Here is a 256,086-nt window from a genome sequence, read left to right as displayed (position 1 = left end):
TAAAACCATGCTGTCTCACAGGATACTGTTACCATATAGGTAATTTTTCATTTTGGATCTTATTATAGTTTCCATAAGTTTACATATAATAGAAGTCAGGCTTATTGGTCTGTAGTTACCTGGTTCGGTTTTACGTTTGCAATTCTCCAGTCTGTCGGTAAAACCCCTGTCTCAAGAGACTGTTGCATGATCTTGGTTAGTGATTTGTAAATAACTTCTTATGCGTCCAGAGCCAAAGGCGAGGGCGCTAACGAAAGTCAAGGTCAACTATCACAGAGTAAAGCTATCATCGATAGGGCACTATCGCTATTAGAACATTATTTTTACCATTGTTTTCTTAAAAAAAAAACACGTAAAACGTTAGGTTACTTACCGTAATCCTGATTCCCTGAAAAATAAACTTCAACTGTTACGAGTTGGGAAATGACCCTTGTGTCACATGACCTGAGCACATATTTAAAAAGCTGCCTGATAGGCCCGGGGTGACATGTGTCTGTTGCATTCTGGAACAAGACTCTATGCCACATGGCAACCTTCGCCATTTGATTCCATATGGCAATGAAGGCGAGCTAGCGACCTCGCAAATTTAATGGTTGACATTTCTTTTTCAGGAAACCAGGGTTACGGTAAGTAACCTAGCATTCCCTTTCAATCTCGAAATGTCAACCATTACGAGTTGGGAAATGTATAGCCAAGCTGTTGCAGTGAGTCAAAGCAGCCACAAGCCTTGCCCTGGTGCGAGTCTAACTGGAAGGCTACTGCACAAGAGGGCAAGCTGCATCAAGGACTCTGGACCCCACAGAAGGCGCTGCTGAAGTAGCCACATTCAGTCAGTAAAACCTTATAAACGTGTGCGGTGTGGTCCATGCCGCAGCATTACATATGTCAGGTAGGGATGCCCCATGAAACACTGCCCAAGACGTCATAGTCCCTCTAGTGGAGTGAGCTGTAACACCACTTGGAGAGGATAGGTTAGTCAGCTCATAAGTCAGCCGGAAATTATTCACTATCCAATGCAACAACCGCTGCTTGGAAAGTGCCTGACCTTGAGTACGCAACCCATAACACACAAATCCAATTCCATCGACTGGTTCAAGTGAAACGGCAAAACAACCTTAGGCAGAAAAGCCGGGTTAGTGTGTAAAGTAACATTACCACTGCTGCTAGCAAAGCGCAATCAGGAAACCTCTATGGAAAGGGCCTGTAACTCACTGACATGTTTGGCTGACATGACGGCCAGGAGAAAGGCTATCTTAAAGGACAAGTATTAGGGTCCACAAGATAAGTCCAGATGCCAGGAAGGAACCAACGGTTTAAGGGGAGGGCAGAGCCGCCTAGCCCCTTTTAAAAACTGCACTGCCAAAAAATGAGCTCCGGGAGACACAGAGTCAATTTTGGCGTGGCACACAGATGGCAGCCAGGTACACCTTCAACGTAGAGGGGGATTTACCCTCCTCTAGGATGTCCTGTAGAAACTGCAAAACAACTGACATGGGGCAGGAGGTGGGGTCATGGTCTCTCGCCAAACACCACTCCTGGAAAATCCTCCATTGATAAGAATACTGAGACCTTGTTGAAGAGACTCTAACATTCTGCAGTGTGGCTATAACAGAGTCTGAGAGTCTGAGGGCACTCAGACGCTGCCGTTCAGGGGCCAGACCCACAGCTGAAGTAACACAGGGTCCGGGTGCCACAGATGACCCTGAGCCTGACTGAGAAGGTCTCTGCGTAACAGGATCTACCACGGCTGTCCCTGAATGAACTGGCTCAGAGCGGCAAACCATATCCTCCTGGGCCGGTGCGGAGCAACCAGGAGGACCCTCGAGTCCTTGTTCTGTACCTTCAGTCGTCCAAGTAATTGAGGACCTGACCCACTGCAGCCGCGTGGGTGTCAGAACTGCATCCATGCACTTTGAGAAAGTCCTGGAAAATGTGACTCAAAGTTAGCATCTTGAACTTCCTCTGCTTCAGGAATATGTTCAGGCTTCTGAGATCCAAAATGGGATGGAGCCCAGAAAATACCTAGAGTAAAAACCCTCCTGTTGACATGGGGGTTCTACAAGGCGAATTGCGCGCATTGTGCGTAAAGCATCCAATTCTTGCGCTAGGGCAGAGGCCTGTGCGGGGTCAGACACCAGAGTGTTCATGAGCCCCTGGAAGGGAGGAGGTCCGGCTCAAAACTGGAGTGAGTAGCCGGAGTGGACGGTTGCAAGCACCCACGCGTCGGTGGTGTATTACCTGCATGCCAGAAGGTGGTGCTGAGGAAGGCAGCCACTGAGGAATCAACGGTTAGGAAATGCTGGAGCCCCAGCTTCTCCGCGCCCTGGAGAGCATGCAATGCTTCCATCCGTCTGGAGCAAGTAGGAGCTAATGCTGGGCTGCATCTCCTTCACAAAGTCCGGGAGGGGCTTACAGCGCTGTGTAGTCGACATCGGTGGCTAGTTTTGGTGTATAATAAAATAAATTTGGATCAGTTGTGTCTTTGTTTCGTATTTACTGTCCAATAGATGTGAACTACGCTTAAAAATACAGCAAGTCAAAAAGAAAAAGGCAGCACTTACGCGGATTGATTTTAAATTTGATTCACAGTTGGTGCTGAGACGTTCCAGGGGGCATCTACCGTCTATTAGAGCTCGCAAGAACTGAAAGCTGATTGGCTGACGGTACTGAATCGTTTCCTAATTAAAATTAAAATCATATCTTTGGCTTCTGCTTTCAAAATCATGTTAGAGTTGCTTGTTTTTTTGTTTTTTTATATATATATATATGTGATCCCTCTACTTAAATGCACTCTATATCCAAGCGCCCCCCCCCCCCCCCCAAAAGCATGTATAATGAACACAGAGATTTAAAAGGCTTATTTTTGTTTTTCATACTTTATTTTCACCTTGACTCAGATAAAGCACATTTCTCTCACACTGTTTAATGTGTTACAGGTTAAAGTGATTCTCACATTCCAAGCTGGTCATTGGAAACGACATTGGGCCAGTGAGATCCTTTTTCTTGAATACAGCGACTATGAGGATTGCCTACATCAGACTTTAAGACTTGTGGCAAGATAGGTGGCCTCCTTTTAGCATAAATTGACAAAAAGATCAACCACAAAACAATCCAGAACCTATGATAATGATAAAAATGCTAAAGAGGTAGCTGAATCTTCTTGTATCATATGCTTTCAAGGATCATGTGTAACAGTTGAGTCATGTTTTCATTACTTGAGTCATAGTCATAGGCAGAATGGTACCACAGTGGTAACATTTTTATTAATGATATCCCAATGGTATGAAGTAGTAATCCATTTCACTACTAGTGTGTTGCCAGTAACCTACAGGACATGCAGGTAATGAGCAGCATTTTAAAAAACAGTCCTAGGTTTAAAGAGCTGTCTTCAAGCTGGTGCAACTGAGTTGCCTAGCAACAGAGTTCTGGGTCCATTAGAGCCTCTTGATGGAGGTAGCAAGACTCTGTTATATAAAGGGTCAGTATGCTAATTTGATTATAATTGCATTTCTTTAGTGTTGCAGTTTGAAACACTGTCCTGTCAAAGAAATTAAATATTTGAAATTCTCAACAATAGATATAATTTTACCTATATAATACAAATTGCTTCAAAACTACCACTGACATAATTTGAAGAGCAGGGTTTTAGTCTCAGGGTCATTTATACATTTCATTTCCCCATATGCTGTACTACTTTATTTATGCTTTACCAAACCCATACCACAATATCCCATCATTTTAAAATACACCTTGACACAGAGCCCAGAGGGAGATGTTTCGAAAAGTGATATCCTGGAAAACACTTCTTGTTCTATATGACGTTACGTGAATCATTACTTGGCAATTGTGCTCCTTTTATTATTGCAACATAATGTGCAAGCTATTTCCATAGCGAAACTGCAATGTATTTACAAAAGCTGCTATACTTGATTACGGTTCAAGTGTTTGTTTTCTCACGACTTGTTGCTCTGTTTGACTCATGCAGTAAATTAAAACAACAATACAATTCAGGAATGGAAAACAGAGACAAATAAGAAATGGGAAACAGTGAGTTTGTTAAACAGTTAAATTGGTTTATGTAGGTAATTTAGTGCGTAAAGTATTCTTTTAAATAAGAGAATCAACTCACTATAATCATGCCTATTTCGAATGCTGTTAGATGTTTGCCTTTCCCTGTTTCTGGAAGACTGTTTGTAGTTATGCTGCTCCACTATTCACCACCATTCGCTATACAGATCTCGAATGTGCAGCAAACTTCCTTTTAAAGTTTGCCTTGACCAGACTGCACCCAGCTACCTCCAGACCCTCATCTCTCCCTACACCCCCACTCGACCTCTCCGCTCCGCATGCACTAGAAGACTGGCTCTACCTCCTCTAAGCTCCCCTGCCTCCAGAGCCCGCTCCTTCTCCACCCTCGCTCCGCAGTGGTGGAATGACCATCCTACAGATGTCAGGACTGCCCAGTCCCTGACCACATTCCGGCGCCTCCTTAAGACTCACCTCTTCAGACAGCACCTGTAGAACTTCTCTGTTTTTCCCCTGGTACACTTATCACCCTTCCTTAAATGCGTTTTATTTGCTCTTATCTGCCCCCTATTTTACTGCATTTAATCCTGTACTTCAGAGTACTGTAATCTGCCAAGTGTTTAATCTGTAGTATTTTGTATTTAATCATATCCTGATGTAACTATCACTGACACTGTTATCTGCTGTATTATTGAATTGTATTTTGTCACACTTGTACTTGCTTGAACCAAAGTCATTGTATTTATCTTGCTCTTAATTGTATTATTACTTGTACTGTAATACTTGAAATGTATTTGCTTACGATTGTAAGTCGCCCTGGATAAGGGCGTCTGCTAATAAATAAATAAATAATAATAATAATAATAATAATATATCTACTGAACCGCTTATGCAATTGTTATTGGTATTAACACTAAGTTGTTGATGCACATACACATGACACAGAAGTTTAAAGAACTGAAGAAAAATGTAAGTTTTAAAGTTTTTTTTAAAGTTTTTTGGACACTCAGAAACATATGTTTAAAATATACAGCATTACCTTACAGTATTATTATTATTTATTTCTTAGCAGACGCCCTCATCCAAGAGGGCTTACAATTGTTACAACATATCACATTATACATTATTTCACATTATTTTTTACATACAATTACCCATTTATACAGTTGGGTTTTTACTGGAGCAATCTAGGTAAAGTACCTTGCTCAAGGGTACAACAGCAGTGTCCCCCACTGGGGATTGAACCCACAACCCTCCGGTCAAGAGTCCAGAGCCCTAACCACTACTCCACACTGCTGCCCAGTATGTTGAGATAATAGCATTGACACCAACCTGCTGTTAATCTTCAGGAACCCAAAGTGCCACTCATTGACAAGAAAAGCACAAAGTAATTCTCTGCAGAAGATTGTAATTCTGGGGAAGAAGTGGTTACAGCCTGTGTGACAAAAAGCCAAGGTGAAGGAGAGAGAGACCGGGGCAGGGTGATACGATATCACTGTTGTCTATTAAAGAGGACGTTTCAGACAAACAAATCTACTCTTTTACAAAATAACTTAAAGACTATGTTGGACTACGTGGCAGAAGAAGCAAAGAAGATGACATCACCTAAAGACTGTGTTTGATACCTTTAGGGGTTAAGGAATCATCACAAAGAGGACATACTAATACAATTCAACAATCCACGCTCCAGACCTGTACAAGAATCAGTGTTACCTAGGACTGATATAATATATGTTACACTATCCACATGAAACTTAAAGAAAATGAAAATGATGTCATTGATAATTAACTAATGTGTTAGAATTACCTCATGTTATATGCACGCATAGCTTTAAGTAAACTTGCTGTTTGAAGATGTCTATTCAGATAATTTAGGTTAGAGTTTAAGAATGTTGATTATCCTTGATACATATTACATGTTTATGATATATTATTTCTATTTTTTACTATTACTGCTATACAATAAATTACTGATTAGGGCATCTATAACAGGGGTCTTCTCTGACTGTGGGTATCCACTGAGAGAACGAGAAAGTCACAGAGGGTTTGCGATTGAAACGCAGCTCAGGCGTCCAGGTTTTATTTAATAACAAAGGCAGTTGCAGTGGTTGGTGGCCACCACAAGGGTACCAACAATGGTAGTCCTAGTGCGGACAGACATATACACAAGTGTGCATAGAAATACAAAAATACTAAACAGAACACGGTGGGTAAAAACAGCTACAAAAAGGTGGCCAAGCTCGGGCCATGCGCTGCTCCCACTAAAAGGGAGGTCCAGGGAAATCCTCTAAATTAAGGTTACCATATAGCTCCAGATTAACCGGACGCTTTGAGACAGACCGGGATTTCAAAATTCCCCCTAAATTGAAAGTAATTCACGTATAAATGAGCTCCACCTTTGCTGAGATTAATCCTGCTGTGGTGGAATTGCTTGGGCGCAGCAAACAATTCACACGGATCAGCTGCTTCTGATCAGATCTTAATGAACGAATAGCTAATTTATCGATAGAGCAACGAGATGATGATGCGATTGTATTTGCAGAATAATATGGGCGATTGAATTTTAACAAACAGAAAAAAATAGTGACTGGCTGCAATTCATTCTTAGTATAATACAATTATTTGACGTGCATGCAGGTATTTAAGCACCATTCTTAATTGTAGCTAAGGATAGTTCATTTACACCTTCATTTATTTCAATTTAGGGGCAAGTTTGAAATCCCGTTCTGTCTCACAGCGTCCGGTTAATCTGGAGCCACATGGTAACCCTATATAAATGAATCTCTACCATAAACACAGGCAGGCAGGCAGGCAGGCAGGCAGGCAGGCAGGCAGGCAGGCAGGCAGACAGACAGACAGACAGACAGACAGACAGACAGGCAGGCAGGCAGGCAGGCCCCTGGTATACACGTGTCCGTTCTTGGTTGGTACACCTGGTTCACAAAAACAGGAACCAACAAACAAAGAACAAAGGACTGGCTTTCCAGCCCCTTTTTAAAGGCAGATGACCAGGGTTAATTGATAATCAATTAGTCAATTGACACCAGCTGCTGCACTAAACATCAATTAGGCAAGGAGGGAAGTCTAACCTCCCAGCCCTGCCATATCTAGCACACACATAGTTTTTACAAATTAAACACATTCTTTATAAACCACCACCAAAAACATATTTTACAGGGTGCAGGCCTCACCCTGCCACAGCATCCTTGTCTCTTGTTTGGTGTTCATATTTAATAACCTTGATACCTTCAAACTTAAAATAATGTTTGAAATTAGAAAATACTTAATTGTTTCTACAGTCTACACATTATAATGTAGTAATACCTGTGCAAATATTCACAGTGTGAGAGTGCCATTAAAATGAGTTTCTATAGTTATTCATGTGCAACTGCAGATAAGGAGTTTAAGAATTTAGAAAGCCATGATATAAACAAAATAACTGCTACCAGAGTGTGCATACATTTATGTGTGCCAGAAAGCAATGTATATAGATGAGTTCATAAATGAATTAGCTATTTTTAGGAAAATGTCTATCTCATGGTTCATAACTGGTCTAAACTCGCATTATAATGAACAATTTTTGGACAGTTGCCTCTTCACTGTTTGGCCAACATATTATGTCAGTTCTCTGACCCTAAAGAAAAGCTCCAGAAAACTATTGGGGCACTGATATTCAGTCAAAGTACAATCCTTTATTATTTCACAATTAGATAATTCACTAACTTAATGCATCATACTAACTTTTACAATGTAAAGACACTAAGAGGTATACATCTTAGGGACTGAAAACGTGTAGCTATTTTGAGTTAACTATTTTAGAATCGGGACATGTTTCATTAATAAAGCATATTCCAGGCTACTTCAGCTCTCAGAACTGTTCAGATATTTATTCTGAAGAAGACCGTTACAATGTACCCAATAACTTTGAATGTAAACCTTGATTGTAAAAAAGATCAAATAAATAAATAAATAAATAAATAAATAAATAAATAAATACAATAGCTTTCACAACCATAAACCCCACGAGGTCTGACAGTTTTAAAACAACACCCTTCAAAATTCCAATGCTGGAGTGTATGTAGCAATATGCAGTAAATATCTTTAAATATGTATCGCTGTTGTATTATTAAAGAAAAGGTCTTTTGGTACTTCTGGTTTAAAAGTTACTTATTTTGTTGTCTAAATAGATATATTCACCATACAGAGCTTGACACACTACATATGGCAATGTTACCACTGTTGTGCCATTCTAGCACTGGTTCCTACCAACCAGTGATGTAACTTTCAAAAGTGGGGGGGGACAGTTTCTGTAGCTGGGGCATGCATGAAGTCATGGAGTCATGGAATTACGAAGCCATGACTTTAGTCTTTAAAGACCCCTGAAGCTCCGCTCAGATCAGAGCCTGGATCTAGGATAGGATCCCTTTAGTACAACCGGGCACTGAAGCAGCGCTGAGCGCTCGAGCGAGTGCGGCATAATGCAGATTTAATGAGAGGGATAAGAATTGCCATTGAAAATGATTTCTAGAAACGTTAAGGTTTCCCCACATTTGAAACACTTAAGATAAATACAGTGTTGCTATTAAAACAATGCTAGTATGTATTGGTATAAGAAAAGGGTGTTTTTAAAAAGTATTTTCAGCTTCCATCCACTTAAAATATGCAGATATGAGGGGGACATGTCCCCATCATTGAAAAAGTGAGGGGGACATGTCCCCCATGTCAGTTCCAGCTATGCTACCAACTGTCCTTCTGCTGTCATAGCTCTTTGGTTCAGTACCATTGCAGTGTATTTACTTGGTGAGCATGCTAGCTCTGTTACTACACAAGATGGAAACTTAGTTGAATGTCTTACCATTCAACTGAAGAGCAAGCTCTACAGTCGAGAGGTAAATACGTGTCTCATGCTGATGTCAATATTATTGCCTGATCAACCACTAAGAAGAGATTAATTTCATTATCTCCACATTTACAGTGGTGCCAACTCCACAAAGCAGGAAGTCGCCAGAGAAACCTCACAAAGTCGCTAGATGTCGCTATTTAGACATTCTAAAGTCGCCAGAAATGTCGCCATACAATTTAACATTCCTCTCGGAATCGCTTAACCATTAAGAGTAAACACCAATATAAACAATATTAAATGTATTCATGATGGTTGATCATTTTAAATGTTTTATATTTGTCTGGATTATTTACCTATACAGAGTCGGTTTAATGTCATTGATTCACATTAACTTTATTGTAACATTATGCACAACTTATCACGGATTTAGTACATTATGTTTGTTGAAATAACTGATGTTGTTTGCTTTTGTTAACAAGGGGGCAAATGTAATTTTTAGTAGTTATTTACATTACGATTAGTAGGTCACTCGTGATCTCCACAGCAACTTGTCAAAGCGCTGGGCTGTGCAGGATCTGCACAGATTTCTGCAGCTGAGTTGATTGACGTCACGCAGCAGCTCTCGAAGAACGCGCATCTCTGTGATTCTGTCTGGAACTGATCTGTGCAGAAATGCGGAAATTTGCACTACAAGAATGCCGCAACTGCAGTACTTTAGGAAGGGAGAAACGTGGTGTATTGAGTTGCTTGTGACTGATGTTGATGATACAATCTGGCGACTTCTTTCTCTGAAAATCACTGTTGTCGGCAGTGAAAGTCGCTAGATTTGTCGCTAGTCGCTTTGACTGAGTCGTAGATCTAGTGAAAAAATCGGTAATTTGGTAACACTGCCCATTTAATCAAACACACAAATTCACTTCCACCTCGGTTCAGGGAGGGAGTTTCAATGTCAGGCTCATAACCAGATACACACAATTTCATTTTGATTTTACTAAGGCTAAATGGTAAGCTGGACAGTTGATTACGTTTCTCCTTTTCAACCCATCCCTTCAAGGGTTCTATTCAAGAACATTTCTCTCACAAGTTAAACAGAGTAAACATACAGCAGAGAATATGATTTTCATGGGTAATGCAAAAAACAAAATCAATGACAGTAAACATAATCACAGATGGACGACTTTGTTTTATGTATTTCCTCCCAAATTGATTATTTTCACATTGCCCACACAGATGTTTTAACTTTATCATGATACTGAAAATGAGTACAGATGATACAGTTCTAGCTGACACATATTTTCCAATTGAAACAGGTGAAACTCCCCTCAGCTGGATAGGGTTTGTGATGTATTTTTCTTAGGAGCTGGTCATAAATTTATGGAACCAAATTTTTCTCTGGACAACCCATACACTTGTTAATAAGATGATGGATCTGTTTACATTATGAAATTAAATATCAAGCTTGTTGGAGGAACATAACAAATCAAATAATAATGTTTTCTTAAATATTAGTCATTTTCAACCTTTTTCTCATCAGCCTCTGTTGCTGTGCTAATGCAGAATGTCCCGGTTTGCAATGAATGTGCCTTAGAGCTGCAAGCAACGTGAAAGGCTTTTATGTAAGATAGAAGAGGTAATAACTGTACCTATATTCTCTCCAAGGAGCACTGACTCATTAATGTGGATGGAGGTGCTTTAGAACTGTGACTAACACATGACTAATGTGGAAAGAAAAGGGACTGTTTTTAAGTGAATGACTGTTATTACTTGGTTTCCAGTCAAGCACAGCTAACAGCAGCACCTCAGTATCCAGCAGGAGAGATCAGTGGTCAGTCTAGAGAAGAGGGCCTGTAGTAATGCCCGAACTGTATGTTTTGAATAAGCCTGCCAGTCTAAGATAATACCCTTGGTTTTCAGCTGAGTGATTCTGACACACAGGTTGTGATAAAAATGTAATGAACATCTGGGGCAAAGCTGAGGCCCTGCGCCTAGAAACAGTGTGTTTTGTGGTTTGCTGGTGGGCATGTCTTGGCAGAGCATCTTTTCTATAAAAAAGAGCCAGTGACGGTTGATTTTTTAAATCCTTTGTGCAGCGAGTGATGAAACAACAGCACGGCTGGTGTGTGTGAAACCTGGGGTCGCCGTTGTTTTAGAACAGAAATTGATTTACAGGATTTTAAAACCCCACAAAAGTACACACGGGTGTGTCCGGGTCAGGGAGACAGTTCCTGCAGCAAGAATATACACATATACACACATATGCATACATAGATACATATACTTACATACACACATGCATACATAATAATAATAATAATAATAATAATAATAATACAAATGCAGCAATCTAAAAGTTACATCGTTGGTATAGCAACATGAATTACACAGTATAACCCCAACCTGGGAGTTACCATCGCTAGTACCTAAAACTGGGACTCCTGGGTGGCATTGCAACTGCACCGCCTGTCTCTCACAGCCTGTCAGTGGATTCCTGTACCCCTATTACAATAACTCTCTGGTGAAAGGACTTCACATTTGGTAAATATCTTTTAAAAAACTTAAGTGTTATTGTGAATCAAACTGATTCTTGGTGATACATCTCCCTCCCGACCTGTAAGGTTGCATTGTAAAGGGAACAGAGTGCCCTGGACTGGATGGCCAGACAATTCATTCCCAGGGTTAGGCGGAAGTTGGTCATCTAGAAAGGGGGCGGAGCTCCGCTACACTAAGTCATCGACCCGGAAGGGAAACGATCTGGCAGCCGTGGATTGGATGAGCTGTTGCACTCGTTAACCAAGGGGTCATGATAGACGGTACAAAAGGGGACGGAGCGATGTGATCTGTTCCTTTGTAATGGTTAAACGTGAACCAGAAGGAGAAACCTGTGTTGTTATCGTGAGTGTTTTCTTTGTTTCTTGTCCTGTCTGAAAATACTGTTTGTTATTATTTAGACGGCTGAAATACGATCCGGAGCTGTCGCCAAAGGCCAACACTAAACCTGGACAACACTTCACTTTGTTTGAACAACAAACTGTATTTGCACTATGAGCACTTGCGCATCAACTGTGGACTGTTTGTGTTACGTGTGGGTGTAAAAGAACGGGACTATTATTATTTCGGGACCAACCCGCGGATTACAGTAAAGCAATACACGCCGCTATATTGTTTATCATTGTTATTATCTACTGTGTGTTTTGTGTCATCAGATTTTCGCCTTCATACATACATATGAAACATAATATAAATAAATAATAAACAAAGGGGCGGGACACTCCGCCACACATGCCCCCCCATATGCGCAGCACACATGGCCTCAAAAGGCCACCTCCCCCCTTAGTCCCAAAGTCCCGGTTTCACCGTCCCGGCCCAGGAACAGGGGCAGCAATGGGCCAAGGGTGCTGGCCATGGCGACCCCAACAGCTGTAGCACCCAGGCTGACCGCACATAGGCCGGATCCTCCGGTCAAGGTAATCGGCCGGCTGTCTGTGGGGGAGGTCTCCTGACCTTCCCCCCCCCCCCTTCTCTGTAGGCGGCAGCTCCCTCTTGTGGGTCTCTGGCCACCAAATTTCCTGCAGCGAAACTGCTGCGGGGGGAGCTGGTCTCCTGATCTCCCCCCACCCCTTCTTCATGGCCGGCAGCTCCCCTCTGTGGGGTTCCAGCCACAATATTTCCTGCTGCCATGCAGGCCTGGCAGCGACCCCAGGCGAAGCGGAGCCAGCAGCGACCCCAGGCGAAACGGAACCGGCAGCGACCCCAGGCGAAGCGGAGCCGGCAGCGACCCCAGGCGAAGCGGAGCCGGCAGTGACCCCAGGCGAAGCTGCTCTGCTCCTGGTGGTGGAGGAGGCAAAGGAAGCTCCTGCTGCTCTGCTCCTGGCGGTGGAGGAGGCAGAGGCAGCTCCTGCTGCTCTGCTCCTGGCGGTGGAGGAGACAGAGACAGCTCCTGCTGCTCTGCTCCTGGCAGTGGAGGTGGTGGAGACAGAGGCAGCTCCTGCTGCTCTGCTCCTGGCGGTGGAGGAGGCAGAGGCAGCTCCTGCTGCTCTGCTCCTGGCAGTGGAGGTGGCGGAGGCAGAGGCAGCTCCTGCTGCTCTGCTCCTGGCAATGGAGACAGAGGCAGCACTTGCTGCTCTGCTCCTGGCGGTGGAGGTGGTGGAGGCATAGGCAGCAAGCAGTCTCCTCCTGGCACTGGAGATGGCAGCAATGGCGGTGGGACCTCTCCCTCTGATGCTGGAGCCGGCTCCTCCCCCTCTGGCGCTGGAGACAGCTCCTCTGGTGTGGAGATGGCAGCGATGGCTCCTCTCCCTCTGGTGCTGGAGACGGCAGCGATGGCTCCTCTCCCTCTGGCGCTGGAGACGACAGCCTGGTAGTTGAGCACCATGGCTGTGATGTCTGGGAGGGAGGCCTGGGAACAGCAACACCACCCAGCGTCCCTCTCAGGCATCACAGCCACACAGGAGGTTGATCAAAGCAGGGAGGGCCTCCTCGACCTCCCTCTCAGGCTGCGTCAGCCAGTCCCAAATCCCCTCAGAGGAGAGTGGTCCGCCTCGGAGAACGCAGGTCCTCTCCCACCGGCGCTTGGGATGACTCCTCTTCCCCTGGTGCTTGGGACGACTCCTCTTCCCCTTGCCATGGGGGGTTTTGGACGAGGGGAAGGTACGTGACCTCGCCACAAAGGAAGCACCACCCTTCCTCGTCTAGACAGGCGAGGCAGACGTTCGGTGTAGCAAAGACGCAGCAGGATCTGCGACTGGCCCTGCGCTGTTGTTGATACGCTTGCTGCTGCTGCTGCTGCTGTTTCCTCCGGCCACTTCTTCCCATTTTTATTATTTAATTTTTTTTATTTTTTTCCCAGACAAAACAAAAAAACACTTCTTTTGAAAAAAAAAAACCCTGCAGTATTCTTGGCCTGACGCTTGGAGGTGCTGAATCCCATTCTAGACACCAACTGTGACACGGATGGCTTTTCAGGGGTGACGTCAGACCAGAAACACAGACTCGACTCCAGGAAGTAGCGGGGCAAATCAGAAATGCTTACCATAAATAGTATTAAACCAGCAAAGAACCAAAAGATCTTCATCACAAGAAACCATTTTGCTATGACTGGTGTTAATAAGAGCTAAGAAAAAATTGAGTATTACTCCTTTAAATGATAAATGTGTATCAGTATACTCAAATCATTTTAATATTGTAGCATACAACAGTACTGTACATTGAGAGATATGTTTAAAGTTAATGTATAATGCATATTGAAAAAGCTAGTCTACAGTGTTGTTTAAGCTTGAGCCTGTTGTTGTTAGGTTGCATAGGTGAAAATGGACTAGGGTTCCTCTTGGTCCTGCTTATCTGATTATGTCCATCCTAAAATGTATGCTTCAATTTATAAAAAGGCAGGGAAAAAATCATGCAGCAAACAGTGCCACCAAGTGACAAGTATTATCTGCCTATCATTGAGCCCATTGAAACAGCTGTACTAAAAAGGACAGCCCCATCCCCTACAGGCCCTGCAGTGCCACACTTCTGGTCATGTCATTCGTGGAGTTTCTCTGCATTACAGAAGAGTTTATATTGTGTGAGAAAAAACAAAACAACAGACAAACCAAAAACAAATACATAAATATTAATAACAATTCTCAGAACCCTAATGTTAAAAATAAATAAATAAAACACATGATTTAATACAATTTAAAAATAGGTTACTGTCTAAGCAGGTGTTAAAGAAAGAAAATTAAGTTGTAATTGTAGCCTAACACAGTACTTACACGAGTACTGTATAAAACTGTAGATATAAAAAGGATATTTCTGTGCTATAGGATAATTATATATATATATATATATATATATATATATATATATATATATATATATATATATATATATAGAGCTCTGGAAAAAATTAAGAGACCACTGCAAAATTATCAGTTTCTCTGGTTTTACTATTTATAGGTATGTGTTTGGGTAAAATGAACATTTTTGTTTTATTCTATACTACTGACAACATTTCTCCCAAATTCCAAATAAAAATATTGTCATTTAGAGCATGTATTTGCAGAAAATGACAACTGGTCAAAATAACAAAAAAGATGCAGTGTTGTCAGAATAAGAATAATGCAAAGAAAATAAGTTCATAATCATTTTTAAACAACACAATACTAATGTTTTAACTTAGGAAGAGTTCAGAAATCAATATTTGGTGGAATAACTCTGATTTTCAAGCACAGCTTTCATGCGTCTTGGCATGCTCTCCACCAGTCTTTCACATTGATGTTGGGTGACTTTATGCCACTCCTGGCGCAAAAATCCAAGCAGCTCGGCTTTGTTTGATGGCTTGTGACCATCCATCTTCCTCTTGATCACATTCCAGAGGTTTTCAATGGGGTTCAGGTCTGGAGATTGGGCTGGCCATGACAGGGCCTTGATCTGGTGGTCCTCCATCCACACCTTGATTGACCTGGCTGTGTGGCATGGAGCATTGTCCTGCTGGAAAAACCAATCCTCAGAGTTGGGGAACATTGTCAGAGCAGAAGGAAGCAAGTTTTCTTCCAGGACAACCTTGTACTTGGCTTGATTCATGCGTCCTTCACAAAGACAAATCTGCCCGATTCCAGCCTTGCTGAAGCACCCCCAGATGAGTCCAATTTTCAGCTTTGCCCAACACCTGGTCGTCTAATGGTTAGACGGAGACCTGGAGAGGCCTACAAGCCACAGTGTCTCGCACCCACTGTGAAATGTGGTGGAGGATCAGTGATGATCTGGGGGTGCTTCAGCAAGGCTGGAATCGGGCAGCTTTGGCATGAATCAAGCCAAGTCTGACAACACTGCATCTTTTTTGTTATTTTGACCAGTTGTCATTTTCTGCAAATAAATGCTCTAAATGACAATATTTTTATTTGGAATTTGGGAGAAATGTTGTCAGTAGTTTATAGAATAAAACCAAAATGTTCATTTTACCCAAACACATACCTATAAATAGTAAAACCAGAGAAACTGATAATTTTGCAGTGGTCTCTTAATTTTTTCCAGAGCTGTATATATATATATATATATATATATTGTAACACAGCTGGACCCACTCGGGTTCGTTGCCCCTTTAAAAATACGACCCAGGACACTGAAATGGATTTTTCAAGCACGTTTGCGCTAATTTTTTTAATAAACACAAAATAAAACAAAAACAAACAAAATAAACACCTAGCTCTTTTGGAGCACTAACTCGACTTTCAGGAACACCCTGACTAACGTGGGACAGCTACGCTGTTTTCCCGTCCTTCCCAAAACACCGGTTTGACACCGCACTTACTTTTCTTCCTTTGGCTACTCGGAGACAGCGCACCTCTTCTGCCTCCTTCTACTCAGCAGCCCCGAGCAGACTGCCTGCTCTCCTTTTAAACCCCGCACCTAGGTCCAATTCCCCCAATAACGCCCAGGTGCGGATGATAATTAATAATAAAACAATTAAACTAAACAATAATACAATAAAGAAATCAATTAGAAAATTAAATGAAACAATAAAGCAACACAATACAAAACGGTGCATTTCCACATGTTTCTCTTGCAGGGAGGTTTTAACCCCCTCCCTGCTGTCTCTCACAACCCGCTATCTTACAATATATATGCAGTATACATATATATATATATATATATATATATATATATATATGTGTGTGTGTGTGTGTGTGTGTGTGTGTGTGTGTGTGTGTGTGTGTGTGAATAAAAGATTAATTTAAATTAAAACTAAATGATTTTAGCATTTTTTTTTTTGTAATTAAAAGTGCCACCAAGCCTCCTTATAAATAATGGACTTTAAACTTTTAAACTTGCCCTATACGAAAGTGCACAGAACTTGTTTATGTATATATTTTTAATTCTCAACAACCAAATCACAAGGTAATATTCATCCGGCATACTGGATCTTTAGCATCGACTTTAGAGGAGTTAATACTGGGAAGTTTGAGGGAAGTCAAGAAGTTTTAGAAGTTTGATCAACTTGCCCCAGAAGTCCTTGACTGGAAATGACCTTGAGGGACAGTTAGGAAGCACTGCTCCAGAAGGGTTAGGAGAAGTACTGTACCAGCACAAGTAGGTCCAGCCGGGGACAGTGTTGGTCTGCTAGCTCTGCTCAGTCAGAGGAAAAATCCCACTTCTATCACAATCATCTTTGTACAGATAACATTATTGGATGATGAGTTGTTGTAAAGTTTTTCTATTTTGTATGTTGCTATGCTTTGTCTGTGTACTTCCTTAAATTCAATGTTAAGATATGGAGGTTGTCTTATAATCTCTTGTAGTAATACATCTTAATAGCAGGGTGTGTATCAAATGCATGAATTGGGAGTATGTTTATTAAAAGGACTAAGAAAGGAAGGATACCAAGCTGTGCTGGAGAAAAATAGCAAAAAGAGGGATTTGTTGAGGAATGATATAACCACAGGTTAGGTATAAAAAAAAGGTTTTGTAACAGAGGTTGGATTATCTGCTGACAGGAGAGACACGGAGGTTGATGTTGGCACACCCCACAGACATGCAGGTTTATTTATAGTCAAAACAGCCACGTGACACTGCCAGCAATAGTTGAGTCTTGTTCCCATCAGAAAAAAAGTATGAGGATGTGGTTTCAATCAAGGGCTGGTGTGATACCAGCAATTTAATGTTCTTTTAAGCACACACCCAAACTTAACATACGGTAAACAACTTCGAGACAGCATTGACTTTATCTCTGGACCACCTAGGGCCTTTAGACAAAAAGCCAAGGAATTTTAAAATATTCCAAAATATGACAATATATCCAAACACAGCAGTCCCTCAGTTTAAACTATGAAATCATCCCTCCCTTTGGCTTGCACAAACAAAAGTGTAATCGAAAAGAATAAATACAAAAAGGCAAAACAAAACACAGTGGGTAAAAACACAGCTAAGGAACAAACAAAAACAAAACACTTAATTCCCTACAACAAGCTCTGGCTGCAGAATTATTTTTCAGCGAGTTTGCATCCAGGCTATTCCTCTGCCGACCGAGGACGGGAGCTTCCAGGGGGCGGCGCTCAATTGGCCGAGCGCCGCCCGGGGGGCGGGAGGGTTAGGTCAGCCAGGGTGTCCTCGGCTCACCGCGCACCAGCGATCCCTGTAGTCTGGCCGGGAGCCTGCCTGTAGTTCTTGGGTGACTGCATGGTGAGTCCGCAGTGTGAAAAAAAGCTGTCGGCTGACGGCACACGCTTCGGAGGACAGCGTGTGTTCGTCTTCGCCCTCCCGAGTCAGTGCAGGGGTGGTAGCGGTGAGCTGACCCTAAAAATAATTGGACATTAAAAATTGGGGAGAAAATAATAAAAAATAATTGGCAACGACTACATTAAAAAAAAAAATCCTTTCGTTTGGTTGCATAGTGTAATAAGACCACAAAATTGGTATTTTTTATGCCTCAATATTTTGTATTAATTTTTATTTTTCTTTGATCTGTTTTAAAAATAAATTTTGGAACTGGAGCTTCTGTGTCTGGCAAGTCATTCCTCCACTGGTTTTGTTTTTTAAATGGGCCTAGTGTGTTGCTCTCCCAAATAGAACTAGCAATGATGCGTAGGGTACTCAGACCACAGAAAGGGTGCTGTGTAAGGTTGGTGGTATGCTTCCTCCTAGATGGGCAGCCTCGATGGTAGGCAGAAACCGGAAGGTGACCATATTAGGGGGAGCGAGTAGCTGCACGTACAAGGATGGGAGAAACCATGGCGACGGGTTGTTTGCAGGGAGGAGTTTTGTGGTACAAAGGGGAAGCAGCTACGTCAGTGACGGGCCTTGCGCTGAAACGTAAATCTGCAGCCGGAGCTTGTTGTGGGGAATTAAGTGTTTTGTTTTTGTTTGTTGCAGAGGAGAATTGAGGAGAAAGGCCACTGCAGCTACAGAGCCAGCACACACTCGTGATCACAACCCTCACTGCACAGCACTGACACGCACCACAATCCCCACCCCCCACCCCCCGCCCCCCCCAGTTTTGGAGAGTACAGTTTCGTGCACCAGGAGTACCGATTGTATTGGATTGTTTTTGTGTTTGGGACTGTAAACCTGCCGTGTACCCCCGATACCATCACTGGTAGAGAGGCGGCTTTATTATTTGTATTATTCAATCAACACAGACGTTTTTGATATAAACATTGTTTGGACCTTCGCTTTGTGCAGGGCCTCACTCACATCCTGTCACACATGTTCATCAACTTTTTCGTCGTACTGATACAGTAGCTGCTAATTGATCATTTTGAATTCACCACGGTGTGGAGGGGGAATATATGTGACTGACATACTTGTTAATCAGTGAATAATTCCATTAAATTTACCTGCAGATTATTGCGGATTTGCAACATGACGTTCATTCTATAGAAAGGGGAGAATGACTTAGTTTAAACTGATTATTTAATGTCATTACCATGGAGAACTTTTTTGTCAGTCACTGAGTTGTTAGATCATGTAATCAAGCAGAGACATGTTAAAGTGTGGGGAGACTGGTCTAACCTGAATCGTACAGCACATTAAGTTTCTATAAGCTCCAGTTTACTGAGGCTCAGTGAATATTTAAAATAAAACCATGTTATATCCTGTTAAAATTAAATTCATGTTATAACTCCCTGTCCAATCATTTTGGAGAAAAAGGAACACATCGGATGCACATACAGGTGCCAGCATAAACAAGCATGCCAGTGACATACATACAGATAGTCAGACGACAGACACAGAGCTTTCGTAAACACCCAGGTTCTGATAAACTCAATAACTTGTGCTGAAGAACATCTTTATCAAGTTTCAACACTATTGGACAAGAGACACTTAACTGACTTTGTAAAAAGTACTGTTCCTTTGAGCATGGTCTAGAGTTTAAGAGTGTCCCCAAAGTGATCAGGAACGGGACCACACAGGCACCCATTCTCCTTCAATCCAGACCGAATTAGTTCTCCTTTGTCAGGTCTGGCCTCCCATTCAAACAACATATTTTCACATATTGGCTTACTAGTTGGGGTGGAAGTACACTTTTAACCCTATGCCTGCCAAAAGAACATGTACAAGGTGTCACAGTCAGTCCCTTCATGGAAAATATTGTTTAAACAAATAAAATAAAGGAGGTTATAATCAATGCAACTCAAGTGTAATGACAGAGTAAAATAAAAACAAATATAAGTTATACAATACAAATACAATAGTGGTGACATTTACAAATTGTGCATGCTGTTAGTTGAGTGCAAGAGTGCTATTATCATCTTGTTAATTCCAAACAGCCTGTCAATTAAAAGGTAGCCTGTGTTATCTGTGCATGTTATATGAAGTCATTGTTGTGTTGACTAAAGTAATAAAACTGCTAATGGTTAGGAGTTGATAACATTGTGCTGTACAATTTCAATCTGTTCTGAAAACAATGTCGATCATGGAATGGGTTTGTTGCACTGTTTGTGATTCTTGAAGTGTGCACACAAGCCTTTAAAAGCAGCTTTCAGAAACACAAATAGAAAGTACATCTGCATTAAAAAAAAAGTCTTTACAATACTTTACAAGTATTCTTTAGGGAACAAGCTTATTTTCTGTTTACGAAAAAAAGCAGTGAGCTTTGCGTCTCTTGTCATTATTTACATTTATATGGATACAGTTAATGGGCCATTACATGAGAAGTGGCATCTTTCTGCCATTCACTTTCAGAGGGATTCCAAATCCTGTTATCCTGTAATAAAATTACAAGGCACAGTTTGTATAAACCAATGTCACAAAGGTACTTAGCGACTGCAGCCTGTCGTTGAACCGAATGACTGATTCAGTTAAGTGGAATCAGCATAACTGTTTGTTTGTTTTTTAAAAGGAGAGCCAAAACACTTGTCATGTACAGCAATAACAAAACTAGGACATGTCTAGTGTATTTGGAGACAACAGGCTCCTTAGTAAACAAAAAATAAATAAAAATCCTTGACTTGTTGCATACTTGATGCACCCTGTAGTTATCATGGTTCATTTGCTGAAAAGCATATCTCCCCTGAACTTACATTCTCAATTTGCATGCAACATAAAACATAAAATACGTTGGCAGGTAAGGTTTAATTTATGGTCTAGTACATGATTAGATTAATATATGCTGTATATTAACACAGATGTACATGTCTCTAGTGGATGTATACATGGTTACAGTTGAAATGTTTTAAGTAATAGTGAGTGCATCTTTTAAAATGCAAGCAACGTACATTTCATTATATACAATTGCTGTTCCACAGATAAGGTGTCAAACTTCTTAGAAATGGTTGATACACACACGGCATAATTTTACCACATCCAGTGTTCAAGTGGGTTGAGATTAAAATCTAAATGTTTTCTAATGAATAGCTGTTGAGTTATAGCTCACGTACAAAAACAGCCACGTAATAAAAAAAAGCCTTAGACGGTTGTGATCAGCCACGATTTGATACATACAAAAAAAGTTATGGTATAAAAAAATACATAGATAGGCCTGAGTGGGATGCTTGTGGCCATCATCATGAGTAAACATATCCAAATTAGTTTCCTTAGATCAACAGTAATTTGAAACAAGTCAGTCATTCTGTCATTTGGATTTGAATAAATGCAAAATAGATTACAAATAAGATTTTAAAAAATATTCAGTAGCGTCGAGTACAAAACATGTTCTTCTGTGCTGGAAAAGTTGTTCTATAAAATATGATTCACAAAATACAATCAAGTAAAGGGCTCCCGAGTGGCGCGTCCAGTAAAATTCAACATCAACAAGCATTTTCAAATGTCAGTGTGACCTTGCGTGCTCCCCTAAATAGTCTTTGATAACTAAGTTTGCCTTTGAGAGTTGTTTAACCACACAAGTCAGCCAGTTGCCCCAGACTGTCAGCCTATGATTACTGCTTTGCCTTTAAGAAACAAAAGACATTTAAACACTGCAGTCTCTCTTTTTTTGGTATTCACAGAAGATATGAAAACACAGAGTCCTCAATTTGGGTCCTTCGAATTTAGCTGCTTTAATTCTGTCTGTTGTTTGCGCTTCCTCCACCAGTACATGAAGTTTTCTCCCACAAAGAAATACAAGAGTGGGTCCAAGCAACTGTTTGATGCTGCAAGGCAGAGGGTGACCACAGCTACCTTATGTATAAAGTTAATATAGTCGCAGCTTTCATAACTGGGCAGCAAGGACTGTATCGTGTAGGTCTCCAAAAAGACCGTCCTGACTATGTGGTAAGGCAAAAAGCAAATTATGAAAATAAAAGTGACAATGATAACCATGGCGGACGACTTTTTGTGGGAGGGGCTCTTCTTTTGCATGTTTCTGGGTTTCGTTAAGGTTTTGACAACAAAGAAGTAGCAGACAGCAATGACAGTGAAAGGTATAAGGCACCCTATCAAAAGAACCACATAGTTCATCAATAAAATAGTTCTAGATTGAGGTTCTAGGCATTTCACTTTGTCTCCCTGATTTGTAATCCCTGTTAAAAGCAACGGGGAAGAAGCTGCCGCTACAAAAAACCAAACTATGCAGCACACTATTTTGGCACTGTGTGTGTTTCTGAGCATCACAAATTTATAGGGGTGCACTATGGCTAAGTAACGCATAATACTGAGCACCATCAGGAAATAGATGCTGCTGTACATGGTTAGGTAAAAGGCATAAGACATGATTCTGCACATGACATCCCCAAAAATCCAGTGTGACTCCATCAGGTAGTAAGTCACGCGGAAGGGAAGAGCGCACACCAGTATTAGGTCAGAGATTAGCAAGTTAAACAGGTACATGTTGACTGAACTCCATTTCTTTTTAGGCTTGCAGAAGATGATCAAGGAGACACCATTCCCAAAAAACCCAACAACCCAGATAGTTAAGTACGTTGCAGGATAGACGCGGTACTTGAAGTCATCGATGGAACAGTTGGGATGGTTGCTGGAGTTATTCATGTTTGTTTCGCTTGGGATTCAACAGGGTTTCATTTTTCTTTCTGTGGAAAAAAAGAAACACAATTGATTATCTTGACAAGCAACCTTAGCAAGTACAGTGCAACCTGGAAAGCACTTTATTGTGTAACAGTAAACACCTAGTAAAGTTTCTAGGGTCTGCCCAATGTTAAATATCCCGCAGATGACCTGGCACTTTAACTGTTTTTACTAAGGCACTGTGAGAGACAGCCCTACTTACAATATGTCATTGGAAAGAGGAGATTCAGACTTTTAAAACAAGGTCCTACTTGTGTATTTCCGGTAGATGACCATATTAGGAGATAGCCTTGAACGCAAGTGTTTTGGAATATTTCTGCTGTGCTGAAGACAGACCTACATTTATGGTCCAAACATTACAGCATTTCTTGGAAGTAACCATTGCAGTGTGAGAAGAAACAGCTCAGTTTTAAAAAAAAAATAGTTATACATTTCCAAGTAAGATAACAAAAAACATGGTGGTTAAGCTAAGGTATCATTTTGACTTACGGTTATTTCTTGTCTTTATCTAGGATAACTATTGTACTCATACAAAATATCTTGTTTAGAGAAATTCCTGCATGTGGCAGCAGCACCCAGTACAACTCCAATATTAAATAACATTTAACAGTACAGTGTATAGATGCATTTTGTTCAGAAGCAACTTCAGCTCTACAGTATACATCTTGTTTTTGTTTTGTTCATTCAGTTCATATTCAAATAGCCTAAGTCTTAATTCCCTGTGTGTTGTAAACAGCCAACATTAACAATATTATCGCCTGTGTATTTAAATATCTTGAGTTATTTGCGACAGAAGCAAAATAAATAAATAATAATCAATAATTAATAAACAGATGGGTCGCCTTGGATAAAGGCAGCAGCTAAATAAATAATAATACAAGAGAAATAATATGCAACTAAATTGAGGAATACTAAGTTATTTATGAATAGCTTCAGTATCAAAATAGAACAAATTAAATGGAAAGGATCATCTCTAAAAGACAATATTTAAACTATGGATGTTAGCCCTCAGCTTCTTTAGAATGCAGACTGTGCTTACATTCCAGTTTGTTTATAGCTTCCAAAGGTAGTTTTTAGTGGGTGATTTAAAGCAGTAAGGGTATATTTAAGTTGAGTGAAAGAATATTTCGCATCAGAGTACCTTTTTTCAAACTCTCCCACTCTCCCCCCTTGCTGTAAAGCACCTCGATGACATGGGTGCCACCTACTACCTTGTAAGTGTCACATACAAAACAAATTGAAAACCCTAGTAACAGCCTTTCAGAATGCCAAAAATTACTTTTACAAGTGGAACATCCTCAGTTAAAAGGCTAAGAAATTAAAAACTAACACTAAAAGTTGCTAGTAAGTCAGTTCCCTTTTTTATTTAACAAAACAAAAATATTTATGATTTTGCTTGGAGCGAAAAAAGAAAAAATAATGTTTTTTTTTTACTTATACAACCCGTTTTAAAAGTAAACAATACTATTTTTCAATACAATTCAACAAACCATGATTCTTACTCCAAAGCACACACCAAATGGAAATAAAATATATGCCTGTAGGTTTATGGTTTTGTGTTTTGTTCGCTGCGCCTGCAGTGTATATGAGAATTCATTGTATATAAGGATTCAATTAAATCAACCTAATTACTTTTTTTTTACACAGTAAAAACTGATATAAAATAATAAAACAATTTTCATAGGGCCGTAACTGTTAATGTTAATTTGTGACGTTAAACCTGAAAATCATGTTAGAAATCACATTAAAAATAAATAGTACTTTGTTTAAATTTCCAATGTTATTGCATATGTTATCCCTTTAAAATCAATTGCTGATGGCCTTAGAAAGAAAATGATACATTATACATTGCACCAGTTGGTGCTGTATCTGTTTAGGAATGCAGAATGTATCTGAAATTTTTTGGAAATATATTTCCAATTTAAGAGTGTATGTTTTACTGGGAACATAATTATATAGCATTTGTTACAAGTTTTAACAGTTGTTTAAAAAAAAAAAAAAATTCCTAATTAAAAGATTTTGTCTGTTTGTTCACTTTGACTTATTTTTATTATTTTTTTTGCCAGGTTCATTAATGCGAGTAAGAGCTTCATGGCGTGCCTGGAGTCTTCACTTCAGTGTACAGGTTGCAACTGATTAAAGATACCCTGGTGATAATTGCTTTTTGTGCATTATTTGTTAGATCAAAACTGTATTGATGACTGACATGCTTCTAATAAGCTCTTAAGTAATGTAAAAGCAGCTTTTAATTCAGAATAGGGGCTGCAAAAGTCTTTACTAATGACTGTGGCAGGGTGGCTGACGTCAGGCCAGTTGCAGGAACAAAAACACACAAAAGGCAGTACAGCTGGCAAAAGATGCGGCGAGTGCCGTTTATTTAAATAATACAACAATAAAATAAATATTTAAAAACAAAACACTGCTCACAGAGCAAAATAAAGCTTAAACAAAATAATCACGAACACAAAAACTAAACCACACAGGTCAGGCTGAGCAATCGCTTTCACTGATCCTGTATATTCCATTCCATTCCATTCCATTCCATTTTAAATTTCTCTCTCGCTCTCGTTCCTCCTCTGAACACCCACCTTCAGTGCAGAGAGCTGCAGGCTTTTATATCGTGGCCGAGGGGTTTAACTAGCTAGTAATTATTCTATTACCCCTTGGCCACAATCTGCACAAGTTTATTAATTATTCCTGGCAGAGGACGAGCACCAATCTCGCCTCTGCCAGAACAAGTTTTAAATAAAACAAAATAATAACAAACACGGCTCCGCCGTTATTTATAAATAATAAATAAATCATACACCAAAACACACGGCTTTCGCCGTCATTTAAATAATAAATCATAATACAAAAATATAAAACAACACAGGGGTGGAGGGGGAGACCCCGTTCTATAAATAAATAAACAAATACTTTTAAACAGCAGGGCTTTCTACCGCCCTGCTACAATAACCTATATGCTTCTAATAAGCTCTTAATTAATGAAAATGAAATCTTCACTTCAGAATAGAGGCTGCAAAACTCTTTACTAGTGACCAACATCCTCCTAATAAGCCCTTTATTGGAAACAAAGTCCAGCTCTGGGAGTGTTATCCATGCATGGTCCACTTTGTTTTGCTGCTTTATTACCAAGGTATTAATCATATAGAAGCTGCTAGTAGGACCTAATATGGCCAAGAACAGTCTTCACTTCAGTATAAGACATGTAAATCCTTTTATGTCCAGTAGCCTGTTAGTAAGGCATGTTTGAGAATAAGTATAACCAGTACCTAACAAACCCTTATTAGGAGGCTATACATGATGTGCTAACAAATAAGTACATAATAAATGCCTAATATGTAGTGCTTAAAATAAAGTGTTACCAACATGTCCTGTTTTTTGAAAACTGATTTGTTTAAATAATAGTTTCCCTTTTTAGTACTGTAATGCTTTAATATCACATGGCCATTTGAAAAAGTACCTAATAAAGCAACTATTTATTAAAATGGGGAACTGGAGACATTTCAGTGTGTTGAAATCCATTGCATTGCCCTTCAATAACTTCTACAGTGTGTTGAAAGAGGTACTTGCAGCCCAGCATTGAGCAAAGGGCTCAATTGAATTGTACTTTCAGAGATGTTGTATTACAAATGAAATGTTGAATTAAACAATTAATGCTGTATATTATCCTGTAAACTATACAATATTGAATTGTAATATATGTAGAAATACTAAAATAATCTGGCAACATTTATTGTGAGACATTGATGAAACTCCTAATAGACCAAATACGAGTCGTTGGCATTCTAGAATTCTAACAGCTATGCAAACATTGAATTGACTTGCTTTTACCTGATAAAACTTTTGTTTTTACAGTTTTGTATGTGCATATAGGTGTTTACACACTAGTTTCTTTTGAAATGTTTATTTTATTAAAGTTTTTCTTTTTTTGAAGTAGTGCTTTATACGTGGTAAGTTAGAAAATAAACCCTTTATCTTTAATTGTTCATTTAAATACAACGTTTCGGCTGTGCAGATGTTTGATATGATGTGCTTGAATAAAACTTTTGAGTTGTATCCGATAGTTTGTCTTTCATTTTAATATTGATGATGTTTAAAATGTACCGTGATAATGACTGCCGTCGTACAGTGTACAGTGTGTGCGTGCGTGCGTGCGTGTGTGCGTGTTGGGGGCGGGTGTCTATGTTTTGTACTGCCTTTCTGCTGGCGATTACGTGATATTAAGTCAGAAGAACTGGATCTTGACTGCTGAAACCTCGTGAGCCACAAGCACGATTCCTGCTCAGGTTTACATGGGTTTTTACAGCTATTTTTATCATGAGATAAAGTCTCATGATAAAGTCGCGCTGCCAAAAGAACTTCCTTTTGCTGTTTCACCATGTATTCAAGTGACGATGTCACACAGTCATGACTGTAGAGTCGATTTTCAAGTACATGTAAACCAAGCCTATGAGAAATTAACAGGAAAAAACCTAATATTTAATACAAAAATCACCCTTAACATGCAGAAACTTACCTTTTTTTAGACTGCTGCCAGTCCCCACTGTGCTTCTTTTTTTTCTAATTAAATCGACATGGACAGTACATTACTTCCTTCTCTTTTTTAAGAAAATCATTCTGCAGCAATTGAGTGCAGTGGGTTAAGCTCCAGACTGAACATGAAACTCTCAAGCTAGCTTATTTATCATGTCAATGGGAGGGACCAGCAGCTCTTGGCTCACTAGCAGGCTTGTCTCTCTCGTGTTATCTGAAACCATTTTCATAAAACATCAAAGCCTTTAATGTTCATGGAGTATATCCTTAGCAACGTCACCACTGAGTAATTATTCACTCTAGCATTGAAGACAAAAAACATATTCATTGTTCAATGCTAAACATTTCTTTAGTGGTATATGCAATATAACACTGTTGGGGACAGGCCTTATTCCCAGCAACCTGAGAGTGAGAGCGCTGCCCCAGCTGGGTACTACTTATATAACAGTGAGAGACACTAGCACCCAATACACCACTTCAATATAGTTACAGTGGTATTAATATATTTACAGTGGTATTAAAGACAGCAGTGTGCACTTACAGACTTGATTTCACTCTTAAACATTTTAACCCTTGGTGTATATGAATGTTTTGGAGCTTTAAAGTGTCTCTTCTCCATATGAACCATTCAAATGAGCAAAAGCACTTCCCTGTATCTGCTTCTAATAAAAATGAAAGGCCCTTTGTGTAGAATGACTTTTAAAGTACAGATACAATTTTCAGTACCAGATATTTAAGATTAAATGTAAAATACTACTGATAAATGTCACATCTGTCACTGTTGAGAGCTCTACCCAGACTACTGAAGCCATAAATGTTTTATTTTCTGTATTCATGTCGTTTTCACACATCACTTTGGAATACAACCGAAGTTGAACAGCATTCTGAGAGTGCAGACCATCTTGAAAACCCCACACTGAAGCCAGATAATCATTCTAGCGGTCCTGTAAAAAACTTGATAACACGTGAGCTTGCGAGATTACATAATACAGTATATTGAGAGAGAATAGCTGGGGCCAGCATAGTTGACAGGTCACATTCAGCATGTTTACAACAACCAAAAAATACAGATTACAAAAAACGACGTGTGCATACGATATTTACCATTGATTGTTAGAACCCATAAACATGCTAAGAAAACAACAGAGATTTAGCTTCCAGTTTTGAACTGTTAACACTTTCCTGATGGAATATAAAGGTACATTACAACTGCTTTCAGTTTATAAATTAGATATATGTGGATGCCCATTCATAAGTGTAAAACAGTCACACGAAATATGGCAAGATGAAATCTAGCAACACCAACTGGTATATGTGTATGCATTAAGTGGCAATCACTTGCTATTAGGACCCTAATGCTCAAATAAATGTCATTAGCTTTCATTGATATTTAGTATTTGTGTGAGTTTGCAATGAGACTGTTAGTTGTAATTATTATAAATAAGCATGTGTGACAGGATGACTGGGCGTTGACCTCAGGCAGAAGCAGGAACTAAAACAAACTGATACCAATACTGCAGTTTCAAAAAGAAAGACGCGGCTGGCCGCCGTTTTATTTAAATACAAAAATAAAATAAATATTTAAACAAAAACACTTGCTCACAGAGCGAAAATAAAAGGTTTAAACAGAAACAAAATCACAAACACAAAATATAAACAAAACCCAGGTCAGGCTGAGCAATTGCCTTCACTGTTCCTAGATTGTTATTTTTTTAACTTTTATCTCTCTCTCTCTCTCTCTCTCTCTCTCTCTCTCTCTCTCTCTCTCTCTCTCTCTCTCTCTCTCTCCGCTCCTAGCACACAAACCGAGCTGGAGAGCTGCAGGTAATAGAATAAAATAAAATAAATCATAACAAATACAACAAAACAAATACAAAATAATGAAGGACGGCACCTCGCTCGTCCTCTATAATTAAACAAACAAATACAAAGTAACACAGGGGCGGAGGGGGAGACCCCGTTAAATACATTTAAACAGCAGGGCTTACTTCCACCCTGCTACAGCATGATAAAACTGGGACAAAATTTGAAAAGAAATATTCATTAAATAACCCTTTCAAGCACCACAAATCATTTGGAAAAATACAAAATATATTTGAAGCAACCATTCAGAACGATTGCAATCAAGGAAAAATAAACCACTGACATTTAAAGCTACTCTTTAAGAGGAAGATACCAGACAATAAACAGGCGAACCAGCCAAAGAATCCTGGGCTAAAAGAGGAACCCTAAGCAGGTCACAGATAAAATGCTATTCTGAAATTATGAAAATAAATAAGTCATATATGGTGTAATTTACAGAGTGATGTTGTTTCTTATTCCTGTTCAAGCCACACAGCGCATACCTGCGATAAAGCAGTGTTGCAGACTTGTACAAACCATTTTTTGTTTTCATTTGGGATTTTTTGCTTTGGTTTTTAGGATGTGTGACAACACACTTTCCCACAAAGTATTTCTATTTCAGTAAACAGTTCCTTTTTCACATAAAAAAACACTGAAAATATTTCATATATCATAATGATCTAGTCTGCCTGTTTGAACAAGAACAAGTGTTGCCATCAGAGGGGAGGAGGAAGGATAAACAGGTTTCCCTAACAGACTTTTCCCAGCTCCAATTTTAAAATGGAGTTTGAGGACCTTGGGAGCAAGATGTTCCACATGGTCCTGCAAGAAAAATCCAAAAGGATAAATACATAACAGGCCTTACTCTGTAATAAGTAAAGTGGTGCAGCTTATCTCACTCAGTGCCCTCCTTGCTAAATACTGAGTGATCCAAGCATAGCATTAATGATGACAGGACATTATCAGCTAGACAGTCAAAATAGCTGTGAGGAAAGCAGAACTACCCACTGTATTTTAAGAACATTTCTCTGTTCTGTTTCTTCCTCAAATGTGTACTACATGGTATATGGATTTAGGCTGTGTTAAAGTAAATAATAAATATAACATGATTTTTTTCAAAGGATACTTACTGTATAACCTTACTGTAACTCCTTCTGCATGAGCATACATGAGTGCCTAGAAGGCTTCAAGAAAGCTTGTGTGCATGTAGCGAAACTACCTTTAAGGAATGTGAACAAACAGGAAAGCCAACAGGTCTGGTTTCTAATGAAGTAGTAAGCACAGAAGGCTATGAAATAACATTTTAATATAACATTGAAGAGAACATTATTCACAAATACTTCAAAATATCAAAAATACATGACAAAATCTTCAATGGGAAACAGAAGTTATTCCTGAATTATTTTATTAAATGAATTCACGTGTGAAATGACAGATGCAAAACAATTACATTTAAGTACAAAACCAAGTAGTCGGAATTAATCTACGGTATACATAGGGGCTCCCGAGTGGCGCATCCAGTAAAGGCGCTCCTCGCAGGATGTGCCCTATAGCCTGGAGATCGCTGGTTCGAATCCAGGCTATGTCACAGCTGACCGTGACCGAGAGTTCCTAGGGGGCGGCGCACAATTGGCTGAGCGCTGCCCGGGTAGGGAGGGCTTAGGTCGGCAGGGGAATCCACGGCTCACCGCGCATCAGCGACCCCTATGGCCGATAGGGCGCCTGTGGCTCTGCAGTGGAGCCGCCAGATCTGTGTTGTCCTCCGGCACTATAGGTCTGGTAGCATTGCTGTGGATCTGCAGTGCGAAAAATGACGGCTTGGAAGGAGCACGTTTCGGAGGACGCGTGTTTCCGCCTCCGTTTCCTGAGTCGGCGGGGGGGTTGCGAGCGGTGAGCCGGGGATACAGATAATAATTGGGCATGCTAAATTGGGGTGAAAACCGGGGTAAAAATAATTGGCGACGACTAAAATTTATAAAAAAAATAAATAAATAAATAAATAAATAAATAAATCTACGGTATACACTGAACTGTGTCATCACTGAACTGTGCTACTCTATATCTTATATCTCGGCAATGACAGTAGTTTGCATGAAATATGCAGTCTCTTTGAAAACATTTCATTGTAATCAAATTGTGGTTCCATTAGATTCCATTTCATTAACTTTACCAGCTGCACTCATTTCACCCTAATGCAGGACCAGGAAATGATTCAAAATGCTGTTATCAGTGTGTGCTTCCTGCACAGTACATTATCAGTTTAAATGCACTGCATTTCCATTTAGTATTTTGAATTATTTCTTGGTGATCAATTCCATGCAGCATTCTCTAGTTTCTATGATTGTTACTACAGCAACCATAAGCCAATGATGTTTTACAGCGAGGAAAGGGTTGAAAATACTGCACTATTTATTGTATTTGTTTGCACTGGACTGGGTTAATGAGCAGTAATGGTGCTCATTCAGTTCAATTCAGAAAGCTCAATGTTTACATTAAGGCCTGTTGTGTGTACATCACATTTAATGGGTTTTGTCGGCCTAACTAGAAATAATATGAAGACGCATGTTATTCTACTATTTACTAGTTGCAGGGTCTTGTTGGAGGGTAGCTATCTGTGAAGTGATCTCCACCCCTTCAATGCTTTCCTTCCTGTCATTAACCAACAAGACTTGCTTTGGCTCAAAAGATATTGCTGAGGTGAAAAAACATAGGGAGTATAACAGAATACCTGAAAACAAAGCATTCCAAATAGTATGGTACCAGATATCATTTATAAAATATAAACAAACATTTGCTATAACATTTGTTTCTTTCAAACTTGCACACGTGAGACCTACTTAGACCCCATTCACTCTACTGTGCTGGCCCAGGGCCGCCTCAGGGGCCGCCTCAGATTTAGGTCATCTTGACTAGCAGAGGATTCAGCTTTCTATTTACATAGAAATGTATGTCACAATTCATGTATCAGAACAAAACCTAAACCACCAATTGCTGTACCAGCCATGGAACACAACTGATGAGATAGCTATTTAAATTATGTTGTGCGTGACTAATTCTGTGAAACCACTATGGCAAGTCCCTCAGCACTCTAGTGACTACTCCAGATAATATGGCTTTTGAAACAAATTATCAAGGCTGATTGTGAAGAAGTACGGAGGGAAAATTCAAAGCAAAATGCTTTAACTAGGTGCTTCAGCATCACCACACAGATAACACCTTAATTTGCCACAGATGCACAAATGACTCACAGGCTTGGAACTATCACACAAGTCCTTGCCAAGGTAATAAGGGCCAGGGAACAGTCAACCAGACACCAGTGTGATCCACATCTATATGTTTTTGATTTGGCTGTTGAAGGGTAGGACAAACTTGCTATTAATGGAATTTACATTCCTTCAAGAAGAGCATGAAGTTGGTGTCTTTATATCTTTGAACATCTTATGAAACATGCTTAGATAAAAAGTTATTCCCACTATCTTATATCTTAGTCATAATTTTACGTCATAGTTTATGACAAATCAAGGGGAAAGTTCAGTAGTTAGTTGTCAGTTTCCAGAGATCGCTGCACAGTTTCGCTTGTCACAGTGTGTTCAGTGTGTAATGTAAACTGTCAAAGACATGATGACAAATTCTACAAACTTTACATTAAATCTTATCTTAAACAAATCTAAAAAACCCTTATTTTATTTCCATTACAAATAGACAGGCATTCCATCAAACAATTTACTGTAAATTAACCAAGTTTCTGTCCAAACTACCCAAAGAATTTAAGGGTTAGGTTTGACAAATCTGCCATACAGATGCCATTAGGTTCTGTTAAATCAAATGATCAGTCAGATATTGATTCTAATTTAGCTGCATTAATACAGCAAAGGGTTACAGCTACATTTTATTTTCTTTTGAAGCCCATGAGGTTAAATTATTACTGTGTCTTGATCATGAAAAATAAGCTGGTTGGGATGATTTAGACCCATATTTTTTAGAGGTTAGGGTTATTGCTCAACCATTAGCCATTTTTTTATTTCCAACTCGGTTTGGTTTATTTTATTTTATAGTGCTTTTGTTCCTAGGAGTCTAACACTTGTTTAGATCACTTGACTCAATTGACTGGATCTTCCCACCCACCTTCTGCAGCTCCCTGAAGTTGCCCCCCCCCCAAACAGCACAAACGTTGAGTCATAGGTCATTCGTTTGTGCTATGTTTGTGCCGTTGAAACAAAAGTTTTTGCTATTATGGTTTCTGAGACATTAACAATATTTAGGGGAGTGACGTCACTCAGACCCCCTACAATACCGGAAATGAACCAAACTTGTCTTATTTGTTGGTGCTACGTTTGTGACGGTTTGTGCCGTTGAAACAAATGTTTTTGCTATTATGGTTTCTGAGATATAAAAAAAACAGTAATATCTCCATTTTCATTTTTCCGCGGGATGATCTTTTGATCAAATATAAAGTTTAAGAGGATATGAGTAAAACATACATAAATACATTAAGAACTATTATTGTTAGAGTAATCAAAACTGTTCAGTCATGAATTGCAACCGTAACTGAGAACTGAGCTAAGAATACAAATACAAGCTGATAATATAAAAAAGAGACCTACATTTACATATTTTTAAATGAAGCATTTGCTTAATTAATGAGACATAAATATACAATGTATTTTTAATAATAGACACTTTTTAATAATGCGTAAACAATTGATCATACATATAAGGAGCAAGGATATGAAACAGACTTCAACCTTTGACAAGCTTCTTAAAGAAATACTTCTTTTTAAATGAAGCAGTTGCTACTAATTAATAGATACAGACAATAGACAATGCATTTCTAATTATGCATTTATACAATAGATGCCGCTTATTAGCAACTCTGATAAAAACAACTTTTGGTTTTTAACATTTTTACAGGAACCAATCCTATCCTATGGTTTTTCACTTAACAATTTTCAGATAATGACAACTTCTTGATGGCTACCAAGCAGCATATACTGTATATAAATAAAAAGCTGAATTTAGGAGTTGTAAAAATTACAAAAGATCATCGGCGGAAATTGAAAAGGAGGATATTACTATTTTTTTTTACTGTTTTGCCACAATTAAATGCGGAACACCTCCGATGCATTACGTTACGTTACGCAGAAAAGGTAGGAGAGGAAAGAAGAGGAAACACAGTTATATGGCTAACAATTTCAACTTCTAAAATAGGAAAAAAGCAGAATATCAATTTTAATCATTTAAAAAAGTAGGCCTACGGCTCTTATGTGATATACTTATCTTACCAACTAATACAGTACATCCTCGCTATAACGCTCTTCATTATAACGAACCTTCAGCTATAACGAACCTGGCCCATGGACCCCCCAAAAAAGATAATATAAGCACACACTGTAAACATCGTGGTTTGTACGCACAGGATGGCGCCTTTTCAGTGAAGGCAACTCTTTTGTCTCAATAAAAAGAGCACACTGTGTAATGCCACCCAAACGAAAATAATTTGATGTTGCAACAACTGGAACCTATATTAATTGTTTGAAAAAAGCAGTAATGTCGGGTTGGTTTTGAATAAAAATTCAGTTTGGGATTCTTGCATGTTGGATTAAGATTTGGTAAACTCGAAACAATTTGTGTCATATTGATTTAGAATAAATGTTGAGCTTCAATTTGTGATTTTTGCTTTATGTACTGCATTTTAATTCTTTAACGAATAGGATAAAGCAAAGGCAGAATACTGCATACATGAGATGAACAGGTACCTGTAATTGTAGTTTTATTCAATTGTAGTTTCGTTCATTGTGATTGTGTTTCTGATTGGACACTGATCCACTCTTTCCGGTTTTCGACGGAGTGTTGCCTTCTGCTAGAGAAGCGGGTGTTATAAAAAAAGGCTAACAAGATGCTCGGATATATTGTGAGAAGTGTTGAATTTAAATAAAAGGAAGTAATGTTAAAACTGTACAATGCATTAGTAAGACCTCATCTAGAATATTGTGTTCAGTTCTGGTCACCTCGTAAAAAAAAGGATATTGCTGCTCTAGTGCAAAGAAGAGCGACCAGAATTATCCCGAGTTTAAAAGGCATGTCCTATGCAGACAGGCTAAAAGAATTGAATCTATTCAGTCTTGAACAAAGAAGACTACGCGGTGATCTGATTCAACATTCAAAATCCTAAAAGGTGTTGACAATGTCGACCCAGGGGACTTTTTCGACCTGAAAAAAGAAACAAGGACCAGGGATCACAAATGATTAGATAAAGGGGCATTCAGAATAGAAAATAGGAGGCACTTTTTACACAGAGAATTGTGAGGGTCTGGAACCAATTCCCCAGTAATGTTGTTGAAGCTGACACCCTGGGATCCTTCAAGAAGCTGCTTGATGAGATTCTGGGATCAATAAGCTACTAACAACCAAACGGGCAAGAATGGCCTCCTCTCGTTTGTAAACTTTCTTATGTTCTTATGTTCTTATGAATAGTCTTTGGTGTATATTGAAAAAGTGATATGTTTTTACAGACATTAAATCTTCTTGTGTGTTATCAATAATACTTTCGGTTTGATCATACATTTTAATCTGTCAGCTAAGAGATGCATGCACAGGGAATTAAGGTGTATAAACTGAAGGTAAGAAATTAATTTGTTAATGTATTGCCAAATGGAAGATAACGTGGCCATATATAGGGCAGCTGGCTCTTTGATCTAATATATATATATATATTTGATTTACTAGATTTGATTAATAATTTACATTGTCCTGTTCAATCTGTGCCATTTTTTTATATAGCGCCTTTCATACCAAAGTATCACAAGCCACTGTACATAAATACATAAAAATACAATAAAATACAAAATACAAAATATACAAATAATAATAATAATAATCAAAAAATAATCATTAAAAGCTAGCAATTATGTTGCATTAAAACTACTAAGATAAAAATGCCATTTTATAAAAATGTGTTTTAAGTTTAGACTTAAAAATACCCACAGACCCAGCTCAGAGGAGATAATAGGTCTCAGTTTGGCTGTTTCTCATGTGATAGAGATACTTTAGAAACGTCCCTAATATGAGACTCAAATAATAAATCAGGATCAAAGAGAACCCCCAAAGTTTTAGGATTTGATAAAAGACTGCTAGGGTCAAACTCATGCAATCTTACATTTTTAGTTGGTTATGGGAGCCTACAAACATAACCTCTGTTTTATCTGAATTCAACATTAGGAAGTTTTGAGACATCTAGCACTTGGTATCAGCAAGGCAAGCAGCAACTAACACCCCGATAGAAGTAGCACCAGGTTTTAAAGACAAATACAGCTGGGTGTCATCCGCATAGCAGTGGAAGTTCACACCATGTTTCCTGATGATATCACCCAGTGGTAACACATATAATGAAAATAGCAATGGACCCAGAATAGAACCTTGTGGAACAACTTCGGTCAATGCTGATTTTTCCTCAGCAATAGAGACAAATTGATACCTATCAGATTGGTAAGACTGAAACCAAGATAAGACAAGGCCAGACAGTCCCACTAAGTATATGAGGCGATTTAATAAGATGGAGTGGTCTACGGTGTCAAAAGCAGCACTTAGATCAAGAAGCATTAGAACTGATGGAAAGCCCAAGTCAGAGCTCATCAGTAGGTCATTTACAACTTAGACAAGGGCTGTCTCTGTACTATGTGCAGCACGAAATCCAGACTGAAATTTCTGAAATACACCATTAAGAGTTAAAAAAACTTTGTACTTGAAATGCAACAACCCTCTCTAAAACCTTGTCTAAGAATGGAAGATTGGAGATGGGCCTGTAGTTATTAATGGGTTTAGGATCCAAATTGTGTTTCTTGAGCATTGGCTTTACTATAGCTACCTTAATTGCTGAGGGAACAATACCAGAAGAAAGAGAACTATTTATAATTTTTAAAATGTGGGTAATAATAACTCCAAGAGTGTTTTTTTAATAATTTTGTGGGAATGGGGTCAAGAGAATATGCTGTAGTTCTCATGTGCTGAATCAGAGCTGCCAGCTCTTGAAGGGTAATCAAAGAAAAGACCTCCACAGTAGCCTTAGAGGCACTAATAGGTAATACTGTGCAACAAGCCTCCTCAATAGAATATGTTTGTGGAATCTGATTTCTTATATGTAGTATTTTATTTTAAAGTGATTTAAAAAGTCATTACAGCTAGGAATAAAACCAGTATCAAGGATGGAACTATTTGGAGAAGGATTAATTAATTTATCAATTGCAGCAAAAAGAAATCTAGGATTATTTTTATTAGTTTCAATTAAGTTAGAGTAATAAGTTGATCTGGCCAATGCCAGAGCCTTCCTATATTTAGCCAGGTGGTGCTTCCATATGGTGTAGTGAACATGCAGTTTCGTTACCCGCCATCTCCATTCTATTTCTGACCCTCATATTTCAGTTTGTGAGTAGAATCATTAAAGCTTTTTTAAAAAAAAATACCATCAGAGTTTTGACTGGCGCTACAACATCTAAGATACCAGTCAATGAGGTGTTGTAGGTATTCACCATCTCATCTACAGATAAGCCCTCCGGGATTAATAACAAACTCAGTATATCAGAAAATTGAATATCCCGAGATAAGTGTACTTTCCATGGATTTTGTAGTTACTGGTATGCTGACCTCAAAAAGAATAGCAAGATGGTCAGAAATGGTGAGATCTATAGTTAATATGTCAGATTTGCACACACTCTTTATATATATATATATATATATATATATATATATATATATATATATATATATATATATATATATACACAAATATATATATATATATATATATATATATATATATATATATATATATATATATATATATATATATATATATATATATATATATATGCTCTGAGCACACTCTTAAACTCAGGGGAGACATTCAGGAGGACATAAAGATGTTTCGGACTCCTGTAAGTGGATCATTCCTGCGCTGGGCTTGCAACATATCCAGATGACTTTTAACAATCAAGAAACTCACACAGACTCATTCGATTTGAAGTTTTAATGAATCAGAGTAGTATTAGTACCCCTTCGGTTTATTAAATGCTTATTTTATTTATTTATTTATTTCTTAGCCAACACCCTTATCCAGGGCGACTTACAATTGTTACAAGAATGTTATAAATGGATTGAGTAGTTACAGACTACGTCGAATCCCAGCTGACAGGCAATCTGGGAAGTTCAGTGCCTTAACAGGTATAATAGCATTAATACTTCAATTTGTTTATGGTTATAACATGTTTTGCCCTTAAGCTATACATGCATAAAGCTAAAAACGCCCACCGCTAAATCCTAGAACATCCAATATATATCACTCTCTCAGACTAAAACATAAGTCACATACCTTATAGCAATGCATCAATATAAAAGAGATATAGATTCAAAATAGTTCTTATTTTCCAAAATATATAAGGAAGTGTAGAATATAATGTAAGGACAGAAACTGTCTTCAAAGGCAAAGACTTCTAAATACAACACCAACAGCCATCAGCTCAGAGCATGGATCACATTAACTTGTAGTTAGCAAGTTGAGTGACACTTGACTAGGATTTTACCTCGGTTTTTATAGAGTTTTTGCTTCACTTTTTATGTCAGAAGTCATAATTAAATCTTAAACATTAATATGCTTTGACAGCTCATGTTCTTCAAGTGAATAACATTTTCAAAACACCCAGTAACTCCTTCTATAAGATTCATAAGTCATCATCCCCTAGTCCACCTCTCCTACATCTCCAAAATATGTAAGGTGAACTCTTGAACTGATGTTATTCTTTTTTGGTACCAGGGAGTTCCTGAACACAGCATGCATGTAAATACTGTGCAAGTCTATGAAGAATGCATAGAAAGATGTGTTTAATATATAACACCTACTTTGGTTTAATTATTCCAACCTGGGTTAAAAAATATATTTCCCTTTCAACATTAAAAACATCCTCTGCAGTGTTGGCTTTATTACATGTATAGATGTGTGTGGCAGGGCAGGGCCCTGCCTGTAAATAATATTGCTGTGTGGTGGTTTGGTGGTGGTTGGCAGGGGTGGGGTTAATTTCCTATCCCTGCCAAAATACATGTGAGAATGTGGCTGGAGCTAATTGAATAATTGATGATAATTAGGCTATAAAAAGAGAGAAAAGCCTTTGTTTGGTGGTGGGAGTTGGGGAGTGATCACTTTGTCACTGTATTTTTTTGCTTGACAAAGTTCATTGAAGGCTATGCCCAGCCTGAACAGTTTTGTTTTTTGTTTAAACTTCTGTTTGTTATTTTGTTCTTGTTTATTGTGCAAGATTTGTTTTTGTTTGATCTTTTTATTTTTGCTCTGTGAGCAGTAGTGTTTTCTTCAACTTTTCCATGTGCAAGGGTGTTTATTGATTTATTAACAATGTCCAGAGCCTTATGGCGAACACCTGTAAATAATAATGATGGAGTGATACAGTGGCGTGTATCACTCCATCACCAGAAATCACCAGAAGGTGTTTCTTATATGTAAAAGATCACTCATTATAGAAACCTCAGATTTCAAACCCCCAAACACTGAAACTCGCATTAGTTGCCAAAAAAGTTATTTCCTTCAATTACCCACGTGCCTGGTACCGTTTTGTTTCAAGCAAAGACAAGGTTAACAAATGAATTACATTCTTTTTGGCAGATCCTACTATATACCTGATACAGACTGGTACTATTATGCTTTGACTGAAGTTTTTACTTCAAGTTAATTTCTGCACTATATTCTCTTATTTTCAAACTGAACAGTTATTCTGTTCAAATAAAACATTTAGACTTACATTATGTTTGAATTATTCTAGAATACGTGTGTTTAGCTTAAAGACTACTTTCAGAGCAAGCTTACTTCTCTAAGTTAGAGACTTGGCTGTGAAAATTTCAGTTAATTAAATGAGATTCTTGTTTCTGCTTTTCTTGGCACCAGTATCTCAGACAAAGACAAACTTAGCTCATTTCACAGGTGTTTTTTGGTCAGCGTGACCCCAACCTATTTCCCTTTTTACTCAGGCTTAAAAAAGATACAATAATATTTTTTACTGTTATAAGAGAATAACAGGAATATAGAATGCTCCCACATAACTATAGGTTAATACAGAGCATATTATAACTTCTTGTATGAACAGTGTGTTTTAACAATTTGTTTAGTATTTCTGCTGGCTTTATATTCTTTAAAACAGGGTACAGTTATTACAACATTTTAACACACATGCAGTTTCACAAATGTTCAATTTGTATCCCAAAGATCAGCCTGCTTCCAGTAGCTGTCACAATCTTCGGTCAGTTTCTGCTCTCAGTGAGTCTGACAAAATCACCACAGGTGTGTCTTTAAAAGCCTGATACCTGCAAAAACTTGTTAGCAGAGCTTCCGTCTCTACATTCATATTCCCATCATCAGTGGAAAGACTTCAAATAAATTAAACTCTTTCTATCAGACATCTATCTCTAAACCACGAGAGATTACCAGGTCTAGAGTATGGCCCCGATTGTTATCAAAGTATCTTTTCCTCAAATCTCTTTCTTGTTTAAAGGAAGAGATTCAGTTCCATGCATTTTGCAAAGTTTGCGATTTCTATCTTGGAACAAATAAACAAGGAATATGTGATGCATGTTCTACTGCTTGGACAAAAGAACAGAAAATAACGAGGGAAATTACTTCATATATTTATCGCTTGAGTCGTAGCTGAAAATTCTGTTGGAAACTGAAAACAATGGCCCAACATTGAATAATCGCAATACAAGAACAAAAACGGATAAAGACAACATTGAAGATATTTTTGATGGTGAGCGATACAGTGATCTATCAGGCAGTGGGAAGCCACTGAGCAAACCAAATAACCTTTCATTGAGCTTAAATTTTGATGGAATTCCAGTTTTGAAATCCTCAAACTGTAGTATGTGGCCTCTCCAGGCTATGGTCAATGAATTACCCTTCAAAATTAGATCCAAAAATATTATGATCTGTGGATTATAGTTTGGGTGCAAAAATCCTGATGCTAACTTGTTTTTACAACCTTTTGTTGAGGAATGCAAATGCCTGTTTGACAATGGCTTTGTTTGGAAAAATGTAACAAATGAAAGGGTGCTTTCAAAAGATATCTCAGCTGTAATTGTGTTTGATTCAGTTGTTCGACCTACAGTGGCTCTCAAAAGTATTCACCCCCCTTAGACTTTTCCACATTTTATTGTGTTACAACATGGAATCAAAATGGATTTAATTAGGAGTTTTTGCCACTGATCAACACAAAAAAGTCCATAATGTCAAAGTGAAAAATAAAATCTACAAATTGTTCTAAATTAATTACAAATATAAAACAGAAAATAATTGATTGCATAATTATTCACCCCCTTTCCTATGACACACCTAAATAAGCTCTGGTGCAACCAATTTTCTTTAGATGTCACATAATTAGTTGAATGGAGTCCACCTGTGTGCAATTAAGGTGTTTCACATGATTTCAGGTTAAATACACCTGTCTCTGGGAGGTCCCACAGTTGGTCAGTACATTTCCTAACAACAACTACATCATGAAGACGAAGGAACATTCAAAGATTCTTCAAAAGCACCAATCAGGGGTAGGATATAAGAACATTTCCAAGGCATTGAATATCCCCAGCACAGTAAAGTCCATTATTAAGAAATTGAGAGAATATGGAACAACTGTGAATCTGTCTAGAACAGGCTGTCCTCAAAAACTAGTCAGACGGGTACTAGTCAGGGATGCCACCAAGAGGCCTATGACAACTCTAAAGGAGTTACAGTGTTCCCCGGCTGAGCTGGGAGACACTGTGCATACAGCAACAATAGCCCGGGTGCTTCACAAAACTGGCCTTTATGGGAGAGTGGCAAAAAGAAAGCCATTGTTGAAAAAAACTCACATCAAATCTCGGCTAGAGTTTGCCAGAAGGCATGTGGGAGACTCTGAGACCAAGTGGAAGAAGATTCAATGGTCTGATGAGACCAAAATAGAGCTTTTTGGCCTCAACGCTAAGCGCTATGTTTGGCGCACAGTACATCATCCTGAGAACACCATCCCTACCGTGAAGCATGGTGGTGGCAGCATCATGCTATGGGGATGCTTCTCTGCATCAGGGCCTGGAAAGCCCATGAAGATAGAGGGCAAAATGGATGCAGCAAAGTACAGAGAAATCCTGGAGGGAAACCTGCTGAAGTCTGCAAGAGACCTGGGATTTGGGAGAAGATTCATCTTCCAGCAGGACAACGACCCCAAACATACAGCAAAAGTCACACTGGAGTGGCTTAAAAACAAAAAGGTCAATGTCCTGGAGTGGCCTAGTCAAAGTCCGGACCTCAATCCAATTGAGAATATGTGGAAAGAGTTGAAAATTGCTGTTCACCAAAGGTCCCCATCCAACTTGACGGAGCTGGAGCTTGCAAAGAAGAATGGGCAAAAATTGCAGTGTCCAGATGTGCAAAGCTGGTAGAGACTTATCCAAATAGACTCATGGCTGTAATTGCTGCCAAAGGTGCATCTATTATTATTATTTATTTCTTAGCAGACACCCTTATCCAGGGCGACTTACAATTGTTACAAGATATCACATTATTTTTACATACAATTACATTATTTTTATTTATCTATTTTTTTTTTTTACACATTATTTTTACATACAATTACCCATTTATACAGTTGGGTTTTTACTGGAGCAATCTAGGTAAAGTACCTTGCTCAGGGGTACAGCAGCAGTGTCTCCCACCTGGGATTGAACCCACAACCCTCCAGTCAAGAGTCCAGAGCCCTATCCACACTGCTGCCCATCTACCAAATATTGACTCAAGGGGGTGGATACTTATGCAATCAATTATTTTCTGTTTTGTATTTGTAATTAATTTAGAACAATTTGTAGATTTTATTTTTCACTTTGACATTAAGTCCAAGGGGGGTGAATACTTTTGAGAGCCACTGTATATTAAAAAATATGACTCAGTTCAATGGAAAACACGGTTGTGGCTACTGCTTACATCCAGGAAGACAGATACTGAAAGGAAGAGGTACTGTAAGGGTTTAGTCATAACAAGTCACTGCAGATTGAGATGACCACTCCACTTTCAGCTTTGCTGAGCAAGCCCTTTCAACTGACAGTACTGTATGTGGCATTAAAGGCCCTAGCATATTGATGAATTTACCTTCCTTTAACTTTATTGCTGCTGTACCCCCTGATTACATGCATTCTGTCTGTTGGTGTGGTCAGACAGCTAACTTCTTTGTGGTTAGACACACAAAATCATGAATCTCTTTGGTATATTGGGCATAGGATGAAAGAGCTGGATAATCTTCTCAAAATCACACCTCCTTGCAGTATTTCAAGAACTCCAAGATCGCTGTCACAAAGAAAATACTGGAAAGCTAGTGAATTCAGGAGTTGGCTTCTGTTTTATAGTCCAGTGGTCCTAAAAGGAAGTTTAGGATCAGCCTACTGCCAACACTGGTTGCTTTTGGTGGAGCTAGTTCACCCTTTAACCACAAACAGCATTACGCCCACAGCTATTAAACACTGTGAGGAAGTTGCAGTTCATTTTGTGGTAAAGTTTGAACCGCTCTATGGTGATGAGAATGTGACAATGAATGTATACGAGAGCATTGCCTTTATTGTCAGTCAGTTGCATGCAGAAAAGCAGCCCATCTTGTGAAGCACTGTTTTTGAAACTGAATGGCATGTAAAATATGAACTGTGCAGAAAACATTGAGATCAATCTTGCCATTGGCAGCTTTCTGTTTTTACGTCAGGAAGAAGACCTACTTGCACTACAAGAGAAATTTTAGTAATTCCCAGTTTTTCCAAAAGAATGATTTTTTTTAACCCAGTTTTGAATTACATTAACATATTGAATTACATACCGCTTTGTAGTTTTCCATACTTACTAACTCAACAAAAAACTGAGAACAATTAAAAATGTGACATTTTGAAATCCAACATGCCTTAAATTATTATTATTATTATTATTATTATTATTATTATTATTATTATTATGTATTTCTTAGCGGATGCCCTTGTCCAGGGTGACTTACAATTGTTACAAAATCACAGTACAAAGTATCACATTACAAAATATCACAGTGTAAAGTATCACATTTCAGAATGTCACATTACACATAAGAGCAGTTGTAAAGTACAATAAAATCAGTAGCAAAAGATCAAAATCAAATAAGAGCAAAAAATAGAGAATACAGTAAATAATTACATGTAAGAGTGGGTTCGATTGAGAGCAATTAACTTAAAACTATTTGCTTATACGAGTAAAGTCCATTATGAGCACGAGTAAGTACCATGAACGGATGAGAATGATTTCAAATAAGAACAATTACAAAAAATGTGAGTATGGATACCTATAAGAGTAAAGTCATATACTAGATAGATGAAGTAGTTTTAATTAAGAGCAGTCGTAGAATATGGCAAGGTATGGAGCAGTTCAGTGCAAGTACAAGCTGATGCAAGTACAATTGGGTGCCATATAGTCTAGTATAGTCAAAAGTTGTACGGTTTACAGATGCTGTCTGAACAGGTGTGTCATGAGGAGGCACAGGAAGATGGTCAGCGACTGAGCAGTCCTGATATCTGTGGGTATCAGGACTGGACTAGGAGAGCGAAGGGAATTAGGGAGACAAGTAGTGGTAGATAGTAAACTTAATCCAAAACAGGTTTTTCAATATGTAAATGATAAAAGGAAACTAAAAGAGGAAGTATTAGTTTACGTGACAGCAGTGGTAATTTAGTGACTAAAGACTACCAAATCGCAGATGTACTTAAACAATACTTTGTACAAATATTTACAAAGGAGGATTTATGCAATATACCTAAGTTAACAGAATGTACACAAACATCATTACCAGAGTTTGTTATAAAAGACAACAAAATACAAAGTGAGCTAGCAGCACTTAAAATAAACAAATCCCCAGGGCCTGATGGAATCTGTCAACAACAAAGGAGCCATCCCACTGGACTGAAAAATTGGCAATGTTGTTCCTAATTAAACTGTGGGAACTACAGACCTACAAGTTTAACATCAATCACATTTAAAATCATGGTAAAATAGCAGCATGGATTCATAACTGGTTACAGGATAGAAAGCAAATAGTTATAATTAGAGGACAGGCATCAAACTGGAGTAACGTAACAAGTGGGGTACCACAGGGATCATTATTGGGACCATTGCTATTTTTAATTTATATAAATGACTTGGACCAAGACATAATCAGTAAACTATGCAAATTTGCAGACAACACAAAACTGGGAGGGGTAGCCAACTCCCAATCACCAACTTTAATAATACAAAGACATTTGGGCAAGATTCAAGCTTGGGCTGACACATGGCAGATGGCATTTAATGTGAATAAATACAAAGTCTTGCACATAGGGTGCAAAAACATTAGAGGCAAGTACAGCATGAATTGTAACGAAATAAAGGAAGCTATGTATGAAAAGGACTTGGGGGTAGGAGTGGATGAATCTCTTAAGCCAACTAGACAAATAGAATGTTATATAGCCAAGACAGTTGAATTCAAATCTAGAGAAGTTATATTACAATGATACAATGCACTGGTACGACCACACCTAGAATACTGTGTACAGTTCTGGTCCCCATATCATAAAAAAGACATTGAGGCATTTGAGAGAGTACAGAAGAGAGCAACACCATTAATTCCAGGATTGAAAGGTATGTCATATGAAGATAGACTGAAAGAGCTGAATCTGTATAGCCTACAAAGAAGGAGAGCCAGAGGCGACTTAAGAGGTATTTAACATTGTACAAGGGTTTAACAAAGTAACTGCTGAGAATTATTTTTCACAGGTTACAGAGAACAGAACCAGGGGCCACAGGTGGAAGCTGAAGAAGGGCATATTCAGAACTGAAGAAGGAGCTTTTTCACTGAAAGGGTGGTGAACCATTGGAACAGACTGCCAGACAGAGTTGTTGAAGCAGAGACTATCGGATCATTCAAGAATAGACTGGATGGTGTCATGAACAATACTGTATAACCTCCTCTGTGACCGTAATAAGACCTTTAGCTAGCCGCCTGGAGGAAGGGTGGTCTCTTTAGCCACAGATTCCCAGAGGTTTCATTTTCCCTACTAACTTGGATAGGGTTTTTTGTTTTTCCTCTCCTGAGTGCAAATGGACCATGTTTGCATCAAAGTGAGTGAGCATAAGGGGGCTGAATGGCCTTTTCTCGTTCCAGAATTACTTATTCTGTTCTGTTCAGAAAATTTTGAATGTAAACATGATACACCCTATGATTTTGTTATTATTTTTTTCATATTTTTTTTATCAATGATAACTACATGTGAAATTCCCACTTACAGAACAGGAGAATTGAAGACCAATGGGTTCTCTCTGTTCTCACAATCCAAATCACCTCTTTTCTTATGATTCTTCTGATTCAGAAGGGGATTCATGTCTGTATTTTGTTCACACCACCAATCGTGTGTATAATCTGTGTGCAGTCAGCACTTATAGCAGCTATAATATGTTACATTTGGTTCTTCCCTCTCGGTCTGCTGGTTAAACATAGATTGAAAACTGATGTTGGCTATCAGCCTTGGAAAACCTACATTATCAACTTCAAAACGGAGTAGTGGTTAGGGCTCTGGACTCTTGCTGCGAGGGGTGTGGGTTCAATCCCACGTGAGGGACACTGAGGCTGTATTGCTCCAGTAAAAACCCAACTGTATCGGTAATAGTGTGTAAAAAAATATTGTTTTTGTATATTAAAAAAAGTGATATCTTGTAACAATTATGAGTCGCCCTGGATAAGGGCGTCTGCTAAGAAACCAATAATATTCATTAAAAAGCATACAGCGCCACCTAGTGTTGAATGTTTTTTTTTTTTTTTTTTTTTATTTACCAACACTGAAATACAACCCAAACGACTCAGCTTCATGTAGCTTTTGTGAAATAGGGAAGAAGCCTCCAACTACTATCACATCTATTCACATTCAAAAGGTTTAACATCTCAGTATGTTAATGCGATTGCATAGTTTAAGCTGCTTAACAATCTGTTCCTAAAAAAAGAATTCCAGACAAAATGATGTAATATGGATGGCCGATAGACACGATGGATCTGTGCGCTCAGTGGTTATTGGCCACGCCTGAGCAGTCAGGAAATATACTGTCGCAGAAAATGAAAGCAAGAGAGAAACGTTGTTTTGTATCTGTGTTGAACGTCGTGTGTCTGTAAATATGCATGAATTTGGTATTCACTTTTTTTTTTTTAGCCCCCATGATAAAAAATAGAACGTTGGTGATAACCTGCATCTGAAACTCCTAATGGTAATTTTTGTTTCCTTTATGTTTTAGTGGTAGTATTATCTGATTGTTCAAACATTATTCTTGAAGCAGTTATGCCGTCCATACGTGAATGCAGGAGTATCAGCTGTCACTGTAAGTTTAGTGCGTGTTGTTAAAAGGTTGTTGCTATTATGTAACTCGTTTTTTTTTCTTCATTTTTTTTTTCTTTTAAGTAACGTAAACAGCTGAAATACCCGTGTTAGATTCACACCGGTGCCTTTTTTTTTTTTTTGAAGAACAAATGTATGTATGTCTGATTTTATTATATATTGTTTAACCCCAATAACCAGTCGTGCATATTTGTATACTTCCGCGTAAGTGTTATTATAAAATCATGTTGAATATAATTTGCAGTAATTTGATTTTCTTCCTCAAAGTTATCTTAATTTCGAGCAGCATGTCATATATCATGTTCTGTATTTAAAGGTTATAAATGTATGCACTGTAACTAGAACTTATAAATTATAACTGCAGTGGGTAAAATCCTCTGACAGCGACAGTGTTGAAATTGTTACTCCTTTTTTAAACACATCTGTCACAACCGCTATATTTATATATTTGATCTAAACCGACCATTATAAGCATAAACGGTATTTACAATATGCGGTACGGATTAGTGGTATAAACCAGCTCCATGTATCCTCTCACAGCACTATGATGAGTTCACTTCCTGTGCAGTGGTAGATATTTACCCACCTGAACTGTGTGGTGACCTAATAACTGTGGAACAGGAAGCAGACTTACTTTACCCATATTTTGAAGCAAATGCAAAGGCAGATTTTCATAATAAAATTAAATATATTTAACTGTAAAAATAGTTAATTCCAGCAATAGTGGATAATATTACCAAATTGGTAGGTTATTCCATACAGACTGGGCACATTTTCTGGCCATTGTTTCTTTAGATTTTGCTGCATGTTTCCATGAAGGGGTTTGTAATGGACATCATTGATCAATATTCCCTTCTGATCAATTTCAATACATCAAAGCTGCCCTGAATACCAACATGGATCCTACATCGTATCCTCTGTATTATCTGCGTTTTCTTTAGTGATGTGTTGTTTGTGCATTCTTAGGTCTCAGGGCTCTGAGTGACTGTGCTACAGCCTCCTGATCATGCTGGATGTTGGAAAGTGGCCAGTGTTTGCTCTGCTTCCACCAGAGGAACTGAGGTTGATTCGGCAGGCATGTGTCTATGGCAGTGCTGGAAACGAAGCCTTCTATGTTACTGTAAACGATGAAGTGAGTTCATTAATATTAGGGGCATGTTTTCTTTTGGAGTTCAGAGTAAAGTCACCCAGATCAAGTAGATCAGGCACCTCTATTTTTAGCCTAGCAATGGGAGAACAAGTTCACTTACCATGGTTACGATTAAATTGACAAAGCACATACAGTAATTATATATATATATATATATATATATATATATATATATATGGAATTCATCTTTGTTTATAGTAATGAATTAATAAAAGCAAAGCCTAAACATGTGCTAATATTTTATTATGTATATTCAATGTTAGCAAATATAAAACATTTCCAACATACAGTGCTCACCCTTTATAACGCTATAGTTACAAGACCATTCTATTTGTGTTCTGCCTTATAAAAGGGCTACTGTAATGGCATTATGGAGCAAGTGGGAGCCACGATCCTACCGTGTTATAACTGATTCCGCACTATAACAAGGCGTGCTATAACGGGTTAGCACTGTATTTATAAATGAAACAGTTGTGGGGATGAACAGCCTAGGAACACCAGTCTAGAAATACAAAGAACAATCCAGAAATGTTTAGAAGCTTGAATCAAAAATAATTAGTCAAATGTCTTAACTACTGGGTGCATTCTAGTCAAACCCCCATTATTGTGCAGTATTTTACTACACTAGGAACACTCATTCTGGGCATACCTAAGGGTGTTGACAAGTTAAGATTGATCCCAAGTAAAGTGGACTGAGACAGCATTCTGATAATGAATTACTGAAGGACTATGAGCAGTTATTTTCTTCCATAATGATCCAATAATAAGGGTAGCATAGTACTGTAGATTATCCTTTTTTTAACTTTGAGAAAACCATATAAAAAAAATAAAAAAAGTCAAGTAGACAAACAGTTTTACTAATGCTCTAACGTAAAAGCTTTGCCCGTTGTCAGGTTCATTGTTTTAAAAATATTTGTTAAATGCAATTTTTGGCAGGTTTTCGCTCTTGGCACCAACTGCAGTGGCTGTCTTGGCACAGGCGATATTCAGAACACTATCGAACCCAGGAGAATAGACGCATTGTGTGGAAAGAAGATTGTGTCCTTGAGTTATGGAACAGGACCCCATGTTGTTCTTGCTACTGCAGGTGAGAGGGATAGCAAATACTTTTTGAATCCTTGCTAATGTAATACATTTGCAGAGGTAAAACTATAGAAGGTCGAATGCTTCTTTATTTCCATTTCCGGGAACTCATTCATGCCTGGTGAGGGCTAGAGGGAGATGAGAAAGTGAAAGGTACATTCTCTCTGGGTCTATTTTATTATTTCCACAAAGGATATCGGATGTAAACTGTGCTAGTGTTGCTCTTGCTGTTTTGTGATGTGAGGTACTGCGTGGATCATGCAAACATTTACAACAGTGGAGGGAGGCAATTAAAAAGACAAACCAGGATATTTGCAGGAACATACCCATTCCATACCGTCACAACTCTAGAGCTGCAACAAAGGGTATGTTATGACCTTCGAAGGTTCAGAACACATTACCGACGGAAGGTTTGAACCTTGGATGCTACTAATTTGCATAATTTACTGGTAACGTCACCATAGCTACTTGTTTAGATTTGATTGAAAATCCTATTATTTTACAGGTAATCTATATATATGGAATAAAATGGAATAAAACATTCACATGTAGTTTAAAAATATGTTATATAGAACAGTAATCAGTGTTTTTATAATTTCAATAAAAATAAACGTAGACGGATATCAAGTGAGAGCGGAACAAATGGCACTGCATGGTGTGGAAGCAAGGGCCAAACAGCTTTTTCTTGACCCAACTCTTTTCTTGCTAAGAGAACACCCCTCGGGAAGCAAGCGAAGTGTTCTCTTAGCAGAAGACAGAGTTGAGCACTGGACGCAATATTCCAAGGCCAATCACGATATGAATCAATAAATACAAATGTATGTATTACTTCTATCATGACGCACGCGCATCAACATATGAAATGAACAGAATAAGTAAGAGAAAAGCAATAGGCAACGTATGTTAATAGAATAACTGACAAACTAAATTAACAAAGCATTCCTACATATGGTAAAAATGCAGCTCTACATTACTCTTGCGATGACAAGTCAGTTTTGAAAAGATTGAATAAACCATTTGAGTTTGATGATGGAGTTATCAGGTTACACAACAGTACTGTATCAGTCTTGAATTCGTTAGCAGCAAATCAATATCTGTGCCAAAAAGGTGTTCTTTTAAGTGAAGTTATTGTTCCTTTAGGCAGAGTATTTTCAATGGGACAATTCCATTTCACCACAAAGGTGTTTCCTAAGCCGATGTGTTCTCGTATAGGAGGTGCTCCTATACGTGGAGACTACTGTATTAAAAAGCATTATTTTTATTTTTTTTTATCCACATGTCCAGGTTATTAGTCTGTTGTTGGTTTGAAGTATCACTGCTGCTCATTTGACTCTGTTTTCATGTCTATTTAAAGCGTAGTCCATGTCTATTTTTTTTTCTCTTTTTCCTACTATACAGATGGAGAGGTATATGCCTGGGGTCACAATGGTTACAGTCAGTTGGGGAATGGCACTACAAACCAGGGGCTGATCCCTGCCCAGGTTTCCACCAATCTACTCAACAAAAAGGTCACGGAGGTGGCCTGTGGCTCCCATCACACCATAGCACTGACCTCTGATGGAGAGGTAAACATCACAATTCTGCTGAAAGGAAAGAAGATTCACCAACTGCCTTGCCCTTTCAAATGTTGAAATGTATTTTTGTTTACAACTGTAAGTCACCCTGGATAAGGGCGTCTGCTAAGAAATAAATAATAATAATGTAACATTTAGAATTTGATGGGTCCACATTCAGTTGTTTTTCTCCTCGTGAGAATTTTGAAGCCCCAGAAAATTCCTGCACCCAGACCTTTTTTTGTAACTGCTGACATTTTAAAATCAATCTTTTTGGCAGCACGCTTTTTGGCAAATCGATAACACGCTGCTTGTGTACAGAAGTGAAGCAGAATACAAAAAATGATTCTGGCAGTGCAAACCTGATGTGATATGCATATTATTATTATTATTTATTTCTTAGCCAACGCCCTTATCCAGGGCGACTTACAATTGTTACAAGATATCACATTATTTTTACATACAATTACCCATTTATACAGTTGGGTATTTACTGGAGCAATATACCTTGCTCAGCTGTGTCCCCCACCTGGGATTGAACCCACGACCCTCCGGTCAAGAGTCCAGAGCCCTAACCACTACTCCACACTGCTGCCCATATGCCCTTGCCTTAGTAGTGAGACAACAGTGGGGAGTAAAATTAACTAAAGAGCAGGAGCCTACAGATCCCCTTGCTCTTGCTAGCGTTCTGTAATTACCTTATTCCTTCGAATTTAAGACTCACTTTTTAAACCAATTTGTTCTTCTCAGAAGTGGCCTGCGTCTTAAATTTGAGTAGAGTGACTCGTGTATTAAAATTGCCAACAAAAGACGTGACTGCCCGAGTACACAAACAGGAACGTGACTGACTGCCCGAGAAAAGACGAACAAAGACATCACTGCCCGATCTTGAATCATCCATGACATGCAGGCAGCCATCTTCAAAGAAGCGTCATTAGCTTCCTGAGGAATTCAAAGAGAAGCTTTTACAATTTTAGTGTTTCGTTATGAGGCTTCATTCTACCAAACAGTACAAGCTTTGACCGATCAAAAATGCTGATCAGACCCTCATATTTTTTGACATGCCAAGAAATACCACAGTTCACAAAAAGGAAGAAAACCAGGTGGGAGTTATCATGACTGGAAAGGCGAAGCAGCACATAACTGTGACAGCAGACAGCCGCAAACTGCCTCCACACGTCGATTTCTTATATGCGTAATTGAGGTTGTATGTTTGTAAATGCAGCTTTATTTGATGTTCTCTTTTTTTCCTGAAGTTGAGGTTTAGAAATTTGGGCTGCATCTTAAACTCAAAGGAATACGGTAACATGTATAGCCTTTTGGGTTGAATATGCAACCCTTGTAAATTGTGATAGTGTAGATAAAAAAAAGTGAAACCAAACAAAACTGAACTGAAAACACATGACTGTATATCTTCCTTTTTTTTCTCAGGTTTATGCTTGGGGTTACAACAACTCTGGTCAGGTTGGCTCAGGATCTACAGCAAACCAGCCAACCCCAAGACGAGTGAGCAGCTGTTTACAGAACAAGATAGTAGTGAATATTGCCTGTGGACAGCTCTGTTCCATGGCTGTGCTGGACAATGGAGAAGTGCGTACCCTTTGTCCTCTTGGGGAGACAATGTTGTGGCATTCTTAACAAACACACAGCTACAATTAAACAAAACAAATACATTGGAATTCCTTTATTCCAACCGCAAGTAGAAGCTGGTTCTAATTGAGGGGGATCTTCTGATTGCAACATGGATGGAGTTTATCCTAAATGACTTTCTGGTCCTGTAGTTCTAAAACATGCATTTATTTTTCTAATTTTCTTTTCAAACCCAATTACAACAGGAACATTTTCTGAAGAAAGTGCTAAGTTTGCCCTCCTTTTATATACATAACAAATCATGTCTATTACTGTTCCTTGTATTTCTAGGCTTATGGCTGGGGTTACAACTGCAATGGTCAGTTAGGGGTGGGCAACAATGGGAACCAGCAAACCCCCTGTAGAATAGCAGCGTTGCAGGGGATCAACATAGTCCAGGTAAGGTGCTTGATCCCCCCCTTCTAATCCTGACAAGTTGGGGTAGATATTCTTTAGTTTCCGAGGGTACAGAACTGTTTCATAGTGACCTATGTATTCATTGGCTCTGTAAATTGATTCTTCTAATATGGATGGGATAACAAAGGCCCTAGATGTTGAGCATGTGTTGTAAGATGCTGTGGATATGCAGTTGTTCTGTTACTAGGTACTGTTTGCATACCTGTTGCAGAAAACTTTAGTTTTTTTACTCAATTGAACCTTGAGCTATGATAAACAGGTACTGGAGTTTAGTGTCTTAAAGAAATGCATTGTTTTACCTTTGCTGTAGCCCAAGTTATATGTATTGCAGCAATATATGTGTCCAGATATTTTTTCTTGGTTCATAAATGAGCAGTGGAAACAGTATTGTTTTAGGTTGCATGATCTGGATACACTAAGAAATTCATTAGACAAGTCCTTTTTTTCATGAAAGAAACATGAATATTCCTAATCATCTTTATTAGGAATGTATCCTTAAAAGGAATGTTACCGACATGTTAACCGAAAACTTTACATAGGAAGCTTGAGAACTATCTCCATTTAGTGTTTGTTGATGGTCTGATCGATTGCTTCCTGAAGCTGACAATTGTTTCTTAATTTGCAGATTGCCTGTGGCTATGCACACACGTTAGCACTGACTGACGAGGGATTAGTCTATGCCTGGGGTGCTAGTTCTTATGGTCAACTGGGTACCGGCAACAAGAGTAATCAGTCCTGCCCAGTGCTTTTAAATTTGGACAAAGAAAGGTAAAACAGCCACTTAGTAAGCATTTAGTCATTGTTTCTTTTCAATTGGAAATGTTTTTTTACAATGTGTTGAAGAGCCCCATGTGGTTTAAAAATGGTTCTTATACATTTAAAAAGGTTGGCAGTGTCAATTGTTTCCTAAAATGTAACACAAGGCACCACACCTTTTTAATTGAATTTTGTATTTTTCTATTGAACCAGCTTTGTCTTTTGACCAGCAGATTTCCATGTTTAAAAGATTTCATTTGAAGACTGTCCCCTTTTTTTTCTCCAAATATACAATGGTCAATTTTTGGGGAAAAGTTATATTTAATCTCATTGGACCAGAGAATTTAGTTGAAGAATGCTTCAGATCCGTGTTAATATTTATTGGCAGTTTTTTTATTTTTTAATGATTTTTTTTAAGTTGTTTGCAGCAAGGTCTATGTGCATACAACTCCTCTGTGTTCAGATGCCTTTGTACAGTTCTTTTGTGCACCATTATGCCTGATACTTCTAAATCTTTACGTCTTTGGCTGTTAATCTTGGATTTTTTTGTTGTTGTTTGGATGATTCTCCTACCTATGGTATTCCATATTATTTATACTGTTTTGTAGCTATTTCCTTTGCTGCAGTTTGCTACGAGTGAATCCAACTCCTTTGTCTTTGACCATCATTTGCTGTGTTCTCAATCATTTAATATATTTTTTAATTAGTTCTATTAAATGTTTTACAGCCATTTTAATGTAAAGGTGCAAAAGTAAAAGTAAAATCGTCATGAACAAACATTTGAATTATTATTATTGTTATTATTATTATTATTATTATTATTATTAAATAAAAATTGTTAAACTACCAGAAATGGTGTATTTTGGTCATATTCATTGGTGGTTAATGTTCACTACATGCATGTATTTAACATGTTTTCTTATATTATCTTATATTAGGTGTAGGATGCCAATACAGGCTGTGACTGTATAGTAAGTTAAGGACCAAGCAGCGTTGAGTTGTGCCTCCAGCCCTCTAGTTCTCCTCTTATAGCTGACTGTATCCGTCTTCATCTCCCCACAGGGTGATTGAGATTGCAGCTTGCCACTCCACACACACGTCAGCGGCCAAGATACAGAGTGGTCAGGTATTGATGTGGGGTCAGTGCCGGGGGCAAACCATCGTCAGCCCACACTTCACTCACTTCACCTGCACGGACGATGTCTTCTCCTGCTTCGCCACACCTGCAGTCATGTGGAAGCTCCTCACTGTGGGTGAGGCTTACCTTTTAACTGTCACCAATGAATTGCCATGGTTTTTATATAGCTGAGATACTTGTTACTGTTGTGGTTTTCAGGAAACACATTGAAAATAAATAAAAATAAGCACCAAAAAATACACTTAATAAAACCTGAAAAACAAAAGCTCTATGTATATAGTACGATGCAATATTACCTAATACAGTTAAATAAAACAAACTCTGATGAAACAAATGTCATGATGCTACGAATTTTCTACATGGCAAAATTATCAGTTTCTTATTATAAATTCCTTCTTACATTACAAATTCACTTAACATGAATTTCCTGTTATTTGGGAGATTTCAGCATTCCTGTGAACACTTTCTCAACCATTCTTACGAAATAGTATAAAGTAATACAGGTCTATGAACAGCAAACTGTGGATGCAAGTTGTCAGCGTTTCTGATTTTGCTCAATGCCCTAATGTTGCGGATGCCTTGCTTTTATGGTTTTAAAATGTCCGTGATCAGAATGTGTCTGTATCTGGGACCACTGTAAAACACAAAGCTGAGAAATTTGCACAGCAGCTGCGACATGCAGATTTCAAATGTAGTTCAGGGTAGCTTGAACGGTTTAAAAGTACAATACTGCACATGCAATATACTGTAACTTACTGATGCCTTTGCAACTTTTATTTTTATTAAATTTAGAATTAAGAAACAACATAAGAACATAAGAAAGTTTACAAACGAGAGGAGGCCATTCAGCCCATCTTGCTTGTTTGGTTGTTAGTAGCTTATTGATCCCAGAATCTCATCAAGCAGCTTCTTGAGGGATCAGCAGTGTGTAGTGGAGTAGTGGATAGGGCTCTGGACTCTTGACCGGAGGGTCGTGGGTTCAAATCCTGGTGGGGACACTGCTGCTGTACCCTTGAGCAAGGTACTTTACCTAGATTGCTCCAGTCAAAAAATATCAACTGTATAAATGGGTAATTGTATGTAAAAATAATGTGATATCTTCTAACAATTGTAAGTCGCCCTGGATAAGGGCGTCAGCTAAGAAATAAATAATAATAATAATAATCCCAGGGTGTCAGCTTCAACAACATTACTGGGGAGTTGGTTCCAGACCCTCACAATTCTCTGTGTAAAAAAGTGCCTCCTATTTTCTGTTCTGAATGCCCCTTTATCTAATCTCCATTTATGACCCCTGGTCCTTCTTTCTTTTTTCAAGTCAAAATTGTATACTTTTGACTTGAAAAAAGAAAAAAGTATACAAAAATGGTATACTTTTTTTAAAAAGTTCACTTTTCAATAACAACTGACAATGTGTTTCTCCTGTATTCCAGAGCGAGATGATTACCTAACAGTCGCCCAGTCCCTGAAGAAAGAGTTTGATAGCCCTGAAACCTCGGACCTCAAATTCTTGGTGGATGGGAAATATATTCACGTGCACAAGGCCCTTCTCAAAATCAGGTACTGCGCTGTAATTAAGTGCTGCATGTAAATGGGTATTGAAAGGTTCAAGTCATAGCTGATTGTGTACTTATTTACATTCGTGGCAGTGGATTCACATTTTACTGACACATGGGTACTTGTTTAATTAGATTTAAAAGTATTTAAACTCACACAGCATATTTTGTGCTGTAGTTTGACCTCCCCATCCATATATCGTTTGTTTTAACCATGCTGGTGTCTAGTTACTAATTTAAAAAAAAATGAAAAGAACGCTACAGGCCAAGAAAACAGTCTGCAGAAATGTGTTAGATCAGCAGCCAAGAATATATTTATTGTTTAAAAGGGTTTTAGTGCTCATAATTCTAATACGTTGAAGTTGCCTGCTGTTTGCTCTGGCTGCCGCTCCTGGGAATCGCAGCTGAATTTCTGGCTGGTAGAGGAAGGAAGGAAGGGGCCGTTGGGATGCTGCTTCCTCTTCTGCCTTATCTTTTGTCTGTTGAGTACAGAGACGTCAGGACCTAGGGCGGTTCAGACTGGGGATACTTTCATAACACGACTTCTGCAGTGATAAAGAAAAGAACGCGAAGACAGATAGAACAGTTTAACCTTTTGCGGTCCTATGTCGGACCTGGTCTGACATTGCAGTTTTCCCTTTCCGGGTCCAATGTCGGACCCTGTACAACATCATCAAAAAGACGCAAAAAACAGGTCTGTAGTCGTTTTTTCTCCGGAAAAAGCCGAGAAAACCATTCAATGGCTTGAGTGAGACTGATAAGAGCCGAAAAAAAAAGGCGTATCTCATGAATACTGATAGGCCCGACACCACATAGATAACACGGACATAAACAAACAAGATAGCTGCTTCTGCATCCAGCGCTCAAAGAACATCACAGAGCTTTTTTTAGATGTTATAGTAATAAAATAACGACTTGGATCGCATTATTGAGGAGTTTGGTGATAAAACGAGTGATCAAGAGATGATTTATCAGTATGTACTATTATTAAGAGGTATTTGAAAAGTATAGCGAACAAGGGGTGGGGCGGGGCTGGAGATGCAGTACTGAGTGTCCTGTTGATATGCAGTGCCTTTTAAACTTGTTTTACTGTGAAAAAAAATACTTTTAAACAGCGCGTCTAAAATGATGATGATGCACCTGCATAATCCCTGTGTCTTTTTCCATGCACCACAAACTGATCTATCTTATGTACTGAACAAGTGTACTATGCGTTGGCAACAAAACTGTCACTGATTTGTAAAACACAAACTTGCCTGTGATTGGTCTTTGCTTTATTAAGTGTGGTTTTCCAGAATAAATAAGTACCAGTATCATATGTAAAATAAAAACAACAAAACATTTGTGACTTTGTAGAATTTACATTTGAAATGTTTTATTATTACTATAATGACTATTATTGGAACGCCCACGGTGCCCCCCTAGAAGCAACATTTTTACACCTTCACTCGATCAGGCTTAAAATGTACATTGTGTGTTTCTTGCCTTGAACAACCCTGAGCACAAGCTTGGTGTGAATTGGAGGGGGGTAGGGTGTTACCTGTTGGGTGATTCGTCAGGGAATTACTTCTTATGCAATATTCTATATGTACTACACAAGGTCATGATGGCATTTAATTTAATTCAATGTATTTCAATCAGCAAATATGTGAGTTCCAAGGAAATTGCTGATGAAGGTAGTCACGGAAATGTTTGTCTTCTCGACCTAGGGTTGATCAGCCTATGCCTCCAGCACTAGGGTTGATCAGCCTATGCCTCCAGCACTAGGGTTGATCAGCCTATACCTCCAGCACTAGGGTTGATCAGCCTATGCCTCCAGCACTAGGGTTGATCAGCCTATGCCTCCAGCACTAGGGTTGATCAGCCTATGCCTCCTAGTACTAGGGTTGATTTGATAATGCCTCTACAGCCAGGATATAAACCAAGAACTGGAAATCATCAGCCACCTCTTAGTGGTTATCCCAAGAACAAGACTTTCACAATAACCTGCTAAAGAATGTACTCTGAATCATAAAATACATGTCACATCTTGAATATAATTGTGCAAGGGCCTGGCCCCATTTTAGCCCCTTCTTTTGAACTATCGTGGTTTTAAAACAAGTTTGTTTGTTTTAAGGTGTGAGCACTTCCGAACTCTACTGAACGAGAATGAGGAAGAATCTATAGAGATCCAGCAGTTCACCTACTTGGTTTACAGAGCCTTCCTGGAGTACCTGTACACAGACAGCGTCAGCCTTGCTCCTGAAGATGCAATAGGTACAATAACTAAATATTACTTGTGTGTATTTCCTTGTAGGAAGTCCTGAACTTGTATCCCGCATCTGATATGCTAAATATATTATTTAACATAGGGATGTATAGAGATATTATATAAGTTGTTCCTCCATTCTGTTTTACAAAGCATCCGCCTAGGTGGAGTTTGTAGGGGGCACAGACTACTGCTAATACAGTAATCTGTCACGTATCTGACTGCGGTAGGACCAGAGCATTCACACAATTATTGTTTTGAGATTCAGCTTTTATTACGGAGCTCCCCTAAATACCTTGTTTAGAAAGATACAGGGTATTAATGCTTGTGACAGAGTAGCCGTCTGCTGTATGGGTGCGTGCATTCGCTGCTGAGTTATAGGCAGGATTTATTTACATATCAACACACTGATCAGCTCACATGACACTACCAGCAATGGTAACACACGGAGCACATACAACACAGTGTATGAAAACTTTGTTAGGATCTGCAATCTCTGAACTAATCTTCTATGTTCAATAATAAACTAACGTTGCTGAAGAGATTGATCATGGTGGATAAATGGTTAGGGAGGATATGTGACGGGCAGATACATAACGGATTACTGTATCTCAAATCATTCTGTGACGCATTTTTGCAAAGTTGCCCCCGGACACAGTGTCGGTCTCATATCTCAAAAACATTTGTGGTAGTGACTTTACATATTCAGGGCTACATCAACTCTGTCCTGTTGTTTGGTACACAGCTCTATTTGATTTTCTTACTTAAGTTCCATTGCCTGTGTTTTCCATTAAAAATGAACCCTTTTACTGCTGTAACCCTCTGGCCATATCATACAGACCAAGTGCTTTGACATAGACTGTTTATAGTTAGTACTTTGATTATGTCAATATAGCTCCATTACAGGTGGTGTCCTGTGAACACTGTTTGTTTACCCCTGACCATACTAAATGATAAAGACCACTCGGTCTTTACATTACAGGTGGAGTAGAAAATAACATTTCACTAATAACACTTTTTTAACTGGACATAATAAATGATACAAATATTTTGTATATTTACAAACCTTTGACAATACTTACCCTTAGATTATGCTACTGGGGATGCTTTGTTTTCTGTTCACAAAAACTCCCATTTCTAGTTATTCTGAAATCTTAATATTTAAATAAAACTTTTTAAAATAGTATTTTGCAATATTATCTTTTGAGCCCATATAGTGGCCCCTCTTTATTAATTGTTCAGTATAACAAAAAAATCTATTTGAAAGGAAGTCCACCTTTTATTCCAGCTTATGGGGCTATAGTGGAGGCACACGTACAGTTTTTAAAAATTATTAATTTGTGATGAAGCAATTCTCTATTTCAGTTTGTCTATCCCTGGAATGAATATGGAAGTTACATTCTGGAAATGATTTTTAAATGTATGTATTACTTACTGAACATGTAGTGGTACCTATACAAATTCACCATCTAACAAAGACTTTAGAATAGGACCATCTTGGTTGTGTTCTTTAAAAAAAAATATATACTTATAATCTGTTGTATTCATTTTAAACAAAATGTTTGCAGTGTCCCCATGTGGTTTACCTGGTAAAAGAACACATTGGCTGGGTCGTGGGATTGGAGGTTGCCCAATGAACCTTCAGTTCTCCTGAGCTGTGTGGGGAATTGCTTCGATGAGAGAACATAGTTGGACATTCTAAATTGGTTATAAAATCAGGGGTAAAATAATTGGGCACTCTAAAAGGTGGTGTTGTTGCAGGGCTCCTGGACTTGGCCAGTTTTTACAGAGAAACCCGGCTGAAGAGGCTCTGCCAGGAAACCATCAAAAGGGGAATCTCGGAGCAGAATGCCATCACGCTGCTGTCAGCAGCAGTCAAGTACGAAGCTCGGGTAGGGTGATCCATTCAGGCTGCACTTAATCCCTGTTGATGTTTGCAAAACTGAGAGATTAGTTGTACCCAGCCATTATGACACTGGTACAATAGAGACCCACGTCGCCACCAACACTGAAGGAGCAGACAAAAAGAAAAAGGTCTGTGTCCTTACACTTGTCAAAGGGCATAAGGATCCACAGAAACTAGGGGTATTATTTCAAGTGTACTGCAGATATTTTCAGTTTCATTCTGTAATAGGATTTTGTATGTGTTTGCAACTTGGTTCTATAGTTTATTTAGCCTTCTGTGCGCACAACACCCAAATTATTATTATTATTATTATTAATTTCTTAGCCGACGTCCTTATCCAGGGCGACTTATAAGATATCACATTATTTTTACATACAATTACCCATTTATACAGTTGGGTTTTTACTGGAGCAATCTAGGTAAAGTACCTTACTCAAGGGTACAGCAGGAGTGTCCCCCACCTGGGACTGAACCCACGACCCTCCGGTCAAGAGTCCAGAGCCCTAACCACTACTCCACCCAAATGATGATGTAGCAGCAGGGACACAAGCTAGAAAAATGATCGTCATTTAAGGGGCCAGAATGTAGCAGTAGAAGAGGATTGTGTTTTATTAAGTTGATATCAGTTTCCAGAAAATGCCTGTAGCTTATTTTCTTTTACAATTCACTTTTGAGGATATAACTTTCACAAGTACACTAACTATTTTAAACCCTATAGGGAACTAATTCTCCATCCAAACGTCACAGGGTGCTGCTTCACAGCTAGACAATATATTTCTGGTTCAAATAACCTATTTTTTTTTTAGGCCTATATATCTGTATGTAATCAAATCAGGCATACAAAAATATGTATTTATATAACTTGTATTAACAGATCTCTTATGTATAGACCTGCATACTTACAAAATGCCAGTAATATTAAAATAAACACTATTTAAACCAGCTATATGCCCCTATATAAGCAATGGCAAATATTCTAATGTACTATACTGTACGAGTATGAGTTTAATTTGAATCTAGTCAAAACACTTGGAATTTGACAACTAAAGTTAATAGAAAACACCCATTATGATTCATAACCTCATAAAAATGTAGGGTGATGGTAGGCCTAATCAAAAACTCAGAATAGTCAGACAGAACATGTCAGTAAACTGAATTGTATGAAATACAGTATGACTGGCTTAAAGAGTAAGTAGCGGAGTTACTAAAATTATAGCGTTACACGTACCCACGTTTAAGTAACGTACCTATAGTTTTTCTTTTCTTTAACATATCGACAACTTTTTACACCTATAACTTTAAAGTAAGTGGGCGTCAAGGACAGATCAACAATCCCAGTGCACTACAGCAGCCATTTTGAAAAGAGCTTTGAAACAGACTTTACAGTTAAGTGTAAAAAATTGTCAGGATGTTAATGAAAAGAACAATTACAGGTACGTTATTAAAAAAGTTGTAGCAACACGTGGGGACAGATAATGTTGTATTTTTCAGAACCCCGCTACTTCAGATTTACTAAGCTTTTTTCTGCAGTGTAATTATCCAGTATAATGAAGGAAGTTACAGCAAACATCATTTTGTTTTTGTTTGTAAAATATATAGTCCCTGGATTTTTTTTTTTTTTTTTATATTTAACAGGTTTACATCTGATAAAATTTAGAATTTTGATTTCCACTGAGAATGAGCTTAGTAAATCTGCCTTGGAGGGAAAAAAAATCTGTTTAATTTATATTCTAAAACAGGATGTAATAACATTTTCAAAACCATACAGAACTACTGTTTCTTTCAAAACACATTTGATAATAAAGTTACTTGAGATTCCTACTGTATCTGATTGTTCTGAGCTGCACGTATGTCTTCTGAGCTGCAAGGAAATACAGCCTGGAGTGTTCAAGTTGTCTCCTCCGGTCTTCAGCAACTGTATTTCCTGTTGCATGAAGCTCTGATAGTCTAGATATCGTCCCAGTACTTTGTGTTTTGTGAGAAGTGTCTGTGACTGTGGATTTTATTATACCTACATGATATATGCAGTGTTTAGGTACTTGTGCGTAATAACCTGTATCAAGAAAGGAACCATGTTCAACAGAATTCTTCATTTCTAGGACTTAGAAGAGTTTTGCTTCAAGTTCTGTGTCAATCACATGACAGCAGTGACTCAGACACAGGCCTTTTCAGAAATGGACCATGACCTGCTGAAGAATTTCATCAGCAAAGCAAGCCGATACGGAGCTTTCAAAAACTGAACCCGCCAGCTCTGGCCACGAGGCAACATCGAGCACCGGTAGCTGGGTTTGGTGAGCAAACATGCTGTATGTATAGTTTTGAATGGATTTTTTCCCCCCCCGGTTGCGTCACGGACATGATTGAAGTGAAGGGACTTGATGGAAGTCACTACTGAGATTTTACTGGGACAGAATTTTATAGAAATCCTTCTTTAGTATATCTATCTCCTATTTTAATAAATGATTAGTGTCACTTTGTTAGTCTCTGAAGGGCTGTATTAAACTTCAACAAATGGTACTAGAGTTGTGCTTTTCCAGGAGAATATGTAAATATATAAATAGCAAGCAACCAACCTGCATTTGAGGTTTCGTCTAAAAACTTGCCAGCCACAAATAATGGGGCCTGACGTAGATAAGCAAACACATTTGACTGACCCTACTAAAAATTGAGTGAGTGTGTTTTGTTTGTTTTTTTTAAACTATGCTTATTCAAAATTTCTATACTGGCAAAATGGGACCCAAAATTAGATATTCAACTGTATTGAGTAATTTACTAATATTGATTATCACATACTTGTTTGCTGCTGTTGTCAAAGGTATGTGTACATATTTAAGTGTTACAGTAAGTTGGTAACTGTGAAAAACAAAGAATCTGTATTGTTTTCAGTGAATCAAAACTAAGATAGTAAATGATCTGGGTCAACAGATTTTAAATGGACAACAGCTTGGGAGCTTAGCAATCAATGGTTAACAACAGATAGGACAGAAAACCTTTTTTCTAAACTGTTTTTGTACAAATTTAAATTTGTTAATTTTTTTTTTCTCCCCCCAGCATTTAATAACTAATAATCCTATTCTATAGCAGGGGTTCTCCAGATTGCCATGTAGAGTTTTTGTTTTAAACCAAGGCCTATATTTTTTTATTTATTTTTTTAACTACACGAATAGGACAGTAGATCCTGACTGGTCTGTGGTAGTTGTTATTCTTAAAAGTTAAATGTAAACATTGTTTATTAAAAGGTGTCAAGTTAAAACAACAATCTGTAGTCGCACTGGTAGAGCAATGTTTTAAAAACACACTGATTAAAATAAAGTTGGTTAATTATGTCACTAAAAGGGAAAAGGGAACTGACCCCTCAGTAAAATGCTATTGGGATTGATTAAGAGAAGAATCACAGATTACTAAAAAATCTATCTTAAAAACAAACAGATGCTTGTTTCCCACAATGCATCATGTAATGCTCCTTCACTGCTGAATCTGTTGCATGTGTGGTTTTTTGTCACAGTATATAGAAATGTTACCATGCCAACAGATCCTGCTGACATTGTGTTATGCACTGTGAGATCATTTTTTCGTTTTCTAGCAAGATGGAAAATAAACTGAGCTCTCAGAAATCGCACTGTAAATGTTTTTTTTTTTTTGTGACTTATTTTTCTCATATTTTACCCAACCCATGGTCAATGAAATCGGAACTATTTTCTCACAATATCCAATTAGGAGGTCACAGTGGTATATGAGTTATAACACACCACAACTGAAGCCCTGAAAGCAAAAACATGTTGAGTATGTCATGGTCTTGATTTTGAAAGGATTTGTACCTGATAAAGACATAAGAAATGAAAACCTGGAAATCTGTTCTACTCGGCCTAATGAAATCTCATTAGAGAATGAGCAGTGATTTGAGTGGATACGTACAAGCTCACGAGCAGTGCTGTGGTCAAAGCAGGTACCTTCCTTTAACTCAATGTCTTCCATGTATGTCACATTGTTTTTAAAAGGACTTCAATTACTTGTGGTATATGATGATAGCATTAATCAAAAACATGACCCACACATTTGTGGCTGCTCTTTTATTTGAACTAAAATAAAGACTTTTACATGTGCAGTCTTTAAGCCAATTGCCACAACATTATACAAATAATAATTCAAATGAAGTTACAAGTATTTTCCAAACATAAATCTACAAAATCATTACAGCAAAGGAATTCTTGGATGGCTTAATACAAAGCAGTACTCTGTTTGTTTCTGCCTGGAGTTATAATTATGTTGTCTATGTACACAATATATATTATAAAAATGAAAGGAAAACATATCTTCTTTTGGCCCACGACTAGTTTGAAAAATGAAACTTATGGACATTTATGCCCATCCTAAAAATCATTTGATGTGTATCAACTGCTCTTTACTGTAGCATTTTAAGTGAAGTGTGTGTTACTGGACAAGCGTGACAATAGAACCAACACTAAAGCCAGGCTGTTGAGCCAATAGACAAGCATAAATTATTCATTTCTATGGACGGGCGTATTTTCAGCTATCAAATGACACCAAAAAATGGTTTTCAAGGAATTGCATTTTCCCAGCCAGCTGTGGACCAACAAAAGACCTTGACACTACTCCTTTGCAACATGTCTTGGTCATCTAAAACTGTAAAAACAACAACCAAAATACCCTGCATATTAAATACATGTTTCTAATACTATTACCAGTACTTCTCTAAAAAAAAAAAAGTTTTGTGCCCTTGTGTATTTATAAGGTTAGAATTCACAGGTATCTAACGATCCCTTTTTGTTTGATAACAGTCAAGTCATTGTAGGCCACGTGAGAAGAAATTCAAATATGAATATTGAAGAGTGCAAGTACCTGGAAAATCAAGTACTTTGAAAAACATGTTTTAAGTTAAAAGTGTTAGTGAATAGCCTGTAGGGTTTATAACAGCAATACAATACTTTCCCCAATTTGTGCATTGTTGAATGTATTTCTGCTATAACCTTTTCAACATAATTGCTGTTGCTTTGACATTTCAATTAACATGTCCGTGCTCATAAATCAGTTTTGACTACTTATTTTAGTTTTTTTTTTTTTTTTTACTGGTTTGGCATCGGGTCTTACCGTCAAAATCTCTTCTGAATTCACAACATTTAATTGGTTCCTGGCTTCTCTCATAAAATTCAGCATTTTGATGGATTCATCTGTCAGTCGGGTTTGCCAGGACTACCTGCTCACTCTTGCCATAAAATGGCAGTAAATAAATACATATATTATGTTGGTGGGTTAATGTGGAATAACCAGTAATAAAACCTTCAGCAAGAAATTTACATGCTAAGCAACACAACAGCCTAGGTGTTGTGAATTCAGAAGACATTTTGATTGAAAGACCCAATGCATAACTGATGTAAAACTAAAATAAAGTAGTCAAAACTGATTTATGACCAGGGATATGTTAATATCAAAACAATCCGTTATGTTGAAAAGGGTATTGCAGGAATGTGTACAATAAACCAGACATTGGGTAAAGTAATGCATTGTGTTTTAAACCCTACAGTCTGTTGAGTAACTCTTTAAAAGGTGTAATAACCAAGACTTTCAAAAAGGTCTCCCCTCACAAACACAACACAATTCCAGGTAGTAGTATTGCACTCAGAAGGCAATGCTGCACATAAACTGTGGAAACAAGCACTTCCACCAAACTTCCACTGTCAACACGAAATATTAATAAAAGAAAAGAAAACCAACAGCAAAACAAGGGACGTGTGACACAATGGCAATAAATCGCTGGTTATTGCACCTTTAACAGGTTCTATCTCTGATGAGGTTCAATAAAATGACCTGTAACATTTCAGTTTGATACATAACATTTAAGCCACTAAAAGTACCTACAAGATGACATGTACTTTCAAAGAGAGGTGCTACAGTCTCCAGTATCAGAGCTGGCACCGAGGGTATGACACATACATGACTGTATCATAGACCTCGATTTGGCACCAAAAGAGATTTAACTTCAGGAAGACACAGCATAAGTTAACAGCAGGGATAAATGCTGTCTGGCACACAAGAAACTGTTAATAAGGAGGTCAGTTACATAATCATTTTTCAATGTCCATTTGGAAAAGAATATAAGATGCCCACATCTTTTGTGGAGAAACAACTAAAATACTAATAAGCACACATTTCTAGCAACAGGAATTAGTGCATTCATCAAAACTTTTAAAAGCAGACGACATTGGGCTTTTATAGGCACATTTGTAGGTTTGTTCAATAACTCAAAACTATTTTTAAATTTTAAAAAATAAATAAAATAAAAAATAAAACCATTACAGGAGTATAAATAAAAAAAAAATTTAAAAAAAAACTGCACACATTTTGTGCACATGCATTTAAACTACCACATTATGAAATGTACAAAGTAAAAATAATAAAATTAAAATAAAAAAATGTTATGACGCAAAAGTCTAGCAGACTATGGCGATGGGTGGCTTCACTTTTCATCCCTCTTCAATGCGTCGGCCACATCTTTCAGTTTTTGTTCCTGCATTCTGGTTCTTGTTGAGGCTGCAAACAGAAACACACACATCTTTGTAATGTATATATTTAAAAGCCAAAATATATTTTTGTCATGAGTTTTGCTTCTCATGAAAGATCGTGTTAGATCGGAAGCACTGAAGACAGTGGCGCCCTCCATTCAGGCACAGATCAAGCTAGTACAAGAAGTGGCTACACTGTCCCTCGAGCAGGCCTCAAAACTCAGCTTTTTAGGGACTGAGGAAGTGCTTCAGTCTCTATGCACATCCAATTGTTGGCATCAAATGTACCAATTTTGCAAAACGGTGGTGGTTTTGGTGATGTAGACTACTGTCCCCTGAGGATAAAACTACCAACTAATTTAACTTGTAACAAACAGTAGTCAAACCCCAGCCCCTGTGTTAGAATTTCAGTTGTGTCCTGGTCTCAACTGAGCCCTCAAAACTGTTCAGTAACATTGACAAAATTCATAAAAGGAAAAAAAAAAACACACAAACATACTCATCTCAGCCAGCTTCTGTTGGAACTTAGATTCCCCAGTAGGTTTGCTACAAAATTGAAAATAAATAAATTAACAGAAGTTATTTATATAATCCTGCAGACACTGTGGTTACAGACCTATTCAAAGCCCTTATCAAATAGTGTACAAGGTCCAACTTTTCAATATAAAGTACAGTGTTTATTATGTCATACCACAAGGTCTCCTTGGACACAACATAAAATTAGCAGTTCAACATAGCTGCGTTTTCACTGCCCAGAATCCCAGGACTGTCTACTTCCATCTGGAGTCATTTCAACTCAAGTAGTATAAAAGCACCACATGAAGAAAATCTAGGTTACAAAAATGAAGACCTACACTGGAACCCTTTTGTCCATCACATGTGGTATAAGAAATCAACCAGAAGTGGAGGAAACACCTTCAGTTTCATTTGGTTCACTTGAGTTGGAATGACACCTCTGCAAGCAGGTTTGTTTCAGGTCTTGGAGAATGGTTAGTAAAACACTTTTCATACAGGCTGAACTAGCAGGCAAGTCGGTGGGTCAGACCCTAACGTAACCCTTTCCAAGCACATATTTGTACTCTATAAACTAGAGACAAAGATTATTTTTGAAAGTGTTGGTAACACTGGAGAGTTGAAATGGAGCCGATTGTTCTGTGACTCTGAGTAATAATCAGATGCGCCCACAGTACTGCGTGTCATTTCTCAGTCCATTATTCCTTACCTGCTGTCTGCTTCGTCCTGCCCCTCTGTGTCGAATCGCAGCCTTTTGAGAGGCTTGGGGGCACTGCTCATGTCAAGCCCCCTCTTCAGAGTCCGCTCACTGCTGCTCACCATCTGGTTGATCTTATGGAACTTCTCAGAGGACTAAAACAGCAGAAGCTTACACTGAATAGCCATTCTGGTCTTGCTGCACAACTTCTTAACTCAATTACGCAGTAGAAATCACTTTCTCCTAACATGTTTTTTTATTTAACAAATCGTAATCATTTCTCTTGAATGCAAGTCAGAAATTAATAAACCTTCACACCCTAAGCAGGTTCTGGGGTTTAATGAAGACTGAATAATTTTGAATAGTCTTCTGCAAGGTAATGAACAAACTTACCCCAAAAGATTCACCAATAGATACCAGGATTCTGCAGATAAAAACAGAAGGATGGTTACAAAAAAGGAATAGAAACTGCCATTTATGTGTAGCTTCTCTCACATGACAAACTTTCATCAATGACTAAATTTTACTGCTCTGCTGATTGACCTTGATATGACCTTAACAGTAAAGCTTTATCCACAAGAGGGTTCATTTCATTCAATTAAGTTTTGAGAGCACCACAGTGTCACATGGATTTACTCAACACACACACACACATATATATATTCAAATGTATTGTCAGTTATGTATGCCACACTTTTTATAGTATTAGGAATCTTATTCCAGATTTTGTCTGTCCACACTTGTAATCCTTATATCATTTTAAATGCACATGGTGGATGTAGGTCATGGTGATATATTCTTATATCGATAGATCTAATTTGATATGTACAGGAGTGCTGAGGGATGCATGTAACATTTTAAATTTGAGAAAGTGCATTTTATAAGTGTCTCCTTTTCAACAAGACATGCACAAGCGTTACTAATTTTCTTAATTCTGTTTTGTGTTCCAAAACACAGCTCAGTATAGCCACATGGCAGAGGGATTAAAGATGAGCTGGAAATGCATTCCCAAAGTTAAGCATGTCAAAGAGCAATGCATCTTCCCAAGAGGGAAAAAAAAAGAGGACATGGGAATGGAAAGGAAATGAATGACTTCTAAAAACTGAAAGCCAAAAATAAATAAAAATATATATATGTATATATATATTTTTTTTGTCAAGCTATACATTCTGTGCGTTAGTACCCTGATTGGTGGATGAAAGTTCTGTAGTTCCTAAAATACCATTAACATCATCACAAAAATGTATGAAATGCAATGGTTACATCACACTGCAATGCTGCTGTGAAAAAAACCCTATGAAAATGTGTACTCTTTCAAATCACTTTTCAACTGAACCATTCCTTGAGAATCTCACCTTGTTCTAGGAGTCATCTTGGTGGGGGACATCATGGGCGAGATGTAGATGTTGTTGCTTCCTGGAACCTTCAGGGGTGAGTTGGGAAACTTGTATGGGCTGCAAGGAATGTGGGGGATCGGGGAGAGAGTTGGTGGCTGAGGGAAAGAAAGAGGACATTATTGGAATACAAATACATTGATGGTGGAGCAACAGGTTCATTCACTAGCTTCTTGTGCCTTGCACATTTAGAGGCCTGGGTTCGAATCCAGACAATACAATGTATTTAACTTCTTTAAATACAATGCACGCCTACAAAGGTTAAAATGATCTTTTAATAACACAGTCAATTATTATTTACTTTTTTTGTATTTGATGCATTGATGGTTTTGTAAACGTATATACAGATGTATTCATGATTTCACTCAAAAAACCAGGGGTGTTGCAAAAGGGAGCATGAACTGGACACTCTGCGGTGCTCAAACAGGGAAATCCTCTTTCTCCCGGTGAATGCTCCCACGTAAAAGTTGAGGAATGTATTTCCGGCTGATTTTTTAAAAACAAAATCAAATTTATGGTTTACACAAAAATATAGCTGCGGACAAGGGGATAAAACTAAAGGTAAAGTAGGTTAACTGTCGGGTGTTCTGTAACACTTAACTGTTTGGACCTAATTATGGAAACATTCATGAATGTAGTCAGTGACAGTGACCATTCGTGAGCACTATATTCAAAACTGGAATATGAAGGAAAAAATGTACATCTATAATTCTGCCTATAAAACTCACCCTGGTAGAGGCATACTGCAGGATATTAGTCTTCAACTTTTGCATGAAAACCAGGTTATAGAAGACTATGATGGAGTCATATTGCCCCTCTCGGATGAGAACTCGCTTAAATGTCTGGATGGAAAAAGAGCAGATTTGTCAGTGGGTTCAAACCTTTTGTAATAATTTAAATGCTGCAGCCTTATATAAAAACCACATAAATCACAACGTGACAAATTCACCTATTTATCAATTACCTCTTGGTTTGTATTTGGCAGGTTTTTGTAAGCAGTTACGATAGTCTTAAACCTCAGGTCGACGTTCTTCACCTTACAAATAGCATACATGGCAGACATCATGATCTGAAAAAGAGGTAAAGGATCAGTTAAACAATAGATTTCACATAGATCCTTTCAGAACATCATTACAACTATATGTACAAAAACAATACTGTTCTATAGCGCCTTCACTATATCCTCTTTGCAGGAGATTTTATCTCCAGTAGGAGATAATGATAATCCTACTTGAAGGACATTTATTTTATTTATTATAATTTAACAGACGCCTTTCTCCAAGATGACTTACAGACACTAGGGTGTGTGAACTATGCATCAGCTGCAGAGTCACTTACAACTACGTCTCACCCGAAAGACGGAGCACAAGGAGGTTAAGTGACTTGCTCAGGGTCACACAATGAGTCAGTGGTTGAGGTGGGATTTGAACCAGGGACCTTCTGGTTACAAGCCCTTTGCTTTAACCACTGGACCACATAGCCTCTACATACTACAACGAAGTCAGTATTAGTACACATTGTGATCTAATTCAGAGTGCAGTACTGTACCTGATCTAAATGCCTGTCCCTCATGAGTTCATACTCGTTCTGCAGTGTGTGCTGAAAGAGGGTCCAGATGATTGGTTCCAGTTCAGGCTGGCCCTTTAACAGGTGCGAACACAGCATGTCTAGCCGCATATACGCCAGACGGTAAACTGAGGAGGAAAGGGACAGTCAGAATATACAGGTGAGGTTGTTACCAAAACACAGAACAGAGCAATTACTGTGCAAGTGAGGCAGTTCACTGACCTTTCTTGTAGAACAGAGAGAGTGAGGTAGATTTCTGTGTTTTCGGAGGTGGTTGCTGCGACTGTGCCAAGGGAGCTGTCTGATTGTCGGCTGTCTGCGGCATACTGCCATTGATGGAGGAGGCCTTCTTCCAAGAAGACCTGACAGGAGACAGGTACCTGCACACCATCAAAACAAAACATCCAGCAAAAGTTCAGTTTTCTGTATTTGCTGTTTGCAATAGGCACCCTTTTAACTGGTTGGAATGTGTTCATATTTATTTGTTTATTTGTTTATATATATATATATATATATATATATATATATATATATATATATATATATACACACACACACACACACACACACACACACACACACACACACACACACACACACACACACACACAGTTTTCTTCCAGGTTGTCCTGGAAGAAAACTTGCTTCCTTCTGCTCTGACAATGTTCCCCAACACTCAGGATTGGTTTTTCCAGCAGGACAATGCTCCATGCCACACAGCCAGGTCAATCAAGGTGTGGATGGAGGACCACCAGCTCAAGACCCTGTCATGGCCAGCCCAATCTCCAGACCTGAACCCCATTGAAAACCTCTGGAATGTAATCAAGAGGAAGATGGATGGTCACAAGCCATCAAACAAAGCCGAGCTGCTTGAATTTTTGCGCCAGGAGTGGCATAACTTCACCCAACATCAATGTGAAAGACTGGTGGAGAGCATGCCAAGACGCATGAAAGCTAGGGTTATTCCACCAAATATTGATTTCTGAACTCTTCCTAAGTTAAAACGTTAGTATTGTGTTGATTAAAAATGAATATGAACTTATTTTCTTTGCATTATTCAAGGTCTGACAACATTGCATCTTTTTTGTTATTTTGACCAGTTGTCATTTTCTGCAAATAAATGCTCTAAATGACAATATTTTTATTTGGAATTTGGGAGAAATGTTGTCAGTAGTAAGTAGTATAGAATAAAACAAAAATGTTCATTTTACCCAAACACATACCTATAAATAGTAAAACCAGAGAAACTGATAATTTTGCAGTGGTCTCTTAATTTTTTCCAGAGCTGTATATATATATATATATTATATATATATATATATATATATATATATATATATATATATATATATATATATATATATATATTATATATATATATATATATATATATATATATATATATATATATATATATATATATATATATATATATATATATATATATATATTCCAGCCAAATCCACTCACCCCACCCCATCATACATAATCATATGAAGTACGACACTCTATAATTAACACATGCCCATGACATCTAATCACAATGTCAGTAAACATTTTCCAGTCACTAGTATTTATAACCAGCAGAGGTTAGTCATCTGTCCTTTCCCGTCAGAGAACAAATACCGTTTCTCATTTCTGTTTATGTTCCCGAACTAGAACTGAGCTTGAACATTAATAAAACTCTATAGCAGGAAAGTGACAGTTTGGATAGAGCAACACAAGAACACTTTCAAATTTCAAAAGGGGAAAGAAGTTGCCACCAGCTGAAACTACTTGGGGAATGCAAACAATAATGCGAGAAAATAAAATTAAAAGACTGCGTTGACCAATTTTTATTTATTTATTATTTATTTATTTATTTATTTGCTTATTTAATAGCTGAATTCATAAAAAGTCTAACAGTATCCTAGTAACAGACACCAGGGAATGACATCTGAATGTAAACAGATCCTCCCAAGGTAAGTACCTACCCCTCAGGAGGCGGTCTCACGCCTTCTTCAATTCATACTCAACCTGTTCTAAGTGGGAGACGATCCTAGTTTAATTGCATGTGACACAAAAACACCCTGCTTTGTGTCAATTAAACAAATCAGGAACCGTGTGTTTTCATTTGAGTAACTTGGCAGGGTCAGGGTTCTCTCGTTATAATCTTGAAATCGTTCGGCACACTGTCAGTACATTATGTTAAAATTAGGCCTTAGGACTAGGAGATGTAGTTGCTGTACCCCACAATTAAATCTCCATACACTGCAGCATTCTTGTTGTTAGTCTATCACATCTTTATAAAGCATTTTGCGCACTATCCCTGGTCAGAAAGCAGACCTTGTTAGAAGTTCAGTTCACCTAAGGTTTTAGCTGCACACAAGCTTTCTTTATCATTGAAACCTGCCTGCCACTATTTCATTCTGTGAAACAATCAAGTGCCAGCTACTGCTTGCAGGAAAATTAAGTTTTATAAATGGGAATGTCCCATTCCTTCCCCTCCAAAGTGCTCTTTTCGGAATTTAAGCATCAACAAGGTATGGCAAGGCATGTTTAAATGCAAGACATGGTTAACATGTAAAACAGCTGATAAATACATATCACAACAGCCTTCTTAAATATGTTCAAACTATTTCTAGAGCTGTATGAGACACAACACCCTTAATATAGCCTGTGATCACTAAAATCAGATTTTGACTTGCACAATGTACATGTCATGGGTATAAGTCAACAGAATCCCAGTTCTCAATTCTGTTACTGAATGCTGTCTGAATACAATAGGTGCTTTTTTGTGTAGAAATTGCCTTATTTACTGTATCTTGTCTCTTCTGGTACATACAACATGGAGGGGTGTGGGGGGTAAAGATACTGTTGACAATAAAAACATGTTTTTGGGGCTTCAAAATGAAAAGAAAAGGCTGTTTCTTTCCAAGGACCAAAAGAGAGACTCTTCATTGCTGACCTCCTGTGAATTGATTTTGAAAAGCTTAATTAAGTGTACTGTCATTTTTGTGTAACAGTTGTGCCACAACTAGATTAAGTAATTCATATTAATCAAAGTTTGTTCTAACAAAAGAGAAATTTACATTTAAGGAAAAATGCAGTTTCTGCAGCTACCACCATCATACATTGTCCTATAAATATAACTGTATTACCCATAAGTAATGTGGTTATAGCTCATTTGGGCATACAGGTGTGTGGATTAAGACTAGTTTATTGTATTACTATAGTTCACTACACAACTTCTGAAAGTGTGAAAACTGTCTGTGCTGTCCTGCCTGCATTCCCCCCAGGATGTTCTTGTTCTGGAGATGTGTTTCATCTCCAAAAAAAGACTTGGTAACTTCCTACATGTAACCCTGGTACTTTGGAGTGTGTGAACCTCTGGTTAGTACCATTCTGCTTTCATTGTGTGAAAAAGGCAAATGGGAAGCAACCAGCTTAAAGGTGTCCTCTTTTTTAACCTGATTTGCCTGGTCTGATTTCATCTGTTGCACACAAACTGAGGATAATGCTTCGGCAAAACGTGAAAAGGGAATGGGACTGGACTACGATAAATTATAATAGTTTAATATCCAGAGTTATATACATCATATAGCATAATAACACTATTACATAATTTTGCATTACCGTAAAAATTGTTGTATAAGTAGATCTTCTAGGAATTTTTGCGGGACCCTTAAAAGGGGGGAGTGACTAATACACCAGTGCGACGTCTGCACTGGTGTGTCTAATATTAAACTGCTGTACTAGTGCCACAATGGGATTACTACAGCCACGGTTACAAACTTAACTGTTAACAACCCGATTATTTTTTCAGGATCTACAGCATTTCAGGTTATGTTGCTAGGCAGAAACACAAAACCACTGTTCTAATTGAAAGTTTTAATTCGTTACTCTCAATACCCTTAGTCATTTTGAATGTTAAATGCAAGCTTTGAGACTCTTGACTGACCTCCTCTCGACCCAGACGTGTGTACGTGGAGAAAAAAAAAATTTGTGGTTAAATTTATCAATCTTCAAAATATGAAAACGTCACAGCTATACTGCTTCACTGTTAACACAACAGCTGTCAATCTCTATGAATTTCCTTATTCCCACCCTCCCGAGCTATTGATTTGTCAACATTCAGACTGAACCCGCGGATCTGTAGCAAACAGAAAGCCGTGTAAACGTATCAAGTCTTGCGTTTGTTGTAACTGCAATGCTATACTGCAGGTGTATGGTGTTGAATTTGCTGAAAAGCACGGCAATTGCAATGCTGAAAACACACTACGTGAATGCAGACAAAACAAAGACAAAGTCACGTCAAAAGTCTAGCATAAACTTCATTTTTTAGAATACTATACATCCTATGGAGGCGGTCACACTGGACGTGTCGTGTAAAACTGACGGTTCAAAAATAGGTCTTGTCCTATTTTTTTGTGCGTGTCGAAAGTAAATTTGTCTCTAACCAATCACACTCCAGCTCGCACCCCCTCATCGGCATGACAACAAACATCAACAGGTAGCCCCTACTGTATTTCATTAACACAAACAGAGATCGGCCTAATGAAAATGAGCGATTTAAAACAGTAGATATTGCCAAAATGAAATGTTTCCTTGAAGATAATGGAAACAAATAGAGCTACAATAAAGAAAACTCTTTCAAGGATTTTTAACAGCAACACAAAATGACCCGACGTGTTAAAAAAATACCTCCATCAGAATTAAATGAATACATGTATAAATATAATGTATATAATCTTTATGTTTATGTATATATTTTACATTTAATTTTAGGGCAGACAGTAAATACATAAATGTCCAGTCATTAAAATGTGTACTACTTATTTGTGGAGAACGGCATTAACAGAGCCCTGTGTTTCAAACACAAACTGTATCTTTAAACTGAATAGTTGTATAAAGTTTAGTTTTTTTTTTTTGTTTTTTTTTTTTGTTTTTTTTTTTTAAGAACTTCGACCATAGCCTACATATTTAATATGCAACAAAATGGTTTTGTTCTGGTTAAAGTGCTTTAGCGAACCACAAGTAAAGTACTATACTGTTGCTTGTTTTACTTATTTTGCATGTCTTGTGACTCAGATGTAGTTAAAAACCAAATGGAAGAGCTTGCGGGACCAGTTTTCTCAAAAAAAAAAAAAGCAAAAAACATGAGTGCGCAGGCAGTAAGAAATATAAAAACCATGGAAATACATGCTGCAAATGCAGTTTTTGGAGCAGCATTTGGAAATGAAAAGGTAGAGAAACGGAAAGTCAGAAGTAGGGTAATTATTGTTATTCAATATTATTATTATTATTATTATTATTATTATTATTATTAGTTTATTTAGCAGACGCCTTTATCCAAAGCTACTTACAGAGACTAGGGCGTGTGAACTGTGCATCAGCTGCAGAGTCACTTACAACTACGTCTCACCCGAAAGACGGAGCATTAATAATTGCGTTCCAATTATTTGAACGCCTTTGGTGTGAAAGCAACTTGACGGCATCAAAATACGCTGGACGCTGACGCTCTGACGCGACGCACTCAGTGTGAAAAGACCTAGATGGTGCACTGTTTAGATTACTGTTGTTATGCTTTTTTAATTGACATAGCAGCACTGTTTAAAACTTTTCTTTTACATTTGAATTAATACAACACATCTGTAAAAGCCAATGCAGCTGGAACTATATTGCCCAAGTATGGTTTTGGAAAGAAATGTTCAGTAAAGCAAAGTTGATATGTTCTTGAAGTGCTTGGGTACTTGATAAGCTAAAATAAAATAGGTTAATACAGGTGTGATGTGGGATGTATAACTTGATTTTACGCTCTGTTAATTATTACTTTTTAAATCCATTCATGTACCATTTGTCAGTGGTTTACATTGTTACTACTGGAATTTACAGTACTGTGATAGTATTATATCTATATTTTGATGTAGTTTGACATTGCACTTAAATTTACAATTATTTAGAAATTTTGAAAAACAGAATAGTTTCTAGCAGTTTAACTAAAAACACTAATATTATTAATGGAATAAAATGTTGCAAACAAGGGTTATTTAGCAACTAAACCTGTGTATTTCTTTATTTAAATCGTTTTTGAGCATATAGGAAAAAAAAAAAATCTAATTGTAAAAAAAGTATTTTAAAATTGAAGTCTCAAAAAAAGGGTGGAGCGGCTTTTACACCACTGCGACCTATACAATGATTTTCATGGTAAATTAATCTAAGCTAAGGGTAAATGTTACTTTGAACTTAATTAATATATATATATATATATATATATATATATATATATATATATATATATATATATATATATATATATATATATATATATATCTCTCAATTTATTTTTTACACAAAACTGGGTAATAAAACAAAAGGTTTGGTTGGTTGAAATGCATGGTTTTGTAACAAACATCGGTCATATTTAAAATAAATGTTATTTTTGTAATTTTCATTAACAATTTCATTTAGTAGACCGATGTTTCAGCAATGTCTGACAACTGACATTACATAATGTACAATTAAGTAAGTGCTTTCTGAGACACCGAGCATAACTGGGATTGATGGCAACAGTAGGTGTGGTATTAAATAGCTGGAGTATTTGACAGCAAGGACACACACAGTAAAACACAAGTATTAAAAAGGTCACAGGACAACAGAAACCCTCTGGAAGGGTTCTTTGGAGCTGTCCTGGGGCACTCACAGGTCTGCCGCTGTGTGGTTGTGTTGCAGGGGGAGGTTCAGGGTGCTGGGGGGCTCGGCATGGTCCACATGGCCTTCCTGTTCTTTCGACTGTTTTAGCAGCTCAAACAGAGCAGAGTCCTAGGGAGACGAAGAAAAAAACATGGACCACTGAAATATATATAAATATATTACACACACACACACATGCAAGCACACACACTAGGGATTTATTGTCTAAAGTAACATTTCACAGATAATTCAGATTTCAGTTCCTCAAATACCTTACGTTGTGAAAGCTGAAAATGTGAAATAAAAAGGTCTGTAAAGCTACATGTTTTGAACTGAATTGGTAGCTTTATGAGCACCTTACATTGACTTTTTTTTATTAATAAATGTGAAGAGTACTTATCCAATGAAAATGTGACGGTTTAAAGAGTTGAAATCTAATATACAATTTGCAGCCTTATAAAAGCATCACTGCTCAAACTACAATAAAAAAAAAAAAAAAAAAAAATACAAATTGTAGTTGCCTTTCCACGTCACTAGGTGGTGCAATTGAACCAAAACATTTCCCTACAGAACTTGAACAACCAACTGTGCTTACAGAAATGACAAAAGAAACACATTTCAACACACATTGTAGTCACTTTGAACATAAATAAACAACCAAAGCGGTTTGCGCTATGAAAAACCTAAAAAAAAAAAAAGCAGCAGAGCATATTATGTGGTAGACAAATATTCTATACATTTTTCAATGGTAAAAGTGACTCATGCAAAATAAATTAAGTAGACAACATAATAGACAGCTTATAGTTACAGAACTATACCTGCAAGATGCAGAAAGTTAACTTATTTGGTATGCTATGTGTAATGGCTGTATCGGAAGAAAAGGAGTCGGCTACAGGAATACACAGTCCAGGGATGGTACAAACAATGTAAAATGCTCCCGGCAAGCCTGTCAAGACTGGCTTATTATTATTGTTAATTTGCTTAATTTTAGCAGACGCCTTAACCAAGGCGACTTCGAGACTAGGGTGTGTGAACTATGCATCAGCTGCAGAGTCACTTATGTCTCACCCAAAAGACAGAGCACAAGGAGGTTAAGTACTTGCTCAGGGTCACACAATGAGTCAGCAAGTGAGCTGGTATTTGAACCAGGGACCTCCTGGTTACAAGCCCTTTTCTTTAACCACTGGACCACACAGGCTCCTTAAAGAGAACAGTTGCCTAATTGATTCAGGGCTTTCTTTTTGAGCTACAAAATGCAGGTAGCCAGTGCGAAATGACAAATGTGATGACTGCCAAGGATAGAAAAAAAAAAAAAAAAAACCACAAGCATCAATTGCATCACTTGCCAGAACCCCACCTTTCTTTTGGGAGGAAAAAAAGGAAATGATCTCAAATGCTATGTCAGTCTTTTCTCCGAATGCAAATGAAAGAAGCCACAATATCAAGTCCAAACTAAAACTAATTTAAAATGGTAGAATTATGTTACGGTGTAGAAGCTCCTAGAGTATTAGGCTCTGGACGAATCAAAATGTAGCACCTAGCCACCTCTGTTTCATTCTGTTTACTGAGGGAAGAAGCCTGGCCAGTCCTTGTATTGTATAATTCTAACTAACAATTAAAACAAATTATTAAAGCTGTTGCTTATTTTTTATGTTTCAAAAACACAAGCCAAGGACTGAGTGGGGATACTGCACCTCCTCAGAGGGTAGTCCTTACAGGGTATGGTTGAGGCAATCTCACACTGCTAGGGCCTGAGTGATCCCTGCTCTGTATAAGGAATAAAATAAACATTTAATATTGTATTCTGTGTATAGATATGCTTTTGGAAGTAGTCCAGTGTTAGGCTGGTATTAGGGTGAGTGAGAGTTTCCTATTAAAGGGACTTCAAGGTATCCATGGTTAGCATGGTAAAATAGTCTCCATTGTAGAGGTTAGTTCTATGTGAAGAGTGCTGTATCAGCTAATGTGCAACAGATGTAAACCAAGACCAGATGTTTTAGACTATATAATTCTATAGGATTAAGACTGCACCTGTTCAGCACCAAATGAAATACAACTAACAGCTTAGAGGGGACTACACTGATTTCAATTGCCCAGGTGAAATGAACCAACACCTACATCCGGACCTGTTCTGAAAAGGTGTTCCCAGTTGAAATTAATGGCCAATTGCTATTTTGATTGCAAATTAGGTGACTACCATTATTCGACTAGAAGAATGGGTTGCAATAATTGTGATGCAATAATTGTAAACAAATGTAATCATGTATGGGCTATCATCTGTGAAGAATAATCTTTCATTAAAATCAATAAACTGTGTAATTCGAAAAATTATTAAAAAGTAGAATTGTCTGATTCATTGTAAATTTATAAAGTTACCACACCCTCCATCTGTGTCAGTACTTCCTTTTCTGGCTTATTTTGTAATCCTGCCTAAAACCCAGTAACGACATTCATTAATATTGGATTGCATGAGTTTCATCATGACCAATGTCGTATGCACAGTTCATATTCCAAAGACCCAATCTGAATAGACTACTGCAGATATTTTAAACTATATTGCATAATCTTCTTGAAAAACAACTACTTAACAGAGGGCAGTTTCTCACAAGCGAGTCATGATTGCATCATTTTTTAATATAATTACAGGGAAGTTTGATCCATTCCTGGTTTTACTACAAGTTTAATAAGACATACCTGAGCTTGTTACCTATATACTGTGGCTAATCAGGCTCCTTTTAAAACCTGAAATGGGGATGGGGGGGAATGCTATGCAATAGGAGTCTAATTTTCATCCTGCAATATATACTTTAACATGGAAAATGAACCATTTGCCATTCACAAAGTATACTGTTTATCTACTATAAATGTTTCAATTTATAACAGCAATTTCAAATAACTTCACAGAACAGGTAAAAAGCAGCTACATTGTACAGTATGATGGTCCACCTAGCACACAATTCAGCATACATGAAAATCTGTGTACAAGCATTCCAATCAAATGCCAATCAAATGCTTGTACACAGTCTTATCTGATAAGATGGCCTAAGCATATTTAAACCTGACTTGCGTGTTTTTGGTGTGAAGGAAGTCAGTACAGAATGTTCCATTTTTACTTCAGCTCAGTTACCTAATTTTGGTTTAACACTGTAAAAGTTACAAAACAACTGAATATGCAACAAAAATACTGTTAAAATAATAATTGAAACCCACACAGCTTGGAACATTTCTGACGTTAACCGAGGTAAGTTCAACCTAGACACTGCAGTATACAAAAAAAAAATAAAAAAAAAAATAAATAAATAACCTCAAGTGCCTCAAGCTAACCATATGTGACATAGGTGGTCTCCCCAAGTAAAAACTAGTTAAGAACATAAGAACATAAGGAAGTTTACAAACGAGAGGAGGCCATTCAGCCCATCTTGCTCGTTTGGTTGTTAGTAGCTTATTGATCCCAGAATCTCATCAAGCAGCTTCTTGAAGGATCCCAGGGTGTCAGCTTCAACAACATTACTGGGGAGTTGGTTCCAGACCCTCACAATTCTCTGTGTAAAAAAAGTGCCTCCTATTTTCTGTTCTGAATGACCCTTTATCTAATCTCCATTTGTGACCCCTGGTCCTTGTTTCTTTTTTTCAGGTCAAAAAAGTCCATTGGGTCGACATTGTCTATACCTTTTAGGATTTTGAATGCTTGAATCAGATCACCGCGTAGTCTTCTTTGTTCAGGACTGAATAGATGCAATTCTTTTAGCCTATCTGCATACGACATGCCTTTTAAACCCGGGATAATTCTGGTTGCTCTTCTTTGCACTCTTTCTAGAGCAGCAATATCCTTTTTGTAACGAGATGACCAGAACCTGAACAAAATATTCTAGGCGAGGTCTTACTAATGCATTGTAAAGTTTTAACATTATTTCCCTTGATTTAAATTCAACACTTCTCACAATATATCCAAGCATCTTGTTGGCCTTTTTTATAGCTTCCCCACATTGTCTAGATGAAGACATTTCCAAGTCAACATAAACTCCTGTGAAAACATACACAACAAGGCTGACTTCAATTGAGCTTAATGGTATAAACATTTCCTTTATTTTCTATCCTGAGCGTGCCATAAATGCAAAGTCTTGCGTACCAATATCTGTCAGTTTCCTATCAGAAATGTAAAGAGGTTGTTTCACATCTTCTTTGAGATACTCTGTTCTTGTTTCTATATGCTTATTCCAGGTCCCTCAATGCTTCCAATGCAACTCGAGTCTCCTGCTGCAAACATGTGACCAACAGCAGAGGAAATGATGAACTGCTGCTTCTCGGCACCTAAAGAGTTTTACTTGAAATGCCTGCATCACACACACAGAACTTAAACCACAAAAAGGGGGGTAATGAAAAGGAAATCTTCCACTCTTCAAAAACAGGTAGAAGATACTTAATACAATGTTAAACATTTACTATCCACGAAGAATGTCTGGGTGGGATATTACAACCTAACTGTGCTAATTTTTACTTGATTTGTAAGTCCCAGTCATGGCGGATACATCGTGTTATCAAGACTGCGTCATTCCACATGAAAGCTGACTTGAGGGGAAATATAACTGATACAGCTATTTCCAAATCTGTGGCATCTATAATGAATATATTCTTCCCCTTTTAATGTAGATGCTTGTGCTGGAAATTCTGTATCGCAATTCATGTTCTGTACAGCAACAAAAAAAAACTTAAACAAAACCCTTGACCACTTTTTTGCAGTCACATAGTATTTACAATGCTGAAATTCATTAACCCCAAAAAAATAAATATATAGAAACTCTTCTATGAGCAAAATTAATGGTTTCAATCTCATGCCAAAACATGCAATTAAATCAAGCAATTCCTTTGTAATGTCCATTTTGAAACTCCAAAGAAGCGCAAACTACATACAGTCAGTTTTGTTCAACGTGCACAATTTAATTACAGGCTGTTTGCCAGGAATACAAGCCTGTCATCCTGCTCTGGATTCAAGGCGGCGCGCTATATTTTTTTTGGTTTACATCGAACACACAGAGGGGCGTACTAACAAAGCTTTTTCAAAACTGATTCGCTGGTAGGATGGGACCAGCAAATCAGATGCTAGTTAACATGAGCAAGAAAAGAAGAGCACGCCCACTGCTTGTGTGGCAGAAATACTGTAAATAGCAAGACAGGGCGTTCGGTGCAGTTTTGTTGATAAACTTGAATGTTATTAATTATGCGCATTACAAAAACGTAATTATTGAAATCGATTAACCATTATTCATATCTATGTATATAATAAGGAATGGAAATCGATCGAAAAATCGATTTTCGATTGAATCGTAGCAGCTCAAATACTCACCATTGTAAACCCTAAACAATAAATCTCAAAACTTGTCTTGGAAAAGAACAAAATCACAACCATAAATATAAGGGTTGTCAATTAAAATCGCAGTTAACGTCTACGATTATTGCATTCATTTCTTTGGAGATTTTTCTTTTTTTTAACGCGCGTTAATCACACTCTTCTGTTTTGACCCTCTTATCATTCAGCAATTCATTCCCTGCGGCACCATTTTAATAATATACTCAAGCACATGCAAGGCAATGAGTGCATCGAAGGTTAGTCCTACAACTGCATTATGGAGCAAAGTACTAAAAGTGAAGAACTTCTGGGGAATGAATGGGAAGTTTATTTTAAAAAACCTTGACGTATCTACTGTCAAATTGAGTTTCAGTATCACAAACGTAGGCTACATCTAAATCAGCGCCACCACCGCATTCCCGCTGCCAGAACTGTGGACGAGCCAGCATTACCGCTGTCAGCATTGCAGCTGCCAGCGTTGCCATGGGCAGAATTTCCACTGCCAGGACTGCACCGGGTGGAGGAGCCAGCCTGTGCGCTGTCAGCATTGCCAAGGGCAGCATTTCCACTGCCAGGATTGCCCAGGCTGGAGGAGCCAGCCTGTCATCTGTCAGCATTTCCGCTGACAGCATTGCCACTGACAACATTGCTGCCCATGGGCCCACTGATGCCTGGCTTTCTGGCCCCAAACTACAGGCAAGCCTTTTGGGACTTTAAAGGGGGAGGTAGCCTTTCAGGCCATGTGTGCTACGAACAAGGGGGGAGATATGTGACAGGGTACCCTCCGCCCCTGTGTTTATTTATATTAGTATGATCTAAATGTACTGTTTTGTGTTTATTTAAACAGTTTTATTGTTATTATTGTTTTACAACCTGTATGGGGTTAAAATGCCCCATCCAGATAAAATCGTGAGAATGTGTGGTCAGCAGTGAGTGATTACTGACAAACTGGCTGTTGACCACGCGTATGCTGAATGCCTTGGCCACAATATAAAAACAAGCAGCTTTCGCTGAAGGGGGTTAGTGTGTTCAGAGGCAGAATGAGAGACGTGAGTCATGAGTAAGGCCCTGTGAAAATCGCGATTTCACAGTCTGTGCGGAAATCATGAAATTAGCCCAATACTGCAATTTTTACAATATTCTTAAGAAATAAAAATAAATAAAAAAAAAAAAATCACATTAACAAAACTGTACAGCTCTGCTATGTGCTTACGTGTAATATTCTCCATGCACACAGTGCTGTGCAGTGATTGTCATGTCACTATATGCAATCTAAGCGGGAAATTAAAATACTACACCCTGTAAACAAGAAAATGGATGCCTCTAAAAAGGCTAAAAATGTGTCTGCAGCAGATCGCGTAAAGCAGTATCCAGCAGGCGTTTTACACAGCAATGGAGGTAATCTCTTCTGTACATCCTGCAACGTTACTGTGGATCACTACCAAAACTCGTCTGTTGACAGGCATTTAGATTCACCGAAAAGAGAAAGGTGGAAATCCAGAGCAGTACTCGACTGCTTTACTTGCAAAGAAACAAAAAACGGTGACTTCCATATTCCAAAAGTCCACTTACTAAATTTTGACCTGACAGAGGCGTTTGTTTGCGCAAATATCCCTTTTAAAAAAATGGACAACCAAAAGTAATGGAAATTCTTCAGACAGAGCGTAGCAAATGGTCGCGTGATCACAAGCAGGAGATTATGGAATTGGTAAAACAGTCTGGTTGCTTGTCACTGGTCACACTGACCAAAATAATTGCTACTGGTGCTAGTTTTAGACTAGCACGATACTTGTTAGTTCTGTGTCTGTTTTGTTTGTCTGTTTTGGCCACCGTGTCGTTTTGTACCAGTGTTCTGTTTGTTCAAACCTTTTATTTATGAATTAAAACTCCAGCGCATTCAAACCCAGTACTGTGTCCGGTCTTCTTCCTGGTCTGACGTCTCCCACAAGCTATCCTGTGACAGGTCCCCACTCTTCCATGAGCAAAACTACTGGTTTAAATCCCCAACTCTCATGCCAAAACATATAATTAAAAATCAAGCAATTCCTTTGTAATGAAATCCACTTTAGAATCTGCCCACTGAGGTAAAAGAGAAAAGCTTCAGCAACATTTTTTTTGCATGTTCTCAGAGATTAACGTATTTAGCATTGTAAACCCTAAACAGTAACACTCAAAACTGGTCTTTAGGGGGAAAAAAATAAGATCTGGCAAACTAAAAGGCAAAACCTTTTTCTCTCCACAACAATATATTTGCTTTCTCCAACATGGGGACAATGCAGAAGTTGGCAAGGCGTTGAAGGGATTGTTGTCAATGACTGGAAAAAATTAAAAATTCAGACAGCTTTCTGGCTCGGCATGGTATTGGAAAAGATTAATTTCTCGTAACTGACTCTTTTGTCTTTTGTTTGGTCTTATGCCAAAAAAAAAAAAAAAAATTATATATTTGAACTTTATTTATAAATTGGCCTTAAATGTTCCTTGACCACCTATATTCCACACTGTTCATTAACTTTCAGCACTAAGTAACTTTACACAAACTTTGTCTTGTAAGCTAGAGCAAGTGAAGTCCAAAGCGTATACTTATCTTCTTCTACTTTGACAGTAAAATGATTTACTTTGTTTTTGATGTAAATCAGCTTAGATTGTGTGATCCAGTATATTGTACAGTTTAACTGTTTGGACTTTTTTTGGAAACATTCTACAGTCAATTCTCGTTAAAACGAATTTCAAGGGACCAGCAATTTTTTCAGTAATTCGTCTAAACCAAATGCCTACTGTCAGTTTTTATTTCAGTTATGTAACACTGAAATCAAATTTCAGAACACTGAAAAGTATTATATATTTAAAAGTATTGTGCATTTTATTGAAAATACAGTTGGAAGCGCACTTTTTAAAAATATACTTTGCAAATGAACTGCACTTGCAATCTGCAAGTCCCATTCTGATCAGGGGCATTTTTAAACCATTAAAATATTACATATATTTTAATTATAAGTAGTATGTTAAGTGTAAAGTTAACAGATTAGAAGTTTTGCTTTGTCAAAATAGGCAAGATACAGCAGTCTACTTTGGGGAAAAAAGATTGGTAATTACTTATTTAAGAACAAAGCCTAATCCTGGGACTCCTAATGGAGGCAGGGTGTTTGCAGTAAAACCTCTTATCTGAGAATGAATGGCTGTGCGGGTCTGTGCCGGCAGTGACTGATCCAGCCATAAATCTTGGAGATAAGGGAGAAGTCCACAGGCAAGCAGTCACGGCACACCGTGAAGGGAGAACTATATGTAGGAGACAAAGTCCACAATCTTCACACAAAGGGTGGCAGTTCTGGGTGTAACAACACCTGCATGTCACACTGTGACACATCTGGTATGACGGAAGTACCATCATACCAGAAGTGTCACATTTTTTCACAAGTACTAAATCCTAGGGTGGCCCATTCGCGCAATTTACGCCCATATCTGAATACATACATTGTATGAAGAATAATAAGTGGAGACTTTTAATTAATGATAAGTTATTTTGTTAAATCAAAGCATATATTCATGCCAACTATTAAAATCAGGTTTAGTTATGCAGCAACCCAATGACTCAATGAACATCCTGGAGTCTATTTAGATCACGTGTGTATTGTTCACTGATGATGATTTTTCTCTGGATCTGTCTTTATTTGCCTTGAGAGCTTGCCAGTAAAATCCTAACTACTTATGACTGAAGAGACTTCCTTCCCCATTAAAAATCATGAGTCAAAATGGCTTTTCACATTAACTTGTCCCATCCACACAACTCAATATTACAGTAAGTAGACTAGGTTGGGCCAACACAGAAGTCTGGGAAGAATTCTCTGAACAATCTCAATCATGTTCAAAGCTTATTCTGTCTGCAAATCTTTTTTTATGACATGTTTGGCTGTTCATTGTCCTGCAGTGAACTAAGGAATAATTACATACGAAGTTCAAATCCTGACAGTGGAAAAAGCAAGGAATTCTACTGTAGCACACTTAAAAGAAGTGCCCATTCATTATGACTTGAACTTCAGATTCAATATAGATAAGTGGGATGCAACAATTACATATGTTCATGTATTATAAATTCAACAGGGAACCATCTGTTGCTTGATAATGCATTTTCACCAGTTGGTTCATACGCATTAAAGATAAAAATTAGTAGTTTAGTTATGAAAAAAAAAAACGTACAGGAACAGAAAAATAAATCTGAACACACACAGCAAAACCTCTCAAATAATCGCCTGTCTCCAATACATTCTGGGTCTGCTGGTAAATACTGTAAATAAACGCCGGGTCTCTGTCATTGCCATTGAAGCTGAGGAGGACCTTGAGCGTAATGAACTGCTAATAAGTGACAGGGATGAAAATGCCTCTCAAGAGTAATAAACAATAATAGAAAACCTCATTTAATGTAGGCCTACATATAATGCATATTTATTTAATGCAGTTACTACATTATTAAAAGTTTTGATAATTTTAAGCATGCTGAAAGTAGGCCAGATACAAACCTTGGTGTATTTTAACATGTTTTGTTGTATTAACAATGTACAAGTTTGAGATTAAACAATACAATATTTTTGAGAATGATACTTATTGCGTTTATTGTTCATTAAAATTTAGAAGTTTGTATTATTTATTTATTTATTTATTTGTTTATTTAATAATTATTATTATTATTATTATTATTATTATTATTATTATTATTATTATTATTATTAACATTAACAATAGTAGATCTAATTCCATTTTTAGATACAAATTCATACTTCTGCTTGTTCATTTTCCAACGTTTCCCATACCGTATCCTTGTTAACCAGTGCATACAAGACGACCGTAATAATACTTTCGCTTTATGCTTGAGGGTGTACAATACAATGTAATTTTGTTATAAAACAAAACTGTTATAGTTCCCACTGACACACAACCTTTTAACAAAGTCGCTGGAATGTTTGAGCTGAATTTCTTCCACGCTTTCAAAATGCCGTGCAGCAGGGGTTCTGCATCCATTCACTCATTTATAAATCATTTAATTAATACAATAACTACAAATAGATATATTCTTTTTTAACAGCAGAATGGATTGTTTCTTTCAAGACCCCTCCATAATATTAAAGCACTGATTTTCAGTTGTAATACACCAACAAACCAAGGTAATATAGACAATGCTGTACTTATTTCACATAAGATTAACATGTGGTCAACAGGCTAAGTAGTCTTAAAAATACAATGATTTTAGAAACAATGAAGTATGAAAGCAAGGGTTAAGATAAACCGAAATAAATCACTTCCAATCTGGTGTCATTACCCCCAATGTTCTACTTTTTGTTCAACATCTTAAACAGGTAGGTAATCTGACAAAAAAATGTGTGATAGAAAATGGACTGAAACCTAAACAAAAGATTCCTATAGAACAGACAGTCACATTTTCACCCTGTGCACTTACATTTCATTGAGAAAAAAAGACAAGACGGAGAAAAATCAGTCACTGATGGCCTATAAACATTAAAAAAAAAAAAAAATGGTTTAATGACCATGAAGTTTTGATGAAATCCAAGTGCAGTCGAGTGAAATCTCATATTTAACCTTGGTGGTATTAGATTTAGAATTTCATTGTAAAACTATTACAGGTTGATTGGAATGTTGACTTTGACACAAGTTCTGTCACAAGATAGTCCAAATAAATTCCAGAAAGTTTCTTCTTCACACTTGTGGACTCAAGCATTTTGAGGTACGTCATGAGCGCAGAGGTTATATATGCTTTACAAACCCGATACCTGATCTGTAAAGTCCCACAATAAAACACCCCAAGCATACTTACTGCCAGCAACTAATGTAAGAAATGCATTTATCCTATCTATACTATAAACAGGTTGTGTGTCCTGTGTTAAATTTCACAACACTTAGCATTATGAATTTGAATTGTGGTTGATGCACTGTGGCAAAGTGTTTTGCAGTGAGCAGGTGTAAAGCCGATATGATTATGCAACAGAAGACAGACAACAAAGTTAACGATCAAAACAGGTTTTATTTTTATAATCCTGGTCTGGTGACCACAAAGAATAATCCCAGGCAATACACAACAATGTGTAGGTCACTGTTTCTAAGTAAATAATACACATACAAAGACACACACGATCACAAGTCCAGAGTGAGTGGTTTACGTGCAAGTTGTTAAATACAAATTTATAGGTGTACAATGGTGAAGTGTACGTGTTAGCCGTCTAATAATAACAAACAGGTACACTAAGTATTGGCAAACAAAACAAACACTGAACACTCACAGTTACTTTACTCTCTGTCCTTTTAGGTTCGTCTCAACCATAAACAAGGAACAGATCGCTAAGCCATGTCCCCCTTTTGTACCATCAGTCTCGCCCCCTTGGTTAGCAAGTGCAACCATTGGTCCTCCAATCCACGGTTGCCACATCACTTCTCTTCTGGGGCGATGACTTGGTGTACTGTAGCTCCGCCTCCTTTCTAGATGGCCGACTACCACTTAACCCTTGGAATTAACTGTATGACCATCCAGTCTGTTCCTTTTACAAAGCGCCCTCACAGGTCGGGAGGGAGATTTATCACCAAGATTAATTGGTCTGTAAGAGAATTTTTTCAGTAGCCAATAATAAAATATTCACCACGGAAGTGATTTCACTGTTAATGGAACTACCAGAAGTTACATTTGCAGAAATTAATTTGTCTATTGCTACATACTTCCCCTAGACATCTGTACTGAATCCTACATAGGCCCTCTTGCGACATTTGGGCATCTTTAAACAATATTTCCTTTCAATATACATTACATAATACTAAATATACTGAAGAATTTAAGCATTAAAATGTAAAATAAATTACTATTGTGAAGGGATGTGCTTTTGGTAAATTTTTATGAACGTTTAAACACTTTGCAATGTCAGCGTTTAAACCATATCTACATACACATATTACATGCTGATACTGACAGCCCTGGTTAAGTATTTTCTAAGCAAATAAACTTTAAATAAGCAAATAACAAATGTTTTAACATCGCAAAGACTTAACTACAAAGTAAAAAAAAAAAAAACACGTACACAGCAAGTATATATTGAAATGCTTGTATCGTTGTAATTAAAGTTTCTAGTGAAGATATAACTATATACTATATACATATTGAACACATTTTCAGATAGTATGTTTTTAGAATAGTGTGTTTCTTAAAGGTTAATTTAACAACAAAACAGGAACCTATTACGTTTTTTTGTAAGTTATATATATATATATATATAACTTTGACCCAAATTATATGGTTTAAAAAAATAAAATAAATAAATAAATAAAAAATAAATAGAGATGAACATCACCCACTGTACAGTGCTAATGCAAAATAGTTACAGGAAAGCAAAAGCGAGTTGTGCTTACAATTGAAAAAAAAGTTGGAAAAACTTTCACTTCTGAAAAAGGCGAGTACTTGTGCATTACAATTTCCGAGTACTCAACTGAGAATATGTGGAAAGAGTTGAAAATTGCTGTTCACCAAAGGTCCCCATCCAACTTGACGGAGCTTGAGCAAATTTTGCAAAGAAGAATGGGCAAAAATTGCAGTGTCCAGATGTGCAAAGCTGGTAGAGACTTATCCAAATAGACTCATGGCTGTAATTGCTGCCAAAGGTGCCTCTACTAAAAATTGATTCAAGGGGGTGAATACTTATGCAATCAATTATTTTCTGTTTTGTATTTGTAATTAATTTAGAACAATTTGTAGATTTTATTTTTCACTTTGACATTATGGACTTTGTGTTGATCAGTGGCAAAAACTCCTAAATCCATTTTGATTCCATGTTGTAACACAATAAAATGTGGAAAAGTCCAAGGGGGGTGAATACTTTTGAGAGCCACTGTACATAAACCTCCCAAACATGGCCACAAGTCATTAATATAATGTTTGCCTTCTTATGCAGTTAGTATATGGTTAGTATTACTAAATAACAAAAAGTATTGAAATTCACGTATCCACACAACTTTACATTAAATTGTAAAAAGCGATGCCTGGCCTACCTGTTTAAACTGTGTCTCAGGGGTCCTTTACAGTGCAGTAGTTCCAACATACAAATAAAAACTGTACTAAACAAACGACCGTTCGGTCCAAAGGTTTATAGATCAATTTCAAGTGAAATAAGCCTTCCACCTATGGGAAGATTGGGGAATGGGGTCCACGAGTCTGTGGTAATTGCAACTTTTCCTCCCTTTGAAAGTTTTGTATGAACCGCTGCAGCACGATTTTCTTTAAGTTTTTCCAGCCTCGCTGGTATTGTTTTATGGGTCGGCACAGTATTGGTATAATCTTACATCGATTTCAAAACTGCTGCATTCACGATTCACACGCACTATCCTCATAGGGGATCACGCCCTGTTCGGCCAAATCTATAGCAAATGTTGTTATGGATGTTTGCTTTTTATTGCCATCAGTAGCTCCATCCACAATAATAATGAATGTTTTCATTTCAAACAGTGAAGCACTGAACTTGTGTTTTTGTGGTACGGCAATTTTGTTTGGCATAATTTACATACCACGTTTTCTTGTCCAGTTCCTTAAAATACTTCCAAACGTTGCTTCCTTTGTTTAGAGATGCCATTTTAAATATAGAACAAATTCAGAAAAAAACGCTTGTCATAAACGTTATTACCTCGCCGTGGAATTGATACCATGCCACGCCTACTACAGGCATAAACACACACAGTGCACCAATGAAGCGCCAGATCGACCGAGAATAAAACCCGCCCCAGTGTCAATCTTTCTGTTGCACCAATTAGAAAAGCTACTTGGAGGCAATTGTCAAACCCCTTCCTTTTTATAATATCCGCCCTAACTGTGGCACTAGAGCAGTCTGATACGCAACGGACGACTGATGATAAATTACTGAAATTAATGCATACAAAAAATATGCGTTTGGTGACATTTGTCATGTGACCGGTTATACGTCTAGCATATTATTAAACATTTTACCACTTCTTTTGAGTTTATATGTTTAAATGTTTAAAATTCCCATCCCTACTATTGTGTAAAACAATGGTCACCAACTATTTAATTCATATTTTAATAAAAATAAAAAACAGCTGCTGCTTCTTGGTACCTAATCAGTTCATGTATTGTAGCTCACACGTACTTGCTGTAAAAACAGGCCATGTGACCTGTACAAGTACCAGGATGCAGCAGTTTATCTATTGAATTTGAAATCTATGCAATCACTGAAATTTACAAAAATATGTTTGCATGCAAAACAAGCAAAAAGTTAACAGTAACGCTGTATGAAAGGCCTTTGTTCCCTATAATGACAAGGCCCTGTGGGCACATTCAACCATGCTTCTTAGTAAAACAGCCCCTACTCTACCTGCACAGCCCCCCAAGCTGTTGGGACCCCCCCCCCCCCCCCACACCCCACACACCACTACTGAGATTTGGGGGAGGGGGGTGCTGCTATTTTAGGAATGGGCATGCTTGTGTGCTATTGTAGTCAAATGTAATCGGAATAAAACCTTTCAATATCCTTTTACTGGGCCCTACGAAAACAAACATACATATTTTAATTTTACATACAGAAATCTTACCAAGATGTGTCTTTCTGCTGTAGCAGATTATATATTTAAAAAAGTATATAATACTTATTTCCATAGTTTATAAATAATGAATAACTTAGTATTATATTTGTAAGTACAGTGTATTATTTTTTATAATTTTTTGTTGTAGCCACTAAAATACCTTACAAAAGACCATTTCAATTAGATTTTTAACTTGATTTTTTGCTATCCAAATATTGAGAGAGCTGAATTAGTAAGCGGCTTTACTACGCAGTATAGTTAGGGCCCTACTCATTGCAAGGCCATGAAAAACATGACATGGACCGTGAAATTCATTCTGCACTGTGAAATCTGGTCCGTTTTGTGTACTTTTACCCTGCAGTAAAATCCAATGCAGTTATATATACCGTTACAGGTTCCTGATGCGATTGTTGGCTTGTTTCAATTTAAAGAAAGCAAATTCATCATGAACAAGACAGGATTTATTGATTTACACTTGACAACTGCCAATAAAAGGGCTCTACTCACTGACTGGTAGACAAGGGCATCCAGGGCGGGTTTAGTATGACCTATGGATCTCAACTGGTAGTACCGTCAGACAAATTAGACCTAGATTTTAAAATGTGTCCAAAATAAAATAAATCAAAAAATAAATCTATATATTGTCCAGCTACAGACTCGTCCCTAGCTCGGCGATGTCTGTCATTTCCAACAAACTCTGTGGATGCAGAGAGGGCTGCTGCTGCATACAATGACGTTTAAAACCAGAACATCATACATTCTATTAACATCTAAGCAATCAAGTATATTTGCAGTAACTTATTTTATACAGAATACCTAGTTACCTGTCTGTAATTGAATGTACTACTTTGCAGGCCTACACGGTATAATACACGTTTTGTAAAGCCTGGTTTATTGAGTGTATAAAACCATCACACCTAGCAGACCCCCCTGTGGAGCGACTCTACCCAGAAAAAGACTGGGATTTAAAACTTCCAGCCCCACAACACACATTGCAGACTCACACCTCTCAGTTTTGTCTGAAATACATGTTCCTCCTTTATCCTGCACAATTTGCTGGCTTCCTGTAGTCGTTTGGGTGTTTGCAATAACATTATCCTTTATTACTTTTTACTTAAAGAACCTAATAAAATGCATTTACACACTACTTTATCAAGATATTTAAAGACTTACAGTAGAAACATGTCAATAAATGCTCTTCAAAAAAAGCAGAGTTTCACATGAAGCTAGTTTAACTATTGAGTGAGAAAATTATAAATTGACAGTACTTAAGAACCACTCCACAATTATAATAAGATTTGAGGTTAGGGAAGTAAATTAAAATCAAAACGTAGTGTAAAAAAATCTTAACAAAAAACACCACTGCTTTACCCAGCTAATTTTGGAAACATCTAGGATTCTACACTTGCCAATACAAGTAGTTTTATAGAGAGCCCATTAATTGACCATTTGAAACCTCAACAATTAAATGTTTTGTTTGAAATGTTTTACCAAATGAGCCCCTACAATATAATGTCTCCTCCCAGCCCCCACACATTTAAACAATTGGGGGAGGGTGACAAAAAACACTCACCTCTGATTGGAAGAGGCTGTTTAAGTAAACAAAGAGTTAAATAGGGCTTGCCCGCGCAACAACTTGCTGCTTAACTAATGGTACTTGTAAGACCTCTGGGCTTTGTTTCACAGTATGCACGCTATCACATACAGCAAAAAAAAAAAAAAAAAAGTGGGCTGAGCCAATTCCTGCTCTGCTTTCCTGTAAGATCACAGCACACATTACAAGTTGTGCTCGAAAGGGTGAACACCACAATGCCACCACCATCTGGGGAGGAAAACGTCTGAAGTTACTGCAGGACAGAGAAACCTCTTAAAGCAAGCACACACCCACCCCGGTGGCTGGACTGATTGAGACCTGCCTGTTTGCCTTTATGCTGAACTGGCTTTCAAGGTGGCCCAAGACTGCTCGGTGGAAATAAGAGATTGTTCAACTGGCTGACAAGAAGCACAGTGTAGATCTGGGACTGCCTGCAACTTAAATCACAAACAAGAGCGACAAAAGGGAAGATACAGCTACACTTGTTTCGCTTTCAAGAGGACTGCGTTCGGAGGACAATTTTCTTTTCACAACTATACAAGGTACGGTCTTGACAAACGTTCCTCTCAGCCAGAATACATAGCTCAGAGTTTACCTTAGGACTGATCTGGGCAGGGGGACAGGAGAAGGAGCCTAAACAGGCTGTACCTTTTCAGACTTTAGAAGTGCTTAATGAATTGAGAAAACAATGCTGTCACCGCAATAAATGGAACCAAACTATTTCTTATAACTCAACCAAAGGAAGTTGCATTTCAACAGACACAGTTTTTGGTTCCCCATTTCCAATTTCAATTCAAACTAACTGGGGAATATCTATTAAGAACTAAATGCACAGAAGTAAAACACAAGCTGTTTACCATGTCAAACACCACCAACAACTGTAGCATCGATGACAGCTTTAAGTACACACTGTACGGCTGTGTGTACAGCATGGTCTTTGTTTTGGGACTGATCTCCAATTTGGTGGCCTTGTACATCTTTATGTGCTCGCTGAAGCTGCGCAACGAGACCACCACTTACATGATGAACCTGGTATTCTCCGATCTGATCTTTGTCTTCACGTTGCCTTTCCGGATCTTCTACTTTGTTACCCGCAACTGGCCGTTTGGGGATATGCTCTGCAAGATCTCCGTCTCCCTTTTTTACACTAACATGTACGGGAGCATGCTCTTCCTCACCTGCATCAGCGTGGACCGCTTCTTGGCCATCGTGCACCCGTTCTGGTCCCGGACTCTGCGCACCAAGCGTAATGCCAAAATCATCTGCTGTGCCGTTTGGGCGATGGTGCTCGCAGGAAGTTTGCCTACTGGCTTTCTTCTCAATTCCACAGCTACGCACAATAAAGACACAAACAAATACTCGTGTTTTGAGAACTTCTCAAGTAGTGTATGGAAGGAATACCTGTCCAAGGTGGTCATCTTTATCGAGACGGTGGGGTTCCTCATTCCCCTTATCCTTAACATCTCCTGTTCTGCCATGGTCCTGCAGACCCTCCGCAGGCCCAAAACCCTCAAGTGGGGAAAGCTAAACAAAACCAAGATCCTGCGCATGATTATGGTTCACCTCTTTATCTTTTGCTTCTGCTTCGTGCCCTACAACATCAACCTGGTGTTCTACGCCCTCGTCCGGACTCAGGCTCTGAAGAGATGCTCGTTGGTGGCTGTCGTCCGGACCATGTACCCAGTGACGCTGTGCATTGCGGTTTCCAACTGCTGCTTTGACCCCATTGTATACTACTTCACTTCTGAGACCATCCAAAACTCCATAAAAAGGAAATCCACGAGCAAGTATTACGATACCAAGTTCTCTGAAGCCATGCTAACGGTAAGCCCCATACAGCAAAGCCTGCGCACCATTAAAGCCAAAGTGTCTCAGACAGAATCCACAGTGTAAGTGCTGACTTTACAGCCCAAACTTTTCCCTCACAGTGTGGTTTGTACAATTTCACTGTTTGAAAGGAAATTATGCAAAAACTTCATCCATCACTTTTGGAAACTGAAAGGAACTTGAAATCAGCAACTTGGAATTACTTTGGAGCATAATGTATAACTAACTTTGTCATGAAAAGCTTTATGAGCGGAGAAATACGTGAGAGAACTTTTTATAGAAGGCTGCAACTGATGAAGAATCAGCCCAGGATTCAAGTAGAATTGAAACTAAAATGGTTGTCCTGTAAAAGTGTTCAAAAGATTGGTTTCAAATCTGAAAAGGCAGGTATGTAGCCATTACATAATGAGGTGAAAAAATGGTGTGTAAAAGTAGTTCCAAAATGATGCTTCAGTGACCAACACAAAAAACAAATGACTTGTTTTTTCCCCTCCTTGTAAAACAAGTGTTATTGCAGTATTTATCTATTTCTGCTATCACTGAAATTAGAATGTGACACAGCGATTACTGCTGAACTTTTAAATTATACATACTATGTATATATACACTGTGTGTATAAAATGTGTGTATATAATATATATAAACTAGGCACCATAGTGCTATATGTCTTTGTGCTTTCTACTGACTTAATAAAGCTGTGTCTTTGCCAATGAAAGTAGTATACCGAATCTACTCTAACTGATCTATTTGTTCACATACTTTGGGGCTTTGCTTTGCAATTCAGTTTGTTTACATTTAAAGAAGTCACAGTGATAGGTTTGAGAAAAGAACATTTAAAAAAATAAAGGGGACAACTGAAAATTGTTAGCTCCTTTTCTCAATGCCATAGTTTGTATTTAGCATAAAGTATAACATTTCCTTTATTCTATTCTTATACGACTGCTTTTACACAACTCTAGGACCAAAAACAAGGTAACATGGTCTAAGATGAACTAACCCTCACAAAGTATATGGAGTGTTGGTTTCAACATGCGGCAAATCCCTTTAACAAATAATTTTTAATATTCCAATAGCAATACATATTTAAAAAAAAGCTCTTATGGTAGTTTAGGTTTATATTAAAAGGTACCCTTCATTGTATTACACCCCGCACCACCAATGTCAGGTTATATTGTATTGATAATTAATTAAAGGTTGGTAAACTACTTTTTGTTTAAACTTTAACTATTTTAACTTTCTGAGAGAATATCAAAAGGAATGCTTAAAATAAGTGTGATGTAAATATAAAAATAATGCATAACAGGTTCTGTTGGGAAACCACATGCGTCAAAAGGGAGTGTTTTTAGAGACTGACCCAATTAGAAATCAGGAGCAAACCAATTTGCAGAAAACAAAACTAAAAGCAAAGCCAATATTTACTTATGCATGGCTGCAGCTGCAGAGTACAGGACAAAGCACATATTCCAACGTTCACTGATAAAGTTTCTGTTTCTGGTAATGCTTTTGAAAGCCTCCAGTAATAAACTAAACTGTTAACATGACTCATTGTGCAGTAGTTAAAGAAACAGTGGTGTTAACATTTACAATTCGGATGTACAATTACTGCTAAACTACAGTGGCAAAACATTGCCAAAAAGGTATGCTTTCTCTTCCAAAAAAAGGGCTCTGAGGCCCATTTTTATAATTCCAAAAACTAAGAAACAACTAAGGGTGGTTATTGTAAAGGACTCCAAAGTGCATTCAAGTCTTTTACCAATTTGTTCGGACTAATTTGCACATTACCAGCTAAATGCTTTGCCACTTTGCAGATCACCTGCAATTGTTGGCTACAGTTTAAGAACAATTCCTTTTAAAGTATTTTTATTTTTATTTTATTTTAGCAAGCTCTAAAAACAAAACAAAAAAATATCCTTTTATTTTCCTGCAATTACGACATTTTCAGGAAAATATGTCCACAACATGAACACATTGAGGGAACGGAAGTCTACCGTACACAACTTCAACATACAGTGCCTTGCGAAAGTATTCGGCCCCCTTGAACTTTGCGACCTTTTGCCACATTTCAGGCTTCAAACATAAAGATATGAAACTGTAATTTTTTGTGAAGAATCAACAAGTGGGACACAATCATGAAGTGGAACGAAATTTATTGGATATTTCAAACTTTTTTAACAAATAAAAAACTGAAAAATTGGGCGTGCAAAATTATTCAGCCCCCTTAAGTTAATACTTTGTAGCGCCACCTTTTGCTGCGATTACAGCTGTAAGTCGCTTGGGGTATGTCTCTATCAGTTTTGCACATCGAGAGACTGAAATTTTTGCCCATTCCTCCTTGCAAAACAGCTCGAGCTCAGTGAGGTTGGATGGAGAGCATTTGTGAACAGCAGTTTTCAGTTCTTTCCACAGATTCTCGATTGGATTCAGGTCTGGACTTTGACTTGGCCATTCTAACACCTGGATATGTTTATTTGTGAACCATTCCATTGTAGATTTTGCTTTATGTTTTGGATCATTGTCTTGTTGGAAGACAAATCTCCGTCCCAGTCTCAGGTCTTTTGCAGACTCCATCAGGTTTTCTTCCAGAATGGTCCTGTATTTGGCTCCATCCATCTTCCCATCAATTTTAACCATCTTCCCTGTCCCTGCTGAAGAAAAGCAGGCCCAAACCATGATGCTGCCACCACCATGTTTGACAGTGGGGATGGTGTGTTCAGGGTGATTAGCTGTGTTGCTTTTACGCCAAACATAATGTTTTGCATTGTTGCCAAAAAGTTCGATTTTGGTTTCATCTGACCAGAGCACCTTCTTCCACATGTTTGGTGTGTCTCCCAGGTGGCTTGTGGCAAACTGTAAACAACACTTTTTATGGATATCTTTAAGAAATGGATTTCTTCTTGCCACTCTTCCATAAAGGCCAGATTTGTGCAGTATACGACTGATTGTTGTCCTATGGACAGAGTCTCCCACCTCAGCTGTAGATCTCTGCAGTTCATCCAGAGTGATCATGGGCCTCTTGGCTGCATCTCTGATCAGTCTTCTCCTTGTATGAGCTGAAAGTTTAGAGGGACGGCCAGGTCTTGGTAGATTTGCAGTGGTCTGATACTCCTTCCATTTCAATATTATCGCTTGCACAGTGCTCCTTGGGATGTTTGAAGCTTGGGAAATCTTTTTGTATCCAAATCCGGCTTTAGACTTCTCCACAACAGTATCTCGGACCTGCCTGGTGTGTTCCTTGTTCTTCGTGATGCTCTCTGCGCTTTAAACGGACCTCTGAGACTATCACAGTGCAGGTGCATTTATACGGAGACTTGATTACACACAGGTGGATTCTATTTATCATCATTAGTCATTTAGGTCAACATTGGATCATTCAGAGATCCTCACTGAACTTCTGGAGAGAGTTTGCTGCACTGAAAGTAAAGGGGCTGAATAATTTTGCACGCCCAATTTTTCAGTTTTTTATTTGTTAAAAAAGTTTGAAATATCCAATAAATTTCGTTCCACTTCATGATTGTGTCCCACTTGTTGTTGATTCTTCACAAAAAATTACAGTTTCATATCTTTATGTTTGAAGCCTGAAATGTGGCAAAAGGTCGCAAAGTTCAAGGGGGCCGAATACTTTCGCAAGGCACTGTAAAAAACAAAAAGAAAACAATTAAAAATATTTTTCAAACAAAAAACAACAGCTAAGACATGACTCACTTCCTATGTTTTAAGTACTGTTTGGAAGAAGAATTTTAAGAGGAAGTCATGTTTTTAACTACATTTCCATAAAAAAGTCAGTTGAAGCTTCTTGTGAACTTGGTATGACCTTCAGGGTGACAGCTTTTCAAGCTTTTCAAGCCAGTGAGGCCTATACTTTGGTTAAAAAAACAGTTGTCAATCTGATGTGAACAGGTAACCACATCCAGTAGACTGCTTTCAAACATTACCATATTATATGATCTGGAGTTTCCAGCCTTTGTAATAGTCTGGGGTATATATTCATTAGGGCCCTTAAACAGTATTGGCCAGGCTACAACAGTGTATTGCTGTACATGTGTAATGAAAGCTCAAAACAGACATGTCTAAAGATGAATGGATTTTAGTTTTAAAATGATTGTTTTTTAAAAGAGTGTGTTCCTGTATCGCTGCCACAGCAGTAAATACACATTTCATGAGAAAGTTGAGCACCTGAACTAAAGCCACTGTGATACATACAGACGTGCTCAAATTTGTTGGTACCCCTCCACAAAAAACGAAGAATGCACAATTTTATCTGAAATAACTTGAAACTGACAAAAGTAATTGGCATCCACCATTGTTTATTCCATATTTAATAGAAATCAGACTTTGCTTCTGATTTTTTATTCAACATAATATTGTAAATAATAAAACAAATGAAAATGGCATGGACAAAAATGATGGGACCGCTAACCTAATATTTTGTTGCACAACCTTTAGAGGCAATCACTGCAATTAAACGTTTTCTGTAGCTCTCAATGAGACTTCTGCACCTGTTAACAGGTAGTTTGGCCCACTCTTCCATGGAGCCCACTTTCGCTCAAAAAGCGACGGATGGTGCGATCAGAAACTGACGTACCTTCACCTTGGAGTTCAGCTTGTATCTCTTTGGCAGTTATCCTTGGTTCTTTTTCTCCCATTTGCACTATCCTTCTGTTCAATCTGGGGTCGATTTTCCTCTTGCGGCCGCGCCCATGGAGGCTGGCTACAGTTCCATGGACCTTAAACTTCTTAATAATATTTGCAACTGTTGTCACAGGAACATCAAGCTGCTTGGAGATGGTCTTGTAGCCTTTACCTTTACCATGCTTGTCTATTATTTTCTTTCTGATCTCCTCAGACAACTCTCTCCTTTGCTTTCTCTGGTCCATGTTCAGTGTGGTGCACACAATGATACCAAACAGCACAGTGACTACTTTTCTCCATTTAAATAGGTTGAATGACTGATTACAAGATTGGAGACATGTGTGATAGTAATTAAAGAAACTAATTAGCTTGAAATATCACTATAATCCAATTATTTATTATCTTTTCTAAGGGGTACCAACAAATGTATCCAGGCCATTTTAGAATATCTTTGTAGAATAAGCAATAATTCACCTCTTTTCACAGCTTCTTTGCTTTATTCTATGACATACCAAAGGCATGCAAGTATACATGATAAAATAGCTTTTAATTTCATCACTTTTCAGGAGGAATGAAGCATTATTTCAATGAGCTGTAAGGGTACCAACAAATTTGAGCACGTCTGTAGCTCCTAACCACAACCTGGTAAGCTGTTCTCTTTTGTAAACTACGTACGTGAGCCTTCATTACATCCCCATAAGGGCCTTGTAATAAGACGCTTCTACTCTTCAGTATTTCTGTCTTTTGTATAGAAGGTAATTTGATTTACCTGGTTTATTTGACTTCCAAGAGATTACTTTACAATAACACTTTATTCATAAGAGTATGACAATCAGTAGAATGTATACTGTGGTTGGGTATCTAAAAAAATTGAGGTAAAAAAAGATTTAAATAACTGGAAGCTGTTGTTGAAAACAGCAGTGCCTGGAGAGGCAACCCTTTCCCTGACAAAGCGTGGACACTAGCCATTGGAACAAGTAGGAAAACAAAATACATGTTCCTTGACCATATCCTGCACCTTTTGTTTCAAGATCTGTCCCGAGGTAAGGTTACGTAGCGTGTGATTAAGAAAACACATCTTGGTATGAAAAATCGGTAGAAACCAGTATGTTTAGAGTAGCAAGGAAGGTTTGTTGGATATAAATGATGATTTCTTCACTTGTGCTTGTTGCACAATGCAATAAAACATTACAGACTTCCCTTCCAAGCCAATCGTCTCGTTTCATACACCAAAATTAGGCAAGCTACTACACCCAACAGGAAAACCTTTCTGTACGATGATTGGGGTGTTGAGGGATACACAGAATCACACTCACCCCGTTCTATTACATCAAGCTGGAGATGCACATTTCTTTCATCTAGCTATTTTGGTTGGTTACATCATGTGATCACAAGCTACACATGACATGTTCCCCAGTCAGCTGTTGCACACTACAAGTCATAAGCTCCAGTACAAAAATTTAACCTCCTCTGGAACACCTCCCAGAATTAAAAAGCACACACATTAACAGAAAAAACAAAAATACCCTATCCACATCCCTCCACTAGATATTTCTGTTTGGTTTTTCACAAGTAGTTACATTCAACTGATACTGTATGTGTGTATGTGGCTTTAATTCCTAATCATACCATATGCTGAGTGCAGCAGCAGGTAATGAACCCTCGGGTCTACTGTCTGTAATGCTTTTAATGATTGATTAAAACCTCTGCAAACTCATTTTTGGTTTGCAGAGCAAGCAATTGTTGCACTTGTGGATGGTTGCAGCAAGGCCTGTATCTTTGTATTCAATAAACCTTGCAGTCGTCAATATCACTATCTGCTGGGGCATTTCATTACCTAGTTACAGTTAGCCATTAACTTTTGTTTGACTGTGTGGATCTTCTTGAAATGATGACTGGCACTGCTAATGATAGTGTTTTCCAATAATCTCAGTCCAAGTGTAGCTTCCAGTCAGTGGTCATTAAATGACAAGAGTAGTTAGGTAATGAATCTGCAGGTTTATGGTGTCCATACATTTTTTTTTTTTTTTTAATATACATTTAAGATGGTTGTTAACTTGCTATCCAATGTTCAAACATCAGTTCAATTATGTGTTTTCTAAACTTTACACAATAATACATTCTGAGGTAAAACTATAACTAAGGAGCACATTTGATCAACAGATACCCTGCCAAGATAAGCCACAGCTGGTTTTATAGCAGCATTGTGTTCCCTAGTAACCTGTAGTTTATTTAACAATCAATTGTAAACTGAAGTATATCTTTTAATGTAATTAAATTGTGTTTGGGGACGGGGCGGGATGGGGGGGCGACGACAACACTACTTGAAGATTAGTTTGGCTTTTTTTTTTTTTTTAGGTGAATGATTTCCTCATCACTCGAAAGCCTCTGCTTTCACACCACCGGTCTAAACTGCGTAACATCCCAGAAGGGCGTGTGGCTGAGGTCATTCCTTGTTAAATGTATGTTGCTTATTGTTTTTCGAAGAGTATTTGTTATTCTGCTCTTCCACACATTTCTATTAGTCTATGTTTTGGTATTGACAGTGTTTTTTTGGTTTTGCTTTTAAAACTGAGGTTAAGCAGTTTTATCATCAAGCTTATTCTGCACAGGCAGTCTCATTATACACGGGTCTCAACCCCCCACCGTTTATAAGACTGTAAAAAACACTGAAGTTTATAGGAAAATTAATCGCGTACCATGTATTATTACAACAAAAATATCAATACCAAGCACTGCTGTTGAGGGAAGGCGGCCGCATCCATTTTTTATTTTGTTTCATTGAGTCAACATCCCAGGATAGAAGACAGTTTGAAACATGGCTTACATCAAGGGAAATTATTTTAGCATAAAACTGAGCAGGATTGGAGGATACTGCACTTCCTGGCATATAGGGCATTTTCCGAAATATTCTGGGAATAATAAATTTGAGTTTCTAGAACAGCCCTGGGCTGCCCATTACAGGAATTGCCACACAACATACTATTTTGTTTTTCCAGTATGAGATCCAACATCGATCAAAAAACAAAAAAACAAACAAAAAAATGTGTAATTGGAACGTGCAAAGGTCTTCACGCTACAAGCGAGGTACTTAAAGAAACAAGCGAGAGGGAGTTTGTTTAATTCATTCAATGTTTCTTGTAAATGGGCAGCTTTTGTTTTTCGTACTTTCCCCGAGATCTTCATTTGCCAACGATTGTCAAACAAAAATTAATACAGATTATAAATAAAGTATTAACAGACCAATGTAAATGCCTAGCAATTGCCAGACTAAGTCACATACCACCCAAGATAATGGATTCTGTTTACAAATGGGGGTGGGGGGTATATATTTGAGATGTGGTACGTATTAGAGTTCTAAGGGTCGCCACTAACAAGGCATGCAGTAATTTTATTGTATGGGTTTATTATATTATTATTATTATTATTATTATTTATTTCTTAGCTGACGCCCTTATCCAGGGCGACTTACAATTGTTACAAGATATCACATTATTTTTACATACAATTACCCATTTATACAGTTGGGTTTTTACTGGAGCAATCTAGGTAAAGTACCTTGCTCAAGGGTACAGCAGCAGTGTCCCCACCGGGATTTGAACCCACGACCCTCCGGTCAAGAGTCCAGAGCCCTAACCACTACTCCACACTGCTATTATAGGCACTCTGCAGAGGACGACTGTAGAAACGTAAGCCTCTTTCCCTAAAGCAGGGTGCTCATATAAGCCAACACTTCATTCACTATGGAATGCCTTTCATTTGTTGGGCTTTTGGCTAAAATTGGTGCAATAGACTAGCATTACTAGAGATATCAGGATATTACTTTAGTTATAAAATACTTTATATTTTGGATATTGCACTATAAGCCCAAAGTGGCACATAATAGAAGTTGGAGCTTAAGGATACTACAATCAGCAGAGTTAAAAATCTCCTGTGTATGTATACTGCATATACGGAGCACTTTCAGTTACTTATTGTATTGTGCTACCTGAAGGTAATCCAATAAGCAACCCCATCCACCTCCGTTAACTAACTCAATAAAATGTAGAATAGCCAGTCTCTCACCTACAATACCCCAGAAATGTGTTTCAATGGTTCACACTAGCAGGGTGTGAAAGGCCTCAAGTTGGCTAGCTCCTTGTTAACTGCCCTAGTACAGCCATTAAGGAACTCACTGAGCAAACCCTGGGCATGAATATTCTATCCCTTAACAGAAAAGAAAATCAAACAAAAGGCGGTAAACGGACAATTGTATTTTTTGAAAAGAATCTACACGGTGAACTCGTGTGCTTATTTCCTAAAATCTGATGTATGTATTTTATTAGGTAAACTGTTAAGATCCTAAAGATGTATAAACCTCTAATCCACTATAAAAATTGCATTAGCGCATGTATATTTAGCATTAGACGCAGGAGTTTTTCTCCAGTGAATGGATTCTCCAGAAGTTACTGTATTTAAAATTAACTGCATTTCTGTGCCACGATTTTGCTTATTTACAGTCTTTTCAATGGCACAGGTTATTGATAGTATCAGAATATGGTGGTAAACAGAGGCTGGCTAGCCTATACTATATATACATCTACAGGCCTATGTTCCATTTATTTAAATTGGGGTATTTGGAGGCATCTGTCTATCTAAATCCACTTAAATTTTTACATGTGCAAACAGTGGATGTATACAATGGTGCTGTACATTTTCCTGTTACTCATTTTATATTCATAACCATGACTTGCAAGAAATGTCAGTCTTGCTTTTTAAGTCCACGTCATGTACAAAAAAGGCATCACAGTGCAGTCAGGTTGTAAACTGCAGCACTGAGCTACAGATTTAACAATAAAGCTTGTGTATAAATAATAATGATACTTTATTAAAAAAACAAAAAAACCCTGGCAAACCATTCAGCTCTTGACACAAGGCTGTACACCGTTTGAGTTTGAAAAGAGGACTTAAGAAAAACAATAAAAAAAACAGAAGAATGCAACAAAAATAATACTGACTAATAATAAGGAACCATCCTTTTTCGTGTACATACATGCACCAGACGTAAAAAGGCAGCACACCCATAAAGGCTATGCAGGTAAGTCAACTAAAATGTAATGCAGGGAAGCAAGAACAGACCAGTGATTACAAATCCTGCCAACGTTTCACTGCAGTGCAACAGAACATTACTCATTCTGGGATAAGGCTACTTACAACCTAAGTGCCTGAGGGAGATCACACTCTTATCAGCCTGGTGTTCAGGGAGGTCACTAATATTGTGGCTCTTATCAGAAATTCCCTCCCCCCATCCCCTGTATTTACTGACTGGGCCAAACACTTCTAGAGAAGAGTTGTCATTTATGACTCACAAACCTTGGAAAATGATCATGGAGAAATGCAAGCTTTACTTTGTTATCTATTCAGTTGTTGGATAGTTAGGTTCAAAAGTCTCCCTGAAAAGGGTGCATCTGTTAGTCAGTGCAGCAATAAGGAGTGGAGGTTTACGCAGTTAGTTTGAAGTTGAAAGCAACTAGTTGTAGGGGAGATTCCCCCCCCTCAAAACATTTTTTTAAGCAACTTGGCGAAATCATAAACTAGCTCTCCGAAAAGCTCCCTTTGTGCCAACTTTCATAGCCTTAACAGTTGATACATGTTGTATACAAGCTGTCCAGACAGGAATTTTTGGATTTATCAACTTTATATGCATCACATACTTTTTCCATATTTGCTTTTAATGCATGATCGCTTAACATAGCTACACATATTTGAACCGTGACATGTTAGGTGTCTGTATAGTAGCAAATGCACCAATTGTAACTATATTTACAATTTTGTATTTTGATATTTAACAACACCTACAATGGTGCTATGAAAATAAATAAATAATAATTTTATTTGGAATACAACATTACATTACTTTATTAAAGTAGGCTACTTCTAAGGAGACTTATCTATGTCTGTAGTCTAGAAAGATAACACACTTCATTTTTTTTCTTTTTAAAATTTTGTTTTTGAAATACTCGTAGACATTCTAATTTAGGATTGACCAGCATTTGCTATTTAAACAGTCTGTATGCTCTTTTCTCATAACAAAAACTCCACTGTCCTATTAATCTCAGCGGCAATTTGCTCAATTGCCTTGCTCCGTACATTTCTATCATGGTAGGTTTTGATTTTCATTATATAGGCACGGATAATTCTCATAGAGGTCAATTCATTTTTCATTACGCTCACGTTGCCAAGCCATTTTCACAAAGATTTCTTTAAAAAAAAAAAGTAATGCCAAAAGTAACCATTTTGTCTGCAAATGACTGTTCAAATGCAGCATTGATGCGCGGTTAGTTACAAAACTGCCTCTGCAATGTCTCTTCTCCATCTCTCTCTCTCTTTGGCAGCTTGGTATCACCTAAGATCGTCCTCCGTAGCTCACTTGATCAAATCCTTGAACGTAAACAGTTTAGCTGAAAAGCACTTTTTTAAAACCAAGACTACAGCAGCAATGACAACAACAATCTTCCTAACTTCCAAGGAGTTGTGGGCTCTCTAAACGTTAAGTGGGAATTACCTTTTGGAATTTTTGTCTATCTTGCTCTGTTTAATCTGCATTGGTTGCGGGTGTGTTAGGCGGGATTTTGAAACGAACTGATTACTGTGCCGTCTTGTTTAGTAACAAATTCAAGTTTGACGGAATTTATCCTGATATTTTCATGACATCTTTTTGTTTCTAATTAAGTGAACAATTTACGTTTGGCTGAATTTTTAAGCAATGTACAGTATGGGTCGAAGTTATAATATGCAATGTTTGACAGCAAGTGGCTATAAAAGTTAATGTCACATTAACAGAAGTGTTTTTACTAGGACAAATGCAAATTGTTATTTTTGTGTGACTGTTGTAAAACAAACTTAGAAATTGCTGACAAGCACACAATATAATATTACGTTATTCTTTGTATTCATTTTCTGAAGTAAATGCAACAACTAAACAATACTGTTCGTGTTTGTCATACATACAAGTAAACGATATCTGTTAATTGTTTAACATTTATAATTATAAAACTGTTTAAATATAAGCCCTGTCTTGTTCTAGTAGTTTACCTGCACAGTCTATTTATTATCGGTATCGGCCGATATGGGTAGATAACCATCGGCCAAGAAAATCTTACTTGGTGCACCCGTAATTTATTAATTATATGACAGTAAACTACTTCAGGCAGTTTTTTTTCTATTCATGTGAGCCACGATATTTTCCCCTCATGCATTATTGGCGCATGGTTATTAAAAACCAGAAATGAGTGACGATGCTGAAGTTGGCTTCTTATTCGCATACAGCAAATGTAATACAAATTGAATAAGTAGCTGGGGTATTTCTTGCGTTAAATCGCTTTGGGTCACTTATTTCAAAGTTGATTCTCACAGAGAGGGAACCCCTCTGCAATCCCCTGTGTGTATTTATCCCAGCCCAAAACTGATTTTGATACGAACACAGCAGGAAAATATGGCACAGATAGCAAGTTGGCATGTTATCCTATAAAACACACATTGAGTAAGTAACGGGTATTTCGTGCGTTAAATCGCTTTGGGCCACTTATTTCAAAGTTGAGTCTCAGACGGGGAACCCCTGTATGTCACCCATGTGTATTTATCCCGGCCCAAAACGGATTTTCATACAAAAATAACGGGCAGACAGCACAGATAGCACATTCCAGCTTCGGTTTTAAAAATCTGTAATCTGTTAGTTTGTTTGTTTTTTATAATCACAAGTGTTTGATATATTGACAGCAATGACGAAGTTAGAAATGCATGAAAAAATGATAACCAAAAAAAAAACACCTTTCTAAACGTTTTTAATCAAAGTGCTTTCAGAATAAAGGTACAAATTGGCACAAAGTAATAGAAACAAACTAGGAACATCGTAAATTTAAAAAAATCAAAATGTAGGCTTTTTTACTAGGTTTTCTTTTCAATACAAGCTGAACTATAAACATTTCAAAATAGGTTTAATGCTTTAATTAATAACAATGTAAATAAAAGCCTAAATATTTTGATTTATTCTAATTTAATAAAAAGGCACTTAGTAATATCTCCCTGAGATAAAATGCAGCAACTAGACACTACATTCTGCAGTAGTCATATCGGCTCAGAATAACTTACAGGTAGTGGTTTTCCCCCCTAAGCGATAACGGTAGCTAGCAAGTGAAGTGTCACAAGAGGCAGTGCTTTTTTACAGTTAAAAACCACTGTCGTGCAAGGTGGCTGAGAGGTGTAAAAATAGTTTTTTCATGCGTTCCCATGCTGTGTTTCTTGAAGCCTCTTGACATACAAACACTGTGCTATTTCAATGTAATTTTGAAAATGTATACATATAATATTTTGTTTGTTTAAATTGATTTTGTGGTACTGTCCTCGGGTGCCTAATTCTGTTTTTTTCTCCGAATTCCGCCCATGTTCTCTGCAACGCGAATTTCACAGGGTCCTAGATGTATGGGCTTATACTTGGGTATAACCTTTCAGTGAAGATGCAGTTTTTAGTTTGTTTCATATACAGTATACCATGCCCCACGTGTCCAAGTACTGTACAAGAGGTGCAGTAACACTGATGAAGTACTATATTAAAAGCCTTGTAGGTGGAGGTCTAATAGTTTCATTTTCTTCTCTAAATCTTTTCTAAAAATAGTCCCACATACCAGCCCATGCAATTATTTTGTACTCTCTTTATATACATCTATTTGCGTGACTATAAAGTACTCATTTTACATTTATAAATCCTATAGTATATTATTTTCAGGTTGAAAAAGTTTGGCTCTGGAACCTACAATGTGCAATTCCTACATTTACTGTAAATGCAATCTAGAGCCAATAAAACCTTTAGTGTATGATTGGTAACGAAAGTAACAAAACACACACGCACACACACACGCACACGCACACACGCACTGTAAATAACGCATTTGCATTACAAACAAAAAAGCTCAGAAACCAAAGAGATAAACGACAGGGCATGATAAATTCTTTTGTCAGTATATTCCACATAATTTAGCGATTGTCTCGACCTAAAAATATACCTTGCATACCATACAAGTTATCCATAGTTTGTTTTGGGTTTGAAAGAAGCATTTAATAAAAAAATAAACCTATGTTCTACTTTCAAAATGCTTAAACACAAACCACAGCCAGAAGGGCTATCAGACAATGACAGGCTTAAGAACAATGGAGCCTTTGCCTGGCTTCAATGAAGAGACTGTACATTATCACAAGCCACCGTGCTTAACCAATGGTTATCACCACTTTGACAGTACATTACACTATGGATAACTGGAGGCCTTTTGGAGCATACAGTGAAAACTGTAAACTATTTTTTAACTCTTATGGCACACCGTGGAAAAACACAAACACATATGCTTTAAAGTACTTTGTCCATTGGTACAGTTAAAAAAAAAAAAAAGTTTTTTAATGTAATAACTTATGTAGACATACAGAAATGATTTTGTGAAACATTTCAAATTAGTTAAGACTAGCGCACTGTGAAACCGATCATTCGACTTTTCATATTAAGCACTCCACAGGAAGCAGGTATCAACATCCAGGTGAGGGTCAATGGTATTCATTAGACTCATTTACTAGTCCAACGGCACAGTTAAGGAAACAACTACTTACATTTGTGTTGACTGCTGCTCTCCACAGTACCAAAGAACACAGAGATCTTTGTGGACAACTGTGCCAACACAAGAAGACTAATCCTAAATTTAAACCAAGAAGCAGTATTCACTTTGCTGGCTCAAGCTCTGTTTCTACACTTGAGAGCTTTGCTTGAATATCAAAATCAGGTAAGAACCACACACACACCCCCCAACCCCCCAACCCCCCAACCAACCAACTAACCAACCAACCAACCAACCAACCAACCACAAGTAATCCTAGATAATGCAGTAGCTTCACTCTCTTCTGCAGCTTTACATAGGGAGTCCACGTGCCTATCTGTGGTGCTCAATTTTTGTTTATTATTTTTTTCCCCCCCAAACCAAGTTGTATTTATTAATCTAGACAGACATAAAATTAAATATACTGTAGATATCTTTGTCAATAATTACACAGGTGTTTAATTAATAGATGCTTGTATTCATAGTAGTGCTGGGACATATGTTCAAGTTTGAATATACTTTTAAAAGTTTAGTATTCTTTAATACTGAATATGTTGGAAAACAAAAAGTACCATTAAAAAAGTTAAATAAAAATTAAATAAACCCGCAAGCCATCAAAATGTCCTATTAAAAGAAAGGAGAGAAACAGTTCTGTACAGTAGAATTTGTGGCATTTATTTCAGATGTAATGTAACGCATGTTTCCTTTGCATGATATATTCGAAACAGTCATTTATAAATGTTACATCAGGAGTGTGCAATTTGTATCACCCAACGTCCTGGACAAGATTTGTGTGAGGGACAACAAGTTTTGACGTTATACTTTGCCTGTCGGACAAATAGTTTTTATTAATTTGTCCTATGTTCGTCTGTTGCTATAAAGGCACTCCGGGTATATTTGTAGAGAGCCATGCAAGTCTCTGAAAAATGAATTGCAGAAGTCTAGCCCCAAAGCACAGACATTTTAAAAAGTGTTTTACGTCCCACCCCTTTCACTTCTGATTGGCTAGCTGTGGGAAAAGCTGATCCTGTATCGGTTACAAAGAGACCCAGAAATGGCTGCCAAGTGAGCCTCTGGCAATGCACAGACTAATCTTTTAAACTTAAGGTATTATTTATGTTTTTTGTAAATTAGCAAATAAGTGATGCTGCTTTCGAAATACATGAACCCGACATTTAAATGCAGCAATCTAGTAAACTTACAACAACAAAACACCAGTCGTGTTCTGCAATTTATAATTTTCAAATTAGTAAACTTTGTGATCAAGCATGTTTAGTACTTGTTGGGATGTTTAAAAAAAAATTACTGTACAGAAACATTTCAGTAAAACAGTAAGATGTAGAGAAACTTGACAGGTTGTACACAAGTCCTTTAAAATTCTGGGGTTCAGCAGTTACAAAACTGAAAGAACGTCAAGAAAAATCGGAATTCCACAAAGCAGCAGTAATAGTTGGCAATGATTTCATATCTGTGATGCAACGAACTAAAACACCTTTACATCAGGAGTTGAATTCAGCTTATAGAGAAAGAGTGGGAAAAAAAAGAGACAGGCAGAAGCTATTTTTATATTTGAATAACTCCCAAGTGTTGCTTATTATAGTTGTACTCTTAGATTTACTAGCAAATGTGTTCCAAACTGCACTGAAAATAACATTTGCTTAAAATATGTTATGGTGAGGTTGGCTCACAGGGAACCTTTTGTGTATCTTGAAGAACTTAGTGAACCAGTCAAGCTACCAGGATAGATCAGCCCGTTACATTCTACCTTTTTGTGTGTGTTTTGTGTGACGGGGGAGGGGACAAGTAGATTTTTCTAGCATTTTGTCCCTTGGACAACATGGTAATTTTTTGCCACCAAATACATTTCCAATACAACAATCATATAGCATTTCCACTTGTTTAGTTGTCAATTTGTACAAACTTCCACTTAACATATAAACTTAAGCCAGATACCAGTCACTAAATGTATTCACAACCTTACTAATTTACTTTGTTGTGACTTGAACTGCTGTCTGTATTATTATTATTATTATTATTATTATTATTATTATCTGTTTATTTAGCAGATGCCTTTATCCAAGGCGACTTGCAGAGACTAGGGTGTGTGAACTATGCATCAGCTGCAGAGTCACTTACAATTACGTCTCACTCGAAAGACAGAGCACAAGGAGGTCAAGTGACTTGCTCAGGGTCACACAATGAGTCAGTGGCTGAGGTGGGATTTGAACCGAGGACCTCCTGCTTACAAACCCTTTTCTTTAACCACTGGACCACACAGCCTACATATTGCTACATTGTGAGCACTGTTCACAAACTAGCGCTTATTTCCACAGTTCCTGCATGCTAGTTTTACTTCCCATTCCATCGTGGGCTTTTTATTCTGCTAATTTGTGAGTAATTAATAGGGGTCTATGAGTGAGCGTAGATTCTTACTGCAGTTAAGAGCACACATTTAAAAAAGCATGGCAGCCCCAGAGTACAGAGTACAGTTAATATTCAAATCCACAGTTACTGTGCTTCCTTGTTAAATCGCCATCTGTAAGACAAACCTTAAGGCCACATGTATGGGAAATACACAATTTACTATTAACATGGTTTTGAATGAACCAAATAGTTGAATGATCAAATAACTGCATTCAATAATTATAATTAAATCAGAAGCCATGGCACACTTAGTTTTATACAGACATTTGTAACTAAACATTAAAATTGGCGCCACAACCTTAATTCCTCTTAAAAACCGCAGGCACTTAGGCAGTGGTCAAAAGGTCCCATGAACATGTTTTAGATTTTATATGCCCTCCAAGCCTGGCTACCCCAATTATGATTCCCCACAGGGTGGCTGGGAAAGGGTCCACTCCCACTGTATCCAGAGGCCTGGCTTTTCAGATTGCATGCAAGGTCTGCTTTGCTTACAACCCTACATTCTTTAAATACATTAAAGGTGAAGGTCTTCATATTATCTGTGCCTGGTATCTTGAGGTACTCAAAAGTTAAGGAAAACAAAATTGTCTCTGGAAAATTAATAATTCAACTTCAAGACAAATTCTTACGTAAATTTGATAATTTCTTAGTTAATAACGAACCAAACTTTACATAAAAAGGTTGCTAGTCATGTTTACAAACAAGGGACCCAGGAATTAAACCTCATCAGGATTGTGAGACACTGTACCTTCAAGTCAGGGAGTTGGAGGAATGAAATGAGATTTTATATATATATATATATATATATATATATATACACACACACACATATATACAGTGCCTTGCAAAAGTATTCAGACCCCTGACCAATTCTCTCATATTACTGAATTACAAATGATACATTGAAATTTCGTTCTGTTTGATATTTTATTTTAAAACACTGAAACTCAAAATCAATTATTGTAAGGTGACATTGGTTTTATGTTGGGAAATATTTTTAAGAAAAATAAAAAAAACTGAAATATCTTGCTTGCATAAGTATTCAACCCCCACACATTAATATTTGGTAGAGCCACCTTTTGCTGCAATAACAGCTTTAAGTCTTTTGCGGTAAGTATGTACCAGCTTTGCACACAGTGTCGGCCCATTCTTCTTGGCAGATTTGCTCCAGGTTGTTCAGGTTGGTTGGACAACGCTTGTGGACCGCAATTTTCAAATAGTGCCACAGATTCTCAATGGGATTGAGATCAGGACTTTGACTGGGCCACTGTAGGACATTCACCTTTTTGTTCTTGAGCAACTCCAATGTTGCTTTGGCCTTGTGCTTGGGATCATTGTCCTGCTGAAAGGTGAATTTCCTCCCAAGCTTCAGTTTTTTAGTGGACTGAAGCAGGTTCTCTTGCAGTATTTCCCTGTATTTTGCTCCATCCATTCTTCCTTCAATTTTAACAAGATGCCCAGTCCCTGCTGATGAGAAGCACCCCCACAGCATGATGCTGCCACCACCATACTTCACTGTAGGGATGGTGTGTCTTGAGGCATGGACAGTGTTAGGTTTGCGCCACACATAGCGCTTTGAGTTTTGGCCAAAAAGCTCTATCTTGGTCTCATATGACCACAAAACCTTTTCCCACATCGCAGCTGGGTCACTCATGCTTTCTGGCAAACTCCAGACGTGCTTTCAGATGGTACTTTTTGAATAACGACTTCTTTCTTGCCACCCTCCCATACAGGCCAGTGTTATGCAGAGCTCTTGATATGGTTGACTGGTGCACCATTACTCCACTCCCAGCCACTGAACTCTGTAGCTCCTTCAAAGTGATTGTTTGCCTCCCTGTGGCTTCTCTCACAAGTCTCCTTGTTTGAGCGCTGAGTTTTGAGGGATGGCCTTTTCTTGGCAGTGCCTGAGTGGTGTGATGCAGCTTCCACTTCCTGATTATTGATCCAATTGTGCTCACTGGGATATCCAAACACTCACTGGGATATCCCCTTCCCTAATCTATGCATTTGTATTACTTTATCTCTAACTTCTGTAGAATGCTCTTTGGTCTTCATTTTCCTTCAGATTCACAGCCTGACCAATGATCCTTCAACAGTGGGGTTTTTATCCAGAAAATGTGACAGCAACATTTATGGTTCACAGGTGGAGGCCAATGGTAAGGTAATTGTGTCCTCGTTAAGGCAATTTCTTTCATCAGTGTAAACTGGGAGCTTCCACAGCACAGGGGTTGAATACTTATGCAAGCAAGATATTTCAGTTTTTTATTTTTCTTAAAAATATTTCCCCAACATAAAACCAATGTCACCTTACAATAATTGATTTTGAGTTTCAGTGTTTTAAAATAAAATATCAAATAGAACGAAATTTCAATGTACCATTTGTAATTCAGTCACATGAGAGAATTGGTCAGGGGTCTGAATACTTTTGCAGGGCACTGTATATATGTATGTGTATATATATATATATATATATATATATATATATATATATATATATATATATATAAAAACACACACACACACACACACACAGTGGTTTGCAGAAGTATTCACCCCCTACCAATAATGTCATATGACATTGTTGAATTACAAATAATGTATGCACAGTTTTTCAAACTAACTTTTTTATTCAAAGCTGTAGTGGTTAAAATGAACACTGTTATATGAGGAGGAGGTTAAATGTCAGCAAAACTTGCAAAGAAAATGTACAACATGAAATTTAATTGGTTGCATAAGTATTCAGCCCCTTAAATCAGTACTTGCGAAGCACCATTTTGCAGCAATTACTGCTATGAGTCTTTTTGGATAGGTCTGTACTAGCTTTGCACAGTCAGATGGTAAAATTTTTGCCCATTCTACACAGGAAAATTGCTCCAGTTCTGATAAGTTTATTGGGGATCATCGATGGACTGCAATCTTCAAGTCTCGCCATAAATGTTCGATTGGATTCAAGTCAGGACTTTGACTGGGCCACTCAAGAACATTAATTCTCTTTTTGTTCAACCACTCCAGTGTGGCTTTGGCTTTGTGCTTCGGGTCATTGTCCTGCTGAAATTTGAATTTCCTCCCCAGTTTCAGAGGCTTGCCTGACTCAAGCAGGTTTTCCTCAAGGATACTTTGCAACATCCATTCTCCCCTCTATCTTGACAAGCTTCCCAGTCCCTGCTGGAGAGAAGCATCCCCATAACATGATGCTGCCACCACCATGCTTGACAGGTGGGGTGGTGTTGACAGGGTGACATGCAGTGTTGGGCTTGCGCCAGACATAACGCTTGGAATTTAGAAAGTTAAAAGTTCAATTTTTGTCTCGTCTGACCACAAAACCTTTTTCCACGTCTGCAGTATCATCTACATACTTTTTCGCAAACTCCATAGTGCTTTAAGATTAGGCTTTTTGAGTAATGGCTTCTTTCTTGCCACCTGTCCATACAGGCCAGCTTTGTGTAGGGGCCAGCTTATGGTTGATGTGTGAACACTGACTCCCATCTCAGACACAGAACTTTGCAGATCTCTCAAGGTCATTGTTGGCTTCAGAGTGACATCCCGAACCAGTTTCCTGCTTGCCCGGCTGCTCAGTTTGGGAGGGCGACCTGATCTGTGTAGTGTCTGGGTGGTATGATGCATCTTCCACTTCTTAATGATGGACTTCACTGTGCTGAGGGATAATCAGCACCTTTGAAATTTTCTTGTACCCTTCTCCTGCTCTGTGCCTCTCTACCACTATATCCCTGACTTGTTTAGAAAACTCATTGGTCTTCATGGTTGCTTTGTTGGATCACTATGTGAGTTGCAGTTTGAAAGTCTTTATATACCCGAGAGAAATTATCTACAAGTTAAACCACTTTGAGTACACACAAGCTGAAACCATTTCACAAATTTTGTGACTTTCAAATCATTTGCACCTGAGCTGATTTAGGGCTGCAGTAGCAAAGGGGTTGAATACTTATGCAACTGAGATTAATCTGTTTTTCTCTGTAAATCTTACTCATTTATATTATATATGCATTTAACTTTATCAATGTGGAGTAGTTTGTGTAGATTCTGCATGTATAGTCTAATTTGAAAGCATCGTGGAGTACGCTCAGGTGCCAACAAAATGTGAAAACTTTGCAGGAGGGTGAATACTTCTGCAAACCACTAATTAATGTATTGTGTGTATGTATGTATATATATATATATATATATATATATATATATATATATATATATATATATATATATATATATATATATATATATATATAAAAATAAATAAATAAATAAATAAATAAATAAATAAAATAAATAAGGCTTGTAACAATAATCAAATTACTTACCGATTGGGACCCCACGATAACAAATCGATAATATTTTAATGAAATCGAATAGTCCATGAAATTAAAAACGTGTCTTGTATATATTAATTTACTGTCAAGAACGTAATCTGTGTTGCTTGTAAAAGTTACTGAGAATATGCATCTGTGAACAAATACAGGATGATGATGCAGAGATCAAGAGTAACCTGCTTTGTTAATGTATTTTATACATATTATTTTGTTTTAAATCAGTCCCAGCTGTCTTGAGTGAAACTAATAATATTTAGCATTAGTATGTTGTCACGTGCCGCTGTTTTTTTTTTTAACGTTTTCATTTTGAAGCGAAGCAAAGCACTATCCGCTACCTTTTTCATTTTTGATAGCTGTCTGAGTCTAAATGCCACTGGATCGTAGCTCGACGTATGTGATCCAATGAAACGTTGCAGGTTGTACAAAATAGTTTGCCACCAGCAGAATGCAAAATTATTGTACATGATCCGCTGCAGTAATTATGGTATATATGTTTTTATTATTATTATTATTATTCATTTTGGTCTCTCGCAAAATGTTCACTCTGTTAACAATATCAGTTGAGATCTTCTAGGATATTAAACCCGCCACGGATGCCCCCATCTACCAATCAGCAGCCCAGGTAGTTATTGGCTGCTGTTAAGTGTCAATCAATAAATCCTGTCCAGTTTTCTTTTTGAAATTGAAACAAGCTTATAAAATCATATCAGGGTTCGATTTACAACACTAATATATATAACAGGCAGGGAGGGAGTTAAAATCCTCAATGCCAAAAACATGTGCGCATGCACGTTTATTGCTAAGGGTATTGTTTAATTATCACCCGCACCTGGTAATGATTGTAAATTAGTGCCAGGTGCAAGGTTTAAAAAGTGTGCAGCCAGTCTGTTCTGGGCTGCTGTGTTTGTGAAGAAGCCCGACTGTGTGCGTGTGTACAGCCGTAATAGTTGAGCCATAATAGAATAGGCATTCTTACTGTTTGCTGGGAAGCAAGGACCTTGGGGGATGCAATACAGCTGCAGTCAAGGATAATAAAAGTCAAAAGGGAAGAGTTTACGTGAGTATTTCACAGTACATCATGCAGTACAAGTATTGTTTGACACACCTTACCTACTGCAATTCCACCTGGCTACATCACAGCTTAAGTAGAATGACTCAACCTGGGGTATTTCCACAGCTGCTCAAATACAGAATGCCATTTTATTGCTGTGTGAATTTTTTTGAAGATAGCCTTTATCATTTACACTGCTTGATGTGAGCTCTACAGAAATCTCAATGGTATTAAATATGGACAATTGTGCTCACATTCTCGATTCATTAGAGGCCATTGCACACTGCTTCGTTATCCAATTTTGTCATACAGAATTCTCTTTCAGATCTGAACTTACATGTACTGATGCCTACATTTTATTGTACCCTGTTCACCGTGTCTTTTGTTGGAGTAGACTATTTTATTTTATTTTTTTCTTCATTAATGCCTTCATTAAAGCTCATGAATTCATCAATTCAGTACTCAGTCTAATTCATTTCAAACATTGTTTTAGAGAAACACCCTGCAGTCTTGCATGACGGAATTGCATTTGTACCCTCTCTGAACTAAACCTTTCATACAGATAGATGTCCACCTTATTGTGGGAACTGTCTTGCTGGAAACATAAAAACTGGAATGTCTTTTGTTTTGTTTTTGCACTCGTACTTGGGTATCTCAAATTAGAAATACATTTTCTGATCACACCAGCTCTCGTCACATTGCAAATATTTGAAGCAAATATAATGTTATTGCCGTATTCCTGGACAGCACAGCAACTGCTGTGGTTCTGTTTGCACCTTAAATTATAAAAAAAAGGGATGTACTGATCTATGGTTTCCATTGGCTTGTCAAGAGCCTCCCCCCCCGCCAAACCAACCCAACCCACCACACACAACTCGATCTTCCAATTTGCATACACACACTCCAGTCTACCAGATCTAGGAGATGCTACACACCTGTTAGTGACAAAGTATCATCAATAAGTACCCATGGATTCGGGAAACGACACTTTGGCAAATAGCCATTTAAACTGCACTACTGACACCAGCTACCGCTTTGTCTTTCACCAGGTCATGTACAGCTTCATTTTCATCTTTGGCTTGGTGGGCAACGGATTGGCCTTGCGACGGTTCTGCGGCTCTCCCAAGACAGCCAACAGCACAGCGATTTACATGGCTAACCTCTCCGTGGCAGATCTCATCTTCGTGGCCTCCTTGCCCCTGCGGATCTACTACTATCACCACTCTGCAAATCGCTGGACCCCAAGCCGTACCTTCTGCCTTCTGACCTTCACCCTCAAGTACATCAGCATGTACGGGGGCATCTTCTTCCTGGTGTGCATTGGAATGGACCGCTTCTTTGCTGTGGTCTGCCCGTTGGCAAAGCGGCTGAGGAAGGTACGGACAGCCAGGGCAATCAGCGTAGGTGTCTGGTGTCTTATCCTGGTCCTCAGCATTTCCCTACCATTCCTGCATTTCATGGCTGCCACACGCCACCAGCCCTGCCTGCCTGACCCTTCTTCCAGAAGGAACCGTCTGTTCATCCTGGTCGTTCTCTTGCTAGTGGAAGCTGCCTTCCTCTTGCCCCTGTTCCTGCTCCTCTTCAGCTACTGCAGCATCATCAGGACCCTGCGCCAGCCCTCTCGCCTTGCTCCCAGCAAGCCCTGGGAAGGGCGCACCATGAGAATGATCTACTCCGTCATCATGGTCTTCCTTATCTGTTTCGCCCCCTATCACCTCAACCTCTTCTGGTTCACCCTCACCAAGGTAGAGCTTGTCCAAAACTGCACCCTGGCCAAGATCAATCAGGCACTGCACCCTGTGGTGCTCACTCTGGCCACCATGAACTGCTGTCTCAACCCTCTCATCTATTACTCCTCCAGCAAGATGTTTCACAAAGAGTCATCCGCCAGCAGTGGAAGTCAGTGAAGAGACTGGATGGTGCTTATGTTAAAGGGTAGTTGTTAAAAATGGTCAGTGCATTTACGTTAGCACATATTTTACAAGTGAGTATTCATTCATTGTCCCTTCTACAATTTTATTCTCACTTACTTCTCAAACTGTTCCACATTAAAAGAAAAAAGCAGCATGGCATTGGCCATTGAAGCCAGTGCAGTCTTTTTTTCAGAATTGCAGTTATATAGATAATATGAGTTCTAAAACACTGGGGAAATGTCTGTACTATTGTCTTAGCATATTGTGGCCTTCAAAATGATATCATTGATGCAAATTGTATTGAAACAGCCAAGCATTTATTTTTAGCATGCAGTATAAAAAAAAAGAAAAATCATTAAAATGAAATTAATTTTGGTTATGAATTCACACTTTGAAGCTAGTATCTCATTCAAAAGTGAATTGGGTAATGGAGCAACTACTGATACCAGCACAATTATATAATTACATTGTCAGTAATTTGAAAATGTTTCAACAAAAAGATATACATTTATGGTTTACATGCCAAGTGACCTTGACCACAGACCAGCCATTCAAACTGTCTAAATTTGGCATCATAAGACCCTCATTTGAAGCAGTGAGCATAGTGTGTGTAGAAAGATTTACACAAAAAAAAGTTTATATTTATGGACAGATCTGAATCAACAAGGTGTAATCCAGGTGTTACAGTAGCAATGGGTAACAATATATATTTAAAAAAAAAAAATAAAGTGTGCAAGTAAGGCGGTCTACTTGGCCGTTTCTTGGAAGTGTGATTGTTGAAAACACAAATCAGTTCATGTTCTATGCAAATGACTGCCAGGAAATGAAGAAACACGAACCAGCAAGTCCCAGCTTCACTCAGATGAAGTGCATTTTCCACATATCTTTAGGTATCAAGTATTCAGGCAAAAAAAGCAACAGTTTCAGTAGAACTATATATATATATATATATATATATATATAATATACACACACACACACATATATATATATATATATATATATATATATATATATATTGCGAGATGGCAGGGAGGGGGTTAAAACCTCTCTGCTGAAAAAACATGTGCGGAAGGCACACTTTTGGTTTGTTAATTGTTTTATTGTTTAATCAGTACCTGCACCGGGCTATTATTGAAAATTAGAGCCAGGTGCAGGGTTTAAAAGGAAAGCAGTCAGTCTGCTCAAGGCGGCTGCTGAAGAGGGCAGAGGCCCGACTGTGCTGGTGTGTGGGTACAGCCGTAATTAAAAGAAAAGGTAGAGTGAAGCCTTTGTTTTGTGTGTGCTGTTCTGTTTCTTTTGTTTTTGTACAGGTAAACAGCTTAGCTGTCCTGTTTTAGTTTAGGTTCCTGTTCTGTTTAGTTATTTCTCAAAGAGAGCTAGGTGTTTGTTTTGTTTATTTTGTTTTTGTGTTTTCATTAAAAATAGCGCAACCGCGCTTTCAAAAATCCATTTCTGTGTTGGGTCGTGTTTTTAAAGGGGCAATGAACGGTGGTGAGTGCGATTTTTTCACATATGGTGGCAGCGAGTGTGGGCGCCCCTGGAGACCCAAATGGATTTTAAAGAATTAATTGAGATGTTCAATAAAAACACCGCTGCTCAGGTGGAGCAGATAAAAAAGATGGAGAGGCAGAGACAGGAGCTGGGCGGGGCCCCGTTGATAATACAAGAGCGGGAGCCAACGGAACTGGAGCGGCTGCTACAAAAGTGGGAGCTGCCGTCCCGAGAGCCAGAGGGGGTGGAGCTGCCGTCCCGAGAGCCAGAGGGGGTGGAGCTGCCGTCCCGAGAGCCAGAGGGGGTGGAGCTGACGTTACCAGAGCCCAGAGGTGAGGAGCCGCCTCTCCCAGAACCATCATCCATGCAAGTGAGTCCGGCGTTGCCGAGGGAGGTCCCCAGTCCCGTCATCGTGGACACCTGGCCGGAATGCCCAGACCTCTCTGCGCTGGACCTTGCTCCCAGGTCGCAGCACTGCCAGGCACAGTCGCTTACCTGGTCCCTTACTCCACTCCCCCTGGAATCCCAGACGTCGCTACGCAAGGGGCAGAGGTCACTAGCGTTTCCCCTGCTGATTGCTCCGCTCCCCTTGCATCGTGCTGCGCTCCACCTGGAATTCCAGAGGTCGCTGCGCAGGTCCACAGGCGCACGCCTCTGCCTGTCAGTCCTGTCTCCCGTTCACCGGTCCGCGCTATGGTCGCCCTGGACAAGCCGTCTGGGTCCCTCCTCGCCGGTCCTGGGTCCCTCCCTGGAAACGCCGGAGGGACCAACCCACCCTCAAGCCCGCCCATGGAAGAGGGCGAAAATTGACATTTGTGGACTTGAGGGTGGGTGGTCTTTTAAGGGTGGAGGGATGTGGCCGTTGTATGGCCGGTGTCTTGAAAAGACATGGGGGGGGGGATGTGTGAGATGGCAGGGAGGGGGTTAAAACCTCTCTGCTGAAAAAACATGTGCGGAAGGCACACTTTTGGTTTGTTAATTGTTTTATTGTTTAATCAGTACCTGCACCGGGCTATTATTGAAAATTAGAGCCAGGTGCAGGGTTTAAAAGGAAAGCAGTCAGTCTGCTCAAGGCGGCTGCTGAAGAGGGCAGAGGCCCGACTGTGCTGGTGTGTGGGTACAGCCGTAATTAAAAGAAAAGGTAGAGTGAAGCCTTTGTTTTGTGTGTGCTGTTCTGTTTCTTTTGTTTTTGTACAGGTAAACAGCTTAGCTGTCCTGTTTTAGTTTAGGTTCCTGTTCTGTTTAGTTATTTCTCAAAGAGAGCTAGGTGTTTGTTTTGTTTATTTAGTTTTTGTGTTTTCATTAAAAATAGCGCAACCGCGCTTTCAAAAATCCATTTCTGTGTTGGGTCGTGTTTTTAAAGGGGCAACGAACGGTGGTGAGTGCGATTTTATCACAATATATATATATATATATATAACACAACTTAGTATTAGACCAATGATTCAACCATAAGTCTGTGTCAATGTCTTTTGCTACAAATGCACTTCGTTGTTCATTTTTTTTTTTTTTTGTGAAAGGATTTCAGTGTTAAGATGAGTTCTAATAGCAGCCCATTTGTAACATCTTCAAACATTTTATAATTATCTGAAGTAAGGATTCAAATAAAGCTATTTGTTTGTTGCAACCAACTGTCCTTGTGTGTACTATACATGCTTTCCCAGACAAACAGAATACATGTGATAATGCAGGATGGCAAAACCAAATAAGAAGGTTCGTTAGCTTCTCAAAATATTACAGTTTGTAAAAAAAGAGGAACTTTTGCCAAGTGGATGAACACCATAAGGAGATTATATCCACAGAGGACTCCAGTGTGAGGCTTTTTGTTGTATTTTGTTTATCGTACAAAAAGAAAATTAAAAAACAAAAAGGAACCCAGGACCAGTGGGGATTAAGAACAGAAAATGTGAACCCAATGTTTTCCACACTTTACACAGAATCAATTGTACTTTATTTTTCTTTTCACAAAAAAAAAAAAAAACTACCAAATCACTGCCAAGGAAAGTCCATTGTTGTCCATTCTAATACTGCATTGTGAGCATACGAATCTATTTCAACCTGCTTCCTCCCCAACCTTTCAGGCTAGTTTCACAGTTTACAAGGCAACCCAGAAGTACTTGCAACTTAATGTTGCTAAGGCAATTAGTTTGTTTTTCTAAACAGAAGTTTTCTGACTAAATGCCACAAACAGGCTCTGGTGTTGTTGAAACTCAATAGAAGAAAGTACTAACTAGTGAAAATATGAATGCCCGACACAAACACAATATGTATGATATTCTTCAAGTTTAAGCTAAACTAGTCGTGCTATTTACAAGACCTTCACAGAAGCAATTAATTTGCCTATAACAATATTTAGTACATACTCTGTTTAATGTAAGCTGCTGTAAAAACTGCAATAAGAAAAATGACTGGGTATAAAAACTAATGGTGTAATTGACATTTGGCCAAGTTACTACACGCTTGTCAGTCTTTGAAAGTGAACTGTATGCATTAAGAGAAATAAAAAAAAAAAAAACACTTCTTAGTCCTTTGTAGTGGTATCCTGCAGGCGATGCACATCCAAGGCATAAGAGGATTCCACTGAAACGGACGTACAAGCATATGTCCATCCGTCTGTATTTATATATGGCACATCTGTAGAGAGCAACTTGTGATAATCTGGGGCATATGGAGGCATCTATATGTACATCAAACTTTTATACAGTTGCATAACATGTATGAAGGTCCTGGCGAGACACTCATTATATAGATACCTCTTCATTGATACATCGCTGGCAGGGTTGTATGTCACCAATATACTTTTTTTTTTATTACTGTCACTTGTTAGAATACTTGGCATGTCCACCACACAGTGCGTCGTCTAGTAAAAGTCATTGTGTAATGAATGACTGCTCCATGCATCACTATCATGTTTGTCTTTTCTTGTATACCAGTATGATTCATAAGCACAATCCACAAGTATGTGGACAGCAGAGACCATATTTGGCTGTTCATCAAGAGGGAAGCTTATGTTTCAGTACATATGCATTCACACCCCCACTGTTCATATCTCTGTAATCATTTCTGATTGGGCCTTTGTATTTTCAATGTCATGTAATCTCCTTAATCTCAAGATACACTTCACTTCTTGTGACTAAATATGGCTGCCATACTTTGGTCATGTTTTCACTGTATAGACAGACAGAGCACACAGAGTAACCGTGTTAATATTTGGGACACAGTTGTAATATTTAATTCTCAGAGTAAAAGTACCATAAGCTCTGCCCATACCAATGATACAGATCCTTTTCACATGTCAATTTACTTAATGCTTACAAACTAGTTGGTCAGAGATGCCATTCCCATGTCTTACCCTTCTGCATGTGAATCAATGTTGAGTTACAATTATCAGTTATACATTGGACTATTACATTACTGACTATTATAGGTGAATAGTTATTAATCCATACTGTACCACTTTACAATAATCACTGTGAAATTTAGACCCTTGACCAATGTAATACAAATTGTATCTACTGGTTCAGATGCACACTTGTTTTTTTCACACAATTCTTGGAATAGTTAAATTCTGCACATTTGACACCTCCAACACTGTTCAAAACCTCTTACCACTTCCTTTCAAACCCAGTCACATGTGTATGCAGCAGCCAACGCAAACGGCTAAACCTTTACATTGTATGCAGTTAAGCTCAAGAGAAACCTTCATTAAATCTGGCAAAAAAAACTAAAAAGTGTTTGTGATCAAAAACAAAGTATATCTCAACAAACACCATTCACTCATCGTGTCACCTAGGATTCACAGAAAATTAAAGGCTTTAACACCCTTCTGTTTCAGCACTATATCAATCTCTTTCAGATTTAGAAGACTTGCTTGTTTTACCTTGCTTCAGAAAGTGATCAGGAACCAGATTACTCCCCAAAGATGAGTGCTGCTGAATAAACTGTGAACTGTGAACACACTGCAAGTTTCGCACAGAAGGAACTAAGAAGGTCATTACTGGCAAATGAAATACATCCAGATGCTCTGCAAATGTTCTATGGTATTAACCTCATTTTACTACACGGGCAGAATCTCCAATAGTACTACAATTACAGTAATGATGGAAGATTGTCCTGATAGTAACGACGAGATACAGCCGACACAGTTGCAAGCAGTTTGTGATTCAATGCAAAATATATGTAGAGCATTAGCTGATAAATAGTTGCTTTGGAAAGTTCTTTGCGTGACATCTGGTCATCACTGCTGGGTAGACTCTCTAAAAAGTGAATTAGACAAACCAAGCCATGCATTTTTTTTTTTTTTTTTAACCATTACAAGTCATGAGAGTGGCCTGTAGATGGAAGTCCACCCTGCTACCTGCCCATGGCAATTACATTAAATATTTACCATTCCTTTTGATGGTTACTCCATCAAATCTGACCTTCAAAACACTCCCCGAATCACACTAACCAATTCACCATTTTTTGTTGTCAAAAATAGTCAACTCAAAAACAACATACACAAGCACTTTTACATGGTCCAATGTATAATTTGCACCAAAAAACAGAACTGTTTTGAAAATCTGCTCCTGAAAATACTACTCAAATGCAGTCAATCAAGCCCCTCTCAATTCAGATATACTTATAACATGTAGAGCAAAAAATATATTAAGATACTGCTACACAAGCAAAACTTACAAGATGGTTTGTTGTCTTGAGTCAGGAGTTCAAATTAGTCATAAAAGTATTCATTTTTACTGTTTTTTAAAAAAAAGTGGTGTACACTACACTGCACTCAAACATAACACCTGTATTGTCAGGACAATGTTGTATTCCAAGCAAAACCGTTCATGTGAATCAAATCAAAACAGACCTTTCTGTCACGAGAAGCAACAGATTAACCCCACACAGAGGCTTTCTTACTCAAATATGCTTCGTAATTGATGGCAATATTTTGGTTTTGTTTTATTTCTTGTTTCCTGACAGCAGTTAAAAACAGCAGTTTTACACCATATGGGGTGGCACAAATGGCAGCAAACACACACGAAAGAGAAGAATGTTTAAGATGGAGACAAGCACTGCCTTATAAATGAGGTTGTGTCCATCTGTTTGGGACCTCTTGGGATTGTTTGAGTATGCAACACAGCAGCAAAATACAAGCATTTAGTCTGGAAAGCCCCAGCCCCACTAAAGGATTTAAAAATCAGTCCACCTCCTGTCAGACTTTCAAACCATGGGAATGGAACAACAAGATATCCTGGAGGAGTCTTGGAAACTTCTACTTTAAATGAGTCCCCGCTACCGTTTACCTTAAAAACCCATTTAAAAAAGTGTCTGCACGGGTGTTATTTCATTTTTTTTTACTAAAATCTCAATAGCAGCTACCACTGTAGGATAAAAGACTTCTGGTTTGCTCCCGCCATTTTCCTCTTTCCACAAAAACCCTGCAATCAGAGGAAAGCCTGAAGGCTCAGCTTACCGATCTCCAGGCAATGGACTCCATGATGCGGTGTTCACATCTCTCCAGGTGCTTGATCATATCCCGCTTAAGGCTAGGCTCCACCTTGATGAAGCTCTCAATCACCTTGTAGAAATCAAAGGCCCTCAGCTCAAACACATCCAGTATCCATGGGAACGAGAGGTCTGTCTCAGACGTGCTACCACTCTTGAAAGGGCTCCCTGACAATGTCAAAACATTTTTCATTTTTTAAAGATTTAGGTTTAATAGGAAGATGTATCTACATTTTACATTTTAATATAAAAACTAAAATTAAGCAAATGGATTCTTGATCTCTAGGATTTCTCAGCACCGTCTTAGTTCCCCTCAACCTAACCTACCAATTTACTGATTTGTCAACTGAATTTTTGGAAGGTAAATCTATTAATAAATACAATACTCTGTATTTGGAGAGAGTCAGCTTTGGAAAGGGAGAGCACAAGAGACAGAAAAAGGAAGATTAACAGAAAACAAAAAAAATGGAACACCTTAGTACTAGTGGGAGGAGACTCTGTGAACATAGTGGCTAACTACACCGAGTGTAGCAACGTCCCGGATAATAGTATTATTTAGACAGGACTAAATGGCTGTGAAAAAACATGGTTGGATTTTTTTCAGGTGGAAAATAAGGAAAGTGAAGTTTTTACTGTAACCAAGTTTTTGTACAGTAGTTCAAACATAAGTTAAAATGTAAGGCTGCAGTTAATGCATACCCCAGAAGACACACGCACACACATATTCCAACTCGTCCAGAACACAACACACCACAGTAAAGTGACTGTACTGGAATCCTTTGTATAATGGGGCAAAATTAGTTTAAAAAGGAACTAGAAAATGCATCATTTTGACTACAGTTGCTCAATGCCAACGATGAGCACCTTGAATTCAGGAGTGCAACAAAGGAAACTGAAGAAAACTACTTACAGCCATATGTAGCCGTGACAACTTCCAAAGCACAGGCTAACAATGAGGTGTGGAAGGCATTGTTGTTCAACAGCTTGCTGAAATAATAAAAATATGAAATTTAAAAAACTCATCGGGGAAAAAAGGTGTGCTTTTTTATTTTAATACAAATCAATAATACTCAATATAGAAAACCTGACCTTGAGACTTGCCTAAAATTTTGTACGGATAGTCGCTCTTCCTCCTAAGAAAAAGAGAGAATGAGAGAAATTAAAACATGTATACCACAGGAAGAGAAAGATACACCCAGAAAGGTAAAATTATATTTGGGATATATTCCGATTGACTTACTGATTTCACCATTGACTCCATGACTCTGTAGTATAATCGGATACCAAGTGTGAACCTCTAGAGAGTGAGACAAATAAAGCAATTTTAAACTATTTTCCTTATTGGTTTTACCTCAACCTTTAGCATTCTCCGAAGCTGTGGATAACTAATTTTTCTAAGCCTCACACAAGGTGTTGAAAGAAGAAACTGATGCAGCCATTTTTTGACAGACAGCAAAAGGTTGCCATAAATAATCTTGCTAGACTGCTAAGGTAAGTTATAGAATACTGCCACTGCCATATGGCTGGCTCCAGCTTTGATATGTATTTTTTGCACTATGTAATGGTTAATGTTATGAACGGTAATGAAAGGTTAGACTCTTTATAAGACGATGCCACAGCTAGAGGTCTGGTGGGTACCACTATTTAACTAGATGGTAAGGTGGCATTCTGCTATAGCTGTCACTGTCCTGTCACTGTGACTGATGCTTACAGGAAGGATAAATTGGGCTGCGTTCCAGAATAAGGCATAATTTGCTCCTGGAACATGAAGAAAGGCAAATGCAATGGGAGTTTTAATACCATCTCCTAAAAAAGCTGAAATGCTGAACACACAAGCACTGCAGTACACTTGTTCAATAAGTCATTCACTACCTGAGATCCAATTTCCGTACAGCCTTGTCCGACGGCAAGTGCAAACCTGTCACTGAAAGCCCTTCCCAGACACTCCACCCGCTGGGCGACGTCTTCTGAAGGATTCACTGTGCAGTTCTGAAAACAGCAATGAAAATACATTACCATCTTTGCAAAAAGAGGACACCACAATAACTAATTAAATGATCATTAGCCTTTGGAATTCTTTACCACAAGCAGTCTGCCCCAATTTTTAAATCTAATTTAAAAACATATCTGTTTGAAAAGGCATTTATTGGTGCATTGCCTTAAGGTTGTGAATTGATTTCAAATAGCTAACTAATAAATATAAATGTTTTGTATTAATTATAAACTATTCATTTTTAATCATATTGTTCTGCTAAAATGTTTTCAGCGCTTTGAGGGAACCTGGCCTTGAAAGGCGCTATATAAAAGTGCAATGTGGTTGTTGTTTTTCATTACTTTGCTGGTTAGCTACCAATATATTAGGGGCCCAGTTAAATCCAGTTCAGCTCGCTTGTCCCGTACCTATCCACCACTCCCACCCCTCATCCACTCTCTTCAGAAATATATATCAAACAAAGCATCCTGGAATAAATTATACATATCATTTTCACCGATGCATGGTCCATTATCTTTACTGACAAAAGGAAACATTATAATTTGACTTTTATTTTTTCCCCATTGAATACCAGCCTACAAGATACAAGCTGCAGGTATTACCCAAGAAACTGCAATGTTTGACTTGCAGAAACCATTGGTTTTTTTAGGTTGCTGAGCAACCAAGAGGTGCCTAACGAGTCGCTTTTTCTTCTTCTTTTTTTTTTTTTAATCATTGTCTACCTGATTCAGCTTTACAAATGGTTTGCGTTTGCCTGAAGCAACTGGTGTACTGCCATCCATTAACTGAAGCATGTTACTAAATAAATAATTGGTCTATTTACACCAAGCCTGTACTGCACAGTATCTAAAGGGTTATGGAGATTAAAGCACCCATGGAAGATGCAATTCTTTAAAAACTGCAAATCAACCCCTAGTTAGTTGACTGGTTTATTTAATCAACTGCTAGCACTCTGGAATTTTTTTTAAAAAAACATTTCTGTAGGGTATCCACGTTGATTGCATCAAACTTCTTTTTTTGGGGGGATTAAGATCTGGATAACAACATGGCTATTCCCCAGTGTGTTAAAACGCTCGATAAAAGTAAATTCATAAATTATTAACGATTAGTAAAGTAAAACTAGAATGGGAGTAAAATGCAATGGGCAGGAATTGGCTTGCAATTCATTTAACTAACCGTTTACATCAACTACAACCAACTTACACTGAAATACCTCTTCAAGTTCTCGGAAGGTTTGTCACTGGCAGAGTTCAGGATAACCTTTAACTGCTGAATGGAGTTCATGGCAGCTCTGTAAGGAGAGACAGATTAAAACTTTAGTTCAAGGCAAGACTGGCTTTGCAAAGTGTACACATGAACATAGATTCATAGATTCAAAGTTTTCATTTGACTTGCTATCTAGGTTATAGAAGGGCACCAATTATTCCGGTTTGTTACTTTGGGGTCAAATTGTATTAAAACATCAAAACAGGGCACATACTGTGAACTTATATATGTGTATGATGGGTGGGCAGACAGTGATCACACCTTAAACTTACAGAGGATAGTCTAGCATTTGGATACTTTAGAATTATGAATGACTGAATCGACTTCCCTTTGGTCAGTAATAGTGAAACAAATCAGTATTTTGCACGTCACATATCTTAATATAACTGAACCGCACTGAAACGTTCTTCCATTTAAAAAAATGTCTGTGTGAAATGTAGATGCTGTGTGAACACATCCTATTTTTAAGTTTCAAGGTTCAAAAGAGGCTGAACATATGAAGCTGTTCTTTAAGTGCAAACTGTTTTCTGTTGCATTTGATCTCTCCAAGCCCTTGTCCTGGTGGCAGCTGTTAAAACATGGGGATGATTCCTTGTGGAAACATCAATACTAACTGAGCATTAAGACACACAGACACACAAATCATAAAACAAACACAGTCATAAAAGTACTGTGCAGGGCCTGTTGCTAACACTAAAACCCTACCTGTCGCAAAGTTCAATTTCATACTTACCTCAGGCTTAATAAACCCAATTCGAGCATGAAGAAGTTATGAAGGGATTGCCCACAGTAAACATAAAAAATTAATTTGAGACACCAAGTTTACATTTTCACCTTCCAACCTAGCACTTGCCTGCATACGTGAATTACCATAAACATTAAAAATAATGTTAAGGTTGAGAATATTAAAAAAAAATATGGAGCATAATTTAGATCTTTTATATCATGTAATCAGAACAGAAAATAGGAGGCACTTTTTTACACAGAGAATTGCGAGGGTCTGGAACCAATTCCCCAGTAATGTTGTTGAAACTTAAACCCTGGGATCCATGAGATCCTGGGATCAATAAGCTACTAACAACCAAACGAGCAAGATGGGCCGTATGGCCTCCTCTCCTTTGTAAACTTTATGTTCTTATGTAATCAAATAAACTTCAACATGATACATCAAGAGTCTACAAGAAACCTTAATAGTAGTACAGTATTTCATGTCAGATTTCAAAATGTCACATTTTATTCAAATTTGTCAGTTTTTTGTTAAGTATGTGGAAAACTACAAAGCTGTATACAATTCAATATGTTAACGTAACATTATTCTGCAGGTTTCATTTGACTTTATGAAGCAAAATAACTTAAATTTTACAGGGAGATGCAAAACTTTTGGCCATAACTGTACACAAATACTGAGAGTAAATAGTGCCAAGAGAGTACTGTATATTTATTTATGTTAGTTTTTTTTTTTTTAAATCTGTGGATGCACATCAAAGCTGACTGTCAGCAATTGACTGAGTGAAAGGAAGATGGAAGAGCTGTGGATAACACAATACCTGGTGTTTATATAGGACTCAATACCAACGTATGTTTCTTTTCTGCGACTCTCTATATAGACTCCGGATACTGTTCCAACGTTACTTGTGCCTTATCTAACACACATTGCTAACTGCTGGCTGTGGCTTCAACGTTTCACTTTATCATCAAGTAGCATCAGTCCAAGAAACTGTGCGAGTTCCTTAGCGGTTTTCTTGTTCTTACTTTGGAGCTACTTTGTTCCACTCTCAGCATGTATTTATTTTTATCTGGGGGTGGCAGTCATATTCAAATGTCATGCTAGGACCTAAAAAAAAAATAACCCAAGATGTAGGCATTTACTAACACTGTACTGTCCAAAGCACATCAAATGGACTGTTATTTTTCTTAAGCTTTCGTGATGTACCAAATGTCACAGTAATGGACTAAGAACCATCTTATCTCCAGCAACACACTCAAAGACTTAGTACAATCAGTTTCTTAATGTCATTTTATTTACAATACCAATGACAACAATAACTGTACCATCTGCATACTGCTGCACCACTATAGAGCTGCAGGTTGTGGAACTAGCATTCACGTGGTCAGTAGGGGTCCAGTAATGTATCCCTGTGGTACACCAGAACATAAAGCTAACTGAACTGAAACGAAGAACCAGCTTTATTATCTTAACCATATCAGGGTGCTCAAGCAACGCTCTCGAAATCTATTTTGGTTATGGGACTAAAATCATATTAACTGTAAAAGAAATAGTTTGACAACAGGTAGAAGTGAAAAGGACTGGTTTCACAGACACATTTTCTATATTTGGCAACAGACTTTTTTGTGCTTTTTCATAAAAGCGGAATAATTTCAGTTTCATAATGTGCTTCTCTTTAAAACACCACTGCACTTTCTGTGTGTACAACACAAGAATATGTTTGTTGGAAAAATGACAACCAACTCAGGTCATTTCTGTCTGGTCTCACTAAGAGGGTATTTGTAATTTACACATGGCAAACCATGAGGTGTGCTCAATATTCACCGCCTACCTGACTGGTGTTTGGGGAGGAATCCCAACAATCTCATCTTCAAAATGATTCTTCCTGGGAGTTCTCTCCAGCTCCAACCTGCAGAAAAAAAATAAATAAATACAAAATTCTCTGCTCCTTTATACAGTGCTTTTTTTTGTGTTTTTTTTTTTTTTTTTAAATCCAGCTGCACACCCCCGTTACAGAGATATAGCATAGGTGTTTGTAGAAAATTTGTCAATATTGTACTTAACATAAATATACAGCCTTTGTAAAAATAAGCGACACGCTGACATGTTCTTCCATTAATGCCTAACCAGGCAACATTACAATTGGATAAGAGATTTATACAATGCTCAAGGATTGCTTTGATCACAGATACCATTTGTTATGCAGCTATAGTACAAATCCAGCCCAAACCATGCAGTTATATGCTAAACATGGCCTTGTAGTCATGCAGGTATACTAGACCTGGATGAAACCTACCTGCATCACAATTGCATTATTATTAGATGCAACTTGGTTCAGATCAAACACGATTCTGTTACTAAAGTTCCATATCCGAAACTTCAGTCCTTTTCAAAACAGAAGGAACCCTAAACTTCATATCTACAGCGCTGCATAAATTAAATAAATATGCAGCATCTTTTGGTAACCTCAGCAATATATTACACTTGCAGAAAGACTTTAGCTTGTGTTTATTAATGTTAGCCACATATGCATGTAAAAATCAGAGGTGTGACATGAGGACAGGCAGGCCCGCTAGCCTTGTTACCAAGGAAATGCATTCCGAGTGAGAGAGAATGAATACAGTATGCTCTTACCTCTCAGTAGCAGAACATTGTCAAGTTTCTTATTGTTCTACTTTTAAAGTTTGTTTTCAGAATTACATTTACTCATGTGAAGTCTAACAATCCTGCCCCAACTCTAGATTTTTTTATTACAGGTAGCAAGACCCCACACAGTGTCTTAGGTGCAGCATGTAAGTGTTTCTGTAGCAGAAATAGACAACACCCAAGTCAAACTGAAAATTACGGCAGCAAAACAAAAAGGGGATGCATGCTAAATCCTTAATGTACAAAGAAAAAAAAGGGGGACGTGCTGTACAATTTCTAATATTTAACCCTTTAACATTGCAGGCAGGTGTTCAGAGATAAGAAAAGGTAACGCCACTCGAAACTAAAGTAAACTAATTCAATTCACCAATATGTATATTTATGCCCATCATTTTTTTGTTCAGTATGTAAGACACTGAAGCTATTAAATCAGTTATGACAGTATACTTTCTGTAAAGTTACTTTGTGTTAAGAATTAAAAAAGATACACAACCAATATCTTAATATCCCAATATACACTTACATATCAATCTTAGCAGGCTGCAGTGTTTCATCATTGTCCAGGAACAGTCTGGCATCAATATCCTTGTTCTTGAGGTAAAGTTCTTCATACTGTTTAGAAAACACCTCCACCTTAAAACAAACCGTTGCATGTAATTATATTTTTGCCATTTAAAAGTATGTGCTTTGCATTACCCTACCTCACTTTTTTATGCTTGAAATCATACTGAATGGTTCCAAGTTATGCTGCTCTATAAATTTAGAGAATGTATCATTTTTCAGAATTACACAATCTGGTGGCCATGTTATTTGTAGGTTTGTTCACTCTACAACTACACCATCAAGCAGAGATGAAGAGGTTAGACTAATTTAAACAAATGCAAGTTTAAAATCCAAGAATTACATTTCTTATAATTGGGCTGTACCATTTAAGCAATAATATATATTTAATGTAAATGTCAATATTAGATCAACAAATCTCAATTCAGATCAAATGTCTCATACTGTATTCTGACATACAATAGGACACCTGCTTCAGTACTACAATTCATGCATTTATCAACCTCACAATAAATTAATAAAAAAAATAATAAATGTACAGCAATAAGTACTTCCAGTGTACTAGTGTCATTAAAAAGCATTTAGCACATACACAGTTAACGTACATTAGCAGATTTGCTTTATGTTATAAAAACAAAAAACAAAATGGCATAGGTTGAAAGCATTTTTATAGTTTTACAATATATTAGTGTTTTGAAGCCAGGCATAATTTGAAAGCTACAGTGGATATAGCCTACACAAGTTTGCAATTATAGTTTAAGGGGTTAAAAAAAAAAAGTCTTTTAATGCTTTTGTACTGCCAATTGACTTTATTGATATTCACGGTTAATGAACTGAAAATAAGGTTCTCAACTTGCTTTTTTGTGATATGCAATATTTCAAATATAAAACAATAGATAAACTGCAGCATCCTGGTAACTTGGGTCTTGTCATCTGATTGCAGCTAGACTATAGGAGTGAGTTGTAACAAAATAAGTCTTTAGAGTTGTCTTTGAAATAACAGCATATTCCAAAGTGAAGTACAAAATGTAGAAGAAATAGGAGGATCTGTGGTAATATGGATCCTTGATTAACAGTCCTTTTATAAAAGTACATAAAAAAAAAAAAGTACACGAATGTGCAGTGCCTGTATAAAACCTGTGTACTGTGGTAGAATTTTAGCGGGCAAGGTACTAAAGATATTCAGCTTTTAGCACAATATTTCAATGTATATTGGTTTGGCAGTACACTGTTGATAACATGCCATACTGTGTAAAAGCTGGCTTTGTTTATTTACCTCAGGAATCCCTTGTGAACCTGATAAACCAGAAGAATCCAGAAAAGGCATGAAGCTGGTTAAATAAACATTTTTGACCTGAAGAGAAAGAAACACACAATCACAATAGAAAATCGACTGAAATAATCTCATAAGCTGTTGGAACAGATACTGTGCATTAATATGTACTGATCTAGGCTTCTTATCAGTAAATCACGCAAAACATCACAAAGCTTGCATATAGCTCTGCATTGGTTTCAGGTTGGTTACATCCTGTATCGTTTGGCATATGCCGCAAACTCAAATGTGACAACCACAGCTTTTCTGTAATATGGGAGTAAACAATTAATGTTTACTGGTTAGTACTTTTATGCAAAATAGAAATCAAGACTAAAAAATAAGGCCCAGGGATAACTTGCAGCAGATTTTCTTGAAACAGGTTTTATTTTTATAAACATTTTCCATGTACATTGTGAAGGGCAGTATTTAAAAAGGTCCCTCTAGTAGAAACAGTATTTAGTGAATAATTATGTTCTAATTAAAATGATGGTCTGTCACAAAGACGGCTGGAGTGGGTGGCGTCAGACCAGAAAGGAATACACAGACAGACGGTGGTGATGAGTAATGCTCAGTGCAATGGTGGCACTCAGCGTTTATTAAACGAAATAAAAGGTTTAAACAGACAGAACACAAAACAGGACACAGCACTTGCGCCAAAATAAATATATAAACAAAACGAACCAACACTTAAACGGTGCACGGAGACAAACAAACACAGTGAGTAAAGCAAAAACAAACGTTACGATCTATCTTTCTTTCTTTCTCCTCTCTCTCACCCGTTCTCCACTCACGAACACCCAACCCCGAGTAAGTCAAACGTGCATCTATATATACTGCTGTGCTGGGATTCAATTACTAATTAATTATTCACTTGAATCCCAGCACGTGAATTAATTACGTGCAACCTCTTGCTCACATATTAAATACTTTAAATGCACGTGAAGTAATGTGCAATCCCGTGCCTAAATACAATTACATCTTAAATAACTTGTGCTGCACACACCCATTTATATCCCGTGCAGCCATCTCTATACACCAACATTAACACACGCAACATACAACATACAAATGCACACATGGGCGGGGCACATTGCCACATGGTCTTACAGCAGAAAATACGCTGGGTTACGTTGTAACACCTCCCTTTTCCTGTTACAAACTGCTTGTCCAATAACATACGATTCACAATTTAACAAACTTTTCCAAAAGCTCTTTGTGTATCGTGGAGAAAAGTCAAGCTCTTGTAGTTATTATTGAACAATTCAAACAATAAAAACACATAGAAAGTGGGGGTCTGAGGCCTTGTGTGTTAGAAATGTATTCCTGTGTATTTCATTAAAATGTTCTTCTAAACTAATGCAGTATTCTGCTTAAACTCAATCTCTGATGTAGGCCAGCACCATAGTTTAGCAATGGTCATGTCTAGTTTATCAAAAAGTAGTTCTTATCACTTAATTACATGCAGGCTTCATTACATTCCCAAAATTACTTGTTTTAAAATTTTGCTTAAAGGTGGTATTTGAAAAATGACGTGCGGTAGAAAGGCTCTTGTTATTGACCTTTTTCACTGCTTTTGTGTTTTGTTTATTATAAGATTTAAATTGTTTAATAGTGTGTTCATTTAGGTTGGGGGACTTTGACTTCGCTCATTACACTTTAAAGACACTTTATGGTATAGAAAATATATAACAGCTGTGAAAGTATAAAGGAGTTATCTACCACACAATTAAATACAATGTTTGGAAACTATGAGAGGAGACAACTGGAACAAAATCTGTGTTATGAGAAACATCCTAACATTAATTTAAGCTCAGAAAGCAAAACATAATAAAGATCAAAACACATAAAAGAATTAGGAACATGTAATACTAACATTGTACCAATGCTTACAACTCCAAACCATATGAAACATAGTACTTTTAAAATAAATAAATAAATAAATAAATAAATAAATAAATAAATAAATAAATAAATAGTGACCTAGTCCAAGCTGTTCTTTGTTTGATAGAAACTGAAATCCAGGCACAACTTATTGTTGTGTTTAAATAGAACAAAATAGATGGCAACACCCAACTAAATAGCTAAAGATAATGCTCATGCTGTACATGTAGCTGCTAGTTTAACAACCAGTCATGAGTGAGCTGGCACAGGCCACTAAACTAGGTACAGGCCGTGGCAAGTAATGGTTGTTGGAAAGTGGGTGAGCCCTTCTATTCCGTTCTGCCTGTTCTTCATAAGAACAGAAGAAAAGCCACAAACATCAATGCTTGTCTAGTTTCTGGTAGCTGATTGATGCCAGAACTTTGTCTAGTCAGCTTGTCACATATCCCAAAGAATCAACAACGTGGCTTGGTAACCCATTCCATACACTCACCACGCTGTCTGAAAAGGGCCTCCTATTCTCTGTCCTAAATCTGTGTACAATGACTTCAGCAGTGTCCTCTAGTCCTGCTCGCAGTGCTATACTTGAAAGTGACCAAGGCGAACTTAAGTATTTTAAATCTAAAAGGTGTTGACTTCCTCCAAAACTGCAATGTCCTTTTTTAATGGGAGGGGAATAAAACTGAATGCAGTATCTCAAGTGTGGTCTTTCCAGTGTATTCTACAGCTTCATCGACACTTTAGACCAGGTAGCTAAGTTTTCAGTTAGCTGTTTTAATTGCTGACTGGTTGTTGAAGTTGACTCTTCGTTGACAATGACAAGGTGTTTCTCTTAGTGAGCTTGTTATAGTTTGTCACCCCATATACTGTAAGCTTTTGAATCCTATTTTATGGCCAGAATGCAAGACTTGACGTTACATTTGGTGTGCCATCTGTATGCGGTCTAAATGCTTTTGTATTTCTGAATAAGTAGCAAATGGATAATATCTGGGGTGCCACAGCTATTGTGGGATGACTTGCTTATCAAAAGATTTTGAAGAGGTGATGATTAGTTATCTTGTCAATGCAAGCTATTTAGTGAGCAAAGGGTATAAATGGACAACCCCAGTGATTAGTCATATTATTATTATTTGTTTATTTAGCAGACACCTTTATCCAAGGCGACTTACAGAGACTAGGGTGTGTGAACTATGCATCAGCTGCAGAGTCACTTACAATTACATCTCACCCGAAAGACGGAGCACAAGGAGGTTAAGTGACTTGCTCAGGGTCACACAATGAGTCAGTGGCTGAGGTGGGATTTGAAATAAAAACAATAAAAGACACAACTGACTCATTTGCAATGGCCCTCTTAACAACAAAGGCTTCTTCTGGAAAGTCATTGCTTTCCCACCCCAGCTTTGCTTTTCCACACTTATCTATTTTGAGAACAAAGAAAGGAAAGGGCACTTTGACTGTACAGCCCCAGAATTAGAACTGTAACCCTTGTAGGCAGGCCTCCCCTGAGGTAACAGGGGAATATTGCTTTTGAATGATGAACTAGCTGTCTGCAACCCAGCAAAACCAGATACTAGAATGTGAGTCAGACTCCAGCATAGGTGACATGCGTTACCAAGCTTAACAGAAGGGCCATAATCTATATTGAGGCTGCCACTTTTGAATATACCTACAGAATGTGGTATATGGAGGAGCCCTGTCTATTTTTCTCCTTATGCCACACTTTTTAAAAAATAAATCTAAAGAAATTGGCAATTCAAATTATGTTAAAACTTGATCTGACCATTGCGGTAAAACAAGTTTTACCTACCGCCTAGACACGCTAGTCATGGACAGGGGGAGCTTTATTTCAGCTGAAAATAATTCCCCGGTTGCTTGCTGCCAGCATGATCGTAAGGGAACATAAAACAAGTCTTTGAAAAAGTGGAAAAAACCAAGATGGTCACAACAGGCTGTAAAGACTCACCTCATCTACGTTACATTCGTTCTCCTTGCACAGGGCCTCCATCACCCACAGGTCTGTTTCCGCTGGCTTTGGAGCAGGGCGTGCATTCCTGCCCTGGTTGCGCCGAGACGTTCTTGTCTGGGTGGGCTGGTTCAGCCCATTCACAGCAGCTTCTGTTTGAAACAAAGTAAAGCAAGTCAGAGTTTGATAAAAAGTGGATCTGTTTTGTCAGGCGCTTATTGACGACATATCTGGGCAAGTCTGGGTAGAAATTTATGAGGAATGCAACTTGGGTGGGGGGTTGGATTTGTAGCGTTTGATGTAAATAAGTTCCATTACTTCCTATAAGAAAGTTAGTTTTGTTTCTTGCATCTAAGCAGATGCATATTGAACTGAAATGACTGGAAACCTGCAGAATGTGGACCTTTTATATGATAAAGTACCCAGGGGGGAAATCACAACAATATCAGTGGCTAGACAAGGATGACATATTCTGGAAAATGAGAACATGCTGTGCAGTCTTCAATGCCCTTACTTCACCTTCCACAAAGAGCTACAAGGGGAGATTGTGACGCCAGTGAAAATGACATTGATTGGTATGACTTTTGTTCTCCCTCACTGTTTCTGTGTTTTTGTCATTTAATCTTATCACTTAAATATTCTTCAGATCTCTTTGGAATGGACAGGGTCGGTAATTAGATGTTTGTGTTTTTAGCAAACAAAGAATATTAACTTCCTGTAACTTAGTAGACAAGAAGCAAAGATACTGCTTCTTCCATGGATTTCTTTTCAATAACGTAAATGCGTAATTGTGTTTGTTTTCCAAATGTGTTTTTGTCTTCATTTTTTTGAGTAAACTGTTTAATTAAAAAAATCATTTAAAATATAGCTAGTGTCTTTCCAAGTTCAATACCAGTGCCTTTGTTATAGGGTTTCATTCAAACAGTCACCTAAGATATACAACAGTTGAATGGTTAGACACTTCAGGAGTACACTTAAAACTAGGAAAATGTGCAGCAAGGGTTAAAGTTTGTTCCAAAAACACAAGGTTTTTTCTTTTCCTTTTTGTAAATAGTGCTTCAGACTTACTAAAAGGTCCCTTCAGCAAAGCAGGGGGTGACAGCTTGATAAAATACTCAAGGACGCAGAGCAGCAGTTGAAAGGAGATCACTAGGTCATCTTCCATCTGCAGCACTTTTCCTGAAACCAAAAGAAAAGACAAGGCGTTCGTCAAAACAATAGCGATTAACTCTCAACTGTCCACAGGGGAAGGATAGGCACTCAGACAAAGGGAGCTCTAAAGGTGCGTGCAAGGCTTGTGCATCCATAATTAGACTTCAAAACACACAAACAGCAGCAAAATACCATAGCGGACAGGCAGGCAGGAAATCCTTTTGTGAAATGTCAAGAGACGCAGCTCAGCTAATATATGGTGAAGGTCCTTGTAAAAATTGCATATTGTCATGAACACTTACCATCTCCAATTATATTTACAGGGCTCGAAATTAACGGCAGCCATGTGGCAGTTGCCATGGTGCCCTTCAAAGTGTTTGGATCCAAACAATAACATGATGACGTGATTTGTAGACACATCAGCGGGGAAAAAAAATAAGGAAAAAAAAGAACACTACCTTTTCAAGCACATGGATTTCTACCGTGTGTAATAATGCCATCTCCGAAAAGGAGTCCAGAAAAAAAAAAAAGTTGAAAGACCTGCACAATCTGCAAAACAATTGCAAAACTTGATCGTTTTTTCAGGTCAGTAGTTTAGAAATGTTTAAGATACTTAGTTGGTTTTCTTTAGGTTTAAAAAAAATAAAAAAAACTAACTTGAATACATTTCAATTGCTGTTATCTCCTTATTTTAATGTCCTTATTGTTACCGTTATGAAACCGAAATGGTAGGAAGAACTGTTCTACATTGTATTAGTGTTTATTATGATTGTTTTGTATGTAGTGGATACATTTATTTTATCTTGTATTTATTTGATCTTGTAACAATTGTAAGTCGCCCTGGATAAGGGCGTCTGGAAAGAAAGAAAGAAAGAAAGAAAGAAAGAAAGAAAGAAAGAAAGAAAGAAAGAAAGAAAGGATAATATTTACATTGAGATTTTTCTCTTAGCATGCCAACTGTCACCCAATTTTAACTTACAGTTTTTCCTTTTATACTGAATTTTAAAATGGTATTTGCTTGAATGTGTTTGGCATGTTCTTAGAAACTACTAAATGGATATAAAAAGTCATTATCAATAATGATAATAAAAGAGGACTGGGTCATGCTGTATATATTTCAAGTAAAGAAAAAAAAAAAAAAAGGACACCATCTCCGAGAACCTAATTATAAGAAAATTAAATGTTAGCAACCCAATCTAATGCTTTTAATAATTCTTGACGGTTTCTTGAAAGAGAATGCTTAAAACAACACACAGGAAACTGTAAAAACACCACCAAACACTTCTGTGCATCTTTTTAAATACCTCTACACCTTCATCTTCCAAATGAGGTTTCTTTTGATTCTATTTTCACTGACTTGTGTTACAGTGAAACAGTGCAAGAGCAGAGCAGCAGTTCCAGGGTGTTCTCTCATCTACGTGCACAATCCTTCAATTCAAAACACACAACTAAAAACACTGAACTGAGCACTTTGTCAATGGCAACAAACAAAACTATAGCACCACCTAAAGGATTTATTGATAGCTCTTTTCTTAAAGCAATGGGCTGGTTCAGTTCAAGCTACCAAGGGCTCATACAGCACTGGAAGCCTGGTTGTTAACAAGCACCTCAGAAACATCCATAAATACAAGATTATTGCAGTATTGTGAAAAAACTAAATACTTCAACACTGTGCATAGGCACATGTAAAAATGTTTGACTGGCCCTTGAATACCCCCAAATTGGAGGTCCCCAGTTATAATCCACGCTCAGGCACTGACTTGCTGCGTGTGACCCTGCTCCGTCCTTCGGATGAGACGTAAAACCGAGGGCCTCTGCAGCAGCAGTTGTTGATAAAAATTCATAGTTCACCCCCTAGTCTCTAAGTCGCTTTGGATAAAAGCATCCGCTAAATGACAAATTAATAATAATAATAATAATAATAATAATTCAGATACTCTCAACTGGTGATAAATAGCCTAAACAAATGTTATCACAATTGAAAAGTGAATCTCTAAAAGATATATAAAACTGTACAGAAACCAATACACTATAAAATGTTTAACATATTGTTAAATACTGAAATGGACTGCACTTGAAACACATATTACAGTTAGTGAGCTACCGATGCTTTTACAGCATGCGTCTCATTCAGAAAGGTGGCCCATTAGAAATATAATAATAATATTATTATTATTAAAAACATACTTTCTCAGAAACCTTGGCAGAAGGGTTCTCCAGTGGCTCATCAAGTAAAGAGATGACTGCGCAAGTGCAGGGTGAGCCAAACGATCAGGAATCTTGCCGATCGGGCCCACAATTGGCCTTGGTTTAATTCAGCACATTGTGCATCAGCGACCCTTACTGGTCAGACACTTTACACTTCCCAGTCTGGGCCATTACTCAAAAGGTTCAGGGTAAACTCAACATCTATTGCTTTGTTTGGCGATTTCCTTGACAGTGGCAATACAAGTGACCTACTGATCTTCAGTGCTCCTGGTCAGTAAGAGGCAGTGTGGCGAAATATCAACTGGGGAAGAAAAACTATGGTCAAAAATACCACCTTGGTGGACAAGTTACTACATTACCTGATGCCTCATAAGTCCACCTTGCTGGAAAACATCAGTTACACACTAACCTTTTGCCAGCAGAAAAAGGATCCAGCAGCTTCTAATGATCGATTTTGAATCGGTGTCTAAGTTTTCTCTGGAAAAGAAAAATAATGTAATCAATGTAAGTTTTTATCTAATTTTAACACCATGAAAGCTTGTGTACATGTTGCAACACCTACGTTAATACAATTATTATTATTATTTTTTTTAATATATATATATATATATATATATATATATATATATATATATATATATATATATATATACACACACACACACACATATATACAGTGCCCTGCAAAAGTATTCAGACCCCTGACCAATTCTCTCATATGACTGAATTACAAATGGTACATTGAAATTTCGTTCTGTTTGATATTTTATTTTAAAACACTGAAACTCAAAATCAATTATTGTAAGGTGACATTGGTTTTATGTTGGGAAATATTTAAGAAAAATAAAAAACTGAAATATCTTGCTTGCATAAGTATTCTTCTTTGTTCATCTTGTTCTTTTCTTCTAAGGTAGTTCTGACATAGCCTGGAGGTATGTTTTGGGTCATTATCTTGCTGTAGGATGAACCCCTGACCAACTAGGCGTATACCAGAGGGCATTGCATGGCGCTGCAAAATGCTGTGGTAGCAGTTTTGGTTCAGGGTGCCACTCACTCTGTGCAAGTCGCCGACTCTGGATCCAGCAAAAGAGCCCCAGACCATCACGCTTCCTCCTCCATGTTTGACAGTTGGTGTCACACACCGAGGAACCATCCTTTCGCCTACTTGATGGCGTACAAAAACCATGCGTGATGAACCGAAGATTTCAAATTTTGATTCATCGGTCCATAAGACCTTCTTCCAGTCTTCAGTAGTCCACTGGCGGTGCTTCATGGCCCAGGCAAGCCTCTTTTTCTTATTTTGCCATCTTAGCAATGGCTTACTCCCACTCGACCTGTCAAACCTGCAGCTCAAAGTCTTCTCTTCACAGTTGAAACTGAGACTTGCTTACTTCGACCAGTGTTAAGCTGTGCTTGAAGCTGTTGTCCTGTGAGCCGCCTATCACGCAAGCTGTTGACTCTCAGAAACTTGTCTTCTGATTCTGTTATGGCTTTGGGTCTGCCAGACCACTTCCTGTCAGAGTTTCCTCCAGTTTCCAAGTGCCTTTTGATGGTGTAGGAAACTGTACTCACTGACACCTTGGCTTTCTTTGCAATTTCTCTAAAGGAAAGACCTACACTTTTAAGAGTTATAATGGTCTGTCTGTCTTCCTTTGTTAATTGCCTTTTTCTCACCATTATGAGAGCAATATACTACTTCCTGCAGTACAATACTGTCCAAATAATGCTTAAGAGGGTGTAGTAACACAGTCTGTTCCAACACTGCTTTTATACAGACAAAGGGTTTGTAAGTAATCAACAAAAGTTGGGACACCTGTAGGAATTGTTAGCATCAACTTTCAAGGCTTAATTTACTTCCATTGCAGCAGAACAGCTGTAAGTTCTTAACCCATTACTTGTTCCTTGAAAATGGCCTTTTTGTATAACTCTGAAATGTACATTATTTTTCAGTTTTTGGTAACCTAAACTTTTTTTTTTTTTTTACCTCTGGCAGTTTACCGCTTACCTTTGTACCATTTCAGGTTATTCACTGGACTTGAACTGCTTAAATTTAATAAAAACTGGAAAATTGGGGGTGTTCTAAAAGTTTTGACCGGTAGTGTATGTATTACACATATTGCATGACAATCAAAATTAGCTTATTGTTATCATGGATTTAAAACAAACATACATGCATATTGAAGCAGTGGGGTATACTATAGCACAGTAAAAACATGGTGAATACACAGGCTTGCTATTGGAAAACTGCAAAAAAAATATAAAAATAAAAATAAAAAAACACACTGTGCAAATTTCTTGTGGAACTTTTAGTTTAAGGGAGACTATACAAACATTTGCTTACAATATGATTAGAACAACATCTAAGCAAAAAGAACGCGTTTGAGTGATTAAAAACAAATGTAATTAAATATTCAAATACAGCCATTTGTTCAAGAATAAACAAAACCATATTATTTGAACAGTGTGATCGATCTAAAAATAAATTAAACATGAATTTACTTTACACCTAGATAGGATGACAAATGTCACGTAAAAAAAAAAAAAGCTTTGAACGGCATTTCAGTCCTTTAATCTTCATTGTATCAATGAACCCTCTCTTTAAATTCAGAAATTCGCATATGCGCAGTATAGACGATATCTACTTTTTTCATGGTCTACCAATTTTCTGTGACACCGTCGTTACCAGAAAATGCAAACAATGTGTATTACCACTGCTCCTGTGAGGAGGCGTGCTCATTAACATCATTTGCATTAGAAGATCAGACTGTCATTAGGAAGTATGCTCCGAGTGGGATAAGAAGGGCAACTAGTGTCCGACCAACCAAGTACCAGCACGAGTGTCCAAATACTGCAATAGTTTTGCTAACCTGTATTATCATTTGATTTGGCACCACAGAAAAATTCAAGGTTTTCACATCAGGTAGATAACTCATTGAGACAACTTACTGTACATCTGGAGCCTCCATGTAGATTTTCGTACAAGTCCTAAAAGAAAAAAAAAAAGTCTTGTACAAGTACATTCATTGTATTTGTTTGGTATACAACAGTCCATCATTTTAATGATTGGGCTCCCTCATTCTGTTCCTCTCTCTGGTATCTGCATTTTAGATATTTGAGTTATAGTGGAATCTATCTATCTAATCTGGTTGTGTTGCCTGTCCTTATTAAAAGTTCCAGTCTGAGAAGAATTGTGAAGCTGTCCTTCTCCGGGCTGGGTTTATGAGAATTAAAACACTGCCACCTGGTGGCCATTGACTCTTCTGCATTGTGTGTTCCTCCATATCTTCTGCTGCAATAACATTCAAGCATTTGCTACTTCTGCAAGCTCTTCACTGCATATCACAGTGGGGTCAGCTTCAGAAGAGCCTTGTAAATGATAAACATAGGCTGGCCACTTCCTCCACACACCACTGAGATGTTACTTCCTCCCATGCAGCTGCAATTCTATTCACCCGATATCTCATCTTGTAGGCTCCAGAATTTCTGTACAGCTTCTTCTTGCTCCCCTGTATCACAAGTTAGCGTAATATCCAAATCCTTTAAAATCAACAATTGCACCCAGGTCCATAGGCTGTATAGCAGATGTGGTGTTAGGAGGCAAAAAAACAACTTTAACATTTTCATTGTAGTCTTTGAGGGATGGAGAATGACTTGTTGCATTGACAAGTACTAAAATGGCCTTTTATGCCAAGTTGGTTGTATGGAGAAATTTGCTACATGTGGTATAAATTCTTTCGGATGCCACTCATCAAAAATGGTTTGTTATGCCTCCGTGTAACAAGGAGATGTGCTAAACTCACATTCTTACGTGCTTGTGGGCAGTTTTGACCTACCATCTGGAATAATTCTGGTCGCTCTTCTTTGCACTCTTTTTAGAGCAGCAATGTCCTTTTTGTAGCAAGGTGACCAGAACTGAACACAATATTCTAGATGAGGTCTTACTAATGCATTGTACAGTTTTAACATTACGTCCCTTGATTTAAATTCAACACTTTTCACTATATATCCGAGCATCTTGTTGGCCTTTTTTATAGCTTCCCCATTGTTTAGATGAAGACATTTCTGAGTCAACAAACTCTTAGGTCTTTTTCATAGATTCCTTCTTCAATTTCAGTATCTCCCATATGATATTTATGATGCACATTTTATTGCCTGCGTGCAGTACCTTACACATTACTCTATTAAATGTCATTTGCCATGTGTCTGCCCAGTACTGAATGCTGTCTAGATCATTTTGAATGACCTTTGCTGCTGCAAAAGTGTTTGCCACTCCTCCTATTTTTGTGTTTTAATTTTTAATTTAACAAGTTTGCTTACTATACCAGAATCTAAGTCATTAATGTAGATTAGGATTAGCAGAGGACCTAATACTGATCCCTGTGGTACTCCACAAGTTACCTCGCTCCATTTTGAGGTTTCTCCACTAATCAGTACTTCGTTTTCTACATGTTAACCACTCCCAAATCCATGTGCATACATTTCCTTGAATCCCTACTGCATTTAGTTTGATAATTAATCTTTTATGCAGAACTTTGTCAAAAGCTTTCTGGAAATCTAAATAAAACAGTTTAAGCTCTGTGTGTATGTGTGTGAGCAAGTTACTAGCTATGACACAGCTTGCTTGGGCTGCTGAAGTTGCTGCTTTGTGTGCGAAGAGATAGGCAGTGTCATATTTCAATGGCCCTGCGAGGTGCATGAATGCAATGAAAGATTTTGACTTGTGTTTTGTGCTTAGAGACTAAGATATTTACTTTCTGACTTTTCTGATTTCTGTTTAATGTTTGTGTACTTAATAAAGTACTACTATTGATTAAACAGTCCATGTCTCTAGTGTGGGTATGTCTCATAGTAAATCCTCAATCTTTCTAACACGTCAATTAAATATTTAATAAGAGAACTAATCAACCAAGATAAATTCTAAATTATCAATTATTGAATTGTTCCTACAATATCCAGGAATATAACTAGCAAACCTCTGATTAACAAAGCACTTCACTTGCCACACATATTTAAAGCTTGTTTTCTGTGTACATAACTGAAGTTAATAACAGCACCTGTTTATTTTGAGTGAATACAAAACTGATAACATAATGTGGATCCAGCATGTAGCTGACCGCAAGGTGGAAGTCTGAACTGAAGTCAAATATAGCGCTATTCGTTTCACTGGCTGCTCCGAAAAAGCAAGCTACAATGTAATGTTGTCATTAGCTGGCTGTGATGTAATGCTTTGTCATTGACAACTGAGGTGCAAGACCACGGGAAGAGCGCTTTCTTCAAATTATTGTAGATTTGAAAACAATGGAAAGAGACAGAGAGAACACAATTTATCCGCTTCAGAACGTAATAAATACATTTTGTTTTTTGTTTCTGTTCCATGAAAAATGTAGTGTTTTTTCGTTTATCGTTCCGGTTCCGTTTCAAATCCCTGGTGGTGTTATATATATCTTCTTGAATATTCATTATAAAAAAGAAGAGGTATCACAAAGGGTTCATTATGTCGCATCTTTGTAAAAACAGATTCATTATGTCGCATCTTTGTAAAAACAGGATTCTACTGTGCTAAACTGTTTAATTTCTAATACAGCATTTATAGGTCATAGTTAAAACCATGCTTGTACTGAAGTTAACTCAATTAGATACACACAATGTAATAGCAGTTATTGTTGTGAATTCCTTCTACAAACTAACAGCACTCACCTCTCAAACCTCTGGTACAGTGCAAGATGTACATCATATTTGTTTTCCAGCCTGGATACTGCTGTGTTCACTTTAGTGCTTACAATATCCATATTTACATCTGTCTTCTTCAGCAGGTTAAAGAAGTAGGCAACACTACAAGAAAAGAAAAATAACCCACACTCAGTCTCAAAGAAATATAGTGCTCCCGCTTTAGGACCTCAGGCAACTTCAATCAGAAATTCTGATGATTTAGTGGGGTCAGTGGCAGGGCTGGCCGATTTAAAATCAAGTCGATTTAAATCACTTGATCATTGTTTCATTTACTAGCTATTTTATATAGTTTCGAAAGGAAACGACATGAAAAGTAGGTTTCAAAAATCTTATTGACACAAACATCTTAAACTCTTGCTGTCTATAAACAAACTCTTATGGCTGTATTCTGATCACAATGTAAATGCGAGTGCAAGCGAGAACGGTGCTTGCCCCCAATTCTGTGGCGCATAAGTGGAGCGAAGACGTAAAAAAAAAATACTGCATTGAAATGGCATTCTGAAGCCTTGCCTTGTCTTGCCCCGTTATAGAACGCCTGCCACATCATTAACATATTCGCCGAAGCGATTCTGATGACAGTGCAGTGGGGTCCCAAATAGACAAGCTCTGTGTTAAGACTCTCTGAAAACAGGTTTATTTAGCGGTGCAATCAGGAACTTTAATTGAACATACTATAAAAAGCAAAAGCAGTCCTAGGTAGCAACTGCGTGTGTTTGGACTGACACAGAAAGAGGAAATCAAAGAAAGAAAAGTAAAAGAAAAGAATGACTGGGATGAGTGAGGGGGATGAGTTCACATTTAGAGGATGCCACAATGATAAATAATTTGCTTTATTTATGTATTCATTTAAGATTGAGTAATTTAGTTTGGAATGTAACTATTCACAAACCACCATTTCCAACATCCTTAATTTACAGTGTGGAGGTACTGTAGAGCTACAAAAAAAATTACACAATTTAAAAAAAATAATAAAATAGATTTAAATTAAATCTGATTTTTTTTTTTTCGCCAATCATTCATGGTCAGTGGTTTCAAGGGATTTTTTTTTTTTTTTTTTTTTTTTTTTTTTTTAAATCAATGGCCACCAATTTCCCTGGGCCTAAATTTCAAATAATGAACAATACATTTTATGAACATCTGTATTTAAGATTAAAACCAAAAACTGATGAGATGATGCTTACTTCACATTTATATTCTTCTGCAGCTCTGAGAATGTAAACGTCATTGTATTCAGGTCTGTTCCTGCTATGAACAAACAGACTCCCCAGTGCTTTACGTTGGTGTCCTATGGATGAAAAACATGAAGAAATTAGAATGTGGTCAATATAGATAACTAGGCTTGCTCCTTTTCAACATTTTCAGGGGCTCACAAAATACTGCAAAGAAAAATATAGCATTCTACGTCCCCACGTGTTGCTACAACTGTTTAAACAGCGTACCTGTGGTTTTTCTTTTCATTGTTAACATCCTGACAACTTTTTACACTTATAAACTTTAAAGTCTGTTTCAAAGCTCTTTTCAAAATGTGTGCTCTAGTACACTGGAGGTGGAGATCTATCCTCTAAATCATTGCAGGAAGAACGATTACAAAAAAAAAAACACAACATAAGTGCTCTGGCTTTTCTGTTCTGTACAACATCACGGATCATTATTGCTGTGTTACCCGTTTGACCTATGGGCAATAAACCTTACACTATCGGTGCACTAGATTGGACATTTTAAAAAGAGCTTTAAAACAGACTTTAAAGTTATAAGTGTAAGAAGTTGTCAGGATGTTAGCAATGAAAAGAACAATTACAGTTGTGTTATTTAAACAGTTGTAGCAACACGTGGGGTGTGTACTGCTATATTTTTCAGAACCCCGTGGTTAGGGGTAGTGCCGGAACAAATTTGTTACAAGTGTTATTTTAGTCTGGTTGCTCTTTACTGGACTCTCTCCAGTACACTGTGGTGCTGGAGAGTCTAACACAGAGCAACCACTGGGACACTATGAAACCTGTTAATTATACAACAGTTTGCTCCACTTCGAGTTTAATAGTTTCTGAACAGCACGGTGTGACTGATGTTTCAATAAAGAACGATACTATACCTTGAGCCAATAATTCTCAGTGTTGCACAAATTAAGCTTTTGGTAAGGTTACATCAAGTTGAAATGTGTACTAAAAATGTGTATACGAGGCATTATTGAACCAGTTTGAAAGCTGGGGGGCCCAAGGAGGTTATGCGATTCCTATTGTACTCAGACATGTTAAGGCAAGTACTTTGGTATCCAAGGCTGCACAAAAATGGTAACTAGGTGTTATTCTGGAATACAAATAAAAAAAATTGTAGTGAACTTCAGCTGACAAGAATGGGACTATAATGGCTATTCAACCCATCCAAATAACTATACATTTCATTAAGAAACGTTACAGGCTAAGCTTAATATGTCCATTTCACTTCGAATCTGATAACAGAATCGATTAGATGTGCAAAAAATAGCCTAATTAACAGAAAATCTCCGCAGTTTATTGTATAGCTTTGAAACATGCTATGGTTATACAACAAACATCATTCTTTTAAAACAATGTCAATGACTGTGCCCCATTAGCGAGTGTTTTGTTTTTAACATCTACACATTACTCTGAACGCCAACAACTTGTATCTGTTTAAAAAAAACAATAAATGGGGGAAAATCTAAATATTACCAAATACGATGTCAAACAAAATGCTACGAACATTATATAATTTTGAAATAGAGGGGAAGGGTACAAACAGGAGACTAAATATGCATCATTACGCAGCAAATAAATGCAAAACTAGCCGATTAATATCATGGGAATTCTACATTTAAAATACTGTATTCATCATTGAGCATTTAAACGTTACTGATGGAGTGGATTTATAGAATACTCTATGTAACACAGTTCATTAAATATATACATGAGACTAGTTTCATGAATCTGACCCTTAATAGAACAACAAATGTGTTTCAGAAAACATACGTTTTGCAGCCAGGTATCTTGTCATTTATTTTTTGCTGTAAATCACACTATACCCTCTGATGACTTGGAGGTGGCATTTTAATTGTAAAAATTAAATTCACCAAAAAAAACAGTAGATCTACTGGGTGCCAACTTCCGATACTGTAGTGCAATTAAATGAATGCTGTGTTTGTAAGTCCACGGCAAGCGTACTGCTTTTGTATAGACTAGAACTATGGTATGAGAACAGTGTTTTATTTTAACAACATACAAAGGATGTGTTACATCAAAAGTCAAGGTAAACAGTAAATTGTAAGCAATTGTTTTGTTAATGAAAGCTGTATATTTCCCCATAACGCAGAATGTTAAGGGTTAAAATAGCTACTGGAGCGGGGAGAGACAGGGGGTGCTGCTGCTGCGGTGGCGGCAGCTGATGCTGATACAGACACGAGAATGTTTGCTAGAAGAAAATATTCAGGTCCTGACCAAATCCTTCAGCACACATTGTGCATCTGTGCACAACTATCCTGCAGCCCTGGCCTGATCTCCTCTCAAAATCATCAACATAAAACCAAGGCTTAGAAAGGCCAGGTTCCAGGGGTGTAACCGAAGGGTTCCAAAGTCACAATCTGGTCTGTGCTGAAAACGAGGATGGGTGCAAAATGTAACAGTGACCTATGGCAATCCGTCCCTGTCAACCTTCCATTATGTGCACACAGATCACTGTGATCTACTTGTTCATGTTACTGATGATGTCTCTAATTTTCAATCTACAGCTATAGTGGCAAGTGGGGAGGGAAGCCATCACTGACATGCTTGTTTTGTACGAGGTACAGTTGATGATTTTCCATAATTTTCTGAGCCTTCATCTCCCCACAACTTGGTCCACTTGAGCTGGTTTGTGCTTTCAGATGCCTGGCTGCAAGAACATTTACTTACCGGCACTATGTCCCCCGATGCCAGCACTGTCTCCCATATTCTCCATGCTCGATCACACACTTCGTCCGTCACCTTCAGCTTCTGACACAGCGTGAGAAAGTCAGATTCCTTGTCTTTATGACTGAGAAGAAAGAGACAAAATCATACTGAAAACTTTTGCAAATACTGTATATGCATGTACAAGTTTAGAAGAGGAGCAGCTTCTCTGCTGACAGCTGGAGTTACAGATTTTGAGGTAGTACTCTATAGCCTAAGCATCTCTTAAAAGGAAATGAAATTTAAAGGAAAGAAAGAAATACAATGAATGTGTTTTGAAGATAGCTTGTCTTTTAAAAGCAGTTTTCCTCCCAGGTTGGTTGTATCTGTACATCAAGGACAGGAAGATGCTTGAAGAAACAGTAGAATAAAGACAGAGCACCACTTATCCAACCAGTAGACAAAAAAGTAAGTCTGACACACAGATGGACTTCTGTACCAGACACCACCACAGATTTCCAGAACCTGACACTCTCAATAACTTATGGCAAATATTGATACACTAATGTCACCATACAGCATGCATCTCACTACATGCGATGGGCCTGATGGGCTGCTTATATGATAATAAAATCATAGACTATTTTGATAAGACAAAAAATAAATTAGATAGGGAGTGTGTTGCTATTCATTCCAACTTTATAAAAACATAATTTGTATCACAGTTCATCAACACACCACGTATCATTACGCCCTAAAGTAATACCAAGTTTCACGTTAGCAAGGTGCAGAACCAGTTCCTGCATTTGATCATCGCCTGATTGTGCGTCTAAGTGTATGTACAAAAACAGATGATGATGATGATGATGATGAATGTTCTACATCACACAGAGGCTACAGGCAATCTCTGTGATGTAGAACAAGCTGTGGTGCTGCAGTAAAGTGACTTGGAAAGACATTCTATTGCATTCTGACAACTTGACAATGGCTATGAATATACAGGGTAATCCACAAGTTGCTGGTCATATACACATTATTAATACAATTATAAGAGAGGTCACAGACGCCGTTTTGTGACTCAAAAGTCACTGGACAAGTCTGAACAGTATCTGTTAACTTCTGTTTTTATCTATTCATATATGTGTTAGTCTCATTTACCCAATAGCTTCTCAGTCACCACGTGTGCATGAAATCCAAGTGAATTTGTGATTTTCGGAAATTATTAATTGGTGGTCACAATTTATATATATATATATATATTCAATTGGGATCCACGTAAAATTGCGTCAGTGCTACACATTAATATTTAAATATTGTGCACAACAAGTTACTGGATACAATGATTCTAATTCGATGCAGTTTTCAGAAACACAAACTGAAGAGCCGTCTTTCGCCTCTAGATATTTTCTTTAGCTCAATGTCACGGAGGTCATAAAGACCAACGTGGTACTAAGTTTTGATACCTTCAAGCAACATGTGAATATTGGTGCTTTTGGTTTTTTAATGTTATAAAAACAGCGAGTCACATTCAAAGTTGGTGTAAACACTTCGCAGGTTCCTGGAACGGGTGTTTGCGTCAGCTGTTTTGATTGCTGCTTCTTGCACTGTTCAGTCAAGCCTCGAGCTCGAGAAACGCTGAGAACATGAAATTAAGTCACATCTATATAAGACGTTAAAGACCAACTGCACAGTTATTTAAAGTCCCACAGATGACTCATTTAAACGATGACCCCTTATTTACCTAAAAAAAAGTAACGCTGATCGACCTCCCTATATATGACAGTGTCTGCCAAATCTTGCGACCCGTGACAATAATTAAAGCAGTATTTAATGAATGAATGAATGAATGAATGAATCCATCCATTCATTCATTCATTCATTCATTCATTACCTTTCGGCTGTAAGTTCGTTGCTCTTGTTTGGACTACCCCCGTTGTTTGTCTGTTTATCTTCCATCTCCTGTACTGCAGTAGCAGCAGCTGTTCTTCTCTGGCTTTTTGGAGGCATATTATCAAGTGATAATTTGGTGATTCTTGTAAGGGCAGCGCTGCAGAATGAGTCCACCAGTTGACGTTTCGCTGCAATCAACTTGTTTGTTTATTTCTTGTTTTAAATCCCCCAGTTAAAGTACAGAGCGCTCCTTTAGCATGAACTGAAACAGAGACCTTTCAAACCGCGGGAAAGCTACGACACATCCGCACCCTCCTCCTCTACAGTCATTTCCTCTCAACTCCGGCCCCAAAACAAACAAGAGAGTGTTTGCAGCCCTGTACAGCTGAACAGACACGGGCGTGCGCAGTATCATAGATTTTGTACATTTATTTTTCATTGTCAAGTGTAGTTAATTACAAAGTTAAATGTAAATGTTTTTCTTTTAATTTATCCTTTAGTTGTTGATGTTCCTTCACAGATATCGAGGTAGAAACGGTTTGTAAAGGTTTACAATAAAAACTTAATTTAGGAAACACATTTCATGAAAGCATATTTATTGGGGGAAAATAAATAAATAAATAAATAAATAAATCATAATAATAAAAATGCGTTTGCTTGGCTGCACACTATGAGGCTACTGAAATGCATATTATCAACCTATAATTAGTGCCAGTATCTTATAGTCTGTGATAAACCAGGCTGGAGTAAACTAATTTGCCAAAGCTACTTTAAGTACAGTCAATATGTTTTTCTACAGCTTTACAATGGGCAAACATTTGCACACCCGTGGACCTGTTTTTTTTTTTTTTGAAAATCAACACAATTGTATGGTGTCTAACTATGCATATATCAGATTAGGGGCTATATACCAGTATTGCCATTAGATGTAAGATTTCGTTGGGCGTTCACTATCGGCCGAATTCTCTACTATGGGTGAAGTATAATTTCTTTGGGTCTGTTTACATATTACTAGTACATTACCTTTTATGTCCCTGCTGAAAATGTCAGCAACCGATAAACTGGTGACCAGTAGAAATTGGAAGTTGAAACAAACTGACGGGTTTCCTACTGGCAATTCAACATGTATAAAGTTGAACGTCTTTACATTAACTAGATCAGCTATTCTTAAACTGGGGGTCTCGACCCGAAAAGGGGGTCCTGTAATATTCACAGCCTAAAATATTTCCAAAGGGGGGCCTAGCAAAACAAGTTTGCGAACCCCACAACTAGATTATTGCAGGACAATATTTTACTGCTTGAATTTTCAATAGGGGTGCGATTTTTTGTTGGTTTTTTTTCACATTAATAGCTGTGAAATCCTGAAAACTGCCAGCACTAACGCACATCACTGTGAGGCAAAGAGAGGTATCATTCCTACTTGAACTAGTAGACTAATACATCGCAAGCTGTTATGGAAGCAAAACAGAAACCAAACATGTACTTATCTTTCTTAGCACAACACATTTCTTGCAAGTTCCTTATCACTTTCCTGTAATAGTTTAGTTTTCTGGACTTCGAACACCACCTACAGCTCAATGTGCAGGTGTGGTCCTTATACCTGCTACACAAGAAGTGAATCTCAAGTGGTGGCAGGATCAAATGTGTTTGTTTATTTCTTGTTTATGCTAATTTTTTTTGGTTATTTCAGAGATAACTACAGGGCGTACATAAGTCAAGGGAGACGGTTGTGTCAAAGAACACTAAAGGGAAGAGCATAGCAATTCCACTTGTCATATAGTTTATTAACTAAATTAGTTGAGTCGCATGTAAGAGTTCTTGTTCTGAAACCTAGACTTGTTCATAGTAAGCAGTAGCTCAATGTTATGTAATATATAACAAGCATATGCCTTTTCTCAGCTCAGAGTTTATTGAATCGGGCCTTCAGTCTTTTAGGACGTGTCACATAAGACTCATCGTTTGCTTTGATGATCACGTGATGATTCTACTGTGCAAATCCGTTTCATACAAATCTTAAAAGGCATACCCAAGACACAATTATTCTCGTGACAACCATAGTTATTTCTACAACATTCTCATTAATTAATTATTGTGTGTTTGGAAAAGACAGTTTATTCAAAGTCATACAAAGACTAATTGTAAAAAACAATTTTGCTCACAACATAACTTTACATGGTCATAGCTATTTGAATACCTTTGTAAAAACACTATCATATAGTATTTACAAAAATACAATTGAATAAATATCTGTCGTTTATAAAACAAATTATGTAACAAAACAAATAAGCTTTCAATATGCAACTAAAACACTGATTGTACAATTATATAGAGTAGAATAGCCTCATTAATATTAGGTCAGTAGTTCAATTATTGTGCTGGCTTTTGTCCACCATCTTCTCAAGTTCTGCTACCCAATCGAAAACTGATTCTTCTTCAAAGTCCCTGAAAATACAAAAAAAGAGTCGTCCTGAATGTTGAATACAAACAAATGCATACATAAATGCATCAATAAATCTTATAAAGCAAATAATGAACACTTCAAAAATATATAGTTGTTCTGGAGAGACATTTGACTGTTACTCAAGACTTACTGGATACAACCAGCCCTCCATCATACAGTGTCTGTCAGATCTGCTATCTTGCCCATCATGACTGAAACCAACTTTGAACAAGGTAGTGTAGTTTTAATATATTACAGGACATGCCAGGGGTGCTTTTTGAATAACAAACTAATCTGCACATTTACACAAACGTGGACCTATATATGATAGGTATGTCTATTTGTCCAAACCCTTTAGCCACACAGACTTGTAAATATCAGAACTTTTTTGTTTGAATTAAACTCACGTGTCCTCGTCATCAGAACGTGGCTCTAGTCTGGCTGAATCTACAGTTTCTTCCATGTCACCATCAATGTCATCTGCTCCCACATGTGACAAGGGGCCATGGAGCAACTCATGTGAATCTTGATGGGGAAAAAAATATATAGGTAGGGGTTTAACTTTAAATTGGAGTTGATTAGAGCATGTAATTCCTCATATAAGTACCATATGATATGGAATTACAGTAAAAACCTCCCCAAAACATTCAGTAAAAAATTACCGTATTCCTTTGCATTTAAGAAGCACTTTATAAACCATTTTTTTCTTTTAAAAAATGGCCTGCGTCTTAAGTTCGAGTATAGTGATGATGGTACTAAAATCTCCAACAAAAGACATGACTACCCGAGTACAGAAACAACCACATGACTAGCTGCCAAGAAAAGACGTACAAAGACATCACTGCCCAAATACACAAGCAGCAACGTGACTTACTGCTGAGAAAAGATGAACAAAAACTTTATTGCCCGATCTCAAATCATCCATGACATACAATCAGCCATTTTCAAAGAAGCCTCATTAGCTTCCTGAGGAATTCGAAGAGAAGCTTTTACAATTTCAGCGTTTCGTTATTAGGCTCAGTTCTAATAAATACCAGCTTGGACAGATTAGAAATGCTGATCAGACCCCTGTATTTTTCGACATGCCAAGCAATACCACAGTTCACAAACGGAGAAAAACAGGTGTGAGTGGAAATGAGAAGCGGCACATAACTGTAATGTTCTGTGTGACAGCAGACGACAGCAAACTGCCTCCATATGCGCAATTGAGATTGTATCTTTGTAAATGCATATTTATTTGAGGTTTTATTTTTTCCTCAAATTAAGGGTGGGAAATTTGGGCTGCGTCTTAAATTCGAGGGCGTCTTAAATTCGAAGGAATACGGTATTGTAAGAGTGAAACTCCATTCATTAAAAGTTATTTACCAGATCATATAGTTTTGGTGGAAGTACCTGTAATAAATAATTTAACACACGTGTAAGTACAGCATTGTTAATAGTGCAGTTTTTTGTAAGTATATCGAAACTAAGTAAAAAATCCCAGGACAACTGTTTATGTAAATGTATTCACTGAAAGTGCTCTTTTTGTCTTTGAGGTTTACTAAACTGATTGAACTCATGACTAATAAATTAACAAATATGTAATTGATTAAAGTTAACTTGCAATTAATCTTAAGCTTTTAAATCAATTAAAACCTCAGCTATACGCTTTCAAAACATATATTTATTCATATTTCCCAATCTTTAAAAATAATCAGGTATAAAACCAATGATAATAAGCTTTATGCAATACTGTACATTGCAGTATGAAAATATCACAGATAAATGTGTTTGCATTTAATGCAAAGCCATAAATATTTCATAAATGGGATCTTCCATTTCTAACCCACCTGGTTTATGTATGGTATACGTTTTAAAGGCAAGACTCAGGTTCGCATTCTGTAGTATATTCAGGAGTTTTTCTGGCGATTCCTTGACCCACTGTTTCCTAGGACTGTTACCGATGCAATAAACCACGTCGCCACCTGTGTTGAAATCATAGACAGGCATCAAAGAATCGGTTACTGCAATAATGACTGCACTAGTCTTGGCATTTACCATTGCACATTTTTTGGGTAAAATGAAAAACAATTGGTAGTAAATGGATAACATATGAGTTTTGCTTATTAAAATCAGATATATTGATATATTCTGTACATTCTGGGTATACATTTTGGTGTACCACTGCACTTGTAAGATCTACTCATTAAAATAATTTGCCTATATTTGGAGAGCAGACAATATATATAAGTTTTACCTATATATATATATATATATATATATACACACACACACACACATAGAGTGAGAGAGAGAGAGAATTCAAAAACAGCAATCTAAAATCTGAAATTATCATCAATTATGATGATGCAAACTTATTCATGAGAAAACTAGAAAACCGCATCCTTCTTGAATCAATACATAAACCCATATCCCTCAGATATTGTTAATCAACAAACCATCAAGCAACTTTAATAATCGAGAGAATCTCTGCAAAAATAATGTCATATAAAAAATGAATTCCATTTGTGGTTGATTTTGACCCAATTAGTGCAATTAGTGGCCAATTCAGTCACACTCCAGAAAGCCATTCTCAAGCCTCCTGTCATATCCATAAATTGTCAGTAAGAGCTGAATTAAAACAACAAGTCATAAATCCTGGATCTCAGCGCTGTACCTCAAACAGAAGCACTACCTTTGATCATCTAGAAAACACTGTTACTTTCAATAGTACCACAAGTAGAGCCTACAGTATAAAACAGAATATCTCCTGCAGATCTACGAATGTCATCTATGTTATACAGTGCAAACGTCTTGACTGCAAGAAACAGTATGTGGGTAAAACCACCAATGACCTGCGTACTCGTTTCAGAAAGCATAAGTCTGCCATAATTACCAAGAAGCTGGATCAACCTGTTGCAAAGCACTTCAACTCTCAAAACCATAGCCTTACTGACATGAAGATTCTTCCAAGAGAAAAAGTGTACAATCCTAACATGTTAGATAACCGGGAAAACATCTGGATTCACAGAGTTAAGACTTTATTTTCCCATGGACTAAACATGGAAGACAATGCATCCTTTTACCTCAGAACTGTCAGTGTTCTTAGAAAATTAATCTAAGTCCCTGTGCAACTTTCAAACTTAAACAACAACATCAGTCTACCTAGCTATTTCTACCATGCTATCTGAAGAAGGCGAAAGCTGAAACATTGTAGCTAATTACTAAAATAGTACATGTCTTGTTTTTAAGTATATTCTGTGAGGCATTCAAACTGCACCCCACTCTCACTGATAGGTGTGTGTGCTCCTTGTACTCCCTCTACCTCAGTATGAGGATACAGATGTGACTGTATTAATACCAGCATTGTCTGCAGGCTCCAGTGTTCCAGATGAAATGAGTGCTGCATTCTCCAGGGTGTGCAGAACAGTATTTGAGGGCCCTTCACCCCACTGCTTTCTGGGGAGGCCTTTTGAAGCATCAGGGAATATTACATGAGGTCCAGCTGGGGTCACTAAAAACAGAAAGATCTTGTATTACACTATTGTGACACGTGACTACAAGCTTTTTAAAAATAAATACTTCAGTGCATGGGGTTGTGGGTGCCTGTATATGTTTTTGTTTTTTGGGGAGGGTGGAGGTTATCAGCAATACTTAATTAAGAAACCGTATTACCTTCCATTTCGGAAGTGGTTTCTTCAAGGGTTTTCTCACTCAAAATCCTGGCGACCTTTTCACCTTCACCTTTTTTCCACTTGCTCACCTGCTCTTCGTTCTGATTAAAAGAAAAGCAGAGTTGGTGTTTGACTGTAAAGCATTTCAAGTACTTTCTAAAAACCAAAACTGAATCAGCACAAAAGTAGTTAACAGGCAATTCCCAACTTACGTGAAATACTGGAACATTGATGCAATTGTTATTTAGTACCTTTATGGGGGTGTTCGTGTCATGTGCAGGGTCACTTGGGGAACCTGTAAGGAAAAGTTAAATACATTGACATTTTGAAAGTGTCAGTTATCAATTTCAAACTGGGATGTCAATTTTGAAACCTGAGGTCCATGCAAGTTGCTTCAATGTTACTGAGACAGCTGATGCCAAACTATTGCAAGCAACTTGTAATTACAGTAGAACCTCAGTTACAAAGTTTTCAATGGTTTTAATAAATGTGGACACCTGCTATATACACCCTCAATCTGAAGAATAACACAAGGATACAGCACAGTAATGCAATACTCATGTTGTTGTGGTGCTCAAGTCTTTAAAACGGTACTAATAAATGGAACAAGGAAAATTTAAGTTACTATTGAAATTGTAACTGTAGCAAAAACACAGATTTAAACTTCCAGGAAAACATGGGTTAAACAAAATGCATTCATGCAGCTTGCTCAGTCATTCACATCCTTTGGCTTGAAAATAAAAACCAACACATGTGCTTTTTTAAAACTAAAATGTTGCTATTAAAATTGCCCGAACTTGCTTTGAAATCTGCCTGGATACAGTTGGAGCAGTGATTTTGCCTTATAAGAGTGCATATCTAGCTGCATTGCATGCATGGTTGAGTGATTGCATACTTTCGGGTGAAAGTGGTCAGTTCATAAGTTTGGTGTTCGTAACTCTACTGGTTCTACTGTAGTTGCGTGAGATAAAACACGAATACATTGCTGTAATTCTATATTAAAGACAAAATCACTCTTCTTACCACAGTGTAACAGTCAATAAACAAGCCATATCTTTATTTTAGGAATACCTTTTGTTGCTTTAAGTTTTCCGTTGGGATTTTTAGGTTTCCTTTCAGGTTTTTCACTACCCACTGCGTTAAATACCTGAAACACAATGCAGGAACTATGGCTCAGGACTTTCTTTTGATAATTTTTTTTTGTATAAATGGCAAACAGCACCATACATTTTGAACAATGATTAAATAATTAAAAACGCAGAATATTATTATCACAGCATGGTCTGCATTAATACCAATCATATCTGACCTAAGGAATTTTGCTCTCTCATTGACTTGCATTATGTCTATGCTCGACATTTGCTTCCAACACACTGGTTTTTGTTGCAGCTACTTGTAGAAACGTACCTCAAGGGGTAAATACTTTTTAATGAGTTTGGACACACGGTGCCTGGTGAGAATATTGCTGATAGAAGGCCGGTCCTTTGGGTTTATTTTAAACATTTGCTTTATCAAGTAATGGAGCTCATAGGAGTAGTGAGGAGGGAGTGGTGGGTATGACCCCCTGCAGATCTTCAGGATCAGATTCTTCCAGCTGTTGGCCTGGAACTGGTATTACAAAGAAAAAGGCCAAGGAAAAAATACAATTAGGCATAACACTTACACTGTTTTAGTTACCCATGATTGTTTGTGAATACAATCCCCAGGTGTTTGAGAAGTTGTTTTATAATGAAGACCACATTTTCAATAATTTCAGTTTACTTCAGTTACATTTTTGGGGGTTTTACCAACAACTACAGTTTATAACTTCTTTTGAGCAGTGTTTTGATGCAGCCCCTATTTACGGTCCTCTAACAAATGATATCCAGCTCACAAATGATATGCAGCTCACTGACTGGCTAGATCTGATGACATTATTTATAATAGATTGTAAAATTCATGAAACTTACAGGATGCTTCAGGGTGCAGAGCTCATACAGGACGCAGCCAAGAGACCAAACATCACTGGAAGTAAAACACACACATTGTTTACTTCACCCAACGGGTTATGAATACAACAGCCCTCTAACGCTTACAGGGACTTGGGAATCTTGAAACTGGATCCAGTTTAAAATAATACCTAAACACACATTTGTTTTGGTATATAATAGCATTATTATCCTTAACAGCAACAATTACATTAGTCAATTGTCCTTTGGTTCAGAACCCCTAAGTTAAATAAAATTCAATTTTGATTTGAAAGACCATTTCTTATTGTTTTCACTGAGTACTTTTATTGTTAGGTAATTCGTTTAAAAAAAACAGGGATGGCCATAGGAGACAACAGAGTGATCAGTATCACGATAAAGTAGATCACTTTGACCTATCTCCACCGTATACAGACATAGACAGATGGACAAGCACTTCCTTATTATAGATTCTGATGCTCTCAGTAACTTGTAATAAATAATGTCTCATACAAGTTTAATCACAAATAGTAGATAATTGTGAAATATATGTCAAACTCAGGCACCTTCACTACGGTATATCACAAGGGATCTGCATCTCAAGAACCAAAATAATGGTGATCTTTCTAAAAAGCTAAAGTTCTGCCATGTTTAGCACTTACCTTTTATTGTTGTACGGCTTGCTGTCCCAAATTTCTGGAGAAACGTAATAAGGAGTTCCAACGTAAGTGCAAGCGTAGGCCTCGGGACTAAAAAATGAGGGATATGACAAGAACTGCTTACAGGATACATAAAACAATACAATGTAACACGTTAATTCCGGAAGTTACAAATACACTCGATGCATGTATTCCCATGCACTAGCACATGACCTGCAGAAAACAGTTTACAAATGTGTTTTCCATACCTGTTCAGAATGCAGGCAGATCCAAAATCTCCTAGTTTGATTGTTCCTTTATCTGTGAGAAAAATATTCTGCATAAAACAAAGAAAAATTTAAGGAAGTGTTTCAGTTTTTGCAGGTTGTGTACGTAAATGCACTTGCCAATAAATCAGCATGTAGCAGAGTATAACCTTTTTATGTGCTCTAAAAAATACTACTCAAAAAGCCCTAAATACCCCACCCCCAAACAGCATGATCAGTCTGTTTAGAGAGAAGACACTATGGGGTGATAGATCATACAGTATTAATACAGTGAAATGAAATGCTGGCAGCAGCTAAATCTGCCACTGTTTAGATCATTAAACAAACTCCTAGATGTAGTTATATTTAAGTACCTTGGATTTGAGATCTCTGTGCAACACCCGCTGCTCATGTATGTACTTTGTACCAAGGCAGATCTGGGTAAACCAGTTTAGTATCTGGAAATAAATGTTCAAGTTAATTCAAGTAACGTGAGAATGGACAAAATATGTGAAACACCTGCTACAACAGTGTTAATATGCAGCCAATCCCAAACCAACATCTGCCTCTCTGCACTGGTCTGTTACAGTACCACATTATTTTTCTTTATTGAAGTGTTTGTTTGAGGAATAGTAAAATAAAGAAGGTAACTTGGACAGGAGAGGCATCTGGTAATAAATTCATTAAAAATATATATATAAATGTGTCTTTGGTTACCATATCTTCAGGGAATAGCGATCCTTTCTGCCATTTAAGCTTTTGCATTAGATCTCCGCCAGCACAAAACTCCATAACAATGTAAAGGTGGCCTTCAGCTATAGGAAAAAGAAAAGAGAGAGACTGTCTAACTCTAGATGAACCTAGATAGTCTCTGCACTCCTTTCAGTCTCTGTAATCTTGCATCAGTCCATTTATGAGAGTGTGAATCAATGCACACAATAAATCCAACACTGAATGCAAGATCTACCAACAAGAGGCTATACCAGTTGGATTGTCACCAAGTACCAAGAGATTACTTCAGTAAGATCTCAGTCCTAAATACAAAACGCTACACTGTAACTGTTGAAAATAAACTTCTCAAGAAATGTTTACTTTATCATTGTAAATGGCAGTATTGAGATCTGAAATCGTTTGGATCATTAAAATAGACCCCTGAGGGTTTGAAGTAGGGGGTCAAATGGCTTACCTTCAAATGATTCTCTGAAGATAACAATATTAGGATGTTTCATTTTAGCCAAAAGTATTGCTTCATTCCTGGAGCTCTGTATTCCTGATTGAGTCTAAATTGAATATTTAAAAGAAGAATACAATTAAGCAGCTACAGTTTTACTTGTCACACTAATAAAATATAAACACAAGAATTCACAGCCTTATACTTTATCATCAGCACAACCAACTAGAAATACTTAAGGAGCTCTTCAATTAAATTCCTTTCAAACAAGACCTACTGTAACTCATTTTCATATAGGCAAGCAGTTTTCAATGGCAGAGGCATGTGTTTCTACAGTTAAAAAGAACCATTGAGGAATGTAAACAATCAAAGCTATGGAAGAATGTAGTAAACAGACACCAAGGTTTTACATTTGACTGTAAAATGTAGATTACTGTGGGAAAGCTACATTGGCTGTCATTTATAAAGACACTAAAGAGTACAGATGGTGATGGGTTTGCAAAAAAAACTGTTGTAAAAATAAAAAATAAAAACTGATCCTAACATTACCTTTGGCAGCCTAATTTCTTTCAAGACATATTTTTCACTTTCCTTCCTGGGTTGCACCAACAGAGCTTGTCCATAGGACCCTTCTCCGATAACTTTCAAGACTGTGTAACAATCCATTTCAGGCTGCTTACCTAAAAGTAGAAATTGCATTCAACCAGCTTATATTGGTTTTCATTAGTGTTACTCAGGTGAAGGAGAAAAGTTCAACATTGTAATGATATTTTGATTAGTTAAAAGCTATTTATTTGGTTAAACATCAAGTTTATTTTTGCCTAGTCATCAGCAAGGATTTTCTGAAGATTTAACTCCTGCTAATTGTCGTTCTGCTAAAACACCGTACACGGTCAAAGTGAAAATAATGTCTGGAAAACAAAAGGGCTGTACTGTAGATAAGTTTTGTCTCCATAGGTAGGTGATTATAACTTATTTATTTGTTTTATTCCTTCCTTAGCATCCAGTATGTAGTATGATCATCAGAATTTGCTTCTTGATCTTTAAACAACATAATCAAATAGCCTTACCAGTTAAAAAACAGCATAGTTTATAACATAACATCTCTTTTAGAAGTTTGAAACATACCACAGTTATACCACAATAATTATGCCAGTGTACCCTAAAGATTGCCAATGATTCTTACAATACATTTCCCTTATTGCACTGTCTTCAACTTCTGAAAAGATTGTTAATTCCATGTAAGAAAAAAAATAAATAAATAAATAAACTTTAATTTATTCAATGATAATTGATATCAATATATGCTGAATTTACTAAAAAATAATTCGTAACACTGCTGTTGTACAACACTGTTTAAAATACTTATCATGCCAAAAAATAAGAGTGATGTAGGGTATGTTTTTACAGCATTACACATGATATAAAATTACATAATTATATGTCAAAACAAAACACACCAAATTGCGGTCTCCAACAATTCAAAGCAAGTGCTTGCGTTTAAAAAAAAATGTACAGTTATGTACTGTGTTGAGGTTGGATACTGTACCCCACTGTAAATCTTCAAAAAGCTGCCTGCCTAAATCCGCAGAACCCCACCGGAAAACTCGGCTCCTGACGTGTTTGACTTCCAATCACACATTGTTAACAATCTTCTACATATTCAAAATATTATCTATTTTTCAGTTCCAGCGCTTTGCTTCGAAAATGGTAGTTATTTCATTGACTCGACAAATAACACGGAAGTCGAAGTACCTACCTGTGTTGCATACTGGGATATGTATTGTTTCTCTGCACACTGGTCTGCAGTCCCTTGCGCAGATTGGGAGACTGCAATGTTGCCAGAGATCATCAGTGCAAATCTCTGACACTGCAGCTGCATTGAACCACACAAAGAAAGCTGGTATATATGCATGCATCTTATACAAATATATGAATGCATCCGAGCACAGAAACACACGGCCTGGTATTAAACTAATGGTTTATTTCAGAGGACTGTGATGATTATCTTCTCTTGATTCAGCACGTCGGACAGTAGGGACCCGTTTTCGGATTAGTTTATGGTAGTTCACTGTGAAACAAGTAAGCGGTCGGGCATACACATTTACATGCTTCCAAATAGTACTAATCAATCATAATACATTGATTTAAGGAACATGAGTGGTTCGTGGTTTTTGGTTAAGATACTGTGTATTAAGGAGGTGTGGACCAGAAGCAGAATTTGCTAAAACCAACTAACTTTAATTATACCATTTAAACGGTGGTGAGGTCATATAGCTATAGAAAAGTGTAAAAAAAAATTAGATGGTCAGTTAATGTCAAGATATATGTCGCTAATTATCACCCATGTTTATGTTGTGGTGTATATTCTTGCTTTGGTGAAGTAAATACGTTTTAGTATTCAGGAAACTGTTCGACAAAGATACATGCATCCACTCTATTAGCGTGCACCAAACTAAAACATGTAACAAACAGACACCAATAAATTGTTGAATATGCTGATGTGATACTGCAGCTTTAAACTGGACATATATTGAAAATTACATCAACCACGTTTTTTCATGAATAGACAGTGTAGCAGACAGTGAATCAGAACTTACAATATAAAGGTTTAGATTTTCACAGAAAGAAAATGCAATTGTTATGATTTTCTGTTGGGATAGCTGCTGATTCCAGGACACTGAGAATTACATTGTTAAGAAATTACATTTACTCAGTAATCACAAATCACTGCTGTCTGGCAGTTCTGGAGCTGCTTTTTCAAACATTTATAACCAACTCCTGTTAAAACAAAATCTATAAATAACAGTGGCCTACGATACACTGTAGAATGCTTGATAGGTCTCAGTGATCAATTAGATTTTATTGTCACTCATTGGTTTGTAATTTATCACCAAGACCTATTATGTTTCCTATATACTATATGATGCACCTTCATGAGATCATAAACATATTTAAATTTAAATACACAAAATAGTTTCTATGCCATCAAGATCCTACAAATTCCTCTGCTGCTTTTTATCAAACATGCCCCTTTGACAAAGGTGAGTCTTACCAAAACGTAGGGTACAGACACTGCTCCAAACTAAGGAATATAGAAATGTGTATAACATGTATGTGTATATAGCCTCTCATCAAAACTCATTTCCAGTATGTATGACTGATGTCAGGCATGTATTAGTGTCTAATCCTAGCAGGATCAACAATAGGAGTTACGGAAAGTGAATAATTGGCACCAGTGTATGTTGCATTGTTTACATATTACCATTAAGTAATGTTTTCTGATGTCTTTTCTCCATGTATATTAGTTTCTCCCTCCTGAAGTTCACATAATCCCTACAAGTTATTTTGTAGATGTTTTTAAGGTTATTTGTTTTTAAAAGCACACCACAGAAACAGGAAAATGTTGTTCAATTACCTTTTATTTAGTGTAGATCATTTTCAATACTACCCAGACAAGAGCAGGCTCACCCATATTTTTAGGTTTTTTAAACTGGTCCAAGCAGGCCTGATTCATGTGAACCAACAGCTTTGCTGTACAAAGATGCACATTATAAACTTAACCAGACAAGACAAACAAGAATATAATTGTCGTGAACTGTTTCTGTCAATATCTCCTTCAGGAAGACAGACCAGACTGCAACAGAAGCAGTACAATTCACATTAACAACAATCTTTAGTATGCCTAAAACACATATTACCAACTCAGTACCTAACATTAAAACATGAAAAAAAGAACATAGTAAACACATAAATGACAGCAGACAACACTAACAAAAACACAAAGGGCTGTCTTTTGATGCATGGATTGGGTTAAACATTTAGACCAGAATGGCACAAGACATCTTGCTAGCTTTCTATAACACTTGCAGTAAACACCCAATTGTAATACTTACCATATAACCACCAATCAGAGTAAATCATTGGTCTGCAAACCCTTTGCCCATTACAGTATGGCGTTACATCAGGGGACCAAATGCATTTTTCTGTCCTTACAATGCTAGTTCTTACAGTATTTTACATTTTTAATGCAAATTACAGCCATTAGGTTTCAGACTATATGAACAGCATACATTGTGTATAAAATAATAATTAGTGTGCAAAGACATATCTCTAATGAGAAAAAACCTGCATTAAGTGTGGGGTTTTTCATTTACATTATTTGACCCGTTAGTGTGGTGTATTAACATTTCTTGTTACTTCCATGCCAGTTAAATTGTACACAAATACCAACATAAAAAAGGGACTTCAACCATTGTGTTTTTTACACAATAGACAATCTGGGACTCATTTAGTCTGTTGCAGCAGACAACCTTGTGACCTCTTGCAGCGCAGGGTTCTGCCTGTAGATGTAGGCGTTGGCTTCACCATCCAAGCCAGCCAGCTCTGCCAAAGATGAAACACAGGGATCGTGGTCCATCAGCATCTCTGGCAGCCGATAGGACATGCGGTTGATTCTCTGGGAGCGTCGCACAGGGGTTAAGAACTTCAGATCCTTTATAGCACCTTTACTTCCTTCACCCTGAATCCTCCTCTTCACACTGAAGGAAAAAGCAAGATGTTATTATGGTAAAACTGTGATTGTGTTTCAAATCCTACCATGCCACAAAAAACAAAAGGGCTTGATTTGAACTGTACCCCGGCGGGATCAGCCAGAGATGGATTTTATAAAACTAGGGAAGACACTGAATTGCAATAACCACTTTATTTCAGAGACAATCAAGGATAGGTGGTGTAAAACGTGGTTTTGGTGGTTGAAGTTTTAAAAGTCAGACAGAGTTAACAAAACAGAGTTAACAAAGTCTCTTGGCCACTTAGGAACATTTGTTGTGCAGTAAAAAGGTGTTTTGGGAGTATTATCCTTTAACTGACGAAAGGGAGGGGGAGGCAGTGGCAAACATTGTCACCAGGGGTAGCCACAATGAATAGGAAGGACCCAGCAACATAACATCATGGCCTTCAAACATGAAATCGTTTGATCTGCTGTTTGTTGTCTCATATGCAAGCCACTCTACCGTACACAGGGATGGAGATCACATTGAGCAAGTGATAGGATAAACAGCACCCCCTGGTGGCAATGTGTTTTCAAATATATAAAACAGAATCCTGTTTCCTGTGGTCCGGTGAATGCTTTGCCTGAAAAGTTCTCCTGTTCAGTAACCAGTATTAAAAGTTATGGCTGTCCAAAATGGCCTAAGAAAAAACAGACCACGGTATGAAAAGGAGAGAACTTAGAATATAAGAAACAAAAACTACAGAGAAAAAGATGCATTTATGAGTGAGTTAGTGTTTAAAAAATGGCACCCTATATAGCCGTCTTATAAGATCAGGATGGCAATGGAGGCATACTTTTCAGACATATTGGAAGGTACAGGTGTAATTACTCTGGGTTCCTGGCACATTTTTAAATGGATATTGCGCAACATTCAATAAAAACAACTTACCTTTGTAAGTAGGGTGTTGTCTTTACGCTGTATTTAACCACAGAAGCCTTCGCAGTATCTTTTCCAGGAGTTTTCATTGCCACGTTGTGTGCTTTCTCGTCTATCTCTTCATCCTCATCAGATTCATTCTCCTCTTTGCACTGCTTCTCCACATGGGCTGGACTCTGGGATCCATGCTCCAGTTTCAGGTCTTTCTCTTCAGCTTTCACAGAGTCTTTCTGATCCATCCCAGTGCTTTCCTCACTCTCACTGCCTCCTCTCTGTCCATCTGTGAAGAGGTCGTACTATTATGACTTCTTGTATCTCATTAGTACAACATTGACTCATGAGAAGCCAATCAACCACAACACATTACTCCCTATGCTGTAAGCAAATGGACCCCACCTGAGCCTCATGATCCCCTTTTATGGCACACATAGTAAACTATGTGGGGGTCTGTCACGGCCAGAGTGGGTGGCGTCAGACCAGAAAGGAATACACAGAGACGGTGATGGTGATGAGAAATGCTGAGTGCAATGGCTGCACTCAGCGTTTAATGACAAAATAAAAGGTTTAAACAACGGAATACAAAACAGGACACGGCACTATAAGCCAAAATAAATAGACAGACAAAACGACTAAACACTAAACAGACGGTGCAGGACAGACGAACAAACACGGTGAGTACAAACAAACTTATCTTTACTTTTACGATCTTAATGATTTAACTCCTCTCTCTCTCCCGTTCTCTACTCTCTGAACACCTAACCCCGACTGAGTGCTACGTGTCTCTATATATACTGTTGTGCTGGGATTCAATTACTAATTAATTATTCACTTGAATCCCAGCACGTGAATTAATTCTGTGCAACCCCGTGCTCACATATTACATTTAACCAGCACGTGAAGTGATTTGTGCCCTCCTCGTGCCTAAATACAAATCTACACTTTTTAAATACACGTGAAACACAGATCCGTTTATATCCCGTGTACCAATGACTATACACCAACATTAACACACGCAACACACAACACATAACACACAAAATACACACAGGGGCGGGCACTTTGCCACAGGGTCCTATTCCCTGTAAAACTACCAGAAAAAATCTTACTTTTCTTCTCTCCCTTTTGTTTTCTTTCACAGGTCATTTTTAATACCTTTCGGAAACACCCCTGTACTTGCTCAGCATATTCCACCACTAAGGTTCTACTCAAGTGTGAGTGATCTTTACTGACAGTTACCATAGAAATGCACCAACTCTTCCCAATATATATACACCTATATCTATATTTTAATACCACTATATACAGTTCTAAATTAGTACACTGATGAAAGCACGCTGATCTACTTGAGCAACATATACAGTACCCTGCCAGGATAAGCCACAGATAACTTTTAATAGAGCATCTTACAACACTAGGGAAATCACCCTGGATTGTATCCAGAATTCTCAATAATATTCAAGTGTTTATCTCAGTTGGATACAAGTTGATAAAATCAAGCGTTTTCTTTTTTTTTTACCTCATTTTTGATTGAATGTTTTTGAAGTTGCTATGTGGAAAGGCAAGCAAGACTGAGTTTTGCACCAATATAAACTATTGGCACTGTTTTAGCATTAGATTACAGTAGTTTGACCTAGATACAAACCAAATCTACTGGATGGGGGTATATAACCATTGGGACCATGTATCTGCTCAAACATATGGGCACTAGCAGCAATCAAATACAGTCTAAATGTAGATGGCTTGGTATTCACTCACCAGTGTTGGATTTTGAAGTAGGTAACATATCTGCTAGTGCACAGCATAACTCATCTATTGGCTGAAAAAAGGCGAAACAAATGGTTACAGAAGTCTTTGTCCAACTCACAAAGCTGGATATCAAACTGTATTTAGCAAATTGCAAATTGCACACTAAGGGGGTAATGGATGCAATTTAAGTTATTTGAAGTTCTTCAAACTGTATCACTTTGAAACTGAACTACAGTTTCTGCATTATCTGTGTGTGCCAACTTGGTTCATGTAAAGTGCAGTACCCTGTCCTTTTATTCTGAATATATATACTTGGAAGTTCTTACCTCATTCGTTTCCTCAGCTAAAACAGGCAGATCCTGTTCATCGTTATCTTCCACCTCCATAGTTGTATTCAGCTGGGTTATTGGTTCTTTTTTGGGAGCCTGCTTCAGGGTGGCACCAGCCTGCAGTACCATGGATGGTCTCTTCAGAGTTTTGCCTTTTGTAGTCAACCACTCAGCCAGCCTTAATCTAGAAACAAGGGTTACTCAAGAAGGTTAGCAAGAAATAATGGCACCCCAGTAGTTTTGATGTTCACTTGTAATATATTTATTAACAAAAAAGAAAAGCCTGTCATTAAATACATAAATAAAATCAACTGTGTGAAATCAAACAGTAGTACAATAGTGAAACACATTTTTCAATATACAAATTATTTTCAATTACAAACTTAATTCCTGTTGACATGGATTTGAATGCGTTAAATAAAGTTTGATTTTCATGAAATCAATCAAGACAGTAGTAATAAAAAAAAAATATGCATCTTAAGAGCAATAGTAACTAACAAAACAATATCAGAAATCTCAGCCATTTCACACTTTCCGGTACATTGGTCTCAAACGAGCAGTTTTAAAAAAGATGTTACAGCACTCTTGTATTTTAATTTTAAAACAAGATTTCCCTGCAGTAGTTCTGGTAGTAGATACTCTCGGTTTCTATCTCTTATTTTTGTGTTCTCTGTTTGCACTTGCACTTCCTGGGTCATTTCATCAGTGTCTTCTGGGTCAAAGCATGTTCCTGACAAAGCATGTCAGTCAAATCGAAGAAGCACCTGATTGGTTATTTACAGGAAAGAAGCCCTTGCAGGGGTGGGGACAGTGTCACTCTCCAGGTGAAATGACCCAGGAAGTACAAGACAGACTAAAAGCATGGCTTGTAAACTGTTTTCTTGAACTTACTGTAGAACCAAATATCATGTTTTAAAATGAATACACACGTTTGCTAAAGTGGGTTTTTCAAAATTGCACATTTGAGACCTATAGAATGAATAGATATGCATGTCAGAGACATTGTATGGAACTATTTTGTTAGCTATGATTACTTTACAATACATTCAAAGTACCACTGACGTTTTCTCAAATCATCTTTCATTGCTTACCTTCGCTCTTCCGCGGTTTCTTTTTTGATCTTGTATTTATTACTAATGACTGTGTTCGATGGCTTTGCTCCATTTTTACTTGTGGCCTCAGATGTCTTGGGGTTCACTTTTGGGACAGAGTCATTTTTCTTCATCGTCACTGGCAGCCTTGGCTGTGGTGCGGGACCCGCGGTGCCACTGCTAACCAGCCTTCTAGCAGCCAAAATGTTGGTTGCTTTAGGCTCCTTCTGTTGGAAAACATTTTCTCTTAAGGGTGGTTTTGCGATTTGCCCCTTTTGCATGTTTGTTGTAGTGGACTTGGCTGTCTGGGCAGAGGTTTTTGGGACACCAATCCCTGGCTTCTGCACTGAAGCTTTCCCATTGCTCGCTGTATTAGTTTTCTGTGCAATTGGTTTAGAGGCAACGGCCTTCACTTCCGATTGATTCTTCTCTTCTTCAGTGGTTGCTGGCTTCCTAAAGGAGCTGACTTTTGACTGAACAACCTTGCCTCTGTAGGCACCCAAGACTGGTTTGGAGGCACAAGGCACAGCAGGCTTTGGGTTGGCACTCTTCTCCACAATGAGCTGCTTTTGCTGATTCTTTCTGTGAGACAGGAAAGAGTAGCTCAGGGTTGTACGTCTCCTCATTTCAGCAGGATTTTTGGATCCAGTGTTTCCCACTTGATTTCCCTCATCCACCTGCTTATCTGAATCTCCACCTTCCTTCTTCACAGGTGCTTCTTTGTTAACTGCATGGTTGGAAGACTGCATGGGCTCCAATTTTACAGCCTTTTGTTTTTGGGGTTCAGCCTTAATAACATTAGGTCTGTTCCATTGCTTTTCGGGTCTGGTATTTTCTTTATTGACCTAAAAGTAATGAAAACATACCCTTTATAATGAATGGTTACACACATATTATATATACAGTACAAACCTATGTTTTACTACATCATCATTCACACTGGTGTTGCTTTAAAATAAGCTGCTTTCCGGAGACCTATAGCTGTTCATCATTGTGAGACAGAGCACTCTCCATTGCTTATTATTATGTCTATGACTGAGCCAAGGCCAGCGCTGGGAAGGTAACTGAATGCAACTGTAAAAGACCAGCTGTGTCTTCACCATCAGCTTCCAATGTTTGTGAATGAAGACCCTTATTTAAAACACCAGATTCATTTTGAATCTATAGCCTAACATGCAATATGACAGAACAAAAATGTGTTAAAGGGATTCAAAGAAACATACCACTTTAGTATTAGGTAGTCTATTAGTCGTGTGATCTTTCTGGGTGTCGTCCTTCATCCTATAAAACAGGAAAAGAAATACAGTATATTCATCTGAATTTGAACATTGAGAAGAGATCCACGCTACTCTTACATCGCATCTGTAGGTTGGATTTGCAAAGCCTAGTCTAGTCAATGAACTAAAATAGTTTATCAAAGGTATAATCATTACAAGATTTTGAAACTGAAGGAATTGCTAGATCTATTTTTTTTAAAAATAACAAAAGATATTTGAAAATTAAATCGTTAAAATATGAAATCTAAAAGAATGTTATAACACTCACCTTGGATTTGTGAGTTGTGGCTCCATCTTTTGAAGACTTATCTGAAAAAAATAGTTTAGGGTTCACGTGTTATTTGTAGACCAATGCACAAAAACTTAACATAACGCTAAATAGAGTGTACAGGGCGGTAAATTGCTGAAGTGAACACCAACTGAACATATAGGAACAGGTGTGTTACGACGTTTCAGTTTGGTCAAGAATTACGTGATCAAAAAGCTGCAGTGTCCCACATTTACCACATGTACATACAAATATACACATTCTTCTGTTTTCTACTATTCCAGTCAAATTGTTTATATGAAGCACATGATCCACATCCTATAATATAGCCTCGAAATGTGTTTATTCATTTGGCTTATTACATCATGACAGGAATGGAACGAAGTATTCTTGCATGTTCATCACGTGCTAACTGTATTCGAATTTCGGCAGGACACCATACAACCATTAAATAATATCATCTTTATTAAAAAAAAAAAAAAAAAAAGTAATGTTATTTAACCGTACATCAATTTACCATTACTGCATATTCACATCATACACAAGCATATTTTTGATCTATGAACCCAATCCGCCGCCACAGAAATACACGATACCAAACACAAATATTGTCAAACAAACAGTTGAGTTTACTGGTAATAATTTCATCAAACAGTCCTATAAATAAACCATACCTTTGATTGTCGTCTCCGTGTTTTAGCTGGTTAGCAGTTGCAGTGCTGAAATGCGATTCCGATACTACTCATTTCCAAATTATACAAACCAACAGCTTATTTCTCCACCCTGAGTGACCCAACAACGTTCTGCGTTTGATTTTCGCTCCGATCACACTGTTTAACCGTTGATTGGCTATGCATGTTTCCAAACAAATCAAACTATCCAATGAGGAAGCTTCCAGGTTTTTTAGGCGTGTCCCAATAAAAAAAGGGGACGTGGCCAAAATTCCATTTTGAATTTTAAACCAAAATAAAAATACTGTATTTCAAATCCCATTCGTTTCTGCTACCAACAGTAACATTAAGTACAGTTATTCACACCCCTACAATACGTTATAATCCGTTATATTATAGTATAATATATAACAGGATATTACTGAAAGTAAAATACGACATTACACAGAATTAAACGCTTTCACAAGCAAATAATGCAGCAAAGTTATGACAAATTCATACTGTATTTTGATTTGGTAAAGGTGTAGATATGGTTTGAAATGCCAGCTCAACCATGTTTGGCAACACCGATTTTAATAGCCTTTCTTTTTTAGACATTGGAAGTCCCTTTCCATTTATAACTGCTCTTTTTTTCTGAAACTTCTGGACAGTAGAAGGAATGACGGTTAAATACAGTAAGTAATTGCAATACTGTTTTGGCATTCTGGTTTAATAATATTATGAGAGACACAAGGGGGCGCTCCAGCCACTGTGTTCATTTTTGCCTGGCTGAGTTACTGGTATGTCAACAAACGAGGAAGTGTGGGTCTGATTTGCTCATGTAAAATCAATAACATAACAAGACTGAGAAATGGACCGGTTCGTGTGGTCCAGTGGTTTGCTGGAAATTAACGAAACGTTGGTGATCCAGCAGAGAGGCGTCAGACTGTATGACGGAGAGGAGAAGGTAAAAATGAATTAAACACCACTCATTTGGAAGAAAGATAGGGCATGCTATTCAAGGCGAGCCCCAGGATTCAGGCCTGTGAAAGAAAGTTCGTAAAACGTTTTAGATAAAATCAAATGCATTTTTTTTTTGTGGCAAGTATTATACATGAATTTATGTCGCATGTTGTTTGTTAATATCTGTCAACTAAATTACCAACTATATCGAGAAATTTTCCCCAGTAAGTGTAATTAAAAAAAAAAAAAATCATACGCTACCGACGTACTAGTGCAGATTTATTCTCATCCTCCATCAGTATGCCTACTTCGATGTTTGTTTTGCTGGTTTAATGTTAGTTAAAGTTATTTGTGATTATAGTAGAATATGTGCCGCAACTACAGATAGATCACACGGAGGACTTGTAATGGTCCCCTGTTAATTTTCAAAATGTGTGCTTTTTTTGTTTGTTGATTAGGGGAAAATGGATGTGGGGATTCTGCTTCTAAGCACGCACAGATTGCTCTGGAGGGACCACAAAAATCATGTAAGTTAATATAAAATTGATGATTTAGCTTAAGTGGTTAACAGGTCTTGGTAGAGGTTGACATACACATCCTATACTTTCATATTTCTGGCCTCACATGTGTTTTTTTTGTACAAAAGATACACATTAGAGATCCATGCCAATATTGTGTTTGACTTGCATATTAAATTAAAACTTGTAGTAAAAATGTTTGTTGTATTTTTTGTAAAGCAAGAAATGTACCGGTAGACTATTTGCTTTATTGCTGAAATCATGATTTTCCATTACTGCTCAAAATCAACATGTGCTCTTTCTGTTTGTTTCAGGACTGCTGCATTGCCATGCCACTGTCACAGATTGTTTTATTTGAGGAGCAGGCAGGAGGGATAGGGAAGAGGTAAGTAACCACAAACGAGAGGTTAGCCTCTGCTTGTTAGTCTCTTCTAGATCCTTTTTGTGTGAATAATCTTTTGTGTGTACTTAAACATTGTTGCTGATTGTTGAAGTTATGTAGACTTAAGTATTCTGCCTTGGCCATCATAACCCTGCTGTACTGCTCCCTCATGACATGAAGTTTGAGGCATTCTCACTTGGCAATACAGAAATCTCCACTGCCATCACATATTGGTACTTTTTACAGTTTCATATTTCCTTAAATTGAATCTTCGTACAACAGGCAAGGAATATGACTTTCTCTCAACAGTAAAATCCTAATTGTAGGTTTTGTCATTTTATACATTTTGAAAGTGCTTCATAGAAATCTCAAATTATAATATCTCTATGTCACTTTTTTTTCTCTACTCAGTGCTAAGATAGTGGTTCATCTTCACCCAGCGCCTTCCAACAAAGAACCTGGACCATACCAAACCAGCAAATACTCTTACATAAAACTGTCTTTCAAAGAACATGGACAGATTGAGGTAAACAAAACATAAAACTGCACACATTTCATATTAAAACTCCCTGGACATAGGCCGACATATCTCTTTGAAAATGACTATAGGCCCTTTAGAAATGAGAACATTGGTTTTGTGCCAGAAGAGTTCCAGGCATTGATCAAGGCCAAGAGAGTATACTGTTGCCCATGTAAAACACAACTATAGTGGCTGAACTGCAATACCGGACTGTAAATCTAAAGTGAATAAGGCTTGGCAATGTGATTACATTTCTAAATCAGTGATGTTTTATTTGATTAATTAACCATGCTAAATATGAGGGTGTATGTATAATAAATATAACAATATTGATCGCATGATGAATTTCAAAACTGTTGACCTGCTATTTTAATGATTTGTCAGTCCTTTCAGATCTAGGGATTATAACTTTGATTGTGTAGATGTAAGCTCCAATTGACTGTCTGCAATTAGTTTTCTAGGCGATTATCAGAAGAGATGACTCAGAGGAGATGGGAGCATATGCCAGTGTCTCAGCCTATTAATACAAGCACCACTTCACAGGTAAGAAAGCTTTATAAGAATCGATCAAAGAAAATCAAGCATATATTTACAGTAAAAGCATCTAAATGAATAGATCAGCTCATCATTAAATGTCCATCTTTTAAGACAAACTCTATTTTAATGATATGTCCTCATGGAACACAAGCTTGTTCAGAATTACAATCTATATTGAAAGTCTCCACTAACTTGCCCATGCTAAATCGCCATACTGGAAATATCATATTCTGCCAATGGAGACCATGTTGAATGTTTCCATTTCATGGTTGTTAAAATCGAGCTTGAATAAATCATAACCAAGGCTTTCAAAAATCAATTTTTTATTCGCATGTTGATAGTGCTGATGAGGGATAGCATTATTGATGGAGAACTCTGAGTCTATTAAGCACAAGTGCCAAAATAGTACAACTGAACAATGGGTATATCTGGAGAGAAATTAACGTGCTGTGCTTATGGGGTTTTTGTTTGTTTGTTTTTTTAATATTGAAAGGCATTCCTTACAAAAGCAAAAGCAATCAGCATGGTAATTTCTACAATGTCATATTTTGGCTCCGGTTACCAGATAAATAAGGTTGCATGAACTATATCTACAATCAAGCCTATCCTACCCTTTCAAGAAAACAAATGATGATGAAAATACAATTTTGAAAAAAGTTGTCAAATGTTTGCCAGCTACACTATAGTTTTAAATGTTGTGAATAAATAGAGTAAAGTATTGCTAACTGATCGAGTAACGTTTGTTCATTGCATGTAAACCCAGCTGCTGAGAAGAGCGATACAGTGTATTGTGTTTTAGTGTGACCAGAGTGTGGCACTGTTCTAACACTATTGACACTGTACTATCATATGGTAACCAAATAACCAAATGGTAATTAAAAAAAAAAAAAAAAAAAAAAAAAAATATTAAAAACATAGATAAAAGGTTCCTGAAACAAAAGGCTTGTTCGTTATAAACAGTATTTACAACAGAAAATGTGTAATATTGGATTTATCTTTTTGTTAATAACATTGAATACAGAAAAAGGCAACTTTTTCTGCCTCTGTTACAAACAGAAAAGGAGCAAATTTTTCTTGTCTCTTAGAACGGATGACCTGTTAAAAAGGTGTGAAATTATTAACACTTCCTTCCTCGTTCCTGACTTGACTGCAGGCAGGACGAACGCGGGCAGTTGGAATTGTGGGTATCGAGAGGAAACTGGAGGAAAAGCGAAAAGAGATGGACAAAAACATTTCAGAGGTACGAGGATCTATTGCCCTTGAGGCCAGCCATCTGCCTGGGCTGCTGCAGCAAGCTTCCTCCTACATCCTGGAGCAATTCCGATCCAACAGAAAACAAATGGGAATATTTTTAAAATGTAAACTCTTTTTGAAAAGAGAAAATACACCTGTTCATTTTAGAAAACTAGAACAAAAACTAACATCATTCTCTGAAGCTGATACTTTGTTATTTTGTTTCTCATTTTTGTAAAACTAAAATACATTTATTTTGATAACCAATAGTAATTAAAGACAGTAAATGCCCCAGGAGGGCATGCTTACATAGATGCACAATGAATTGCTGGGGGTATTTGTCTCATAGACATTGAAGGTGTAAAATCTTTGGAGCCTGACAGACATGATATAGTTTTTGCTTCTGTTAACAATATCTCCAAAACTGCTGAAAGGAAACTGCAGTCAGTTATTACCCTTGATTCTCTATGAAGAAGTGCGACAAAAATGTTGAATAGATTTTCTTCAAACGTTAGTAAAATATTTTATATGAAGGAATATTAACTATTTATTATTATTATTATTATTATTATTATTATTATTATTATTATTATTATTTGTTTATTTAGCAGACGCCTTTATCCAAGGCGACTTACAGAGACTGTATATTGTTGCTCACAGGGATATTCTAGAGGTGCCATTCTGCTCACATTGTTACCTATATCTTTAGAATTATGTACTCTTTGTCATAAAATTAAATATTAATGTCCCTTATTAGAAGGTATTGTTATAATTTAGGTGAGTTTTTCAGATTACTAATACCTGATTGGCTGACCAATCCTAGCCTATATGTTGGGAACTTCTCCAGCAAAATGTAATTAAGTTTTCAATGGATATTTGAACAGGAAAACAAAAACAAAACTCTTTGTTAATGATTTCAGTTGAATTCTAGTTATTGGCAGATTACAGTAATACTTGTTATTAATATGTGAAACTAAATTAAAGACATTTAAAGGGAAGCCTTTAAATTAAAATGGTACAGTGGTTTTACATACATATGTAGTCCTACCAAATGGAAAGAATGACTTCTCAAAGAGACGTGGTCCTTTGTTCATTACACTTTAGGAAAACAGAAACTGCCTATTGTGTCAAAATATGGTATATTTATATGACAGCTTGGTACGAGAGATTAGAGTTTATCATTTTTCCCATTCATTTTTGATTTAATAAACCAAAGATACCCTTTTATGGTGCCCCTACAGTTTAACAAAGGCTTCCTGCATCGGCTGTTTGTTGCTGATAAGAATCCAGTGTTTCAGCTTTTGTTTATCTGAGGAAGTTCCTGTTAGGTGTGTGCGTTTGCCTTTTGTTCCCAGAGTCACCCTTTATGAAGGGGATGGAGTTGAAATAATAGAAAACAAGCTAAGAGGCTCATTTCATATCAATATATCTGGAACTTTCCACCAACCTTACAGGTTATGTGGAAACACACACGAGTGCTACAGAGAGGAGTATAGCTGCCTTGACTGATGATAATACCTCTAAATTCTGCTGACAAGTCGATCTTTCCTGGTTTTTTAATGCACTATTATATTTCTACACCTAAATGATGCTTCCTTAATAATGTGCTGTGCTTCTTTAAATGTGTAATAACCCAACCATTCAAAGTTGAACAGACTTTAAGGCATCAGCTGCTTCACATGCCCCTTTACATTTTGCTATAAATCATTTTGTTTTCAAGATGTCATTTTTACTGTGACCGTTTAACATGTTGCAGGACCTCATGCCATATGGAGCTGTCTGTGAAGTGAGCTTATAGTGTTGTGGCAGAATAATGGTATTCACATGAGTCAAAGCAAGAATAGTGTCTGGAAAACAAAACATGAACTCTAGTTAGGGAATGATAATTGTGAGTTGTATGAAAAATATGTAAAACCTTTGTTATTGCCCTTTACAGTTGTTCCTTGACACAGTTATTTGTGTCAATTTTCATCTACCTTAACTGTGCCTTTGCATGCTATTATAAGCATTCAAGGTGTGTGCAAGCAATATCGGACATATTGTATAATATTAGTTTAATCTCCAGACAGCCTGATACAAATATGTACGCGTTTTCTTTGTTCTATTTCCAATTGGTAAATATACAGCGTTTCATTTTAATATATGATATGTTATCTTTCCTTCAGGCTTTTGAAGATCTCAGCAAGCTTATGGAAAAGGTAGAAAATTATACATTTTATCGGTCATGTATTTTGTTTCTGTATAATCAAGATCAAGAGTTCAGCTTTTTAACACTGAGCCATTCATTTCTCAGGCAAAGGAAATGGTGGAATTATCCCGGTCTATAGCTAGCAAAATCAAGGATAAGCAAGGTGACATCACAGAAGATGAGGTAATTCTTGGCAGATGTGGAAACTACAGCACAGTGTTATTCATAAAATCTTGTTGCATTTCTGTGCTGTAAATACTGTAGTTTTTTCACAACAGCAGCAGCACCAAGTAGACTTAAAAATCACCCTCTATGTAACATAGATTGTCATCTTGTGATGGATGTGTCAGTTTCTTTAGGGTTTCTGTACATTTGTAAACTTTAATAATGTAACATAACAATACCAAAACTTGAATTGTGTTACTTATATAGTGATATATATAGCACCTTTAGTGGTAAAAAGAAGACAGTACTCAGTACTTACTCCTTCCAGATTTTACCAAAGAACTTGGGCTCTTCACTGAAACATATTTTAGTTGTTCAACCAGGCTTTGCCACTTAATGTAAGGACTCTATTGTTACTGTCATCCGTTCATCATTTCAGTTGTGTTTCTGTGCCTGACTGAGCGCACACAAGATGTCAGTCATATTTTACCACCTGCCTCGTCAATCCAATCAAAGGGCAGTAAGTAGGGTGCTCATGTCTCACTTATTTATATCAGAAAGTTCAACTTCAGAACTGCTATCAAACATGAGCCCCCTGTCCTCATTGGAAAATTGTGAAAAATTGAAGTTGATAATGTATTTGCTGAACTTGTCAGACAGCTAAATAATGTATTTGTTAATTGAAATCAGAGGATGACTGTCAATCTAATGAGCATCACTGTATTTCAAACGTTTTATTTCCCACAGACTATCCGATTCAAGTCCTACCTCTTGAGTATGGGCATAGCAAATCCAGTCACAAGGGAAACCCATGGGTCTGGAACACATTACCACATGCAGTTAGCCAAACAGCTTGGTGAGATACTACTGGCACCACTGGAGGTAAGGATCCTGTTCTTTTAATACCGCAGTCCTCATAATTCCAAGCAGGGACGCAAAAGAAAAGGTGTATTTCTGAATCAAAATATTACAAAGATATTCTAGTAGTATGATACAGCCCAACAGTCATCTTTACAAGCACTAAAATGTACTCTGAACTCTGAACTATTTATCAGAAGCAAGTACATTTGGCCTAAAAAGAATGAACTTGTTGTAAATAAATTCTAAAATATTCACTAACAAATGTGATTTTATTTATTTTAACATGAAGATTACAGTATGTAGCTTCTTGTTTTAAAGTTGTTGAGAAAAGGTAGACCGTATTGCTTAGATTTCAGCTAGGCAATCGTTGTGGAACATTACATGGAAAATGTCAACTGTGGATCATGCTTTTAAGCTACAGTTACAGTGTGTGTCTATGTGCTTCTTGGAACATTTGGTCAGTCTAATGGATTGTGGCAACTGTATGAGAACCACAAAAGCATTTCAAGAGGATAGAACCTTGTATAATATGGAATAAGATTGTTTTTAAAACTGTGACAACTGCTAAAAGTATCTTAAACAAGCCATGCTATTGATCAGACCAATATTTTTAACCATTGGTCAGACTACCTACTGATCAAGTTAAATACATTGTAGGAACAAGGAGGCATGATGGCATTGACAGAAGTGTATTGTCTTGTCAACCGGGCTCGTGGAATGGAGGTAAGAAAACAAAGGGTTTAAAAATAAATACATAAGTAGAAGATTTCTTACTGATGGAAAAAGCATTTTATGAATCAAGGTTTACAAATGTGTTATAAAAGCTTGGTCCACATTGCATGGAATACAACAAATCCCTTTCAACATGCAAAGACTATAAGTTAGACTGAATGAAGGGATGTTCTTTCCAGGGTAGTTTTTTTTTTATTATAATTAGGGCTTCTGTTTTTCAGGTTTTATTAATTGTATTTTTTGGTGCTTATTTTTACCTATTTTTGAGTTTTATGTAAATCGTTTTTTGGGGGGGCTTTAGTTTTGATATACTGTATAAAATTAGTGTTTTCGGTTACTTCTTTCCAAAATGCTTGAGCATTTTTTTTTGTGTCAAAATATATATAGTAGTAACTCGACAGTCCTTGCACACTTAAGTTGTACCTTCTTTCCTTTGCTGTCTTCCACAACAAAATCCCTATGGTCACGGCACATTCTTCTGGGGTTTTTGTGTGTAGGCATTTTTGTACCTTTCACCACACTTGATACAAATCTAAAATAAGCACTCTGCCACTACACATAATCGTGAGTGCTGGGAGATTGACCAATTTTCTACTTTTAATTAGGGGAGGTCAAGAGTGATTTAAGTAATTAGTTGTGACACTGATCCCATCTGGTGCAGGAATTAGCATCTTTGAATTAAGCTAGAAGCACCTGATGGCATAATTCCTAATGGGTAGGAGGGACCACATTTATCTGGCTATTTGGAGGAAACCAGCTGGGTGTACAATTGTTTTGTATGTTTTTGCCTACAGGGTGTAAATATGCTGGTAGAAGTGCTTGTGTATATTTTGATCATGGAAAACCAGTAAATTACATGAGGCACACTGCCTGGAGCAAAGCAAGTACATGTGCAGTGACAACACTAAAAGCTTTCCATATTATACAGATGTTAGCTCATGCTAATGTTGCTGTTTAGTTATAGTTAAAATTATATGTATCTATTCTGAGCTGACATATTTATGGTAAGATGCTGTTGGTTGTTAGTGAAGTCCTGGCAGTCAAAGCAACTCATTTAAAAGGGTTCATGTTACAGATAGATAGTGTTCCTTGAGGAAGAGGATGGAGGAATGTTGTGATAAGGAAATCAGTCAAGGGCAGTAACATTGTTGGGCCTAGCAGCCTTTTCCTGTTCCTAAAATTGTCTTTGTTCATATGCCTTGATGCCAGAGGTAATTGATCGCTGTCCACACTTTTCATCTCTTTTTATCTTTGTTTGTCCTCAGTTACTTTCTCCAGACGATCTTGTAAATGCCTGCAAAATGTTTGAGGCACTTAAACTGCCGTTAAGGTGAGTAATTGTACTCCTGTAATAGTTGAAGGTAATTGGGTGGTAATTGTTGCACTACACTGCTGGAGGGGTTTCCAGATGTCTTCCCTTCCTTCATCCTGTTTTGATGAAAATGTTAGTTTGTTTCGCTCACATAGAGAAAGCTTTATGCCAAAAATTATCATTGACACGTTTTGAACGAAAATGGACAACCAACCTCCCAAAACTTTGTAAAGCATGCTTGTTTTCTACCCAAGAAGGATACCGGCCGCAATTCCTAATTTTAACCTGCTTGTATCAATTTTGCAAATTTAGAGCCACATGGATGTCCCAGAACTGAGCTCTATCTCAGATACATCCATATATCCAGTTTGGAATGCTTCAGAGCTTGACACAAACATATACAGAGTACAGCATGAACATTTAAATGTTCATTAACACATTTTTTATTAAAAAAAAAAATAGATAGTTAGATATACTGTACTATGTAATTCTGTTGTGGTAGTGCAGTGCAATGTAGTTTAAAGGTGGATCATATCCAGGGACTGAAGTCTCCCATTTCATATTTAAAGTATAAATGCTTTAGGAACCAATGTAGAAATCCAAATAAAAATCAAATTTCAATAAATATAAAAATATCAATTTGAAGTACAATTCAAGCACAAGTCAGTCTAAATACGCAATCTTAGCAGTCCACACTATCTAGTTAGCAGTTAAAGAACAGTAGCCCTAAACTACTTGTACCTTAAAAAAAAAAAATGTTTTACTGTCCTCTTACATTTGCTTGATGTGGACAATTGCTCTTCATAGATCAGAGTATTTTTTTTATTTTTTTATTAGTACACCTGCAAGTACAAGTGGTTTTTTTGTCAGATATATACTGAAACAAGAAGTTCTGTAGATGTATATAATTATATTAATGGTGCACACTTAATTATAAGAATTCTGATTTTTATAATCTGTACATCCTACCTGTCTGTAGGCTACGTATCTTTGACAGCGGGGTTATGGTGATTCAGCTACAGTCACACAGCGAAGAAGAAATGATTGCTTCTGCTCTAGACAACGTAAGCCATATTTTATTAATATTTAAGTACTAACACTATATGATTGTATTTTGTACTGTAAACCTCTTTTCTCCATTTGTACCTGAAAAAAGCCAGCATATTTAGATACTGGATTCTGAGGCAGGCAGCAGTTTCTCCAGTCTCAAACATTCCTATGATGAACATCTGATTGTAAGGGAAGACAGAAAGATGCAGCTAAACCTATGATGTTCATTCAATTTCCACATTGCTTTTTCAGGTGTCAGAAAAAGGATCTCTTACGTCAGAAGAGTTTGCAAAACTTCTGGGGCTTTCTGTTCTTTTATCAAAAGAAAGGTTATTATTATTATTATTATTATTATTATTATTATTATTATTATTATTATTATTATTATTAGTCACAAAAGCTACAACAGGTTAATTTAAGCATGTGATTTCCAGCTACGTTGTTTATTACTAGGTTTGTAACATTTTGATATGTTTTACTAAACAATACTCCCAACCTGGTGTAAAAAGCGTTGACAGATATGGGCCCAGGTGCATAGTTGGTCTTATAATAAACAGCTGGTTATATTGTGTTATTTATTATTTCGTAATAGAAATGTATAATAGGGCATTTGTTTATTTTTGTATTTCTCTCTTTCTGTAGGCTGCTTCTTGCTGAGAAAATGGGTCACCTTTGCAGAGATGATTCAGTGGAGGGCTTGCGGTTTTACCCAAACTTGTTCTGACTCAGAGCAGAAAGACTCTTTCATTTCCAATACTGTTTTCTATTGACATAACGTACAGGACTACCTACAGTTTTTTTTTTTTTTTTTTTTTTTTAAAAAAGCTTCAATACCATGGATGAAGAAAACATTTGCATCATCTTACTACAATCTGACAAAGTAAATACACCTTTGTGACCTGGAGGCACCTCAAATGTCAATGCCTTTCAGACATATGAAGGTCAATAGTAACAATCACACTGGTGCTGAGGAATGTTGATTTGGTACTGCAAATTGCTTCTAGATTCACACACACCTGAAGTAACTTACCTTTTCTAGATATTGCGAACTAAACTGGTAAGCTTGTATTCACAAATGACACAATTCTTTCCTGGACAGTTCTCTTAAAAATTCATACTGCACATAGCAGATTTGTAATGGGTGAATTCAGATGCAGTCACATGCAGTGTAGCCTGTGTACCAGCCTTGCTTCTTTGACATCCTCTCTGGTTCAGTATGCAGGTAGCTGCTGCCTGTAGAACTGTACATATTACAGTGTAATAAAACAATGTCACATTATCAATGCATTTGATCTGTTTCATTTTTCAAAAACTTGAATGATTTATTAACAATTATTGGTGTGGGGCAGTGTCCTGTTCAGGTTTCTTCCATTTTCAAACTTGGCTTGCTCATAACCTTGTTGGATCATCAATGGAGTCCTTAAAGGTAAGCTGTGACACACAAGTAGCTACTTTGTAACACTGTTCTACTTTGATTCTCAGGTCTCTCTCCCAAACTGCAGGAGATTCACCTTTTTCACAACCTGCTTTGCTCAGTCAGACCCCTTGCTCACTAAATACATGTACCTTGATATTCCTAAATAGAGACCCACATATCCAATTGTGTTACGTAGTCTTTGCCATGAGAGTATCGAAACTTTGTATTTATTGAGGAACCTGTCCTTCTGTCTACCTTTCTGTCCAGCTGTATGTCACTCCTATATTTGTGCTTGCACATACAGTGGATAAAGTTTATGATCTGCTTTTTCATCCTACTGATGGCTGTAGTTTTGTAGAAGTAGCTGTGGCAGGGGATACATGTCACGGTGCTAATATTTAATTTACTAACAAAGCAGATCGACTGGGAATTTGTACTTCATTTTTCACCAATGTTGATATTCAGAGCTCCTGTGGTTTTGATTCCATACACTTACAACAGGCAACCCTCAAATGGAGTTTACTCTTACTAAACAAGGCATATTAAAAAATAAAAAAATGTTAGTTTTGTTTAGGTTTAAAACTTGATTGTGACAGAAAATGCTTCACTCCTGTAAATACATTTCAATGGATAACATTGTTATGATTTTAAACATGGTATAAGTTATAAGATAAATAAGTAAAAAAAAAAAAAAAACATTACATATGTTTTTAAGACTTAGCAGTGTATTCGTATATAAATAAGAACATAAAAGGTCATATGCTGCTGACACATCATGAGAGAAAGATATTTGTTTTGAACCAAGAGCAAGGAGACAACAGTCTGGATTTTCCATTCTTTCTCAATAAGGTGTGTTGAAAATGTACCAGAAAATCTGTATTTTAGGAGTTAATGGAGAATATCAAAACAGGTGTAATTACAGAAAGTGTGGTTGTAGCTAATGGTAGGGTAAGGATAAACTACCATCATGCTCCTTTGCAGTTCATCAATGGATCCCAAACTTACAGAATATTTGTTGCAGAAGGCCCACTACACCATATACTGTAGTTGGGCCTTTTTTGGAACTCCTTATGAAAGTCCCTGCGGTGTAACATGATATCTGTACACAAGCTGCGAGTGAAATACAGAGTTTCATGCAGCACAGAAACATTACTGTGCTGCCCTAGCTTATGTTTTTACCTGATTTCAGACATCAGCATGTCTAGGTTTAGATCTGAATGCTGCTAGATATGACCTAAAACAGCCAGCTGCAAGTTACTTCTGAGGTGCAGACTCATACTAGCAGCTATCTTCTTCAAAGTGTATCAGGTCTGTGGCCATGCAACTTTAATTTGTCCAGTGAGGAACAGGCCATTTGCACAAAAGTCTGTTCTTCAGGTGGCAGCTGTTACTCGTTTTATGTAAAACCCTTACCCCAATGTTTTAGTGAAACGTCAGATAAATTGAAACAAAAAAAAATCACATTGTACATACTGTAGTTAATTTGTAAATTCATCCATGCAATGGAGTGCATGTATACACTAAAACCACATGTTCAAGAATTAAACAAATATTTATTGTTAAGTGGATACACTTTAGACGCACAAAAACTTGTTACTAAAATAAACATTACAGTGTAACGTATATTAATGCAAAAATGTGTTTAATCTGTTGTATAATAGTACCTAAACACGTGAGTTACAGTGTATGTACTTCAGCGATGCAGAGATTATCGTAGATACAAATGTTGTACCTGTGTGTCAAGACTATAATGATACATTACACTTTTTTTTATATCTGTTTCCTTGAAGAGTCGGTTTTCCTGGTAAGCGTCTCACTTTGGTGTAACCAGTAGAGGGAGCGTCATCTGCCAAATTTATTGCGGTAGCGGTTGGCACTCATACCGTTATTTCATCTCGTCAGCGTGAGACCTTTAGGTGTGTCACTCATTGTAGTTTGTCAGCTGGGATAGAGACAAATGCTAAGACGTTATTTAAAAAACCTCAAATGTGCTATCGCATGTAAAATAATGAATCTTCTGAGTACGTTGTCGTTTAATTGATGAAAACGCTACTGATTTTAGTCTAGTGAGCACACCAGCAAATCCTGCTTTACTCTTCAGGTACTGTACTACTGTATTTATATCTTGACTACATTTCGCATGCATGGTTATTTAAGAAATATTGAAGTTGTGAACGACTTGCGTTTTTTGTGTTTAAGAGTGTAGAGCTTTTCAAAAAAAATATCTGGATGGCCTTGTAGAAAATTCTTATTCTTTTTTTTCAGAAAGCAGAGAAGGATGTTTTTAATGGTTCGGTCTAAGAAAAAAGTTAGTACTGTATAATAAATTAGCGGCGGTTTAAATTCAGTTTTTACAATGAATCTGAGGAACATTGGACAGCATTTTATAAAGTAAATAATATTAACTGCCATTTAATTTATGCCGAATGCTGTGCCTTACAGAAATACTGGTGATAATGTAACACATTACAAACACATTTGGACTACTTCAAACCTTGTGTTCAAAAGAGGAACATAAACTTGGGAATCTAATGAAAATAATTCAGAATTTAAATTCTTGCTTGTGTTCTTAAACTACAAGAAACAATTTAATAATAGAATTGGCAATAGGTCAAATGCTACAAAACTATAGCCTATTGTGTTTAAAAAATATCAAGGGAATAGAACTAAATACTTCGCCAATTCAATCCCAGCTCAACTCATATAGATTTGTCCAGAATTAGCTTCTATTAAGTATGTGTAGATATTCTTGTGCATCAGCCACATTTAAAATGTAACCAGATTCACATAACTGTCACGAAGGTGCAGTTGGTTGAATCGGATTTAGTCCCTTTCATTGCATTTGTACCAATTTACTTTCATAAGGTTTAATACAAAATAGGGGTTTAATCAATAGGGGTTTAATCAATAGGGTTTTTTTAAACAGCACCTTGAATTCTGGAGTGAAGAAGGACATGAGGTGTGAAGGGATACTCAGTCTCATTAATCGGAATGCAACAGACCTGGCCAGGTTTCACACCAGTACTGCTGCTGATACTCTGTGGTTGTGGTAAGTTATTGGGGTGTGGTCTCTTCTCTAGAAAGGCTGCCTCTCTTGAGCCTGTATACCTTGTGCAGTCTTGGATACAAAGGCACCTACCAACCAATCTACTTTCAAGGAAGTCTTGTCCATTGTGATTGAAGCGGACTGTAGCAAGGAGATAAAGCTTTGCTATATTACAGAATACATGCAGGGAGGTTATTTGCATAAAATAACAGTCCTTTGAGATGCAGCCCATTCATGCAAAAGTGAGTGAGTGCTACATACCACAGGTGCTTCTATTTTTTGTCATTGCATCTTTTTTTTGATTGGGAGGTGACCTAGTGTACAAGAAACCCTTATGTCTTGCCCAATCATTCTGCCTTGGTAATACATTAAGAATATTTGTGGTAGCCCTTCTGTTTTGTATTGCTGTATTTGAAGATGGAACAATCTATTTGGGGGATTTAATCATCATATTTAAAAAGTACTGAATACCAAATCAAAGCACATTTGCCGTTACTGCTATTATCTACTATATATATATACAGTGCCTTGCGAAAGTATTCGGCCCCCTTGAACTTTGCGACCTTTTGCCACATTTCAGGCTTCAAACATAAAGATATGAAACTGTAATTTTTTGTGAAGAATCAACAACAAGTGGGACACAATCATGAAGTGGAACGAAATTTATTGGACATTCCTCCGTGCAAAACAGCTCGAGCTCAGTGAGGTTGGATGGAGAGCATTTGTGAACAGCAGTTTTCAGTTCTTTCCACAGATTCTCGATTGGATTCAGGTCTGGACTTTGACTTGGCCATTCTAACACCTGGATATGTTTATTTGTGAACCATTCCATTGTAGATTTTGCTTTATGTTTTGGATCATTGTCTTGTTGGAAGACAAATCTCCGTCCCAGTCTCAGGTCTTTTGCAGACTCCATCAGGTTTTCTTCCAGAATGGTCCTGTATTTGGCTCCATCCATCTTCCCATCAATTTTAACCATCTTCCCTGTCCCTGCTGAAGAAAAGCAGGCCCAAACCATGATGCTGCCACCACCATGTTTGACAGTGGGGATGGTGTGTTCAGGGTGATGAGCTGTGTTGCTTTTACGCCAAACATAACGTTTTGCATTGTTGCCAAAAAGTTCGATTTTGGTTTCATCTGACCAGAGCACCTTCTTCCACATGTTTGGTGTGTCTCCCAGGTGGCTTGTGGCAAACTGTAAACGACACTTTTTATGGATATCTTTAAGAAATGGCTTTCTTCTTGCCACTCTTCCATAAAGGCCAGATTTGTGCAGTATACGACTGATTGTTGTCCTATGGACAGAGTCTCCCACCTCAGCTGTAGATCTCTGCAGTTCATCCAGAGTGATCATGGGCCTCTTGGCTGCATCTCTGATCAGTCTTCTCCTTGTATGAGCTGAAAATTTAGAGGGACGGCCAGGTCTTGGTAGATTTGCAGTGGTCTGATACTCCTTCCATTTCAATATTATCGCTTGCACAGTGCTCCTTGGGATGTTTAAAGCTTGGGAAATCTTTTTGTATCCAAATCCGGCTTTAAACTTCTCCACAACAGTATCTCGGACCTGCCTGGTGTGTTCCTTGTTCTTCATGATGCTCTCTGCGCTTTAAACGGACCTCTGAGACTATCACAGTGCAGGTGCATTTATACGGAGACTTGATTACACACAGGTGGATTCTATTTATCATCATTAGTCATTTAGGTCAACATTGGATCATTCAGAGATCCTCACTGAACTTCTGGAGAGAGTTTGCTGCACTGAAAGTAAAGGGGCTGAATAATTTTGCACGCCCAATTTTTCAGTTTTTTATTTGTTAATAAATCCAATAAATTTCGTTCCACTTCATGATTGTGTCCCACTTGTTGTTGATTCTTCACAAAAAATTACAGTTTCATATCTTTATGTTTGAAGCCTGAAATGTGGCAAAAGGTCGCAAAGTTCAAGGGGGCCGAATACTTTCGCAAGGCACTGTATATATATATATATATATATATATATATATATATATATATATATATATATATAAAGTGGCGAATTCTGTTTCTTTGACATGAAGTCGAGAGGGAACCCAGCAAATCAGTTTCAGTCATGATGGGCAAGAGAGAAGGTCTGATTTACTTTGGAATAGAGGCCTGATAGTTGGCACTCCATACTTAAATATGATTTGACTTTAACAATTGCAATGAAACTGCTCATTTATTTTATGTTTATGTGTTACAGCTCTTGCAGAAATCCTTTTAAAGAAACCACGGCATGTCGCTTTAAGCAACCAGTCCATCTTTGTGGATTTCCAGTACGAAATCAACGAAACAGCCACTGGCATGACAGTTTTACTGGTGGACCTTCTCACTAACGAAACAGTGGCCAGTAAGCCTGTGCCGGTGAACCAGTCTGAAGGCACCATGGAGTTTGACTGTTCATGCTTTCAATACGCTGGGAAATTTCAATTCAGACTTCAGCCTGAGAAGGATAACCTAAGCCATAATGACACCCTGTGGTTGAGTGAGGTACTGCTGGTACAGTGGCCTGCATTTAACATTGATGTCAGAAGAACAAGCAATATAACTGGGAACTCCTTTCAGATAGGAATTTCTAGTACTGAAGAATATTTTTGTCCCTTCAGTATTAATTCATCAGCTATCTCCCTGGAGGTCACCTATATGGAATACACTCAAGTGGGGAGGTCCTATGATGATAAAATGAAGGCAGCTATCAGAAAGCAAATTTCGCTTTTGAAAACCCAGTGGGTAGAACTGGCGTGTGTGTTCCCTTTCAGAGAGGGGCATTTTATCAAGGTTTCCCTGAGGTCCCGCCATGCTGATCTGGAGATCAAGTCTTCCGGACGGCTCTTTCTGTCCCAGGTTTTTAGGTATAGGTTACATATTGAAAACCAGCACACATTCAGCTGTGAGGCTTCTATTGTGGTATACCTGGTCACCCCTCCATGTGCTTCTACGGAAGGCAAGGTCATAATGTATCCATACAGTTCCAGCGCCACTGGGAAAAAAAACATCTTTGTGGCACAGGAATTTCTAACTAAAGGAAATAATAAAACTGAATTCAACTGCTCCCTCTTTTACCCTGGGAGAAATGAGTACTGTTTTGAGTTTGTTTTAAACTCCAGCCGCTCTGCCAGTGGGGCTCAGCGCTGCATTGTTGTACAACGGAACGTAGGTTTGTATTCCCTATTAATGTATATGTTTTATTATTTCTCAAGGGAGCATATTTAACACAGTGAAGGTATTTTAATTGTATGTACAGTTACTGCTACTAAATGTTCAGCCATTCACTTAACTAATGAGTTATCAGCCACTAAAATACATCGGTATGTTACTCATTTGCATGTTGTTACTTTATCATTCATTTGAGGATGTTTTGTTAACTAATTGGGCCCTAGTGTTGAATGTATTTCAGTGTAACACAATTATTCCAGTAAATCAATCAGATCTCACATTTTTGAATATGAATGATGGACACATTAGGGTGCATTTGATTTTTATATCTATTAGTGAACACAAATTGCCAAATGCTTCTGTACTCTTTTATGTGTTGCCCTTCCAGTTATTTAGGCATGCAGCCGACATTGTGGGTTGAATAAAATACGTCGGTTGCTTCTGGGAGATTAAAACTTCCAAAGCATATTTTTTATATAAATATTTGTCAAGAAAATGTTTTTTTTTATATTTCTGGTATTTACTTTCCTTTACAAAAACTCAAACTCCAGAAGGTTTGAGCTTCAACTTGCACTCCGAGTGATCAATGCTTTTCCTATGACTGATGTGTTTTCAATGTCAGCTGTGTTCCTTCATGCCATCTCTTGATTTAAAATTCTGTGTATCTGCAAGGAGCCATCATTTCATTTTCTTTACTAGTATCATATAGAATACAGTAAAATTGAATTCACATTATAATGTGCATGTCTCAAGATATTACTTATTATTATTTATGTTTTTAACAGAAATAGAAATTAAACGTCCTGTACAGTGGGCTTCAAGGGTCGACATGCAGCCCACAGGTGCCCTAATTTTGTAAAATGATCAGTTTGGTGTTACTTTCACAAAAAAATATTGAATTTGCATAAATACCCTTTGCCCTGTAGCGACATGGAGTCAGTGGCTGCGGTGGAGCCCCTGCAGTGTGAGCTGTGGTGACGGGGTGAGGGAGCGGTACCGCGAGTGCCAGGGGTCCTCCTCGGAGAAATCACACTGTGCTGGAATTCACAAGGAAACTTCTCTGTGCTCGCTGGAGGAGTGCACAGGTACAGGCCACTGAAGATAAAAAAACACATCAATTTCTTGTGTTCTAAACCAAAAAATAGCCATATTTTATTAGCTTTAGTTTCATTCCAACTCTTTTCCTTATCATTTTATACATTAATTTTACATACAATTACCCATTTATACAGTTGGGTTTTTACTGGAGCAATCTAGGTAAAGTACCTTACTCAAGGGTACAGCCGCAGTGTCCCCCACCTGGGATTGAACCCACGACCCTCCAGTCAAGAGTCCAGAGCCCTAACCACTACTCCACACTGCTGCCCTTAGATTCACTTAATATCATTTACAGTTTCAGTCCTCTTGGTGACTATTTAAAATTTTAAAGCACCACTGGTCTCAGTAGAACTCTTTGAATCATGTCTAACCTCTTAGAACATCTTGTGCACCGGAATGTAACCAATACCTCCTCCCCCTGCTACACTCTGCCCCTAGTGGACGTAAGAAATACCACATGTGGTATTCTGTGTAGGGGGACAGGGCAATAGTTACACTCTGGTATACCAGGTGTATTTAGGAGATTTAGACATGAATCTGAGAGCTCTACTGAGGCCACAGGGATGCTTATAAAAGATAGGGAGTTATTAAAAATAGGATGCTGCTTGACCCCCAATTAGTTTCCTGCATGCAACATAAAATGCAAGGGTAATCAGTTAGGTCCTGCTACCTGTAACACAATGAGAGGTAAGAAAAATTGTTTTAAAGCCTTGATTATTGCAGGTTTAATAGCCTCTTTCTGCTCTGCAACACTACTTTCTTCCAGCTGTAGTTTACATAATGTATGTGTATTGAACAACATTTTGATAATAAGAAACTAAACAACAGTCTTACCATAATCCCCAATGGGAAAAATTAGATCTATACATGGCACAGGTACAGTAGCATATTAAGTTAGTAAGTTAATTTCTTTCTTTTTTTAAACAACACAGCAATAAAGACAACAACTTTGGCACCACTTCACCCTCAAAAGACGCAAGCCAGCAACATTGTGACTGTGGCCGGGATTTCTGTATGTTTGTTTATCATCATCTCCACCATCTTCATCACGGTATGGAGGAAACTATGCAGGGTGCAGAAGTGTAGCTCAGTGAGGCACAACTCTGTGCATTCCCCAAACTTCAGGAAGAACTCAGATGAGGTCAACATCTACCATGAGAGCCAGCAGCGAGAGAGTTTCTCTGAAAGCCTTGATGTGAACCCAGATTCGGCAGACGAGGGCATAAACATAACCTCAGGCTACAGAAGGAGCCAGCACTTTCCTCTGGAACAGACTATACCTATCAGCGGTGACCCCCAAGCAAGCGTTCAGAAGATCATGCCCCCAATTTTTGGGTACCGACTTGCCCATCAACAGCTGAAGGAGATGAAGAAGAAAGGTCTGAAAGAGGCGACACAGATGTACCACGTATCCCAGAATCCCCTCAACGACACTGTTCTGGATGCCACCACAGTGCCACCCATGGACAAGGAGAGTCAAGAGGAGGCCAACCTGAACAGGTTTCAGATCAAATCTCCCTTTCTGGAACCCAAGGTGCCTCACTCCAGTCTTCAACCGGAAAGGGTTAGCCCAAAGGTGGACTTCAGTGTTCCTCAGCGGAATCCAGGGCTCCTCTCTCACCCAGCGACCGCTCGGTACAGCAGCCATAAATACCAGGACGACTGGGTGGAAATGGTTGATCGAAGTTATCTCAGGAACCTTAATTTCAGGAGAACAGCGAGCTTTCATGAAACCAAACAGTCCAGGCCCTTCAGAGAAAGAAGCATGTCCACCTCTACACCCAGGCAGCTTTCTGTCTACAGCTCCAGGGCTAGGGTAGTGGACCAGCCATTGGAAAGGGGAGGAGTTAGGCCTAAATCTCAACTAGGGGATGCCAGAGCTGATAGATGTTCACCTTGGAGTGGCAATGTGTCACCTACCGAGGCTTCTGCGTATTACCCACATGCAGGTCAGCCTGGTGCCGGCGTCAATAAACATGACCTGTTAAGTGGCCGCCAGGCTGAGGGCTGGACTGCAGGAGTGGACATAGTAGAACCCAACAGAAACAGGAGAGGGCCTTCACCCAGTCACAGGAACATAATGGCCAGGAAGAGGAAGGAGGCTGATTCTTCTGCGACATACAATCGCCATAGGAGTGCCACCCTAAGCCCCTCACAATACAGGAGAGACAAGTGCCGGAGCCTCCCACTGGATCCTGAATACACCTTGTATGACAGTTCATCCTATGGTCTCACTGAATCAGAGCGCCGCATGATTGACTTATCTGGGTACTTCGGATCCAATGGAGAAGAGGAGGAAACTGGTGCCCTCAGCATTGAGAAGATGGTGATATGAATGTTTATGCCCTGCTTAGAAAAGCAATGCAATAAATACCATTTACATCAACATTTCTTGGTACAGTCAGCACCGCTTTATCAGGACGCCTCGATAGAAGTAAAAATAAGTGATATGCCAGTTAAACGACAGAAATAGTATTCCGTCTTCCAGAGTTCTATCCCATTTAAGCAGCAATCCTGATTAGGCAGCACCAACTGTATCTACATAAAAGCATAGAATTGTTTCGTCTTTCCTGGATGTGTAACATAACCAAATTCAAAGGTAGTTTCAATAACATTTTGAGGACAAGAAGTTTGTATATGCATTGACTTTATTATTATTATTATTATTATTATTATTATTATTATTATTATTATTATTATTATTATTATTATTATTATTCATTTTAAACCAACATTTTATTTTAATAATAAACCTATTTTGAGGAACACAGATAAAGATATTCCTATAGTCTGAATGGTGGTGAGACAAAGATACAACATTTACATTAATATTCTTCAGTCCCTGTAATAATTGTTGATAGGTTTTATAAACAAAATAAGAATTTTATTGTGTGATGCATTCTAGGTTCATGTACCAAAAATATAGAAGTATATGCACAGATACAACACTATTTTTCCTCAATATTCCTGTTACAGATATTTCTAATGACACATGATAACTAAACAGTCACTGTATATGATATACACTATCACTGTATATGCACACATAACAATGCACTTAACTGTTTCTGAACCACTGTACACTAGTTGAAATGTTTGTCAACTTGATTCACCTCAGAATGTATGATTACATGAATACACAGCTTACCTCAGTCTAACAAACAGTATAATATCAAATATAGAGTATACGTTAATAAGGGTCATTCCACCTGAAGTAAGACAGAGTGTGTGTTGACATATTGACATGTGCTCTGTGAAACTCAAATAGATCTGAACCAAATAAAACTACTAAAACATTCCCTATGCCTCTAGACAGTTCTGGGGCATTACAGGAAGATAGCCTAGGCTTCTGGATTGATCTACAATGTTCCATGTGGAAAACATTCTCCATGATCATTCTATTTAAAATATTATTCTGATAACTTTCGAAGCAGTTTGTTTGGGGTAACTTTTTAAAGCAATCTTCCCCATTTGTAAGGTTCAAGTTGCAAAATACTGTACAGAACAATGACAATTGCTTGAAATGTGACTTACAAAATTGCTTCTAAGGTTGCCTGAAAGCTGACCCGTGTTTCATGACATTTACAGAATACAGACTTTTGCAGTTTGAAAAGTAGAATGGGTCTCCAAGGTGACCCGAGATTTAGCAGTAATGATGGGGTGGCATGCTGGAATGGCCTTGGTGACTCAACTGAGAGCAGGATGTCCTGTTCCCTGTTTGGGATAGAGCCATTCATTCCACATTCTGCTAGATTGGGCCCCCGTCTCCACTCCCCAGACTGTCCATGAAGTACGGAGGCCTGACCTTCATGGTTGTGAATTTCAGGGAGTGCCACCACCCCCGCCAGGTGAACCAGAGGACCCCGTTGTCGTGTTTGGCTTTGTATTCCCCTCTCTTGTAGTACTTCCCATTAAGGTTGGCTGCATGACACCTCAACAGAAAAAACAAAATGTAGTTTACAATTCAGCAATCAATTGAAAAACCTTAAAACATTTTCCATCGTCAGCAAATGCAGACTCATTCGACAAAAATTATTATATTACATTATATATTCACTTCACTTTTTTAGTGTTGTGGAAACTCTTACATTTACAGCTTTAAAGTCTGTTTCAAAGCTTTTTTTTCAAAATGGCCGCTTTAGTGTACTGGGGTTTGAGATCTGTCCTTTAAATCAGGGGTCTCCAATCCTGGTCCTGGAGGGCTGGTGTCCCTCCTAGCTTTTGTTCAAACTGTACCCTAAATTACTTAATTGGACCAACTAAGTGTTTATTAGAAGCTTAATTTGTCCAACTAAGTAATCAAGGGTAGAGTTGGAACAAAAACCAGGAGGGATACTAGCCCTCCAGGATCAGGATTCGAGACCCCTGCTCTAAATCACTGCAGGAAGAAAAAACATAACAACAAGAGCTCTGGCTTTTCTGTTCGTGGATCGTTATTGTTGTGTTTGACAACATGGGCAATAATCCTTACACTATCAGTGCACTACATTTTGAAAAGAGCTTTGAAACAGACTTTAAAGTTATAAGTGTAAAACGTTATCAGGATGTTAACAAATGAAAAGAATAATTACAGGTACATTATTTAAACAGTTGTAGCAACACGTGGGGATGTGTAACGTTATGTTTTTTGGAACCACACCTCTTACTTTTTAAGTTCCATTACCAGTGTTCAGACCAGTAAAAAAAAATAATAATAATAAACCACTCTTCTGCTGCATATCCGTAATACAGGGTCTTTATTCTGTAGTATATGTATATTCTAGGGTCTTTATACTGTAGTGCATATATATATATATATATATATATATATATATATATATATATATATATACAGATAGATAGATAGATATATATATATATATATATATATATATATATAGATAGATAGATAGATAGATAGATAGATAGATAGATAGATAGATAGATATACATACATATGCACCAGGGTCTTTATACTGTAGTGTGTGTATATATTTATATATATATATATATATATATATATATATATATATATACTGTTGGGAGAGCAGATGGTATTCTGTGATTCTCTCCATAAAGTTCCATTACAGGTGGTGTTCACAGAACATGAACTGCTACTGTGCCATATTCATGTTTAACCTCAATCACTGACACAAGCTTTGCACATTTCTACTGTATATTTACAAACCATTCAAGAAAAAATGGTCTGGGAATAGTTCACTTAACAAGCTTCAGCTGGCCAGGCGCCCTCAAGGCCCAGCGGAGATTTCTCCAGGGTTCAACATGTGAAAACAGGTAAATGACTGCAGGAAAGGTGCTCATTCTTGATTTTCAATAACACCTGAGATGTTCACTTTCATTTAATCATATAATGCTGTTCTTATCCATTAGGTTTTTACCTGTTAAACCACCAGCCTCCTTTGTTCTCTTTGGCACAGTTGCCCTGTATGAATCTGTCGTGGTCTGCGTCAGGGGTGCTGAACTGCATGCTGTTGTGTGATGCAGACCATTGCTGTTCCACGTTGCCTCCACCCGACAGTGCGTCACCAGCAGTTCCACTGTAGAGGCCAAACTGCAGCCTGTAGTTATCCTGAAATACATGAAAAACAACAAATGCCATGAACCATGAACTAACTGGCCACCAGCTGTGGCTGCGATTACTGGTGGCTTCTTATTCAAGACACTCCTATAGTTCAGGTGACCACACAGAGAGGCTTTATTCTGTCACTATGAGCTAATTATCCTCTGATGAGAAAAAGGGGACTCAAAATAAACATACATGATTTCCTGTTCCCTGTGTAAATCTGTAATTGCATTATCTTACACTTTAAGAATATGATATATGGTATGTTTATTTAGGCTACATGTAATAGAAACAAACAATCAGACTGAAGTGTAGAAAACAATGCAAATTATGTGTATAGATTTAACTTACTGGTTTAAGAGCAGCATATCAAAGTTGTAAATTGTAAACCTATGAGTTGACCTCCATCATGTTGCCATTAGGGGTTAGTTCATGTAATATAATGTGCTACATGGTGGTCATTGAAGGGATTTCAACACTAATTTATTTTTAAATACTGAAGGGGTAGCCATGGCAACGTGTGTGGTTACCGCTGTATACCCTGTAAATGTATCCCTTTCAAAAATCAATATATAAAACAATAAACTACAATGACCAGGTCACCTCCCAAATAATGAATGTATCAGTGTAACAGGGCGAGCAGCCCTGTACATTGTTTTGTTTATTTTATTTTAGAACGGAGTCCCCTCCGCCCATGTGCAGTGTATTTTTTATTTGTTTTGTTTTATGATTTGTTTTATTATATTTAAATGTATGACGACGAGCGCCGCAGGATTTATTATTTATGTAAAGATGACTGCGTACCGCCGTGTTATGTTTATTTTTAAAACATGTCCTGGCAGAGGCGAGATTGGTGCTCGTCCTCTGCCAGGAGTAATGAAAAAAACTCGTGCAGAAGGTGGCCATCTCCCGAATTAATTAAGTGATTAATTTTGTTGCTAATCGGGAGATGGTCACCTGAATATAAAATGCGTGCAGCTCTCCAGCTCGGGGTGGGTGTTAGGAGCGAGAGGAGAGAATGAGAGGAGAGAAAAAGAAAGAAAGAAAGAAAAAGAAAGAAAGAAAAAAAAAGAAAGAAAAAAAAAGTTAACGGATCAGTGAAGGCTGTTGCCCAGCCTGACCGTATTGATTTTGTGTTTGTGACTTGTTTCTGTTTATCTGTTTTATTTTGCTCTGCGAGCACAGTGTTTGTGTTTAAAATATTTCTTTTATTTTTGGAGTATTTCATTAAAACGGCGCAAGCCTTTGTCAGTTTTATTTTCCCTTCCTGCTTCTGCCGAGATGTCAGACCAGTCGTCCACCCTGTTACAATCAGAAATGATTCTTTCTCTTTCTCTTTAGACATTCTGTAAAGTACATTTCACAGTGTTCACCAGATTGTGTGGTACATTTACAAAGACAGTTACATTATTAACCAGACCTTTTCAGCAGCAATTCTGAAGTTTTCATAGAATGCGTGAGCCTCTGCCCCTGTCCAGTCCATCAGCTCTATCTTCATCAAACTGCTCTCTGGTGTGTGAAAAGATATTTGTGAAGACCACAAGACAACCTGCAGTAATAATGAAGCTATTCCAGTGAACAGCAGAGATACGCAGGCCTGCAGTTACACAATACCACTACATTTTATTTGATATATTTTCTTTCTTCTGTTAGAGATTATTGTTCAAAGACACCACAATTTTAGAGCAGGAATACTACCAGTATCAAAATGTATTTTTGTAGAAAAAAAACCAAACATTATTTAAATAACTGACGAGTTAAAGCTTTGTGAATATACTCACTTGTAGTGTGTATATATACAAGCATACTTCCTGTATATGTGCAAGGTTTTAAATACTAGTTGTAAAAATAATACATAATGTAGCATCACTGTAATCTGAACCAGTTTCCAGGAGGCTGTGTGGTCCAGTGGTTAAAGAAACAGGCTTGTAACCAGGAAGTCCCCGGTTCAAATTCTACCTGACTCATTGTGTGACCCCAAGCAAGTCACTTAACCTCCTTGTGCTCCGTCTTTCGGGCGAGACGTAGTTGTAAGTGACTCTGCAGCTGATGCACAGTTCACACACACTAGTCTCTGTAAGTCTCCTTGGATAAAGGCGTCTGCTAAATAAACAAATAATAATCTGTACTATATTAAAGATCTTGTCTAGCCGTTCTTTTGGTTTATGATATTTTATCAACAATTGGTAACAACCTTTTATACAGGCATACAGAGCTAACTGCAGATGTTTTACACACTCACCAGCACACAGAGCTTTTTTTCCCCCTAGTTTTACTGGCATTATTGAGTTATTTCCTACAGTGATCTTACCACTCAAGAGAAGTGTATACATGTGTTCATTGCCCAGCCAATACTCATCGTTCTTCATTTTAAAATGGCCAAACCCATCTTTGTAATCACTCCACCCTCTAAATAGGAGAAAAATAATGAAATTGGCTTTTTGAATTGTTTATACACCAGTAGGTCTGTCCATGTTTAAGAGGTGTTTACCAGTAAGTGCATCTTTATAAACATTTCCTAATTCTATTTTTCTCCTCGGTTACAAAACCGTAAATATGTTTAGTTTCAGTAAGGACACATACAGTTTAAAGTATTTTAGAAGTTATACAATTCAGCATTAATAACCTCCTCAGCAGACATAACAAACTAACACAAGGACATCTACAGTTCTGTTATTTTGCAGGTGATGCATTGTTTTATGAACAAAACATTCTGAAAATCAAACAAAGCCGTTTTCTGTTGAAGTGGTATTCATTTGGTAATTCCAAAAGGGACATCAGTCATAAGCTGTGCCAATATTTATTTATTTTTGGGCTGAAGAAGGCCTTGAACTAAAGTGACTGCAATTATATTCATCATGGCGTTGAGAAAGGCGAACCCAGTACCTGTTAAAATCCACACCTCCATTTCTCCTCCGTTGCAGTATAGTCCACCCGCCCCCATCCTCCATGTCGCAGTACACAAGAAAAGGCTCAGCAGCAGTCTTGGGCTTGATGCGATAGTACCCACTTGGAGCCTTCTGTCTGTCATACAACATAGAGCAATCTGCATGGGAAGAAACACAGAGTCAAGCCAAACCTTACTGCTATAACCTGTTACAGTGTAAGAACCTACCAGTACTCCTTTCACTCTGTCAAGAAGCAATGAAGGCAGCAATCAAAAATGACTTGAATCAACACAGTATGTAGTACTCAGACCTAACTCCTCAACTACCCCCAACAGCCATTCTTTCAACAAGAAACTAAATACTTATTTCAAAGATGAGCTCCCTTAAATTATTCAAACAGAAGAAACAATGTTGATTCCTTGTTGTTATATTGTTATAAAATTATTATTTTTAAATGTAAACATCTACACTAGCCTCAAATGTATTTTTAGAAGACATCTAATCAGATCAATTATTCAATGAAATGCAGAAAAAAGGAAGCCAAGTATGAGGTAAAACTATAAGAGACTACAGTAAGTCAATTCTACAAACATTTCACAGTACACTGAAAATGGGCAAAACATTTGTCAACTTGACACGGTTTGGAGAGTTATGGATAAAAACGCAAGAAGCATTTTGCTGTTGATAACAAAGCCAACAGACACACTGAAATCAGAAAACTAAAAGTGCATTTAAAAAAAATGTAAGGATGAAACTCAGGGTTACTGTATATGGGATCAGGGCATTAAGATTGCACTCTGCACACAGGACCATGCTTCCGAAGGCAGTGAGTGTTTGCTCTTATCTACAAATACTGCACAGAAGCTCTAATACAGTAGCACATGGCACTGATGTGGTACCATGGTACTACAGCAAATTACCAGTGTGTATTGGTTCGCTCCATTGTATCTGTAGTTGTGTTACCATTGTCCTTATATTGCTATAGTAGCATACAGTAGTTGCGCCATCCACTGCTGGTCATTCGGCTTTAATACCCACCATGGTCATAGACAATGAGGTTCCCACTGGTGGTTGGCAGAAGCGTTATGTGTTCATTTATTTCCTTGGTTGAATTTTGTGAAAGCACCCGACTGTACATCCAGCTGTTTTCTCTGAGTTCCTTCATCTGCCACTCTCCGATCAGTAACTGATTCTGTAGACCTTTAATCTTGCGCTGGAGTTCGGAGATGTCTAACAAGCATGATTCACTTTCCTGTGGGTAGAACATTGATGTCTTTAGCCAAACATGTTCTTGCTATATATTAGTTTCTTATCAAAGAAGTATAGATACCCAAAATATCAACTGCTGTTTTGCTTTCAAGATTTTCAGTGTGGAAGAAAAAGTATTTCCTTTTAAAGGTGAGGTCCCTACAGTTTTACTATTGATTTTTTAGGTGCATTGAGTGTACGAGGTGATAACAGTCTTCTGAGTGAATACTAGTTCAGGTGACTTATCTACAAGTTGACGATGTGCCCTACTGTTATAGCTCTTAAAAGTCAAGTGGTTTGGTCTCTGAGTCCTTTCCCAGTTAAAACACTACTGGGCACATGCTGTGCGGTCCTGCTCCATCACATCCTCTGAAAGAAACATTCTGTCCAGCACACAGAACTAAGAGACTCTAGTAACTGCAGCTCAACATGGAGGAGAAGGATACTCTGCAGTGTTGTACCTTCAGAGGTTAAGGAATAAAGCGGTTGAGGTTAGTGAGAATTGTACTTAATCCAACTGAGGGAACGAAACTGATTTAGAAAAAGTAACAGCTGAAGTGATTAAAGGCCCTGTTATACAATACTGGATATAAAACAAAGCTGCATATAGTATACCTTTATTCAGTATAGTATATTATACACAGGGGTTAGTAAAAGACAATTGAAATAAACGTAGCACATGGTGCTGTACATACCGAAGGTCTGGGTGCAGCAGTAGCTTGGCTCACAATAAGCAGAAATAACATCAGCGTCATGTCAGTTCCTTTAGATTGCAAAAAGATGTATTTTAACAGCATTCATCTGGCATCTCAGTGCACTCCAGCTATCTACACAGCTTCAAACATGTTCATGCAGATCAAAGAGTCAGTTTAGCACAAACAAAATGTGTAGTACTTTCTCAATGGGGTCCAAAGACCCCACAGAAAAAGGTTGGTTCAAACAACTGGGTGGAATCTGGGCTCACATAATCTTTATAAGTTTACATCAGAGACTTTTTCTCCTGCACTATAAAGACTCACATAAGTAACCCTGTAAAATTGTGTGTCATTTTTATGCAACATTGGTATAAAGTAGAATGAACATCTTTATAATGCAGTTTAAAACCAATACAGATGATATCAGGACCAACAACTGGAGCTTCTACATTGAAATACATATACACAGAAACTTACCTTTACATGAAAGGCATGGGTGGATGGGTTCTGCAGCATGGAATATACCCTTGGAAGCCTATGAGTAGTAAATAAATGCTGCTGCTATTTCACTTCTTATATGTGCTCCTCGTTCCAGATGGATCACATTAGAACTATAGATAATATTACATCACTGCCTTTCAGGCCTGGAATGGCAAGCAAATACCAGGTTAGTGTTGGTCTCACCAGCCAAAAAATAAATTAAGAAAAATCAACGGGTCATATTTTCAAAGCATTCACTTTAAAAACATGTTTTTTTTTTAAAGGAGAACAACTGTTTTTTAAAAAAGGAGAACCAAATAACTATGTAACAAAAATAAATCAAGGTCTCTTTAGCATTTTGAAATTATTTGTATTTATATTATTTTTTTTAATTATTATTATTGTTTTCCAAATTATTTTACCCCTTTTTGGAGAACATGTCTCCTTATCTAAAATAAATATGCATAATACATATATCAATCTTGTAAACCCTAATATCGATGTGATGCAGCTATCTGAAATGTCTTTGTCTGAGGTAGATTAGATTTAGGTTGCTGTGTATGTTAATTCCCCTTTATTGTAATAATATGCCAAAGACTGGAATTATTTTTACTGTTTTGCTTTAACACTATTTTCAAAATATTGCTGCAAAATGTGAAAATAAAGAAACTTTGTTTTGGCAATAGTTTATCCAAATCTTGCCTTGCTGAGAGAGGCAGGATGAAACGACACAGTTTGAGAAGTGAAAACTGCTAGATTTACAGACAGATTAAATTCAATCACTATCTGTAGCTGGAGGCTGGTCAAAAGGTACCATCAACCTGGATAAAGGAATCCGTATCTTAACTTAATTTGTCTTAGTTAGTCTAATCAACATCACTATCTACAACGTGTCCAGTAGGATTGCAGCATCCTATCCTGAGATAATACATTTGCAGTTAGTCCTTTTGCATTTTGTCATAAGATCTATGCATGGTAGTGGTACTCAACTCTGACCCTTGAGATGTAGTGCAGTCCTGGTCTTTATTCCAACCAGGTCCTAAATTAATTAATTGCCTCTTAGCAGCTTTAACTACATTAGAACTGCTTAGAATAAAAACCTGGACTGGATTAGATCTAGATTAGAGTTGAGTACCACTGCATCAGGGACTACTGATATTCTGGTCCATACTTAATCCAGGCTGGTGGTAGCTTCTGACCAGCCTCTAAACTACAGATGGTGATACATCTGGATCCAGATGTTGCTTCTTTCAAATAGATCATTTTAGTTTATAACTTGCTACACCATTCTGTATATTTCAAGACAGTCTTGTTCTAAACTTGCTAAATTGTTCAACAATTTACATTCTTCAGAAATGGATGGTTTAAGGATACCTATAAAACCTGCTGGATTGTGGATCTCCAGGACCAGGGTTGGCCACCCCTGTTCTATTGCAAAATCTAGTCTCATTTTCATATCTATATGGGTATTATTAGTTTTCTTTGGTGGCTGCTTTTCAATGTAAACCACATTGCTATAACCTCATTTGAATGATCCTATTACTGTCTGTGCAATTCTTTTAGAAGTGATGGTAAATAGATATTCCCTTGATAACACAACACTCCTTGCAAAGGGGTTCAAATGTTCCCTGTAATGCTGCAATATCTGTTGCACTGCACCCATATGAATATTGAGTTTTTCCACAAAATATTCCTTTGACTACATACAGTATGTCTTTTTTTACACCGGTTAAACCACAGTTCTTAATTTGTTTCAGTGGTTGCTTCCACATTATTTCTAAAGCGATTAGCAGATAAATAGTTACTAATCCCAATTTCTACCAGATTTCAAAGAAATACCTGCTACAAAGGAAAGGAAAATTCATAAAATGTAGGAATTACTAAATTCTGAACAATAAATTGCTTTTCAACAAAATAGGAGTTAATAAAAGATCGGAGAAATGCTTTAAAAATACTGTATATGCTGTTTAAACAATCTCGTTTTTATTAGGCTGCAAATGTCTTTCTTTTTTAAAGCTATATTCAAACAAGAATAGTGATGCCTATGTATTACTATTCTGCAGGAATTAAGAAATAATTTTGGATGCTGATGAATTTGGTTTTCGAGAACTTTTTTTTTAATGGGAAAAAATAATATGTATAAATATATGAGACTGGAATTGTTTCTACTGTATGCTTCGTTCACTATTTGCTAAATATTGCAGCAATTTGGTAATAAATAAAGCTTGTTGTGGCAATAGTTCATCCAAAGCTACCCTACTTCGCTGAGAGTCAGGATGAAATAGCAGAGTTTGGGAACATAGCTGAGGAAGTGAAAACCGCTGCGCCTGCAGACTACAACGGAGAGACAGAAAAGGAAATATAACCCATATTATCAACCTTTGAAGCTCATTTCTTCAAGACAACGGAAGAGTCACAAGACATTTCACATATTCAGTTTAAGAACAGGAACATTATCTGGCTTTTGTGGCGTTAAAAAACGAGAGTTCATTTTAGGAAAAGCTGAGCTGAAAATGTGTGTTTGAGGAGAAGCGGAAGCTTTTTTTTTTTCTTTCCAGAAGTTGGTGAGCATATTTCTTCATTGTGCTTTTTAGGACAGACTGTTGTTCAATAAAATTGATTAACGTTGCAAATGAATGTGCAATAAGAGCTTTGCATTTAAACACCGGGATTAACATTAGAATTGTAGTATCACGGACCAAATACTTACTGTACCAAAAGTGACTACAGTAGTCAGTACTGTATATGTATTTTATTGAATGGAATGCATTGCATGCATAATGTAAGCTGTTACTTATACTACTTTTTCGGTTTTTAATTAGGTGTTTGTAAATTATTTGTGAATTATTTTTCCAAATAGAGAAAAGGGCGTGTTAGTTTTGTTACTTGATTCTATTTAAAAGCCACTATATAAAAAACGGGGTTAGATTATTCATTGTTACCTCAAAAGTTAGGCTTGCTTAATGGGTGACCTGTAACAACATCAAATTTATTATTTAGATAGTATCTCACTCTCTTGTCAGTGCTAAACTATTTCCACTAGTTTTTACTGCACATAAACAAAGCCTAAAATTATTAATATTGTAAATGTAGATTAAAGAGAAACACTTTCTAGGTAACCAGATATGGTTTGTTGATTTACTGAAGGCTATAACTCCTTTATTAGGAGAATGTGCTCTACAGGCAATGGATATGGTATGTGGTTATGTTTTGGTGGTATCTGGCAGACTTGCAAGCTTTTACAAAGGGAACCTCCTTTGGTGTGAATGCTTCCATGCAATTTTTTAAACAGATTAAGATGCATCTTAATGATGCTGTTGAAGTCAGAGCACATGAATGTGAGAATATCAGCAATGGCATTGTATATACATAGTTTGTATATACTTTGACTAAGGCTGAACTACATGTAGCTGAGACAGCAAAAACGCAGCTCAGTATGCATGAATGAATGCATAGGAAGTTGTTCCCACAAAAGACTTTTAAAACTTCTGCACTGTTTCCTATTGCTGTCTGCAGTGTGCCACTTACTTATCTTTAAAACACTGTTAAGTTTCTTATTATGAACTTCCATCAAAATGTTTTGTGCTATTGTTCAAGAGAATATCCTGAAGAGATGTACAAGTCAGTTATATGGATGTGGTACCACCCAATGAACACCATGGTTGTTTAGCAAACTGCCCTTTCAAGTAAAACGTCTGTTATGACAGGTGATGATGACATCACCACAATGTATGTGACATACTAAGAGTTAAATTACTGTGTCAGAGTGCTGGAAACACTGATAAGACACCAAGCTACTGTATATCCAGGATACTGGTATTTATCCAGAAATTATATTTTTACAAGTAGCTAATGTTTGGAGGAAGGCCCCACCGAAATGTATGTAAACTTTAACTGTTGTAAATATCTGTGGAATTATTTTGTACCAGCTTCCCAGTAAAATATGTTAACAGTGCTGTCACATTGACCAAACAGAATGTAACATACTACAAAGAACTTCCTGAAAATATCATGTGTTAAATGTGAGCCTAACCTGTACTGTTTTCACAGCACTAGTGGTTTTAAAGAGAAAGTAAAAACATAAAACCTTTGTCACTGGCAAGATGGCATCTGTGAGATACGATCCTGGGTCAGATACCAAAGAAGTTAATGGGTGAGTTAGCAGCTTTGCAACATTACTGTATAATTAGCTTGATTAAATATTAACTCGGATGGTCTTCTAATCTGAGTTACCATTACCCGTTCCCCCTCAAATACTGCCCCTAGTGGATGTAAGAAATATCACATGGGTCACAGGGCATTTTTGAGTTTTAAAGTCACCAGGATGTGATGAGAAAAAAATGCTGTACAAAGTGATTCTAAACAACAACAAGAATATTTTATAGCTGCACCAATTTGCACCTGAACTGCTTATTTTTTGCTGACTGATATTTACTGCAGCTTTGTTACCTCTTTTCTAGCTTCAGTATAGAAGAGAAGGTTGAGGCAAACATACACATTGATGATGGTAAAATGGAGAGCAGTGAAACAGACACAATGTATCAGTAAGTATGTTGTTACTATCAAACACAGGTAAAGCAGAAGTCATTTTAAAGTAAAATTGCAGTACATGAAAAATGCAGAACCCATTGATTGTGTGACTGACATGTATAGCAGAACATGTACTAAATCTGACTCAGGACACAAATAAATCACTTTGATGGTCTCATGTTACATTAATCCATATCAAACAGCTACTGGTACCACACCATCTGGAACAGTTTGCCTGTTTGAGAGAAGCCAAGGACTGAATATCAGGGGGTACACAGGTGAGGATTTAGATGCACTCACTGAGCTATGAAGTGAGGCTCCTGATTAGCCACAGTCTTATGTAATAGTGAATAGCACTGTGTTTTAGGTAAGTTATTATAATATGATTCTTTTCTCCTTTAAAGTGGACTCTGGTGAAGTGTGGACCAGGACTAAAAAAAACATATAATCAATGCAGTGCCTTTATGCTGTTTCATTCTAGTTTTAATACACTGTCCTTATTGAACCTACAGACAAATCAGAAAGATGATTGCTCCCTTTGTGATGTCATTTGGATTTCGGTAAGTTTTTTGTAAGATTACCACAGTAAAGGGTATTTATGAATCTCATGTTTGTTTGTTTTTTTTGTCATCTAGAGCTATTGTCTTAACCTGGGTAACTTGCACAGAAATGTTGGCGTTTCATGTGCTTTCCCCAGGCTTGTACCTTGCATTTACATTGCATGACCACAATTTGATGTGATTTACAATGCTTTACTGTTCTTTCACTAAGATTCTGTTGTGAATTGCTACAGTTTGTTTTGTTTTGCTTCTATCATGATGTAGATGCATTCTTGAATTGTTAAAGTTATCAGTTCAACAAGAGCTTGATTGGTCTGTGAATTATCACCATTAAAATGTGTACCAGAAACCCATCTGCCAACAAAAGCTTTCAGAAAATGGTATATGTGCTAAACAAATCTGTGATATACCTTGTTGAGCCAGTGCCAAGGCAATCTGCGACAACTGCAGGTTGCAGACAGGGAATCTGATTTTCACTTTTGAGTATTTAAAACCATATTTAAATGGGCTTTAATTGGGTAACCAGTTTTTATCATAATACGTTACTTAAAAAATAAATAGATATCACGATCGCTGTTTACAAAAGTAACATTGATTCATAATAGTTATCGAACATTATTAAAGGTTAATAACTTATTTATCTCCATTTCGAGTCTAACCTTAATCTAACAAAACATCTGGGGTGTAGTAATCAGAGGATAACTCTTGTTGTAGACAAACCAACTCTGAATAATCATTTGTTATTTTTTGTAACTAAAACAGATCAATTTAGCACAGTAAGAAGCGATGAATCTGAACAATGTGTGAAATATTTCTTGGAATTGATGTTTAAAAATGTCCTGTTACTCTTTTTTTTTTAAATGGATACATGAATGAATCACAGCGATGCCCTGTCTACAGATTCCAGATTGAAGTGTATAATACAAGCAACAACAAAAAAATACAAATTGTATTTGTATTCTCTTGTAGGATTTTTGGTATGCTGCTTATAATTGTTGATATCACCGTGGTCATTGTCAACCTTGTCACCTTGTCAAACAATGCCAGTATCTTTGAGGGGATTTCTCTGGGGATTTCTTTCTTCTTCCTTGCTGATGTGCTATTGAGAGTCTACGTGGAAGGGTAAGCTAAAGGCAAAAGGAATTCATTTTGTGGGCTTAGTTGATCCCTCAGCAGACTGATAAGTCCCATATATTTACTGTGGTAAAAGCCTTTGCTAAAACTATCCACATTTTTGTATTCCCACCCCAATTCCACCAAAACAGGTGAAGTGTATTATTATTATTTGTTTATTTAGCAGACGCCTTTATCCAAGGCGACTTACACCACACAGCCTCCTATCCTTGACAACAGGGAAATAGTAGTGATGACCTTCTTACATTTTTACTTCACAAATACTAAAAACTACTCACAGTGTTGTGATGAAAAACATGGTAATTCCTTTGCACTGGTTCCTCAGGTTTTGAGAATATAGCCATTAGGGAACAAAAAGACAATACTACTAGGTTACCATTATAATATCATTGCTTAACCTTGAGGTACCATGAGTAGATTGCAGAATATACATTTTTGGTACAACACTGCAGTTGAAAAGTTGGTAATGTTTTATATTAAGGTGCTACTTATTAATATTTTCTAAATGTGTTAAATATATAATATATGCTTAATAACTATGTAATAGATTGTTAATAAAACATTATAGATGGTTTATAACCATGCAATAGCCATAGACGGACTTACAGTTTTATAAAGGACACAGTTTTTAGCCACCTATTGTACTCTGGGATGTTTAAACATAATTTTGTCTATGGCTATTGCATGGTTATATACCATATATAATGCTTTATTAACAATCTATTACATAGTTATTAAGCATATATTATATTTTTATAAATGCACCTTAATATAAAGTGTTAATGAAAAGTTTCTGCAAGTTTCATCACAATGAAAGCTGGAACAGTGACTGTTAAGTTAATAATGCAAAGAGGAAAATCAGTTTGAAATCATATTCTGTGTTGCATGAAAATGATGATGAGCGGGGATTAATTGATCTTGTGCTACATGTGTTCCAGGTTCAATGCCTACTTCAATTCTAAGCTGAACATTGTCGATGCCTGTATTGTTTTCGTCACCCTGATCATCGCTATGGTGTTTGCCCTTTCCGATGTCTCTGGGGTAGCACTCATTCCCAGGTATGTGACCATTATATAAATATATAGTACCCTTCAATAAGCATCGGCATACCCTGGCTGTGAATGTTAAGTTCACTGAATAGAAAAAGTAGCATAATGCAGCATCTATGCTATGGGAATTGCATTTTGATTGCTGACAGTAATGTAGTATGCGGTGATACATTGATGTTATGGTGCTTGTAACCCTCATTGCTGGAATGAAGAAACATGTTTTTTATTTAAATTCCACAGCCTTTAGTCACACTGACTTATCACAACGAGAGACGTGTTTTGCCACCTGTTGTAGAAGAAAAAAAACAGCTTTAGAGTGGATTGGGCAGAACTGACACCAAAGTTTATGGCAGCATGCCTGAGTGAAAGAAACATTTAGCTGTACCACAGAGCCTGTTACAATGAATTCAAAACATGTGTCCTTTCTAGCGAGGAAATGCTTCTGGAAAGGGCTGTTTGCTCTGTTTTATAGCAATATTGTGGGTCTCTTGTTAGTACCTTGATCCTCACTTCACCACAATAAGCCTTGAGAAATATTTTCAAAAAACAATTTTTACTGGAATATTTAGGAAGCATGGTAAATAATGATGGAAGCAGAAACAACAAAGTATATTATATCCTTTATTCAAACATTTTTAAAGATGTTTTAAATAAAGTTCATTAAGTGCAGTTCATTAAATCTTTTTCAACTATTTTTGTTGTATGAAAAGGAAGATGTATCTCTTTAACTATCAGAGTTTTGCTGCATTTACGGTCCTATCAGAAAAGCTGAATGGATTTCGCCAGGAGCAAAATAGAAAACCAAGCATGAAATGTAAGCCTGATCGAAACATAACGTACACTGATGTTCCACCAGGTCAAGCAGACCCCAACAGCACCAGACCCTGCAAAGCTCTGTCCATAAAAACATGCTGGTGGCCAGGCTAAACTGTTTCTTTTCCATGTTTTTTCTAGGATGTTATCCTTCCTGAGGGCAATGAGGGTCTTCATCCTTATTAGGATCGTCAGGATTGCCTCTCAAAGGAAGCACCTTGAAAAGGCCACCCGACAAATGGTGAGTACCCACCGCACCTGCCATGCCAGATACAGCAAGGCAAGCAGAACAGAATGTTCCACAAGTGCAACTGCAGTGAAAAGGGGAGTACACCGAATCAAAGCGTAGTTAGTAATTACTCATTTGACTGCGGTTCAACTGTGTGCAATGTCCTATTGCATGCATTCCCATGTGTCAAAAAGGAGACAAAAAAGAAGAAAGAGAAGAGTGACACAATCAGAATGTTCCTTGGTTCCATGTAATAAAGAACCAGACAGCAATACTTTCATAATAGCCCTTTATTACAACACTGATTTCATATTTCAGCAGGGCTTTACATATGTCTGCAGTCCACAAGCAGATCACTAGAATACTAGAAATGAACAGTAGTTTGTTGAACATAGTTTGATGCTGTTGCAGGTCTCTGAAAATAAAAGGCGTTATCAGAAGGATGGCTTTGATCTTGACCTCACCTATGTTACCGGTTGGTATAAATTGAAATCTTTTATATGAAAACTGAATGGAGAATTCCTGAAATGTCTGAATCTGCTCAAGTTTATTTATTTATTTATTTTGTTTAAAGATCGCATCATTGCCATGTCTTTCCCGTCTTCTGGAAAGCAGTCTTTTTATAGGAATCCTATTGGGGTAAGTTTTTGTTAAAGACACATACTGTACGTAGTATGACACCTATTTGACATGATTATTTTGCAAAGTGCTAAAAATCGTTCTGAACTGAAGGGATACATGACCATTCGTCAATGTTTAGGAAATGTGAAGGTATTACATGAGCTGTGTCTCAATTTTCACTGTTTTCAGTCATTAGAGTACTCCCATCCAACTATTGGCCAGGCCCAAAGTTGCTTAGCTTCTAAGATATGACTGGAGATTTTGCCAAAGTTTAATACCAATTCACACCTTCTGTGCCATTAACTGAGAAAAAAATCAAACCTGAATAAATCTGAACCTATTCATGTACAGTAATTCTATACTAAATGGTTATTGTATAAATATGAACACTAGAGGGCACTGTAAACCAAGAAGCTAAACCTTATACGTAGAAGGGTGGAAGGTTATTTACAATTACCGTTGTTTTAAGGGTAGGCCTGTGCATGTTTCAAAAGGAAAATCATTTCTTACACCTTTTTTTTTATTCTGTAGGAAGTTGCAAGATTCCTGGATACAAAGCACATGGATCACTACAGAGTGTATAACCTGTGCAGTAAGTACTTTGTTTTGTGTATTTTAAGTAAGGTCTGAGTGACACTGCAGGTCTGGGGTTGTGAACTGTGCTGTTTAGTTTCTCATAGCATTGCTCAGCTGTCAATGAAGCTTGCTCTCTAGGAACCTGGACACCGTAAGTAAGGGAACACTGCATCTCTACTGGATGGAAGTATGCAGTCTTTCAAGTCTAACTTTTGGCAAAACAGGTTTTATTTAATTAATTTTGCAAACCCAGAGCCAGACAACCATGTACACATTGGACTGCAATTCCAAACATAGATAAATACTGTGTATTGTACATTCTATATTAATGTAGAATTCAAGTGATATTAAATTGTACCACCCTTTTTTGACAGGTGAAAAAGGCTACAATCCCAAATTCTTCCATCACAGAGTAGAAAGAATCTTAATTGATGACCATAACGTCCCTGCATTGGAGTAAGCAACTTTTACTGTACTGTTCTTTGGGCAAATGAATAAAGTGGAACTACAAGGAGTGATGTCCCTTAAAGATAAAAAGGCTTTACAATTATTGTCTAATAATTAGGCCCTAGCTATGTATTATACCCAGATAAAAAATAAAAAAGATGAATTAAAGTATTAAAATGGTCTCAATGATCCCTATTGCAACAGCCTTACAATGTGTGTTAAAATGATTCACTACATGATGACAATGTGCACAATCTGATTTGAAATGATTTTACTTATTTTATGTTGGTTCCTTGCCTGTGTCCACCAGGAAGCTTTTGTAAGCAAGGTGTTGCATCTCTGCAGTCGTATCTTGGTTAACAGTGTCAAGATGCTTTAACCAGATTTTCACTCTTTGGCCACACAGAGACATGCTGAAATACACTACAGGTGTTCGAGAGTGGATGGCTGCCGATCCTCGGAACATCGTTGCCATTCATTGCAAAGGTGGTAAAGGTAGGAATCATAATGACAGCTGCAAACCATTCTACAATACGCATCCTGAGACACTGGGAAAATGTTTCCCTTATTTCTTCATTTGACTCCCATGGGTCCCACCTCGGACTACACAAAACATTGCCCTATCTTAAATCCCTCTTCAACACAGCAGACCAGTTAACAAGTCCCAGTCTTGGACATGCCCCTATATCATTATTGTATGACACTGATACTATGTAGTAATGTAGTGGAGTGCTATTCAGAATGTATGCAAATGTCCTAAAAGGGGTAAAATACAATTGAAATGGCATTTTATAGCCATTTGTCCTCTAAGTGGAATTTTAGCTTAGCCGACGGTTCCATCTGGTGGTCCGAATTTGTAATTTCAGCAAGGATCCTATAGCCTGGTGTCAATAAATGTTTATTTTGCAGGTCGAACTGGAACACTAATCTGCGCCTGGCTTATTGACAATGAACAGTGTGCAAATGCAAAGGTATATATATACACACACCCTCTCTTTTTGACAAAAGAAACATGTGCACAGCAGAAAAAAGGTGCTTTTAAGCACACAATGTTTAGTTGTGTTATCCTCAGCAAATCTTTTACTTTGTGAGATGTAAAAGTATTTGCCCCCAGGCTTCACCCTCATCCCCCAACTTTAAAAAACTTTAAGTATATATATATATATCATTGTATTATTATTATTATTTATTTCTTAGCAGACGCCCTTATCCAGGGCGACTTACAATTGTTACAAGATATCACATTATTTTTACATACAATTACCCATTTATACAGTTGGGTTTTTACTGGAGCAATTTAGGTAATGTACCTTGCTCAAGGGTACAGCAGCAGTGTCCCCTACCAGGAATTGAACCCACAACCCTCCAGTCAAGAGTCCAGAGCCCTAACCACTACGCCACACTGCTGCCTATTGATATTGCAATTAGCTGCCTGGTTATTAGTTAGTAGTTTTGTGTTTAGTTAGTACTCCGGGAGGGAGTTAGGATTTTGTTTTGTTTTGTTAATTTTGTGATTCTTTTAATTTAAAGAATTTAACTCATGTCCTCTGCACAAAAACAAACATACAGGTACCGCCCTGTTTAGAATTCAACTCTGTCGTCCGAGTATTATACTTCTTACCAGAAGACTGGTATTCACCATGTTAAATGGTGATAAACAAGCCATTTTGTCACAATATATATAAAATAATTTATTTCAGGTCCTGAAAAAGAATAATTTTTTAATCATTTATACCTTTTGTGTTTTGTGTACATCCAAATAAAATCATTTTTTTCATATATATATATATTTCTTTTTTTTTTCTTAGGAAAGTTTACAGTATTTCGGAGAGCGAAGAACTGACAAAAGTATGAGTTCAAAATTCCAAGGAGTTGAGACCCCGTCCCAGGTAAGAAATATTTAAAGGCTGAAAGCAACAAATACAGTGTACATATCTAGGGCAAGTAACATTTGGGGGGACTTCAGTTTCAGCATGGAAGCCAATGTTAAAACAGCTTTGTACACTGCTGGTATAAAAAGCATTTACATATTTCTGATATAATATCAAGTTTTACCCATGTTGGCTCCAGCTAGCTTCACTAAATAATGCTGGCTACATTGGAGCCACAGTAATGTCAGTCTCATAACCTGTTCTGCTCTATAGACTGCAGTATGTGCAGAACGAGAGCGTCACTGTAGCTTTATGATTACACTATCTTCAGTTTCCTGCTTAAATGTTTGAAATACAACCACATTGTACCAGTACTGCAAACACATAGATAGGAAGGGATTTCACAGCCAGGTGGAAGGACTTCTAATATCAGGAATCGTGTTTGTGTTGTTTATTTAGAGCAGATATGTTGGCTATTATGAAATCTTGAAAAAGAAATACAACAGGCAGCTGCCGCCAAGCAAGAGTTTGAAAATAAGGAGCATAAGAATCCACTCTATAACTGGTAAGTGTAATGATTCAGTTAAGCATTTAGGACCGTTTCACCTGTACCATCTCCTTTAATATTTACTGTTCTGTATGTTTAAGAGTTTCCAAGTATTTGTTTTTTGCAGTTTTTGTTCCTTTGTTTTATTTGAATTTAGAGAATGACTCTAAATATTCATGTTGATAGTTAAATACAAGTTACAATCTTTGAAATCCTTTTTTCAGCGTACGAGATGCTAATGTCTACATAGGGATAGGTTCTCAAAGCTTTTCAAGTCATCATGTGCATGATTTCTTTGTTTTTCTTCAGAAATAAACAACTCATACATTTCATTTAGGACTAGCTGTCTCTAGCAGTTTTAGTATTTTGCTTGGAGTTTTTTCTTGTTATGTGGTGGTGATGGTATTTCATCTGAAGTATGCCAGGGTTTGACCAATTAGAATGGAAAGTCAAATGGATTACCCTTTTTATCTCAAATGTGTTCTCACAGGTGTTGGAAAAAGCAATGGCAGTGATCTCAAGGTGAAGATTATTTTGAAAAAACAAAATGCATTTCAATGTGTTTGTGCTACTCAGGAAAGCTGTAAGGTAAGTAATCACCTTAAGTATTATATAATTAAATATAATTACTTAATTTAAGAATATAATAATAATAATAATAATAATAATAATAATAATAATAATGATGATGTTTAAACATACACTGTGTCATAGAAGGTTAATCTGGTAATAGTCAATTAAATACAGTTACATTGGTAATTACAATTATTAATAAATAAATATGTCCATATATACACTTATACTGTTAAGGAATAACATTTATGTTAAATACTGGCCTAATATGCAGCTGTGTTCAATTTAAATGTGAAATCATGCATTCCCTTCAGTAATGCTGCTCAATCACACTGCTATTAGTTACACATATGATGGTCCCTAAAGTCTTGTAGCCCTTCCCTATACAGCGTGTTCCCGTCTTGCCTTCATTTCGTCTCTCCAGTTTTTCACAGGCTTTCTCGTTTTGTTTCTACAGCTGTTTTTTGATGCTGGTGGTAACGCCGCTGTTATAAGCTTACTTGAGTGTCCTGTTTTATGTGGAGATGTGAAAATCATGTTCGAGTCTAGTGCAGTAAGTGCTGAATATTTGTCCCTGTATACCGTAATGTGTTAGGATGAACCGTGTGACTTAAGGTTATTCTGCACTTTGCTCTCTATTTTTTATATTTTAAAAAAAAATCGATTTTACTCCTGTTTTCTCCAACCCAATTTGAAATGCGTAATTTAAATATCGCCTCAAGACTGCAACCTACTTATCGATCAGGAGAATTAAAGATCAACAGGCAACCACTGTTCACACAGTCAAGCCAGTCACTTATTTTAACTAATGCATGTTACCAAGATATAGCACAAGCCTGGAGCCAATTCTGTCCACTTAAATTAAAACAAGCTACTCAGACTTTCATGATTTAATCCAAAGGCAGGTTTTATGATATGGTAATTTTTCCCATGGGCAATGGTGGCTTACACTCCTTAACCTGATCTAAAAAGAGTATATTGTTTTTTAGGCGGAGTGTTTTGCATTGTATATTGTAAGTTATATTTGTGTTTAATGTCTAGGGACTTCCTAAAGGTTATGAAGACTGTCCGTTCTATTTCTGGTTCAACACTTCTTTCATTGAAAATAACAGGTAAGGTGTATGTATGCTTATGTACCATACAGGCTTCTTGGGCACGGTTTAGCAGGAGAGTTCTTTATTATGACACAGGGACATTTTTGGCAGAAAATACTATTTATAATACTAAAATGCATAGACCCCAATTTTCTTTCAAATCATTTGAAACCCACACATGTACAGTAGTGATATACAAATGTTCCTATATGGATAGTTGATTGAACTGATTCTGAAAAGGACATAATAGGGCATTGATTTGTATACTTGATGTGTGCTACCTCAGTCACATTCTAATACCGTAAGCTGTTGATTTTACTGTTTTGTAGGCTTTACCTGTCCAGAGAGGAACTGGACAACCCCCACAAACCAAAGACATGGAACATCTTCAAGGAGGACTTTGCTGTAGAACTGGCTTTTTGTGATCCATAGCGCTGGAATCTCTGTGCTGTGGAAACACTGGTTACAACAGGTTTCAAATATAAGCATGGCATCTTTGTTCAGATTTGTTCAAATATTTTTTTCAAAGGGTATATATCACATAGTTGATTACCAAAGTCTATATAAGGTTGTCTTACCGGACAGATTTAGTGGTTGAGTGGTTTACTGCTTTCTATTTTTTATGAAACACGGCGCCCAAAACGTTTTCTTCAGCACTGTTTTGTAGCCCATTTTGATGAGTTAAAGCATACTTCCATTTAATTAAACTCTTTTTTTCAGCTGTTATAGGGCAGGTTTGTTTTTCAAAACATTGCTTAATCTGATAATGTTTTTAAACACTAGTCAATAAAGCAGTTGTTAAAAAAAAAACATTCCTTCATGTTTTGTAAATAGGGTTAGCAGTAAATAACAGATTTTCCCTGTATTGTTGTTTTCTTTTGCGTGAATTGTCTGTGCTGAATTAAATGGTGAGGCCTTCCCCTTCAACTATTAGAAAATATACATTTCTTAATTAAAAAAAGCAAAAAACAAAATATTTCCAAACAGTTAATATCTTCAAATGCCAAATGGTTATGGAAACAGGAATGGGAGGACTGGTACCATTAAAATATACATATTTGTGATTGTAACGTAAGTACTGTAGTTGTATAAGAATTATAACACTAAATACTGTGATTACCTAGCCAAAACTATTTTAAAGATAATATTAAGGATTTGTGTGAATTGTGATTTGTAAAATTGATTCTTTTCAATATTCAATAAAAAAAAAAAATGTTCAATATATTTTACACATGGTCCATAGACTTTATACAGACTGTATTTACAAAAATAAAAGGCATTTAGGAAGTGGTAGAGATCTTTTACCAATGTTACTTTTTGCTGTGGTATTCTTTTCATCAGTTAGAAAAGGGTGTAGCGCTGATGAAGATTCTAGCAACGGCTGGTGACCAGCTAGTTGGATATTGGGGCAGATATTTTTGGGCCTATTACTGGGCACCCATCTGATATATAAAATCTCAGACAACAGTCTTGGATACAGAAGCACCTGTCAACCAAGCACGTACCATCAGCCCTCCATCAGTCTGTCTGATCTGCTGTCTTACCTTAGCAGAATCAATAGAACATGACACGCTTATCAAATTACATAGCGATCCAGATACAGTATCATTCCAACGGTGGTACTGTCACAAAAATGAATGTTTGCAATGATGACTGCAGAGCCTGGGACCACATTGCATGTCACACCAACGTCTGCAGCCCCATAGCCTGCACTCGAGTATAGTTTGGATGAAGAACCATGACTAAATGGGTTATGAATATGGTAATTCAGAGGAAACATAAGATGCCACAATGAAAGAAAAAAATACAAATATCAAACTCGCCAAAACAGACTTTTTAATAGTTAACTGTATTTTAACTTAAGAACATGAGTATTCAACACACTATGAGATGTATACTTAAGACCAGTGTTAACAGGTTGCAAGTAGGTGGACATGTACTGAAGCTCATCTATAAAGGCAGTAAACACACCATGGTCGAAGAATATGGAAACATTGTTCAAAACAAAATGTTTTTTTACCCTTTCTATTGATGAGCATCTGGTTTTCTGTCAACATCATAGTCACATCAATAGAAGCAGCAATACTGGTAACAAAGAGTTTAACGTTGTAATTCCTGACCGGACAGACATGAACAATATATAATTTACAAGGAGCAGGAATCTTGCCCTCCTGAGATTGTTATGCTCCCCACCACCTCCATCACTTCTCTTACTGTAGCGCCCATGTGATCTTCGATATCCCCCTAAAATAAAATGCTTTCTAAAGAGATTCCAAACAACTCAGGTGTCACGTTTAAATAATTTAGTCCCTGTAACTTTTGCCAACATTGGAGAAATGTAACTGCATTTTCTGCTCCATCCTGTTCCTCACTTTCTCTCCAGCAGATCACTGTCATTATTTTAGTAAAGTAAATCTCCATCCCCTCACACGTTCCTCCAGATTGTCTTTTTACAACCCTTCTAACCAAGTTACTACTGTATACAGTATAGGTCTTGACTCGGAGAGAGTCTAGTGTTATATTTCATGCTATTTTTTTTTCATATTGCAGTTTTAGCTTTGAAAGATAATGCAGTTTGAAATTATATTTCCTTTTTTTGGCAATGGTGTTTAGTCTTTAATAAGAAACAGTTTTGGTGGGAAGAGACAAATTAAGAAAACATTATTAAAAAGTGTTTTTTTCTTATTAAAACAAGGATCAAGAAGTCTTCTGCATTAACTTAAAAAATACACTAAAATATTTCCTCTCTTCTCGTTACTCACTGCTGAGAAACATTGCTATTAATGCTGCAATATGCTTGATGTTACAACACCGCAAGTTACACATTATTGGAACTGTTAATCATACTGTAGATGCATGTTAGACCAGTACTAGCAACTAAACCAATAAATACATTTTTAAAAGTCATTTAGAAAAAAACACTTTCAGAAACCACAAAAAAAAAATGGTTTCTGAATTTTATAGAAATTATACTTAACATAAAGTACCGTTTCAAGTATTAAAGGCTTTTAAAGAAGAGAAAAGGAGTTCTTGGCAGAATATGAAAAACATTTGTGCGAGCTGTCCATTAAACAGATCAACAACAGATAAGTCAATACTACAACATTGTACTAATGTACTGCATGGACAGTAAAATGTGATGTCCCTTTTGGAGAAGTAATTCTAGTTCATTAGGTTTCACATCTAGTTTACTTACAGTATTAGTTTACTAATACTGTAAGTATTAGCACCCTTTAATTTCAATATTATTCCTCCGAGTGGCATGCAATAAATGTTGATTTAGATTATGTTTCGACACTGGGGTAGAAACATCAAGGTCCATAGCCTTGACTAGCTCTATTTCTGAATCAAAGCGAGCACTTCCGGACTGAGTTAAAGAGGTGGCCTTTAATGTACAATTAAATGATAAAAACATGTCTGACGGACCCTAGTGCTGTGTATCACCACCTAGTATGACTTATATTGTAAACACTTGAATGTATTTGTATTTGCTTGCGATTGTAAGTCGCCCTGGATAAGGGCGTCTGCTAAGAAATAAATAATAATAATAATAGTAGACGGCTTGTATGAACCCCATATAAAAAAAGTCTTTAAAGCAATCAGTCTTTCTCCAAACAGAAGGCGAGGTAGACGGCACATAGCTCAAGTGTCAAACTGCTTCATCATCATCTTCCTGCTGAGCTCATAGGTCAGGAACAGTGCACCATTGGCTGGGAAGGTGCGGATCATTGTTGGAGTCAGGCCGGAGTACAGGGCTGGTATTCCTGGTGGGGAAACAAGACCCAAACAACTTTAAACATGAAAGCACATGGCTGGTCTCATTTAGTATAACCTTCACTTGATATGAAACACTACAAATACTGTATTGAGACATTCAATAAACTTGGACTGTAAGGCCCTATAAATCCTGAAAATAACTCAGGGTTTGTGAATGGGGCCAATATGTCCAATAGACAACGCAGTTAAAAGATAAACTAAATGTCTTACTTTTCAAGTAAAAGACACATTGCACATACATACATTCACTACTAAATGTACGTTCTGTAATGTGAACAAACTGTATGGGGAGGGGGTTCTAAAAAAAAAAAAACTTCTGCATAGCCCATTTTATAAAATTATGAAAAGTACTGTATTTGCTGGCTAGCGAATGCTTATATTTTATCTATTACTTACGTTTATGAATATGAAGTAATGATTTTTAAACGTAAGTAACATTTTTGAAACAAGAAAAGCGCCTACCTTCGTATTTAACGATACTGGTGAAGGTTTTGAGGAAGCCGGCCTGCTTCCCTGCCATGGAGAGGACCTGGATTCTGGATTTGACACAGTCGATCGGATACACAGAGAGCCAGAGACAAGCCCCTCCAAACCCACCACTGAATACCACAGGAAGGACACCTACACATAAGCACAGGAACCTTGATCAGGTCAAGCCACGACAATAAGAATGACCAAGCAGACCCATTCAATTGATATAAACGACAGAGGATGCTAAAATTGTCACAGAGCGGTTTGTTTCTTTTACCTTAGTAATCAAAATGTACTACAATCTAAACTGGTGCAGGACTTACACCTGCCTACAGTACAGAAGTGTACTAGCAGCAAACATTTTGTCAAAAGGCTCCAATATTAAAAAATGTTTACATTATCACTAAAAGCTGAAAATGATACTTACCCAAGTCATCCTTGGATTTGCCTCCTGAAGTGAATACACTGCGGCTGAATTCATAGCCCCCAAAAAAGAAAAAGTATCCGGGTACTTCCCTGACCAGAGTACTGGTGAGACCCTGGTACATCCCCAGAGGACCGTTGGAGCGCAGGACTCCTTTAACCACTGACCACACCGTGCTGGAGACAGAATGCAAGAACAGACAGCATACTTTATTACGCTTGAAAAAACAGTGACATTTTTGTACTTTCTGTACTTTAGTTTATGTAGCATACGTAGTTTTCTGCGTTTCCGTTTATTCCGAATTTTACCGAAAAATGATAGGATTTTTTAACTGGACGTCGGTTTTTACTGATTTATACCCGATTTTTGTCTATTTAATATTTTCCAGGTACTATTTTCTAGGAAATACACAATATTTTGTTTAAAATGCGGTTTTATTTTGACTCCGACATTGTAATAAGCAGCCCTACACTGTATCCTAGGGTACAGCAGATGTTTAGACATCAAATAACGTTCAAACATGGTTCTCTGTCACTTCACAAACACACTTCAGTTCACTATCACCTGATTATGTTGGCCAATCAAAGTCTGATTATTGTGGCAATTGCTGGGCGTAGTAACTACTAGCTTGATCAAAAACTAAATTGAAATACACGAAAATATAAGATTTTTTACTGTATGTGGAATGGGGAGAAAATGTATATCAGTTTATGAATATTCAAAAGAAAATGAATGTTTCGAAGTATACAAAAGGCAAAAATAGCAGAAGTGGGCCAGATGAGGCAGAGGATGCATAGCGCTGCAAATACTGCTGCTTTGAGGTACATGTTCTCGCTGACAAAATAAAAGAACATACTGAAAGTAAGCGACACATTAAGCTAAAACAAGAAAGTGAACTGAGAGACAAGCAATCAATTTCTCTGACTTTTACACACGCTTTAATAAAACAAGGCACAGAATGACTGTTAATGAGTTTGTCAGAGCGCTGTGCTTTGCTGGACAGCCACTGTGTATTGCAGAGAGGTATGTATTGGTGACTTTGTGCCACAGTACTATCTGTCCATCAGCTAAAACACTGACTAACGCTGACAATCTTAATCGTAAATATCTGAAAGAAAATGGTGATGATATAGTTGGTAAACTTATATGGAACACATTGATGGAAATGTCCAGGGTTATTTTTGACGTGTCTCCCAATGGCTTGCACGTCAAGGCAAATAAACCTGGCTTGTTTTGTGCTGATGTCATGTTCATATCTCCTACATCTACTGTAGATACTATTTCTGTCAGCACAGCGATTGCCCAAACGTTCGCAAAGTACCAGCTAATTTTTACGACTTGCACATATTCTGCTTCATCATACATGCCAGGGACATTAAACTTAATCAGAAACCAGAACCGCTATGTGATATTCCACATGTAAAGTGTGTATACTGAGATCCCCCCCCCCCTCCTGATTTTTACCAATGTTTCAATTATTTATAACTTATTTTTTTTACCGATTTTATCCCTATTTTAATATATGTAAAATATACTCCGAAAAAAATTCCCGGAAAAGTTTTTTAAAGACAAAAAATCGGAAACGTGGAACACTAAGCATATATAACCATGTCATAACATGTAACAATTGGTAGAAAACGGGTGTAATTAAATGGGAATGACCTGTGTCATGCTTTACCAAGTAATTACATCAGGTAACAATAATTTCCATGTACCGTATTCCTTCGAATTTTCCCAAACTCAATTTGAGGAATAAATAAAATATAAAATAAAGATGCTTTTACAAAGATACATTCTCCATTCCACATATAAGTAAACGACGTATGTTGTCATACAGAGCATTACAGTTATGTGTTGCTTCCCCATTCCAGTCGCGATTACTTGCACCTGTTTTTCATCCTTTTTGCGAACTTACTGCTTGGCATGTCGAAAAATACGGGGGTCTGATCAGCATTTCCGATCTGTCCAAGCTGATACTGTTTGGTAGAACAGAGCCTAGTAACAAAATGCTAAAATTGTAAAAGCTTCTCTTCGAATTCCGCAGGAAGATAATGCCGCTTCTTTGAAAATGACTGCCTGTATGTCATGAATGATTCGAGATTGGGCAGTAACGCTTTGGTTCATCTTTTCTTGGCAATAAATCCCGTTGCTGCTTGTGTATTCGGGCAGTGATGTCTTTGTTCGTCTTTTCTTGGCAGCCAGTCACATTCCTGTTTGTGTACTCGGGTAGTCATGTCTTTTTTTGACAATTTTAATACACACATCTCTATACTTGAATTTAAGATGCAGGCCAGTTTTAAGAAAAAATAATTGGTTAAAAAAGCGCGTCTTAAATTTGAATACTGTAATTACACTTTACTGTGTTAGAGTAGTAACCATTGTTAATTACCAGTAATTGCAATGTAACACAATTCATATCCTGTAATCTAAAGTGCTGCTCAAATCTCTGTATTAAAACAGAGGCACCTGAGCCAATCCTCCAGCCAGAAATGCATTCACAATATTTTGGCTGAGAATAGCTGTTATGACAACAACCCTCAAATCAGTTAGGTGAAACCATCAAGGTCAATTTATTTAGATAGCAAATACACTCCTTCACTTATAACTATGTAGCTGCAATTTGAAAAGTAAGCATACCATAAATAAATAACATGTTAGCACTGGCAACAGCCCAGAACAAAGAGCTACCAATTTTTTTTTTTTAAACATATCAAGGTTACACACCCATTATGAAACAACTAAAGACAAGATACAAAAACAAGTATGTCAGTTCTCCAGATAGATGTAAAAAATAAAAGTGCAACAGATATCCCTATGTAAAGACAGATAGGCACTTCATTCTGTGCCCAGATTCTGATATTTTCAATAAGTTGTGCTAAAGAATGTCCCAACCCAGTTTCATCAGATTTCATCCCCAGCAGAGGATAAAGTATTCATTTGTCGTAGCTTACTGGGACAACCCAACTTGGTTTAATTTTGTTTGGGGGTTAAAAGAACTTTTACTGAAATGGATTTAATGCAAGATTTAGGTTACATTGAAGTTTAATTTGATTTTGAGGTTGGAGTGAATACAAGGACAAAAATGAAGTTAACTGCGATTAATTGACAGCCCTAATTATATATATATATATATATATATGTGTGTGTGTGTGTGTATTTTGACCCTCTCAGCATACCGTAATTAATTCCCTGCGGCACTATTTTAATATATTTGAGTGCATGCAACGCAGTCAGTGAAGTTGTCGTTCGGATTGAAAGTTAGTCACAGAATTGCATCGTAGAGCTAAGCACTAAAAGTGAAGGACTTATGGGAAGTTTATTTTTTAAAACTTTCTGACAGTTCATTGGATGGAAAGACTGTTACTTGTATCTGTTAGTTCCAGTATCACAGAATGCACCTAGTCTGCTGTACCAGCTGCGTGCTGTAAACACGACTCCACTTATCAAAATACACATTCTATCAGTTCTTCTTCAACAACAGAACAACAAATAAAACAGTCAGTTACGACAGAATATATATTTTTTTTAAATTCAGGATTTCTGCAAGTCTGTGAATCAAGCTACATCGTGTCCATACGATACAGGGTATAAACCGAGTTTGCAATAATGAGGATTCCCGTACATGTCAGTGCTGCTCCATCATGTGATTATGTATTTATTATTTATATGTACGTTGTAATACTTGTACTACTTTCAGTGGGACACCCTGTATAAACAGTGGACTTGCAAAGTGGATAGCTACCGACTTTTAATTGTATTTCAAATTACCAAATTTATTTTAAAAGATATTGTTTATAATTAAAGGAACATATAACTGTTACTCAGCGAATGTTTTGTTTTATTTAGATATTTTCAAGTTATAAAAAACACTGTAATACCCTTTTAAAGGAAATTGATAAGAAAATATAGTTGAATTTGAAATGCTGTAAAGGGAGTAACAACATTAGATTCATTTCTATTAAGATCTTTCTGCATTTACAATATTTTTTCCACCTGGTAACAAAATAAACGCTACTGAAATTGGTGTAAATAAAAACAATGTTACAAGGCTTGACTGATACTATGATGCCACTCCTGTCAAACTTACTTTTGCCCTTTTGCTATCTTGCCCGACACCTCCATTTCATGCATGGCCTGGAGTCGACATTTCACCAGCTCCGTTGGGCACAGGACCAGAGAGGAGAATACTGAGGCAAACGAGCCAGCTAGAGCATTTTCCACATCGCTGCAAAGTGAAGGGAGAAAAATAAGAATGCATGGATTAGAGGGATAATTTAGATACAACCTTTGAAAACACCAAAGAGCAAGAATACATATCAAATATGGTTTTCCACTTCACAAAATGTAACTTTACTGTAATTATTAGGTTACAATAGGACAGTTTGCACACCTGTATGTGTGTGTATTCATACCTGTTACATTGTTGTACAATTACACACAGATTTGTTAAAAAAATGACCCCTTTTGCAGGGCAAGGATTCTAGAAATTATTAAGGGAAATGAAGGAAAACAGGGTCTAGCATTTCTTATTGAGCAAGCCTACGTTCCTGTTGGTGTTGTCCAGCCCTCACCTGAGTTTTGTCTTGCTGTCTATTCCTGACAGATTCCTAACTACCTGCTGACAAAAGCCGTAACACATGAAGAGAACAGAATTCTCTGCAATGTTAGCCATGAGAGCCGGGGTAGTACCGTGGTAGAGTCCTCGGAAACCGACCTGCTTGTATGTGCTTATAAAACAATTCACAAAGCCTTTGTACATGGTTGGGAATGTTTGCATCTTCACTTTGGCAGTGTCAAAGGGCTGACCGCTGAGCACACAGGCTGTTCCTCCTAAAAAACAGAAAGAAGAATATACTGATGCATTAAAGAGCAAGTAGCTTTAAATTAAAACATTTGATTGTATGATGTATGAACGTAGTGTTATGATAGCACTAATTAACAGGTGCCTCTTGACAAACCCCCTGTGTAAACTTCAGAGGCACCACTTTAGAAAAACAAAGCAGGTTCAGTGAGGGGTCAAACTAAAGGGCAGCCAAAACCAGAATGATGAAGGTGCAAGAGAAAACTAAAGTTGCTGGGCTTTCAAAACTGTGCAAAGCACTGTCCCGGACCATTAAAGAAACATCAATGAAACTCAAAACTACTTATAAAAAGGCAAGGCACAGTTTAAAAAAGAAATCTAAAATGTAATTTGAAGCTGCTTTCTTTTTAATATTGTATTCTTAGAAAATATTATTATGTTGCTTTTATTTTTATTTGATTTGACTGTACATGCCAAGTAAATTGGAGCGGTGTCGCTATGGAGGTGTCACAGCAAATGTTAGGGCACAAATCACTGGAAACAAATAGGCCTTATTTAGTGAACTGAATTGCACTGTTTAAATATAGACATGCATTGAATGTGCCAAATTCACAAAGAGGTACAATATGGGACAATGAAATTATGTTATTAAAGTCTAGTCTCAACACTACTCCCCATTTCCAGTAGTCAAAAGGAAAATGGAATATCTCTAATAAAATAAGTTATCTATAATCAGTTCACTTCAAAAGCCAACATGTTTATCTCTAGAAAACTGAACCACACACACACATCTATTCTTTACTGTGAAAAATCCAGTACTGTAAAATGAATTCTGTACTGTTTCCATAATGCAAAACAAAACAATATCTGGTAGTGCACTATGTTAAAGAAATTATTTTAAATGAGTCTGTTACTGTTTCTCTTCAAAAGCAATTTAATATCAGCACTGGCTGCACAGCACGCCAGTCAACAGGGGAACCAGTTGGTTTCGTTAATGACAGTAAAGAAAGCATTGGCGTAGGGACAATTTCCAGGACAAATTGTCCTAGAAAGCATGTCTTGCAAACAGAGATGTCTTAACTAACATACAGTACATACAGTAGCACTTAACTGATATGTAAAAAAATGACAGTGGTACAAACATGGAAGAACTACAGCATTTTTTAAAGTATAGGCCACCACACACTTTTTATTACAAAAAATATCATTTGAATACCCTACAATAACCTCCGATAGATTACTGTAAATATCGTACTTACACTATAACAGACTATAAACACACTTGCCTTGAAAAAGGAAAAACATTTATTAGCAAGAATTTGCAGAAGGTATTTTTACAATAATGTACCTGTGGCAGAGCAGGGCTCTGCCCTTGTAAATATTGGCAGGGATGGGGTTAAATTCTCCTCCCTGCCCAGGTTCTCAGGTGGAAATAATGATCAATCAATTAGCACCCAGCCACCTGACATAAAAGGAGGCCTCAGCGCCTCACTAGGGAGAGGTAGCAAGGGTGTTTTTTCTTTGTGTGCTGTTTTTGTTAATTTTGCAATCCAGTGAAGGCAAAGCTCAGCCTGGAAGCCTTATTTTTGTAAGCTTTACTTTGTGTTTATTGTCTTTGTGTTTTAAGAACCTTTTTGTTTGGCCTCGTGCCTTTCTTCTTCTCTCCTTCTCCTCACCTCTGTTTGGGTGGGGCAGATGGCCACTGTGTGCCCAAACTCCCCACAACCCGGGCACCACTCATCTACTACGTAGATCAGGCTGATGTCCCCCAGTTGCAGCTGTTGCTGCTGCCTCTTGCAGCTCTTCCTCCTTTTTCCTCCCATCCTTTTTTTTCCAAAAAAAAAAAAAAGCTCACAAAAAAATTTGCTATTCAGAAAGAAAAAAAAACCTGCAATACTGCTCTGAACATCCTGGAGGTGCTATATCCCACTTCTCACACACCCCACGTGACAGGATGGCGCAAGGGATGAGGCCCAGAGACAGACTGCAGTTCAAACACAATACTTTTATTAAATAGAAAACACAAAATAAACAGGCACGAGGGCCAAACAAAAAGGTTCTTAAAACACAAAGACAATAAACACAAAGTAAAACTTACAAAAATAAGGCTTCCAGGCTGAGCTTTGCCTTCACTGGATTGCAAAATTAACAAAAACAGCACACAAAGAAAAAACACCCTTGCTTCCTCTCCCTACTGAGGTGCTGAGGCCTCCTTTTATGTCAGGTGGCTGGGTGCTAATTGATTGTTCATTATTCCCACCTGAGAACCTGGGCAGGGAGGAGAATTTAACCCCATCCCTGCCAATATTTACAAGGGCAGAGCCCTGCTCTGCCACAGTACTCTTAACTGCAACATAATGTCACCTCTCCCAACATCAAAAGTGATGAAGCCTGCACAACTTGTCTAGAATAGTAAAATAAACATCTCATCAAAGCAAGCAGCTCATTAACAACAGACAAGCTTCCACGTTTGTATGTTCCTGATGAAAATGCAGTTAAGTTAAAGAGAAAAACACATAGAAAAGCCACATTTGTACCAGGGCAAAAGGTAACTTAAAAAAGAATGTGGTTTTGTGTATACTGAACTAAAATAATGCTGTTTTGTTGAGATATAATGCACGCCTCTGATTTCCTTTCACAATGCAGTGCTGAGTCAAGTATTTCCCTGACTGTCACTGACTTTCCATTGTTTTAAAGCTTGCACCCTAAACTCATCTGCTCCAGCTGGCATATCATAGTCACGCTATCCCCAGAAGCTCCATTGTGGGGTTACCCCTAAAGTGTGGTTTGTCAATCCTCATAGCTTACTGTGCATTTATTAGATCTGGCTTATCATTATCTAATGTCATTATTCTGGCAATTAACCTGTGGGATTCTGGATACAGACGCAATCCATTAAGGATGATTTTATCCAAGTCCTCAGTTGCATTTCACCAGTTTTAAAAGTCCATGCAAACAGATTTGAAACCTTACCAGCCTATTTAGTTCAACGAATCAAATTTGGGTTTATCTGTGCAATTTTTATTTTTTTTATTAGACATTTCACAAGGATTTGTTTGTTTAGAAAACTTTAGGTCCTGAGGAATGTGCTTGGTAACACCAAAATGAAGATTTTAAAACAAGCATGTTAGAAATGGAATGAGGTGGTGTAACCACCCACAGCAAGCGAGCCAGGCTCTTCTGCATTCATGGTTATAGAACTTTTAACCTCATTTCATCTCACTCAGGGAACAGAATCCACAGCACCCCCCGTTAGCACACACTGTCTGGCTTTAAATATAAAATTAGAGCTACAATATTATAAAAGAATCACCATGAAAATATGGCCCTATGTATTTGTTGTCTTACCTATAGCCCCTGCAGACAGGTCAATAACAGCCTGGACAACAGGATGGGGGCTCATTGTGTCCTTCTCTGTTGCTTTCTATGTAATCCTATTGTTTCTGTGAACAGCCCTACTTGAAGCTGTGTAAGTAAACCCTGTGTAGACAAACAAAAATAGTTTAGTGGACAAGCATCTGTTTAGTTTCCTAGCAAATAGAATGTTTGTTAAAATCAGTTCACTAGCAGGTTCTGGTCTGTGACAAGGGCACATTTCCATTCCACAATTTGTTGCATGGGGTTTTGTTAAGTGCAGTAATTCTTCTGAACTGGCCACCTGAATTTATAGTAGTATTACACATTCAGTGACCTTGGGAAATGGCTGAATCCAATTCTAATGAAGTGTAATCTATGTGGTAAGGTCCTCAAAAGCTCAACCTTCAGCTGTTGCTCTGTGACCTTGAAAAAACTACCAGGACACAATTACTGAACCCAGTACAATGTACTACTATGATGGGTATTTTGTAGCACAACCGCTTTGCAGTTAAAGTCCAAAATATTATGTTTTGTAAGGGTCACTGGCCTTGTGTCAATACAGCCCACGTGTTTCAACATCACCCATGCTCAACATCAGCGTTACTAATGCCATTTGTGACCATATCATATGGCTTCGTGTTCAGCGGGACAGTCTAGGACCGCTCAGGCTTTCCAGTGCATTCTGGTAAGCGTAGTCCTGCTTCTCTTAAAGGTAAGAATGGTACCTGAGACAGGTAAAACGTACCAGAATGCATTGGGTTGCGAGTTGAAAAGCCTGAACTTTCCCAAACTGTCGCTCTGAACATGGAGCCATATAGTCACCTTAATTTTACATCGTTACTGAAAAAACCCTACAAAAATAGACAACTGTACATACATAATTGTAATGTTACAGCATAATATTAAAAAATATTGTAATTTTTTTTTTATTTAAGAACATACATCAGAACACAATCGAATGCGAGCGAGAACATATAACTGGTTTCTACTCCACTCTTTGCTGTTGTGCAATCTATTGCATATCACGACGTTTATGACGGCCGATAGATATAGTCCTATTACACTGAAGAAGAAAAAGTTACCTCTTCAGATAGCCTTCTTACGTGTAATTAATTGTCATTCGTCCACTTCCCAAGGGTATCTGCCCAACAGATGATCACAGACAAGGGATACAGTTTCTAATATGTGGGTTAGCAGGTTCTTATATATAATATATATCCGTGAGACTAAATACTGCCATCAGTGACATAAGCCCATCCCCTTTCCCTTCTCAACCAAACCTGTCTGTTCAGAGGAGGAAACACAAGTAGCTACGTACTGTGCTGTGGGGAGCTCCCTGCGGTCCTAGTGCCTAAAGATAAAGTTATCTTTCTGCACGATGTTAACCTTCACAACCATGTCCAACCAGTTATGATGACGAGGACACCGAGGTCGTGGCCTCGGTTGTTTTTTTGCATCATCAATGCTAATGCTCATGTACAAATTCTGGTAAAGTACAAAGCACTCCTTAATTTCCTCTTTGGAGGTTGAATAGTAAATACCAAGCAGTCATACTACTGCCAGCTATATAGCTTGTTGAAATAAGTCTGACCTCGGTAACGTCAGCTCTGGTTACGACGCTGAGTGCAACATACTGTACAAGTACTTCATAGAACTAGTGTTCGCGAAGGAAAATTAAGCCTCCAGGTGTTTAATTGAAGTGTTTTCACGACTTCGGGAGAGTGTTTAAACGCAAGTCGATATTCGTTTTGAGATTTTAATCTGTGATTCAAATAGCCAATAAGCAAACACTTGGCAGACATGGCTCTTGTCAGCTATCGTGTTTACACAGTAAATCAAAGGCCCGCTTTGGTGATTCTCTGATTTTCTCATGAGTGGACCCAGGACTGGAATGGCAAGGAGTGCTGCTTTCTAGTGACAGTTGAAAGAAATTAAAACTGTGTTGTGCCAAATGGGTCATTCTACGAAAATTGTGGCTTTTTGAACAGCCAACTTTTAAAAAATGTAATTCTTTTTTTTGCACCAAAACTTATAGTCAGTTAATAGTTAACCCCTTAACATTATAAATCAACTTAAATGACAGCTTAATATATTTTGATATTTTTACTACATTACATTAAAAAATGCTTGTGCTGCCTTTTTGTCACTGGTGTTACCTATATTTTAGATGACAATTCAGGCTTTCCAGAATGTAATTTGTCTATTTAATTTGCATATATAATCAAAGACAGAAAAGGTTAATGATAATATTAAGAAATTGTTTTGATTAGTAATAATTTACTTTAAACAGGTATGTGTAAAGTTCTATTGTGTGACATTTTTCTATTTCTACCATTGTGTTTTTTGTTGTAACATTAGAAATAATTGAGGTTGAGTCATCAAAATTGAATGATCATATCCTTAAAATGCTTACTAATGAATGCAGTAACAGGTAGGTAGATCCAAAAACCATATTCTGTGAAACTGGGCAACTCTGATGCCAGAACACCAATATGCCATGCAGGAACACCAGTGACGCAATGCAACACCAGTGACGCAATGGGAAACCAACGACATAACATAAGATTATTTCAAACAAATTTTATCAATTTATTAGTAATATTTTTCATTACAAATAATTTCAGATTTTATAAGATGTGTTGATTTAATATGAACAATAAAATGGAGATGGGGGGCTCCTCCGCCACATAGAGGACACCAGTGTGGAGCGTCACTTGCTTGTGTGACCCCCCGAAGTGAACTGACTGGATCTCTGAAGCATACTTGCAAGTGAAGTTCTCACTAAAGTCTAAATGGATCAGGCAATCATTGGTCAGGTTTTCCCTCAGGGTCCGGTAGATGCTGTACTGCCATCTGATGTTGAACAGATGTCTCCTGAATTTAAAGAGCCTATCTTGGAATTGGGTCACCAGCTCTTCCTCTGTTATGGCTCTATCCTTCTTCACAGTGATTAAGCTACTTTTCTCTTGTTCTTCATTTGCTCTGTTGTGCTCTTCTCCAGACACCACTGGGTAAGCGACACCTCTTCGTTGGATTTCTGTCTGGCCGGTGGTACAGTGGAGTGTTTCTCATTCTTGGCATTCACCATAGGCGCATGTCTTTGAATTATCTATTGACAAGGTATGACAGCAATGGTTAGCATTTGAAACAGTGGCCAGATAAACAAAATCATGGCTTGCTGTCATACCTTGTCCATAGACTGCATACATGATAAGGAAACCAATATTTCATTTTGTAATTTGGGTGAACTATCCCTTTAAGTAACTCTGTAGATAAGTACTTATGTCTTCCTACAGACACATTGTCTTAAATTCTGACCTTGCAGTACTGGGTTCACTGTCTGGAGTGGATGGGGGGGTCAACACTGTCTTTCTTGTCCTCAATCTCTCTCTGTGTTTTGCCTGTCTGACCCGCCATTTCCTTCACTCCCGTCTTTTTTCCCTTTCTGTAAGATCTTTCACTCTTTCTTTTTTGACTCTAAATCCTTTAAGTAAGTCTGGTGTTTTTGTTTGAGGTAGGCTGCTCTGCGGTCTGGGTCAGCATCCCTGCGCTGTCTGTAGTCTTTGCTTTTCAGCAGCACTTAATTTTGCCATATATATCAAAAGGAAAGCCATATTATGTGGTTACAATATTGAAACAGTGATAAAATGCTAATAAGTCTTTATTAATATAATTGTTGAAGCTTTTATAAAACCTTACGTTGAGAAAAAAGTTAGTGGTGTTATTGATTGTCACTGGTGTTACCAGCAGGAAAAGTAACACCAATGACGATAACACCAGTGACAAATCTGCAGACAAGATGGCATATCTAAGATGACGTCCACATTAGCCCAAACCCCACTTCTTAAATTATAAATAAATCACTTAATCATGCGATTTGATCAATTATTTTAATCAAATTTCCTTTCCTCTTACTATAAACTGTATAACACCAGTGACACATCTTAAGTCCTCGCATGAAATTACCAAATTAATCATCAAATTGCTAACATATGAAGAGAGAGTGCACACACACCATGTCCTTTTCAAAACAGCCCCGCTGCCAATGAACCTTTGACCCAGGAAGAAGTTGGCAAGGATGCTGCATTTTTTCAAAGTGGTGGTTTTTATAAATTTTAACAACAGTGACATGAAATTGAGGGACAGCTATTCCCTGTAAATTATTTATAATATTTAGCTGATATTTTAGTTTTTAAAGTAGTCCACTAAATAACTATAATACTTTCCTTTGTATTATGACATTTAAAGGGGGAGAAAAATATATTTTTTAACTCAAAATATGTCACTAAACCACGACTCCTGACCCAAGGGACAAGCCAATTTCATGGTACTGACCGTGTTCTACAATATATAGAAAAAATGGGTTGCAATATAACGTCTTGCATATGTTTTATTAACAATAAAACACTTCAATTAAAACAAAAAACATATATTTTGTGTCATTATCTGACACTTTTAAGTGTTTTTCCTGGTGGTTAAGGCCGGGACAGGAAAGCCACCATTTTCGTAGAATGACCCAAATACTTTCCATTGTGCTTCCTGGACTGGCAGTATTGGCACTCTGTAGCCTAGGTGCCAAATACTGTCCCAGCACAATTGTATCCAATTGCAAATTACAGCTAAGTAAAGTAGCAATGTACAATATATAACCATATTGATTTAATATTATAATAGTTTTACATGTTTACTGCATTAAACTCGTTTGTATTGTATACGTTACGGCATTGCTCATTATCTTTTTTTTTCCCCCTCACTCCAAAACAGCACTAAATATCGTAAAAACTAAAATAAAACAAACAAACAAAACAAAACAAAAAAACCCATCAGGCTCCCATACAGTTCACAAAGGACAGAGGATGCTAAGCCCAGCACACACCTGAAAACCACAGTTCACACGGTACGTCCTGTAATGTGTAATAACTACTACAGTAGTTGTTTTGACCAATGTATCCACAGTTTCAACGAAGTCCTTTTTTTTTTTTTTTTTTTTTTAAATCAAACATGTTAGCTTTTACACCCCTCTGGATAAAAACTGGTACAAAAATAAAAGCTTGTTTACATACCTTAGACTCGTGCTCCATCTACTGGATGGATGATTGGATGTGCAATACTAATTACGTGATAATATCAATTAAGATATCTGGGTCTTGAATGACACGGGGCAATACAATATTATATAATGTTTAATTTATTTATGTATTTGTTTGTTTATTTATTTATATCACGACTTTATTCACTTCTAATCTGTAACTCACATCTCACTATACTTTCCTCCTTGAAGCGGAACCTTTATCTTGATAAAGCGTTTCCCTGTCGGATGCTTTTCAATGCAGCAACGGTGAGAGGTCAGTGAAACATGCCTGTGACATTGTAGGTTTTTAGTTTCACAGGTAACTTGTTAACTCTGTCAAATTATTAAAATGTACAGAAGGATAATTCTACTGGCAACAAGGAACAGAAGCGGGATAAGCCGTATTGCAGAGCACAGTATAAACATAACAAATCAACAAGAAACGAAAAGAATATCGGTGTCAACATGCCCTAACCGGCAAAGGATGCTCTATAACAAGGGGTAAGGGCATACTGTATTTTTTTTTTATTTTGTTTGTACTGTACACTAAGTGTAGAAGGTGTGTTTAAAAATGTAAGGACCTGCGATATGTAGAACAACACTTTCTGTAGGGGATGTCTTGCAATTAATTTGTCATGCAAACAGAACCTTGACACAGGATGTATTGGCTTGCAAGTCAGTCAGCAAGAGGGAAACTTATACTGTGCTTTTAAGGTTGACGAGAAGTAAGCGCATTGTGGTCCTAGTTAATACTAACATTCATGTGGCACGTGTTTAATATTACCAGTACTACTCTCATAATAATGTACACAACAAGCTTTTAGCCTTTATATTACAGACGGTGACAACATCATTTCACAGCTAAGGCACAATCCAGTTCCCTGAAAGTAAATCTGAGTAGTTAAGACTGTATTTTTCATAGTACAAGATGAGGTTCAAGTTATCTATCAGACAATTTCCCAAGCTATACTGCATCCTTCCTTTGATTGTTACCACTCAGAAGATGGAAGCTCTGTGCATCAAGTTCTATATCATCTGATTTAACAGTAGCTGTGTACTCTTTCCAATCCGGATTCCTCCCCAAGCTGAAGGAAGAGCTGCTCTTTCTGAGGGAAATGGTTGTGCTGACCAATACAATAGTACAAAAAAACAATAAAGTTTCATCAACAATTTAAACTTTTTTACAACTTCTCATAGCAAAGGCCTTTGTGGTGATACTGTATCTGATGAACAGTCAAAAGGAAGCCCTCAAAGAGAGCTTGCAGTGCCCCATTGACTGACTGACTTTAGCCCCAGAGGATAGTTCTTGCATGTACACAGCAGATATTTTTACTTTTGGAAACGTCATATCATTTCCAATAACGTGACACCTTCAGTAACACAAGTCACTAGTGCAAATCTTTTGAGTAAAAGGGCTGTCAATTGCATTTTTAGTTTTTGTCTGTAAACTGGAGGTGGGTGGGGTTTAATAGGATTTGGATGAGACTTTCAGGGTTACTTATCCAATCCAAGATGAAACCTAGGTCTGCTCTTCCTTTTGGTTAGATGAACAATAAAAATAAATCTGTCCAAATTCACGATTACTGTAAAAAAATATGATAAATCTGTCTGTTTTCATGATATTTAGTATTTGTTATTGGCAACTTCTCTTTTTTTCTTATTACAGAGTCTGTACTCCCAACAAGAGGCCGTTTAGCACAAGCACAACCATCTCCAAAGAGAATGAAGAGTCTTCCGCACCTAAAACTGGAGTGACGGAAGCCAAGGTGAAAGAGAAGGAGCCAAAGAAATCTGGAAAAGAGAACCTGTTAGATCTCCTGAGTGCAATGAAAGTAGACGTGACCACAAAGAAGAAATTCCAGGCTTTAAAATCTCAGAAGAGCAAGGAGCAACCAAGAGTTCACCCTGAATCCATGGAGAGTGCAACAAGCATGTTTCAGAAAGCTACCACAGAACAGCAGGCTCAGAAGTAAGCCGTCATCGGCAATGCGAGTTAAAGTAATTGTAGCTATCAAAATAATTTCATAAATGAGCTGTTTTGCACTTCCATTACCTGAATGTGGAGTTTTAAAGAAACATGTTATAAAAAAAAGATGATATTTGGTACTACTGAAGGTTAAAGGAAACTCTGTTTTAATGGCATATTATTGGATTATCTGTTTGCACTTCCTGGGTCGTGTCCCCTCAGCAGTGTCTTCTGGGTCAAAGCATGTTACTGACTGAAAGCATGTCAGTCATTAGGGGGAGCAGCTGATTGGTTATTGACAGGAAATGTCAGTGAAGGACTGTGTTTAATTTCACCCTCCAGTTAAAATGACGCAGGAAGTGCAAGACAGTTGCTTACAAAAAGGGATTTCTTTAAGTTATAGTAATACCAGATACAGATGTTTTAAAATGAAAATACATATTTACCAAAATATTAGGGTTTTTTTTCAGAGCTGCACATATAGAATGAATGGATGTGCATGCCAGATAAGATTTATGGAACTATTTTGTTAGCTACAATTACTTTAAAGGTATACAAATCAATTTTCCACTTTTGCTGCTTATTCGTTTATTATTAACATTTTCACTTGTCGAGGTGTGTGTTTTTCTAATTTTGATTCTTAAGGGTGAATTCGAAGTGTATTGTTCTGAAAGTACTAACTGTCTGTGTCTGTTTGAAATAGAGAGTCCCTGAGCCCAGAGCTCGTTGCCGCTGCCTCTGCGGTTGCTTCCTCCATGCCTTTGAAAAAGAGTCAGACGGAATCAGAGCTGCTGCAACAGCTACGGAAACACGAGTCGGACACTGAGGTCCATAAAAAAGGAGAAACTAACAACATTGGGTAAGGCTGGCTTCTCATGCTAGAGTTTTTCTGACTAGTACTACTACATGTTTCAGTCATGCCTAATTCATCGTTCTGCAGCAGAGGTCAGATGCACAACACAAGCCAGTAAACAACACAGCAGCTCTATTAAACAGTAGAACTTGATGAGCGGTGTTAAATGTCCTGAGCCGAAGGTGAGATGCATTCAGCATGACTAGACGGGCCTTACCAGACGGCACAGCCCTCCTATGAGGGTTCTATTGCTGTTAGAAAATTGATATGTTTAAAAAAAATAAAAATAAACATGTAAAATGTTTGTTTTATTTTTTTGTGATTTTAATTTCCTCGATATTCCACGAGTAATGTGATTTACTCAGAATCCATCTGTGGTTTGGTAGCCTTCAGGCTTCATTATTCCAGCGGTGGACTATGACGCTTCGTGGGTATTTCCAATAGCCTAAATAATACCTCAATACTAAATAAAAATCTTCTACTTACATGGAGCTGTTCTTCAGTTCAGGTACAAAAGGGAACATGGCTTGTGAACTGCTTGTAAAATAATAAAAGCACTGGTACCTTTTATTATTTGAGTGCAGGCTTGTGTATTTGTGTTAGCTAGTATTTAAGTTACTGTGAAGTCCTAAAATGTATTGGCTAAATAAGAGTCAATAACACTGGAAGTAAGCTCATTGTGGTCCTAGTGAATACTAACATTCATGTGACAAATGGGGAAGTGGGGCTTTAAAAACAAAAGAAAGTTTTAGTAATTCAAAATATCTAGAAGTTTATACATGTGTTAATGCTGTTTGTTCAGTAACTTGTTCATAAAGTTTATTCAAAGCCTCCTTCCTGGCTTTGTTAGAGTCCAACAGAGCATATCCTGTGGTGTTACTGTGATATGCCCTACTTTGTTAATTGTCTCAATAGAACCGAGTACCTGTTATTAAATTGCATTAGGTTAATTACGCTTACTGTGGAAGGCTAGCATCTAATGGATCTCATAAAAATGAACATGCTGTACTTTCCTTTCAAGGTCTGTTATAAGTGCTTCTGGTTTTGCAGCTCCTTTCGTATGGATAACTATTTTTAGCCAGTGCTGCAACAGACTAATGCTTACAAAATGAATTCTGGCACAGTAAACACTTCAAGGGTTAATCATTTTTGACCAGTATAATATAAAAATCTTGGATCTGAAATCCAGCCTCTCTTATGATTTATCCTAAAGCACATACAAAGGTGCGTGTTACAAAAGGAGCACACATTTGCATGCTTTTGTAGAAATACACCTAGCAAACAGAGAAATGCTGAAAAATGTACACACTTGTCTTTAACATGATTAAATGGTTTTGCTTTCATAACATTCATAATGTCAGCAGTATATAAAATATGGTTCAGTCTCCATGCCCATCCAATTATGGTTAAGGGTATTCTTTTCTTTGAGACAGTTAAACAAGTGAAACTTAAGCTTATCTAAAACCAAGGTTTTCAGAGGTAAAACTACTGCATTAATCCACTGTGACAACATCAGAGCTGGAATTTAGAGAACTACTATTATTCCATTAGGGCCCAAAGCTACTGAACATGCAAGCAGCTGCTAATGTGAAGAGGACAGTGAAGAGCTAAATGGGGGGGGGGGGGGGGGGGGGGGGGGGGGATACTGAAAGGAATTTTTTGCAGAGAAGTAGTGCAGTTACAATATTCTGTCACCAGGTGGCAAACATTTTCAGAATTCTTTTTACCAGAGCTGTTCTGATGTTACCACTCTGTTCAATGTACTTAATGTGGAACACAATGCTTGTATTCAGGTTCCAGTGAAACTCTTAAGCTGCATGGGAAGTACAGTATTTTAATGCAGCTGGAGTACTCTGGAGTCATGAGTTTTTATTCAATTGTAGGCCAGTTGGATTTTATTCAGAGTAACCTAACAATATCCTTTCTATAATGATCCCCTGATAGAATGGATTTGGCTTCCACATAAATCCTTAATTCTTGTTCGCAGGTTCAGTGACAAACAGTAATTGGTGTCATATGAGTACAATTGCTTTAAACCCTGGTGCCAGCTGTGTAGGGTTTCCTTCATGAAAACGGAATGAGGATGCTGCCAGACATCTGTTTTCCCTTGCCATGTGATTTCTAATATTTCTCGAGCCCTGAGCATACTGGTGCAAAGCTGTGGGGGGATTCAAAGAGATCTTAGAGCAGACACAGTACCAGCACTGCTGACTTGCAGGTGTTCCCAATACTGATTGACCAAGCAGATTTCAGAAGTTCAAACACATCTAGTAAATGGCCATCAGTGTATTTTAAACACTTTTACAACAACATATTAAATTCTGATTGCAATTAAAAAATGCATTGGCCTTCAATAGATTTCTATCAACGTTACTGTAAGAAAAAAAAATAAAAAGTTTAGTTGGTTTGGGGGCACAAACTTACCCCAGCGTGAAACCGCTTGCCACTGTTTCACTTGCTTCCCAAGTAGGCATGCTTCTGCTACTCCTGTCCGTATGAAGTTGTGCATTATATTTGTTACACAGTAGCTTTGGAAGGGGGATGCCTTTTTGCCAAATATTTTTTAATCTTGTATTTCAACATTAAAAATAATAACCACATCTCCACAAAGCTATGTGGATGCATCTTTCTATCCAACCGTTTAGTGCATTTCCATTCATTTTGTAGATCTCAAAGGGTTTTAAAGCAAACATTCATTTTGATTATTTTTGAATATTATGAAGCAATATCACTGAGTGCAGCTTGCATGGTAAAACTTAAAAGAAAGTCAAGTTGTTGTTAAGTCTTAGTGATGGTGTTTTTTTTTTTAATTTTCAGTAACATCATTGCTGACATGAAGGTAGGCAAGCACCCCAATGCTAGATCGCCTAACAGACCGGCCAATCAGATTCGCTTTGATGACGATGGCCGTGGCTATACTCACGACAGAGGAGTTGTGAATGAGTTTGATGCAGTCAGGAGGAGGTAAGAAACTGATCGGAAGCTTGTTTTGGCGTGTTCAAGTTTGATGTCTAATACTGTGTTTGAAGTTTAGTTTTAAATCATAATTTAGATTTGAGGACCACGTGTACCTCTTCGTAGATTTGCAAGCCTCCTGGATTGAGGCAGCTTTCTTATTCTATTGAAATTACTCAAATATTATTTTAATAAGTCTATTGCTCTTCAGTTCTAGTGGCTGCTATGTAATGCAGGGTAGATCAGCCAAAGTATCTTTATATAAATAAGTGCAGCTACATGAATGGGAGATCACAAGATAGTGCTGATCTTCCCTACGTTATCAATGGCAGGCAGTTAAAACTGAAGAGCTTCTGAACTCAAGCGAAAGCACCCAAACACAGACTTAAAAACACAGGATATGAGTTCTTGGAATAAGAACCACTCAGAATAATGATAAAAATGTCAGTAGACAGGAAAAAATAAGAATTAAAACTGAAGCTACTTGCTCTTTAAGAACAAAAATATAAAGATAAAATGGATTAAACATATACCAGTACTGAGTGTAAGTGGCATTTAATTGAAGTTTTATTGTCACATTTCCAAAAACAGCTAGAAATAAAATGCTATTGACACTTCTAGTTGTTTTGCACCAATCTGAAATTCATGATCCTCCTCTCGTTCTCAAGTTTATGTTTTAGTGCCTACCTTGATTTGATTAGACATGAAATCAAATGTTATATTCACCTTTTTCCAGGAAAAGTTTGTTCACTGGCAAGAGACTGAATATTTTTCCATCCACAACGGACACAACAGAAACAGAACCCAAAGAAGGTTTGTACAAAATGTTGAAGAAACACAAAGCTAATAGTACATTTAACACAAAGCTAATAGTACATTTAACAGTTGCTTAAATGCATGTAATCACAACCACAGTGACAACCACTTATGTTTTGAAGTACAGTACTGCTTTCTAACTTTGATCTAAAAGTGATCTTTATTTTTTTTGGTTGTCATTTATTGTAGAAAATGTTCTATACTGAATATTCCCAGTAAATTACCTTTCATGTCAGTGACTGTTGTATAACACCTGCCAATTTGTGAGAGAAAAGAAACTCAGTGCCATGGGATTACCTGATATTTATTTTAGAGGCTTACTTTGTATATATTTTATATATTTTTATGTATAAAAAAAAAGCCTAATTTCAATGTGCATTTTTGTTACAAGTTTAAATTTATTTTTCTATCTGATCTGTGTCAACCACATTTTTTAATGTGAAGTCTGGCTGCATGCACCACTGCTCAGTTCCATTGTCCCTGTTGTTTAGACACTTTGCCCCATGCAGTACTACAGATTGGGTTATTGATTGTAACTCGCTTGGTTATCCTTCCAACCTAACTAGGTTTTTTGGTTCCCTGATGAACTTAATGCTCCAAAGCTAAAACAAAACCATTAAAGCAACTAATGTTAATGTGTGGAATACAAATAAATAAATCTAATGCTGTTTGAGAATCTGTTTCACAGCTTGTGTGGAGAACAACAACATTTATTTCACAATTATTTTAAAAGCACAATGAACCTTATACCATCTACATCTATCATTACTTAAATTAACAGGTTTACTTAAAACCATTACATTTCTAAATTTCAGTCCCCTCTGAAACTGATTTTCTATAGAGGTTTTTGTTTAATTTTCTAACTCGCATTTGAAATAGAGGGGGCTGACATTACAATTGCACACCCCTAATGGTCATTTGTAAAACCCCCTCACTTTAGAAATGAAGCTTTTTTTCAGTGGTTAGTTGGCATGGTAAACTAAAGAGAAAAATAAATAATAAATAAATAGAGAATACACGTACACCTGGATATTAAACAGGTAAGTAATGACACAAAAACAATTTAGATGGTATTATTTAAAAAAAAAACACACTTGCAGAGATTTGTACAGTATATACTTTTGTTCTTTTATAAAGGGGAGGTGATTCTCACCAGAGCTGATACTGTTCTATGAAATGTATTTCTTTTCATTTGCTAGTTTGTGATCTGTGTTCTGTTGTTAATTTATTAGTATCCGTTCCCTCCCTGTGGGACATTGAGCTGGCTGGTCAGATTGCAGCTGTTATCAAACACCTGCCCCGGAATGGATTTGAGGAAATGATCCAGTGGACAAAGGATGGAAAACTCTGGCAATATCCCATTAACAACGAGGCTGGTAAGGATTTTAGTGGAGGACTGGAACTCTTCTGTTCCTGTACAGGAAAACAGATTTGTGCATTCTGTGACTTAGTCTGAAAAGCAGTGGCACACACGTCAAAAAGTAGAAACGTTTAGAAATTGCATTCTAAATTATTAGAAGTCTGACAGTATCAGTCTAATGTTCTAATCCAGTCATGGGTTTTTATAATTAAGCATACGACATAGGTGCCATTGAACTGATCCAATCAGTGGAGGCTCCTCAGAGGAGGCGAGGGAGGCAGTGCCACCTATCTATCTATCTTTAATCATATCCTGATGTAACTATCACTATTATCTGCTGTATTATTGAATTGTGGTTTGTCACACTTATACTTTGCTTGAACAAAAGTTATTGTATTTCTTGCTCTTATTGTATTACTTGTATTGTAACACTTGAAATGTATTTGCTTACGATTGTAAGTCGCCCTGGATAAGGGCGTCTGCTAAGAAATAAATAATAATAATAATAATATCTATCTATCTCTCTCGTAAACAAAAGGCAGAAACAAACTCCCCTACTCACCAAACAGTGCCATCTACTGCACAATCTGTCCAACTGTGTAACCAGCCATTTAATTAAGAAAACTGTACATTCCCTGGTACAGTCAACTTCATGAGACAAATACTGAAAATATTCTGATAATTGAATTTATTTGAATTTATTTAATTTATTATTAAAAATAATTTGTATCTATTAAATTCATTGGAACTATTACATTTATTGGAACTATTTTTCCTAGTTTAGTAATATATTTATGAAAAAATAAACCTATATTCATTTTTAAATAACTGTCTATCTTTTTATTTCTAAAAGACTAGTAACCCATTTTATAAGTGTAATAAGACACTCCAGGGTGTTGGTTGTGCTAGAATAACTGCACTTCCAGGGGCTAAAGCTTACTTATGGTTTGACATTTTAATCTAAAGTCCACATTCCTATATTGACAGCAATTCTGGCTGCTCAGAGAAGCCCAGAGAGGTTTTTTCATCCATCATTAACTCCTACCTGCTTTTAAACACAGTACAATGGCAGTGCTGTATGTTAAGCTTAGTTCACATATATTGGACAGTAAACACTAAACAAATACACAATTGGTCCAAATTAATTTCATTATCCACCACAACCAGCCAACCAATAGAACAGGACATTTCAGAGCGGTTGGTATGACGGAGTGAATTGGCTGAACGGGGATGCAGCTAATAACCATCTTGCTGGCCCTGTTTACTTTTCAGTAACTGAGAATTTGCCCACATGGACAAAGTATGGCTCCTTTTTTTGCATGACAGATTGATGAAACAATGGGGTTGTAGTTGTGCCTCTTCTGACTTAACAACTTTGCCCTCTGGCTTTTTTTTGTGCCTCCCCGTTTTTATGTTTACAATTATTGCTATGTTTACGTGATTGTACATTTAGTCTAACAAAACTAACAAAACACACATAAACAAGAAAGCTAAGCTATGTGCCCTTTAAAATAATGTTGGTGAGCTTTATTAATTACAACTTAGTGTGAAAAGATGTTTAGTACACAAAATGTGTCTCTTATATTACAGTATGTATACCAGTAGCTTGTTTCTGTGTTTGAAAGCCCCCTACAATGATGATTCTTTTGTTTTAATTCCAGGTCTTGAGGAAGAATCAGATGTCGCATTTCATGAACATGTATTTTTAGATAGTCATCTGGAAGACTTCCCAAAGCAAGGACCAGTTCGCCATTTCATGGAACTTGTCATCAACGGGTTGTCTAAAAACCCCTATCTAACCGTCAAGCAAAAGATGGAGCATATAGAATGGTTCCGTGAGTACTTCCAGCAGAAGGAGGAGGTTCTGAAGGAGAGTGAAGCGTACTGAGTAGACCTGGAGATCAGGGGGTCACAAACCAGCTAAATGTAACGCTCCTTCTACGCTGTACATAAGCATCGCTATTGCATTGGAAAACCTGGGAGTCCAGGTCTATCCCATCACCCCAAATCATGTTAAATTGCTTTGATCCTAGACCAAGTAAGTCAATATGGGCTTGTGTTGAAATTTGGTATCTTGTGCAAGACAGGAACGGGATGATCCCCATGTAAAGAGATGTACAGAATTTTGCAGCAATGTCATAAACATTAAAAAAAAAATGTATTGAATGATTTAATTGAACAGTGTTTTGTTCATGTGACAATTTCACCCTGCAAATACATGTAGCATGATAACTTACATGATCCGATAAGCAGATTCCTGGATTTTTATAAATTACAGTTTGCAACACACAAAAAAAGTTTGAAAACTACTACATAAAAAAACTATAATGCAATACACAACAGCATTTTAAGCTTTTGCTTGGTTGGATGTGTTTTTTTTATATGAAAAAATCTGTCTGATAACAAGTAACCTCTCTAAAAACTAAATGAAAAAGTGTAACAGATACACTTGTTTGTACCTTCACAAAACTCAATGTGACTGCATGAAAATGAATAAATAACATACCTGCTTGATGTATTAGCCTGATGCACATTTAATAAAAGCTCTGCCCTTTTAGAAAGTCTTGGTTTCGTGATTTACCACGAGATAAAGCACAAGTGATGTATAAAAATAGTTTATTGTGCAGTACTTACCCCCCGTTTATTGAGGGTGTAATGTACGCTGCATCTTTTAATTGTACCATGAAAGGGTTTTCTGATAAAACCTTGTTAGTCATGTCTCATTAGCCTCAACTGTTTTTATGGATAATACTTGAGCATCATTGCATAACATCCCTAACCTGAATATCATGCATATTTCACTGTTATACAATATCAATGTTGCTGCTTTCTGAAAAGCAAAAAACATGACAAGAATGTAATAATTTTGAAAATGTAAAACTAAATTCTACATTAACAGTGATGAAGGGCATTTAAATTAAAATTAGGAAAAAAATATTAGCACGGCACCTGCATCTTAACTTTTTACAGAATGTTGTTTAAAAGTTTATTTTTTATGGAAATTTAACAAAAATTGTCTTTGGCTGTTTAAAAAAAAAAAAAAAAAAATTTTTTTTTTTTTTTTTTTTTGTAGTCATAAAAACAGACTTCAAAGATGCCAGTTAGCTTGGCTAGGCACCATATAAGATTCCCCTCACAGCTTTGCACACACACACAACCTTTACATTCCCGTTCCCTTCTGAGATTCTGTCAAGCTACCACTTAAGCTGAATTGAGTGGTGGAGTGTTTGTTTAAAAAAAATAAAATAAATGTCCACGTGACTATTCAGGCTGTCGTTGACTGTAGTTTTAGTTAACGGTTTGTCCAGTTTGTATTTTTCATACACCAGATGAAGAATCTAGCCCAGAATCTAAATGATATTGAAACACGCCTTTGGATTGAAAAACAGCATGCTCATTATAGTTGAGGCTTACAGTGGGTGTTTCATCCGAGTATGTGAATCAGATGTTCCACAAGAAAAGAGGCTTACTAATACAGTTTGTTGTCAAGAACTAGTACTAAGGGGTTTTGTAATACACAGCTGTCATCCCTGAGTGGGTGAGCTGGGAGTAAGCAGCTTTATCAAACTTAAAGATGTTCAGATATGGAAATTACCTGTTGGGGTGTTTGGATTCTCCCAAGATGATTCTGATCTTGCTAAATTGTTTGAAGTACTACTAAAACCATTCCCACTGACAAGCTGTAAAAACATGAATTAGAATGCATTACAAAATGGCAATAAGATTCAGACCTACCACATGGTGTCAGTAAGGTGTTTGGTTTGGGCTGCAGCTGAAACACATACAGTGTGTCAGTTGAAAGAAAGTCATCACGTCGAAGCAGCAGAAGCTATTACATACATGTGCTTTAAGTCCGTATACAGAAATATTTAAACTATAGGGTACATGGAGTAAAAAAACACAATTGTTTGATTCAAAACTCTGTGATGTCCATAGCCTAACATGAAGAGGTCTCGCATAAGCAAGTCGTGCAGATATCCTGGAGCAGTCCCATGGAGCGACTTGTACATGAGGAGCATGATCTTAAAGTCCACCCTGTATCGTATAGGGAGCCAATGTAATTTAAAAAGCACAGGTGTAATATGTTCCTGAGATGCAGTATGGGTTAAAACAAGAGCAGCAGAATTCTGCACATATTACAACTTGTTTAAAACTCTCATGCAGACTCCAGATAGAAGTGCATTACAATAATCAAGCCTAGTAGTAATACAAGAGTGAATCACTTTTTCAGCATCAGAGTGAGATAAAAGGGGCCATATCCGTGCAATATTATGGCGATGGAAGGACACCCTAGTGACATTTTAAATATAGGCTTCAAAGGTCAGAGTGGAATAAAAGATAACGCCCAGGTTACATAATACAGTAGAAGCAGATACATTTATATGATCAATATCCAAATAAAATTTACCAATTCTGTGAACCAGGGACTGGGAGCCGATTCAAATAATCTCTGTTTTATCACAATTTAAATTAAGAAAACTCTGTTGCATCCAAATTTTTATATCACACAAACAGCTGATTAATAAAGAAGTAGCAGTGCTTGTGTTTCGTGCACAAATATAACTGTGTATCATCAGCATAAAAATGATACCTGAGGCCAAAACGTCTGATAACACTATGTTACACAATTTTTGTTCCTGGGTAGTAAGTGTTATTTCCTAATTGCTTATGCCTCAAAAGTATAGAAAATGGCTATTATTCCCCACAAACTTTGCTTTTGTGACCAGGACAGTGATATTTTGAAATTTACCTATTTCCAATGAGAAAACGAGCAAATTTGTGTCTTCATTCACATAAAGTCAGAAAAAAACAACATATGAATCCAAATTAACATGTATTTATACTAAAGTAATGCAAAAATGACTACAAAAGATTTAGAAGTAAGTAGTTTTTCGAGATTTACGATTATACTGTAAATCACTTTCACGAATCAGCCCCCAAATGTAGTCTCCCATCATGTTCTCGTTATACTGTCCTTGATAGCAGCGTTCAAAGTCCAATATATCCTGGTGGAAGCACTTGCCTTGCTCCTCCGAGTACGCTCCCATGTTCTCCTTGAATTTATCAAGATGAGCATCAAGGATATGGACTTTGAGGGACATCCTACAGACCATTGTGCAGTAGTTCTTCACCAGAGTCTCAACCAGCGCCACATAGTTTTCGGCCTTGTGATTGCCCAGGAAGCCCCGAACCACTGCGACAAAGCTGTTCCAAGCCGCTTTCTCCTTACTAGTGAGCTTCTCGGGGAATTCATTGCACTCCAGGATCTTCTTTATCTGTGGTCCGACGAAGACACCGGCTTTGACCTTTGCCTCAGACAGCTTAGGGAAGAAGTCTTGAAGGTACTTGAAGGCTGTCACCTCCTTATCTAGAGCTCTGACAAATTGTTTCATAAGGCCCAATTTGATGTGCAGTGGTGGCATCAGCACCTTCCGGGGGTCCGCCAGTGGCTCCCACTTGACGTTGTTCCTCCCCACAGAGAACTCGGTCCGCTGTGGCCAGTCCCGCCTGTGGTAGTGTGCCTTGGTGTCCCTGCTGTCCCAAAGGCAAAGATAGCAGGGAAACTTGGTAAAACCGCCTTGGAGACCCATCAGGAATGCCACCATTTTGAAGTCTCCTATGACCTTGATGCCATCTCAGAAAAATGCAGATATGTATCCACTTAGGCAACTGGAACTAAACTGAACTGGTGGGCTTAAGGCCCCTGTATTTATACTACTATTTATATTACTGGAAAGCTCTAGAAAGTTCTAGAAGTTACTCCAAGTTTACTCAGCACTGAATCTATCTGGAATGTTCTGGAAAATAGGTAAATTTCAAAATACCACTGTCCTGGTCACAAAAGCAAAGTTTGTGGGGAATAATAGCCATTTTCTATACTTTTGAGGCATAAGCAATTAGGAAATAACACTTACTACCCAGGAACCAAAAAATAAATAAAAATTTGTTACACGGTGTAATCTGACCAAGTGGTAACAGTGGAAAAGTAGGGGACCTAAGAGAGAGCCCCGTGGGACACCCTGAATGACTTGAGAAATATCTGATTTAAAGTTTTTAAACGTTACAAAATGTTGTCTATTAGACAAATAGGACTTAAACCAGCAAAGAACGGTGTCAGTAAAAGCAAGTAATTTATCCATATGTCAATCAAAATATTGTGGCTGACTGTGTCGAAGTCTGCACTTAGGTCTAATAAAAGAAGAATGTTAAGGGTCCCTGTGTCTGCAGTCATGAACAGGTCATTGGCTAATCTTACCAAGGCTGTTTCAGTGCTATGCCTAGCTCTAAAACCAGATTGAAAAGGTTCAAGTAACTCATTAGTCAGCAAATAATTTTGAAGCTGAGACAAAACTACTCTTTCAAGTATCTTAGATAAGAAAGGTAGATTAGAAATAGGTCGGTAGTTGTTTAGTATATCAGGGTCAAGACTAGGCTTTTTTAAAACTGGCGTAATAGCAGCATTCTTCAACACTGATGGAACAGAACCAGATACCAAGGAGTCATTGATTAATGTGGTAACAAAAGGACCTAGAGCTGGAAAACAGGCCTTAATTAAAGTAGTGGGAATGGGATCCAAAAGGCAGGTAGTGGGTTTCATTTTACCGACAAGTTTAGAAATATAGGAGGTATCGACAATAGAAAAGTGAGATAGCCTAGACACCGGTGAAGCAGGAGATGACACAAGAGTAAAGTCAGGGCAAGGAGAAGACAGTAGCTGGTTATTGATGTTATCAATCTTATTCTGAAAGAACTGTAAGTATATATTGCACTGGTCAATAGATGCTGAGGATACAGTGTTGTGAACAGGGTGTAACAGCTTATTAAAGAGAGCTTTAGGATTTCTTCTCCCTCTCTTAATAATAGAGGAATAGACTAAAGATTTAATCTTATTAATAGCAGCTGTATAGGCAACCAGGTGTTGTTCATAAATCTGCGCATGGATAGTCAAACCAGATTTCTTCCACTGTCGTTCTAGACGACAGCCAGCGGCCTTTAAAGAGCGTTATCTAGCGCAAGTAAACAAAACCACACAGGTTTTAAGGGGAGCTAGGTCATCCAGAATAAAAGTTAATGCATTATTATAGTGAACAACAGATTCCTCGATTGAGTAGAACTGAGGTTGATGAAGAGGCCAGTTTATGAATGCCTCAGATAGATGATCAGGATCAACTGACTTAATATTACGAAAAGTGATAGTGCGGTTACTAGGAGGAGGCGGAAGAGGAATAGCTATATTCATAAAGATGACCTTGTGATCAGAAAGCCCCAAGTCAATCCCATCAAACCTAGGAATGACCACACCAGTAGAGCAAACTAGATCAAGTATATGACCTTGTTGTGTGTTGAAAAATCTACATGCTGAGTAAGACCAAAACAATCGAAAACAGCTAACAGGTCTGTTGCAAGATTACAATCAGGGGAATCAACATGTACATGGAAGTCACCAAGTAAAAGAAAAGCAGGGGACAGAGGACTTAGCATAGTAAGTAGTTCACACAATACAGTTAAGAACACCGGGTTGGGTTTAGGTGGGTGGTAAATAAGAATAACCAGCACAGGTTGAGAAGTTACAATTTTAAAAACCAGACATTCAAATGAAGTGACATTTTGTACGGGGACCATTTTTATATGAAGGTCACTGCGATGGATAACTGCTAAGCCACCACCACGGCCAGAGCCACGAGATTTCTCAATATAGACATGGCCAGGTTCCTTCAGTACACAACCACTGCATTGTCATTATAGACCTTTTTTGTATTGCCACTGAAGATCACTGGCTGAGAGCAAGAACGTTATAACTTAGTTTTGAGATTCAAGCATTTCAAACCTTTAATAATCATGTGGTATACTCATTACCAATCAAATCTCAGGGAATGGGTATTTTAAGCCTAAAATGTATGAGATAATAAAAGTAAGTTGTGAATCTGCTGAAAATTGTTACACATGGGGAAACCCATTTTAACTCACCCAGCTGATGCCTCCCTTGACTTCCATTAAATTCACATTTTTGACTTTCCACATTTCCTTCTTATCATCTTTTCTTCTATCTTGATTTGTACACTCTGTGTATTTATTACTTGAAAAAAATTTAGAAAGATTTTGAAAGACAAAAATATCTTGCCAAGTAAGGTTATTTTTCTTAAATATTTTTAACAGTTAAAATATAAAACAAATGTGTGAGCTAATCTCTGTTTAAACACTAGCACTTGTTAAGCAGGGTTCAGGCGGTTCTACTTGTTCACGAAGAAATCATTGAAATCCCTTAACCATTAAAATGACACAGTCAATTGACTATTGTCTGCAGTACAATTATATTAATACAATTGCTGGCTTTTATAATCTAGCAGCTTGAACACTGTCCAGTTTCTAAATGATTACAAATCACTAAAAATGGATTTTGAGTGTTTATAACAAATGATTCATACAATGGTTGAGTAGTTGAAATGACAGGGAGTGTAGGAAGGTTAATTGTTTCTATGTTGTTGTTTTATTGTTTATATTCAAATGCATTACTGAAAATTTTAGTAATTTTTTTTCAATTTGGCATGTAATCAGGGCATTATCACACCTCATTTGCACTAAAGGGTTAACTAGTGGCTAGGACAGCACAGCACTTTGACACACCATACTGGGATAATTGCACATGGAGTAGGTGTTTGTCTGTCATACAGTACTAGCAGGATGGTAACCTTTGACATTTAGACTGAGCTAAGAGTGCTACTGTCTGAGCCATTACCTCCCATCAGCGATTCTGAGAACTGGGTGTTTGTCAAACACAGCTTTATGGCATGACCACGTTTTGAAGTCAAACTTAACAGAAACAGACAAAGCAGCATTCTACGTGGTGTTCCATTACAGATCTCACATAACACAAAAATGAAAGAATTACAGAGCACTGTTGGTTTGAAACTGCTGTGCATGCAACGGGTAATATCAAGATATTTAAGGAGGAACAATTGAACTTACATACACAGTGAATATGTTTCTGATTCTGGATTTTTCTTGAGAAAGCTTTTCTAGCCCCGATGTTTGTGTACCTGTGACCTATTTTTTGAAGTACAGAATATGTTGTTCCCCATGTTTGACAACCCACCAACAATTTACAATATTACGTTCTTGAGTGTTTAAAAATTTAGAGCAACAAGAGAAGAATAACTAACACAACAGTAGAAGCACTGCCCTTTAATAAATACGAAGGAGTTTACATTTTATGATCTGGAGGCCCTCTTAGGTGTGAAATCTGAAACATTCTGTTGGCTCAGTAGCTGACACCTAAACATGAAGATCAATTGGTTTTGTTTGTCAGCAGGACACAACAGTACAAAGCATTCCAGACAGCCCTTTTTTTCATGCAGGCGAAAGCAAAGCTCTGTTTCTTCTCAAACTCACTTTCACCTGATGAAAGGAGTTGCTGTGTGGTCTTGAAAGCTTCTGTGTTTGACCTTCTGGTACACACTGATCCAATAAAGAGTGCCAAACGTTCCTTTTTTTTTTTTTTTTACCACACTAGGCCTACCGCGTCTTGCTCTCCCAAGGCCTCACTTACCAGGGGCCCTGGCAAGACCCAAATAAATATCTGAGTTTGTTGCTACAGGGGCAGGAAAAACAATATGTTGCACACAATGTTGCATAAATGGGCTGTGCCTTATATGGCTGGTTCATTTGTTATATCACACCCCTCACATTCTGTAATACTGTACATGTCATCCATAACAAAACATTAAATCACAAAGGTAAACCTTATAAGAAACTACAGTTCTGGTAAGTCACTGTGTACACTAATGAAATTCTCTTATGATTTCTCTGTAGATTTTACAGGTAGATCAACAAGCATCTTGCAGTCAAGCCAATTGCCTCTTTTAAGCTGAGAAGACAAGCATTGGATTTTACCAAGCTACTGAACCCTGGAGGTGAAGGCCCAGTCAACAGGCCGGAAAGTCTCCATTTGGTCTCGGCACCTGACCAGTATAAGTCATTGATGCATAGAATTCCCTGGCAATTTTCCAAACCTAATAGAACGTTTTTGACACTTACTGTCTCTCCAGTGGTTTTTTTTTTTTTTCTTATATCATTTGCTTGTCAATCTGACTCCAGATCTCAAAAGTTTTTGTGTTTTTGTTCCAATTTATTAAATATTTGGGGAACTAACAAAATGTCTAGCATTCTTATTTTAGTGTTTCTGTATCGCTTCAACTGCCCTGATGTATTTTCTATACACAGTACCTGGAGCTTTACGTTTAGATATTGGTGATAAAAACATTAATATTTTGTTGAAATGCAAATATGTTAAG

General features: G+C 37.5%; 13 protein-coding genes across 26 annotated transcripts; 7 read left to right on the top strand and 6 right to left on the bottom strand.

Annotated features, from left to right (window-relative positions):
• Positions 1-20,767: 20,767 nt before the first annotated feature.
• Positions 20,768-27,463, bottom strand: LOC117972665 (cysteinyl leukotriene receptor 2-like). The gene is made up of 2 exons (XM_034922507.2): positions 27,330-27,463; positions 20,768-22,812 (listed from the first exon to the last, which is right to left on the bottom strand). Exon 2 carries the CDS (start codon positions 22,769-22,771, stop codon positions 21,815-21,817), a length of 957 nt encoding a protein of 318 aa, XP_034778398.1. The 5' UTR covers positions 22,772-22,812; positions 27,330-27,463; the 3' UTR covers positions 20,768-21,814.
• Positions 27,464-47,317: 19,854 nt separating this feature from the next.
• Positions 47,318-64,673, top strand: LOC117406153 (RCC1 and BTB domain-containing protein 2-like). Of its 2 annotated transcripts, none has more exons than XM_034010024.3 (12): positions 47,318-47,498; positions 48,593-48,758; positions 49,713-49,863; positions 51,258-51,424; positions 52,844-53,002; positions 53,333-53,440; positions 54,084-54,226; positions 55,277-55,467; positions 56,783-56,909; positions 59,022-59,161; positions 60,915-61,045; positions 63,159-64,673. In XM_034010024.3, the coding sequence occupies exons 2-12, from the start codon at positions 48,633-48,635 to the stop codon at positions 63,297-63,299; spliced, it is 1,584 nt and encodes a 527-aa protein (XP_033865915.2). In that variant the 5' UTR covers positions 47,318-47,498; positions 48,593-48,632; the 3' UTR covers positions 63,300-64,673. The 2 variants fall into 2 exon arrangements, with proteins under 2 accessions (XP_033865915.2, XP_034778891.2); XM_034923000.2 differs by lacking the exon at positions 47,318-47,498 and adding an exon at positions 47,508-47,609.
• A 441-nt stretch (positions 64,674-65,114) lies between these two features.
• On the bottom strand, positions 65,115-155,343 carry LOC117406241 (retinoblastoma-associated protein-like). 3 transcript variants are annotated; one of them, XM_059031275.1, is made up of 27 exons: positions 155,198-155,343; positions 153,057-153,177; positions 150,336-150,439; positions 149,122-149,256; positions 146,371-146,409; positions 143,834-143,901; positions 141,133-141,243; positions 140,065-140,216; positions 136,182-136,259; positions 134,868-134,977; positions 133,530-133,607; positions 130,909-130,996; positions 129,585-129,701; positions 128,953-129,009; positions 128,802-128,845; positions 128,623-128,699; positions 127,681-127,880; positions 78,433-78,551; positions 71,973-72,130; positions 71,733-71,878; positions 71,149-71,253; positions 70,913-71,026; positions 70,146-70,282; positions 69,184-69,214; positions 68,803-68,945; positions 68,080-68,126; positions 65,115-67,608 (listed from the first exon to the last, which is right to left on the bottom strand). In XM_059031275.1, exons 1-27 carry the CDS (start codon positions 155,335-155,337, stop codon positions 67,535-67,537), a joined length of 2,793 nt encoding a protein of 930 aa, XP_058887258.1. In that variant the 5' UTR covers positions 155,338-155,343; the 3' UTR covers positions 65,115-67,534. The 3 variants fall into 3 exon arrangements, with proteins under 3 accessions (XP_058887258.1, XP_058887259.1, XP_058887260.1); XM_059031276.1 differs by having other exon boundaries at positions 154,924-155,275; XM_059031277.1 differs by lacking the exon at positions 136,182-136,259.
• LOC117406031 (lysophosphatidic acid receptor 6-like) lies at positions 95,073-97,484 on the top strand. Its single transcript, XM_034009705.3, has one exon. The coding sequence runs from the start codon at positions 95,801-95,803 to the stop codon at positions 96,833-96,835; it is 1,035 nt and encodes a 344-aa protein (XP_033865596.1). The 5' UTR covers positions 95,073-95,800; the 3' UTR covers positions 96,836-97,484.
• Positions 118,622-121,628, top strand: LOC117406032 (lysophosphatidic acid receptor 6-like). The gene is made up of 2 exons (XM_059031279.1): positions 118,622-118,821; positions 119,865-121,628. Exon 2 carries the CDS (start codon positions 119,868-119,870, stop codon positions 120,720-120,722), a length of 855 nt encoding a protein of 284 aa, XP_058887262.1. The 5' UTR covers positions 118,622-118,821; positions 119,865-119,867; the 3' UTR covers positions 120,723-121,628.
• A 1,399-nt stretch (positions 155,344-156,742) lies between the features above and the next one.
• LOC117405507 (serine/threonine-protein kinase Nek3) lies at positions 156,743-166,919 on the bottom strand. 5 transcript variants are annotated; one of them, XM_034922476.2, is made up of 16 exons: positions 166,796-166,918; positions 165,586-165,716; positions 165,052-165,145; positions 164,583-164,680; positions 164,240-164,323; positions 163,869-163,936; positions 163,624-163,710; positions 162,965-163,019; positions 162,423-162,623; positions 162,087-162,162; positions 161,228-161,310; positions 161,017-161,116; positions 160,703-160,855; positions 159,192-159,326; positions 157,770-157,887; positions 156,743-157,364 (listed from the first exon to the last, which is right to left on the bottom strand). In XM_034922476.2, the coding sequence occupies exons 2-16, from the start codon at positions 165,700-165,702 to the stop codon at positions 157,286-157,288; spliced, it is 1,548 nt and encodes a 515-aa protein (XP_034778367.2). In that variant the 5' UTR covers positions 165,703-165,716; positions 166,796-166,918; the 3' UTR covers positions 156,743-157,285. The 5 variants fall into 5 exon arrangements, with proteins under 5 accessions (XP_034778367.2, XP_058887256.1, XP_033864499.3 ...); XM_059031273.1 differs by lacking the exon at positions 166,796-166,918 and adding an exon at positions 166,497-166,771; XM_034008608.3 differs by lacking the exon at positions 166,796-166,918 and adding an exon at positions 166,586-166,771 and having other exon boundaries at positions 156,744-157,364.
• A 1,521-nt stretch (positions 166,920-168,440) lies between these two features.
• Positions 168,441-176,032, bottom strand: LOC131738065 (cytoskeleton-associated protein 2-like). Its single transcript, XM_059031271.1, has 8 exons — positions 175,854-176,032; positions 175,180-175,220; positions 174,858-174,915; positions 173,635-174,479; positions 172,541-172,727; positions 172,224-172,284; positions 170,481-170,748; positions 168,441-169,577 (listed from the first exon to the last, which is right to left on the bottom strand). Exons 2-8 carry the CDS (start codon positions 175,203-175,205, stop codon positions 169,328-169,330), a joined length of 1,695 nt encoding a protein of 564 aa, XP_058887254.1. The 5' UTR covers positions 175,206-175,220; positions 175,854-176,032; the 3' UTR covers positions 168,441-169,327.
• Positions 176,033-176,587: 555 nt separating this feature from the next.
• Positions 176,588-187,569, top strand: LOC117406683 (vacuolar protein-sorting-associated protein 36). The gene is made up of 14 exons (XM_034010943.3): positions 176,588-176,796; positions 177,251-177,319; positions 177,625-177,695; positions 178,104-178,218; positions 178,666-178,755; positions 179,903-179,989; positions 182,148-182,180; positions 182,276-182,353; positions 183,083-183,217; positions 183,854-183,919; positions 185,194-185,258; positions 186,220-186,304; positions 186,543-186,619; positions 186,933-187,569. The coding sequence occupies exons 1-14, from the start codon at positions 176,701-176,703 to the stop codon at positions 187,012-187,014; spliced, it is 1,149 nt and encodes a 382-aa protein (XP_033866834.2). The 5' UTR covers positions 176,588-176,700; the 3' UTR covers positions 187,015-187,569.
• A 2,022-nt stretch (positions 187,570-189,591) lies between these two features.
• On the top strand, positions 189,592-197,748 carry LOC131738063 (thrombospondin type-1 domain-containing protein 1-like). Its single transcript, XM_059031269.1, has 5 exons — positions 189,592-189,808; positions 190,634-190,756; positions 192,975-193,928; positions 194,854-195,012; positions 195,958-197,748. The coding sequence occupies exons 2-5, from the start codon at positions 190,699-190,701 to the stop codon at positions 197,358-197,360; spliced, it is 2,574 nt and encodes an 857-aa protein (XP_058887252.1). The 5' UTR covers positions 189,592-189,808; positions 190,634-190,698; the 3' UTR covers positions 197,361-197,748.
• A 1,025-nt stretch (positions 197,749-198,773) lies between these two features.
• LOC131738064 (fibrinogen-like protein 1) lies at positions 198,774-206,047 on the bottom strand. Its single transcript, XM_059031270.1, has 8 exons — positions 205,897-206,047; positions 205,420-205,487; positions 204,515-204,728; positions 203,475-203,634; positions 202,900-202,997; positions 202,009-202,097; positions 200,404-200,594; positions 198,774-198,957 (listed from the first exon to the last, which is right to left on the bottom strand). Exons 2-8 carry the CDS (start codon positions 205,477-205,479, stop codon positions 198,774-198,776), a joined length of 996 nt encoding a protein of 331 aa, XP_058887253.1. The 5' UTR covers positions 205,480-205,487; positions 205,897-206,047.
• Positions 206,048-208,159: 2,112 nt separating this feature from the next.
• On the top strand, positions 208,160-221,256 carry LOC117405453 (phosphatidylinositol 3,4,5-trisphosphate 3-phosphatase TPTE2). 2 transcript variants are annotated; one of them, XM_059031259.1, is made up of 19 exons: positions 208,160-208,463; positions 209,950-210,052; positions 210,360-210,443; positions 210,942-210,989; positions 211,959-212,111; positions 213,062-213,181; positions 214,127-214,226; positions 214,626-214,689; positions 214,789-214,853; positions 215,367-215,427; positions 215,786-215,867; positions 216,265-216,353; positions 216,768-216,829; positions 217,667-217,747; positions 218,189-218,294; positions 218,767-218,864; positions 219,307-219,402; positions 219,891-219,961; positions 220,273-221,256. In XM_059031259.1, the coding sequence occupies exons 2-19, from the start codon at positions 210,003-210,005 to the stop codon at positions 220,373-220,375; spliced, it is 1,533 nt and encodes a 510-aa protein (XP_058887242.1). In that variant the 5' UTR covers positions 208,160-208,463; positions 209,950-210,002; the 3' UTR covers positions 220,376-221,256. The 2 variants fall into 2 exon arrangements, with proteins under 2 accessions (XP_058887242.1, XP_058887243.1); XM_059031260.1 differs by lacking the exon at positions 208,160-208,463 and adding an exon at positions 210,633-210,707 and having other exon boundaries at positions 210,038-210,052.
• A 500-nt stretch (positions 221,257-221,756) lies between these two features.
• On the bottom strand, positions 221,757-237,944 carry LOC117405313 (mitochondrial ornithine transporter 1-like). Of its 6 annotated transcripts, none has more exons than XM_059031265.1 (7): positions 237,837-237,944; positions 232,765-232,896; positions 229,187-229,445; positions 228,703-228,840; positions 224,619-224,791; positions 224,183-224,341; positions 221,757-223,707 (listed from the first exon to the last, which is right to left on the bottom strand). In XM_059031265.1, exons 2-7 carry the CDS (start codon positions 232,817-232,819, stop codon positions 223,586-223,588), a joined length of 906 nt encoding a protein of 301 aa, XP_058887248.1. In that variant the 5' UTR covers positions 232,820-232,896; positions 237,837-237,944; the 3' UTR covers positions 221,757-223,585. The 6 variants fall into 6 exon arrangements, with proteins under 6 accessions (XP_058887248.1, XP_058887246.1, XP_058887247.1 ...); XM_059031263.1 differs by lacking the exon at positions 237,837-237,944 and adding an exon at positions 233,856-234,061; XM_059031264.1 differs by lacking the exon at positions 237,837-237,944 and adding an exon at positions 233,877-234,061.
• Positions 237,945-238,070: 126 nt separating this feature from the next.
• Positions 238,071-248,355, top strand: LOC131738062 (small ribosomal subunit protein mS31-like). Its single transcript, XM_059031261.1, has 7 exons — positions 238,071-238,345; positions 239,511-239,813; positions 240,514-240,669; positions 243,481-243,627; positions 244,355-244,431; positions 245,667-245,810; positions 247,456-248,355. Exons 1-7 carry the CDS (start codon positions 238,194-238,196, stop codon positions 247,680-247,682), a joined length of 1,206 nt encoding a protein of 401 aa, XP_058887244.1. The 5' UTR covers positions 238,071-238,193; the 3' UTR covers positions 247,683-248,355.
• Positions 248,356-256,086: the final 7,731 nt, after the last annotated feature.

The sequence above is a fragment of the Acipenser ruthenus genome, chromosome 9 (assembly GCF_902713425.1).
Source record: "Acipenser ruthenus chromosome 9, fAciRut3.2 maternal haplotype, whole genome shotgun sequence".
Classification (NCBI taxonomy): Eukaryota; Metazoa; Chordata; class Actinopteri; order Acipenseriformes; family Acipenseridae; genus Acipenser; species Acipenser ruthenus.
Note: the sequence above shows the minus strand (reverse complement) of the source record. Positions and strands in the feature narration are given on the sequence as shown.

Bases quoted from the DNA above. Each gene is read 5' to 3' on its own strand.
- LOC117972665 (XM_034922507.2), bottom strand. From the start codon at position 22,771: ATGAATAACTCCAGCAACCATCCCAACTGTTCCATCGATGACTTCAAG.
- LOC117406153 (XM_034010024.3), top strand. From the start codon at position 48,633: ATGCTGGATGTTGGAAAGTGGCCAGTGTTTGCTCTGCTTCCACCAGAG. The intron at 54,227-55,276 runs GTAAAACAGCCA...ATCTCCCCACAG, and splicing joins TTAAATTTGGACAAAGAAAG to GGTGATTGAGATTGCAGCTT. The intron at 59,162-60,914 runs GTACAATAACTA...GTGTTGTTGCAG, and splicing joins TGCTCCTGAAGATGCAATAG to GGCTCCTGGACTTGGCCAGT.
- LOC117406031 (XM_034009705.3), top strand. From the start codon at position 95,801: ATGTCAAACACCACCAACAACTGTAGCATCGATGACAGCTTTAAGTAC.
- LOC117406032 (XM_059031279.1), top strand. From the start codon at position 119,868: ATGTACAGCTTCATTTTCATCTTTGGCTTGGTGGGCAACGGATTGGCC.
- LOC117406241 (XM_059031275.1), bottom strand. From the start codon at position 155,337: ATGATACTGCGCACGCCCGTGTCTGTTCAGCTGTACAGGGCTGCAAAC. The intron at 150,440-153,056 runs GTAAGTAAATGT...TTTCATCCATAG, and splicing joins CATCGGGGGACATAGTGCCG to GACACCAACGTAAAGCACTG. The intron at 68,127-68,802 runs GTAAGGAATAAT...TCAATTTTGTAG, and splicing joins CAGGACGAAGCAGACAGCAG to CAAACCTACTGGGGAATCTA.
- LOC117405507 (XM_034922476.2), bottom strand. From the start codon at position 165,702: ATGGATTGTTACACAGTCTTGAAAGTTATCGGAGAAGGGTCCTATGGA. The intron at 163,020-163,623 runs GTAAGTGCTAAA...TTTTACTTCCAG, and splicing joins AAGCCGTACAACAATAAAAG to TGATGTTTGGTCTCTTGGCT. The intron at 160,856-161,016 runs GTAATACGGTTT...TTCTGTTTTTAG, and splicing joins AACCACTTCCGAAATGGAAG to TGACCCCAGCTGGACCTCAT.
- LOC131738065 (XM_059031271.1), bottom strand. From the start codon at position 175,205: ATGGAGCCACAACTCACAAATCCAAG. The intron at 174,916-175,179 runs GTGAGTGTTATA...CCTGTTTTATAG, and splicing joins CCACAACTCACAAATCCAAG to GATGAAGGACGACACCCAGA. The intron at 174,480-174,857 runs GTATGTTTCTTT...CATTACTTTTAG, and splicing joins GACTACCTAATACTAAAGTG to GTCAATAAAGAAAATACCAG.
- LOC117406683 (XM_034010943.3), top strand. From the start codon at position 176,701: ATGGACCGGTTCGTGTGGTCCAGTGGTTTGCTGGAAATTAACGAAACG. The intron at 176,797-177,250 runs GTAAAAATGAAT...TTTGTTGATTAG, and splicing joins TGTATGACGGAGAGGAGAAG to GGGAAAATGGATGTGGGGAT. The intron at 186,620-186,932 runs GTTATTATTATT...CTCTTTCTGTAG, and splicing joins GTTCTTTTATCAAAAGAAAG to GCTGCTTCTTGCTGAGAAAA.
- LOC131738063 (XM_059031269.1), top strand. From the start codon at position 190,699: ATGCAACAGACCTGGCCAGGTTTCACACCAGTACTGCTGCTGATACTC. The intron at 190,757-192,974 runs GTAAGTTATTGG...TATGTGTTACAG, and splicing joins GCTGATACTCTGTGGTTGTG to CTCTTGCAGAAATCCTTTTA. The intron at 193,929-194,853 runs GTTTGTATTCCC...TTTGCCCTGTAG, and splicing joins TGTTGTACAACGGAACGTAG to CGACATGGAGTCAGTGGCTG.
- LOC131738064 (XM_059031270.1), bottom strand. From the start codon at position 205,479: ATGACGCTGATGTTATTTCTGCTTATTGTGAGCCAAGCTACTGCTGCA. The intron at 204,729-205,419 runs GTATGTACAGCA...TTCTACCCACAG, and splicing joins CTGCTGCACCCAGACCTTCG to GAAAGTGAATCATGCTTGTT. The intron at 202,998-203,474 runs GTACTGGGTTCG...TCTCCTATTTAG, and splicing joins GGAGGTGTGGATTTTAACAG to AGGGTGGAGTGATTACAAAG.
- LOC117405453 (XM_059031259.1), top strand. From the start codon at position 210,003: ATGGCATCTGTGAGATACGATCCTGGGTCAGATACCAAAGAAGTTAAT. The intron at 213,182-214,126 runs GTATGTGACCAT...TGTTTTTTCTAG, and splicing joins GGGGTAGCACTCATTCCCAG to GATGTTATCCTTCCTGAGGG. The intron at 214,690-214,788 runs GTTGGTATAAAT...TTTTGTTTAAAG, and splicing joins TGACCTCACCTATGTTACCG to ATCGCATCATTGCCATGTCT.
- LOC117405313 (XM_059031265.1), bottom strand. From the start codon at position 232,819: ATGAGCCCCCATCCTGTTGTCCAGGCTGTTATTGACCTGTCTGCAGGG. The intron at 229,446-232,764 runs GTAAGACAACAA...TCTGTTTTTTAG, and splicing joins CCTGTCTGCAGGGGCTATAG to GAGGAACAGCCTGTGTGCTC. The intron at 223,708-224,182 runs GTAGGCGCTTTT...TTTCCCCACCAG, and splicing joins CAGTATCGTTAAATACGAAG to GAATACCAGCCCTGTACTCC.
- LOC131738062 (XM_059031261.1), top strand. From the start codon at position 238,194: ATGTACAGAAGGATAATTCTACTGGCAACAAGGAACAGAAGCGGGATA. The intron at 243,628-244,354 runs GTAAGAAACTGA...ACCTTTTTCCAG, and splicing joins TTTGATGCAGTCAGGAGGAG to GAAAAGTTTGTTCACTGGCA. The intron at 244,432-245,666 runs GTTTGTACAAAA...TTAATTTATTAG, and splicing joins AGAAACAGAACCCAAAGAAG to TATCCGTTCCCTCCCTGTGG.